Source organism: Anser anser (genome assembly GCF_964211835.1).
Source record: "Anser anser genome assembly, chromosome: 1".
NCBI classification, from domain to species: domain Eukaryota; kingdom Metazoa; phylum Chordata; class Aves; order Anseriformes; family Anatidae; genus Anser; species Anser anser.
In genome coordinates, this window is record NC_139720.1 from 36372175 (window position 1) to 36646692 (window position 274518).

Here is a 274518-nt window from a genome sequence, read left to right on the forward strand (position 1 = left end):
CAAGTGCCAAAGCTCTTTTCATGAAATGAATACATTTTTACACTATTTATAGCTTTTTCCATCTTGTTCTGCCCATGAAATGAACAAATGCAACTTGCAAAATGTAAAATGAATTAATATAGGTAGGAAATATAAGATTAAAATTTTATGCTCATGAGTATATGCTGTTCCTTCTCACAGCTATTTTCGCTATATTTTCTGCATTTGATTTTCTTTCCAAGTGATCAAATATTGTCATCTACTCTGAGGCCACAGTCTACTACAGTTGCAGTAAGACTGTTTTAAGTCCTTCTTAATTCATTTCTATTGTTCTCTTCTTCCCTTTTGTTTCTACTGTTTAGCATACTTTTATTACTGTATTCTGTTTTAAATTAAATAGTAAACTCTTTGCACAAGGGTTTCCTATGAAGTTTTGCAGCTGAGCACATGAATCCAGTTACTGATACAGTCTAGAAAACAGGCTGCAGTTAAAGTTGAAGATAGTTTATTTTAATATCGGTCATTATAGATTCCATGTCCCTGGTCTTCTCAAAGTTTGTGACTATGCCACTTCACTGTGTATTCACACAGCAGGAGGCAAGAGAAAAACTCAGTCATCATTTTGAAAGCATTTATCTGGTATACTTTTCCAATAAAATTACAAATCACTATAGTGAAAGGAAAGTGGCCATGATGCCTAACAGGGAACAAGCCTACTGACCTTCACTTCGGCAACAGATTACCACCGGTCTTGATAAATGCATTATATGCAGGTTTTAAATGGGCAGAATTATGCAGGGTTAAATTCAGGGCTAGGAGCTGGGCTAAAAAAAAATGAGTCAAGCTGACACAAACCATCAGAACAGGATATCAGAATAAAGGAATCATAGCTACCACTGTTGGTCATCAGGATACGTTTCTAGTTCTGTGAGTGTGTAGGTCATTACATTACATTTAAGACTTGGCAGTAGGCTGACTGTAAACCTGTCTCAGTAGGCCTGCTAAGACAACCAGGTACATTTTGTTTGGGAGCAAGCAGAGGTCCATTCAACAAGTTTTAGGTCAGAGTTAGAGCAAAGTTTAGTGTTTGTAAGGATAAATGAACAAACAAACAAATAAATAAATAAATAAAAAGAAGAAGAAAAATGCCTAGATCCAAAATAGGCTGCAAGGTTGCATTATAATCATGCTGTAGCAGTCCATGCTCAGGGTAGGTGAAGGGCACTATGCTTTGGCTATCATTAGGATCATGGTGTTAGAAAATAGCCTGGTAGTGGCTTTACAAATATTGTAGCATCTAGCTTTAGAGAACTGATACTTAGTCAAAAATTCCTTCCTTTCTCATTTTTGCCTCCTGAAGCCCTCGGGGGGAGGAGGAGAGCACACCGCAGCAGCTGCAGCGCCTCGCCTGTGGGGCAGCAGCCGCAGCCCGCAGGACTCGGCCATGGCCCGGCCTCCCCTCCTGAGGAACGGGGCGAGAAGATAGTGCCGGGACTCCTCAGGGCTGCCTGCTGAGCCCGATGGCGGGGGCCGCCTCTAAACCTCTTCGCCAGGGGAGGCAGCCCGGTGCCCGGCAGCGGGCGGCCCGGAGCCGCGGCCGCAGCCCCTCCCGCCGCGCCGGGCGGGATGCGGGGCGCTCGCAAGCGGCTGTGCTCCGCCTTGCTCCTCACCTACGGCCTCTTCTCCCTCTACGCGGCCTACACCGTCTTCCTCCGGCCCCGCCGCCCGGCCGCCCTCCGCCCGCCGCACAAGGACCGCCGCGGCCCGCGAGGTGAGAGCGGCGGCCGCACCCCGCAGCCGCTCCGAGCCGCCCGCCGCGGGCCTGCCCGGCACCAGCGGCACGGCCGCGGGGCCGGCATCGCTCCGACGGGGCCTGGCGGAGCCCGATGGGCCCGGCCGGGGGAGCCCGGGCAGCGCCGGGGGCTGAGCGGAGATCGGGGCCTAACAGTCCCCCCCCGGGCCTGCGCTGGCGGCCGCCATTTTGTCGGTGCCCCGGCCGGGCAGGGCGCCACCTTGGGAAGGGAAGGGAAGGGAAGGGAAAGGAAACCTGAAACCTGAACCTATCTGGGAAGGACATGTCCCAGTTCTGCCTTTAGACCCCTGTCTATAAAGCAGTTTGTACACTTCCTAATGAAGATCACATCTCATTTGTTTTTCTGCTTGTCGGTTGGTTCATTTAGCGTGTATAGAGCTATGTCATTGACATAAACGTAATTTAATCTATTTTTCATATGAGCTATGTTATACTAAGAGAATATTTGAAATTCAGTACTGACCAGAAAAATTGTAAATTTTCTAAATTTGTAAGCGTAGAGTTTTTATATAAATTCTCTTTTTGTATTTCCTAGATATAGATCATGTTTCTTTGGGAAACGAAGAGTGGAATCCCTGGGAAGCCGATGAGAAAAATGAACAGATTGCTTCTCAACAGAGATACGAAAATAATATTAAGATGATAAAAAATGCAAGATCTCACCTAGAACAAACCAATCTTAGAGTGCAGATTTGGGGAAAAGCAGCAATTGGTAAGCAGATGTAATCTAGGCCTACAAATCACAACTCTTCTGATAAATCATTTTGCCTTTTTCTTCTTTAGTTGACTCATATGTATATGATTAAAATAATGCGGATATCTATAAATGAAAAGTATTAAGGAAGTAGAAGCTGTTACTCAAAAATATGTTAATACCAACATAAGAATAGTTAGATACCAGTTTCTTTGTATCAGTTCTTTTGGGAGCTGTTTTTCATTTCTATCAAGGGAAAGTCACATAAATGGCAAAGAAACACGGTTACTTTTTAAAGCCAGTCTAGTTTACAATGCAACACATAACCAGGCATCTTATTTGGTTAAAACAGAATAATTGTCTCATATGTACTTTATGAACTAAAGCATTGTACAGTGAGAAATAAGGCATTCTGTGTACTGTACTAGTATAACCACTGATGAACTTGAAAAATGTTCTGTTGTAGAAGACAATGAGAGACCTCTCTACATAAACTGGGGGCCAAGGTCCTCTTAAGATTTTTAGCTACTGCTGAAGACATCTCGTTGTCTGTATTACAGCTTTTTTAGAAATGCAAAATTTCCAGTTTAAGTTGAACTTCTATGTAGTGTTGCAGAACACATTGGTATTCTGTCATAAAATTTGGTGTATTTCACTATAGCTTTAGAAAAGTATGGTTGTCCTTAAAATGGAGATTAATATTTGTTAATTTTTACGTGTTAACTGTACCAGAAAGAGATGCTAGCAGAAGTGATAGTGTGGTATATCTTCATCTACTGATATTTTGACAGCTGAAGAATCTTTTCAAATGCCTTGATGTTTGAAAAATTCATCTTAATTACTAAGTCGTATAGAAGTTGGGGGAGCAATGTCTGTATTATATAGGAAGCTTTGACATTTCTTACGCAATTTTTTTTGTCTTGTTGGTAGTGTAGAGTAGGCAAAATATGTGCATTCAAATTGACCATTGTATTTTCATCATTTATGTAGGTCTTTACCTTTGGCAACATATTTTTGACGGGCATCTTGAGCCAGCTGATGTGACTGCACCATGGAGAGAAGGAAGCCAAAAGGCAGGAAAAACATACTTCAGGTACTAGCTTTGTGAAGTTGACTTTACATGTGCTAAATTTAGCTTTGTAATGCATAGTTTGTTAAAGAGCATGATAAGATGCACCGGTGCATTATTTTGTCTATCAGAGTTGCAAGTAGTTTAATACCAGTTGCAAATGCTTTAATTTTGTAGTGTTTTGATAACAGAGAAGTATGCACACAACTTCTCCTTTAATATTATCACAAGAAATGGTTACATTAATGGAAAAACATACTTGATAAAAACAGCAAATTTTAGTGCAAACACATTGCTATTAAAAATCAAAAGCTATGAAGCAGTTCCATCAGCTATTTTGCAAAGATCTGTGTCAAATACTGTGCCTGTGTCAAGAACTGTGAAAAGAATCACAATACTGCAAAGAAGGGCAGCCAAAGGGTCTCATAAGTAGGGAGAAAACAGCCCTGAGAAAAGGCTAAGAACTGGGACTTTGGGTTGGTAGTTGACTGAAAGAAGCTGAAAAGAGTTGTGAGGTAAGAAAATTTCTCCTGCTATTTGGTTTATATTGTATTTAGGGAAAAGGGACTTTACTCATTCATTCATAAACCGGATTGTATCAGAAACACAATTTGTTTCTATTTATAACAAAAACAACCTTCTAGACCTACCAATCTGGTTAACCACTTGATTTGCAAAGAGAAATTTTATTTGTAAAGGAAGATGTTTAAAGGAAACAAAACATGGTTTGGTTTAAAAATAGATTTTGATCCGTGATCATGCATATTTTAAGGCTGTAGTCAAGCATTTAATATTTTTTAGTGAATTATATGAAATTTTCTCTAAGTTCCTATTCAATGCCATTTTTGAAGGTTTACTCTAAAGATACGTGAAAGCTGAAGGATTTTTCATCTATTTGGCCAGTTTGCCAGTCTGCCATAGTAGCTTGCCTACAACATTTAGTCACTGGCACAAGGACCCATCTCTTAAAAAGTTTTCTTTTCAAAGCATAAATGACACACTAGAGTGAATTTAACTTTTGAAAAATGTTTTACTTCAGAAAGGTGTTTTTTCTTCACACAATAAGACAAGGGGTAAACATGATTGTGAATTGAAAGCTTTTATTAAGTGACCACAAAAGTTTTTATCACTCTGAATTGTTTTTCAGTTTATCTGACCACGTACATGGTACAGGTTGTAGAATTTCTTCAGTAGTACCAACATCCAGTTTATAAGTATTTAAAAAGTCTTCTAGGAGGATGTGTAGGCGTGATTTAAACACAGCAATTCTCAAAAAGTCAATCTTATATCAGAGGAAATACATGAAATCACACTTTTTTTTTATAGCTGTTTTCCTTGTCTGCAGATATGGTCTAATACTACAAGATTATGGAATCAACTATGAATGGTGCTACTGCACACTTAGTAATCTCCTTGATGGAGATCATGATCAAGAGATCTTTCCATTTGCAGACTCAGAGAAAGAATATGACAATACCTTTTTTCAGTAGGGAGCAATGCGTGTAGTGTTTTCTTGTTGGGAAGAGACTCTCTTTTTTTTCCTAGATATGAAGTCTCAAAACCAATATAAATCATTGACATTCTATCATATACATTGTCTTCTTGGTATGCACACAAGGATATTTTTCAAGACCTTGCCTTTCGTGTTAAGAAATAATTTGCTGCATGTAACTGAGACCATCACTTGACTGATTATGGATATTTTCTTTCTGGTCTGCCTGTTTCAGATGAATAATAACCTCACATGGTTCCTGTGTGTGTGTGCATCTTCCAAAGAAAGACTTCCATATTAGCATATAAATATCTTCTTGTTATATTTAGAGGAGTTGGAGATAATAGCCTTTATTTTAACTTCAACTTGAACATTAAATCCTATGAAAACACAAAGTTTATATCAGGTACCAATATAGTAGCAGTTAATATTTGACAGGCTAGTAAGAACTTCTTATGAAAATTACAGAAAATATGTAAATATAACTGTGATTTTAACGATTGGGATTCTGAAACGAAATAGCTGAAGTTCTACATTTTAGTCAAATTGGAAATGATAATCTGTAGCTTTTTGTGAGGACAAATTAGTATGATTTTGGCTGCTCACTCATAAAAATATTTTCTGGAATTGTTGACTTCTTTATTGTCTGGCTGAGGTAAATTATCTCCATTTGATTACTAGATGAGGCTAGAGGGAGCTAGCGGAGGTGACATATTTGGAGAATATGTGCTGCTGTGCAGTTTTGTGGTAAGTCTAATGATTGTTAAAACATAGAGCTCCCATGAAGGTTTTTAAAGAACATCAAATCTGAAGACACAGAAATGCCAAAATAGCACTTGAACACACTTGCATGAATAAGCCCAATGCACACTTTTATGGTGGAGAATGCACGTTTTGGTGGCTTTAAGTTTTTACTCTAGAAGTTGCCTAAGGGATACTGAAAGTGTCAACTTCTACATGAGCTTCAGGGACATATACATAAAAACAGAGGTGAAGAAGGAGCCGCTGAGCTGTGAATTTTAGTGATGTGTTGGCATATTCCTCCAAGAAGCAGGAAAAGAGCTTCCTTGGCGTGAAGCGATTCACATCCTTCTCTCTCTTGTCGTCCAGCAGGATATTTGTAGAGAATAAAGTGTCAAACTTAGCATTAAGTAAAAGCATTCCTAAATTTTTGTTCCATTGAGAGTCACAACCCTCTTTATTTTAGCATTCAGAGCTGCTTTTCTCCGTTCCCTGATAGACTTGGTTGTTCAACAGTTTTCTTCTGCCCCATTCTCCTGTACTCTTTATGCAAACCGCAGCCATGCAGTGCAGGTACCTGAATGAAAGCGTGTTGGTCAACAAAACTAACAAGGAAAGACTTCTTTACCTGCCATATGATTTCCCAAATGGTAGCTTGTGGCAATTTAGATTCCTTAATAGCCTTCGTTGAATTTTTTTTGAAAATCCAAATACGCTATTTCTACTGGATTCCCTTTATCTGTATTCTTCCTGACACACTCACGGATCTCCATTGGATTAGTTAGACAGGCTCTATAGGAGCTATGTTTACAGCAGTGTTTATCTGTGTGTGCGATCAGTGATCTTACCTTCTGATAAGATCCAGTGATCTTACTCTTTATTATAGGTTCTTCCGGAGAGGGAAGTCATACTGCCTGCTCTGTAGCTCCTGGAGTCCTCTCCAGATGTTTTTGTAGGAGTGATGCTGAGAAACCTGCTTTTTGTTAGGCATGGTGTCTCTTCCTAATGACTGCTATGCATACTTTTGCCAAGCAGTTCTGCAATTTCATGTTTGAGTTTCTTCAGAACTCTCAAGTGAAAACCATCCAGGTTCAAGTTCTTCATCTGATGTAATATTTCATGTGTTTGTTTACCTTTGTATTTCTTGCTTCAGATAATATCGGTGTGGGAATCTTCTCTGCTGTGGCTTTGTCATCCCTGAGTATCATTTTCAAACCATTACCATAAGTGTTCCCACCAGTTCTGTAGTTGCCTTTTTGATATATTTTTCATATATTTTGTTTTTCATATATTTAAAGAACCTTCACCAGTCAGCCTGAACAAACTTTTACAAGGTGCTCTTCAAATTGCTGTTTAGCCTTCATCTTCTGTTCACATTTCATCTGCAGTATTTTATGAGCTTTGCTGTCCTGCTTGTTTGGGCTAGTTTTTTATTGTTTTCCGTGGTGGCCTTTACCTTTTGACAGTCTTCCTAACTTTTCTATTAATTCTATTAATTTATTGAGTAAAAAATGTCATCTCCATGTATCACCAGAGATAGTCTGTATGTGAATAGTGAGACTCTCCTAGTGCTACTGCATGTCTTCATTTTGTATCTTCTGTAATCTCCCTTACATTTCGCAGTCATTATTGTATTCTGACTGGGAGTTAATACCACAACCTTAGTACCATGTTTTTTTACTACAGTATCGGATTTTCATAGTGTTCCCCCTCCAGTACAGTTTCATGCTGCTAAACTTCACGTTTTCATACACACAGACCATTGCTTCCCCCCCTCTTCATCCTGTTACTCCTGTAAAGTTCGTAGCCTTACAGCACTGTGTCCATAGACAGAACCGATTTCCCCCAGGTCTCTTTTACAAGGTGGTCATTGAGGCAACTTCATATCCTTCTCACTATTGTAGGCATTTTGATGTTCCGTCTTGTGAATCTCAGTGATGAGGATGTCACTGTCCTTGTGCCCTACAAAGTCTTTTGTCACTGTATGTTTGGATTTAAGTATTGGCCTGTGAAAATCTGTGAAAAGTCTTAATTCCAAGTCATGTGTCTCCTGAATCTTGGCTCCAAGATGTGCCGCTCCCACTGAGGCAGCCCCATGACAGCCTAACTGAGGTTTAGAATATGCTTGCCGAAGGCCAGTCTGTTTCAGGTATCCTCACTGGAGTAGTTTTTATGGCTTTTGATGTGAATTTTTTTCTTCTCACAAAACACATTTGAACTGAAACTAGCAGTCCGTCTCAGCATTTCATGCTCATTCTCAATTAATTAAAATTCGCTTATTCTAAATTAAGTACAAGTGGTAGTTGAAAAAAAATGTAGTAATGCTGAAGACCTAGAAAAGTAAACACTTCATTGATTCCTGAGGGAAAAAAAATAGTTTTTTTTTTTTTTTTTTTTTTCTCCTCCACTCTTTCCCAAGGTGTGTAATCACTAATGCTTTGAGTTCAGTCAACGGTCTGTTAAAACAGCAGTTAACTGAAGAGCAAGAGCTGGCAAACACTGGTTTGTTCAGTGGCAGTTCATAAAAGCTGTTTATGTACTTGTACTTCAGATACTTGTAAATTATCAGTGATGTACTGATTTTACTACGGTTGAAATTCCTTTGTTAAATATATTGTGATAGATCGCAACGTGCAATTGTATACCTAAAAACGTCTGTGCTACAAAACTTGTATCAAAGCCTGAAATTTGTCCTGGGTCATACAAGCATCTTAAGTTTACCTTTAGGTACCTACCTCTCATGTTACAGATTTTACTGAATATCAGATGATGCCATCTCTTGTTTAGTCTAACCTTAGCATGACCAAAATTTCAGAGAAAAATAAAACACCAGACCAGCCAAGTGTTCCTCATTTAGACACCTTTTTAGTAGACTCTTATAAATTTGGGGGAGATCATCTCTTCTTGTTCTAATGCAGTATTAATTGGTTATTACTGGCATGAATAAAAAGTTTGACCTTAAGCGATCATCAAAGCAGGGTGGTTTTTTTTAGGTTGACTAATTTACCGACATTTTTATGTTTCAACATGATAGTATTTCTGATTTATTGACAAAATACCTTATTTACATTTAAGTCTAATTCTTTTTTTTTCCTGAATAAAGCTGAAGGCAACTTTATTTCTGTGTTATAGCTGTATTTAACAACAGAAACAGTTACAGTTGCATAGGTACTTCACAGTATATTGCATTTAGTTTATTGAAGAAAAATATCTCTGGAGAGTTGCAAGGATGTGTAGAGGATTAAGGTCAATAATTTGTCTTAAGGTTGTTTACTGTTTGTTTTTTGGTTTTCACAGCTTCATCACTGGTCCGTCTGTAGTCCCTGGCTACTTCTCAGTTGAAGCTGAAAATGTTGTGCTAGTTCTGAATGGAAGAGAAAAAGCAAAGATCACTTACGCCACTCAGTGGTTGCATTACGCGCAAACATTAATCCAGACTCACAAGATACAGCATGTAGCTGTTGTGCTGCTTGGAAATGAGCAGTGCAACAATGAATGGATTCAACCATACCTGAAAAGACACGGAGGATTTGTAAATCTGCTCTTTGTAACATATGACTATGCATTGGTAAATGAAGAAGATATTTTCCAGTGGCCTTTAGGAGTAGCTACGTAAGTGCTGTAGACAAAAATTACAATTGAAACTTAATTGTTATATGTGAGGTATGGAAAATACATCTGCATGTTACTGCTGGTTCTCAAAACGATTAAGGAAATTGTAGAACTTGGTCCTAGTAATGTTTTTCTAAATGAAGCGGTAGAATCTTTGGAAATTACATTTCACAATTGAAATAATAACATAGAAAAAGAAGGCTAGGATTTAGAGAGCTTAAAAAAAAAGGAACCTGCGTCTAGTGGGGTTTTCGGTTTGATTATTTCTTCTTCAGTAGATTTGCTCTTGAGATTTATTGTAACTGCTGATGTAATATGTGCATGAGGCTTTAAAAGGTATTTATGTAAAAAGGTTCCAACTACTGCTTGTTTAGGACAGGGAAGCCTTGGTACTGGCAGTACTTGTTTTAACCCCTGCTTTGGCTCTCAAAAGGAAATTGGATGCCTCCCATTTGGGATTAGTACACGCCAGTATCACAGTAGCATAAACTGACTTAACTGCTTACTCACAAAACCTTTTTGTCATACTTAGTGCTCAGACTGTTTATGTGGAGTAGGTACCTGTTTGGTTCGGTTAGATGCATTCCTTCCTTGTTTACTCCATATTAACAGAGTTAATACAGTTTTGGCTACTTACTGTGGTAATACAAGAAGAAAAGAATTTGGGATTATTTTCAAAGCTTGTGTTGTATTTGAATTTAGTATCCTGTAGTCTGCAGTCTGCAAATTGTATGGAGTTTTATACATAGTTGAACGTGCTCGCAGTGCCATTGAAATATACTAAATCTGAATTCCTGATAGTGTCAGAGAATTGATGGTGTTCTCTCCAGTTGATTGGGATTTCATAAGCAAAAAGAAGTCGAGTTTTGAGATGCCAAGATAAAGAGGATAGAGAAGAAAAAGGAACAACAGTTAGAGTAGTAAACTCAGGTGCAAAGCTGGATGGGGTAAGATAGATCGGGTATCAGAATGGGGCTATGTCCTTTGTACACGAACAGTTGCAAAAATTGTTAAAATTATGCAAATGGGCCAAATTTTCCAAGGGAGGAGGGAAAAGAAAGATGTAGGATGCTGCAAAAATATTTGGAATGAAAAAAAATGGTTCTCTGAGCGTAGGTAAATTAACATTCCTCAGGTAGAAGAACTAGGAAACAGCTGTTCATTAAAAATATGGGATGGTCAGGAAAGTGAGTATGCGTTCAGAACTATTAATGACAATTAAGAAATCACTGTGAAATAAAAAAGAGAACACCTCTGAAAACGATAAAGAGTTGGTATCAGGGTGTATTTTTTCTTCCAAAAAAAAAGAAATAACATAGAAGTAAAGAACAGTGATCCCTCTAAAATAATGACATTGGAAGGAATCTTTATCTTAATTTGAGAATGTTAAGGAGCAGAAAAAAAGGACTTTTTACCATTCATCTGTTCCAAAAATATAAAATAAAACTAACTTTATTTAATGAAAAAGTTAGTGCCAACCCTTCTGCTGAAGCAGTTTTTCACTAGCTGACCAAAATTCCTGACATAAGATTTGAAAAATCAGTCAAAAAAAAAAAAAAAACAACTTGACATAATGAAAATGTGTCTAAAAAGATAACGTATAGCTCACATTGGATCCCAGGATTTCGTTTTGTTGAGTCCTAAACGCAAAGTTGAATAGCTTGTACAGCAAGCTGTTTAGTAGCCGAAGATTAATGAATGCAACCAGGTCACCGTGACATTTTTCCTTTGAGAGGTTGCCACTGTACTTTCAGCTGATGAACATGCCCAGAGATTCAGGTAACTGAGACTTCAACTCCATAATTGCCATTATTCTGGCCTTTTCAGTCAAAACTAGTGGTTGCATCCAGAACAGAGGGTTTCAGAAAAGGGTGTCTCTGAAGGATGTTTGTAGCATGCTTAAGTAATTTCTTTGATGTCAAGACAGGACAGAAGTCTTCAGAGACATCGAGAAGAGAGTGTTTGGGACAGAGGGAATGAAGACCAACTTTTAGGACAGGACTTGCACTGGTTTGCTTATAGATACAGATTGGTAACAAACAGGTGTTTTTAGTCTTAGAATCTTCTATGGTAAACATGAAATAGTGCAAAATGTATTTTCTCTTGACATAAAACATGCCATTATCTAATGTGTACATTGTTTTTACAGCTACAGAAATTTTCCGGTTGTAGAACCCAGCTGGTCAATGCTACACGATCCAAGGTCGTATCTATGTAATTTCCTAGGAACAGTTTATAAGAACTCTTCGAGGGAAACTCTAATGGAAATACTGAAGCAGGATGGACTTGATAAGCTTTGCTGGATTGCAGCCAGAGAACAGTAAGACTCTGATTTACTTCATGAAAATACTCTGACATTTTTGCTTAGTTCATTCATTATTAACAATCCTTTCTTGAATTTTAAGAAACAGTGCAATTAAAGGTAAACAGTCATAATTAAAAGTAATAATAATAAAGAGAGAGAACATTGTCAGGATTCTTTGTATAAGGCTTCATATCATTACAACCTTTCTGCTGAAATATTTTAAATAAAGAATATTTTAAAATACCTAGAAAGATCGATGTATACTGCATAGGAAGAACATCTCTTTTTTTTTTCCTTACATATATTTGATTATGATAGGAGAAGAAATACTTGTCTTGCACCTTGTATGTCTTAATATCTTACTAGAAGAAAAAGGCAGCTATATTTTGTGTTCCATGCAAGGGTGATTTAATCTGAACAATACTGCTCTTTTTTGCTCCAAATAGGTAGAGCAGATGTCTTGAGTAACAGGAATAGGGTTCTGATAGTTTTTCTTAATTTTGCCAAGCAACACCTGTAAAATGATTGATAGTAGGCACAGCAGTGCCTAGGAAAACTTCTGCTACCCTGATGAAGAGCCTCAGGAGATGAATAGTGTCTGTGGCATAAACCCTTACCTCACAGACATTCTGAGGCACTCCAGGCAGACTGACAGTTAACAGACTGTTTACATCCTTCTGCTCTAGCATGTAAAAAAGCAAGCCTCTACTGATTTGAGGTATTTAAGACCAAAAAAAATTCATTGGGAAGTTCATCAAGTGTTTCCCTGTATGTCTACTGTGAAGTAAATTGACATATGCATCATCCGAGTCACGCATAATATGTAAAACAGAGTTTCAGTTTGCTTCTTACAGTTCTAAATATTAATAATTTCCTAAAAGGACTTTACCTAAATTGTGTTGCAATCTGTTTTTAACAGTGACATTTTCAATAAAATTTTTAGAAGACTCTTTTAAGTATAGTTAAGTAAAAAGTAAAAGCCTATTAATTGTATGTATAATAGGAATTTTTTACATTCACAACACTTCTGATTTTATAAATAACTGAAATGAAAGCATATCTCTACTTTTCATTGTAATGAGCATGGGAAAAATATTAATGTTCAACCCCTTTACTTTCCCAGGTGGCAGCCTCAAGAAACAAATGAAAGTTTCAAAAACTATCAGGATGCCTTGCTGCAGAGTGATCTGACATTGTGCCCAGTGGGAATAAATACAGAATGCTATAGGATTTACGAAGCTTGTTCATATGGATCCCTGCCTGTTATAGAAGATGTAATGACACCTGGTGATTGCGGAAATTCATCAATGTACCACAGTGCTCCATTACAATTATTAAAAACCATGGGGGCTCCATTTATCTTTATTAAAAACTGGAAAGAGCTTCCTGCTGTTCTAGAAAAAGAAAAAAAAATGAGCTTACAAGAAAAGATTCAAAGGAGAAAAAAGCTTATAGAGTGGTATCAAAACTTCAAAGCATGGATGAGACAGAAATTCGTTAATACTTTGGAAAATTCATTTCTGCCCAGTGATAAAGGATAAAATTCCCTTTTGAAAATCTAGAATAGATTGAAAGCTTAATTTCCATTAACCTTCTGAGGAAGCTTTTATTCAAAAAAAGAAACCTCACAAGGCAGGTGCATTCCTTTTGAAGTCAACAGAGTTGGGCTAGCTTAGCCCGGAGCTATGTTTGGCCCTCCATCCGTAACAATTTCCAGAATGTTAATGTAGAGGGATGGTAGCCTGTAAGGGTGGCAGCAATTGTATGTCTATTTTTACAATTTCTGTGCTGATGTGTAACGTGGTAAATTTCTTTAGGAAAATATCTTTGAGCATGTGAACTTGTTAAAAATCCAACGTGAGAACAACATTTGTTTTTGAGGAAAAGATAAGAAGGAAAGCTGTGTTGAACAGAATAATGTATTACGAATGCTGAAAAAAAACGTATTGTTATAACAAAATTACCAGGTTTAGCACAATCAGTAAGGTATCTCCTGGTAAGTGTTGGTTTTGAAAATGTGAACTGTTCACTTGATTGACATGTTTCATTTCCAGGAAAGTGGTCATAAAGCTCATTAAACACTGTGGAATAAAAATGTATATTTCAAGGTAAAAACAGAGAACTCTTTCTTTGAAATATTACCTCGCAGTGTATTTCCCCTTTAATTTCAGATATCAAAATGTCTTTCATTTCCGTGTAGTTTTAGGACATACCTTTCCGAAGCTCTGCTGAGGGAGCACTCATTACCTGCAGTTACAGCTGCGCGTCCTGAACACTTGGCCTTCAACATGAACGTGCACGTGGCTTATCTGATTTCTAAAACTCTGCTGAAACCTATCGGCTCCAAAAGATGACAGAAATGCAATACCGCATGTTTATGACAGTTTTCATTAAACGTAGTGAAAGGGATCTGTTATTGTTCTTGTACATGAGAAATGAGTACATGCTATTATCTCCTGTGTGTTTGGCTGAGCTGTTTTTTCTGCATACACAACACTGGCATACCAAAAGTGGTGTTGCAGCCAGTTTTGTGTCTTTGAGTCAGTGTGCCATATGGGTTTGTTCTCATATAGGAATCTAAAAGCAGTGTGACTGTTCAGCTAAGTGGTATTAATTAGTGTAACAATACTATCTAGTTCTGGAATATGTATCATACAAGAGCACTTCATTAGTATTCTTTTCAATTTTCTTGCATCCTTTCTGTTAAAAAAAAAAAAAAAACATATAAAAGCACTGGGTTTTAGTTCACCAACAGCAAATGATATACACAGTGGCTCCAGATCTGCAATAAGGTATGGCTCAGAGCACATAGATTTTTAGGATCTTGCATTCCCAATGCAGTTAGGAGACAAACAGACGTTCTCAGAAGACAAATAAGTTAAATTCAAATAAGCTAAGCTGCATGCCTAAGATATATTTCCTGTGACTATCCCCCACCCATTCTAGCTGAAGCATCATGCAATTGCAATACAATGCAAATGTATTCCATTCTGCCGAAGCTGGAAGTACAGCTATTACAATTCAGCACTGAGCTGATGAACCTTGCTTAGAGGAGGAGCTTACTGGATCAAATTTCCAAGAAATTTCCATACTGAGGATCTAAAGCCACCATCTGCACAGTAGTACACACAGCATTAAGAGGGTTAGAGAAAGCTTGGTGCTCTGCAGTAGTGCAATGTCATTGCTGTAATTTCCCTGTACTAGAATCTTTCTCCACAAGCTACAGAATGTGGAGCAGTGATCTAGAGCAGTACGTTTTCAGTATGTAACAGGCGCTCCTGAAGGATCTAAATGGACTTCAAAACAAACAACAACAAAAAAAACAGCTGAGAGTCTCTTATCAGTCAGCCTAGATTTTTATCTAGTGTTGGTAACTCCTGTAAATTTGGTGGTGTGCAAGGTAAAGTTTGAAAAGCAGCTCAGTGTGTTAGTCACCAGTAGTGCTATTCACGTGTTCATTTATAAGTAAACGTGTGAAATTATTTCTGAACTTGTGTGGCAATTATATCTTAAGGGAGAACACTAGGTGCATCAGAGTTTTATCAGAATTTCACACAGCTACTTGCCCGTTCTTGAAGTTGACGGAGAAGTAATTCACATTTTATCTATGTTTAGCCAAGTCTTGACACTTCAGATTCACCTGCTTCAGTCCAACAGGAATTAGTACTAAAAGTTTTTTCCTTGCGTTCTATTTCTAATGCTAATGGAGCAAAGAGAGCAAACCATCTGCAAGACGGGAAGGTTCTTAACACATCAACCAGGTGCTAGTATTTTTTTCCCCCTTATTCCACTGTATAATTTGTGAGGGAGATTGTAGTTCTGTTTTTACTTCCTAATCTTTTCTTGGAAAAAATTGTCAAATCTGCACTCTGTTTGGATCTTCTCACTTCTCTTTCCTTACCCCATAGCCCCATTGCCTTATCTCCACCAACTCCAAGCACTTTGCTCCATTATAACAGCCCCGGGACCTTCTGCCTGTTCTAAGGCATTGCCCTGGTGGGGGCTCTGCAGGGAGCTGGCAGGTGAGCGATACCACTGGGTTCTGCGTGCCTGGGCTCGTCACATCCACTGTTGTTCGTGCAGGCAGTGTTTTGTGCAAGTGGGAGCGTCACAGATCTGGAAGTGGGAAGAGAGCGAGCTCACATGATTGTGATTGTTCGTAAGGACCGATACCCCACTCCAAAGTGTGGTTTTTCCCTGGAAGAGGGAAAATTTGAAGCAGGAGGAGCAGCTTGTTTTGGTAGCTCTGGTATAAGATCCAACATGCCACAAATTGCAGAGGAAGGTGAAGTCTGTGCTAGTGCATACAGGGTGGGAGGATAGAAAACAAGAACTAGCAAGAAGCACGGCATAAGGGACCTTAGCAAAAAATGTTTTGAAACTGCGGGAAGAAAGAGAGGGAGGAGTGCAAGAAATTGGAGATAAAGTCTCATCAGTGGTAGAGGAACCTAGTTTAAAAGAAGGGAAGCAGTTAAGCCATTGGAAAAAAAGTTTACCAGCTGCAAGGTGTGTCCTGGTGGGAGTACATGATATCTGCTGATAGTGAGAAGTTGAAGGATCAATTTAGTTGTTTAATACGGAGAGGAAAATTCATGCTTTGTTTTTGCAATTAGCCCTCTGGTTCAAGGTTGGGTTGGTGAAGTAAGGCTTTCCAGAGCGTGACCACACGTCCCACCTGTCAGAGAGGCAGCACTGAGGAGAACCAAGCATTTCTTGAACCAGGAATGCTGACTGTAGCATCACATATTGTATGATTGCCTTGCTATAAGAGGAACCAGATCTAGTGTCTCACAATTTGCTCTACTTTTTGTCTCCCTTACATGATTCTGAACCTGTTAGGAATGGCAGCGAACGCATGATTTGAGCTGGCTAAAAGGCCAGCTCTAGAGCAATATATTTCCAAAGAAATGTTACCAGTCTTTATCACTGTTGGTAGTCCTGTAGATAAGGCAGTACCTTGCAAAGGGTCAGGCTCTTGATTGTTTTTCATTCTTGGACACTAAAGTTGGTGTATATTCCAATATTTATGTATTTCAGTGTTGTCAGATATCATCCTTCAATGACTGAAAAGAACGTTGCAAATGGAAGTTTTGAAGAAGCCTTTCTCACAGCAATTGTTCAGTATGAATTAGGGCCGCTATATGCTGGTATCAGCAGTTTCTCTGTTGGCCTATTGGCCTTACCAAAACACTTGCAAAACTACAAAAATAAAATCCTGTTACATCTTGGCAAACCTTCCATGTTAGTACTAACCTCCAAGCTGGGCAGACTCAGCAGCAGCTTCCATTTGACGGAGTCCTAAAATACTTCCAGGCATTCTTCCTACTGGGACGGGAGAAATGAAAGACAGTAGAACAAGATTATGTTTATTTTGGCATGTCCTTGAAGGCTGATGATGGGAGAAAGAAAAGTATTTCAGGTCCAAATCCAATTTTCTTCCAGGGAAATTGCTACCATAAGGCATGTTAGGACTGTCATTTTCCAATAGCTAAGAAAGAATCTAATGTTTGCGTAGTGCTCCGAGTCCAATACAAAGGGTTTGATGAATCAGCCAAAAAAAGTAAAGCTGACCTCATGAAAATGTGCCTGAAAGGATGACATAGAGTTTACACTGGATCCCAGGACTTTGTGTTGATTTTGTTGCGCTCTGAGTCCACAAAGATAAGTTAAATAGGCTGTACAATGAGCCGTCCTGGGATCAGTCCAAAAGTGGTGCTGTAACAGCCGTGCTGTGCAGCAAAACCAACAGGACTTCTGTGCGCTTGTTCTTTCTTCTTCTCCCAGAAGCTGATGCAGTCACAGAGAATTGCATAGATTTCTCGTTAATCACCAGCCCATAAATCACCACTGCTAATCCTCCTGATAAGGAAACAGCTTGCAAAAGGTCATGCTACTGATTATTTTTGACACCGTAGTTCTCTGGGTGGGTCAAATTTCAGGATTTCTTCAGTGTCTCCCAAACAATAAAAACCAGTAAATGGGCAGGTAGTTTTATCTTGCCAATATAAATACTTTTCTCATCCTTACTACAAATCTGAACGCAGAGGACTGCTTAAATGTTAAAATTGTGACTCCGGTTTTAAAGAACTTAAAAGCTGAAAAGGCGCTAGAGGTGAAATTCAAGGGCTGAAAGAAATGCTCATCAGCAATAGGTGAATACCTATGTGCATTTCTGATGTACTTCGTTCAAAATTTGAAAGAAAATGCATCTGAGCACTGAAACTACACGTCACTAAAAGGGTGAGAGCAAAGTTTTTCAAAATAGGCTACGTAGTGTTAGTCCCCAAGGGTCTGGTGCTTCAGTGGGACCAGTATTTTAAGTGTCTCTGATTCACAATCCCATAAAGAGGGCTCAGCCTTCAGGTGAAACTGCTATACATTTTGAAAATCAAGAACCTTTCCAGATTTCTCTAGTTCAGTAGCCAAAAGCCGCTCGTCAGTTTTGAAAGGCTGGTCACACCGCCAGGCATTTGTGTGGTACCACACCTTGCCTCCTGACGGGCTGATAGCTCTGGCATCGTGTGCCTTGCTGTGCACCTCTCCGAGCCCCCTTGGGACCTGAGTGCAGTTCAGTGGGTGCTGCCATGCCAGAACACGAGGTAAAGCTGCCTGGCCGAGAAGGACCTGGGAGTACTGGTTGATAGTCGGCTGAATATGAGCCAGCAGTGTGCCCAGGTGGCCAAGAAGGCCAACAGCATCCTGGCTTGTATAAGAAGCAGTGTGGCCAGCAGGTCTAGGGAGGTGATTGTCCCCCTGTACTCGGCTCTGGTGAGGCCTCACCTTGAGTACTGTGTTCAGTTTTGGGCCCCTCGCTACAGGAAGGACATGGACGTGCTCGAGCGAGTCCAGAGAAGGGCGACCAAGCTGGTGAGGGGTCTGGAGAACAAGTCTTACGAGGAGCGGCTGAGGGAGCTGGGCTTGTTCAGCCTGGAGAAGAGGAGGCTCAGGGGCGACCTCATCGCTCTCTACAGTTACCTTAAAGGAGGCTGTAGAGAGGTGGGGGTTGGTCTGTTCTCCCACGTGCCTGGTGACAGGACGAGGGGGAATGGGCGAAAGTTGCGACAGGGGAGTTTTAGGTTGGATGTTAGGAAGAACTTCTTTACCGAAAGGGTTATTAAGCATTGGAATGGGCTGCCCAGGGAGGTGGTGGAGTCACCATCCCTGGAGGTCTTTAAAAGACGTTTAGATGTAGAGCTTAGTGATATGGTTTAGTGGAGTACTTAGTGTTAGGTCGGAGGTTGGACTCGATGATCTTGAGGTCTCTTCCAACCTAGAAATCTGTGATACTGTGATACTGTATTTACCTGGAGTACTGTGTCCAGTTCTGGGCTCCCCAGTACAAAAAAGACGGGGATCTTCTGGAAAGAGTCCAGCGGAGGGCAACAAAGATGATACGGGGCCTGGAGCATCTTCCCTGTGAGGAAAGACTGAGACACCTGGGCCTATTCAGCCTTGAGAAGAGAAGACTGAGAGGGAATCTCATCAATGTTTACAAATATCTTAAGTGTGGGAGACAGTGGGATTTAGCCAACCTGTTTTCAGTGGTTTGTGGGGACAGGACAAGGAGCAATGGCCACAAAATGGAGCCCAGGAAGTTCCGCACCAACATGCGAAAGAACTTCTTCACAGTGAGGGTGACAGAGCACTGGAACAGGCTGCCCAGGGCGGTTGGGTTGTGGAGTCTCCTTCTCTGGAGATATTCAAGGCCCGTCTGGACGCCTACCTGGGCAGCCTGCTTTAGGGAACCTGCGTTGGATGGGGGTTGGACCCGATGATCTCTCGAGGTCCCTTCCAACCCCTTCGATTCTGTGATTCTGTGATTCTGTGGTATTTCTGATCTGTTGTCCTACAACACAGATGTGTTCAGAGAGGCAAGCTGTCCTAGCTCATGACTCACTCTCTCAGCGAGTCTTACACCAGCCTAATCGCAGAAGGATGATTTTAGGTAAATATCCTCAAATTGCTTCCTATTTGATATTCAGCCCAACCTGGCAATCCACACTTTGTGATTTTCAGGTGACATTCCATGATCTTCATTTTTTTAACCTTCAGGAGTATGCCATTTTTAGCTTAGGCTGCATTCTTAAAACAAACAGAACAGAACTGAAGCGTTGTACACAGGTTCCATGAAATGTGTGTTTTCAAAACATGAGATGCAAAATAAATGCATCAAACAGAAATGAGTCATTCACTAAGATCCAGATGAGGACATGGCTCATTGAAATAAAGCAAGTTGTGCAGGTGGCCACAAATAAAGGAAAATGAGTCTCTGAATGACTGAAATTAGCCCGATTCTTCCAAATGAAGTTATTCAAATGGCATAAATCTGTTAAATGTCATATATGAAGTTTGCTGTATCTAAGGAGTTTTGTTCAGGGCCCAAAATGCACGATTTCCACGTAAGTGATTTCTTATCTTCTTTTTTCTTTCTGCAACAGAGTTCTTTCCTGAAGAATAACAGTAGTCCCTGGCCACAAGAGGAGATCCATCTCAAGTAATATTTATGATGGGCGATGCAATGTTTTCCTCTCTAGCTGCTTATTTAAAATCATAGAATCATCCAGGCTGGAAACGACCTTTAGGATCATGAAGTCCTGACCTACATTTAGTACATTTTAGAATTTGTGGGATCGTGGCACCTGACAACCCTCATCAGCAGGCAGGCTGCCACAGTGCTAGATGCTAACACACAAAATACTCTTGGAGGTGGGGTTCCCCGGGTTCAAGTCTTAGGGCAGGGCTGGGCAGAGCAGGGACAGCGCAGGTTTCTTTTGTCATGGTGGAAAGCTGGGAATAATAAATAAATCTTGAAATTTTGTATGAGACGTGAAAACAGTCCTATGCTGTAGAAGACAGAGTAAACCATTTCTGCCTAAAGAAACTCAAAAGACCCAAAGAAGGCTCCCTGACAGTCTGGGTGGGGCTTTAGCACCAAACCAAGTGTTTTTTCTTCTCTCTTTCATTTTTGTTTTCTCTTTCTCATACTGACTGTGTTTTCTGTTGAATGGCATCTCATCTAAATCACACGATGCTGGAAGCAGCCAAACTATCTGAACACTAAAACGTGCAATGTAAAAGTGCAAGCTGATAGTGGTGGTGGAACGTAGCAGCCCTGTTAGGACCTTGGTTGATGGTGAGGGGTTTTACAGGAGAAGCAACATGCTCCGTGAATGAACTGAACTAAACTTCAAGATAAAATGCATAGTAGTTTTTGATAGCCTTATTACTTGATTCGCTTATTAGTTAAATAAAGCAATTGTTACTTCAGGTGTAGCAGGAAGAGATTTCTTTATATCCCTAGATAAAAAGAATTGTATCAGAAACTAAGCATTTTTTAGCAATAATCTGTCGTCTGCCACCACTGTGTACATGGAAAAGCAGGTAGTTTGATTTCAAGATACTTTTAATTTCCTCAAACACAGCCCAGCCATCTTCAGCTCGTGGATTCTCTTTTTGAATCTCCTGGGGGAAACAGAAAATCAAGGACAGATGTGTTTCACCTAAGAGAGGTGGGAATGTACTGATTAATTGCTGTAGGGATTTAAATTGTGCTTCACACTTCCTTCAAGTGCTAGCAGAAATTTAAGACAGTCAGTGACATGCACTCTCTGGTATGCAGCCTTTAATTTCATATTGCTGTTGCTGGAGGGTTCACTTTATTCATTTAATAGCAATTTATCAATCTCTATCAATGCAGCCCCTTGCTGATGATTGTACAGGGCATCATGATTGCTTTACCATGAAAAATAAGTAGTCTTGCTCAGCCTAAAACTGCAGACAATATACCAGCTGGTGAGTATACATGCAGGAATTTGCAAGTTATGCCATGTTGTACCAATTTTCCTTCCTTCCCCTGTCTAATCAGACTCTGATTGTTTCTTCTTGTATGTCTCTCTTATTCTTTTATTTTCTTCCCTGTGCCCTATAAAATGAGCTGAACTGATTTTACCCAGCTGACCCTCTTTTCATGCTGTTATTTTCAGATTATAGCAAATTGCCTTCTATTTAGTAGAAATAACATTTCTTTGTCCCCATGGAGAAGCTCTAGCAGGTACCCAGTCTCAGCACAGACGTAATTAGGATCTTGCTGAATTTCTGCCTTAGCAAAAGCTCTTACTGTTACACAGTGTGCTGTCCAAATATCTCTCTGTAGGATATTACGTCAGCTGAGAGCTTGATCTTAAACATTTATAGTCCGATGTTTAAGATTTTTGACTGTCAGTCTATTAAAAGTTCAGTGAAAAGGATCATGTTTCCAGGAGCAGAAGAGAGAGCTAACTTCAAGCGTCTCTTTGCTATCCATTTTAAAGCAAGGAATGCTCTTTGCTCCCTGAATGAGACTTCACCTCCAACTGTAGATACCTGCACAGATTATGGTGTTTGACACCGGTGTCTTTGACATTGCCTCATGAATTTTGAAGTCTGACTTCAGTTTCTCACAAGGTAAGTTGCCTAGGGCCAAATCCACCAGAGGATTTTCACATCCAGTCTAAGACTTCAGGCAGCTCAGCGCTGCTTAGACTAAACTGTCCCAACGATTGATCCTTTGAACTCCTTTGAGACAGCCTGTGCTGCTTGGCTGCCTGGTGAGCTGTGAAACACCACAAAGTGGTCCGTGAACTGGTTACTTCTTTGGTTCCTCAACTGCAATGCACATTCCCCACACGCATAAACAAAGAAGTTCCCACTGCTTCCAGTATTTGTGGTGGAAAACATAACACTTTGCTATCATTAAAGTATTTACAAGCATAAAATACAGTTGTATATATATATATATATAAATTATCTATGTGGTGAATATTTAAGTACTATTTCCTCCATTATCAAAGTACTGTGAGGTAAGGTGGAAGACATTCCCTCTCTCCCCTGTTCCCAGCAGCTGTGTATTCCCCTGATTGAAAGCCTGCTGTTCATTCCAAAGCTCCCACACTTCCACCAGTGGAAACCCCTCCAGTTCTGCTCCTCCAGCTCTGCCAGAGTCCCCCACTCAGGTCAGAGATGAGTGACTTCATGCATTTCTCCAGCCAAATGCCTCTCCTCCAACTCTGCCTTCTCCTGTATATTTCCCTCAGGGTTCATTACATGTCTGCAGCATGCCTAACGCACACCTTTTGCTCTGGATTCTTCAAAAAGAAAAGGTGAATGGTTTTGTTCTGAAAGCAGCACCTACGAAGGAGGGGATTGTACTTGTTCTTTCACGCCATTCATCACCTGGGGTGAGAGCACTTCCCCAGCGTGTGACTTGGGCTTGGCTCCCTCCTCCACTTGTGAAAACTTGAACCCACATGTTCCAGCTCCCGGATTAACAAATGCCTGTAGCGTCAGCATAGAGCTGGCCTGTCTCTATTTTAAGTCATCCCGCTCGCTATGAAACCTTTCAGTATTCACAGGGATAGCAAATATGCATGAGTATGATCCTAGTATGTGTCGTTGGTCACAGCATTCCCCTGTGTTCATGCATTTCACATAGAATAATCATCAGATAAAGCACTACTGTACCGTCACTTGTTGCAAACCCCCTTTCCTTGTAAGGCAACCCACTTCTGTAGGGACTTAGGCGTATAACTCAGTACCAGGGACTCCACTGCAGAGATCACACGCATAAGTTGGCCACTGCAATTGCTGAGCATAATGCCACTGAAACGCACTGGCCAAACCTAACTCTGTGTCTCTTGTCTGGTATGGATGAGAGCCACTATATCTATATAGTGTAAAACGCTGCAGAGCTCTAAGCTGTAATGTTATGTCCCTCATACATAAATGCGGTGGCGTGTTCACAGGCTTCTCAGAGGGTTCAAGGAAAGCAGCAGCACAGGGTGGGCAGCTGTTCCCCAGCTAACACGGGTGCCGCTGGCTCCTGTTCCTGCTGCACACCCCAGTGGCAATGTAAATAAGGAACCATTAGGCAGAGGTTAAAAAACATTTGTTTATAAATATTATGGAAAGAAATGGAGCAACAGTACTGTGCCTGAACACGTGTACTCCTGAGTTTTAGCTCTGGCTCCACAGCCCTCTCTCTGCCAATTTTCCTGTATGTAGAGCTGCAATACTTCTCCCACTGCCCATGGATGCAACTGTTGTGAAGCTGCATTTATCTGCTGGCATTTGTTCAGTACGCTGCTGGTTCAGACTGTTGTACAGATCTTTACAGACAATCCTTACGTTGGACAAGTACACATTTTTAAACTTTGGGAATTTGAGTATACCTTGCTATCAATGTCTTGTAAACTTCTACTCTCATTTTGTATTTTCTGATTGAGATTTCATGTATGGTTTACAAATGCATTAAAAATTATTTTTTAAATCTATCAGTGCTATTCTGTTTAATACTTAAATCAAGCACTTAACTTGCTTCTGTGCCTATAATCACCAAGACATTTCTGCTGAACTACCGCTCCCCCCCTTTTCTTCTGTTCCTTTAATTAGAGTTTTTCAGCTATTGATTGAACCTCCTTCACGCAACATTGGATTGTTTTATCAAAGGATCATTGCCTTTCCCTGCCGAATTCACAACCAACCAGTAACACCCCACTCTCTGTTGTCTTGATTGCTCTGATCTTTCATTAGAGGCGGCTTTTCTCCTTCAGGGCCTCAGTTAATTTTGGTTCCTCTGACTGCAGTCACATCTCCCCCCCCAAACCACTTATACTCATGGCTGTCCTTCTGCTTCCTTCTGCTACAAAAAGAGGTAACAGATGATTCTGAAGGAAGCCATTATTTTGATTCAGAGCCTCCGAATGAATATACATCACTTTGATAGACCCAATCTCAGTATGACAAGTGTAAATCTTTCAAATGGTTTGTTAACAATTTCTCAGCTGCTTAATGTAGCAAGCATAACATAACGTTCATGTGAAGGGTGTGTTAAATGGCAAAATGGAAACGGCCAACTGGTAACGACAGTTCACTAGGCAGAAAAGAGAAAGACAAATACACTCACTGTATATTTTATGAACTTGCAGCAATGCTTGACTAAGAAATATTCAAGTTGCTAAGAAACAAATACAACTGCGCAAAAATAAATATGAAGTTTTCACCTTCACATTTTCTCATCTGTCACCCACAGCCAAGTAGCAGTCTGAGTTTTGGTGACCTTATTCCTGGTGTGAATGTTCCTGTTTGTCTGACAATCTTAACTGCAGGGATACATCTGAAAGTAAGTGTGACCACAAGAAGTATGTGCGTGTTGCTGTACTTCTCCTTCTGCCCCCTCCTGCTTGCAGGCAGGTGCTGGTTCATACCTGTGAAGAAACCCATGCCTCCCTCTTCCATTGAAGTGCCCAAACTTTAAAGCTGAGCAGAAAGCACTTGCTCGCAGTCCAGGGAAGGCCAAGCTGGTAAATGCCCTAAGATCATGCCAGTCGCGGCACTGCAAAGTGGCTCTGAGAAGGCCTGTCAGGTCAGTTTGAGATCACATGTGACTATGAAGCATCAGTGATGAGAGTAAGGCAGGATCATTTCATTTATCTGTCTTAAGGATGGATCAGCTGATTGCAGAGTTGGGAACACAGTTGTGAAAAGGTAGAACAACAAAATGCTTTTGCAGAAGCTTCCTAGAGGCCCAGCAAGAGCCTCTCCTCGGCTTTCTTGTAGAAGCTAAAGGCAGCGCCCCCAAATACCATCCGTCTCAGAGCACTGCTCCACAGACATACCTAGTGAAACGTTACTGCAGAGACTGCCTTATTCACACAGCAGCCTCCTCACAGTGTTGCGTAAGTAAAGAAACAACCTCCTGTTCCCCTCCTCCAAACAAGGAGTAATCCAGATTTTCTTTCATTGCAAACGCAGCATTGAAGGATCTTCCTGAGGAAGCCCTTCTCCTCATCTCACTCCACTGAAGAAAAAGCATTCCCAGCCAGTCTCACAGTCGTGATGTTTATATAAAGGTAACACTTGGAGCATGAGCCAGCACTGACACAAAAAGATAAGACCCCCTGCCCACCCCCACCCCCAGACTGGCTGCTCTTTCCTTTCCCAGCCCTAGGGAGTCCTTTCTGCTCCCAGACTGATTCTTCAGGTGGATACACAGAGCTTGCCTGGGCTTTCTGACTCAAATAACCTCATCAGCGTGGTGGTTTTACCCTGCTGGGTAAAACACAACCATGCTCTCACTCCCCCTACTCAAAGGGAAAAGGGGAGAAAACATGATGAAAAGGGCTCGACGGTTGAAGTAAGGACAGGGAGATGACTCAACAATTATCGTCAAGGGCAAAACAGACTCGGCACAAGGAGACTAATGTAATTTATTACCTATTACTAACAAGCTAGAGCAGTGAGAAACTAAAAACAAATAACACCCGCTTCCCATCCACCTTCTTCTACCTCCTCCCCCCAAGCACCGCAGGGGAATGGGCAATGGGGGCTGCGGTCAGTCCCTAACGCTTTGTCTCCGCCGCTCCTTCACGGTCACTCTCTGCCCCTGCTCCACGCGGGGTCCCTCCCACGGGATGCCGTCCTTCCCCAACTGAGCCTGCGGGGGCTGCCCAAAGACAATACGGATCCTTGAATATGGGTCCATACCACGGGGTCCATCCCCCAGGAGCAAACTGCTCCAGCACGGGTCCCCCACGGGCGGCAGCTCCCCCCAGACCCCTGCTCCTGCGTGGGCTCCTCTCCACAGGCTGCAGCTCCGGCCCGGGGCCTGCTCCTGCGGGGGCTCTCCATGGGCCGCAGCCTCCTCCAGGCCACATCCACCTGCTCCACCGGGGGCTCCTCCACGGGCTGCAGCATGGAGATCTGCTCCGAGTGGGACCCATGGGCTGCAGGGGGACAGCCTGCTCCACCAGGGGCCTCTCCACAGGCCTCAGGGGAACTGCTGCTGCGTGCCTGGAGCACCTCCTGCCCTCCTGCTGCACTGGCCTTGGGGCCTGTGGGGCTGCTTCTCTCACATTTTCTCACTCCTCTCTCTCCCAGCTGCTGTGACACAGCAGTTTTTTTTCCCCTTTCTTAAATCTGCTCGCATAGAAGCACAAAAAAATCACTTATTGCCTTGGCTCTGGGCAGTGGCGGGTCCCCTTTGGAGCTGGCTGAAGCTGGCCCCTATCTAACATGGAGCAGCTGCTGGAATCTTCTCACAGAGGCCATCCCCGACAGCCCCCTGCTACCAAGCCCTTGCCATGTAAACCCAATACAATAATTTATATTTCCTTAAAAAACATGCATCTTGAGATACCATACATATACATCTATCTCATAAATATTGCAGTCGTTTGTTTCTTCCCAGCACCTTATGTTTCATCCATCATCCTACCCTGATGACCAGCAATTTCTGCTCAGTACAGTGTGTCAGCATTCAAGGCAATGTATGGCAGTCAGCAAAGGCAGTAAGTTATTCTGTGTGTTTTAGCTTGCATTTCACATGGATGGAAACTGGGCATGAGGCTGAAAGAGGGGCAGGACAGAAACCTGAGGTTTCAACAGAAAAGAAGTGAGGTTTGGAGACAGCAACAGGAAGGTCCACATCAGAAAGCTTCAAGTATTGCCCAAGACAGCAGCTTCACTCTCCTCTCTAAGGCAGCCATGTGATGCTTCTACTACCATGTTATTTGTATGTTCTGGAGGCCATTGTTTCAATAGTCACCCATGAAGTGACTATTATTCAATAACACAGTGTAAATACACTCTTGCCAGAGACAAAAGACTGCCAGCAGCTGAGGCACTGAGGATTTGGGTAGAGTTTCCCTGGGTTTATCCCGGACGTACTTCTATGTTTGGCTTGCTGTAAGCTAAGTACATAGGCTTTGAAGAGAGCTGAGATCTCTGAGCAAGTGGGCCTTATTTAAACAATAAATCCATTACATGGTAGTAGAAGCGGAATGAAACCAGAAGCACTTAAGACAACCACAAAGGCATATGGGTATTGGCAGCGGTCACAAGTTCACATACTCCTGGATAGATGGAAGACTTGTTATCCATCATTTTCAAGGCTGTTGATGACTGGATGAAGTAGAAAACAAAGTAGGAGCATTTAAGATGAGGACAAGCCCCTAAAGAGCAAAACAGAACAGGAGCAGTACATCTGATAAGATTACAGGCTAACCTGTAATGCTGTCTTTGATTTTGGTGACTGTAGAAGCAAAATTTTTGTTATTTTCATTAGAAAGTTTGAATAAATATTTTTTGCTCCCTCTGAAGTATGTTCTTCTTTAACTTCACAAGGATTCTGTGCAAAATTTCAGCACAGCTCTCTTTAACACAGTATTGCAGCATTACTGGCATACAGAAATGATGCATGTTAGAAAAACTACAGCTTGCTACTGATTTGACACTTAAGACAGTAATTGCTATGGCTATGCAAGTGAAGGATGTGAAGACATAACAAGATACACTGTGGGGTCCTAGTAATCCCATAGGCAATATTTATATTACCACCCAGTGCTGATCATTAAAGAAACAACAAACATCATTCTGATAATAACACAGACATCCTGATATGCCATTAGACATCCCTATGATGAATGCCTTCTAAGAATGTCCCATGGAGCAAAAGTCACAAAAGTGAACCAGAGTCACCAAGGAAGGCCAATTTCACAGTCCAGAGATAACCTCCTTCAACTAGTTTTGGCAGATAGACCTGAGCCAAGTCACTGGTCCTTGGACACTGAGACACTCCACTTTCCCTCATTACTGACAGAGGGACAGAAGTTGTGGTGAAGATGTTGCTTCAGTCTGTTTTGGTTTCTGTTTTATGCTCTGTCCAACTTGAATCCGTCTAAAAGTTTTCTCTGTTGATTATAATAACAGAAGCCTAGTTTTACCCATGTCGTTTTCATGCCTTGCCGTTCACTGAGAACTGACTTCATCAAGGCCACAGCACACAAAAAGCCACTCAGAGAAGGCCGGTGTTCCAGACAAGGTGATGCTAGCTTGTCCTGTTACACTGCACACAAGTGCCTTTGGCTCAACTCAACGAAATGCCTCAGCACCACAGGTCCAGCAGGGAGTCTGCTACAGCTCCTACATCCCTGACAGCCACAGGAAGGACAAGCAACACTTGGAACAACAAAGGGAGAGTTGTATCAGATGTTACACAGCATGAGGCTTCTGTGGACTCCAGTTCAGACTAATCAGTCCAGATTATCAGTAGGTACATTGAGCAGATGGACAGTTTGTCACCTGGACAGCACTGTAGACACCACATGCTTGTATGTCCTTCGCTGCAAGGAGCTGAGGAAGCAATATCGACTCAAACAAGACACCAGCTGTGCGCCTGCATCCATTCCCTGTTTGTCATCTCAGCTTGCTCTTCCTGTTGCACTTCTGACTGGCAATTCTGGTTCGTGTTTCTCCTACTGAAAGCTGAATCAGGAATAAGGAAAAAATCCTCAGAGACTACTTTTTCAAAGTCACATTTCATTCCTGTCATTGGGGGTAGACGAGCTCTTACTCACTGTTTTTGGTTGTTTGGTTTTATTTTTCCAGACTTTTCACAGAAAGTACTGGCTTGCTGGAGAAACTGAACAAACACAGACTGCAGAGAGCAGAGCTGTAGCTCATTTTTATTTAAGTAATCAGAAAGCAATACTGCAATTCTTAAATAAAGGAAATCCGAGGCAATGTGGGTTTTAATGATATGGTAGAGCCTTTTGTCTTAGAAGTGCTACATTTGGCAAGAATGGAACAATCAGGGAAATATATCTAAATTATCTCACAGCAGAACCAGTCTCACCTCCTGAAATACCAAAGGTTCTCCACTTTAGGAAGCATGTTTTGAGATAGCTTCTCACTGTGGGGGGTTGTTTATACAAGAAGGCCGAAGACCTAGAGATAGCATCACCCATTCTGGGGCATTTAGTCCCATTCCTCACCTCAACCCAGTATCTTAGCCATGCCAGGTAATGAATTGCAGCACTGTAGAAGAGTATTGCAAATAGTATCTGCCAGTTTGGAACTCATCCAAAGAGTTATTCCTCAAACTTTCCTTTGCTCAGCTCTCTGCAGCTCCTAATCCCAGGTCACAGATGCGTGAGCTTCTACCTAGCAAGGTATCCTCTGCGCCGCACAGATAATAAATTCTCTGTCTCTGATCGGAGATCTTTCATTGACAGGGACTTGCCTGTAAATGGCAACGGTAAGAGACATGGACAAGAGCACTTGTATCCTACTTTGTCCTGAGATCTTCCCTAGACTGCTTTGAGCAGCTTTGCATAGCGTTATGCTCCGTTAAGATCATCCAGATACATGTGACAACTGCAGCAACACCTTGTGTTCTTAAAGGTTGCTTTGCCCGCAACTTTAAAAAAGGATTGAATTTGCGCTTTCCTTTTTATGACCACGATGCTTTCCTCAAAGCAGCAGGTGGCTCGAACCATTTAGTCATGTTTGTTCCAGTAATTTTCCTCTGATGATTGCCTTTACTGATGTTTAACTCCTGAGAAGCTAAGGAGACAGGCCCATGGTATCAAGAGCACTCTGCAAAACATTGGGAGAGATGTTCTCTGCCTCCGTATTTCTACGGAGGGCAAATGCAAGCTGGCCCTGACAGTGCTCAGCTCAGATAAGGGACTTGCTCCTGGAGCCACGCTAGCACGTGAAGTCTATTTTCAGAACTCTTTTATGAATAAGATTTATAATGATAATGAAATACATATCAGGAAGGCTTTTTTATGGAAGGGGTCATAGTGTTGTACTGTCCTTTTATTTTGGGGGATCCCAACAACTGCTAGGATGTGGACTACAGGTTTTTCCAACTGGTATGAATAGAAAAAAAGACACATTTTTTAGCGGTTACAGGCTGTTATCAATTGGGAACACTGAAGTGCAGTTGGTATGGGTTTCTTTTTACCTCAAAACCTGCAAATAGAGCTTTTACGTGATGACTGTTTACAAAAATGGAGTGTAGCCAGGCTGATATTTATATGGCACTTTTTTTTTGCCAGAGAAGAGTAACACTTTATAATATGGTGCTTTTCAATTGAAAATTTACATGTCTTTCTCTGGAAATCCTCTTTCAGTACATGTTTTGATGTAACCCTTGTTTATCTAAAACATTTACATAATTAATTCAAGCTGTTCATTGCTAAAAGCTCTCACAGATAACTATTCATCCACGCAGTAGAACAACAAGACCTGATCAGACCAAACAGAGCAGATCTGATGGTTGTCCCAGTAAGGCCCAATATTAATCTTTACATCTGAAAATTAAGGAGTTAGATTAAACTAAGCAACACTGAAGCCGAGCACTGGCTGTAGCGCTCACCCAGGGAGCTCACAAGCAGCTGGTCCATCACTCACCCTGTCCGGGGCTGTGGATGGACCAACCCCATTTGCATCCCCCAGCTCTGATCCAGATGCCAAGGAATATAAAGGAAAGAAACGAATTAATTGTCTGGGCACGGGTGCTGGGATGCTGGGTGACCAGCAAGAGGAGCTACAACTGTTCCTTTAAATGCTGCCTGCCTGGAGTTTTTGCAGACCTGTGGGATGATTCAGACAATTAGGGTATTAAAACCATGGCTTACAGCCTGCTTAACAAATACAGAGAGGGCAAAAAGGAGAATGGAGTAGGTCTCTGTGTCAAACGTGTCACTGTCTCTCTGAGTCACTAGCAACTTGAAAATAAATTGCCATGGTTACATCTGGATGAGCGCTCCGTGGAGGCAGAAAGGGACTCACAAGTTGATATTTGCCACAGACCATCGTATCACTTCAGTAAACACAACAACCAGCACATAAACAGCTGTCTGTAATATGCAGGGAGAAAAAAAAAATACTGTAATGGATTTCAATACATGTGATTTAAAAACAAGACTCATAAAACCAGAATGAAATGTCCTTGAAACCCTTCAGTATTACAGATGATGACGTGCTAACTAGAAAAACACCACATCCAATATCAGGGGATTTCGGTCTTGCAAAAACTTCTTGAAAAAGAGCGGAGAACAGACTCTACCACAACAAAGCAGTAGTTGTTTAGGTTACACCGATCATGTTTCAGTCACAAACAGCCTGTTTGCTACAGAGCAGAACCTCAGCCAGCCCTGCAGATTTGGTAATTAGCCACAGAAACAACTCAGTCCAGGCTTTTGCTTTTGATTTTGGTATTTTTTGAGGGTGGGGGCAGAGAGGAATATTTTCCAGCACTGGAAATATCTAAATCAGCACCGGACCTTGTTCTGAAATAAAATGTTCCATTTCAGTCTGAACTATTGGACCCAAAGCAGACATTAATTCCAAAAATTTATGCTCTGTATAATGCAGGAGATCAACCTAGGCTTTTTCTGTCCTTAATAACTGTGAGCATTAATATAGGTTAGAGTTATAACTTACTGGATGCCAGATGCCCAGGCACTTGGTATTCTCAGTGTAAACACTATAAGCTAAACTTTAAAAATTAATATTTTGCAATGTTTAATTATTTTTTTTTTTTTACAATTTTACCTCCAGTAGGAGGCACTCAGTTTACTTTTTCCTATATATGCTATATGCTTAGACAGATATCAGCAGTATTTTCTAACATCCAGATAATGTGGAATATCATGGCAAATATAATAAGAACAATTTTCATGTAACTAAGCCAGAAAAAGGGAATTATTATCCAGAAAGCCAATGGTCTATCAACAAGTATCCCCCGGGGACCAGGAGCCAGGGCGTTTATGAAAACAAAGGAGGAGCTGGCGTGGTGTCGAGCAGCTCTAGCAGCCACACTCATTTCTTACTTGCTTTTCATTGTCTTCATGCACCAGCTTTATTTTTCTGTTCTTGGTCAAGACAGAATGTCAGACCTCCTGAGCTATAACTGAATACATGGAAACTATGCACTCTGTTACCATAGCTTAATAATAATGTGGAATTATTATTAATAATAATGATTATGACAATAATAACATTAACTGTGCTAAAATAAGATATTGGAAATTACATCTTTTTTTTTTCCCCTAGAAAAAACATTACCATAGTCTGACATTGTAGGTTCATCCCTGTGGAGATGAACTAGTTATCATTCTAGTTTGTCACTGGGATGCATAGATTTTATAGAATATCATCAAATCAACAACATGTGAGCTTTCCTGCTACACATGTAATATTGAAAGGAGCTTGAGAGGTTAGCAGAGTTGTTTTTATTTTGCCGACAAAACATGTTTCCTGTATCTATCAACCAACCAGATCAGGTAGTCAAAATGTCAAATCGTCCTTCATTTGTCTGCAACTTTTGAACCTTTCTTTGAAAAAATACAATTACACTGCTCTGTGTATCCCTTGGTCTATTTTCCATGAGAAATAGTGCCCTTAGTATTCTAAAAATACCATATCCTAGATTTCTCATCAACTGTATATCCTGAGGCATTTTTACTTCAATATAGTCTCAGAAAAAAAAAAAAAAATATATATATATATATATATTACAGCAAGGATTTCTGTAAAACACCCAGGTTGAGCCAGTTTGAAATAACCAGGAGTATGCTGATAAGACTATAAAGAAATTGAGATTTAAGACAGCACTGAAGTATATTCAGACTCAATCCTTGCGCAGCAGGGCCTCCTAAATGACGTTTGTGGGAGGAAAAGTAAACTCACCCTGAAGTGGAAGAAAAAGGATTATGCCCTTTGTGGTAGAAACGCTGTTCACAAGCATTTCTTGACTCCTAATGATAGTATATTTAACAATGCATTGATTATTATTTTTTTTTAATCCTATTTTGCAATCGATTACTACAGGCCTCAGCTGATAAGCCTGGGCCTTCCTGCTTGCACCAAAACTGGCGCTTAGTGTCCAAATCAAACATTTCATTTCCATAAGCAAAATTTACCATATTCCCCCAAGAAAGTCTTGCCACTTGGGCTGCAGAGATGAAAAGAAAGGCCTCCCACGGCTGGAAGTACAGGGTGACAGCAGGCTGTGTGTGGACAGCCCAAGGTTGGGGCAGAGCAGGTTTGCCTCCGGCCTGGCCACGGTGCTCGCAGGAGACTGCTGGTGCTCTGGGCCATGGAGGAACCACCCTGGTCCTCTGCTCTTATGTCTCTGTGGAGGAAAAGGCTGGCCTGTACCTGCACCCACCGGTGTGGAAGGCAAAGCTCCAGCGTTAATGGTGTTTGCAGAGGAAGCCTTTTAGCTGGAGAGATGTTTTCACACCTCATTTCACAAGCACGGAGTTCGATTAAACAAAAGTCCAGCGGCTGTTCATTAAGGTGCGGAAGGCTGGGCTACAGAAGAGAGCCCAGCCTAAAAACTGAGGGATCTGAGGACAGTTTGAGGTTCTGCCACAGACTTTCCATGACTTGGATGGACTGAGTATGGTGGTGCTGCCAATCCAGGCCTGAGTTTACTTGCTGTAGTGATTCAGCTGTGCCAGCTCTCTCTCTACTTCTATTTTCAAGACAGCTAAATTTGCATTCACACTATAGATGTTGTTTCACGGCACAACTTTCCGCATGGCAGGTGGTTTTCTAGTGAGATGACATTTTGTTCTAGTGAGATGACATTTTGTTCCTAATTAACGCATGCAGCTCTTTGCTAAGGCTAGGTGATCAAAACAAGCCCTGCCAAGAGAAAGGAAAAAATCACCCACAGCTTTCATACTGGGCTAGCTTTCTTAACTATTTCAAACAATTACTTCAGAAGACTCTGTAAAGTAAACCCTTTCTTCATGTTCCTTTTATGCTTGTTAGATTGTGTTTATATTGCCCTGTGCAAGATCATGGGCAAGGTGAGACCATTGGAGAGCATGCTGCTCGGGGAGATTTAGAAGGGCTGCCAGCCTCTCTGATATTCCCTGCTCTCCCTCAATGAATTTACATTCTAGTGTAGTGAAAATGAATGCTGAGCTGTTGTTTATCATCAGAGAATTTACAAATCCAGCCATGGAGAAAAGATTTTGGAAGACAATAACCTTTGCACGGTCATGTTCCCTTCTGGAGAACAGAAACCACAAGACAGCAGGTGGCAGTTGATGTAGACTGAAGCAGCAGAGCTCTGGAAAATCACCGCACTGGAAACAAGGCTGGGAGTCTGGGTCATTTACAGATTGGTATGGGAGAACTGGTGGAATTGTTTGTTTATCAAATCCTGGCTTCCAGCCCTAACTTTTACATGAACACTTGGTTAGGAGATGCTCCTGCTCAGCACTTGCATTCACACCCGTACAGCACAGTGTGGGGTGTTCATCATGAGCTACACCTTAATGCCTGCGTGTTCATGTTAGCTCAGAGCATGACAGTCCTTTCTGATGCCCAGCAGTGAGGTAGAGGTGTAGTGGGCCAGTAAGGGTCAGAAGAACCGAAGTGAGTTTCCAGACTTGGAGTGAACATGTAGAGAGTTGGGCTTATCACAGATCTGGAGAGTAAGAATGGCAGGTGTGTGTCCGCGGAGGTGCAGGCACCCATCAAAAGGGAAAACACACGGTGGGTACGGCAGCACAGGAGAAAAGTGAAACCTGCTCTTGGGAAAAAGAAGAGCTGTTCTTCAGCTAACTCATGAAACTCTCCTCAAAGGGTTTTTTTCTTTAACACAGCCCACTACAAAGGGAAGTTATTAAAATATGAAAAGATGCTGGGATAAAGAATGTCGCTGTGTGCTCAGTTGGGAAATCCACACTAATATCCTAATGAACTTTTAGCTAAGACACAGCAGTCTCTTTTTCTTACCTGGTGCTGTCAGGAAAATTATGTTATTTGTCCCCACAGTGTGAGTCATCTATAGACAAAATAAAAAGGAGCTTATTGCATGTGCTTGCAATAATTAATGATACACACATAAAATGAGACTTTTGCCCCTTCTGTGAGCAAAAGCTTAACTTGCAGAAGGATCCTTCTGAACACAGTGGCACTGAAGTTATCGGTGGCTTAGCACAAAGCCTTTTTGTATTGCTTTGAAGCTGTTTATGAGGGTCTTGCAGCGACAGAGAATAAATTCACCTTTCTCCCCTCCATGCTCCTTCATTACAAGTTCCCCAAGGACCATAGAGAAGCAAGGAGAATATTAAATATTCATTTCAAAAGGTTAACATTTGTGCAAGAAGACTTTCATTGGGTTTATGCAAAAACACAGTTGAGACTTTGCTGTGCTTCTGTACATAAATCCTACAACGTCACCCACTCAGGAACAGTCATGTCTGTCTCTTTCTCTAGACTGTACCACAAGAGTGTATTCCTCCTCTACTTCATCATTTTATCATCAGACAGCTTTAAATAACCCTTCATCTTCAGAAAATTACAGGGTATGGTGGACTAAATATGACAAGCAATAATCTTTAACAGCTTTGTCATAGAACTAAGGGTAGAGCTGCCTCTTTTAAATTGTTTTTATACCTTGAGGAGTTCCTTCTTTAAAGCATATGTGTTGTCTTCTTCATTAAAGTTTGAAACCATGCTGAATCACATTTCTTTTATAGTCATATATTATGCAAAATGGATTTTAAAAAATGTTACCTTGCCTCACTTAGGACGCCTTACCTCTCTGGGTTCAGTCAGCATGCGGGAGCAGTACAGCCATCTACTTATTCCTTGCTTTTTTCTCAATGCCACTTCTGGTTTCCTCCTTCTGAGGGATAAAAAGTTTAACAAAATTATAGCTTCTTGTATTCTTAGCTTTTTCTTATTACTTTCAGTAATAAGAGACTTCCAGTTTTCATTACCTAAGATGCTTTTCTTGCTTGCAAAAAAAAAAAAAGCAGGCAGAACAGTATTTTGACATGGGCCTACCCCCATCACCCCCCTCTTATCCGTGAAGTGGCTGCATAGGAAATGGATGGAGCCTCCTGACGTCCCCAGCTGGAACCCAGTTGTTTGCATCCTGCCCTCCACCTCACTGGCTCCCAAACACAGAGGAGCCATTCCCTGGCTGTTGGCCACACAGCCACCATGAGCACTGCCCCAGGCTGCCAGAGCTGGGGAAAGCAGGGGGCTGCAGATACAGAAAGGCAGGTTCAGGAGGCAGGAATCCAGGGGGATAGTGAGATCTACTCTGGCTTGGTTGCAGGGGTGATTTGCTGGGGAAGACAGGAAGGTCTAAGGGGATGAGGGCTGTTGTAAGAGCTGTAGAAGTGCAGCGAAGTGGGGACTGAACTCTCTGTGCCTACACCCCCAGTGCCAACAGGGGTGGAAATCCCACTCATGGACTCTGCTTCTCAACTGGTTGGTGTCAGGAGGAAAGAAGAGAGAGATGGATTAGAGCTATGAGAGCTACCTTCTCCTGGTTTCCAAGGGAGCTACACAGCGTTACCTCTGTACAGCAGCAAGGAAGTGCAGTGCTGGACAAATAAGACTTGTGTCCCACTTTTCATTTGCTCTCATCTCACCCACCAGGAATCTGTCTTGAAAAACAAGAGTTAAAAAGGCAAACACCTTAGTATGATATAAGATTAAGAAAAAGATACTTTTTGGTCCATGGGCTTGGAAGACTTCTGAACAATTCCAAAGAGCAATGTGGAAATTTTACCATTGTGGCAAGGCCCAGGAATGGAGAATGAGATAAGGTCTCGGGTAAGTATGAACTGAAGCTTGCTGGAGCCAGAGCTGTGTGCAGCAGAACCACCTCACGAGTGCTGCAGTCCCCTTGCTCTGGTCTGACAGTGAGGTTCAGTCGGGATGCTATGGTTACCATTTAATGTCTGTTTTAGTATCTTAGTGAACAGGTTACTGACAGCAGAGCTGAAGGGGGAAAATCTTCAGAGAACGCAGAATATTGGCAAGTAGAGAACTGTTCTCACCAGAACACAATTTTCTCCTCACTTTTGAGTCTGCTTTCTGTAAAAGACATTAGCTTCATTCTTCTTTGGCAAAGTCAACTGCAACAAATGTCCACAGCTTGAGCTGCACAATATATGAACTTTGAAATGTTCATTTTTAGAATAATAATTCCACGGTCACATTAAAATTTCTGTTGTCATACTGAAAACAGTTGATAAGAATGAGATTTCTGGCAGTGAAAGCAATATTTCAGACAAAATGCTTTCTAAACCTTGCATGTAGATGTACTGAATTCCTTCCTAGAAAGGGATATCAAGTCAGAGTACCTGTCCTTTCTTCCCAGTTCAAGGTAGGATTTAGCCACTCTTTCAGAGTGTTTCTGGGTGGACTCATCCAAAGGTAACATGCAAACTGATAAAAAGAAAAGTGACAGAGGTGTTCTTCCCTATCTCCAGCTTTTTTGATGAGCTAATGGAAGACAAACCGATTGAAATTCTGCTTGCCCAAGGCAAACAATTTTTTTGATGCCTGAGTAAGGTATTGTTAGTGGTTTTTTTCATCATAGAAAACATGGGACAAGTAGGACTGTGTGCCTAGACTTGTAAATTTTCATGACAGCTTTGCATACTGGAATGATTCATATAATGAAATAATGCTGGAAGTTAATAAAAGAAATGCAGCTTCTCACATCATCTAGATACTCTCAAAGATACAGAATCCTACAGCTTCCTCAAGCCGGTGAAATGGTGCCAAATGACTTCAGAAGCTTTGGAACATATACGTAAAGATCAATTCAAATTTTCCTTCCACGTTGGTACCTGCCTTGAGTGGTGATTTATCCAGGGCATTGTTCTAGCAGAAGGTAGGCAAAATACTTACTTAACACAAACGTCAGAAACACTCCTGTGGTTCATTAGCAAAGTAATGGAAATCAGGGAAAAGAGACAGTCTTGCTCTAAATAACAATCTGGGCACAATCCTATCCTAGAAGAGGATTCAAGCAGACCTCAGATGCCTGTCGCTGTAAGTGTGATACAGACATCACTAAATGCTTGGCCAGACACCTATCTCTCTCTGTATACACTTGTCTGCTTGACCTAGCAGTACCCTCAGCTCCCGTTTTTGGGCATGCATAGGATCAGGCTCATTGGAGCAGCAAAACAGCTGTTCTATAACTGAACAGAGGCTACTTAGCCAGAGAGAGAAGAAAAGGAAACAAAAGGTTTAATGTGTACGATTTATTCGATGAGCTCAAACTTAGGCTCTGCAGGGCTTAGTGTTGGATGCCTGGGTGCCAAAATGGCATCAGAACCTGTTCAAGGGCTTCAGGCTGAATGCACGGAGGTGGTCGGGTGTCTCAGCTGTCCCTCGCTGTGAGTCAGCAGGAGAAGCTGAACACAGAGGAGCCTGTGAAAAGCTGCTCCTCTCTGCACCTACCTTCCAGGTAGGACCCCGCAGCTCCCGGGGGCTCAGCCAGGGCCTTACGACTGTCCTCAGCAAAAGGGAGCTGTGGGTTCGGTTTCCGTTGCTATTTGTGGATTTTAATGTAAGTAAAGCTTAGTGATAAACCACGACCAGCCTTTGGGAGGAAGGGATGTAGGAAGAAGAGGGGATTTTATCTTGCGTCCTGAGCCAACTGGCACTGGCACCAAAATTCTGGTGGTAGCAGCGCACCTGCCCTTCCCATCTCCTGCTAGCTCCTATTATGTTGGTTTGCACACATATCAGTCTTGTAGCTCTCCATCCTGATATGATTCCTTCTCCCCAGGCACTGCGTAGCCTCATACCTGACTTTGCATGAACCTGGGAGACGCCTGACGCAAGCCTTGGGACTCTGCTCTGCACGCCAGGTCCCTAAGGGCCATTACCTCACCTGACTGCGGGCACCGAAGTCCTCTGTTGGACTTAGCCAAAGGAAGGAGCAATATAAATCCATTAAAGAAAATTGGATATGAGAAGAAAAGGAAAAGTTTAACTGCAGGGGTAATTGTCAATACGCTGTGGGGTGTTGGGGGAAGGTGCAGCTGCTGGTGTTCTTGACAAGGCAGCCAAAGCTGCAGCTCAGCAGAGTGAGCCTGATCGGACTTGCTCCCTGCGGCTCCCAGGACTGAGTCATACTGTTCAGCATGTCCAGTTTGGGTACAAAACCTGTTCGTTACATCACCTCCAGATCAGCTATGCAAGTAGAATGGACCTGGCACTCATTTTTAACTGGCAATGATTGTCTTTACCAACTTTTCCTAATTAGCGCAGATTCTCTCCATGACCTATTTCAGGAACTGAGCAGCGCAGCCAGGACTGGCTAATAAGAGCCTGCACTTCTGCTTTTGCAAAATGACAAAAAGCTGGTCTGTAACTTCAGATTTCCCTCTAGCTACTGCAAAAAGGTTGTAGTTATAAAACAGGCGGTTTCAATGTTAAACAGGCAGTCCTCAACTCTGAAGTCATTTTTAATCAAAGATTCTCTTCTCTATTTCATTTCCACATTATCCTACGTCTACACAGAGCAGATGGAACCTCGCTTCCTCATCAGACTGCAGAGTAAGTCCTGCTCTCATCTTTTTTCTCTTGTGGTCCTATCTGTTCATCCTCCAGCTAATCTCATCATTCTCTCTGCCCAGCCACACGGTTTAGGTGGTGGAGCAGAGACTGCTTCCCCAGCCAGCACTGCCTATGGTCTATGGGCTGGACATTTTTTGGGGCAGTGAGATGCAGAGGTGAATCCCTCCAGCTACGGCAGGTATGATTTTGGGGAACATTCTCTAACCAGTAGGCTGCTACACAGGGGAAAAGGTTCAGCTGTGCTCCATGATTTAATAGGATAAGTGTAGGTATCAGGAGCTATCATCTGCCTCGTGTGGCCAAGACACGTGGTCCCATGCCAGGAAGCTGAGGAGGGATCCCAGACTTCATGCCCATGTCTCCTGGCCTGCACAAGGCAACTTCCTCACAGCACGCAGGATTTTCTGGGCAGTTGCTTCTCCCCACGCTCCATACAAAGGAACAAAATAGCTAAGACTGCATTTGGCATTAAGTATTGCAGTGCTTGATTTGTAGGGACTAAAATCTTACACTGGGCCAATATGATGTATCTAAAAGATATCCTCTGAAGTGCACTTTTTATTAACCTTTTCAATAACCCTGCATCAATCCTTCACAGCTCTCTATGCAAAGAGATGTAAAATCATCCTAGTTTAACACAATTTGGGACCAAGGCAAGGAAACTTCCAACAAAAAAATCTTGTGCCAGGTGGCTCTGTCCTGCTCTGCCCTGACTGGTCTGCCCTGACTGCTTTCCAAGTTCTGAGTCATGTCCTATTGCCATGGGTTTGGGTTTGGAGATTTATTTATTTATTTTCTCTATAGGTACTTTCAAGTTAGGTGAGAAGGTTTCAGGGAAGGGAGGAGGGACAGATATAACTCAGTCTTCTAATTCGATTCCCTTCACTGTATGTTTGATACCATATGTTCATATTAATGCTAAGTTTAACACATTTCTTTCCCTTTATAAAATTAGGTAAGAAGTCTATACAGACAGCAGGAAAAAAATGTGTAACATGAATTTAGTGATAGAAATTCTGGGTATGAAGGAACAATGCCCCGGAGGCTTTGGCATTTGTTCTCATGTAACCATACAGAGAAGAAGCTGTAGAGAGCTGAGTATGATATGAAGGAGTACTACTACTGCCATCATCTCTTAGATCATCTCCCAGGGGCTGTTTTCTTAGAAGGAGTGATCTAGCACTCAGTTATTTCCTGAAGCTTCCTTAATAGGCAATTAGGTGCAAAGACATCAAAAGAACACTATTGCAGTAGGAACTTGGGCCCATTACTGCCCCTCCTCCCTCCTAAAAAAAATAAAAATAAAAATAAAAAATAAAAAAATAAAAATAAAAATAAAGGACAAGAGTAAGGTTTCGATAAAATACAGAAATAAGGCAGAATTGAATACCTACGTCCAAGGTTTCAATTCAAAGAACTCTGCACCAGCTGGCTAGTAATGCTGGTGGCACACTGCTTCACTAGACACTTGTCTGTGTGACTTGAAAATTTTTGTTAGGTGTAGCTGAATTTCCACATCTACCTGGGATTTCTTACCTGTGAGCAACTCAGCATCTCTTTCTGCCTAAAATAAATCAATTTTAGAAGAGAATGGAATTCCTAAGTTCCTTAAGAGGTCCAGCCCAAGAGGTGGTCTCAAAGTTCAAGATGCTTAAACAGGCAGGAATCCACAAAACAGAAACGTAGTGAAATCAAAACAGTCTTTCTATCACCCACCTTCTGGTTTGAGAATTCACTCCAAAAATAGGGGAGTCCATTACAGCTCATTTTGACTCCATCAAAATGAGCTCGACGAGGGTTAGCTGCCACACTGCTGAGTGTCCTGCCAGTATGCTATGGGGAATTGGTGACTTTCAGGTTCTCTCCCTTTCCTGCTGAAGCTGGGCCTGTTAAAGATTCATGAGACTTACCATTCCTTCCCTATGTGTGGCCTTCACAGATGCTAGTGCCCTGAAGACTGTGGACTAGAGTGTGCATCAGGGTTGTGATTTTAAGAAGTGTTTTGCTAACATGTTCCATTCTTGGCCTTTTAAGATATAGTGTGGTAGATGCAGTTTACAGAAACCTGGCAATATGGTATATATTGTATCTAATTTTACAGGTGTGCTTAGATTTCCTAAATCCAGATGAAGTATGTTGTAAATGACTGACATGTGACAAGATGATCTACATATGAGTGGCTTCCCTTACACAGAGTAGAGGTCCAAGTGACAGGAGAAAAAAATACCCCAATTTCTTGTCTCTGTGGGTACAAAGAAGAAAGCACAAAGTGGTAGAGAAAAAGGAAAAAAAAAAAAAGGAGCAGCATCCTCTGACTATGTGAAGGATGTTTTATAAATCCTATAAATACTGAAATATTCAAGGAAAAGAAAACTGTTTCTGCATAATTATCCTTGAACTGCAATATTGTAACATGTGCTTAGGAACACCAGAGGCACAGGATGCTTGATTGAGACAAGGCATATTGATGATTGGGATGCTGGTTAGTATAATTTTTAATAAATGCCATTTTTAAAGTGCTCAGGCAGAGTCGGTTTTCTTAATTCCATGATCATGCAGTATCACAGAGACATAATTAAAAACACTTACTTTGCTGAGCGAGGAGACATGCAGTTGCCAGGCAACATCTTATGTACCTCGAGAATATATAACAATGCACATGATTTATGTAGCGCTGTCCTTCTATCCCCAGCTACTGATACCATTGTATCTAATGCAGATTCACATCAGCTGAGCCACCACCGAATTATAAGCATCATGCTGAATCTTCTCCTTAGTTTACCAGCAGCATCCATCTGCTGCCAACTCATTTTTAAATCTACAGCTTGAATCACTGCTTAATATTGTCAGCAATGTAAGCATAAGTTGGTTGGAAAGGAGCGTTAAGCTCCATTAATTAATTTTCTTCTCATATAAAATTCTCAATCTAATAATATTACATTCTCAATCTAATAATTGTTAATATACATTATGTTTTTTTTTACTGTATTTGGGAAAATTACCTTATTTATAAAATGCGTATGTCACAAGGTATCATTTCCCCCAGAATAACAAAGATTTCTGGCATATGAAAGCCACTGAGAGGATTACAGCCAGAATTAGCAATACTGGAGATCTCCTGAAATAATTGTCTCCTCAGCCTTTTGGAAATCAAGAATCCATTCTTGTTGCGAATGTGTTACTCAGCCTGGGTTAGACTTTGTCATTCACATGGGCTTGGCTTCACCCACTGTCACTCCTGAAAGCCCATAAAAGGAGGCACCAGCTCCTGTAGAGGTTCCAAATACTGCTGATCTGTGTTACGAAAGCAAACCCACACCAGTTCACACATTTTAAATGAATGTCATGTATTTTGTGTTATATTTGCTGCAGTTACTGAATCAGAGAGTCACGGTTGTAGGATGTTAACATAACAAACCTTCATTACCCTAGCGCATCTCTGACATCGTGGTTTCGTAATTCATGCCACCCAACTCAACATGGGCAAATGTAGTCACATGGCTGTCAACAGTAAAGAACTGTTAAGGTTATGTGAAAATTTGGTCCATGTAGGTTAATTTTCTCAGATTTTGTACAAATATTTGATTCAAATAATATTATATTGCAAGAAAAGAAGAGAGGATCTTCTACTGTATTCAGACGGAAAAAAAAATAAATGTCTGTTATAAATATTTTCTTGTTGAGGTTTGGAAGCTTTGGTTGGTGTCTGTAGAACCTCCTCCTGGCATTAATCCGCCTTCCTCATCTTTCCACGTGAGGGAGCTCTGGCATTTGAAATATTTTAATAGCCTGAATTGCAAACTGCACTGGAGCCCCTCAAGAAAGATTTTCTGCATATCTTTTGTCTTTAGCATTTGTGAAAACTACAGATTATGTTAAACAGATATTGTCATTTACACTAAGCTCTTGGTAAAAAAAATTATTTTGAAGCAGTTGTTAACATAAAGCTTTCAGTTATATGTGTGCATGTGAGAACCAGAGCCATGACTCTGAAAATACATTACTCGTTTAGAAAAAAAAGTGTGTGTACTTTGCGATATTTGTACACCCGGTTGTTATGACAGTGGTCCGCTGAACACAAACAACAAAAAGAAGCTAACACTAAGAAAAGTGCAAAGAAACACACATACAAAGAAAGAAAGGATGGGAAAATAGCTCTTAAACTCCTCGCAGATTTTCTTTAATGTAAGACACTTCTTGGACAATGGAAGGAAAACTTGAAAGCTTTACTTTGAAGCTCTAGTTGTGAAGCTAAGATCACTGCATCTTACCTTCAAACTACTGTGTGTCTACTGCTGATGAGAACCAGCAGCTCAAGAGGGTCAGCTGCAACCTGAGGATATGACAGAAAATTACATCCGATAGAAGATGCAGGTACCCCCAGCACCTCCTGCCTCCCCAGCCCCCGCAGAGCCATACCTCTGCAGCAGGGATGTGGGCATTGTCTTAGGAAACCACCTCCAAATTCACCCCCCAAGCCTTGCATGCTATGCTAAGAGCATCTTCCAGCCTGGCAATAAGAAAAGCCAAGGACAAAGAAATGTCTGAAGTCTCCTCTCAGCCCAGGGCTAGGTGTTTCTAGTTTGGAGATGGAGACTGCAACCAAGGACCACCTTCCCTTTAGGGGATCACGCAAGTATCAAGGGCTTGAAAGAGCAGCGTTTGGGTTTCCGTCTTTAAAAACCTGATGGCAGGAGAAGGACATCGTGTTGCTTTTAATTCAGGGAGCAGCAGCCCATGAAGTGGGAGGTCTGAATTCAGTTCCTTCTGCAGCCTGAAACCATTCCAGCTGCCACCACCCAGCTCACCCTGGAGTGCTCTCAGACCATGCAGGCAGCTGGGTTTTTGAGGTAAACCGTCATTAACCAAAATGTAGAAAAAACAGGTCTCCTCAAGAGCAGGTTGGTGCCCATATCCTTTCCTATCTCCATTTGCCGCACCCCTTCCACACGATTCTGGTTCATCTTTTTGCAACAGCAAAGCCAAAAGTAGCTGGAGGAAAAAAAGAACTCATGAAAGCAGCACACTGCTGCTCCCCATAATGAAGAAGAGAAAATTCTACAGAAATTGCCTTTCCTTTTCCGCTCTTGTTCCTCTCCGCATATGCCTCGCTCCTGGGGAAGGGCTCAGCCAGAGGGTGGGCCAAGGGGCTGAATCAGAGAAATGGCAGCGTGCTGGGTAGACCATTAATAGCAATGCACTTTTTTAGTCTGCTAGGCTGCAGCTGTTCCCACCCTTCTAGCCCACACTAATGAATAAGCATAGTAGCTAGATGTTTCTGCTAAAATGAACAAGGCTGACATTTGAAGTGTCATTGCTGGGCTTCAAAATTAATGCCCTTTTGAGATAAATGAAGGCAGTTCATAACCTTTAAACTACTGGCATGGACTGACGCAGCCCCAAAAGCTGAGATTCTGCAAAATCTGGATGGCCTGTGTAGGTCAACCAAGGAAAGCAAGACTAGGAGTTACGTCCCCCTCTCTAAGTGCTGGGGGTGCAATCCAGCAGATCTGTTCATGTAAGCATTCTAGTTAACGTCAGGCAGCAACGTCATGATGAAGTACACAGACCTGATTTTTAAAAATATAATGTTCTCAATTCTCTGATGTTGCTTCGAGTACAGCATCTTCTCCTTTTAAATTTAATCAAACTTTTAATGTTCTCCAGTCAAAGCCATTAGGATGAGAAGGTCAGGAGTAATGAAGTAGCAGAAGTACTTCATTTTTAGCTGAGAACTGATAGAACAAACATAAACAATGCAAACAGAAAATTTTAAGCCAAAAGCTAATTATCAGCATTGCAATTATCTGCTCATCAGAGACTTAAATTACCACTAACATGGCCCCTCAGGCTCACTTGGAAAAGCTCTCTCAAACACACCAGTGTTTTCCCACCGGGCTTGGAAAGAAAAGCTAAACCAAAAAAGATCCTAGGACTTCTCTGCACAATACAGCTGTTAAATTTAGGAAGATAAAGATCCAGAAGAATGCTGGTGCATGTGAGCTGGCAGGTGTAAGGCACATGCAGCTGCCTAAATTTAGGTGCATGAAGCTTACAGATTGAGTATTCAGATCATTAGGCTGAGAAGAACTGGTGTACTGGAGACTTAAAGGTTCCCAACAGGATGGAAGTAGCCCTACAGAGAACACAAACCCTGCACCGAGGATGCAATTACCTGGATGTGTCTTCTTTCAAAACGGCAAGACTGCTTCAATCTCTTCTCATTAAGTGAGAAAGTTATTACCTGGAATTCATTCCTCATAATTACTAATTGGGAAGAGAACAGCAATGCCGTATGAAAAAGGATAATATTCTTAATAACAGCAAAAGGCATAAAGAAGCCTCATCGCTTCCCATGTATTAGTTATGTCATTAGTCCTATTAGCACCCCTCAAAATGAGCAAGTTAACAAGGAAACATTAAACTGCATTTCACAGATTCACAGATTCACAGATTTTTCTAGGTTGGAAGAGACCTCAAGATCATCGAGTCCAACCTCCGACCTAACACTAAGTACTCCACTAAACCATATCCCCAAGCTCTACATCTAAACGTCTTTTAAAGACCTCCAGGGATGGTGACTCCACCACCTCCCTGGGCAGCCCGTTCCAATGCTTAATAACCCTTTCGGTAAAGAAGTACTTCCTAACATCCAACCTAAAACTCCCCTGTCGCAACTTTAGCCCATTCCCCCTCGTCCTGTCACCAGGCATGTGGGAGAATAGACCAACCCCCACCTCTCTACAGCCTCCTTTCAGGTAACTGTAGAGAGCGATGAGGTCGCCCCTGAGCCTCCTCTTCTCCAGGCTGAACAAGCCCAGCTCCCTCAGCCGCTCCTCGTAAGACTTTCATGACAGTAAAGCCAAAGGACTAAATATTGACATACCAATTACTGTTTTAAGTCTCATTAATTTCTTCAAACAAAACAGCAACTAAACTAATACGAGGAGGTTTGGGTTTGGTGCTTTTCTTTTTGCTTTACAAGAAATACAATGATTTTTCATGTACCAGACAGTACCAGTCCTCCAGGGCTGAAATCCTACCGTACTCAGACAGAAGGCTCTCTTTCATTTCAAGCCCGTGACTCTACCTGGAAGATTTTTTTTCTGTGATGTGAACAATTCCCCAGTGGATCCAGAAGTTGTATGCATTTTGTACTGACAGAGCTACCGCGTGCATTTGAACGTGGCAGGTTTGGCTGTACACACAACCATGCACAGATGCATACGCATATATATAGAAGGTTACCTAAGGGTATTTTTCCTGAACCCTCCTTCAGACAGCAGGCCAACGGGATTCCTTTCCAACATGATTACAAATAGTAAGTGAACAAACAGTCTGCAGATGCTTATCTGCGCATTTTAATCAGGAGCAAGGTATTAAAACTAATAACCATATTTCTAATGGAGTGTTGTTAACACTCAGCATATTGCTTTCAGGTTTTACAAAGAGAACTTCGCTCCTGTCTGACATGACCACTGGTTAGGACAGTAAGGAAAACTGGAACAAAATTCATCCTGAAAGAAATATCTAAAATAAGTGAACTGTGTTGATCATCACCAAGGACATGCCCGCAACTCCGTTGACTTTGGAGAAAGTTAAGTAACGTATTTAGATTAGGCATATGTCTTTAGTTGCCTAAATTTAGGTGTGTGAAGCTCACAATCTCCACTCGGATCACTATGTCCAAAAGAAACACAGCAATTGCTCAACAAACAAAAACAATAACCCTAAGAAGTGCACATTAAACCCCTGGGGTTTGTCTACACATTAAAATGATTACAGATCCTGGTGTAGCATAAATTTAAAGCACATTACCAATTCTATGTACTCCGCCTATAGGCACTCCCATGTGAAGTAAGAATGCCTCTGCTTCCTTTGCTCTGCTTCCAGAAGATGCTGTGCACACAGGCCCTGGCAAGCAAGATGCCTATGCCAGTGATCAGAGTACTGTTTCTGGAAATGAAAGATCAGAGACAGCTTAGCCTCTCATAGAAGCCGGGATGAGGGAAACACCTTTCCTGGACTGGTGAAGTTCGGGCAGCTCGCGAGCCACATTTCACTGCTGCGGAGGTCCAGCCGAATCCTTCAGAGCCACCCACTTTCAGGTCAGCCAGGGTGAAGTCCCAGCTCTTCTACAGCCAGTGACAAACCCCATTATCCCAGATTTTGTCTCCTTGTCTCAGGAGTTTATGAGCACAGAGCAGCATTAAGCGTTGCACTGATTGCGAGGGAGGAAAAAGCCTTGCTGGTTTTATATCTTAGATAAGCAACCGATTTTACTAAAATAATCTAATTGCCAAGCAAATAGATTTGATTCTATAGAAATGTACATCTTATCAGTGACAAACGTTTGAACAAGCTCGTTGAATGGTGCCTCTTATTGTGGTGTTTTTTTTCAGTAACAATCAAGTATTTCATTCTTTCAGTTAAAGCTTGGTCGTTCGCTTAGAGACTTCCCATCCAACTGTAAAATGACTGATTGACTGCAATTATAAAGCGTGATGAATTATTTCTGTCTCCTTTTCAGCCTAAAGAAAATTAGTGTAGGGTTTTGCTGTTTAAGGGGGCTGATGCATTTCATTATGTGCTCACAGAGAGGTCGGTGATACTCCAGCAATCAGTTATATGGTCTATTTTTATTAGCAGCACAAGAAAGCAAATACTGCGCAGCTCATCAGTCTGTGTAAATGAAATACAATAATGAAGTTCTCAGGCAAGCAGAATCCAGCATGCCCGTGTTGTTCCATTTTTGCACTGAGTGCATGAAGTATTGCAGGAACTGCTCTCTGTATAAACACGTTGCTGTTTTATCATACATAATTCAGGATTTCCAGTTCCCCGACGGAGTAGATTATCTAACTGCACACTGAGGTACCGTCCACAAACCCTGCTCCAGTACCGCACAGCTGCAGTACCCCACTGCCCTGCATTATTGATACAACTCTGCCTCTTGCAACAACATATGTGCTCTCAATCAGCTTTATCCTAATACTTTTTAAATGTTGCAGCACCCTCCCTGACCAGAGCTGGATATGCTCTACATGCCATAATTCAGAGTTCACAGAACAACCTTGTAGATAAGCCAGCGTTTTCCAACACCATTCATGGATGCACAGAGGTTCATATAGCAGGACTGTTACAGAGCCCTGGCGCTTGCTGCTCTTAAAATTGATGGGAAGTCTGCTGGGACCTTTCCGGGAACAAGTCTCAAAAGACAGGAATTTCTGTAATAATCTCTTCTGCCCTGTAAGTCACCTCAAACCTGACACTGCAAAGCCAGGCAGGGGCTGTTCCTGTGCAGTCGCCATCCCCGCGATGGGATTGCAGGCTGTGTAAATCAGTGCGGAATTGAGTCCGGAGACTTGAGCTGCCACGAACATCTTCAAAGAAGATTACACCCATGTAATAATGCACAATCCTTTGGCAATCCCTAAAGAAGGGCAGGGAGTGGTAGGGGGGATGGAAATCAGATTTCTCAGCCAGCTCAGTCCCGGTTGTCCCAGAGGCCGGCCCTAACCCAGGGATCCAGGATACGTGCAGCTCTGAGCCTGGCATGCCCCTGCCGGCTGGGGACACGAGTCCTTCCTCGGTCAGTGATCCTGCCACGGACAGGCAGCCCCGAGCCCAGCAGGCTGAACGCAGGGAGACAGGCAGGGAGAGCAATTTCCATGGGCAGATGGTTACTGAATCCTCACAGGCGATTGCAGAGAAACAGAAAGCTCTCTCTGTGGCTTCACAGAGACAGGCACAGCCCCTGGCTGCAGCACCTAGCACACAGGGGAAGGGGTGCTGCAGACATTCAGCCTCCCCTCTGCACCCTTCTTCTGGGCAGAAAGATCTGGGTGGTGTTTCCCATCATAGGCTTGTTGGCAAGATAGGGCTGCATCCTTCAGCCCCCAAGAGAGGAGGAGGCAGGTAACTTCAAATCCATGACCCCAGCCACATCTGAGGCACGGTTTGCATGCCCAGCTCCCAGACAAGGGAGATTGGGACTGGCCTGGCCAACCTGCAGAGCTTCACCCAGGGCACGAGGGGACTTGACCACTGTTCTTCGTCCTCAGCAGCTGTGAAAACACTCTGCTCTGCAAGACGAGGCAAGATTCACAGCTAATCTCCAGTTAGCACCCTGTGTCCCCTGGGAAAGTGGCCTACTGTGTTGTAAATCAGCCTGTCCCCAGGCTAACAGATGGACTGGAACAGCCAGGAGGAAAGAAGCAAGCATCAAAGGCTGAGATGAAAATCAGAGTTTGGTGGGATTATGAAGATGATTGCTCTTTTGAGTCAGGGCTTCTTATTCAAGGGATGTAATCTGACCATCCAGCTTGGAGGTAAATTGGCTTCAGACAATAACGTCTTGTGCTAAGATTGTTTTAGGTGATCAGAATTGGGATCAGCACTGAGTAGCTGTGCTGGGAGAGCAAGAGGAAGAGACATAATAAAATTATAGAGAACAGCACATGAAGAGGGTGTAAGGAGAACAGGAATCCTGTAGCATGGGAGAGCATGGTACCTAACAAAGGTGAAAGATGTGTTGCAAAGGGTATATATATGCTTACTGCTAGAAACGTGTGGTAGAGGTGTGGAAGTGAGTAGCTGCAATGGTAAGGCAACGGGTTTGTAAGAATTAAACATAAACACCGCCAAGAAAGTCAGCATTAGCACGATAACCCTGCCATTTCCCCCCAAGGGCCAGATCTCCATAGCACTAAATCTCAAATCCAGCCAAGTTACTGGGTAGCTGGCTTAAACCTCCCAGCAGCAGATGATCCCGGCGCTCACTCCTGTTTGTCCCAAAGGATCAGGTCCTGGCTGTGTCAGGACTAGCTGTCCAGGACAGGATCTCTAGGTATTTTATTTCTCTGGGCACTTTCACCACACTCATGCCTCACACCTTTGGAAACTCTTTGTGGCTAGTCTGCAACTTTGCTTAATCACTCCTGGATTTACCTGAAGCCAGTAGAGCCCTCTGTGTCTCCAGAAGCCCCCTACATACCTTTAACCTCCTCAGAGCTGACCTGCCTGCAGCTCAAAGTCTGCATCTGCAGCCTCAGAGGTTGACTTTTGGTCTTGACTCCAAGAATGACAGCCACATTCTTTGCCTGTCGTAAGAAGCAATGTCCATCACCCTTTGCTTTTCCCTTGTTTTTATTTGTTCTTGTTTTCTTGTCCAAACCCTTCTTAGAGAAAGGCTGAGTTTCAGTGCCATCAGCGGTCAGGGAAAGGGGCTGCACAACCTGAACCCTGTCTGACTCCTTTTGTGAGTGAGAACCGAGCTTGGAGTACAGGCCCTATGAGAAGTGTGGCTATTGGTTTGGTTAGCTGCTGCGCTCAGCTCCCGGCACGCACGGCGTCATCTCAGCCCGTAGAGCTGGCACATCCTCCGCAGCCCTGTAGGGCTGAGTCCGGTGCCAGCTCTGCAGGCAGAGACAGAGGCTGACCCCTCGCTGCTGGCATCGCCCAACAGCAAGGGCACGCCTGGGCCGTGTCTCCCCCAGGTGACTCGCCCCGTGCTCCCACCTGCAGCTCTTCCTGCCCTTCTAGACCACCTTCAGCTTATCACAGCGCTTGTCTCACAGCCTTTTCACAGGGAAAGCCGGGCACCGGGGCTCGCCGGCCTAGGTGTCCATCTTTCTCACGCTGATGTCCATCAGGGCCATGGCCCCTGTATGCCATGCACAGCACTTCAAGGCAGCAAGATTTCGGGTGGCCTCCCGCCCTGTTTTGTTTCCTTCCCCCACGAATAGCCCCACACAGGGGTGCTGAGGCTCCTGTTCTCCAGAACCAGCTGTGTCCCGAGGGGGGCTGCCTCTTCCCCCCAGTGCCACCATGCCCCCGTCCCCTGCTGGGTCTGGGCACGCTGGGGCGCTCAGAGGGGCCACCACGAAGCCGTGCCCTGCCCTCGGGGGAACCGGGGAGCCCCACGGGGACCCCACAGATCACACCTTCCCTCCAGCCTCTCCCCCGGCCCCCGCGGGCTCGGCCCCTTCCCTCCTTCCCCCCTCCCGGGGCCCGCCGGGCCTGCTAGGCCTCCGCCCGCGGGGCAGCGGCGGCCGCCGGGGCCTCGGAGCCGGGCGCTGGGCGGCGGCAGCGGCCGGGCGGCGGCGGGGGGGAGGCAGGAAGGGGGGCGGGGAGCAGCCCGTTCCCGGAGACACCTCTCCGGGGCGCGGCGGGGCGCCGCCCGCCGCTGGGGCTGCGCTCCCCGCCCCGGCCAGGCAGGGCAGGGGGAACCGGTGCCTCCGGCGTGCGGAGCGAGCGCGGCCGCCAGGCGGGCAGGCAGCCCTCCTCCCTCCCTCCTTCTCTCCCTCCCTCCCTCCTTCTCTCCCTCCTTCCTTCCCTCCCTCCCACCGCCCGCTCTCTCCTCTCTTCTCCTTCCCCTTCCCCGGGCAGACAACAATGGTGGGGCGCAGCCGCCGGGCCCTCGCCTAGCGCCCCCCGCAGCCCTTCCCTCGGCCGCCCCCAGCCCTGCGGCGGCCCCGGGCCGCGGAGCGCCTCGCCGCCGCCGGCCGTGCCCTGCCCTGCCCGGGGCGATGGTGCCGGCGCCGGGCTTGGTCTGAGCGCCGCCTCCCGCCTCGCCTCCCCGCCCGGGGCCAGCCGCCCGCCGCCGCGCTCGCCCGGCTCGAGGCGAGTTGCGAGCCCGTCCCGAAAACCTGCTAGTCCTCATCTGATCCGAAGGCGAGCAGAGGAGGAGGAGGAGGAGGAGGAGGGGGGGGAGAGGCGGAAGAAGCGAGCGGATAATGTCAACCCCGAGCAGATTCAAAAAGGACAAAGAGATTATAGCGGAGTATGAGAGCCAAGTGAAAGGTAAGCGCGGGGCGGCGGCTCCCCGGGGCTGCGGGCCCGGCTCGGCTCGGCTCGGCTCGGCTCGGCGCCTGTTGCCCCAACTTCACGAGCGGCCGCCCCCTTCCCCTCGTCCCCCCGCTCCGGTGGCCCCCGGCCGCAGACAATGGTGAGCCGTGCCCCTGCCTGCGGGCACATGGCCGGTGGCCCCCGCCCAGCCCTCGGCTCGCTGCTGCTGCGCTGGGCTGGTGGCTAGCGAAGCCTCGTCGCTGGCCACCGAGCGAGGCTTTTCGGCCATGCCAGGAAGCGTCTCAGCCCCGCATCGCCGGGCCGTGCCGCATGCAAGTGTTGTGCCGGGCAGGGGCTGCTTCCCTCGCCCTCGGCGCTTTTCCCCCCCCTGCGGATGCCTTGGAGGATGAGAAAGTAGCGGGCTGGGCGGCGGCGTGGGTCCCCCGGCTCTCCTTCATATCGCACGAATCGCGATAAATGCGTGCTTGAAGGATGGGTGCGAGCCTGAAATGCAGCCCCCAAAGAGCCGTGCCACACCTGAACTCCGATTATTAACACAAAAAAAAAAAAAAAAGGTGTGGGTGTGCTCTTCATGCACCTAGGGAGGACCCTCCCTCAGGGACGGAGCGTGTCCCCACACAGCCCCGGGGGCTTCGGCAGCCCCCTGCCCCATGAGGGTGGGGGCTGTGGACCTTCAGACCACGGCCGCTCCTCAGCTGCTCAAAGATCTGTTGACTTTCTGTAATCTCACAGGCATTTTTCCTCTTATCTTGACAGTTTGATCTTGCGGGATCGAATGATTCTTGTGGTTTTTGTTGTTGTACTTAAAAGGAAAGAGGTAGTTTTTTGGTTTTCTTCTTCCTAAGCTCAACTTTTTTTTTTTTTCCTGTGAAAAATACCTGTCACTGATGAAAGGCTTTGTGGGTCCAGGGTGGGATATAGGTTTAAAATAAATAAGAGACCTGTCAGACGGATGGGCAGGAGGGGGTGCGGGTCCTTGTCTGAGCTGGCAGGCCGAGGTTCGGGCGCCCGTCTGAGATGGACAGAGCCGAGACAGCTCTCACGCTGCTGGTGGATTCAGTGCCATCAAGCCGTCGGAGTATCGGTGCTTCTGCCTCTCTGTGGAGATGGCTCAGATTTGTCTTAATCACTGAGCAGGAAAAATGTCCATAATCTTAATCCCTTTGCAGGGTGTGCAGTCTATTCTTTGCCTACTTCTGACACGATTGTCACAGGCTCGGTGCCGACTAATTATAGCTAGTTGCTGTATAAGCCATTCTTTTCTTATGAATAAATAAATAAAAAAGAAACGTGCCCTTCAGCTACATGTATTGGCTCATTTCCTAAACAACAAAGATTTAGGTAGCGAGCATTCCTGATAACCAGCCTCTCCTTTGGTGTCACGGTCCCCCATCATAACTGCAGGGGGAAGTGGCATTTGTATCCATAGCTTAGCAGGATTCTGACTTGCTTTGCTCCTTTGGGGGGTCTGTGTTGTGCATGGTCCGGTCCTGACCGTCTCGCTTGAATTGTTGATGAGCAGCTGTTGGGGAAAGTATGCTGGGCTAGAAATTGTAGCCAGGGCTGCTTTTTCTGCAACCAGTATCACTGCAATTGTATTTCAGGTGACAAGAACTCTTTGTATTAAGGGTAATTCTGCTCCATGCCAGCTCAGTGATAGTGTATCAAAGTTGTGATAACCATTGTGTGATACCTTGAAAATCTTTTTGATATGGGGCAGTCAAGGGCTAAGGAAACAGTCCTAATTAGCCAGCAAAGTAACTTTAAGGGGCCGTAAATGCAGGGACCCAGGTCCCTACATACTGCCTGGTGTTTCATGCGTTTGGATAGAAGAAAGGGTGTGGCCAAAATGCTTTTTCTGCCTGGATTTCTGGGGTTGCAGCCGCTACTGGATTGCTTGTTGCTGACACATTTAGTGTCAGTGAAGGATGGGGGTGACCGGGCAGCAAACTGTCCCTGTGAGGTCCTTGGGACCGGCGCCTGCACCACGCCGGGTCGTAGCACCATGTCTATCCCTTACCTCGTTGTCAGGCGGCGTTGAGCTCAGCATGCAGCGTGATTTCGGAGCCATCCCCCCGATGTGTGCGCTTGTAAATCCCATTGGGACATGTCTGAATATTGATACTGAAGAAAAAGGGGCCTCTGATGTACATAGCTAGCGGAGTATGCATATGGTGCCATTTTTGGAAATGAGGATTTAACAGTGTCATTCTTCACATAGCTTTTCTGCTCTTAACTCCTCAAATAGGAAGCAGTGACAGATGTTAATTGTTCTGCCTAGTCCCTGGATGGCTTAAACTGACCTCTACTCCATGGTCTGCTTGGATACTCCTCTAGTAATACCAGCATGTTGGCTGTTGCTTTAGTGGAGGTCATCCAGGAACAGCAAGAGCCTGCAGATGTTACCTGTTTGTCAAGCTGAAGTGGGCAAGGTACTTCTGCCCACAAGTCAGAACATCTTACTGCACATCATTTTTCTGTAATATCCATTTTCTTAAGGCTAATTTCTGTCAAGAACTACCCCAACTGTAGAAATAAGGGAATTGTGTTCACTTCCTCCAACATCATATAGAAGGTGGAAGGGTATTTCTTAAGGGTGCCTTAATACTCAAGTTAGATCTGTCTAGATGGATATGTGTAGCCATTGTTTTGGAGGTTGTAAGGATATTATGACAACACAGGCACCTTAATTTGTAAAGACATAAAGGCGGCTGGGAAGTACTGCTTGGCTCTGTAACTCTTACTAGTTGGAAGTGAGCTATCTCGATGCGCTTCTGTTCCAGTATGACCTTGTTGCTTCGTAATCAACAAGGACCTACTTCTCAGTAACGTTTCACTTTTTAATTCAGAAGCTTTAGGAAAGGCATCAAGAGCTTGTTTACTGAAGAACATTTTGACAGATCAGAGGAACAATTTTAATTATTTTTAAAATGGCTCGGGCAATGTGTAGACTATATTGGATTACTGAGTAAGATAGCTTCGCATAATATCCCTGATCATCCACACTGTCAATTGCATGTGGATTTTTTGAGGAAAGCAGTAATTTTACAGGGCCTCTGAAGTCATTAGAGGTGGATTTCCTTCCAACCCTGCAGTTAAGTGGCGGAAGGGAGTGGTGGTACAACTAGAGCTAGAGAGGGGAGCATCCTGTTCAAATGAGCAACAGACAGGTGGCATAGTTAGGAGTTGAGCATTACCCTTCTCGTATGTGATCCTACTTAAATTTACACACAGCACACCTTAGTTCAAAGCTATGTGTTCACTCAGTTGACTGTAGTAGCCTATTATTATCACACTTTTTGTATTCTGTGGACCAGCCTGATACAGCTGAGGACTGGGGATGCTGCTCAGTAGCTTTCAGATGATCCAGATGTTAAACTGGCATAACTGGCAGACTTCTCGAGACTTGCAGCTGGACTTCAGCACACAGGAGAAATGTGCTTTTCATATGTACGCACTGTGCTCACTGGTTACCTGTGCCTGTCTGTTCGGTGAGGCCCTCTGTATCTTTTGAACTGCTGAGGACCTTTGGAGTTTATCTTTTGTGCTACCTACCCAACTAAATCTTCAACTGGAAAGGCGTAAGAGAAGACCTACTGAGATGGTTCCTTTTTCCAACCTTCATTTTTCAGTTGCAAGTGACTGAGTAGAAATATGTTGCTTTTAAAATGCAAATCCAAAAGAAACTTTGTGAAGGGAAATGCTTCCATAAAATTGATAGGCATGTGGACATCTTCAGAATGAAATAATCCTATTTTCCACCAGAATCAATTTGTTAGAACTCTGTATTATATAGAATAATTCACTTTTATGGAAAATAAAAATTCTAGTTTGTGAAACTTAATTTCAACTTGCTCCATATTAAAACAATCTAGAACTGAAACAATAACAGAAATCTCTTGGAGGAAGGGCTACGTTGTAAAATAGAAATTGGGTTGAGGTTTTGGTAAAGGTACCTAATAACTACTTTGAAAAAAAAACACAACCTTTGTGATGAAAAATTTGGAATTGAGAATGTATTGGATGATGTCAGAATTCTCATGTTGTATTTCAGAAAATTCATGAGAATTTGAAAATTCTGGCCAATTTCCAAAGTTCAAGCTTATCAAGTGTGGTTCAGTAGATTTTTTTTGTGATCAGAAAACCTGGCCACAATAACTGTTGTCTAGTTCAGAAAGGATATTGCTTTCCATGTAGTTTTTGAATTTGAGTTAAATGTTTGAGAGAGAGGCTATGGGAGGGTAGTTCCTTACCTTTTTTTTTTCCTTTCTACTTTCTGCTCTCTGATCCTTCTCTTCAGAGTACAAATCTTCAGTTGTCTGGGTAAATATCAGTGAGTTTGTAGATGGTTTTGCAGCTGGTAGGAGTATCTGCAGGTTTAAGTAGTTCAGTCATAAACTGAGCATTCTTTATTTTATTTCATTTTTTATTTTTTTGGGTGGTAGACAAACACCACAGCCTACTTCCCAAAGGTTGTGACTGAAGAACTTCAGAGGTTTGAGCCTCTTAGTCTTTCTAGTAATTAAGGAAAAAATACTTTTTGTGGTACCTGTTTTGAAAATATGGCCTACAGTCAGGAAATAGATTTTTATTTTTTTCCTGGTTTAACCACACAGTGTAGCTGGTGTCTCCAGTTCCTGCAGTGAAACTATTTATTATTTTGTTTGAATTTAAAGGTGGATGGAGTTCTAAGTGCTGTAGCACACATGAAAGGGCAAGCAATGAATGGATTGTCTGACCAGTATTTCTGGCAATATGGCAATCATAACGCATACTTAATATTTAAGTTTTGTCTATTCCTGCACTTTTTTTCCATTACTCTCTAAGAAAGGTTTAATATGTCTCTGCATCTCTAGCAGTTTGGATGCTTTTATGATTACTTCTTTTGGGCTTTTTCCTTTTCCAAGTGTACTTTCTGTGCAGTTTTAGTATTGCAGAATAAGGTTCTAAATCATGGTAAGGTTCATTTAATTTCCTGCCATTATCTTTTATTGGTCACTTTTTTATGAACTGAAGTACTGGTTGCTAATAAAATTAAACTTATAGCTTTGAAATAGCTGTGGTAAGACACAATGGGATCTGAATTTCATCTCATTTTCTGCCTCAAACTTTGCTTGGGTTAGCTTCTGCCTTTTGTGCAAATGGGTTTCCCTGCCAGTCAGCGGTGATGGGTGGTAGCGTTGGAAGGAAGCGGGTCAGAGCTGCTGAGACTGGATAAGAAGTCTCCCACTGACCATTACACAGCCGATTAGAAATCACTGACCGTGCCTTGACGGTGCTCAGCGTGTCTGAGCTCTGCTTTGGACAGGGCTGGATATGGGGGACACCACGAACGGAGCCAGACAGGTGTCAAAGCAAGCACGTGTTCATCTGGTGGTACTTCTGCCCTTCAGCTTTTTTTCAAGCTGCTGCTACAAGTGGCAGATACGCTATCCCACATCTAACCTCTCTGGTCTCCGTAGTGGAAATTAGTGCTACCTTAACTTGTATTAATCCCTATTAGAGTCTAATCTACTCTTACTGCTTGGCTTTTGTGGAGTGAAATAGGCTTTGGAGCTGGGGGGAGTGGGGGTGCTTGCTTTCATTCACGAGCGATTAATATAAACGCGTACTGGGGCTCCTTGCACCCCACGTGCTGCCCCCTCTGCTTTCTGGAGGTTTTATTCTCACAGCGGCGTTTCTTTCCTCCGTGGCCAGCTTCTCCCACCGTGCCAGCTATTGAGCCGACCTTCAGGGACCCTTCTCTGCTCTACTGCAAGCTGTCCAGGCTGACCACCTATCGCCCAGGCCGGGCCTCCTGGCCCCGCTCGCTGCTGGTCAGTCCCTGAGCAGCCCCTTCCTCCTGCGGTTCCTCTGTGTCTTTTGCCACCCCACTTCTCATCTCTCGGAGGGCGAGAGGTGCTGGGGCTGCGTATGTGTGTGGGGGAAGAGAAACATTAGGCCTGGAGGTGGTGGTTGGTGGCACGGTGGCTGTCAGGCCTGGATGGCGCTTGGTGGTGCCATGGCTGGCACGGCTGCTCGCGTGCCACCAGCAGGATGAGGCCGGCGAGCATTGGGTTTTTGGGGTGGAGCAGCGAGGGAGACGCTGAGAGTGTGGGGTCTGTGTTCTGGGCAAGAGGCAGAGCTGTCAGCGCAGGAAGTCTGCTCACTGCGCGGCTTTTATGCTACCAAGACTATGTCTGGCACCAGAACCAAAGGAGTTGGTTATCGCCGCTCTTTTTCCTTTGTTTCCAAGATTTAAACAACCGTAGGCTTTAAACAACCGTGTGGCAGTTTGTGTGATGGCTTGGTCCTGTGGGAGTGCTCTGAGGCAAACAATTCACTTTGATCTGTTGTAGCGGGAGCGGTGATCCTGAGGCAGAGCTTCCTCAGGAATCTGCTGCGTGCTGCTGCCCGTGGGAGTTATCTCCTGGTAGACATGCAGGCGTGTCACAAGTTGGTTACGGCCACCCGATAGGCTAAACGTGGTGTATTACGTTGTACCTGTGCTCTGCCCAGTAATTCATCATGTCCAGGGCAAAATGCTTGTACCCCAGAGCCATTCGTTATTAGCTGGTGTTTAATAACTGGAAAAGGAAAATTTCCTCAGTAGTCCATTCCCTCTCCACTGTGCATGCAACTATTTCTCAAGCATACACCTGTATCAATTTCAAGGTGCAGTGTTCAGTCTTGCATCATACAACCGACTGGAAGCCTGGATTTCACCTTAGGAGAAGAATGAGGTGATTGATAAATGCTGAGATTGCAGTGGAATCTCTTTGTGGAAAGCATAATGAGACTGTTTTGCAAATAACCCCAAGCACACCTCATGCTCTGTTTCCAAGAACTGGTTTGCGTATGGGCATGGTAATGGCTTGGTTTTGCTCCCTCTTGCCAGTGAGTACAGACATTGTCATGGTTTGTCTTCCATAGAAGAAAAAAACACTTGTTTTATTTCATGGTCAGTGTAATCAAATCATCCCAGCTCTAGGTGCATGTCAATGATACAGGTGTTGCACGTAGGAAAAGTGCCCTTTGTAGCCTTTCACTTGAAACGTTTGGGCAAGAAGAGGACCCAGCCTCCTGCCCCACAAAGAAATCTCCAGGAAATAAGCACCAGCAAGGCTGCTGAGTACTCTCAGAAGGTGCAGTGCTGAAGGTGTATGCTTTATGACTCGACTCTGTAATAGCGTGTCTGTGAGATGAGTTCAGGATGACCTGTGTCACTAACACCGAACTGTCCAGTGCAGGACAGCGCAGCTGACCTGATTTTAATGAGGTCCCCATGAAGGTGTGTGGGTACTTGGATCTGCATTTACCTTGATCGTAGTGTTTGGGGTTGGGTGGGGCTGAAGGGTGCTTTTAAGTTAGAGTGGTGAGAGGGGAAAAAAGCTGTTTGTGGCTGTTATTCTCCTAGGAAAAGTTTCAGTAGAGCTTGCTTAGAAGTATGGTCAGTTAAAATATCCCTTTAAACTTTGATATGTTGTCTATTATTGACTGATAAAACCTCTTTGAATTCAACTTGGAACCTCCTGAGACTTCTTATTACAGGTGTAAAGTGCTGACGAGCAGGCAAGAGAGTTGTACTAGTATAACCAAAACATTCTCAAAATATACTAGACATTTTTTTTAAGATTGTGAAATAGAAGTGAAGTTACAGAAATTATACAAAAATACTGCACTTACAGCGTATTATTTCTTGTTAACCATATTGGAAATAAGCAAATGCAGCCGGTTTAGCGGATGGTGGCTTCCAGGAAGTCATGACTGCAACCCTGTACCTAACGAGCTGCTCTGGGAACCAGAAATGACTCCAGCACATTCATGTAAATGGACTGTCCAGACCGCTTAACTGACTCAGTGCTTACTCATCTGAATTACTCCACGTGTAGGAACTACCAGTGGTTCACTGGTGCTCTGTTGTGTCGGGAGTCTTCAGGATGCCGCTTTGACTCGTTTCTTCCAAGAAGCCACAAGTGGAGTAGTGCATGCTTCTTGCTTTGCTCTGTCCTTGTGCTAAACTAAATAAGGAGATGTGCTGATCCCCTTTCACTTTCCAGCGTACATGCTTTCATATGGTAAAAGGCATCAGTCGCTGCTGTGCTAGCCAATTCCAAAGTATCTGCTTCCTGAAAATCAGAGGAGTCTGCTCGTGTTTACATAGTACAGCAGAAGTCTAATAAGATTCAGTGATAGCTCTTGTATGGCTCTGTTCTTTCAACAACCTGTCTTCTTTCAAGCCTTGCTGCTCTCAGCTTTTCCCCTCTGCCTCTTTTTAAGTGAAGAGAGGATAAACAATCTTAAGTGTTAGGTCAGAGACAAGATTAAAAAAAAATGCGTTCATTCAGTACCAAGATGAGCAGGCATCTGAACTGAAACTTTCTAACTCAGCAATCTCAGCAATTAAATTACTGTTTGGAAGGTAGTAAGAACAATGAAAATATTACAATTCAATTACATTGTGCTTTTTTTTTAATTATAGAACAGGAAGACCTAACATTTTGTTTTTTTTTGCTTCCAAACACCTTTAGACTTCCATTGTTAACTATTTTTTTTTATTATTTTTAATTTATATTTTTTTTAAGAAGGTGACAACTGTCCAGTAAATAATCTGTCAGGAAAGATTGTATGATAGAATTGCCTGTGGTAACAGCAGACTGGTCCTGGTGATCCACACACAGTCCTTTCCTTAAGGTTTTATATTCCTAGCAGTTTGGGGCGCTGAGTTAGAGAGCTCTCTAGTGCATCCAGCCATAGGTGCCCTTGCTTGCCAGATGCACTGCAATGCAAGCCTCTGTACCAAAACGTCCTGAGGCCAAGCTGAAGGGCTGGAAGTTACTCTTTACTCCTTTGACAGTGTTTATGGAGGTATTTGGAATGAATACTAAAAAGAAAAAAAAAAGTTTTTACCCTTAGTTACAGGACACTTGACACACCAAGGTTGTTCTAAGTGTTAGTGTTTAGATGGCACAGCATGCTTTTCCTCTTGCAAATCCCTAATTTGCTGGTTAGTAGAAATGAAAGCACATAAACTCTTGTCCATAGGTGCCTTGTGCATGTGGCAAATTGGTGTCTCTGCATGCCTGGCATAAATATTATCAGCTCCACGAAGAACCAGCTATGTAATGGAAAGCTACCTTGTTCTGTGTTGCAAGCAGACAGAGATATGTTTAAAAAGTTGATTTTTTTTTCCCTAACCTATGCTGGCTTTGCTGCCTGGTAGACTACTTGAGGTTAAGAACCAGCGTAATAGGATTGTTTGTAGTATGCACCTTCTTAAGGCTGCCTTCATGTATTGGTGCCCTCCGAATTTCCCAGCAGCAGTGCATACAACTCGTGAGATGCATCACGTCGTGACAGAAAGCAGAGGGGAAGCGTCAGTCTCCCCCGGTACTCACGTGTTGGAGCTGCAGCGGAGCGTGGAGCAGGAGCGGATCCACTGTGCCGGGATGATGGGGAGCGCGGTGCGGGCGGCGGGTCCCCTCCTGCTGGGGCTGCCGGGGGGGAGGCCCCTCGGCTGCCACCGATGTCACACGAGCCCTGCCTCGGTTCTTCCCCCGCTGTGAGTGGCCCCGTACATCCCTGGCTGAGCTCATCGGATTACAGTCATCTCAGCTGTAATCCTTTAATTGCCAGCCACTTCTGGTGCCATGATGTTGTGGCTATGGGTCGAGCCCTGTGCTGCTTAAGCAGTACTCCCGTCGCTGCCTTGAACTTTACCCGAAGGAGGGTGGAATACGCTACCCTGCACAAATGTGATTGTATGGCTTTGTTGAGAAACAAGCAGCCAGGAGCACCTTGAACTGTCCTGTTCCTTGTAGCTGACTGAATTTGCTGAGTGGTTTCTTGACTGAAGTCTACGTGGTCAGCTGTCTATCAACAGACTGCTGCTAAAAATAGAACTTATAAATCGCAGAATCACAGAATGGGTTGGGTTGGAAGGGACCTTAAAGCCCACCCAGCTCCACCCCCCTGCCATGGGCAGGGACACCTCCCACCAGACCAGGCTGCCCAAAGCCCCATCCAGCCTGGCCTTGAGCACCTCCAGGGATGGGGCACCCACAGCTGCTCTGGGCAGCCTGTGCCAGGGCCTCACCACCCTCAAAGAATTTCCTCCTTATATTTAACCTAAATCTCCCCTCTTCTAGTTTAAAGGCACTACTCCTTGTCCTATCACTACAATCCGTGACAAAGAGTCTTTCTCCATCTTTCATTTAAGCCCTCTTTAAGTATTGTAAGGCTGCAATAAGGTCTCCCTGGAACTAATAAACTGCAAATGTGAAGTAAAATGTTACTTTTTCAGGTTTCTGTTGAGCCAGAGAGGTTAGGGGGTGTGAGAGTTGGGGGTTTTGTATGGTTTTTGTACCGATCGTGCTTTGAGACTTGCTGCTTCTGGTGGCTTCTGCCAAGGCTTTAATGCATTATCATAACCATTCTGAATAAAGGCACCTCAGGGAGGCACAATACCTGCTTTTGTGGAGATGTCTCTGGTACTATAAGTAAAGAAAAGCATGAAAAAAATTAATGGCTGAATTGTGGTCAATGAAAAAGTCTGTATTTGAGCATAGCTCCTGAACTTCTACCTGCAAACTTAGCAGAACACAGGGAATCAAATACTGAATCGTGTGTGGCTCCGGCTGGCTGTACCCAGACACAGAAAACTGGAGCATGTTTTCCACTTTTATATGTAAAAAAAAATCTAGTAAGATTTTTTTTTTTTTAACAGCTCAGCTCTGTGCTGACTCCGTGTCACTTCCTGATGGCTGCAGGATGGCCTCTGTGGAGTGAGGGAGGTCTTGGCTCAGGCCTGGACAAACAGACTTCCAGGCTACCACAGCAGTTTTCGCGCTCTTCCATACGGGCTCCAAGAGGCTTAGGGTGAAAAATACCCCGTGGGATTAAATCTATGTGTTTGCTGTTTCAGATGCCATGTTTAGTTCCCCTTTTAGCTGCTGTCTCACTTCAGAGGTGTCCGTGGGTATGTTTATGTGACTGCATATACTGGCCTACATGTTTATTCTGCACACTGTTAACAGAAGTTATAATTTAAAGCACAGCATCTCGCTAGCAGAGTTCCCCTTATTTATAGATCAGAAACTGCTTTGCCTTCAGCTGGCAGAGGGAAGGGATAATGCTGGCCCCATCCACGCTGATGTAATCTGAGTTGCCACTAGGGAAGACCTGAAATGTTAAAGTTTCATTCGATGAACCAGGTAAAAATCCATGTGATGCTGTGGTGTCAGGAGTCTGATCAGTGCAGCCTTCCTAGTGATCACAGCGTTTACACGAGGAGTCTGCTTTCACATCTTGCTACCGTGATCTTACCCAAAACTGAGCTTTGAATCCCAGATCGCCCATCTTGCAAGTGATTGCTCCAAGAATGAGGTAATGGAATATGTGGGGACAAGTCTCCCCCTGTTTTCTTGTCTGTTGAAGCTGTTCTGCTTTTCCCCAGACTTAATGAATATTTAATTATTTACAGAGTGAATATGAATCCATCGCCTGGTGGTTAGAGCAGTCACCGAAGAGATACAGGTTTCACTATGTATTCCAGCAAGTGTGTATTCCTGCTCTTCTGCTTTTCTAAACAAATGAAAAAGGTGGAGAGAGAGGGCTGTAGGACTGAGGTATTTGTGTCACCACTCTAAAGCGAGAATACGGATTTTATCAGTCTGGAAGGGGGAAGTATTCAGAGGATACCTTATTCATTCATTACATGTGGTCACGTAGTATACAAAAACACCCTGACCCTTTCCTTTGTATTGATTTTTAATTTTAATGCCCTGCTAGAGTTAAGGCAATTTTTGGAAGATTGCCTCAATGAAAAAAAAATGTTCGCTCAGAGTTATCTGAAAGGTTCGTAAACGAATGTGTGTTTGCACGAACCTTTGCTCTGATTATTCTTTCCGAAGTACTCGATTCGTACAGCGTATTCAGACATCTGCCGCATGGTGATTCTGCTTTCCTGTTGCCCGAGTTGCCAATTCACAAGCAGCTTTCATAGCAGTCACCGTAGTCTTATTCTGGAAATATTCCTGACTTATTTCATATCTGTGAAGAGTGGGTTTTTTTTTTTTGAGGGTGAAAAAATTGTCTTAACTACTGTTTAAGGAGGAAAGAAGGGGAGTGGGTTTGCAGATGTTACTGAGGCAAATCTGCAGTTGTTAATCAAACAGTGAATGTGTTGAGGTTTAGGGGCGAGCTGAATGGTTACAGTGCAGTTGATACAGCTGGAAGGAGAAAAATCCTGAAGAACTCTGTATTGGTTATGACAGTTGATCAGATTATGTCTGTTGCAGACCTGTTTCACAGAACAGCAGGCAGCACCTCAGGCAGACAGGGTGCTTACAGGTGTTGGGCTTTACCCAGGTGTATTAACATGCCTGCTCTTCCCTTGTACTACTCCAAGTCAGGTTGTTTCAACAGCTCTGTGCAAAGTACTGTAGCTAAGGATCAGGCAAGAAGATGGAAATGTCCAAATTCTCTCCTCCTTGATTTAAAAAGGGGATTTAAGAAAACAATTTGGGTATGTTTCTGAATTTGTACACTGGCTTATTTAGTGTTTGAAAGAAGAATTTGTGTCTAGTTCTCTTCTGCACTCCACCAAGCTGCCAGGTAATTTATCTAGCTATTCATTTGATTACCTTTTTTTAACTGCAATGGAATGATGTATCAAATGAATAGCTAATGCATTACAAGTACTATAAACAAGGAGATGGAATGCGTGTGAAGGCTTAGTAGAAAGTTCAGTGCCCTAACTTTGTGTGTAATGTGTTATTTTCTGAGTTTTAACATTGGACTTGCAGCACACGTGCTTTTCACATTGTGTGGCTTTCTTCTTCCTTAGCATTGCTTGTGTTAGGGTATTTGAAAGTAAATTTAACTCTAGATACTGTTTTTTTAGATGCCATCTCTGAAATTACAATTTTTTCTCTGTTAATAAGATATCGGTAGTATGTGAGATCATGGGATTTACTATGATAGTTACTTCCATTTCGGGAACTTCTGCCTTGCTTATATGCCTACTTGCAAGATGCTTTGAAAGAGCGATTTTTAAGTTTCGACTCACACCTTATGTAGGGCAGCAGGGATTCAGGTCCCTTACTGGGATCATAAGGGTCATTATTCATACAGTGTGTTTATAACGTTGGAATTACCCTTTTGAATCTCATCTCAGGTGTCTGTGATTTTGGGAAGACACCTCTTCTGTAATTCTTGTGCAAGCAGACACATTCTTGTGAAAAAAAAAACCCACAACACTGAGCCTCTCTTTCTCCAAGGCTGGGACAAAACTGCACTGTAACTTGGGCAAGTGCATTTAATTTGAAGTGAAGAGAGGTCTTCGTTTCAGGGGAGTGAATGCACTGACGAGTCGCTAGGTCTGCAGGAGTTCAGGAGGTGACTGAAGTATCCCCACTCAGATGGAAGTACTGAGCGCCTTGCGATTTGGTGCAGAGTTAACACAGCTGAACGAGTGTTGATGAAACTGGCGTTTTCCTTTGCAAGTTTTATTTTTCCGGTAATGGTTAAGATTTTTGTCAACATCTGGTAACTAGTCAGGTCCTGTTTACTTTAGCCTTGTGGTTTCCTAGCTGGTGGCGTGGGCATCACGGAAGCTGTTCCCCACACCGATGAGGTGTAGCCTGAGCTGGTATGTGCTGCTCAGGCTCCTCCGTGGGGTACAGATGTGTCAATTCTCTCTAACAAGCCTTGGCTACAGGAAAGCTTGAGACCTACTGCTGTAAAATTTCCGTCAGTTAAAGCATTAGGCTTTGTACGGCATTCAGTGCTGTGAATAGTTGCTAACGAATGCGGGGCTGGAGGGATGAATGAAGCAGTATTGCTTCTCTAAGCAGTATAGTAGCTGCCGTGTGTGTCCTGTTATGCGCGGCCTTGTTTACTTTATACACATGAATTTGTTGACCTCACCAGGGCTCTTAACCTTCCTAGGGCTACTAATCTCCATAAACGTCTGCAGGATCGGGCTTAATTTTGGCATGGAAATATGCAAATGGAATGAATCAAAGTGTGAGTCATCACTTCATACAGTCAAACGTCCTGACCTAGTCCTGCAGCCTCGTGTCAGGCTGAAGCTTGCTCGGGAGCTGGTGGGACCTGGCCCATGCTTTGGGAATCCTGGTTTCGTAAGTCTAACAGAGAATGTACTGAAACATACGGAAGCATAGCAGAAAATACTGAAGCAAAGCAAGAACTGTCATCTGATTCAGATGCACCTCTCAAGATAAAATTAATTTAGATTACTGCCAGGATTATACACACACTACAGTGTCTCAATAGTGTTCAAGATGCCTTTTGAAAACTGTAATGGAGGTGTTTTAAATTCACTGAATGTTGTTCTTTTTGAGTATCTAGCTCAACTAAAGTATGGTACAATAAATGAACTTACTGTTAAAACTTATTGCAGGCAGTGAATTGGGGAGCTAAGCGATGCGAATCTCGCTTTCCTGTCTGTGCTATAGAACGCAAAAGCACAAACATGGTTAGCACAAGGTTCTTTTTGATATTTTAATCTTTTAAACCTTTGAAATGTTGGTGTGCTTGAAAGGACTTCTAAATCCATCGGATAGTCTGCACTGTCTCATACTGTGTTCAAAATCATAGCAGATAAAGGAAGAGTGATCAGAAAGCTTAATGCAGTCAGAGCGTCACAACCTGTTATGTAAAGCAGCATTTGGCAGGGCCTTCCCAGCTGCTGTAAATGAATGTTAACAGCATTTTATCGGCTGCTTTCTCTGCCTTTATTACATAATCTGAATATTTATGACCCTATTAATATGTTTAGCTGTGAAATTGCAATATTGATGGAATGAACGTTCCATGGAAGAGTGAATGAGCAGAATATTTGCATCAGGAACAAAAGTTGTGTAAATATTAAAAAGCTTGGTGCTTGTATTTGAAAGAAGTTTGCTGAATTACTGTACAGATGTGGCATGCAGTTTCCCTAAACATTTTCACTTTGGTGATGGGTAGTGTTGCTGAATATTGCGCGCGTCTGTGTAAAACTGATCACTAGCCAGGAAGTGGTGCTTTGTGTTTGTTTATTTTAAATGCAACTCCCTAAATCCATAGTCATGATCCTTTGGAGCCTTGAGCAGACATAGGCAACCTGTGGACCTTAGGCTAGACCCTGTTCATCAGAATCACCTCTATCCAGAGAGCTGCTTCAGGTAAGATTTTGGAGCAGGATGTGGGCCAAGTTACTATTACAATTTGATTTTGTTTATTTGGTGACAAAGATCTTCCTTTCTGCCTTGTGCCCCACTTTGTCTTGGCTCTAAAACCACTTCTTTTGCCACGACCAGGTAGTGTTGTCGTGTGACCTCAAACGCACGTCACACCATTAGGGCATACGTGCAGCATGTTATATGGCTGGATTCTGCGTGCACTTGCTGTCCCGTTACTGACTGCACACCTGACCATTACGTGATCATACTTGGAATATGTGGGAAAGTAACATGCTTGGTCAAGAGATGCACAAGGAGCTGTAAGATGTTTCCCTCGGGAGCCCCTTGGATTGTATTATGCCCCCAGACAGAACCAAACACCACTATTTCAACAGATAGCTGCAAATTTCTGACAGTGTTTAGAGGCCTGACACCGTTGTGGTCAGTGGCTCACAGATACGGAATTTACAAATGCCACTGGTCCCCTGCTTCCTTACCATTCTGCAAGATCAATAGCTCAGTTAGCAGCAGGCTCAGGTGAGCAGCTTGTCTATGGAAAGGTGAGCTGGAAAAGGAACTTCTGGTTTTATTTTTAGTGGGGTGGGGTTGCTGGTCATTTTTATTTTGCATGCAAATCTGTAGCCTGTCAGAAAGCTGCTGTCCTATGTGTCTTGTCCTCTTGCCACTGAGAACCAGCGGTAAGTTTCTGAGAAATACAGCTGTCAGTGGAAGTCCCATTTGTTTGCAGCAGTCTCATAGGTGGTAGCGCCAGTTCTGCGGTGTATTTTTACACTATGCCTGTATCTGCGTAACTCCATCTCTTACAGTCTCTAGTTTCACCCTCTCCACAACCTCATGAGCTGGTACAGGAAGCAGCTGCACACAAATGTAAATGCTCAAAATGTTAGAAGGGTAAAGATAAGTAGGTGTAGAGCGTGGAGTGTTAGAATTGAGACCCGTAAGGGAAGGCTCCGTGGAGACTTTATAGTGGCCTTCCAGTACCTAAAGGGGGCCTACATGTAGTGATAGGACAAGGGGAAAAAGCTTTAAATTAAAAGAGAGGAGATTTAGATTAGATATTCATAAGAAATTCTTTACTATTGAGGGCGGTGAGGCCCTGGCACAGGCTGCCCAGAGCAGCTGTGGGTGCCCCATCCCTGGAGGTGCTCAAGGCCAGGCTGGATGGGGCTTTGGGCAGCCTGGTCTGGTGGGAGGTGTCCCTGCCCATGGCAGGGGGGTGGAACTGAGTGGGCTTTGAGGTCCCTTCCAACTCAACCCATTCCGTGGTTCAGGAAGAAAGTTTAGATTAATGCATTTTTTTAACAGTATTTTGTCCTCAAGCCAGTTATATCTACTGTAGGGCTCCAAATGGACTCTCTTCCCGTGAGGGGAATTGAGATTTAAATATGTATTCTTCTTCTGGGCAATAGTGTTGAGCAGTCAAGTAAGGTTCTTAATAGAACAAAGAAACCTTTAACTAAGATAGGAGTTTCAATTGCATTCTTTTTTGCTTTGTGCAAGAGAAACTTGCATTAACTCAGATAAATAAAAGAATGGATGGGGTGGAGGAAGTTTGGAAAAAGCACAACTGTTTACAAAGTTAAGTGCCGAGTTTACAATAAACCAGTCATTTTTAGTTTGGGAACTCTTAAAATAAGATTCCCCTTCTCCACATCCGTGCATATCTAAGTCAAGATATTTAAAGGAAATATTTTTCAGCTCTTTCAGTGGTTTGGTTTGGGGTTTTTCTTTAATTTTTCATACAGTAAATACCTATATGGCAATGTAAAATTAATAGCAGTTTGCTTTTGCTGTTTTGTTTGTGTTTTTTGTTTTGTTTTGTTTTGGTTTGGTTTTGGTCTGTGCATGGTTTGAAATTACATTCTTCTTTTACTCATCCTTGTACCGAGTTTGTATGAGCTAAATACAATGTATTTCCTTTAAACATGAACAATGACAAATCTTTTCTGATATTGTCTGAGGGGTATACGTTGTTGCACTCTGTTGCAGAGGTTTTGAAGACCTTATGCATAGTCTAAGCAAATTTTAAAACTGGTAGCCTTAAGGAATAATACTTAGGAGTTTTAAAGTTTTCTTATACCTGAAACGACCTATGGCAAAAATACAAACTAGAATACATAAAAAACAAAATACAAAAATTGTTTAAAAGACAAAATACAAAAATACATCAGATGTTGTTAAGAGGAAGTCTAGCAGATGTGAAATAGTTTTTATTTTGTACATGCTTATCTAATGTTTACAGGCTTATTGTATGCAATTAGACACGGAATAATCTCCTGTCTTAAATCAGTTCTTTTAAATGAACACCTTAAAGAGGGCTGTGATGAAGGCATCTGTCCATGCCTGTCCTCTGCAGTTCAGATGCCAAATCCAACAATGACAAAAGGCAGCTGTTTTTTGAAGTCATTGATTCTGCTTCTTGTTTGGGTAGAAGAGCTCTGGGACATGGCTTGAGATGCTCCATTTCCCTAATTACCCCTCTCTGTGGGTACTTTGCAGCCTCCTGCTCGTTCCTTCCTATCAAGAGAGTGCTTTCCAGAGCAAAATCCATAATGTCTCTTTAAACGGACCTAATCAAAACTCGCTAAATTGAGGGAAAACTGCCATTGACTTCAAAGGACTTGTGGTTGGGTTTCTGGAAAGGAAAGGCATAGCCCTTTCTATTAAGTAACTGATACGATCTTCATCACTTAAAACTTTCTTTTGTGGGCTGCTTTAAAAGTATTAACATTCCAGATTTATTGGGTGAATGGTAAACTCCATTTTCAGAGCAGAACACAGTGCATCTTACTTGCGGAGGTGCAAAGGGTATATCGCAGTAACACTCTACTGCAGACTTCTTTAAATCTCCTGCTGTCTTGCATCCCCTTTGCTGCATCCCATACAGGTAATTAATTTGCAGGATAAAGCTATTGTCCACACTCCCCTTGGAACAACGTCAGCTGGCATGTGGGAGCCTTCACCAGGAAGGAGAGACAGTTCGTTGCGTTTATAGAATGTGCTTCCAAATGACTCCTTGTGTTACCTGGCTTGACCATGACTGGTCCTTGTTTGTCACAGGAATCAGTAAGGTAAACCTCACATAAAGGAGGTACTACTAACTCAAGAGTGAAAATTTAAAAAGTCTTTTTTTTTTTTCCCCTAAATGTCAGTTAATGGCCATTGCTTCTTGTCCTTTCCCTGTCTATCACTGAGAAGAGTCTGGTTTCGTCATCCATACTGCCCCTCTCCAGCCCCCTTCACATATTATTTCACATTGGTGAGATCCACTTAAGCCTTCTCTTTTCCAGGACGAACAGTCCCAGCTCTCTCACCCTGTTATGTCAGATTTTCCAGTGCTTTAATTGCCTTTGTGTCTGTCCCTTTGCTGGACTTGCTCTGGTATGCCCATAGACATGGTACTCCAGGTGTGATCTCAACAGTGCAGGCTAAAGCCGAAGGATCAAGACTCTCGACCTGCTGGCAGTGCCTTCCTAGTGCAATCTGGGAGACTGTTGGCCTTTTCTGCCGTAAGATCACGTTGTGGGCTCACAGTCAGCTTGGTGTTCACCAGGACCCTTAAGACTTTTTTTATTTTTTTTAATAAGCTGCTATCCAGATAGTTTGCCCCCAGTGTGTACTGATGCATGGGGTTATTCCTTCCCAGGTATGGGGTTTTGTATTTCCCTTTTTTGTACTTCATGAGGTTCCTGTTTGTCCATTTTTCCAGCCTGTTGAAGTCCCCCTGAATGGCAGCACAACCACGTGGTAGAATTGCTCTTTGCAATTTTGTCTCATCTGCAGACTTGCTGAGGGTGCTCTCTGCTAATTGTCCAGGCTGTTAATGAAGATGTTGAACAGTACTGGTCACAATATCACTCCCTGGGGTACACCACTAGTGACTGGCCTCCAGATGGACTTCATGTTGGTAATCACAAGCCTTTGAGACTGATAGTTCAACCAGTTTTCAGTCCACCTCACTGTCCATTCATCTAGCCTCTACTTTCATTCAGTGAGGATATTGTAGAGGACAATGCTGAAAGCCTTACTGAAATCAGGTTAACATCCACTGTTCTTCCCTCATCTGCCAAGTCAGTAATCTCATTTTAGAAGACTATCAAGTTGGTCAGGCCTGATTTTTCTTTTATAAATGTATACTGACTACTCACAATCACCTTCTTGTCCTTAGGATGTTTAGAAGTAATTTCCAGAATTATTTGCTCCTTCCCCAGGATCAAGGTGAAATTGGCTGAGCTGTAGTTCCCTGGATCATTTTCCTTTTTCTCTTTGAAGATAGGAATCACATTTGCATTTTTTTATTCCTCAAGAAATTCTCACACTAGCTATGACCTTTCAAAGATAATCAGGAATATCCTTGTGATCACATTGGCCAGCTCATGCACTCATGAATGCATCCCATCAGGACCAGTGGACTTACGTAAATCCAGTTTGCTTGAATGTTTTCCAGCCTGGTCCTCTTGTACCAAGGGTAAGTCTTACGTATGAATTTCCCAATGGTCTCTGGAAGCTGAGGTTGCTGAAGGCAAGTCTTACCAGTAAAGACTAAGGAGAAGATGACACTGAGTACCTCAGCATTGTCTCTGTTCTTCATCACCATGTTTCCTGCTCCACTCAGCAGTGGTCTATTTGTTTTGTTCTGTCCTCGTAGGATCTTGAACTCCACCATCTCATGGTCATTGCAGCTGGGACTGTCCCAGCCTTCACATCCCTTTGCTCATATAAGGGGTAACTCCCTCTCCTTGCTATCCTACCTGTCCTTCACAAGGTGTTTTTCACTTACCCATTGTGGTACTCTGGTTGTGTGAGCCATCCTACTGCATCTCTGTGATGCTGATGGGATTATCACCCCACAACTACATCAGACCTCTAACTCCTCCTCTTTGTTGCCTGTGCTGCGTATGTTATTGTACAGGCACGTCAGAGAGGCATCACAGGCTTGCTGATTTCACAAAATAGGTATGAGGGCCTCCCCCACGATACTGTTCTGTAGGTGGTCTCTTGTTTCTGTGCTTATGCTTGAGGTAACCCCCCTTCAGTCCTGTTTAGTTGATTACAAGGTCTCATCCATATCACATCAGCTGCTGTGTTTATCGTCCTGGTCTGCTAATTCCTCATTAGAGTATGGGTTGTCTCACTCCCTTGTTGTTCCAGAGTGAAAGCACTCCTCTCCTGGTTGGCCAGAGGTGCTTTTGCCCCAAAATGCTCCTGCTACCAGCTTAAATGAGATTGGGATACGGGAATTCTTCTTATATAATGATGGTATTATGCGCTTAATGAAGTGAAAATACATTGCATGAGCACATTCAAAGACTCTGCTGAGCTGGAAAATTCTTTTAACTTAGTTACTAAAATTTTCCTAGCCATCTCATGTAAATTTCTTATTTCTCTGTCCCCTTCTCCTTTGGACAAGAGATGGAGGGAAAAAATGGGGCCTAATTTTGCTTAAATATATGCTTTTATTTTTCACAGAATCATATAATGTCGGTTTGGAAGGCATCTCTGGACTTCATCTGGTCCAACCCCACCCCTGCTCAAGCATGGCCACCTAGATCAGGTTGCTCAGGATCATGTCCAGATGGCTTTAGAATATCTCCGAGAAGGGAGACTACAGCCTGTCTGGGCAACCTGTTCCATTGCTCAGTCATCCACACAGTAAAGCGTTTTTAAGAAATAACTTTTTATTCCTTATTTTTGAAATGAAATGCAAATTTGTTCCCATGACCCAAAACGGCTAAAGATTGCCCGAGTCTTTTAACTGCTGTCTTAAAGCTTGCCTTCAGCCTGGGAAACGTTTCTGTGCAAAATGGTACCACTTACTATTCCTACTGGAGAACGAGGAAGACCCAGGAAGCTTTCCTGATGTCCTTTTATATTAATTCAAGGAAGAGAAAAGAGAAAGACCTTGAACCTCTTCATTCAAGGTCTGTCAACTTTTCATTGCTCACCCATCCAAACACACAGGGGGATACAGAGAAAGGGGGTGGCCTACAAATTCAGGGGAACTTAAGAACCGATTGCTGTTATGTCTTGATGTCTCTCTGATGCTCTTCTGGAGACATTTTGTCAGACAAGGGCAGCCCTAACAGAAGCTAGCTGTGCTGCTGTTGGATAGTTCCTCAAACTGCTCTGCATCTTTCCAGAGAGACCTGAGAAGAATTAATGTCGCATGTAAAACTCCCTGTAACTGCTCTTCAAGTCATCTGTATGGATTAGGAGGTTTTGTCTGTTTGTTTTTCCCTGGCTCTCCGATTTAAAATCAATTCTTCACGTTGATCCAAATAGGACAGAATGTGTGGTGCAGATGTACCATCAGAGAACATGTGCTTAGGACGGATGGATTTATAGAGCTAATTAACTAAATATAATGCAACTTAGATTACATAATTAAAGCAAACACGTAAGTACTGGTACATAGCTATTGAAATCTGGACCTGATACTAAAGATTTTGTGAATTAACCTCTTTGGTTAATTTGGTGATGCTCCTCAGTAAAATTTTAAAACTGATCTTCTGCTGAATAATTCTGGAATAAGTTCTGCAGGGCAGATTTAGGACAAGAATGTCCCTAGGTCAGTCACACACACTGACTATTGTCTTCACAAGAATTTTCTCTGGGAACAACAACAACAAAATAAAATCTGTGCATCTTCCATCTTAATTGAACCCTAGAAATTCATGCCTACAAACCAAATGAAAATGGAAACTTTATACATCTTGTCAGCAAATTGCAAGCTATCAGTCACAGCTACAGATGAAAGCTAGCACGACCTACATCTGTCGTGTTGTTACAATGGTGCTGGCATTACAGTTCCATTGTTTAGATTTAGGGTCAAGCCTGCCGAGACCTCTTTTTATTCAGCTCTGAATGTATCCATTTTCATTAAGTTTTTCAAAGCAGTATGAAAGACTCAGCAGGGCAAGATGTGGCGATGTTGAACCTCAGTTAGTCCTGCAGCTATCGAACTGTCTCGTGGTCACAGATGGTCACTGCAATTGTCCACACCAGTCTACCACCGGAGCTGCTATTGAAAGGGCACAAAACTGCTGGTACAAAGGGGCGCCTTTTCTCCCGCCAGTAAATGAGTCTACTGTTGCTCTGAGCTGGCATTGTTGAAGGTTTTGTGCAGGAGAAGAATAGCTGTCGACAAACCAGTTTCCATGCTGAAAAATGCTACTCTTATTCCTAAACTTAGCGATCTTGCCTTGGGTGAATAACAGTGTCTGACTAATACCAGAGTGGCATTTTGTAAACTATTTTCATTGATTATGTGGATGACGGCTGTACTGGGAGGTCTAATGCTGACAGCAGTAAATGCAAGCTTGTTAACGTGCTAAACAAGGCATGCTTCTGTTCTGTAATTCCATTAGAGGAAAATCTCTTTGACTGTACACTGTTAAAAACATCAGGGGCATTATTTGCTCAGTTTCTAAGTTTAATTCTCAAATGTTAAGGTGTCCTTACGCAGATTGACAGAGTACAGCCAAGTTGTCTCACTGAGTTCTGTAACTTGGTTATCAGGTACCACATGCCTTAATCTTCGTGCTATAAAAATATAAGGTTTTACAGCTAGTGAGTAAATCTTCCAAATCCTTCTTCTTGGCAATGTGAATGTGCGTTTTGTTTCGTCTTTAAACAGAATCGCTTCTTCAAAGTATTATTAACTACGGTTCTCCTCCTTTTTTGGGATGGTGAGGTGAAAGCCTCCATACAAATGGCCTGCATGTTTGTTGGCAGCCTGATGAAGGTTCTGGTAAGATTAAAATAGTTCTTGCTTGAAAGAACAATGAAGAGCAATAAAGCTGATTTCTGTTGTATGGGATCCTTTGTGGCCTGTGACAGATCAGTTTACCGCTGGCAAGGGAACCCTTAAAATTCAAGTGACCACAGTGAAGAAATGGATGCTTGTTCCTGGACAGGAAATATCAGGCCTCTATGGAGACTTGCTGAATGATTCACCCCACAACATTTAGAATTTGTACTTTAATATTAGGATGTGAGGGTGGTGTGTGTGTGTTGGTTTTTTTGTGCTTTTTTTGGTCCTCCATATCCAACTGAAAGCTGTCTGCTGCTTAGCCTCATGTGCTCCAGTGGGATTTTTCTGCCCCCCTCGCTCCCTCGGGGCCCTCTGTGACTTCTGAATGGCCTGTTGCACCACAAATTTCATAGCTCTCTGAGTACATGAATGTTTGTGTGTCCATTTTGTCCCTTCATCTGGCCCCAGAGTCTGTTGCTACATGGAATGTCTCAGCCAGGCAGGTTTAAGTTAAAAAGAGGCTATCTCTACATGCAAGAGGTAATGAGCCTGGTAATGTACTTTGGCTTGCAATCACTAGAATTATATATTTCTGTGCCAAAGATGGAACTGAAAAGGAGGGATGATTTTCACATAAGATGAAAATCATTTGCAGAGGGATGGGTCCGACCGTTCCAAAAAAAAAAATTCAACTTTCTTCTGCCTGCATTATTCAGTTAACGGGGGAATCTGAAGAATGAGACTTCTGGCCAGAAAAGAGATGAATATTGATGATCTTCATGATGCTGAAAGAACCCAGAGGAATTTGACACTGACCTAAAGCCGGGTCACTCGAGCAACTAGTCATTCTTAATGACTCCAGTCAATGTACCCTTGCTTCAGCAGTCATGCTTTCTGCTGCCTTGCTTGGGCTGTGGTCTAGTGAGTTTTATTTTTTCCCTTCCTGTCTTACAGTGTACTGCATGCAAATAATCCCTCGACAAACGTAATGTAAATCATTAAAATTTGTCAGTAGTGACTTCCTGGTAGCTGCGTCCTGTTTGGGCAGTGGGGGCAGTTTCTAGACTGGTAGTTTCCTTTCTCACAGCTAGTCTGCATTTATCATGATGTCAGTGTAGCTTATGCTGTATATGACTCAGGCAGAAGCTTTTTCCTCTTGTTTCTAATAAAACAGGTGCTGGTAGACTAAGCAATAAATGTATTTGAGCCAAGCAATACAAACTTCACAATTCAAAACCTTGCACAAAAGTCATCGGCCTCAGCGGGCTGTGGACTGCAGAGCTCTTAGGTCTGGGAGTAGGGAGCTGGGAATAACACTCAGGTGACTTGAATCAAGGCCTCATTGCTCCACTGCTTGGTGGAAGTGTCCTGGGCAAGCGCCGAGAATAGCCATAGCTGCTTCAGCAGCCCTCGTGCCAGGCAGTCCTACAGTGTGTCATATCACTTACCTGCAGCGCTCGGAGTGGTCAGCCCATAAGCATGGGTGCCTCTTGATGGAAGGGCTGTTCGGACTCGGTCATTTCAGCATCCTGGGACCCCGACCACCTACAGAAAATTAGGCCGTCAGAGAACCTGTCAGGCACTGGTCATATTAAATTCCAAGTCTGAGTAATGCTGAAAGAGAATGGCCTTGGATTTTCCATAGTCACTGATGGAACTGAAGTACCACCTCAGCCCTCTTTTCAGCTGCTATTTAACCTCACAGATGGACAGGAATCAAGGTCTCTCCCTGTCAAATGCATTGGAGTTAAAGGATCCTATGGATGTGTCCATGAGTATAACCAACACTTGTTGAGCCTAATTTTAAGGTGCTGTTTTGTGGCTTGCTTTGCACATGTCATATTTCTAATAAGTAAAACCTAAAGGAAAACATCCTGGAGTACAGTATGCTGTGTTGAGGGAGTAGTTCCTGGTACACTTAGATCTGTAGGACACATAGACCAGTTTGACCATATAGACCTTTTTGTTGTTTAGTTTCAGATATGGCTACAGTTGGATGTAACAACAAATTCAAAAACACTGTTGAAAGATCTAAGGGGTTGAGTGTGGCTTATGTGTTGTTGTTTTCCTCTGTTTTTTAGCCTTATATTACGATTAAAGGAAAATCTATCCGAATAGTTATCCCACGGGAAATAAGGCATTAAACTGAAAGTGCTGGCTTTGTAAATTATATTGAGGTTCAAGGTAACGTCAACCTCCTGAAAAAAAAAATGGGTTGGCTGAAGCTTTGGATGCCTGAAGAGCAACTTTCCTTCTTTGTAAGGAAGGACATCAGCTGGAAAGTTGAAGACTACGCTGCACATTAGGGCAAAGCCAATTTGTTGTTATTTGCACTGCAGAATGAACCTCATCTGCATTGCCCTGGTGTCATGGGAATGTTCTGCTGATTACCCATTTAGATGTCCAAAGTGATTCTGTGTGCATTTCCTTACTATTTTAGTGCTTTAAAATGTTACTCATTTATCCTTTGCAACTCCTATTTTAGAATGTGCTTTCAAAATTGAGTTTGCAACTTGATATACAGCAGACTCCATGGTAACTTTTTTTGTAGCTTGTAAAATGGCTTCTGAATATTTACCAAACCCAGAACAGTATAGGATTTTTATTTTCTTTTTTTTTCCTTTTCTCTCTGTATCTGGTAAGATCATGGAATAGATCCTCCTGGAAGTAGTGTTAAGGCACATGCAAGACAAGGAACCGATCTGCGACAGACAGCATGTCTTACCAAGGGCAAATCATGCCTGACCAATCTTGTGGCCTTTTGTGGTGGAGTGACTGCAGCAGTTGACAAGGGAAGACCAACCGATGTCATCTGTCTGGACTTCTGTAAGGCCTTAGACACAGTGCCACACAACATCACATCCTGATCGCTTAATTGGAGAGTGATAAATTTGAAGGGTGGTCGGTTCATTGGATAAGGACTTGGCTGGAAGGCTGCATCCCGAGAGTTGCGGTCAATGGCTCTATGTTCAGGTGGAGGCCAGTGACAAGTGGTGTTCCTCAGGGGTCTGTCTTGGGACCAGTACTGTTTAATATCTTTACAATTGACATAGACAGTGGGATCGAGTACACCCTCAGCAAGTGTGGAGCTGGCACCAAGCCGAGTGGTGCAGTCGATACACCAGAAGGAAGGGATGGCATCCAGAGGGACCTGGAAAAGCTTGAGAGGGGGGCCCATGTGAACCTAATGAGGTTCAACAAGGGCAAGTGCAAGTACAGACTGGGAGAAAAACTCATTGAGAGCAGCCATGTGGAGAAGGACTTGGGGGCTGTGTTGAATGAAAGGCTTGACATGAGCCGGCAGTGTGCGCTTGCAGCCCATTAAGCCAACTACATCCCAGGCTGCATGAACAGAGGAGAGGCCAGCAGGTCAGGGGAGGGGATTGTGCCCCCCTGCTCTGCCCTTGTGAGGCCTCACCTGGAGTACTGCATCCAGGTCTTGGGCTCCCAGCATAAGAAGGTTGAGGATCTGTTAGAGCAGGTCCAGAGGAGGGCCATGAAGGTTCGGAGGGCTGGAGCACTTCTCCTATGAAGAAAGACAGAGAGCTGGGGATGTTCAAGCCTGAAGAAGAGAAGGCTCCAGTGAGTCTTCATTGCACCTTTTCAGTACTTAACGGGGGCTTATAAAAAAGATGAAGAGCGACTTTTTACATAGGCAGATAGTGATAGGACAAGGTAGAATGATTTTAAACTAAACAGGAGGAGATTTAGATAATATGTTAGGAGGAAACGCTTTACTATGAAGGTGGTGAGGCCCTGGCACAGGCTGCCCAGAGCAGCTGTGGGTGCCCCATCCCTGGAGGTGCTCAAGGCCAGGCTGGATGGGGCTTTGGGCAACCTGGTCTGGTGGGAGGTGTCCACAGTCAGAAAAGTAGGAAGACAAAACTGTTGACAATAAGCTTATATTTGTAATATATATATATATATATATGTCTATATATATGCATGTATATATATAGAGAGAGACTATATATATGTATCTCATATATATATATGGATATATATAATATATATATAATATATATATATAATATATATATATTTTTTCTTCTGGAAAATGTTTGCACAGTTGTTCGACTCAAAAGGGATTGAAATGCAGTGCAGTCACGGTGCTGCCTGTTGCTGTGTGTCTCAGCCTACAATTTATTTTAACTGCTGGGGCCCTTTTTCACTGCTCTTTGATGCTTCCCTTCTTTTGTGTTCATTCAGTGTGCATCCTGTGTCTCAAAGATTGCTGTTGCTATCTTCTTGCCTGAGAAATGCTGGCAGAGCTTCACCTCACAGCTCTTCCACCTAAATTCTTCATCAAATAGTCTGCACTGTGAGACCAAGCATGCTGCCTCTGCATCTCTCCCTGCCAAGAACAGTGAATGGATTTGTTTGTCTTTCTGCAGGGGCTGAGCCTTGCCTGCTGTCTATCTGGTGGCAGTGGAGGGGGGGGTGTTAAGCATTTAAGTTTTAAAGGTCTGCCTGTGTTTTGGGGGTGTTTGGTGTGTGTTACCAGTTAGATAGTTCTGACTGACAAACTGCTTCTGCTTTTAAGCCCATTTCCCTCCATCCCTTTACTTCCTTTCAGAAATAGGGAACAAATAAATACAAGTATTTCAGGTACTGCAGTTATTATCAAGGCAAACCTTTTAAAGCGTTCTCCGGAGGGAAATTAGCAATACCTTATTCATCAGAGTACTTGACGATATTCTCACCGGGTTGGATTGTTGTCATTTGGTTGCTTTGCACACTGGTACAAAGAATGCAGAAAATTGGTTGCGTGATTTCTAAGCAACTGTTCTGTATCAGGAAGAACTGGAATTTACTTTCAGTCTTTAAGCATATGAATCCTTCATAAGTTGCTTGTTAAGTTCAAGACTATTTACAGCCAGAACTTTAAGGAGGAGCGGCAAAGAGCAAGAGACTTCCAATAATACCTCAAAAGGGGTGTGTTGCAGCAGGGGCTAGAATTGGGCCTCATACTTCCTGAAGTGGTGGCCAAACCTCTGTGCTTGTAACTTCGTCTTTCATCACCTTGTCTCAAGAAAGACCTCATTTCTGTCTCCACCTTGCTGTGTGGTGCTGGCTGTTTGAAGGTAGCCTAATATTGATTTTTTTGTTTGTTTGGTGGAGATTAACATTAAAGCTAACTGAGTGCATTTTTAAAGAAATATTTTTGGAAAGCGTGTGTTATAAAGCTCTCAAAATAAAAAAGCACAAAGGAACTTCTAACTGCTGGAGCTGAATATGCTTGAAGTTTATGAAAAGAGGTATTCAGGGACAGGGTGCAGTGTTGTGTCTTGCATCCTCAACACAGCTGCTTAGCAGCGATAAGGAAGCAATGCTCTATTCATGCTGACCTTGTTTCCAAAGAAGCCTTGTCCTATGAACTACTGAAAATAAGGAAGAATTTCCTGTGACATGCTGCTAATGTTGGCTTTTAAAGGGGAGCAGAATGAAACCTCTGAGCACGACACATACTGTATCTAACCACACAGGATTTCCTGTGCTGGAATGGGAGCTCAGTGGAAGCCACGTTTTTCTCTTCCTCTTAATTCATTCAGAAAAATAGAGGTCAGCGTCACAAATTGATATGGCTGTAGTCACTGTTAAAAGCTTAAATCAGCAATTGCTAATGGATGTATTGTGATGCCAAAAGCACTGCAAGACAAAATTGTTTCCCTTTAATACAGTAAGACTGTATGCCCCTGATTATATTTTTAAGCTCTCACGAGAGAATAGTTGTAGAGCGAACTCCCAAAGATTAAGGGTTAATATGTTACAGTAATTAAAAGTTCTACCTCACCGAAGTTGAGAAAAATAATACATATGTTGCATTAGACTTCAGTGTCTTTTGGTATTACACTTTTCTCTCTAATCTGAATGAATTAAGCTATTGATGAATTACGTGAAAGACACAGAAGGACCCTTGAATTTTGACTCTGAAAATATTGTTGAAGGTGTAGAGGATTAAAAATATTTATTTTTCCTTAATTTAAACTTTATAATACTTCAAATAATAAAATCTCAAATTTCCGCCCGCCCCACACACACCCCCTGTCTGTGCTGATTTGCAAGGTGATCTTCCTGGTAGTGTTTCACTGGGTTTGACCAGCAAAACCAGAGCTTCCTGCCATAACCGCTATGCAGTTTGGGGTTACGCAGCTGATTTTGATACGATAGAGTGCATATCTTTTTAATCTCATTTAAAAGATGATCACCTTGTTTGCAATAAATCTTCAGAGAGTGGGCTAACAGCCTGTGCTTTTTATGCAAGTCCTACCTGTAGGAATAAAATAGAATTGAACATCCCAAGTTGAAAGGGACCCACAAGGATCATCGAGTCCAACTCCTGGCTCCACACAGGACCACCGAAATTAAATCTGAGAGAATGGTCCAAATGCTTCTTGAACTCTGACAGGCTTGGTGGCATGACTGTTCCCTTGGGGAGCCTGTTCCAGTGCCTGACCGCTCTCTCATGGGACTTTGAATCTCCCCTTTCACAGCTCCATGCCATTCCCTCGGGTCCTGTCGCTGTCCCCAGAGAGCAGAGCTCAGCGCCTGCCCCTCCGCTCCCCTCGTGAGGGAGCTGCAGGCCGCCATGAGGCCTCCCCTCAGCCTGCTCTGCTCTGGGCTGAACAAACCAAGGGGCCTCAGCCTCATACCTCTTCCCCTCTAGACCCTGCACCATCTTTGTAGCCCTCCCTTGGACACTCTCCAACAGTTTTATGCCCTTCTCATGTTGTGGCACCCAAACCGCACACAGTGCTGGAGGTGAGGCCGCCCAGCACAGAGCAGAGCGGGACAATCCCTTCCCTCGCCCGGCTGGCAGTGCTGGGCCTGATGCACCCCAGGGTGCGGGTGGCCCTCCTGGCTGCCAGGGCACGCTGCTGGCTCGTGTTCAGCTTGCTGTCAGCCAGAACCCCCAGACCCCTCTCTGTGGGGCTGCCCTCCAGCCTCTTGTCCCCCAGTCTGATGGCAAATGACCTACATTTGCTATGCTATGTAGTGGCAACATGCAAGCTCACTTTGCCCCAGAGCTGATGAAACAGTATCCTGACTGTCTTGTTATGACGGTCAAGCTGATCTAAAAATTCTAGAGTTTTCCTAGTACTTGACTTGGTTTCAGTGCTTTTAATTCAGTAACAGACTTTTATTCTTCTTTAGTCCAAATTATGGTCTGGTGTTATCCTGGGACATGGGTAAGAGTGTGCTTACCGACTCTAGTCGGTTGTGTGTGCTCTGTGCAAGTCTTCTCCCCAGATATGGCATTCACATGGAGAGGGAGTGGTTCATGTATAGTTTTCACTTTTACTCAAGTTATGTGATTTTTTATTACTTTTATACCATCTGGATTTGATTGGGCTGGTGAATTTTTGGGGGATCTAAGAAGTAAAAATTTTGTGACACCTGGACTGGTTCTACTTTTCTGTAGTAACTCCGAGATGTCTATCTTTAAGGGCTGTTTCTCAAAGGGAAATAAGTCATCTTATGGCACACCTACAGTGCTTCTGCTTGGTAGAGTCTCTGTACTTCTTCATTTTCTTCCAAAGTATTCATAGCTTGGTCCTGCAGTCCTTCAGTGTCATGAAAGCCGATGAATACTATACTCAAAAGGCCTATGTGCATGGACTCGACCTGCTTTTTAGCACAATCCCACTTGACATGTTTTCATGTTATGCATGCCAACCTAGCGCATCAGCTGTTCCTATACTATGTCTCTGCAGTTCAGTCTTTATTGAAGTCAGGACTTCTGTTTGTAAGTTACTGAAGGGAGACTTGTATCTTGTATGTCTCATTTAATCAATTAAATAATTTAATCTCAAAGCAAAATCATAAGAGGCAAGCTATTAAGGAATTCTTGTGTATGTATTACATGAGAACTTCCTTCTGTGCCACTTTACATATATTTTGGTTGTGTATTTATCTTGAAAGAACAGAACAGTACCCTGGAGCCACTGCAGACAGATGGGTATGTAAACAGTTTGCAGAAGTAAATAGAACTTGTAGATCAGAACATTTCCACTCAATTGGACAATCTGTTAAATAAGGAAGAATTTAAAGGCACTTCTAAACTAAATGTAGGGTTTTTCTCTCTCTCTCTTTCTATCTTCCTCTCTTCCCCCAGCTCCTCCCTGGATAATTGTTTGAACAAACATTGTACTTATTGCTGGAATTGGATAGTTAAAGAGGGAATTTGATCCTTTTTTAAATTTCATCTTGAGTTCACTATGACACATTATGAGTTGTATAGCTTTAAAAAATGCACATTACTCGGAACTCAAGGTATCACAGTTTTTTAAAGTGACAACAAATTGAAAATATTATATATCATGCATATCTCATATTTTTACCTAGAAGGACGTACTGTTGACCATTGGTTTTACTGTCCTACTGCATGTTGCACTCTGGGCAGTGGTAGTAGCATATGCTGCTCAGTCTGAGCAAGGCTATCAGTGTCGTTGACCTAGAAGGAATAGTTTGGCAACTCATGGTAAATCCTACAAGTACTTCAGTGAGACGTTTTCTCAGATCTTCCAAGGGTCTTACTAGCTTTGGCATTGTTTCCAGTCTCCCTGTTTCTTTGGTCCCCTAAGGCCCCACATTAATATTTATCAAATTAGTTTCCTCTTCTGAACAATATTTATGAATTTGCACAGCAGATCCAAAACTAAAAATCCAGTGTATATGGGTCTGCTGTTAACTGTTTATCTCACTTTATAATTTACTTTACTTTCCAGTTACTGTTGTAACACAGCTGAATTCTAGTAATGGGTTTTGCCTGGTCTACAGGAAAGTGCCTAGTGCATTTATGCTACATTTTTTGTACGTTCATATTTAACTGAAGCTTAGCTGTGCTAAGAGGGCACACATAGCCCACTTTTAAAGGTAGAGCTCCTGCTCTTCTGCTTGACAATTCTTATGAAATTCTGCAAGCAATGGGAGGCATCACCTGGCATTTTTTTATATGAATTATAATTTGGCTTTAGTGAAGTCTTGAAGCTATGTACCAAGTTAGTGTGGTAATTGTGCTCTGTACATGTCTTTAAGGAGATAAAATAGCTCTAAGTCACAGTTTGCTATTAGCAACAATCAGATAATGTATCAGATTTGCTAAAAAACAAAAGGAAGGTATCTGAAACTACACTGAGTGCGCAAGCATGTATATGTCTCTTGGCTTAGAGGTAAATTCTTCTAATTTATTTCTTACTGCATGCACTAAATTTGTGTAAGTCATCAATGCTCATTACTCTGGTTGTAGGCCTTTCTTTCAGTGCTGCTTAATGAATGAATTACAAAGAACAGCTTTGCATCTGCGGGTTATGAATGAAATATTGGATTGCCTATTAACATGATGGCCTTCCTGTGTGGCATTTTGATTGCTCAGAGACACTAACCACTCTTCCTTTTGATATCTAATTTGAATGCACACATACTTACACATATAGGATGAGAATGGCGTTTTAAACGCATGTGATTGTCTTCTGCTATGTTTGTGGTAAGCCAGAAAACCAGTTTAAAAAAGTGTAGTGTACTTGAGAACTGTACTCTAACCTTGCTGTATCAGTGCCTTCCTGATCCCCTTTGCATGAGTGCGTGCTGAAGGCTGCATGCCTGTAGGCTGTGAAGGGGAAGGTGGGACGTCTGCTGATCTTTTGGGGTATCAGAGTGCTGGGCAATAATATTTAATGCCTTCTGTGAAGACACTGAAGGGCAGATAGAGAAGGAAATTCCAGCTCACCTTTCTGTGTATTTTTCCCCCTCTTGTTGGAAGGAAAGCTTTTGTTGGAAGCCCAAGAAGTCAACCTGACAGTGACTTGCTTGTTAAGCATTTTGTCACTCTTGTCCATCTGGGAAAGGTACACTAACACGGTTGTCTGCAAGGGAAAGAATTATTTATCAATAGTATAGACGTGGTGGGAAGTAGAAAGTAGATATTTTAAAATTCATTTTAAGGCTTTTTAGTTTGAAAATATAAAATCATTACTTTTACTTTCTAGTGGCAATAATTGTCTTATGCTCCTTGTAAACAGGAGGAGTCATAGATAAACATCAAGTGGTCTACCAGCAACTGCATTTGTGTCTTGTTGGGGGTAGTTGTATATGATAAATGGAAGATAAGAGAATATCCCTTGACTGTCTTATGGAGATTAGTAAGGGCCTATTGCCAGGATTAAAACTGAATAATACTTTGTAGAATTAATATATGAGGTGTGGAAAAGGGAATCTTCTTCTGCATCCACCATAATCTGTGTGTCAATCATAACCAGAATTGGAAAAATTATACAGCCAAACGAGCATTTTTTGATGTAGAAGCACCTGGTAAGGATTTTAGGACTTCATTGGGTGAATACTTTGTGTTTTCTCTCTATTTTCATTGAGTTTTTATTGCTAATGTCAATGAAAAAAAATGCTAATCTGCCATGACAGCCACTAAGTTTGGTTTGTTTAAGTAGGCCAGGATCATTTCCTTTTACCAATTTCCAATTTTGCCATTGGATGCCCCACAAAATTCTGTCTTGCAAAGTGCAAGGTCCTCCCCCAACACAGACTTTGATAAGCAGCAGGTGCAGCTGGTCACAGATGCTTCCAGATTTGGCAGCCTGGTCAGATTGATTATGGTATTCCTCAACCGTGACAAGAAGTGTAGTGTTCCCTGTGCCTCTGCAGAGAGCTGATGCCTATCAGATGCCAAAACTTCTTTGGCAGGCTGGAGTCACAAAATGCACATGGGCTCCCTAGAGGAAAGAAAGTTGTTGTATACATTCAGGGCATGATATGTGTGAAAGAGACCCTCATTTGGGCATATAGTAACGACAAGTGACCTCCAGTTGTATGACCAGTTGCACTTACTGCCATGACTGTGGTGTATCTGGATACAGGAATGCCGACATGCTGTAGAGCTTAGCGCTTGTTTCTCCAGAAGACCTTCCCTAGTGGAAGAATATCCAGAGCTGATGCTACGCTAGGCAAAAAGGTGGAGGTGTACTGGAAAAAAAAAAGTAAGCTATAGTTACCCAGGGTTCATTTTCATTACTAATCCATTATTTGTTGCTACGTCAATTACACAGCTACAGGAATTTTTAGGAAACTTTGTCAAACTGAAGTGTCAGAAGCTATTTCAATATCACACTGAATTACTTTTCACATACTGACCTATAGCAAGCTTTTAATGTTTTGTAGTCTTGAATACTTTTTACCTGCCCTTCAGACTCTTGTTTAGTTTCTCGTTGTTAAAATGAGACACCTATCACAGTCTCTGTGGGGCAAAGAAAATCAGGATTAAGGGGAGAGGGAGAATCGTAAACAAAAGAGAAGCAGCATTGTGGTAGAAACTTGAATAGATCAGAGGAATGAGGAGGACTTCCTAAACTTTGAATTTTACCTGAACTCTTGATACTAAAATAATCATTGCATATTATTATTTTTCATATGTTAAAGATGGGGTGGAAAGTGTATTCTCTGTTTTTGCAGAGGACTATGAAACAATAACAACACTCTTTGCTTTTGGCTTTGCTTTGTGGATCTAATCATAGGAGATAAATATTGTGTTCTTGGCACTTGAGAAGCATCTGGTCTCTGGTAAACTATTTATTCTGCACATTACAATAGTTCATGAAAGTTCTCCAAGTTTTCTGTGTGCTTTCAGTTCAAAAGCACAATTAGTGCCTAATCAAAGATGTAGCAGAGCTGGGCATGGTTAATGTTGCCTCCGTCTGAACAGATTCAGTCTCATAGTTACCTTCCCTGATGAGAATGTCCTCTTCATCAAAAAAAAAACAAACAACAAAACTGTTTGGAGATGAGAGCTTCCTCCTGCCTTCCCTCTGGCAGCCTTTGCCTTTCCATGAAGACCCATGTAATCATTAGATGGCAGAGTGCATAAGCAAGAGGAAGGAAGAATGAGTTTCTGAAACTGTCGCTTCTTAGTGGGAATTTTCTTACAAGAGTCATACTGATAAAAAGGGACCTTACCTGTTTTCATTTACTCAAGACTAGGAGTGACCATTAGGCTATAGCCATTGGTTGTTGTTTTTTTTTCCCTTGATCTCTTGAGACAATGAATTTCTGAACTCATGCAGCATCAAGTGAAGTTTCTCAGGATAGTCCATGTCTTGATTTTTGGGACGCCTTGTGTCTCATTTCTTTAGACACAAGTTCACGCTAGACTGTGTTATACTTGGTAACCACTCCTCCCAGCAGTCTTCTGAATAACTGGAAGTCTTCATCCTGGAGTTTGGAAGCAGCAGAACTGCATTTGCATGATACTGTGTTGGAGCAAAGAGCTCTTGCTTCTCTACTCGGTTCTCTCCCAGCCTAAAGACTTGGAAAAATTAGATGAGTGCAGGTGAAGGTGCACTTTAGGATATGTCTCTTCTGGGGTAAAAAGTATTAAAAAAAAAATCTGGGAAGTAAAGGTAGAAGTGTGATTAGTTTGTATCAAGGGACAAACTGCGAAGGTTGCTTCCAACTAACAGTCTCATTTAAACAGAGCACATAAAAATAGATAATAACACCAAGACCAAATTTATAAGTGTTTCTTTACAAGTGTCAAAACTGTGTAAGCTAATACTGATGTATTGGAGTGTCTGGATATTAATTAGAATACTTTTAATTAGTTAGGATATTTCCTTGTGAAATACTGGTCTTTATGTCAGAACAAGAGTAGGTTATGCCATTAAGATAATGTCTTTGTGCTTGAAGAAAGTGAAACTGGATAGCATTAATAAGCCAGAGGTATCAACAAGTGACTCAGTCCGTATCGATAGAAATTCAGTATATGCATAGAAATGATCCTGGGAATCATCAGTTTCACAGGGTGGTGTTAATGATGTTGAACATAAAATGAAATGAGGATTGCTGCCGTGGTAGAGAATAATAATGACCAGAGACTCCAGTTTCTTCTGTACATACAAGGGAGAAGTCACAAAAGGTATGGCGTGGAAATAGTGGTCAAGTACAGATGACTTTCTTGGAGAAGCCACAAGAAAGGTTCTGACACTGTTCTGGGGCTTCATTCACAATTTCTCTGCTGAAGAATTGTTATAGTCAATGTAGTGTTTTTACATTGAATTCATTTTTCTTATTAAAAATGAAAAAGCCTCCAAAAAAAACCCCACCCTATACTTCCCACTATAATGCTTCAGAACGGAAGTAGATAAAAACGAGGAAACAATCAAAGGCATATTAAAAGGAGCAGCTGAAGGGGTAAAATACATAATAGACTATGAATTAAACCATGGATCAAACTACTAAATCATGGCTGTGGTTTAATGTGGTCGCTTTAAGTGTTCAAAGCGTGCTACGTATCGGAAAGAGGCTGCTATATAAATCCATGGTGCAGAACATCTTGTATGCTGTAAACCATTGTGGTCGCTCTGTCTCAGGGTAGTGTAACTAAAAGAGTATAGAAGACGAGCAGAAGCATGCAAGCTCTTCGGTGCAAAGATCATTCCAAATAGCCTGGAAAGAAATGACTGGGGAGGGGAAGGGGAAGTTGTATGCAGCTGAAGTTGGCAAAATAATGAATGTCATGGAGCAGATGACTAGGAATGACTGAAGTGGTGAAGCACTGAAGCGTGTTTTTCCTGGAAATTGTGAGGACAAAGTATGCATACGATTAGGAAGGGATTAGACCAATTATTATCCTTTGCTGGAAGTGTTCTGCATGAAACATGATGATCTCTAGTTTGGGAGAGATATAATGAATGCAACAGTATGATTCAGTGACCATTGACCTTGTCATATTAAAAATGTTTGACAGAGCTTTTAATCAAGCCTGGTGGATGTCAAATAGTCATAGTTAACGATCACCACTTTTATTGAACTCAGGATATTCTCTAAGGGAGGTCTAGATGTTTTCCTGATCCAAGTAAATTGTGGGCACAACAATATCAAGCATTTTTGAGAATGATTATTCTTGTTTCTAAGTGAGTTTAGCATACGAGTTTTGTTCATTTGAACAATCCTTAATTGTCTAGGGGACTGTCTCGAAGGAACGAAGGAAGAATTCAGCCCAGTTAACTTTTCTTTAACCACAACATTGTAGCAAAAGTATTTATTGAAAATCAGGTATACATGAATAAGAATATGCAAATTCTCATTGCTGGTGAACATGCAGGTTATCTTTCCAGTGCCTCTGTAGAATCATAGGGTAATTCAAGTTGGGAGGCACCTCTGGGGGCCATCTAGTCTAACCTGCTCAAAGCAGTCCATTTGATCAGGTTGCCCAGGGCTATTTCCACTTGAATTTTGCGTCTTTCTAAGGCTGGCGATTTCACAGCCTCTCAAGGAAACCTATTTCCATGTTTGATCGTGGAGAAAACTTTTTCCTTACAGCTAATCAGAAGTTCCTGTCTCGCCATTTGTGTCTCTACTGCCTCTCATCCTGTCATTGTACGCTTCTGAGAACAGTGTGGTCTCTCTTCTCTGTGCCTTCCTGCTAAGTAGTTGAGGATAACATTGGTATCTCCCTTTGTATTTTGGACAGTCATTAAAAGTGGGGGAAAAAAATCAAGTTGCTGTTTCATTTTCATGTGGGAGTTGTAATACGGATGTCTTTTGCCTCAAAAGTCCTCTATTAGAAGAGTCTTCTAATTATAGGATTTCTTCCCTTCCTTTTTAAGGGAGTGTAGTCCAGCTGAACTTGGCAATTAAATGGTAGTGGAAAGTATAAAATGCTTGAATTACATCTCTCTTAGAATTACAGTTCCATTTTGAATCCAGATCCAGCTTAAAGTGTTTTGTTCTTTCAGGCTTTCTTCCAACAAAATATCAAAATCGTGTGTGTGTAAAACAATCTTTTGGAGGAAAATCGAGAGCTTTGCCATTTGATATAAAATTTGGTTTTGACAGAAAGCTTTTAAGCAGATGTTTAACACATCTGGATGTATTTCTGCTGCTACCAGAGGAATAGTACCCTAGTGTTTTCTGAAAGTGATGTCCTCAACCATGTCTTCCAAGCCCACTGAAAGTCCTTTTTTAGTGTATTCAAAATTGTGTCTGTTTCTGATGTTATAGGATATAGTAAAGATTTAAAACAACACTAGATGTTTTCTCCTCCTTGCATCTTAAGAAACTGTGATGATATAATGTACAATCTTCTCACATTTTCAGAGCTCTGTGTTTATTGTGTCTTCAGGAAGAGCTGATTGTTTCACTTCATTTATTTAAATCACTTATGCTTCTGATAGGACTTGCAAAGTTTCTCTGAAAAATAGAAACCGGGATAAGAACCCATTTTGATTTGGTTGGAATCATTGCCTTATTGTAATAACCAATTTTACTTGCCTACCAGACCAAGAAACAGAAAATTAGTGCACAGGTAAATGCTGATTTTCCTTTGTGAACTTCTCAGATATTAAATTCGAACTTCCCTTGGAGTAGCCAGAAAACAGAACAAAACAAAAAGACAGGAGGAGTTGCTATATTTTGCTATGATGTTTGGTAACATCTATTCAAATAGTTTTAACTTCTCAAAACACGGCATGCATAAGCAGACACACTGCAGTACCTAATGCATTTTGGTAGGTGCTGCATCGACACCAGGACCTACTGCACTGATAATATGGAGCACACGTTAAATGAGATGGTTGTACCTGCTAAGGTTTATGAAGAAACATCTGTTGGCTGGAGTTTTATATGGTTTAAAATATACAATGTATTAGTATTTTCAAATTAACAGAAAGAGAAGAGAATCAAATATGAAGTCTTACTGTTGCCTTTCAAACAGTGGAACTCAACGTGTTCAGAGGCATATGACAATAAAAGTCTTAGGCCCTGATATTTGAAGTTGATGAGCGTAGCCCATGGCTTTAATTTAGTTTGCATCACACCTTGATGTGTCTGAGCCTTTTAAAAAGATGAGCCTTTACCTGGGGCTGGGTAAAGCCCCTGCTGCTTGCTTCCCAAGCTCATTCCTTGGAGAGCAAGTTTTGGACGTGTCTTCTTGTCTCGGAAGGCCGTACAGTGGTTCCTTGTGGCAGGCAAAGGCAAACCCTGTCCATGGCTCAGACTTGGATTCCCAAGGGAATAAAAATGAGTGAGAAGAATTTTACAGTGTTTTATAGAGGTAACAGCACTGATAAAAGTTAATACGGCTAAGATTAGAAGGACTGTGTTACGACTGAAAATGTCTTTGTCAGTGTTTCTCATGACATACGCTGAAAGTGCTCGTAGCAACTATCACCAGGGAGACCAGTGAAATCCTGAAAAATCCCGAGGTCAGACGAGAGCACCAAGAGACATTCTGTCTCGACTAACAGGTTTGGGGACCTAGCAGTCACTTTCCCCCCCACGTTTCAATGTTTTTTTAAATGGCTGAACTACACCGTAGCTTTGAAGGGCTGCAGGGAAGGCGAGGAAGACGGAATTGCTTTAGAATAAGTTAATTCCTTATTGCACAAAAAAAAAGTTAAACAGACAGTATTATGTAAGGCTAGAATGAGGCTGGCATCGTAATTATATCAAACCTCAGAGTAAGCTGTCAGGATACTAACTGGCTGTGAAAAATAGTGATAGACACACGTACTGCATAGTAGGCATGAGGAGTCCACAGTCTTAACAGCTCGCAGCTTCTTTACTTTCTTGATGTATTAATGGCCACCTCATGCAGGTGCTGCCTCTTTGTTGTTGTTGTTTGGAATTCAATATGGAATTTGTAGGTAACATCTGCATCTTGACAAATTTCTGTTTTGGGCACCATGAAGCATAGCTGGTAGATGCAAAGCTTGGTGATACGCCAAAGGATGTGTTGTTTGTGTTCGTTTTATTCTTAGCTTGTAAATTGGGAGGAAGTATTTCACAATGCTCCTGCTAATATTAAGTGAAAAAGCGTATGGGAAATTCGGTAGGTATAGTTGGCAAATTCTGGGACAATTTTTTCCTGACTTGCCAAGGGTGACTGCTGGATACAAATGTCCCGTTTCTCTAGAAACACTTAAATAAGGGGGTGTGACATCTCTAGTGGCAGTCAGAGTTTTTCCTGTTGCTTTTATTTTTTTATTCTCTTATTGAAAGAGAGAACCTTTGCATCTGCTTCTTCATACCTCTTAGTTGCCTCCTTTCTTTCAAGTTTACCCTGCTGTGTCCAGGACTTCACTCTATTGCGTTACAATAGGTCTTTATGTACATTGTTGGCTTGAGAGGTATCTGCAGCTTTTGCCAATTCTTTACTTGGGTTATGAGAAATGTGTGTTGATGGAGGTCACGCTCTGGCTTGTTCTCACACCAGTCACCACCCTCCAGTTTTCTGACATATCTTCTGGTTTGTGGCCTTTGTATTGTTGCTTTTTAAATTGAGAGCAATAAATAGGCCATGTGGGATAAGAAGTGGGGATAGCTGTTTTCTGCTATCGACTACCTTACGCATGACAACACTTTTTAATTTGCGTGGATAAACAGAAAGGCAGCGGCACAGCCAGCAGCTCATTCTTATGTAACGTTTGCAAAGGATGCTCGTTGGGCTGCGGCCTCGATGGGTAGGTCGGGCTGGTATTGATGAAACCGCCCAGCGTGGAGAGACAGCGGCTGTCGGTGTTGTAGCTGGCTTCACTGCTCTGGGGCTGGTAAGCTCCGCGTAGCACAAGCGGGCAGAGGTCACTGGGGTTTGCTCTGGGGCAGGGAGGTCTTTGAACACTGCAGTAAATCAGTTCTTACTATGGTGACAGCTATTTTTGAGTTTCTTCAAGGTGACCTATTCATTGAGAGCAGCCTTGAGGAGAAAGACTTGGGAGTGTTGGTTGATGAAAAGCTCAGCATGAGCTGGCAATGTGCTCTTGAAGCCCAGAAAGCCAGCCGTGTCCTGGGCTGCACCAAAAGCAGCGTGGCCAGCAGGGCGAGGGAGGGGATTGTCCCTTGTCCCCCTCTGCTCTGCTCTCATGGAGCACCCCACCTGGGGGCTGTGTTCAGCTCTGGGGCCTCCACCACAAAGACAACATGGACCTGTTAGAGCGAGTCCAGAGGAGGGCCACAAGGATGCTCAGAGGGCTGGAGCACCTCTCCTGTGGGGACAGGCTGAGGGAGCTGGGGTTGTTCAGCCTGGAGAAGAGAAGGCTCCAGGCAGACCTTACAGCGGCCTTCCAGTGCCTGAAGGGGGCCTGCAGGACAGCTGGGGAGGGACTCTGTGTCAGGGGGCGTAGTGATAGGACAAGGGGGAATGGCTTTAAAACAGAAGAGAGGAGATTTAGATATGATATAAGGAGGAAATTCTTCCCTCAGAGGGTGGTGAGGCCCTGGCACAGGCTGCCCAGAGCAGCTGTGGATGCCCCATCCCTGGAGGTGCTCAAGGCCAGGCTGGATGGGGCTTTGGGCAGCCTGGTCTGGTGGGAGGTGTCCCTGCCCATGGCAGGGGGTTGGAGCTGGCTGGGCTTTAAGGGCCCTTCCAACCCAAACCATTCTGTGAGTCTGTGGTTCTGTTCACCTGTTAGCAAGCTGTGAGACTGTAGGCTGTTTTTGAATGTTGATTGGTCATAGAACCATAGAGTTTTTCAGGTTGGAAAAGACCTCTAAGATCATCTAGTCCAGCCTTTAATGATGTCTGCTGCTGCCTTCCTGGTCCCCCCATGCATGCCCAGAAGAGCTGGCAGGTGTTTCACAGGGGAAAGTCTGTGCAGGAGAAGGTGACTGCCCACGCACTGCTCCTGGAGGGCTGGAAGAGATTTGCCTTGCCTGGGATGACGCTTGTCGTGAGAATAAAACCACAAAGGGAAGCAGAAAATGGAAATTTCTTATAAAATGGACCAGATCAGATTTATCATTTGCCCAATGTCAGGATTACATGTAATACTAAAGAGAAGGAAGTACCTGTTTAAGAAATACACCCAGCAGTGTCTACTGTTGCAAAGAAAATTCCAAGGGATGGTGTATGTATGGCATTTTCTACTGCACCGCATGCTTGTACTGACACAGCTTTCATCTTTGATAGTATACAAAAAAATCAGGATAGTTCAGAGATGTCATTGTTTACAGGGCTTGTCTTAGTTCTGACTTGGCAAACTATCTCTAATGTTTTAATTTTTGCCTTAAAACTCATAATTTATTGGCTTTCAGGTGCTACTGGTGCTATCCTTGTAGGGTTATGTGACATCCCTAGCTGCCTGTGCGCTAATCTTGGTTTCAGGTTAGAACAAGGCTGTTGCACCGAAACTTTTCACTGAGTTAATGATGCTCTTGCATACACGCCACCTTAATTCAAGTTTAATTAATTAATTTGACCGTAAATTTTGATTTATGTAAAACAGAAGGAAAAAAACCACCTACATTTTCAATATCTTTTCAATGATTTGGTAGGGCTTTGGGGTTTGGATGAGAGGATTGTTTGTTTCATTTGACTTGGATATTCATAGAAGAATTGCAAAACACGAGAGTAGGAAATATCATTTTATGCAACATCTGTAAATACCTATGTCTTTAATTAGTGGTATCCCTGCTCATTTTAGGCATATAAATATAATTGCATATGCTGAGAAATACATCCTGTACCATTTCATATTTTAGCTTCATAACACAATGCTTGCAGAAAACATGCTGAGTTGCATAAGAATACAGTGTTTGCACATAAGAATAGGAGGAAATACCTGTGACTTAAGAGACATTTTTTTATTTTTCTAATTGTGGTGGTGGAACTTCTTCTGTGAGATGACAGGCTTCTCACAGAACATAGGAAAATAAATCTTTCATTTCAGTAATGTGCTTGTAAGCCATCGGGGTTTTTTTGTTTGTTTGTTTTTTTGCCAGGGTTATAAGATTCAGTGAGTTTCAAGATGGAAAGAGCTGGTTTGGTTCGTTCACTTTGCCTTTTAGGTATTTGATTCTTTACTGCCTTGATTCTTAGTAGGGAAAACAAAGTAATTCTGAATTGAAAAAGGAGTGGACTGGCAGTGTCACCTTACTGAGTCATTTATAAATATTATAAATTAATTAATTACATAGATGATTTATATGTTCCAAATTCTGGTGACAGTAGGGATGGTGCCGGATTGGGAAAATTGCTTTTGCTGGGATTTACGAGCTGTATCTCAAGTGCTTTTCTTCACATGGGCCTACTCTGAGAGCTTGCTAGTCAGCTTACATCCGCGCATATTTATAGCAGACTTCAGGTTTTGTGCTGATTTTTCTTGCCTCAGATATTTTAGAGTGCAGTGACTGCCACAGAATGAGTGTCCCTAAAAACCTTGCTGTGCCCCTCAGTGCATTGCTGGGATCCCCAGCCCCAGCTGGAGAGCTGGAGCCCTCCCAGCTCCGCGCAGGAGCCCGCAACTCCCCCACTCTTAGGCGGTACCCTGAGTCTCAGTCCTCCAAATATAGATTGTGGTTTACTCGCCAGGCCTAATTTATTCCCTAGACTGTGTGATTTTGTTCTTTTTGGAGCGAGGGCTCACTGGATTTAGAACAAAACCCATGCAAAAATAAGCCTTCGCTTATAAAAGCAGTAGAATGGTTTGAATGCAGTGTATGCTTACAAAATGCTTAGCCAGCGCTGAATGAGCTCAGATCCTTCGCTGGAGCTTCCCCCCTTGCTGCCTCGTTTCTGTGAGTGCCGACTCTCTGGGGAAGCCCTGGCAGCTCACCCTGCCTTTGTAGCAAAGGTGCTGTTCATCCTGCCTCATAAGTCTGTGATCAGGTCGTGCTGGCTCCTGCAAAGCAAGGTTTGCACCTCGCTGGAGACAGGAAATAAATTCCTTGAGGACAACAGCTTGTCCCACTGTGCTTCAGGAGTACACTTTAATGTTTTTATCTGCGTATCCCTTGTGTTGCTTCCACTTGTGCTCTTCCCACAGCCCTGTTGAGTTTTGTCATTAAGGCATACACTAACTCTTGTGTTAATGCCCAGTTACGGAGCATCAACAACTTGCTTGTGTTTGCAATGTCTAGCAGCTTTCGTTGGATTTATAGTTTTACTTATCACATCTATTTCTGCCAGAGTTTATACCATCCGTGTTTTGAATCATGGCTGATACATAGATGCATTACTCCAGGGGCAGAATATGGGCAGAGTATTACCCTATCATGGCATTGCTAATAAGTGGCGATGGAAATAATCAAATAACACAATGTGGTTTTACTTTGCAAAATATGTGGTTCTTACATCTTCAGAAAAGGAAAAAGCAATCTCTGGGCACCTATTGGCATTTTCTAAAGACCTACCTCTAAGGGCAGACTGCTTCCATCAGCTCCAATGAGCAGGACATCAGTAGCCATTAAAACGAGACACAGAACAGACACTTGAGCACTTGCAGCTGGAGCAGAGCATGACAAAATCCCAGTGAAATGTACGATAATGTCAGTGGTAAGTAGGGAAGAATTTAATGAGGCATGCAGGCAGTTTGAGTCATGCCACTGGTGACTCTGAAATGACAAATATTGAGTGGACAACAATGAAAAAAAGGGGGGGGGTAGCAATACAGGGGCAAAAAGGATGAAGAGGATCATACTTTGTGAGCATTACTGAGCACTGGGGGTAGACCTCAGTGTGATCCTGACCACGGCCGGAGGCAGACAGCGCGTTGTGACTATGTCCGTTGTTTCAGATCTCTGCAGATCTGGGTTGCTTTCTCAGCTTTCCTGCATGGCTCGAACAGGTCTCGGTTTCCTTTAGGTCTCCTTCCACAGCATAAAGCAGGGCTGGTACTTTTCGTTCTCCTGAGGGTAAACTTTGGGAGAGTGTAGTTTCTTATTCTGTATTTAAACAGCATTCAGCACAGTGGGGTTCCATCTCAGCTAGGTTTTCTAGGAGCTTTTATGCTTAAGGAATAGACCAATTTTATCTACCTCAATTATTATGCCATGCATGTCTTCGAAAAAGCAAAGATGACAGGAAACTTCTTTTTTTTTTTGTGCTGTGGAAATAAACTTAATACATTTAGCTTTCTTGCTCATTTAAATATATACTTGATACTGAAGAGCATTAACCTTGAACAGAAATATCCCATCAAATCCTTTGCACTCCAGACCTGCTTTGAAAGAAAAGAGTTTGTAGTCCTTTAGTGTAGCAAGAGTTAAACTATTAAAAGATATTCAGGAATCTCATTTGAAAAAAATAGCAGCAGGATACTGTAGGTATCAGTGTACTCCCATGGAAGGCATTCTGTAGAGGGGGCACTGATAATTCAGGTGAGCTATCAGTTTTTTCCAGTTGACAGACCTAGGCAAGACCTTCTGTCCCATTACAAAACAGTAATCCTCCAGGGGATGCCCTTGACATCAAGCTTCTTGGTTAACATCCTCTAGAAAAGCTTCTTGCTGATCTGCACCAATAAGCCCCATTTCTCCGTGCCTCTCATTTAATAAATGAGCTATCAAGCTGGAGTGTGGCACTGCGTAACAGACGTCCCACATCAACTTCATCGCTTTGCCGTGGTGTATCCTCATCTACCCATTTTCTCAGAGTGAAGCCAGGAGCATAGTGCAGGTCGGATTAATTTATGAAGAAAGCAACCAGCTCTTCCTCCATTGTGTAACAGAAATGAAAACAGCCTTTGTGCTTGATTGCCATTTATTATTTGGCCTGATGGTAAAGAAGGGAAGGGAACCTTTCTCAGGAAAGATGGGGACGAGGAGCACGTTTCCATCCAAACGTACATCCAGCCTGTAACTGCAGGACACTCAGGAAAAACAGCAGCTGGGAGGGACCTACACAAATGAGCCCCTTCCCCTATTAAAATCCGTGTGGTCCACTGCAACAGGAGGATTTGGAACTCCAGTGCTGTTACCTAACACCATGCTTTATTATATCTGAAGCTTTAGAAATGTATTAGGCATTTGCTGTGCAGTATCAGCCCCTACCTGGTGAAAATCACAGTGACGTCTAGAAGCCATTTGAGTCTGTTTCCTTTTCTGGTTTTAATATCTCTAATTTTATTCAGCAGTTGTCCCAGAGGTGTCTGTGGCTATGCCACTTCCTCATTCTTGAGATGGTAACCACAGGAATAGGACTGTCATACAAATCATACAGACAGTGATTTTTTTTTCCAGTTGCTGATGAGCGATGACAGATTTTAACAGTTTAACTTGTATTTATTACGGAGTGAATGTTCAAGCATAAGGGTATTCTGTTCTTTAGCAAGTTTCAAAGAGAGCATACTGTTGGTTGAAAATAGCTGTCGCATTCACATCTCTGATCCTGAATCTCATTTCTTGTTGGCTTTTGTCTAGCAAAAGGAAGGTATGGACAATTGTAGACCAGAGGCAGGACCTAGTTCTGGGTGCTGTTAGTCCTTATAAAATTAAACTTTTGTCTCTACAAGGCTTGAAAGTGAAGAACCTCAAGTGAGGAGCTGATGCCTTGTTCAGCAGCCAGCAGTAGACCTTGCATCGGTTTCACTTATGTAAAACTGGATCTTAGGTGAACAGTGACCTTTGCATTCCCGTATGTTTGCCTTGACTTTAGTTTTCATTGTTTTCTGAACTTAAAACTTCTGATCTAATGAATAATTCATAGCTTTGTTAAAAAAAAAAAGGCACCAAAGCCACACAGACAGGCAAGACCTGTAGCCATCCCTGAAATGAAGAAATTGAAGAATTGAAGACGTTGTGCACTGGGTTTGTACTGACCCGTCAGTGGTGTCTTGTGCAAGCCTTGTGTCGCCGACCCATTTACCTTGGATCTCACATGTGTTTGTGCATACATGAAAGCTGAGAGACTTCTAAGCGTAACTGAATCCCAACACACGGAAACATTTCCTGTTCCTAAAGGTATTTTTTTGAGGAAAGAAAGCATTATTGTTTTATTTAGTCTTGTTTTGTCTATGCCACATTTTATACAAAAAGCATTGAGGCACTTGGATGTCTTGTTGCATCAAACTGACACACGGTCCTGTTAGAAAACCATCTCTGGGTGCAGCCTGAGCACCCCCTCCTTGCACTGGATTTTTGGGCGAGCAGACTTCTGCGTTTTTGGGGAGTTTTTTTGGAGTCACTGGCTTTCTGAAGAGCGAGCATGTGCTTAGCTGTAAGCGCCGGTCATCCTGCAGCTTCTGATATGACTGCTTGTGTTATTTGTGTTGGAAATGTGTGACTCTTCACAGGGCCGTGGCTGTGGAAGACATTTTTATGTTATGCATGAAACTTTTTGTTGTGGTAACTGCCAGGAGGTTTTGGCGACGCTGCTGCTAATGAGCATGAGAAATAAATTATGGTTTAGAAGATGTGCATCGCTTCAGAGTTTAATTTCATGCTTGCTTTTCTGACTTCCTCAGCATATTGGGATTTTACTAGCACAGTTGATACTTTGAGGAGCTGTCTTAAAATCGTGAGCTCCTAAATAGACAAAACTACACGGCTGTTTCCATTCCCGTTTGCTTCTCTTTTCCAGCCAGCTCCCACTTCCCTCTTAAAAGCCTCAGAAGACAATTCGTTTTCTCTCGGTGTTAGAGGAACGTGCTTCTTTGTATTGCTCCGTCCTTCAGATTTCCAACCTGCTTTCCTACGGAAGCAAGCACCGCGAGCCCCTGCTGCCCGTCCACCTGGCTGCCTGCCCTCCTCCCTCCGGCACCTTTTGAACCTGCGGGCAGATTTCAGCCAAGTTGGTCAGAGGGTCAGCAGTCTGCAAGGCAGGATGCTCCTGCCAGTTTTTAAAACGCGCTTAGCTGTCTGGAGGTTTTATTACTCTCCCAGCTGAGGGCTGTGCTGGTTAGCTCATCGTTTGCTAGCCGTCAGAAGTCTCCGAAGGCAGGAGGCAGAGGCAAACAGGTTTCATCACTTCCGCTTTTATTTTTTCCTTTCCTCTGTCCTTGCCTCTACTCTTCCCCGTTTGCTTCCCCTCTCCGAACAATGCCGCTCTCTGGGGAGAGCCTGTTGTTCGTCATCCTGTTATTTTGACCGATCCTCCAGTATTCGCCCCACAGCTGCTTATCTTTTTAACCCCGCTCGCCTAAAAATTGGTAGAGATGCTGTAGGGAGGCCAGCTGGGAGGCACCGAACAAAAGGCATCCGAGCTGAAAGGTCTCTCAGGAAACAGGAGACTTGAGGGGTTTTTGGGGGGGCTGCTACCACCGTAAAGCCTGCTCCTGCCATCCTTTGCTCAAATGAGTAATCCTAGCTGGTGTGCTCAGGCTCTGGGACGTCGGCAGCGTCCGCCCATGTGTGTAAGGAGCTGCTGGAGCGAGTCCTGGTTTTGAGAGCCAGCTGAACTCTTTCTTGCCTTTGAAACAGACGCCAGCAGCAGCAGCTTGCGCGCGCCGAAAGCCCGGTGTACTCCAGTGAGTTAATCGCTCGGGTGCTCGACAAATGCCTAAGTGGTAAACTTTGAGCAGATTACGTGTCACTGACTTGTTTTCCCTGGTTGTTTCTTAAAATGTCAGATATATCACAATGTAATTTTCGAAGACGTGCCTCTGAGCAGAACCACGGAGACTTGCAGGGACACTTGCTGCAGACAGCATATGGCACAACCTATGAATTATGCACAGCCGCCATACGGGGAGTGGAGGCAGCCTAAGGAAATTATTAGGCCCGTTATCGTTGCAGTGACTGTACGTTATTTTCACTTGACTGGAAAAAAGGCAATTTTGCTCTGGATTGGGGCTGTGATTGTTGCTTCCAGGTGCCGTATATTAACAGTCCGTATGAATATTTAATGGTTGCTAGGAAATGTGGCGTTGGGGTTCTGGCTGCCCCGTCGGTTCATTAAAAGCCTGGTTCTCCCCTGTGCTGAGCCCTGGCTTTCCAAGGTAGCTGTTAGAGTCTCTCCGCAAGAGTAGCAGCATAAAAATAGATTTCAATGTTGATAAGCGTATTATTGTAAAACATAAGTTACGCACCAGTAGATACCACGCTCCTGATGCACAGCTTTCAGCTTGTGCTGTTTCCTGCTTTTCTTGCTCTGAAAAATAAATTTTACGTTTTTACATGCAGATTAATCTCACTGTTCCACCAACAGGATCAGCTCACTCTTCAGTGGAAATGCTATTAGCGAAATGCTGATAGTGCAGAGTTTGGACTCTTCTGGGGTGAAAGGCCCAAAGGCTTTTAATTAAAATCCTGGCTCTGATTCTCAGTGTTGTCAGATGTCTTCCATAGTGTTTACTTCCTGGAAAAAGGTCTAAAACTGGCATGTTCCACTGGAGCCCAGCCCACAGCGTTTCCTTGCAACCATATAATTGCTTGTGGGTCACTGGGCGGGCAGGACATTTTTGCTTACTGTACCAGTCAGTGCTGGGTGGCCTTGCGGCTCCCAAAACTTCTGCTGCGGTTAGAGAAGAAACCAGGATGTGACATTTTAAGTTTAGAAGGCTCACATTAGTGCTGCGGAAGTGAAAAGCTTCTGGAACTTCATCAGTGTGAACTGAGTATTGCAAAAGCAAAGAAAAAGATGTCATGGAAAGGAGTAACTTTTTTTTTTTGTCTCAGGGTTTATAGTCCAACCCGCCATCCATGCGGAGCCCCATAGAAGCTTAAGCATTAGCCTGCTGCTCTCAAGCATATCAGCAAAGCACTTGTACAGTCTATTATCTCTCCTTTTCTGTTAGGGTTAGCTGTTTAACTCCTCCCAGCTGACTGATGGTTAAGTAGGTGTTCTCCAGCCTCTTCATTAGATATGTTTCTCCAACACTTTCTCCTAGCTAGCTTTCTAGAAAGTGCTGTGTGATGGTAATTAGGTAAAACAGAATCCTTGCTCCACGTTAGCAGTCTCACTTCTGCCACTGCCACTTTCAGCACACAATATATTAGGTGTGTAAAAGTATGTTGGCTAGAAGATGCTAAAGTCTATCTAGTTTGCACACGCTGCAAGTCCATAAAACTACGATGCTTCTGAGCTGTTGAAAATGTTCTCTGTCTTTCCCTTTCATGAAGATGTCTGTCAGTACACCATATAATAGCCTTGATCATAGAGAATTTACAGATGTTTCACAACGTTTATGGATAAAGCAAAATTATGGAATACCTTCTACCTTTTCTGCAGAGGGAGAAAGGAAAAGTGTCTCAGTCGAATGATGAACAGCAATATTACTTTCAGGAGATCAAATGTATAAGTAAACCTCCTTGTCCTTGTGTCTAGGCTGTAAATGGTAAAAGTTATTTATGTGATTAATTCTCTTTCTGGAAATCCAGGACACCTTCCCTTAAGAGAATTTGGAGTGAACATGACTCTTCTTTTCAAACTGCCAAGATTTAGGGCAGTGCCGCCTTGCTCTGCATAGGTACAGGTTAAGGCAAATATGCCCATAAAGAAGTACAAGACTGATAGATTTGGATGTCACATATGCAGCTGTAAACGTAACGCTAAAAGGTACTGAATTTATTCAGCTTTATGCCTATAAAAATTGAGATCAAAGCCAGATCCTAGTTTTATTGCAAAAGAGTCCAGAATCCTGGATGTTTTCTCATTCATGTCCATCATATCAACATCTGTAGAAAGGATTATCCACACTGCAGCAAGATCGGGCAGTTCTGCTGTGTAGTGTATTGAACAAGATCCTTACACAGTTGGTCAAAATTCAATATAAAAGTTATAAGACTTAAAATCAGAACACGGTACTTTGAAAATGTCTTTTAAAAAGCTCTGACTGAATTAGTCTGTTCCTGTGTTTTGTTTAGCGACGTCCAGATTTTCTAAGAGGAGATGTAGTCCAAGGTCTTTTCAACTATCCTGGCTTCTGTCTGTTGCTCAGATGTTCCCACTGAGCTTTGAGTAGCCTCAGGTTGTGGTTCTCCTGAAAAATAATGGTTTCTAAAATGGGGTTGTGTTTGCATGGCAATATATTGTATTAGATAGCCTGCTAATTGAAAATATACAGATAAGGAAGTGAAAAATGATATAACAACTTCTTGCTATTCAAAAGCGCTTTTTAAATTTTTAGAATTAGAATCTTAGACTTGGAACTAAGATTATACAAAGTAGCTAAAACTTCATTTTGGAGCTTTTGAAGATGAGTAAACTTACAAATTATGAGCAAATCCTACCGCAAATGTAAATCAATTGAAATGTTGCCAGACGATTTACAGCAGCTTTTCATACTCAAGATATTTTTTCATGACTGTAGCTAGTTGTATCATTCCTTTTTTTTAAAAAAAAAGTTTTTAAGCATTATGCCTTCTATAATGGAACCTCTCGCACTCTTCTCAACGGTAACACTTATTTCCTCTTCTTTTCCCAGCTGCTGGGAGTAGATGGAGACAGCTGTAGAGCTCTCCTGCTTTTGAAGTTGGACAATTAACTGCTTGTGACCGCGCAGATGTTTGTTTTGCACGCTGAAGGCAGCACTGCACACAATTTCCTCTCTTCATCCTAGCTACAGATGTCTGCACATTTGAATTCTCGAAAAGAGTTTCTTGACACCTAGAACAAAATGTTTTCCTTAGGAAGCGGGAGGAAGTTATTAGTATGCAAACCCACAACAGAGCTCTCAAATGAGCTATTTGAAAAGTACTAGTATGTGGGTAAATGTGTCGCATACACGCTCTGTACCAGAATTGTCACTCCTCCTGGATTCCCTTTACCGTCGATGACACACTCGTGCCTACCGGTGTGCATGCACGAGGTCAAACCTACAGCTGCAGGAGGTGGGAATCTGCTGCCACCCCTTTCCTGCTGCTTGGCCGTTTCCCAAATTCTGTATTTTCGTGTCCTGCTGCAGGACATCAGACAGGTCCTCCTATCCATATCTGTCTTAGTTCCCCAGCTACCACACAGACATAGCAATAGCTGTCACAATTTATGCAGTGACTTATAATGGGGTGTTAATTGTGTGTTGTTTTAATAAGGGCTGCCTCTGTGAGTTGTAACAGACCAGCACCTGTAACCTGGAAGCTCGCGTTAACTGCAGGAGACTAGAATAGAGCCGTGGTAGGTGAGAGAAGCTGAGGAAGGAGAATTGATTGCCAGCTCTGAGAATGAAACGTACAGGAATCGCTGTAGCTCTCGGGTCCCCTGTGCCTGACTTTGTTAAGGTCAGGAGAAGGAATGAAGATAGCCTGATATGTCAACACCTTTCCTCCCCTATTGCACTGTATGCACAGTGGCGAAAACACTCTCCCCTCTTCAGCGTATGATGGCAGCAGGAGGAGAGAGCCCCTACCATCTCTTTTTGACTCCCTGGCAGTGCAAAGGCAGGCAGAGAAGATGTGTAAGCCTTCTACCGCTCTTTCTACAACCATAAGGTTAAAGTGACAGATCATAGCCTGGATGACTCCTACCAATGGCTTGGGGGCTGACTGAGTTGAAGTTGGTGGCATACCTTTAAAACTGATAATGATAAGGGAAGGCCAGAGCGGCCAGCTGAGCTCTGCAGAGAGTTTTTGGGAAGGTTATCTCCCCGTTAGAGCTTCTCATTCTGTCATAGGTATGGGCTTGCTATTACTATGGTTTTCAGGCTATCATCTTACACCTGGAAAGCATTAGCCCAGGATTCAGTTCCTTGTAGAATTCCCTTGAATGTATTTGTTTGTGGAAGTTATCTGTTGCACTTGATGTGACATTTATAATAGGTATAATTCCTTCCTCCTGAGACAAATCCTCATTCTTCTCTTGTGAATAGCTTTTGCTGTAGCATTTCCTTTCTGATGTACTTTCTTTATAGTTTTAAGTCCCTTTGAACAAGGAGATGTTTGGTTTTGTTTCATATTTAATTGCCATAACCACGCTCTATCCTGACTAGTATGTTTATAAGAGTTTGTAACTTCTTTTGTGTTAGCATTCCGACATCTGGACTCAGAGGTCCTTATTAAGCGCCTCTGATCCATAATAAGCACTTGATATCTTCTTCCATGGTGCTTTTGTGTCAGCAAGCGCCTTGGGACATGAAATATATTGTGTTCTGTCTTCCTAATGCAGAAAATATGGAGTGGGAAGGAGCGGTAGCAAGAAGGGAAGTGCTTCCACAGTTACAAAAGGCATCCCACTGGTGCAGGAGAGGCTGGCTCAAGTCAGCTTGCCGTGGTGCAGAGCGAGAGGGCCTGTTTCTACTCCTTAGAAAAGAGCAGTGTGTGTCCCTGTCTAGTATGTGCGTATTAGCCAGCTGGTGACCTGGCCAAGCTCCTGCTTAGCAAATGCGCCTGTTTCATGCACCAATGCACAGGCTGGTGTTGTATCCAGCCCTCTGCAAAAGAGAGAGTCCTGAGCAGTGCCATAGTTTGGTGTCCTATCTCTGGGACTGACAGTTTTTGAAGAGCCAACTCCTGTCATGGGAGTCCTTTTTCCCTCCCCAGTAAAAATAACCAGACTTACAGGATAAGATATTTCCTTTTCCTCGCGAGTGAATAACATCCTGACACCTCTATGCCTCAGGCTTAATGCACACGCGAAGAAGCAATTACATGAAATATACTGTTTCCTCCCTGTCTTCCTCCTTGATTCAATTTCTCCACGTTCCCGTGTCATCACTGCCCTGATGGATCTGTGCCCAGCATGGGTGTCCAGCCCCCCAGGACAGGTAACCTGCACAGGGGTGATGGAGGAGTGGGTGCTTATTCCCTTTGGGCATCGTGCCTGCCCTGACGTCCCTGCAGGAGGACTGTTCACAGTCCACTGAATGAGGAATTAGGTTCCTGAACATAGATACCGTGATATGTCTTAGAAATCTAACACAGGTGCCTGCTCCTGAGACACAACTTCCTACGGATAGCTGCTCCATACCACTGAAAATCCATTAGTGGAGTGGGCATGTTAAACAACAGTCTGGGCCACAAAACCGAGAGGAAAATCCTCCACCGGAAACGAGGTGAAATATGTGGTTGTGTGTGCTGCAGGCTTTAGGCAACGGCATCATTTATCAGGGAGGAAGCTATATCATCCTTCTTGTTAATGCTTTACACATGCATTCTTACTCAAGTGCTTGACAATACCCATTGTACTTTATGGCTGACAGTAATAGAAATCGCCCCCGTGCTGTAGGATTTGGACTGGAAGACAGTGAGCCCTCAGCAGTAGTGCCATTACTCTTGCCAAGGCATCAGAGCATCATTTTTCAGGAAATGTATCCTTGCAAGTACTTCACCGGGGTGCCTGATGCAGAACTGACAGACAAGACAGCGCCTTTGCCAGGCACTGCAGGGAATAATGGAGCACGCGATCAGGCGACAACATATCACGCAGGGCACGGGGAGCTTTCCTCGCCCCTTCTTTCTCCTAACACACGTGACCGCACATCTGAAGTGAATTTTTGTCCTTGTGCTGCTGCCCCAGCGTGTAGTTGCCTTTCTCACCCCGCTCCTCTTGCGCAGGCCGGGTGCTTGCGGCCCTGCCGGGCCTCCCTGCGGGTCTCTGCCTGCACATTCAGGCCCTGCAGCTCCGTTTGCCAGCACAGAGGCAGATTATGCAGGGACTGGTAGTTTGTAGTCAGCAAGTCTTTTTGGGAAGGGCTCATTTGTGTGACTGGTTCACCTGGAGTATATTCACTGTAATCCCAGCTAGATGCAGAAATGGGGCCACTGGGAAATGCCAGATTATTTTGCCTGGTTTGTCCTAAGCCTTGCTCTTTCAGAAAAGCCGCAGATGTGCTGTGAGGCTTCAGAGCACTTAAAACCTCAAATCTGCACAGGATGGCACTTGAGTGTGTCTCTCGCTGCAGAGGTCAGGCTGTGCTGCTGAAGGCTGGTTTCTCTGGGCTCCTTCCACCAGTGGTGCAAAGAGGAGCAGCTCCGTGAGGCAGCAGATGCGAGCCCACGGAGCCCAGCTGCTGCCCTGAGTCACTGTCTGAAACAGAGAAGCAGCATGGAGGATCAGCTTTCCTAGGCCAAGGTGATAAGGCAGCTCTGCTGTCTACTGACATGGATGGAAAACTAACCTTGCCCTCAGTTCCCTCACCTGATTTTTTTTTTTTTTTTCTGGTTGGACTGTAACCTTGCTCTGAGTGATTGTGTGACCACATGTACCTTATCTCTGGAGGGAAGAGGGGCATGAACAACCAGGGAGAGGAGGGAAGGTGGGACCCCGTGTTTCCTCTGCAGCCCGCAGTCGATCATCAGACAGAGATCAGCTGAAGCTTCAGTCAGTCTGCACTTCAGGTCCCTTGGTCAGTCTGGTCTGCAATAGCCTTCTTAGCCCCCTCATGTTCTTGCCTTCTCCTTCCTCGCACACTGGCAGTGGTGTGGTTGCATCGAGAGCTGATATGAAGGATAGTCTCTGCTGCCTGATTAATTTTTAGCTAGATCAAAGCCCTGAGCACAGCACTTCATGCACATGTACTATTGCAGACCCAGCTTAGCTTGGCTTCGGTTGCACCTCTCTGCAGTGCGCAGAGAAAAAAGTCAGACAGAGATCATCATTTAACAAGTGTAAAGATGGGCTGTGAAGTTTCACCTATCTCATAACACCCAATTTTATAGCATATTGCTAACAATTCTGCTTTTGATAGTACCTGTGGTAGACAGGATGGCTGCTGGGGTTTTGTTCTGCTGGATTATCATTTTCCTCAAAGACTTGCTCAGGCCTTGATTTCAGAGAGCAAAGGTGGACTCGTCTTCCCCTTTCATTGTTTTCTGTGAATGCCAGAACTTAGTTTTGCCTCCCTGCTGTTGTCTTGAGTTCAAATAGATTCTAAGCAATCATATGTGGCCCATGGTGAAGAAAGCATGGCCAAGTACAGTCCTGTCAAACTGAACTTTTCTGCTTTTATTCACAGTGACCACTCCTGCTTCATCGTAAGAGAGTATTCCTTCATTTTAAAATGCTTTTTTTAAAAACAATAATATCATGAAAGCAGAGGATTGCCTTGTTTAGGTTCTTTGTAACAACCCAATTTTATACTGAAATGCCTGTTGCCTTGTTAAACAAACAAAAACAAAACAAACAAAAAACCCCACACCAAACAACCCACTTCTTTCTCTTTTTTCTTTTGTCTTTTTTTAAAAAAAGAGCCTTAAAAATTGCAGATACAAAAAAAGTTATTCAAAAAGGTGAATAAGTTGCAGAACCACTGTGAATTCAGTCACAGAAGAAAGTAAAACAACTTGGCCCTAGATCACATGAGGATTTTATGAAAGCTGAGACTAATATCCCCATTTCCCAGGTGTTGTGTCTGTACTCTGTCTTCACCCCTAGACCGTCAGCTTCTGTCTAGTCTGCATGTGTTGAGGCCTGGGACACATAAAGCGGCATGAAAACCACATTGTTCCTGTATGTGCAGCATTCCTCAAATGGTGGTTTGAGATTTCTGTGTACATGGCTGATGGAAAGGTCACCAGCACGTAACAGACAGGAGTAAGCACAACCGGGTGTTAGTGCATTTGATCAATGCAGCTGCTGTTGTGAGCTGGAAATGGCTTCCGTGACCAGATCTTAATAAAAGATCTCTCGTGTTGAAGAGGGTGTGATACTCTTTTTATGCGAGAAAGGTACAGCTTCATCAGGTGACCTGGCCTTTACTATATTTTTGCTGAAGAAGCACACCCATATTCAGATGTTTATGTCTATGGGCTTTAATAAGGAATGCCCTTAATGTTGCAGAACCTTATTCTGTATTTTTGCTGAAGAGTTTTTGAATTGCCAGATTAAAAATCTTCTCGTGAATTCATCAGGTAGTTTTTTTCTATCCTCTTCCGCTTTTCCAAATGCTTCTCATATAGGCTGCCTGCAACAGAGCAAATGATTCCACTACTCCAAATGCATTCAAATTAAAAACAAAAAACAAAAACAAGGAAAAAAAACATATGGGAATACGGAAGGAACATATGTGTGCTGAGTAGACCATATTGGTAAATAGAGAGGAGCATCCTACAAATCAGTATTTTACATGTCTGTCTAGTGCCTGTGTAGAAAGATAGTGAAAGGATTTATTTTTGCCTACAAGCACTTAAGGTTCTTGCTGTGCCTCTTTCCCTGCATTGAGAACATGGAAGTAAGCTCTTGAGCAATGGAGGTAGGTGTTGGGATGTCCTGCTATAGCAGGGGGAATATAGGGAAAGCATCACAAAACCCCTTTCCAAAAGGAGACCAAAACTGATACCGAGGTAGTTTTCAATTCACTTGCTTGGGAGCACCAAATTAAATTTACGTGTGCACAGAGGAGCCTAAAAGGAGGGCGTAAGTGGGTGTGAATCCAGCCGGCAGCAGAGGCAGATGTATTTGGCATCACACGAGCAGCAGCCGGCCAGCCAGCGTGTCCTCATGCATAGCTAAGAAGTGGACGAGTGCAGGTTTCTAGCAAGGCTGAGCATCTGAGACATGCCACAGTGCTGAGCTGATGACTGTATGTATATATGTTGACTGACAGTGCCAGGAACAAGGACTGCACTTTTTGTTACGAGTCGTATTTTGAGGAACAAATGCTTACAACTGAAGATGCAAAGTGGGAACAGTCAGGGACTTGTAAGAGAGCAGACACATTGGCCAGGTATCCCACCGCCAGGTACAGCCACTGCAAGGTTGCTGCTTCTCCTGGAGTGCTGGTATTTTTATTTCTTGCCTTAAATTGTCTTTGGCAGCAGTTGTTTCATTCTTTTAATTTGGAGACTTAAATTATAAAAATTCTGCCTAAATCATACTGACAAATGACATTTTAAGGAAAAAAGAATCAGAATTTCCCTCCTGGAGGAAGTGGGAATGTTTGAAGCTTTGTTTACACCTTAATTAGAAGCTTTTAATAAATCAAAAGACTGAAACTTTGCAGAGGAGGGAAGTTTTAATTAAAATGATGAGGTGCCTTAGAAATGGCATGTATTTGTTGTCTTTTGTTGAATGGAAATGCTTAAGGGCTTGTCTGATCTGTTGGGTTTGGGGTGTTTTGTGTTTTGGATTTTTTTTAGATGAGCTCTACCTACCCTGTCCGTGCTGCCTCATGGGTAGTGATAGGCTTCGAACGCATCTTTCCTTTTCATTTGCAAACCTGGCCATGCTGCAGAGCTGCTGGGATGATCCCCGTGGAGGTCAGGAGCGTGGACTTGTCCCCAGAGCTGGCAGTGCCTGGGGAGGGCAGCCTCCAGCCGCCAGCCTCCAGGCACCGCAGAGGCTCAGCTGGGTGCAGCTGTCTGACACCGCAGTCCCGGCGGTGGGATGGGGTGAGCAGGGGGGCAATTAGGAGTTTTGCTTTTAAGAGGAAGGATTCACTTTTCAAAATTGTAAATGTCCAACCCTAAAAATGAAATCTGTTACATTTCTGTCAAAATCCATTTTAGATGTCTAGCCTTCACGACGATGCAAGAAACAGCGATTCGAAAGAATTAAACTGTTGCAGATGTGCTGCGCTCTCAAAGGACAAGAGATTTGCCTCCAGTCGTTTCCTCGCGGTGCTCCAGTAAGAGACTACGCTAATTCTGGGTGGCTTTAACACCCACTCTGAGGAGCTCATGCAGCTTGTTTGGCTCGAGTGCGAAGTGCTTGTAGGTCTGCTGGAAAACTTTTTCCTAGCAAGTTGGCTTACGGCCAGCTTTTACTATTTGAGCTACTGGCTTTTCTGATCTGAAATTTGCTTATCTTCAGTATGTGAAGAGGTTGGAAAGGGAGTAAGGCGTAAAGAGAATTTTTAAGAATGGAGTTCCAAAGGGGTTCCCAAAGCAGGCGTATCTGGGCACCGAGCTCGTTGTAGGGCAGCGTGCTTTGAATACAGACATGAGCGATGTTAAAGCACTCACTGTTTCTAAAACCAATTGGACCAGTGACAATGTTCAGCTTTCCAGCTCGGTGGCTGGAACACTTGTTTGGGAAGAGGCAGCTCAGGTTTTCGTTCCCGCAGTAACGAGCGCTTAATAATTTATACAAAAGGAAACGGCTTCAACAGGAGAGGTTGAGAAATCCTGGGTTTCTCAAGGAGTGCTGTACACATGCATGTTTAGAGGTCTCGTTATGGAAAGCATGGGGCCGGTTTTGCAGAGGAGAATGCTGAGCATGGCTGGTGGCACGCGCAGTCATCTCTCACACCACACGGGGCTTTTGCCAGCTCCTGTCTCTTAAGCAATGTTGTAAATCTGGCCTTAGAGGGGAAAGAAATAATCTAGTTGCATCTTCTCCATAAATTTCAGTTATATTTGCAAATAGTTCGAGTGTGACTGACGCAGTCTAGGGGGTGGTTTGTTCTCTGAGCAAATTTGCTGCCATTTGGAGGTGGGGAGAGGACCTTTCTGGTGAGGGAAGCTGGGCCCCTCTGCAGCAGTGTCTGGTTATTATGGTTCTGTCGAGTTTTCTGAGCAGGCTTTCTTCACATGCCAAGCTCATTTGTTTTCTCGTGGGTCGAAACTAGTGCTAATCTGGCATGAAACTGTGTTTTACAGGTAAGGAAAGGATTGTTACCTGGAACAGCACGTCAGAAGGGCTTAACTTGCAGGACTCTCAAATATCATCTGAGCACTTACTGTCTTTGCTTTCCATTATAGAAAAAATATTTTTTTTCCTGCTATCAGTAGTTTGTTCCTTTAAAGTAGATAAAAGCAAATTATTTTCAAAGCCCTTCTCAGCATCTACAGGCTGTCTTAGTCTCATTACTCATAACCTGAAAGTCTGTGTGAAAAGCAAGAAAAAATGTAAAACCTTTTTGATGAGACTACTTTCTCTACAATTTTATGGTTTGAAATTCACTACATCATTTGGACTTCAGACATTTGGACCTTGTTCTTTGTAATACCATTGTATTTAGAAATGACAGTGTGAAAGACTAGGACTATACAGTTTTCAGGCCTGCATGAAGGTGGAACAAAACTTACAGTAATAAATAGTCTTGTACCTTTCTGAACAGTGCTTGTGCCCGTGCTCCCAAACAGGTCATGCTACCTACAAGTGGTGTGTTCACCAACAACCACCACGGCTTCACCACTAGTATCTGATGGGTGTTGTATTACCGTCCCCGGTCACATCCAGGCTTGGCACTTTGCTCAGCCCTGCAGGGGTACATAGTAAGCTGGCAGTAGGAGCTGGGTTATCGATGACTGTCCTGAAAAGGGTGCAGCCAGCAGTGAAAGGGCTGTTGGATGGGTTTTTGGATAGAAAACCTGCAGAGGAGGTCTTTTCAGATATGCCCAGTTTGGATGTGACTAACGTACAGTTTTAGACCGTGTGTTGCGTGTATGGAGTCAACGGGGTTGACTTGTTCTTCATTCAGATGCAGTCTTCACTTGTTCAGGGTTTTTAGGTGGCTGGATTATGACAGCCTGAAATTTGGTGAGGATCCCAAAGTGGTAAAGCGGTAGATTAGTGCTAAGGTGGAAATCTGTATCCACAGGACTGGGCTTCAGTAAACACTCTCTCTGTACTTTAACAGATTAGGTGCAGAAAGGAAACTGTGGTCAAAATGAAGGTTTTGCTCTAACTGGGGAGGTTAAATCCTTTTTAACAGCTTTTTTTTTTTTTTTTTTTTTAATTTCATGCCCTTTAAGGGTTTGTTGATAGATTGTAAATAGAATGGGAATGGAATAATTTGAGGCTAAGGACTGACTTGAAACTGAAGGTCACCTGGGTTTCAGTTTGCCACTATCTGTTGATAAGCTCCAGTAATTCTAAAGCTAGGCACCATACAGCTTTTTTTCTTTTTTTTTGCTTTTTTTTTGCCTTTTTTTTTTTTTTGCAGACAGTACTGTTTTCTCCTCATCTCTCCATCCACTTTTGTTTTTTAAGTATCTTTGATTCGAGCTTCAGTAACTTGATGCACAAGTAGTGATTTGCTTGCCTGTGCTTGCCAAGAACATGCTGACATCTCTCCGCTCCCCGTGCCCTTATCCCCAAAATGCTCTCCAGTCCTTTGGTCACAGGAGGCAGTATCAGGGAGTGAGGTCACTTTTTTGCTAGCAGTGCAGCCACCGCACTCTTGGGTTCATCCAGGCTGAGTGGACGTACGTTGTCCAGACCTCATGACTTTTTGCTCCGTGCTCCTCAGTTTATTCTTTCTCTTTTCCCAATACTAGTGACTGATTCTAGCCCATACTTGTTTCCAAAAAAAAAAAAAAAAGCAGACCTGAGGTAAACATTTGGAAACGTGTCACTGTTGTAAAAACCAGCACCGGGAGTATTTCAAGTATTCCTCTCCTCCGTAGCTGAGGATAAAGGCTCCTTTGGCGAATTGCCAGAAGCCTGTGAGACTCTCTTTGCTTGTTGGCGTATCTGGTTTGTCCTTTTGAGTACCTTTGCTTTTTTACCCAGTTGGTATCCATGTTTACGGCATTTATTCTTCAAAAAAGTTCCCCATTTTTTTTGCCTATGTCTGGAGGATGGGTTTCTACAGGACAGTTTCTGCATTGTAGGTGTCACATCTTTGATTTCTTCACTAACTGCTTTCGGTGAATTACCAAACTACGTTTTCCCCCCCCAGAATAACAAACAACTATTTCTGCAGGTTACCACTTTGCCACCCAACTGCTACTACTGCTGATGTGCTTCTCAGAGCTGGCACTTTATCCGTATGAAAATTCAGCGGCTTGGATTCAATTTCTGTTTAACCAAAGGCAGGGCCTGGAAGAGCCTCCTGCCCTGCCCATTCCAACCCTTCTCCTGTATTTGCTGCAGCAGGGATTTTGCTACCAAAATGTCTGCTTCCAAGTGGAGCCAGGCTAAAAACATAGGCAATAATTGTTTTGTAATGGTGTTTTTTATGACGGGATCCTGAACTAAGTAGCATGTGAAGGATTCATCCCTTGGCTTTTTACGGGAAGTGCCCATGGCGGCACATCTGTTTCCTCCAGCTGCTCTTGGTGCCGTTGCTTCCATAGAGGAGTCATCAGAGCCCTGCTGGAAGCCTTAACCATCCATATGTCTCTTGGAGTGAGACAATTTTCACAACAGATACAGATTAGTGAATTATTGCAGGAAGACAATGCAGATAACGAGTTCTGCAAGTCATCAGCTTTAAATTTTGCTGGTTCTGATATTTCAACTCATAAAAAAATAATAAAAAGTGATTTTTTTAAGTTTCTAACAGCTTGAAGATTGTTTCCAGAGGAGCTGGTAATATGCAAATCGTTTTAGCCCAAAGATCACTTATTAGCAGATGCTATTCCTCATCTTGGTGTTGAGTGGGTGAGCAGCGATTACCTACAAACAGCCTCAGCAGCAGATATACTTTTTTCTATTCCCATTAGCGTGAACCTCAGGGGGGCTTTCTTCTCCTCATACTGTAACAACTGAAGCTAAATTTAATTAAATGTAGTCCACAATCCAATTTATACTTCCCCTTAGCAGGAAGATGGAACAAAGAATCTGCTCTGTGACACTAAAGGGTTTGTTTTTACCCAGCTGCTGTTAGTGGAAGTTGGGGCTCTGAGTAATTGCGTTCAAACTTGTCAGAAAGCCTTCCTTTGAGGTAGACAGTTTATTTTCTCACATAGAAATTACATCTTTTATGGGATCAGACCAGTACATAGACAAATGTGTTTGAAGCTTGGTAGAATTCCTATCATCTTATTAGTTCAGTGACATATGAAAATACCTGACTGTTAATACTGTTTGTTTGATAGTTATAGTCAGTCAGCACTGTGATTATCATTTTAAGGTTTTGTAGGATTCCCACAGACAGAAGAAATTCTTCTGTCATGATAGGGGTTATTGCTTTGTTTAATTTGTAAAAATACTAACTTCTTCTGCTCAAAGTTTGGCACATGAAACTTTCTTTTAATTCCCAGAATGTGAAGTTGTCCAGTTTCTTAAATCAACTGTTGATTCAAGTTCAGTATTATTTGCTACGTGAAATTGAGCCAAGACACTGGAACATGTTTTTAGGTAGTATCACAGTGGGACTCAGAGGGCCAGTAGTCGCAGACTGGGGGTTGCCTCTCACAGACACTCAGGCCACGTCTCCACTACAAAAGGATGTAGATCGAGGCCTGCCCGCAGGTCTGACAGGTCATCCAGCAGGGCTTGCGTTGGTACAGATAAATCCCTACAAGGAGCATGAAGCGTGGTGATATGGTTTAGTTCAAAGGTTCCTTGTGTGGGAGACACCGGCCTCCTCACAGTGCTGCATGGGTGAGGCTGGAGCTCCGGTCCCCGGCTGCTGTGGGGACACCTCACTGTTGCAGCGCGATGAGGACAGTCCCCGGTCCATGCTGATAAAGATAAAGGAACAGCGGTGAAAGTATTCTGCTGTGTGCCAGGCAGGTTGGGCTGAAAAGGGATGTGGGTAACATCTTGGCACATAAAGCACGAATTGTGGTTTCCCTTTTGTCCTTAACTGGACGGTGACTTCACCTTGGGACTTAAAAAGCTGTCACTGAGAGTCATGGCTGGGTCAAATGCGTGGTCTGATTTATGGCATGCAGTGGAGCACGTGTCATACTAAAAATGTTTTACTGACCTCTCGAAGATGTGCCACGCATGAAGAATCATTTTCAGAGGGTGCAGAGAGGGCATTTTCTGTAGTTATTAATTCTCAAGCCTTATCACACTGATAGTAATCAAAGTACAGGAGAGGCCGTGCACAGCACACTGATGGATACGCAGATAGTGACTTTGGATTTCATGGCCTTCCTCGTCGTTCGCCGCTCAGAAATTCCTGCCCTGCACTGCTACCAGCATGATTGTCATTTTAACAGCTATGTCACCTGCCAGAGGCTCAGGATAATTTGTTCTTTGTCAAGAAAAGACATCTCTCAACATTTAATTTATAGAAAAAGCCATCAGACATTTTGCTTATAAGCTGTCCACCTGAGATATTAAGAAGGAAGAGTTTTATTGTTGTACAGTTCAACAAAATAACACGGTGGTCACGTCTGTGCAGTGGGGAGGTTTCTGTATCCCCCCAGGTGAAGGCTGTGTGTCAGCACCAAGCCTGGTGGCATTGCAGGAGGTGTCAGCGGATGGATGGCGCAGGGCCTGTGGCGGTGCGGACACTCCTATGCTGCCTGGGGTCAGCTCTGTACTCAGCCTTGCAGCAGCCAGGGCAGAGCTTTCACCAGGCTTCACCCCACCTGGGAATAAGGAAGCTGATTAAAGTCAGGTTTTGATTACTGTTCTGATCCTGACAAACCACTATGTATTTTTTTTTTCTGCCGCATACTTGCCTGCATACTATGTTCTGCTCTCTGAAGGTAAGTTAGTAGAACCTTTTGAAAGCAGATGCTGCAGCTACCAAATATCCTGTGTTTATTGCATAGACTCAACAGCAAGGACATATATATATATACATTGCATGTTGAAGTACTTGTTCAGCACCTGGTAGTTGACTACTTTTTTCTGCTTGATCTCAGCTAAGGCAGAATGACAGAAAATGTTCTTCGAATTGTCACATTATAACTCTCAAGAAAATGAACTTTTGCAAGTTGGGTAAACAGGGAGCAGGAGGGGCCTCTAAAATTAAGGCACCAAAGGAGCAGAGTTGCCTTGAATTATTTCCAGGGTAACTGAGAACATGCTTTCACTACAAGTCTTAATTTTTCACCTGCGATTGGATATTATGGTGAAAAGTCATAGCAGTTATAAAAGTCTGAAATCAATATTAGATTTTTCTTCCATCTAAATTTAATTAAAGGAGGAATTAGTTAACAGAAGCACTAAAATAATTTCTGAGCTCTGGAGAGGGGTGGAAAAAGCAGACCTAAATCTGTCGCGTTGAGAAAATAAAGCAGCATCAGGCAGGATGCAAGGGTTCCCCAGTGCTTCATTGGCTTCTGCCTGCTCAGTGCTGTCTCTGAAGTGCAAATTAAAGAAAGAAAGAGAGAGAGAGAGAGAGAAAAAAAGAAAGAAAGAAACAAAGAAAGAGAGAGAAAGGGACTACAATGTCTTCTGTCTGCCTTGCAATTTCCTCCTCTTTGCTCCTTGTTACAGGGGAAATCAATATAACAGTGACCAGACGTGGCTGTGTGTGGGAAAGAAAAGATTATACAGAAATTTTCCATGGCAAGAATGAGATTGTTTAACAAAAGTGCTTCCCTTCATTTTATTACAAAGTTAATAATGGTGATCCCAAAGTGTGTAAACCTGCATACATCCAGCATTCATTTTTAAATCGTACCATCAGGTTTAAGACTACCAGCTGCTGCCCCTTTTGTTCTCCCTTTCTTTCCATTCATGGCTGTTGCCAGACCAGTGCATCACTTATCTCAGCAGTGCCCTATGGATGGCAGCAGCCCCCAGAATGATGTGAAGAGCCTCTATGGCCATTTGGCCACCTGTGTCCTCAAGTCTCTTCTGGCTTTAAAAGAAACAAAATGCAACCACCAAGAAATTCTTACAGTAATTGTAAAAAAGCAAGTATTGTGCATTCTTCGTTAAAATAGTCAGGTAATGATTCCATAAGCAGAGAATCTCTACAACAATAAGGAGATCCCTTCTGAAAGTTCCAGGTGAACTGAAATAAGTGCATACAGATACGTGGTATTTGTACAGAAAGACAAAACCTGCCATCATTTATCTGTAAAGAGCAAGAGAATCGACTGTCATCCAGAAAAATAATACCTCGTAGTCTGATTTAATTTGTAAACCACATACGGTGCTTTAGGAGCGGTAAAATCAGCCAGCCTGTACAGCAGTGGTATGTTCATTCAGAAGTGCTTCTCTGCCGATCCCTGAAGCAGGATCATCCCACTTGTAAGGCTGAGTTTATCTCGCAGTCCCAGTCCCGTGGCGCTGGTGTCGGTGTGCCAAGACCGCGTCGTGGTGGTTGTTAGGAATTGTTAATTACTACAGACAGAGTTTCCAATTGTCTGTGACAAGTTTAATGTGGGAATTGGTTCATTCCTGCAAGATTCAGATCAGCCTCTCCAGAGTTCCTGCCTGCTCCTGACAAGCCTGGTGGGGAACTCAGTATTTCATTCCTCAATGTAAACTGCTGGGAAGCAAACTTTGCTGCAGCTACCAACTTTTGGCAAGGGTTTGAAAGACAGTGAGGCTGATCAGTAGTGGCACTGACATGAGTGGACTGAGCTACACCTTCCTTTCTTTTCCTTGGTCTGACAATACCTCTGGAGTATTAGTATTATATAGCTGGCAGAAGACATTTCTTTTCTCCCCATGGGGCAGTTGTGTCTGCAGAAGTGCCAGTACTGAGGCACGATGATTGGGAAGGTTTGTGTAGTCAGGATGAAAAAGAGGAAAAAGACTGCCTTCTTCGACAGCAGTATGCCTGTTAGGTGAGTGTGAGCTTCTTATAAATTCAAGCAAAGAGGTAGATAGTAATCTCGGCATGAGAAAAGTTAGTAGCAAAACTCTGTTGATTTCAGGGAGGTCAGAATTTAGCTTAGAAGCCATGATCTTTTGCTGACGTGAATTTTCTGGGAGACGTGAGTTGACCATCAGTTGACATTAAAACAGCTTTTAAAGCTCTAGGAATAAAGGGGTTCTTTTGTCCACTTTATGAAGTGGCATAGCTGAAATAACATTCCCTGGATGCTAGTTAAAGTGTAGAATTTGCAATCTAAACACAGAAGAGCAAGTATGTAACAAGAATATAGTATAATGAATGAATTCTGTTTGAATAGTTGAGAGAGAGTCTGTGTTCTGTAAAGAGAGAACTTTCTGTACAGAGAAAATAAGCAGAAGGAAGGATACATTTCATCTACTGATTAGAGCAATCACAGCAGCCTATAATAACCAAATTAAATAATAGACCTATAGAAATCTGTGGACAGGAAGGGGTATGGTGTTGGTTTTTTTTTCTTGTAGAGTGCCCTTGTCAATCCAGAATTCCAGACATTGCTGCAAAGAATTATTGAAAGAAAAGTCATGAATCATTTTTTTATTCTGCTGGCAGATACCTCACTATAAGGAAAGGAGAAAGATTTGGGCAGATTGAGCTTTCTTTTAATATTCCCATGTGCCCAAAATTTAAGTCTGCAGGGAAAGGTTCGTGGTATCTTTAACAAGCATTAAAAAAATAAAAAAAGAACCTGGATGGTTGAAACCCTTTGGAACCGTCAAAGTGAGTTGTCACACAGATCTTGACAGTTTAGATGGCCTAAATGGGTTTTTAGACACCTACTGCCTGATAGCCTGTCTGCTTGGCAGACAAAGATGCCCGCAGACTCCTTGTCTGTCTCTCTCTCGCTTTTTTTTTTTTCCTTTCCTTTCTAATGTTGCAGGCCTTTGCTGTGAATGCCGTGGTTGGGGTAGCTTCTGGTTTGTTGTGTTCTTCCGAACTGTGTTTTGGGGCTTGTTTGACGTGGATCCTTCACTCTCCTGCGTGCTTATGGTTTGCGGAGCTGATTTATTTGTCTGGAGGGGGGAGGCCGGACAGCGGGGAGGCACGGGCCGCGGGAGGCTGCTGACGGGCCCAGCACCGGGCCTCTGAGGCCTGTGAGGTGTCTTGTGCTTTGCTCTCTTTTCTAAATGGCAGTGTTTTGGGATGAGCTGGGCTTTCACTGTCGAGCAAAACAAGGATCAGAGCTTTTGTTCTTAGAGTCCCAGCTATGGCCAGACAGCAATGAGAAGGCCGACGTAGGCCTCGCTCAGGTTTGGGCAGGCTGCGGTGCCAGAGCCTTGCTACAGGCGCAAAGGAGCAGCTGCTGCCGAAGCAGTGGCACTCGAGAGGTGGTGCAGGCAGCCTGCCTGCTTCAACCCATGGCCATTTGGCAGCAGCGCCGGGGCAGAAGCACCCAGCCAAGCCGTGAGCTGGCGGGCTGCCCTCCATTCAGGCTCCGGCTGTAGGCAGCCAAGTGACCAGCAGCTGTGGCTGTGAATAGCAGGAGGGCGTTATTCCAAGAACAACAAGAAGAGAAGTTTCTTCAGCTACGTCTAGGGGCTTTCGTGGCTCTTCCAGATGTGTCTTCTCATTCCAAGGGGAACTGGAACGTGGAAGGTGCCCAAATGCAGCCACCCCTTTTGGATCACATCCACTGGGATCCCCCAGTTGTGTGAATCTGGTTGAGGGCATGTTGCTGCTCCATCTGTGGCCGCAGTAAGCAGAACCTGGGCAGTATTTGCTTGAATATGTTGCCTAAAGTTTGCAGTTGCAGCAAGGAGAAAATCCATTCTTCCTCTGTGCTTTGTTTCGGCATGATGTCCAAAAGGATCTGTAAGTAATTGTGTGCGTTGCGAAAATGGTTTCTACAGCAGCAATCCTGCTAATGGCCACACAAGGACTGTTCTTATCTGAAAGCTTACTGAAGTGCTTGAATGAATTAGTTTTACAGGGGACGGGAACACAGATGTCAACAGGGACTTCAGTCCTGACCCTTTGTGCAGCCCTTCAGATGCCAGGCATGGCTCTCACTCCCCTTCCACGTCCGCAGGCTCCTACAGCCTGGAGCTGTGTTCAGTAGAAGGCAACCTCAGACACATCCCTAAAAACCCCCGAGCACACAAAAAGCCTGAAATGGATTCTCTGGGAAATGGCACGTAGCCAAACAATAAATTTACAGCTGGGGTGTGTGTTGGAGAGATTTCATTTTAAGTGGAAGCATGCATAAGCCATATACTGAGTGTCCTAAGTGAAGTCAGCTAGGGAGTAGAAGAAAGTCCCCAAAAATCCTGCTTTCAAAAGCTCCAGGGCATCACCATCTATGCAGCCACATTTATTGCGTACATGTTGAAGATAAGGAAGTGATTTTCACTCGTCTGTCATAGAAAGTTAACGTTGTGGAACGGGCTCATGATCTATTTAAATGGATTTCTGCAGCAGCCTGTGAGATCCTCACCCCAGCGCCTCTCAGTGGCTGTCAGGCACTTGGGATTTCCTGGCTTTGGAAGTGCTTGTGGTCCTAGAAGATGGCAGTAAGGACCTGGAGCAGAGCAGGAGCCGGGCTCCCTGCCGACCACACAGCTTTCCTCATGATTTGTCAGAGAACCACTATAACAGCTTTCTAGTCACAACTCTGAGAAATAAAAACTTGTCCAGCATGAGTACCTTTAGGCTCCCTGTCTCCTGGAGAAGAATCAGCTCCTGGGCCAGAGGATCCACCCCAGGGCTGATACCTCTCATAATCTTTATCTTGTCTGTTGTGAGACAGGATGACATCGCAGGCAGGCTTGGGAGTGCTGATCCTAGGGGTGACTTGAACCTAACTGTGCACAGGGGAGCTTCCAGGGCCTTTCAGTGGCTGCTGCTGCTGTTTCTCTGCTGACAGTGTACCTGGCCAGCTGCAGCTAAGTGCTTTCCTGAGAATATCTAAACATGGGAAAAACTGGCTCTGTAAACCAAGTTGTCTGATTGTGCTTTCACAGGAATAAGGAATGTCTGCACTGATGCAGCTGTTGGCCAGCTGTGTTCAGCTAGACCAAACCTCTGCTCATCTTGATAGAGAAGCCAAAGGCAGGTCCTCACGAAAGCAGAAGATGAGAATGAACTGGAAAGATCGGTCCCTTGATGTAGCATCCCGGCTACATCAAACTCAGACGTGCCATTCTCACATGAAAAAGCTGAGGCACTGTGGGAATCATGTAAGATTGTGTCTTTAAGGAGGAACTGCAAGATGATAAGGCTCCAATATCTACGTAATTACAAACACATGCCAGTCACCAGATGATATCTAGACTGAATTTAAGCTCTGAAACTTTTCCTCTGAAACACAATCTGGATATCATAAATGTAAGAATGAGGAATATGTGTATCAACAGCTTACTGGTGTAAAAAAGTGACTAAGGTGTGATGGTTTGGAAATACGAAGTCTAAAACACTATATATTGTCCTTTGTGCTTTAGATAAGACCTTTCCGTATGTGTTAAAGCTATATTTTTTTGTGTGTGAATGGGATATTTAGAGAAAGATGGGTAGGTGATATGACTTTGTCTGAAGTAACCAAGCAGATGAAGACCTGCAAACATAAATATGCCTTGTGAGATTTGTACTCTTAAATAGTTTTGATGAGCTGCTTGCTTTTCTAATTGTTAGCAGGATGGGGCCCTGGGGCTGTCTGCATCATTATCCAGTAATGCTGCTGGAGGGATGTGTCTGCGTGTTGTAACCATGAGGTACGTACAGCTCCTCGCCGGGCAGGCCGAGGCAGCAGGTGGGAGACGTGCAGTGCCGCTGTCTGCTCCCAGCAGCCCTGGGGGTGAACAGGGTCTGGTTCCGCGGCACTTTCCAGGCTTTGGAGCAAACAGCAAAATCTGTGCCGGGGCTGTTCTGAAGGCACAAAAGTTACCTCCACCGAGACGGGAGTCAAGGGTGGCAGGCTGGAACAGCTCTCGGGGTGGTTCTGGTGGAAAGCATAGCCCAGCAGCCACGTAACAGCACTACACATCATTCATTAGCATTGTTTTGGTTGATAGTTTGCTGATGAGGGTTCGTGGTGGTCTGGAAGGTGTCCGAGGGCTGATGAGACTAGGCACAGCCCAGCACAGCATGGCTGGAGCCTGCCTGACTGCATGGGCTCTGTGGCATTGCCTGGCGAGGGATGCCGGTGTCTTCACACGAAGTGATGGTAGAAGCAGAAAACACTAGATATCTACAAGGTGTCCAGCTGCTCGCCTTCTGAGGACAGGAGAAGCTTGCCCATGGCTTTCCAGGGTGTTTGAGCCTGGTACTTGGGCACAGGTGGAGGGGAAGGTGGCGAGTTCAGTTCCTTGCTGACGTGTGGCCAGCATGATCGCGGTGTGCCGCATCACGGTGTATTTCACGGCAGGTGCCTTCAGATGGGGCACTGGCCTCTTACTGGTTAGCCACAGGGTAATTTGGTGTGTTGCTGCAGTGCTGTGTAAGTCATTATTAGTAATACTGTACTGTGTACAAAGAGGTAGCCTTGGTGAGTGTATTTCTGCTTAAGATTAGGGTGATGTTTGTAGTTCAGTTTCATCTACTCTTTACCTCTCCCAAAAAGAGCTATAATCTTGTCTCCTTTTGCTTTCTGTACTGCACCCCCTTAACCTAAGCTGAGAAGAAAATAAAAAGTGTTGAAAGGTTAAAGGTATATCTTGAAGGCTGCCACAAACAAAGCTGTATTTCTTCTTAATGCTTTAATTCTGGAGAGTGGTGTAGATCAGGGAATAATTCTGAAATGAGTTTCAATATGGAAATCTTTAGCATAAAACTTTACTCAGAGGTTATTGATTTAATTATGGTCACATTAACTGCTTCCTCGATTTGGTCGTGTGTGCAAATCTTGGAGAAAGGTTGGGGGCTTTCGCTTGATGTGAACTCAGTCTGTTTTAGCCGCAGTGTAAAGGGATGGGATTCCCTTTGAACCAGGGCTTGGCCAGAACAGCGGTGATTATGGCTCAAAGTCGCAGTGAGGAGAAGGAGAAGGTGTTAATCTGCCCACCGTTCAAACGTGTCCGTTCCTGGCACAAAGCACCCTGGCAATCAGGAATTACGGAATTTTTCCGTAACAGGAGGTAATGGACAGCCTATGCTCCTTAGCAGTGCTTGGCCACTTGCTTGGGATCTCCTGATGTGCAGCCACTCACGCTGGCTGGCTGTTACGCCGATGTTTGTTGGTTTTTTCTTTCTTTTCTTCTTCTTTTTTTTTTTTTTAATCCACAGTTGTCTCTTACCAGCAAGTAAAAATCACAACATTTGCTAATCTGTTGTCTCGTTCATTGCCATCTCCCCAGCCTGCCAATGCGGCACCGCACACATCATTAGTAAAAGTAGAATTAAAAAGAGTAGGATCGGGACACGAAGAGCTAGAGGGAGATCTGCTGTGCCAGAGCATCTTCCGAACAGACTGGTCTGCTGGCATGAACAGGACGTGCATCTCCCCGTTCTCTCCTCTAGCTGGAGGCCAGGGGCACAGCCTTTGGGAAGCAGCACGTTGTTTCTCCTTGCTGAGATTCAAAAAGCCAGAAATGGTGAGACTTCCCTCATGAAGCTGCAGTCCCACTAACATCCCGCCTTACCCAGGGCCTGGAGACCACCAGCCACTGTCAGCTTCCAACAGTCGTGCTCCAATTTTGGTTTTGAATATGGTTGAAGGAAGCCACCGCTATCTGCTGGAAATGCAGTGTCGGACAGCTGGTGTAGGTCCTCACGCTGTGTCTGTCATCCCGTGGTCATTGTTTTTTGCATCTCTCTTCATACATTCATTTTTCTAAAATCTTTCTCTTTGCTGTTGCTATGGTAAAAGCCTGCCTAAAAGGAAGAATTACAGCAGCAACATCCACTGTCCTACAACAAAATGAGAATGTAGCTGCTCTGTACAGAGCTCTGCCTTTGAGGTCACCGGTGGGAAATCTATAGTGGCAATGGGAGATGACCGAAGTACAGGGACATCTGTGGATATGGTCTTAGTCAGAAGTCCTGCTTCTGGTCAGTGAATCTGTACAACTGATTTCCTGTAAGCAGGATTTTTCCATGATTACAATATTAACAAGTAGTGGATGCCCAAAAAAAGTCTTTTTTTCCTTTTTTTTTTTTTTCCCTGTTAATAACCTTCCAGCTCCATTGTAAATTTCTTCTCTATATACACAAATGTCATTGATACAGTGTTGTATTACAGTGGCTCAGCCTTGCTGGAGGCACGGTCCTTTTCCAGCAAGCTGATTTGAAATGAAATGAAAACCAACCCATGAATTCTTTGGTTCACCTCCCGGAGTATAAAAATGGATGGTCTCATCAATGATTAACACAGCAGATGGTAGCTCAAAGGAGATTTGGAGGAAAACACTGCAGTATCTCCCTCCTCCAGTAAATATATTGACTTAACAGCTTTCTGTGCTCATCCTACCTTATTTCAACAGACACGTTTGAATCCCAGCAGGGCGGATCTCTGCCTTCATACCTGCTCTAAGATAAGTGAGGATGCATTAGTTCCTAGTTGCCTCGGATAAGATTTTGCAATGTTGTTACCGCTTGCTGGTTTGCAGTTCCCTGTGATGTTAGCAGTGGTTTTTAGAGAGATTTTCTACTTCGGCCCAGTGAGGCGTCTTAATATTTCCAATGTCTTTTTACCCACAGCATGGTTACATCATCAGGACATGAGGAAATGGCCTTAGGACATGAGGAAACAGCCTCGGGTTGTGCCAGGGCAGGTTTAGGTTAGAAGTCTGGAAGACTTCACAGACAGGGTGGTTCGGCACTGGAATGAGCTGCCCGGGGAAGCGGCGGAGCCTCCATTCGTGGAGGTATATAAGAGACGTGTGGATGTGGCATTTAGGGACATGTTTTACTGATGGGATTTGGTAGTGTCGGGTGATGGTTGGACTTAATGCTGTTCAGGGTCTTTTCTAATCGCTGTGATTCTGTGATCAAGTAAACATCCACAACAATTTTGCTTTTACATAACTTCACTTCTGGCATATTATTTTGTTATCAATAAGTCCCTGTTACAGTGTTAAACCATTTTAAATATATATATTATGCATGTAATTATATATATTATGGTTGCAAAATGTTTACTCCTGTTTACTCCACAATATTGGATTACAATGTGCATGGGCAGCTGAAAACGACTCTAATGAACCAGTCTCTCAGAAGAACCAGAGGGATGTTTTTAGGCTAAGCGTTTGCAGAATGTGATTATCTGTGTAGCACTAAAGAAATAAAAGTGCTAAAAAACAGACCTTGAAAAGAAGCCCTGCCACATAGTAATTGTGCATATGGCAAACAGCATGCAGTACAGTGGTAAGAAATCTGGAGGCTTTTCCCTGTTACTCCAGACTATCATTGTGAACATACATCCTCTTCTAAATTGACTAATTTGGTTTTACGTTAATAAATACACCACAATCTCTGGAACCTTGTATTCTTTTTCAGATAGCAGCTTCTAAATACATGTACACTTTTTCCTCCAAGTTCACTGCAGAATATTGGTGAATTTGTGTGTAATATACCAGTTCTCCCTCTGGTGTAGATGAGGCAGATGTGAAAGCTCATCTGCGCACAGTTATGGTGGATAATGCCTGCAGAATTTATTGCAAGGTAGTTTCCGTGGTGTACATGATGATGTGAGCTGGCGTGGTCCACCTGGCAGTAAGCTGATCCCGGCCCAAAGGGTGCACGCTTAGCCTGACATTTTTCAGGGTAGCAGAAGGAGCTGCTGCCCGAACAGTTGAACACCACCCCCCACAAGCAGATTGCTCCGAGCCAGATGCCTTGCTAGTGCCAGAGGATGGGAGAGGAAAGGAGAGGCAGATCTGCTTACATGAGCCCAGCAGAGTCCCGAGCCCTTTCCTTGCCACAGCCATTTGTGAGAGAAAGGCAGCGGGCAGGAGGACACTGCACCCCGATGCATATGTGTGCCATGGCACAAGTGAGAGCTTCCACTGCTGCATCCCACCACAAGACCTGAAATTCAGGTGCAGCTGGTGTAGCTGCAGAGGCTGAAGTACTCTGGAACATTTGATTTTAATTGATAATGCTCAGTTCTCATTTGTTTTCACTGACTCGTATGGCATGTTCTTCTTTTATTAGAGATCCGAGCTCAACTCATAGAGCAGCAGAAATGCCTGGAGCAGCAGACTGAAATGAGAGTGCAGCTCCTTCAGGATCTGCAGGATTTCTTCCGCAAGAAGTCGGAAATAGAGATGGAGTATTCCCGAAACCTGGAAAAATTGGCAGAAAGGTTCATGGCAAAAACAAGAAGTACAAAAGACCATCAGCAGTACAAGTAAGAGATATTTCCTTCCCTCTCATCCCCATGTCTGCCATTCCTGTGCTACCCCACTCATTGCTTCTGCTGTTTTTGAGTATTGTTAGGTTGGACCCGGGTCAAAGGCATGTTTAAAATTCTCACTCCTGCTTAGCAGCATAGCTGTTCTCATTGCAGCTAAAGGTACCTGGCTGCCTAAATACTGTTTTGTAGATTTGGACCACTGCAGTTATTCACGTAAACTTCTTAGAAATTATTTCAGTTTCTTAAAAGGTAAGTTGCACAAATATGATCCCTCACTTACTACTATTGACTTTAAACATCCAAAATTCACGCAGTATCTAGAAGAGAAGCAGGGCCTCAAAATTGCTTGAAAGGTGTGGGTTGATCTATTGCAGTGGGGTTGACGGGTTTGAAAGTGTCTAAATAAAGGTCAATCACCACCACAAAGACAAAAAGAGGCCAGGAATATTAGCAAAAAAAGGTATTGAGAAAGAAAGCTATTTTGATTTGTTGTTGCATATGAACTTCTGGTGCCTCTTGGTCACTCTTTTTCCTGGAAATGAAAAAGATTTGAATGTTATGTCTTGCTTACAAGCTAATATATCTCCTTGATGGCATGGTAACTTCTGTACTGAACAGAAGTGGTCAGGTAGTATTTGTCAAAAAGTGTGTACAGCGTGTTTTATAAAGCATTTCAAATGCGTTCCTTGCTGGCATAGTGTCATCTGGTTATTTTCCTGACTTGAGCTGATGAATGAATGCATCTGCCTGGCCCTGTTATGCTTAGGGGTATAAAACAATATTTTGTATTTTTAAAGCTGAAAAATAAGTACTTTTTTCCACTGCCCAACTAGTACTGTGCTATAGATACACAGACAGATTTTTTGTTTTGGGACAAAAGTCTTTTCGAAACACACCCAACAAAGAAGAGGTTAATTCAGATACAACTTGCAGATACAACTTGCACAATTCAAAGAACAGTGCTATATATTTCTTAAGATTCAGTTAAGCAACTCGGTGATTCTCCGCAATAACCAAGGTGTGCATGTGTCTCTGCTTCAGAGGGAGCCCAGGCTTTCATTCAGCTTGTGTCAGAATAAGTCTGTTAAATCCAGACTGGCAGAGTCTGGATGTGCAAGAGGTCATGACTGAAGTCCTGTCTTCGATTCTGTTGTGCAACTGTCCAGTTGTTTTGAGAGGAGATCATAGCAAAAGTCACTTAAACAGGTGGTCCTCTTGCCGTTCCTATCATTCTGCCCAGAACAGGCAGGATGGCCTGGTAAATGCTTCTGTAGGATTGGCTTTGAGACATGCAAAGGCAGTGAGGACCAGCTTATATTGGCATGGCCCTGCAGGGATTCCTCCACTATCTGAGCTGTGTGAGAAGACCCTGACGCTCATCAGTATGAGTAACTCTGTTAAGATGTCCCTCTCAGACCAAATGGGGAAGTTTCCTTTACGCACTACTGATTCATAGCAAAGCATTGCACCACGGAATGATCAAGAAAAAGCTTTTGTCTGTTAATCATTCATTGTTGCTTTGATTCTGGGGGTAAAAGCTAAAGCCAGACAATCAGATGATGAATTAAAGAGCATATTGTTAACAGTGAGAATAGTTAATTATTAGAACAATTTACCAAGAGCTGAAGGAGTTTCTCCCTCAATTCACTGCCACCTCCGGCTGTTTTATCTCCACATGCTTGATCCTTTTGACTGTATGAGAATCCTGCACAAGAAAAGAGAAAGAGTAGCAAGTTTCTAGACCGTGCAGTTTCAAGACAAACTTGAAATTAAACTTTCAGTAAAATCAAAAGATATCTTTTATAATAGTTTTTGTTTTGTTTTGTTTTGTTTTGTCTGTGAAACAGTTGTTCAGCTACATGTATTTTTGTTGGCTTTGTGTAAAAGAAATCAAAAGTTATTCATGATTTCACTTTTCGCAACATTAAACACTTGTGTCTACAACACAAAATTCTGTAAAGGAAATTCAGAACCGTACCATCATAGAAAATGTCCTTCCTTCTCTTTGTCTTGTAACTGAACTATCTGTGGCTGGCAGGAGCAGCGTGTTTATGAATGCTGTGAATTTATGAATGCTGATCACAGAATATGTATGCTTGTGACATACGTATGCTTGTGTTTGCTATAATTTTATAGCAGTTATACAAATTCATTACTGTGAAACAGCCACACCTACAACTTTGCTTATGAAGGATTTCAAATGTGCTTGCTGTTCTTATTTATTTCTAATATCAAAAAAATAAATATCGTTACTATATTAATATTGTATCCATGGCCTTTTGAATCTGTAAGCAGCTGCAAGCTTTGTGGCAAGATTTTTAAGCTCTCGGCTGGCTTGCAGTTAGTGTCCTAAATTCTTCTGCTTTTTCTGTATTTTTGTATCTATGCCTCATGGGATTTGTAAAATGTTTCTTAAACGAATCATCTGAAGCTTGCCTAACCTGAGTTATTCCAAGAATGGATAGACTGAGTGTTCAGAAGCAGTCATTTTTACATAAAAAGCTCTAAGTGTAAATGTCAGGGAGATGTTTGTGTTAATTATGTAACTTTTCCATTTCTATATGTGATACTTATGTCTCTCTCCTCCTTAGGAAAGACCAGAACCTCTTATCACCAGTGAATTGCTGGTACTTACTCCTGAACCAAGTGAGAAGGGAAAGCAAAGACCACGCAACATTGAGTGATATCTACCTGAACAATGTGATCATGCGCTTCATGCAGATAAGCGAAGACTCCACCAGAATGTTCAAGAAGGTAATGTCTCTCCTGCAGTCAGTCCTCCTCCAGTGGGGAGTGCCTCTCAGATGCGTGAGGGAGGTGAATGTGTTCTTAATAGCATTTGAGGAGAAGATTCAGCACACGTAGCATAAAATCTGTTTTAGCACACTTATAAATTCTTCATGACTGTTCTCACAGAGCAAATCCTTAGTGCTGAAATGTTTGGGAACTTGCTGTGTATGCTGGTGACCTTAAGAAATGAATTGCAAATATCTAAGTGGCAAAGAAAAAAGCCTGTTCTCTCAAAAACACATTTGTCTACCCATGCAGAAAGAAAACAGTTTTCTCTTAGGAATCCCAAAATAGTCACGTTGAATTAATGAAGTATTTGTAAAAACAGTATTTCATTATAACTGTCATCAGAAAAACTTTGATTCAAGCCAAATTAAGGGTTTACCTTGCAGCAGTGCAGTAGCATAAAGATTCTAGCGTATGCTGTGGTTCCGCTGAAGGAGTTTCTTTTCTTTCCCGGTATTAAATATGAACATACGCTTTTGATATCATAACTACTTCTATTAGATCATTAAGCATTATCTCTGTACGTGTTTGTACTTGTGCATATCCGTTGCATGTTTTCATTACCCATACAATTTATAAATCCCTCTTTGGCCAAGCAGGCACTCTGAGGCAGCCTTAGTTTGAGATCTATGTAATGTGTTTGCAGTCATTGTTGTTATAAACTTCTGAAACAAAAATAGAATATAAATGCATATCCGTCAGTCACAGCGGGATGCTGGTTGGCGAACGTCATGCTTAGTACAAAAAAGAATTCCAAAAGGTTACAGAATGTAAAGTATGTGACTAAATGTGATGGCATTTCCTGCAGGGGTAGCAGGTTAATACTTCAAAATAGGAAACTGATCTCATGTATACCTGACCACAATCCTAGACAGATAGCAATGGGGTGGGAAGAAGAATCCTCATTGTTGCACACGGGTTGTAGTTGAAGGAAAAGGAGTAAAAACAGGAATCAGTTTTATTGGTGTACATTAAAACCTGTGACAGTAATAGGATCTAAATTTATAGTTCTTCAATCAGTAGTGAGTCATTCATGTAAGATGGGTTTGATGCATGAAACTGTAGTTCGCCAACCACTAAACTTACTAATAAGGAAGATCGTTGTGGAAGTTGGAAAGATGAAGGGAAAAGCAATTTGAAGATGCTCAAGTACAGTCTATGTGGAGATGTCTCAGACCTTCTCGGAAGTGTAGAAATTTTTCAGTAATGAATCTGGAATAGTTCCTCAGTTGCTTATGTTAGTTGCTTAGAAATCTCTTTTTTGCTATATGTGCATTATTAGACTGGCCCGTAGTTCAGATCTTCAGCACTAGAAATTTTTTGCTTTGGCTTCCCTTCTCTCCAGAGGCACTGTACAAAAATATCTAGATAAAGTTTTCCATGGAGAGGTATATCTCCTTCTTTATTCACCTATAATTTTTGAATGGGGATTGCTGCAGCCTACCTTTTAGAAAGAGGAAAATATGTGAAAATATTCAGTGCATTAACAGGAGGCACACTGTCACATCTTCCTGACAGACTTTACTGTTTCCTCCAGATCATGCGCAGGAAAGTGTAATGTTTCAGAATTTCTCATTTTAGCATAGCTTATCGAAGAAGACTAAACAGCTTTTCTTGTTATTTTATTCCTAGTTTGGATCTTCTACGGGTGAAATAGGAGAAAGGAAATTGAGTATGCATTAACCCAAAGGTCACATTAGTGGAGCCTAGGTCCTAAACAACCATATACTACCTTTTGGAAGGGTTGTCTGGTTAACACTCAGTGTGATACTGTCACATCAAACAGCTGTTAACTTGGAGCACAGGCTGAGTTTGCTCCCTAAAGGACGCATGAAGGGACCTGAGCAAGACCCCGTGATGTGAAGGGGATGGTTAAAAGAAGACACGTGGCACCGTGGAGTAGTGTAAATGAGCTTTATGAGCGTGCAGCATCAATGTGGCAGTGGTCGTTCACCAGTATTAATTTTGAGCATTTATTTTTGGGATGTCATTCTGTCAGGAATTAACAGTTGTTGGAGCATGATGGTATTTCCACTGACTCATGGTGTACACAACTCTTGCTGTAGTGCTTGCTGCGGAGTGCTTGTGAGGTGAGGTATTTGCTGCTAGTCCCCAGGTGCAGAACTGGATGATGATGAAGCTCCAGCTCTGGGTAAAAGGGAAGGGAGATATAAAATGAGGTGAGCCACGTTGGACAGAGAGAAAAACAAGACCAGTGCGGGAAGTAAAGCTGTTAGCAAATTGTCTTGTTTTATTCATGAAGAACATAAGCTGTCTACATTTATGTTTAGCGCAAATGGGCAGCTTCAACCATAATTTCTGTCAGATGTGAATGAGCAATCTAACTCAAGATGCCTCACATCTCAGGACTGCTTAATGGGCATCCACTGGGGAACAGAGAGAGATGGGGTGCAAAGTGCACGTGTCCTGTACTGCAGTCCACCTTGCAGGCAGAGGTCAGAGGAGCAAATAGGAGGTGGGCTTAGAATGAGAAAGGAGACATCCAACACTCTCCTCCATCAAAATTGTGTTCTCCCTAGAGAAAATGATAAGAAAGTTGTTGGAGAACTGTAAATGTCGAGTAGAATATTTAACCAATTTCTGTCACTGTCTGTAGGTTACATTTTAAAAAGACTGGGTTTAGAATAAAATCCTGTCAGAGAAAATTTTAATCAATTTCAGTGGGTTTTGTCCCTATGAAAGCATATGGGATTTGTTCACTGTTCAGAGATTTTAGATTAAATAAGACACAAACAATATCCTGCAGATACTCATACATTGGAATCTGGTCATAGTGTTCTTTGAAATATGTACTCTCTCTCTAAGTAATAAATGTAGAGAATAAGAACATAAATCTTAAATACGAAGTTTTAGAAAATAAAGACTGACAAGTGCGTGCTCGATACCTTACTGCAGTCTGTGGTCAAAAGCAGAAATACACCCATGTAACATTTGTTCTCATAGCACTGCACATAGGAGCACTTAATGTCTTTCTAAGTAATTTCCAAATACCAGCTAATAAAGCTTCTCTGTATTCAATAATTAAGTTAGTAAATTATATGTCTACCACTTTATTAACCTAATAGTGTTATGCATCCCCGTTACCACCTTGTTTTAGTTCTTCCCTGGTCCTGCAACATCGGCATCTTCTGCATCTTTGGAGGTGCTTTAGGTCCCCCTTCCAGGTCTGGAGAGTAACTACACCAAATCCGGCTCACAGATGATCTCATAGAATCATTAAGGTTGGAAAAGCCCTCCAAGATCATCTGGTCCAACCATCCCCTACCACCAATGTCACCCACTGAACCATGTCCCTAAGCACCACGTCCAACCTTTCCTTGAACACCTCCAGGGACGGTGACTCCACCACCTCCCTGGGCAACCCCTTCCAGTGCCTGACTGCTCTTTCTGAGAAGAAATGTCTCCTCATTTCCAACCTGAACCTCCCCTGGTGCAACTTGAGGCCATCCCCTTGAGTCCTGTCACTAGTTACCTGTGAGAAGAGGCCAATCCCCAGCTTCCCACACCTTCCTTTCAGGTAGTTGTAGAGAGCTATAAGGTCTTCATCATTTTGCTCTAAACCCCCAAGTTGCCTGCTGCAGAAAGGGAAGGTGCCTCAGGGTGGATTACCCTCTTTCCTGCTCACAGACAAGTTGCAGGTTGACAACAGCAAAGTCGCTGAGTTTCTTGGCTCTTTCTGCACACACCCCCCCACCCCCTTCCCTCCTGCCCCCCAAGGACAACACTCCCCATTCTACTTCTCAATGGTAGCCGTTACTGGCTTTATTCAGCTAGCTGGTGGCCACATAGGTCCTCAGATTAAATTTTTCCATGAATTGAGAACATTTTCTGGACATATACTCTTTATATCCTATCCCAAGACTGGCTCCAGCTGGACTTCTGGTAATTAAAATATCAAACAATATCTTCATTTCCTGGCCATGCTTAGCAGTAGAGTATTGTTTTGTTCCCTTTCCTGCTCGCGCCTGCTACATGTAGCAACCCCTTTCTCTAGGCCTTCTGAAAAAGATGTGTGTGATACCCAGTGTTGGTCTATATGAAATGTAGTGATGAGGGATGTCTCTGCCCCTTGGTCTTTGTGCCTTCCCTTGGCTCACTCTCTGTTATTCCTGACCCATGCAGTAGTATTCTTTCTCATTCTGGTTCTTCCTTTGTGTGCTTATTTACATCTGTCTTAACATTTGGGTTATTGCGGTGAAAAGATTTTTATAGCTTCCAGCTTACATGTTGAAAACAAATTGTATTCACACACCTGTTCATGGCTTTCTTGTCTAGGCTGGTCCACTTAATATTTGGATACTCATTATTTTTGTTCTCCTGGGAGCAATTTGTCATTCTTTTTTACAGGGGTCAGGATCTAGCTTCTGTTTAAATGTACTAAACGCAGGACAAGGATAGGATCTAGTTCAGAGATTTTAAGGCATTTACCTGATTGTATTATGCCAGGCCTCATACTATCAGGGAGGCCCTTAAGCTCTTCTTTTTTTTCAGTTGCTGGCATATAAAAGCAGTACAGATTGCTGTTCATGCCTGGCCTTATTGTTGCACATAAAATTACAAACAGAAAGTAGCAGAGTTCAAACCTTGCATGCTTGCACGTCTCTTCAGGCAGATGGGGTAGATGGCCTCATGGGGACAATTAAAGAATAAAGCAATAAGGAAAAATGTCAAGCAGAAGGAAAAAGTATTAGGCAGAACATTTCATGCAGTGATTCTGGTTACCCCGGCATTAATAATCAACTGTATAAACACATAACCACAAAATCCTTAAACAGATTTGTATATTTATAATTTATAAAAATGTATTTTCTTTGGACAGAAACCATAACGAGGCAAGATGAACATATCTTCCAATGTTTACAGTAAAAGATGCTGGAGAAGCCAAGCACAATAAATATTTTAGTTCCATAATCTGGCTATTAACAGGGACTGTGACTACTTGCCAAATCTGTTTGGAAGTTATAAAAATTGTGGCATAGAGAGAGACTTTTCACATCATTTTCTTAAATGTTTAGAGGTCTAAAAGGATAGCAAAGCTATTTGTTGCTATAAACTGGCAAATCTGGGACAGAACGTTACTGTCACACACTGGCTATGTCAGTGTCACAGCAGCTCATGGAAGCTTCTTTTAAGCAATGGTTTGCACATCATTTCCCCCGGGGACCAGCAGCAGACTCATTTAAAAGCAGTCACAGAATATTTTCCCTAAATGATGCAGCTGATAGTAGCATTGTGTGTGCTAAATACAGACACTAAAGAGTTCCAGGAACAACTTGACTGACTAAAATTTTAATAAAAGAAAAAAAACAGATGAGTAAACTTTGGGTGCCCAATTACACTCTTTCTAAAATGGACGGAAAATTCTTACCAACTTCACTGAAAGGGTATTAATGTGGAGTAAAATTTTAAGTTTATCAAGCATTAACCCATAAACACAAATCTTGATAACATCAGTAGGACCACTGATGTGTTTAAAGTTGAGCGTTTCTGCTCCAGATGTCTGTTGGGAAAGCGAAACAGCAGGCTGTAAGCAATCCAGGAGACTCCTGGCAAGCATTGAGGATAACTTGCCGGACAAACCGACCAGAGGAGAGGTGTTACTGGACCTGGTGCTCACCAGTGAGGAGGAACTCATTAAAGAGGTTAAGACTGGAGGCAGTCTGGGCTGCGGCGACCAGGCCCTGGTTGAGTTCACGATTTGGAGGAATATGGGTTTGGAGAACAAACTTGTTAGTGTCACTGATAAGCACCAGCCTTGGGCGAAGGGGAATTGAGCAGCTTGTTCTTGTTTATCTCTTACACAAACTTTGTGGATGGAGGTCCGCACGCTTGGTATGAGAGTTTGCTGAAGGAGGGACTCTTGTGTTGGCGACATGGCCCTGTTTTGGCAGCAGAACAGAATCTTGAGGCCCACAGTGCCTGAGTGAAAACTTTTTCGTCATTATGTGCAACATGAATATTAAAGTTCACAACCCTGAATATGATAATGAGCTTAATGAAGTGCATGCTAAGCATATATGACTATAACTCTTTACCCAAATCATGGTAAACATCACCCTAGGGAGGGAATAGATAGGATATAAAAAAAAAGGAGTTGGTGTAAACATACAAGAGAATAAGAAAGAAAAAAAAAAAAGAGAGAAGGTGAAGTTAGAGTGAGGAAAAAAGAAGAGCTGGGGGGTGGAAAGAAGAAATTGGAAACCTAGAAGAGGCTGTGCCCTTTTCTCCTCCACCAAGACAGGGAAACCTTCTGCGCCTTCCCTCTTTGGTGAGAAATACCTGGGATAGCATTTTGCTAGCACTATAATCCTGTGTTATCTCCATTGCAGTAAGTGTATTTATCAATGGCAATTCCAAATTTGTTATATCTGTCACCTCATTAAATATGTTCAACTTTGTGAAACTGTCTCAGTGAAAGTCTTTGGCAGGGCTCTGAAACAGGCAAACGTTGGACTGCAATGCTTTCAACTCTGTGAAACTCTGTGAGAGCTCTTACCAAGGCTCTGAAACAGGCAAACGCTGGTCCCTGGTAAGTCCCCTCTCATGCAACAATGGGCTCGGCAAAGGGCAAACTTCCAGCTGTTTAAAGACCTAGTGGATGAGATCCCCTGGAACACTGTCCTTAGGGACAGAGGAACTGGTCAGAGCTGGTAACTCTTTAATAACGCTTTTCTTAGAGCAGAAGAGCTCCCCATCCTCATGTGTAAGAAAGCAAGCAGGGAGGGCAGGAAATGGGGATGGCTGAGCAAGGACCCGCTGGTCAAACTGAGGCACAAGAAAGAAATGCACAGGCAGTGGAAGCAGGGACATGTGGCCTCTTAAATTCCAGTGACAGTTTCTTCAAATTGTCTCTTCATGCTTTGAACCAGATTAGTTAAAAATACATTATTTTTAGGAAGAGTTTACATGTACTCTAACATTTTTAGTACAGTCTATGTTCTTTTCGTTAATAGATGCTAATACATTTCTCTAGGACATGGGGAATAAGGAAGTATCTCACTGATTGTTTCCCGGGTTTTAATGGCCTGACTAGAGCTATCAGCTTAGCTCCAGGAAAATGTGTGTTGCATCTTACATTCTGTTGTTTGGCTCGCCTGCAGAGAGGCTCCTAGAGGAGCATACTGCTCAGACATGTTGAACTACTGCGGAGAATAGGTAGCATCAAAGAGAAATAGGAGAGCCATTAACCACTGAAAATAAATGCACTCCTTATCTGGTGCTCTACCGCACTATATATTGCACACTAAAAGCCGTATCACAAGCCACTCGAAGTCAGTATTTCTTGATTTTAAATGCTAATGTAAAATGTGTTGGTTCTTGAACATAAATCCCTTTTACACTGCTAAGGCTAGCCAAATTTCCTGATTTTTATTGGACGATTCCTACGCAATATTTCATTGGAAAAAGATAGAAAGTGACATATTATACATCTACAGGGACCCTTACAAGCCACAGGCAGTAAGGCTGAAGTCCCCAGATGAATTGGTGGAAGGATGACTCATCTGTGACCACGTGCCATTGCTAAGATGTGTCTCCCTGTTTTTTACAGTTTTGCTTGGTTTTGTTTTTTACACAAAAGAATCTGTGAAGGGTACAAAGAAAATCGACTTTTCAGTCTCACTTTCTGAAAAAAAACTTTTGTGCTGCCTAGTTAAGTGATGCTGCCTTAAAACCAACCTTGCTGTATTTAGGGCTTGTGCTGTCATCAGCTTTGAGATGGCAGTGACCAGCAGTTGAAAGGGATAAATTGCTTGGAGCTGGACTTCGTCTCTACAGTTTTTTCCCATGTGTGTATGTTTTCATCTAACAGTTGTAATTTCTACCATCTTATTTGTACGTTTTGTCCTTCTTTCTGCTAAAATGATTTAAAAAGTAGACTGCTCATATTCAACAGTATAGAAGCAGCTTTCCAAGAGAAAACAGGTGGCCTCCAGTTCTTGGATCTTTTAGGAGATGTGTAAGCTGTGTCAGAGCTGCACTGCAGACTTTTGAAGGCAGGGTGCCAATGTAAAGCAATGAAAAGCAATTCAGAGTTTTGATTAAAGCTTTTACTGCATTTCCCTACAGCAGTTTGCAAATCTTGAATCCTTCTCCAATCCTTTGCAATTCTTCACATGCAGTCTATGCACTGCTATGCATTTGATTTTTTTGTCCTTAGCATTAGATAAAAATAATGTGATATTTGCAAAGAAATTGAAGTGATAAGAATTGTTTTCTAGGTGCTGGAGTAGCAGAGCATAGCTCTGAAAAAATACCAGACTTTTAGAAGTTTGTTTGCAGCCCAGAAAGCCATTCATATCCTGGGCTGCATCAAAAGCAGCATGGCCAGCAGGGCGAGGGAGGGGATTCTCCCTCTCTGCTCTGCTCTTGTGAGACCCCACCTGGAGCCCTGTGTTCATCTCTGGGGCCTCCAGCACAAGAAGGATGTGGAAATATTAGAACGAGTCCAGAGGAAAGCCACAAAGGTGATCAGAGGGCTGGAGCACCTCTCCTGTGGAGACAGGCTGAGAGAGTTGGGGTTGTTCAGCCTGGAGAAGAGAAGGCTGCAGGGAGACCTTACAGCGGCCTTCCAGTGCCTGAAGGAGGCCTGCAGGACAGCTGGGGAGGGACTCTGTGTCAGGGAGTGTGTTGACTACAAGGAGTAATGGCTTCAAACTAAAAAAGGCAGATTTAAATTAGATATTCACAAGAAATTCTTTACCATGAGAGTGGTGAGGCCCTGGCACAGGCTGCCCAGAGCAGCTGTGGGTGCCCCATCCCTGGCGGTGCTCAAGGCCAGGCTGGATGGGGCTTTGGGCAGCCTGGTCTGGTGGGAGGTGTCCCTGCCCATGGCAGGGGGTTGGAGCTGGCTGGGCTTTAAGGGCCCTTCCAACCCAACCCATTCTATGACTCTGTGATTCTGTGCTTATATTTCTAGTTTCTTGTCAGTTAAAAATCATCTTGCATGTAAGGATTGGAGTGAATGCTGATAAGTGTTAAGGCACATTCCTTAAATACTGCCCAGAGTTAGGGGTATGATAGTAGGAATAGGAGGAAAATATGCAAAGTTTTCTGTTCCAGCTACTGATGTGTTGGTTTCATCCTTCTGAGAGACATAGTGGGTGGGATGTGTGCTGTGGTTCCTTCTCGTATGTGGGTGTTGCACTGGAAATTCTCATTCAGAAACCATTATTCCTGCAGGTGTTTTAGTGATGGCCAAGTATGTGTTAGCAGCCTTGGAGATAAATTGCCCCAGAAGACTTTCCTTTGGCTTCTGTACAAATACAAAGTACTTCTCATAGCTAAGGCCATTATCTATTATGAAGTTGGCGTTTTTAGACGCTGGGCTAATTATCAATATATTCACAGAAAAGGAAGAAAAAAAGCTGACATTTCCAGAATGTATGTTATGATGATACACATTGCAGAAGAAATGTAGCCAGGCTTTTTGCCAAGTCCTGTAGTTCTATTCTATAGTTGTTTTCCAAAGTCTGTGGTACAAATGCCTTCAACTCTTGCACAGTTGCCACAATTTTCATCTGATTAAACTGCTATGGTCAACTAACAAAGGAATATATTTGAATGAGACTCCAGTTAAATACTCTTATTTTGACATACTTGATTTCTGTAATAACCACTGCCAAGTATTTCTTTTTTTCTGGGTCAGAATGAAAGTAAAGCCAGAGTCCAGAAAAGCTAAACAAAGCTGTTTCAGCAGCCCACTCTGTGGAGTATTATGTAGTTGAGTATCTGTTTCAAAGAGGAGCCACAATTATTTCTTGCGTAAATATTTAGATAGTTGCATGTGCTGAGAAACAAAGACTATTCTAGATCTGAAATTGTGAGGGACATCCATCTAGAATTTTACATTTCACATGGTTTAGTTTATGTATATACCGTAGCAGTGGTAAGACAGTACACAGTTTGTTCCATTAAAAAGGCTTGTAACATTAATCCTGACCTTCACCCTTTTTGTTGGCACCTAATTTCCCGATGCTTCATGAGAAACCCCCTCTTAAACTACTTCTGAGTTTCCTTTTATAAGAGTCCTGTCCAGATGTTGTCTGTCTACCTCTGCCTTCCCAAATGATTATTTTTAGTGCACTGTAATACCGACAGAATGTTGTCTTTGCAAGCTGCATTGCATTCACTATCTAGGACGAGCAATTAATACAAATAGTATGTTACAGTTTTTGTGTGCCTTTTTCTAATGATTTCTTTTTAATTACAGAGCAAAGAGATTGCATTTCAGCTTCATGAAGACTTAATGAAAGTCCTTAATGAGCTTTACACGGTAAGTACAGTTGCTTACTTAGCTTATCTTATACAAACTCCATATCAGACTTCTTCTATAAGCTTTAAGTATCCTTTTATCTAGCAAGTTACCCCCAGTGCAGGTGCTTATTTTTGTCACTTTACACAAGGCCAAATTATCTCTTTTGGAAAGACCACTCCACTCACTTGTTTAGAATACGTACGCTAATACTTTCAGGATTACTCTCTATTTTCAACCCTTTCTTCCCCCAGACCATGCTAAACCAGTTTCTTAAAATTTTTGTTGGTTATTAATAAGGCATTTCTACTCAGACCTTACCAGAGCAAAGCTTTTCTGCCTTTTTTATTTTTTGTCAGTGCTGCCATTTGAATCATTGACTAGACTCAGTAAAAGTCATAGTTGCTTGCAGATCCAGTGCTGTGGTGTCTAAACGTTTCCTATATGCACTGCCCTATCCTTGAAAAGTAAATAACGAAAAGAAAAATGGAGGGTTGTGTAGGCTTTCCATACCATTCTGAAAGGTCAAGAAGAGAAAAAACAAAACGTAGAGCATTCTGGCAAGCTGCTGCTAACTGTTTGGAAATTCTGAAAGAGGGGAAATCTGAACTTCTTTTCCTCTTTGAAACTCATCTACGTATCTCATTACTGCAGGATGAGATCCTGTCTACCTGAAAGCCATTTCTCAAAATATTCTGGGGATAGGTACCAACAATATTTTCTAAGAAAGAACAAAGTGAGAATTACTTTTTATTTTGTTTTGTTTATACATAGCTATGCAATGAAAAGGAACTGGTGAGATCCACCTCCTACAAGTCTGTTGATTCCTGCTGGTTGAGGAAGTAGTACATCTAAATTTTATCTTGTATCTGAAAGAGATGAAAGTTCTGCACTCTGATACCTTACATAACAGTCCCTAGACTGCTCCCCTCCCTATCCTCAGTATTTGGGGGATCAGAAAAACAAAACGAAACCCACCAACAACAGTAAAAAAAAAAAAACACAATATTTACATTGAGAAACAATTTGTGATTTTAAGGAAGTTTAGGAAGACAGCAGAGACTAGCTCTCCTCACGCTGAGATCAGTCAAGCATTACTCGTGTCTCATCTGTTTTTATTTTGACCTAGGAAAAATTGTGCACCGTCTGCAGATGGGTTGAAGAGCATTTGAACTCAAGAACAACTTGGGTGGCGAAAAAGAATTCCAAATAAATGTAGACCTGTATCACTGCCCTACATTCTTTTGGATTGTAGTTAAGGATGCAAGTTCCTAAAACCTGCCTAAAACTTTTTTAGCTTCTTTTTTTGAGGGCTTTTCTTAATTTTTTTCCCTGAAATCACCGCTGATTTTGTAGAACTCGATACTGCAAAAGCCTGTTGCCTCAGGCCTGTAGTCTCTTAAATATGCTGGGATCGGCTTTGCTAAAGTAGTGATAGCCTCAGACAATTCACACAGCTGCAGGGAATCAGCAACTGTAGGAGCAATTGCACAAGCAGGACTTCAGTGATGAGTAAGCCCTGAAGATACAGCCTTGTTCCAATTAAACAGTTATGTAACTCGAGAGCCTAGTGAGGTGCAGGATTAGTGCCTGTGCTCCCAGGATAGGAAAACACCGAAGCGTGTGCTGAAATACTTGGCTGAATCACCAGTGAAAATCTGCAGGACTGGGCTTTAGTATTTTCATTCTTTTTCATCACATTAGTGCTTATGTCTTCCCACTGAGAGCTGCAGAAGTTTATTCAGATACTAACTTCTATGTTATGCCTTCCAGTGAGTGCCACTTCCTTTCTCAGAATTTAAAATTTTTGTTAACTAGGAAGGTTTTTTAAGCTGATAGACTACAGAACATATGCACCATTTAAATTAAATTACTGCTGTACAATACTATTTGGGGGATGAAATAAACTTCAGCTAATTTTTAGGCATCTGCAATGTATGTACAAATATCCTAGCCTGCCATCTGTGTTCCAGTTACAGTCGCTGGAAATCTAATATGTGGAGATCAGAACCCTTCATCTGATCAGATGTAAGCATGTGCTTCAGATGAAATTAACTACACCGATAACTCTGTTGTCCAGCGTTTCATTGATTGCAAAGGACTTCATCAGCTGTAGGTGCCCATATTTAGCCAGAAACAAGCCACACTTAGTAAAGTGCCAATATGGTGCAGAACAGCACCTGTTCCACTACTTGCAGCATTAGAATGATCATCAGCTTATCTGTGTAATATACATCTTTGTGTACATAAAAGGTAGAAAGATACCTAGGCAGATGGACACCTCATACATAGGTTTCTAATTCTGTGTAACATTTACTGTTTACAGAATAAGATCATATCATAGTGGCTTCACATAAACAAGTATCTACGTTTTTTTTAACTCCGGGAGGCATGTTTCTCAGTCATTTACAAAAGGGAAAAGTCATCTTTCTGCTTTTCCCATGATTTATGGGAAGAAAAAGAAAAAAAATAGTAAAATTAATTTCAGTCTAACTGTTGTGAAGTAAATCTTTGTGTCCAAAAGAAATCAAATGAATTTCAAGTCAGTAAAAAACTGAAGTCTCTCCCTATTAATCTTTTTTTTTTTTTTTAAAGAATGGTACTTTCATGAAAAATAACTGTTAAAATGTAAAGCCTTACTGGAGTTTTAATACCCCTAAAGCCTCCGTGTGAGGGGGCAAATATCAGAGTTTCTAAACAAACAGAGTATGTGAATGAATGTGGGTTTAATAATCTGCTTACTACTTATGGCATCATCCTTTATTTTACAAGAAATATCTGTAAAATAAGGTCACCTTCCAGAATTAAAAAAAAAAAAAAAAAGTTACAAAAGTGCAGTGAAAAGAATGAGAGAATTAAAATCACTAACAGCTAAAATAATGAGAAGGACATGTTTTGAGGCACGTGTATAGTCATTTTAAAGAAGTTGCATGTTTTATTTGTTACTCCTTGGACTTCTCAGATAAGGATTGGGTCCCTTAGGCAGATGTATGCAGGCACACGAGTATTTTTGCAGCTCCACAATACCTCTTTCATGCAAACATCATGTTGTGTGCTCCACTGACAAGATGTAAGACATTACGTGCCTAGATTTCCCTAATGTTTTGGGATGAAGGGCTGGATTAAGTAATTGTTTCAAACCCAGATGATGAGAGGCTTTACCACCCATCTCTAGCCAGACATCAGGCCTTACCCCACCTGCGTTCAGACTTCTCAAGCACAAGGTACCTCAAACCCAATTAGAATGATCCAGAATAAATGGGATGTTTAAATGAATTGCTGCTGATTTGGTCCAGATATTTTTAATGGATGAGTTCAGGCACAACCTACTAAGTATCAGAATAATAACTGACTTTGTTCTGGTGATAGTGTTGCATCAAGTATCCTAGTCATCTCTATCACAGCCAGTGTCAGAAATAAAAGGTGATTTCAGGACCCTTCTCTGAAAATATAAGCTTCACTTTCGCCTCAGAAAATCCTTTTTAACCTGTTCATAGGATCAGATCTAGCTACTGCTCTAGTTAGGGACTTCTGTCCATTGGTGTTGATGGTTTTTAAATCAAATTCTTCAAATCAATAAGTAGCGCTATAGATTTTTCAAAGGAGAAACTGTTCCAAGAGAAGAAAAAAATAAAGCACTGAGGAGCTGAAGAGACTTGCCACCTTCCACTAAGAATGCAGTCTGAAGGTTTCCAATTAAAAAACCTCTTTCTGTGCAGATATATTTTTAAGACCATGAAAGTCTGAATCTCTGCGTTTTGAGAGACTGCAAAGCTATTTGGCTGCATATTGAATGTGGAGAAGCTCAGAACTGCAGTGAGATGTCCAAAAAAATAAAGACATTTTAGAATATTAAATGCCCGTTCTTTAAAAAATCACTCCATTAAGAGATCTTTCACCTTGCTTACACTTTATGTAACTCCTTCTTCTACCCATTTGCATCACTAGGAATTATTCTGAAAATAGGAGATGTGTATAATAGGTCTTCTGTTTATTCACTGAGAGTAGTTTAGCTTGTATTCACTTTGTCTTATGCCATCCTAATTACAATTATGCATCACGTACAGGATTAATGAAAAAATAAAAACAGAAGCAGGTGAAGTAAGGCTCCAGAAGATGTTCTAAGAACGTGTGAGTGAAGCAGGCTTATTTTATTGGAGTAATCAAAATTTTGTAAGGCAAACTTTCCTTTTTTGTTTTTCATCTCTTTTCCATAGAGAAGGTTTACTTGAATGTTACAATAAATATTTGTATGTTTTCTGCATGTTATTCACATGGCTAGTGGAAATACATTTTAAGACTCTCTATTTTCAATTCTCAGTATTTTATGCTCTTGTTCTTGTATTACGACTCAAAACATCATGCTAAAAATAATCAAATAGATAAGTTTCAGTCTGTATCTTTGCAAGTTCAGTAAATTATAAGTGGCAAGTACTTTTAATTATGCATGGTTTCTTCTTGGCTGTGCCAGACAATCAGTATTTTCAGGTCTGCAACATCCCAGCTACTGTGCATTCATCTTACTCCTATCCTCTCCCTATTACTCTTTCAGCCAGTGTAGGCTAGAAATTAGTCCCACGTTTTACATAAGGATTTAAGCTGTTGAAACTAGAGCAAGGTGTTCCTTTTGAGTAAGCAGAGATGAAGAAAGAAGAGCCCATTTAGTTGTGTGAGGTCACAGATTGAAGGTTTTTTCCTGACAATTCCAGCAGAAAATGTTGATCAAACTGAAAACTGTAGAGGTTTGTGTCAATGTTTTTTGCAAACTGAGAGATTTAGAGATCTTTTTACATGTTGATTGAATGAGCGAATAAATTATTGATTTTACCATTGATCCTCCTTGCTACAGAGAAAGCTCCCCAAACTCTTCTTCCATTTCTCTTGAAAGCTACCATATCTTGTAATATCAGATCAAGTACTGCAAAATAACGATAACATCTGAGTAATGGGGCATGGTAGGAGACAGTGAGTAGGCATAGGCTTTTCTTGCAGTGGAGGGAAGTCTCCACTGAGGTTATTTAGGAGTCAGGGCGTATTCATAAATGACCTCCAAGTGTGTGTGTGGTGGTGGGGAGTAATGTGTTGACAAGTTTGCTGAAAATACAGAACTGTTCCAGTAATCAGGATGAGGACAGGTGGTGGAGAAAAGTAGTGCACATTGGAGGGAAAAAGCCATTTCACATAAATACAACATGCTGAACTTTAAACTGACTGGTAACAGTCAGTAGTAGATAATTCTAGGAAAATATACCATGAAACTTTAAAGAGTGGGGGGATCGGCTGTTAGGAGCAAGTAGGAAAAGAAAAGAGAGCAAGACTGAAAACAATCAGATGCATGTATAATTATGGCCCATGTATACTCACATCTATCAGTACTGTGTATGGCTCTGATCTCACTTGGAAGCACTGGAAAAAAGTACTTGGAAGAAAGATCCATTGAGGGTTTTCTTAGGTGTCCTGCGTCTACTCTTCATGACATTTCTTGCTTTTAGGGAGAAATTACTAATGTCCACTCCTCCTTCAGAAGAGGGGCTAAGTAAAACAGAGAATGATCAAATGGGGAACTATAAATGAAAAGTTCAAAAGAAAGGAGTTGAGAGCCACAAGAATAAAAACAAGAAACTGGTAGGAATTGAAGTGAACACTGAGCAAAGCAACCATGACAGTGCCAACTGCTTTCTAGATACTTTTGAAAACAGGCTACTAAACCTGGGGGGTGGTATGCCTCGACCGGTACAACTTCAGTGTATGAATTATACACCTATACTTATCTGACTGGATTTATTACACATCAGACTGGAGTCAGTGAAGGAAGATAAGATCTTAGAGGGTCACTGACTGAGAACAGTGCTCTCCTTCTCTTTCCTTTGGCCCTGTACCATTCTGGTTTTTTGTTTTACTGAGCTGTTTTGCTCAAGAGTCAGAAAGGCCTATGAAAGAGTTCATTAGGTATGAGCACTAATGTGAATCATCTGCAGTATTTAGTGACATTTAGAAATGTGAAAAGTATTTAGCTGCCTCATATATATCTCACGCAAAATCTCTGCCTCTTACTTTTTGGAATAGGAGCGTGAAAGCATGCTCTGAGTGTAAGGAAGCAGAACTGTAGATACCTTCTACCATCAAAGCAGATCTAAGGCAAATGAAGAATTGATAAGTGACAGTCTAGTCAGCCTGTTAACCTGTATTTGTAATATCTTTTTGTGTGTGTGTGCGCCATTTTGCAGAAGTTGACCATGATAAAATCCATTGGTTATAGCAAGGAGCAGGATTTTTTTCAAACATCATAAAAATACATCCTCATGTCTACTACTTGTTTTTCCAAATTTCACCTTCTGTCATCATACTTTTCCCAAGCAATACAATCGTAAGGCTTGCAGAAAAGTGAAAAAACAGGGACAGTCTAAAGCAAACAATTTAATATTAAATAAGACTAGGTCTGCTGGGCCACTTGCATTTTTCAGTTTCTTTATCTCACTCATTAAAATTTTAGTTGTCTAATTTCTAAGGGTAGTTACAGCCAGATTTTCTTTTTTTTCTTTACTGAAATAACATAGAATCTGGATTCTCTGTAGAAAACTTAGGTCCAATTTACTGTAGTATATCAGAGATCCGAGAGCTGGTGAAATCACTGATTCAGTAATTCTGTATTGGTAATAATATACCAGAGGTTACTCCTGGAAACACATCAGAGGCTGGCTTGGAAGTGAAAAAGATGACGAAAACAGCTAATACTAAGCCTGCTTAACTGCTAAAGTCCAATGATGTAGTGGTGTTGGTATAAGATATTACTTATTTATTGGGGAAAGCACTAGCTAACCTAATCTAATGAATCCCTTGCAACTCCAGTTTCTGATAGGAACTCGCTACTTACCAGAGACAATTCTGAAACAATTTAAACTCACTAATTCCAACAGGAATGAACTTCTGCTCCATTAAATGATTATTTCCTGAAAAAGCACTGTGAAAAAGCTATTAATTATGCAGTTTTATTATACAAATAAAGCACGTTCATTTGACAAACCCAAGATAACTGCAATACATTTTCTCTTTGTAGCATTCAGTCTTAATACTTTGGGTTAAGATTTTTTCTAGAAAAGTAGTTTGCTTGTACAAAATGAAAGCTAGAGCCTTGCTACAGGAATGTTCCTCTCTTGTAGCCCACAGAAGTTCAGCATTAATTGCTGTCTTGTTGATGGATTTACCCCGATAATGATTGTGGGTTTAAATAAAATAATTATCTAAGTGATGACTCTAATGTTCCCTTCACTGTGATAGGTGCTGTGTCCTGCCCTGAGCCCACTTGCTGAGCTCTTACAAATGATGAAAGTTGCTACCACTAAGTGCAGTCTGTCTCCTACAAGTAAGAGGGTGCATAGTTTGTATAGCATGATCTTTTCCAACTGCGTATAGTCTGACTTAGTTATCTGTCAGAAATCTATATTTTACATCATTGGATCTCCAATAATAGACCTGCTAAATTAGCAGGAGATGAACTCCCAATTTGATTTTAGAAAGGGACTTGTATGTATTTAACAATGCTTGTTCAGTACAGCAGAAAAGTGCAGCATATCCATCATGATGGCAGTTCAGCATCTGCAACATTACAACCTTGCTGTCTTTTCAGTGTATACTTGATAGCTGATCAATAAGCACTTTGGGGGACTAATTAAAGTCAGTTCATTGATGGATGCTCTCACAGGATAGTCTATCAGTTCAACAGTTTGGTGGGCATTTGAGAATCTACATTGCTTACCTCATCAGAGAATTTGTCATTTGAGTAACAGGTCTATGGATCTGTTACATGTTCACAGATCTGAAATCCATGGTTCTTAGAACTCTTAATACCGTAAGACTGTTTTCAAGAATTAGACAAGCCTGTTACTGTCTTTTACAGTATCTAGCAGTCTTTTAAATATTCTTGGGAGAAAAGATGGCATAATGTTAAGGGAAAGATTAATATATATGCAATTTAGCATGCAAATTATGCACTAATTTGTTGATGAAGTATGCAATGAAACACTTGGAAGCCTTGTTTCTTCCTATTTATTTACTGCTTGTGTCTATCTAATGCTTTTTCAAGTTTTTGTTCAGCTGCTGCACCATCAGCTCTTAAAAAACTTCGGCAAATCATGAGAAAGACTGGAGCTGTCAGCTTGCCCTAGAGGCCTGCAAAGTAATGATGTCACTAGTGCATGAGCTAAGCAGTGCTATCAATATATCAAACTGGACAGGAATAAAATGCACAGACTGATCACTGCTCTGTACGTAGTGTATACTGATTTCTAAACCAGCATGGTTCAGGTAGGACACACTGACTATTGTCCTGCCCTGATTATACTGCCAAAGGGAGGGCTTCTTTTTCAATTTTAGTTGTGCTGCAGTCATTTGTACTAAGAACCATGTCATTCTCACACAAACTTGACTTTCAATCAGGGTATGTGGAGGCACTCTGGATTTGGTAGCATGTGCTGTAAGCAGGCAGCGAGAGGAAGAAGTGCTCTTCAGTGATGCGAGCTTAGTGAAGTCAGCGTGGAGGCTTCTGAGCCTCTTGGTGAGAGCCGGCAGCGATGCACTTACGCTCCTTCACTCAACAGCGAGGCAGGCTGAAATGTCATAGCCACTGCAGAAAGATATTTATGCCTAGTACGCCCTGCTATACAGCGCTCGGAAAAAACTGCTTCTAAAACTTGTGTTTACTGCCTTTGTCAAGAAGTGTCAAAGCAAGGATTTTTCCTTACGTCAGATACTTTGAGATGTGCTGTTAGGAAACTCAGAGAGGTTATTATTGTTCCCTCTTTGCAGGCAAGAACAGAAAGAGTACAAAACAAAATAACTTTCCTAGATCGTAAGATAAATAATTTAGCCTTCTCCCACCAACTACAAAGTCTCCAGAGCTGACACTGAATGAAAAATAAAAAATAAAAAGAAACAAACACCTGTAGACTTCTGTAAGGAAGCACAAACAAATTGAGTAAAAAGACCAGCAGAGAAGGGTATACAATCATTGTCTTTAATTTCCTTTTCCCATAATTTTTAAGAGATCCATATCACTTTCTGTGCCTTTTCAGGTTTATTTAATAAAAAAACTTCTTTAAGAAATGTATTTATTCTCTTTTCAGTAATTATTTCCATTTGGCTATATAAGTTAGATACCCCGGGCAGAGGATATTGACAGCTTTAAAAATGCCTTTGGTAACAGTGCAGGATATAGGAAGCTAAACGTGCTGTTAGATTAAACTGGAAACAGTGAGGATCTCAGCTCTGCAGGCTTGCATCCTCTTTTCAGCTCAATAGTTTTTTTTCTTCACAGTTTTGCCCCATCCGTTCAGACTGTGGGCGCCAGCTGTTCCCTTTGTGCATCCAGTGTTTCCACAGAGAGCTGTGAATGTGTTCTTTTAAAAATAAGACCAGTGCTTTTGATGCACATCTGTGACTTTTTTACCTTACTACAAGAAGCTGGTGAAGAGTCACCTGTTTCATTTTTAGTACCAAACCTATTCCAGTTATATCAGTGGCATCAGTATTGCAGCACTGGGCAGTTCCCCAGACTAGCCTCTCCCTTCAGCAGGCCACACGAAGCCCTGCTGAGGAAGGAATGGAGGGACCCTTTGACTCCTCCCTGGCTGTATCCTTTGGAAATGAGAGTGGCTTGGGTGGTCTGGGCTCAAAGATGACATCTGCTGGAGAGAGTGCTCCAGCACCCTCTGAAGAAGAGAGGAGGCCATCGTCTGCCTGAGGACGCCTTCCCACCTTGTTCCTTGCATGAAGATCGCGTGTGTTTGCAGTCTGGCAGTCCACGCTTTCTTGGCCACACAGCTAGCATGTGTGCAGGAAAGATAGCGGTGTTATGGGGGAAGGAGGAAGCGTTTTCATGACTTCTCTATCAGACTGCTTCTTCTCCAGCTCATGTTTGGAGAGCTGGCCAGTTCTACATCATGGCTGATCTGCTGGCTGCGTGGTTAGACACAGCTTCTCTCCAGGCCTTTGACAGCGATTCAGCTGACCAGGGACCTGTCCGCAGACTGAAGCTTCCTGTTGTCCCTGCTTCCTTCCCCTGTCCTCACAGCAAAGCGTATCCGCCTGTTTTCAAACATTCGGTGCCCCCAGCAGAGCCATTAGCTTAGTACTAAGGAAGTAAGATAGATATGGCCCTGTTATTGATTTAGTTTTGTTGCTCATCATTTCAGGCTTTCATACAGAGTCCTGAAGTTTAATAACAAGGATTTGGTTCTTTCCTGTCAGAGCAATAAAAAAAAATCCTAGAAAATATTTTCTGCACAACTGTTGGCTTAAATATTTGATAGCCTGCTGCTCAGTCACCTACCAAATGTTTCTGAGATACGAGGTCCTTCTGAGCAGAAGTGAGGCAGAATGAGAGACAGTCACACTTACATGATGACTGGTTCTCCATCATCTTCCTCTTTATTCACAGTGCTTGGTAAAGCACTCTGACCTTTTAGAATTTTAAATATATAAATACCCTTTTATTTAAAGTGAATAGTGACAGTTCTGGCATCATCCAAAGGCCTCACTGAAAGTCAGTCATTAATAAAGCCCATAGGCTCTTAGTATCCCTATTGGGATAGTGTTGAATAAATCAGAAAATAAAAATGTAACTGGAAGTCCTCAGCCTGTGTTGGCAAGGAAACTTATCCAAATTCCATCTTTATAAGAGAACATTTTATTCAATGACCCTGTTGTTTTTCTGTATGTACCTTTTTATTTTCATTTTCTCCTAATTCCTTTCTGATTCTGTCTTTTGCAGGTCATGAAAACATACCACATGTATCATGCAGAGAGCATCAGTGCAGAAAGCAAACTGAAGGAGGCAGAGAAGCAAGAAGAAAAACAGATTGGGAGGTCGGGAGACCCTGTTTTTCATATTCGACTAGAAGAAAGGCACCAGAGACGGAGCTCTGTGAAAAAGATTGAAAAAATGAAGGAAAAAGTAAATAGTCCTTTTATTTTGCTTCATTTGAAGTAAATTCAATGCATTTCTGACATTCCTTAGCATGATATTAGACAGAGATGTCCAGCTGGGAAATAAAATTAAACAAGGTACACATAATAAACTAGCAGTGGGTTATAGACAACTTGATTTAATTGCAGATCAGAGACGGGACTACTTTATAATTCTTACTACAAGGTTTGTTATATTTGGAACGAAATACTAAGTTATCGCTTTGTATTACATTTTTATATGAATAATAGGCTGGTAGTTAAGGTTCTTTCTTGTTAATAGGAATGTTTGCTTGATTTGTTTCCATTTTTGCTACATATCATCAATTAAGTAATTCAAATACATTCATATGCAATCTCTTTCCTAGCGTCAAGCAAAATATTCTGAAAACAAGCTGAAATCTATTAAGGCCCGTAATGAATACCTGCTCACCCTTGAAGCAACCAATGCTTCTGTTTTCAAGTATTATATTCATGACCTTTCAGATTTAATTGACGTAAGTATTTGCACATTTATTTTTATCTTTATTTTGTTCACAAATAATATGTATGTTTTTCATTTTCAAAGGGAATACATTAGTCATATGGGTTGCCCATATGACAATACATTCGCCATTTATAATTTGTGTGGAATAATTAGCAGATATTCCTTTCAGCTTTATATTTCACAAAATAAAGTGCCAATAAGATGCTGAACCCCGTCTTTTAAAGTTAGAATGGTACCTTTCTTCCCTATATGGCAAGAGCAAATATGACAGGAATAAAATAGAAAAGGAAACTATTCCATTTTGTACTATTAAACTATTTCTTGACTACAGATATTTCTTAGAACATAAACGTCTTAAGTACAAGTGCATGCTGCCAGCTCACATACAATTTTTCATCCACCAATACCCCCAAGTCTTTCTCCTCATGGCTACTCTCCATCCATTCATCCTCCAGTCTGTAGCGATGTTTGGGATTGCCCCAACTCATTTGCAGCACCTTGGACTTGTTGAACTTCATGAGGTTCACCTGGGATCACTTTTCAAGCATGTCCAGGTCCTTCTGGATGGCATCCTTTCCATCTCTTGTATCAACTGCCCCACTCAGCTTGATGTCGTCTGCAAACTTGCTGAGGGTGCACTTGACTCCACTGTCTATGTCGTTAATAAAGATATTAAACAGCAGTGGGCCCAGTACAGACCCCTGTGGAACCCCTACCCCTTCAGAGGCTGGAAAGATGCTGATTTAGTCTTCTCTCTTGCCTTCTCTTTTAGAGCTCACATTTCCCAGTGAATGTCTCCAGGGTATGTTCGTACTCTGTCAAGACTTTCTCAGAGTGGAAAATGTTCCTGGTTCTTACCGATTTCAGTGATGTTCACAGAGTTTGCCATAGCAGTGAATGCTGTAGAAACCACAGCCCTGGAGCTTCACAAAGAATTGTGAGGAGAAGCGAGCTGAAGCTCTCTGTACATATATGCAAAGACAACACTCATTGGAGTTAGTGTTTGAAAAGATATTTACACAACCATGAAGACTAGAGCTTTCTAACAGCTCTACTCTTTAACAGAAATTTACATTTTGCAATATTTCTTAATGCAGGAAAACAATACATACTTTGAGTGGCTTTTTCCAAGCCATGAATAACATTCTTTTGGTGAAATGGCTTTAGAAATTACACTTCTCTAAAGAATTTAAATGGAAAATTTAAATGCCCTTTTCATGACTGTTCTGTAAGAGTTGTCTATAAACGTGTAACCAGAATTTGCTTCAGAGCCAACTTAGTCTGACTGTGAGCTTCTTTAAAGGAAGTGTCTTGCAGACATTTGTATTTAATCAGAATATTCCGTGAAAGCACTGATATCTAGACAGAGTGTTTACTACTTGACAGAGGAAACACTTTTTGTAAATGCAAGAGTCTTGGCAAGATTTTTGGGTTATATCATTGGAATGTGAGACATACTTCCCACTGACCATATGTTACAACGATTCAGACTACCTAATTCTGTAAATCTACTAATGTAATGGGACGATTTTGAGTTTTCAGAGCAGGGGTGGTTATTTCATTCTTTACCCTCCCTACTTTGTCCTTATTTGCCTGCCTTCCTTTCTGTGCTTCCCTGAACTCTCTCTCTCGTTGCAGAAGGGGATTACTTCTCCTTTGTGTCTGAATTTCAGTTAACATGGAAGGGATTTAGATCCCCCTGAGCTGTTGACGTTGATCGTAAATGAAACTGAATGTTTTCCTACATTACTGATAAATATGTCTGATGAAAATGGGATAAATATATGGAGGAGCACAGTGAACTGTTCGTAACAAAATTGGGGATGGTTGTGGGATTTATTTATTTATTAAAGGTTTTTTTCCACTGCAACTTGATTTGTGAGGCTCATATGGAAAATCCTAACTTGCAGTTCCTTAGATGAACTCAGTCTGAACTGTTCAACTTGTTCATTTCATTAACAAAGCTCAGGGCTTCTGACTTAAAATGATGATGTGGTGTTCATCTTAAGCCCTTGTGATAAAAGCAAGATAAAATATTACTGGAGTCTTAGCTAGATGCTTTAATGCATTTCATGAGCTGAAGGCTGGGACCAACATTTGCAGAGAAGAGAGGGGATAAGCAGGATTTATTATGTACAGTGTATTGCTGTTCTCACCATATTGTTCTAGAGAAATTTGAATTTTCTGTCGAATATTTCTTCTCTTTTGAATATGTAGTAGGATCTTGTTCAAATGAAGGACAGGATTAGTTTTTCTCCTTATGTGTATCATGTAGGAAGTAGCAGAGTGCTTTTTAGCTAAATTAAATAATCTTTGTCTGATACATAGATTTTTTTTTTTAAGATTGTGGATCTGAGGAATGGTAGCATACACACCCCTGCTAAGCTGACTGTTAGTACCAACATCTGTCCATGTGGCACAAATTATTACTCATTTATTTGAAGAGTTCCATGTATTTGTGTTTATTAGTTTTATCTGAGTATAAGAGGAAGGTAAGGAACTTTTTTCAGACTTAGCATGTGATCTGAAGGTAAGTGCTAGGAAATATTGATCAAAACTAATTTCACAGTAGTTCTGCTACTGGAATAAATATAATGTTTATGTGTTGATCTTCCTTAAAGTGGAGTTTCCAAATATCTAATTGCAGTCTACATGCTTTGGATGGTTAGGAAGTTAGAGACTATTTAGCTGTTACAAACTTAATTTATTCTGTAAAGGTTCTTTGTTAATCATTCATAGAAGCAAGTTTAAAACGAGGCTAGAGCGTGTGCAGCTCACAGTCTTTATTATAAGTTCTCATAAATACGATATGTACAGTCAGATCCCTTTGATTTGAATGTTGATGTCTGTGTTTGAGGGAAGATTAGAACATGACTTATTTAGAGGTTAAGGCATTTTTATGAATTTCTGTCTCCGTTGGCATTAGAATTTTATTATTGTTCCTGAAATGAAATGAAGATCAGCTTGGTTGTTTGGTTGCAGCTCTGTGCTAAGCACTGCAGTTTGTTTTGTTCAAGCCTAAATATACTCTGGGGTGCAATAAAGAAAGTAAATGCTCTTGAGACTGCTTCAGATTAAATTCCAAATAAGAATAAAATGCAAATTACAAAATTAATTTTTCACACATATCCCAAATGCATCACTCATCTCCCTCTACTTTGCCCAACTAAAAGTCTGTACAAATCCTGAAATGCAATAAAACTCATAGTCTATGACTTCATTCTCTCATTTCTCATCTTCATGTCTTACTGCACCAACTGACATCTCATCTCTCTAGCCCATAGATTGATAGGTCTTACTAGCCATCCAGGCTGTCACCTTAGTGTGCTGATTAGCGAACCTCAAGGATTCATATTTCTTTTGGCTAACAGTGGCTGCTCGTTTGAGCTTTACAAGTCTTTTGGGTCTACATTTTTTTTCCTGAAAATCATGTATACGTGCATGCATGTGTAAGTGGATACATATCTACCTTTTTGCAATACCTGAAAAGTTGCTGTGTGGTTGTTTTTTTTTCTTCCAGCGTTGGGGGGGCAGCAGTTTAGTAGTAGTACCTTACATTATTAGTTTTAATAATAAGCAAGTGCATCTCTAAACCATTACTAGTACTAGCAGATTAAAGCAGTGCTCTACTCTCCGAATAGCTGTGAGTTGGTATTGTGGCAGAGCTGTTTCCAGGTGAAGAATATCTTTGTCTCTCAGTTTTCTGCCAGTCTGGCAGAAGTAAGAGTTGCAATGCCTTATAATTTTTAATTCTGCTTGTAAAAATATAGTATTGCTTATACAAATTCTACTTTTACTTAATTTTTTTGAAGAAAAAATCTAAATCCAGGCATTTTAAATTCCACTCATAAGGCATTAGTTCAGGTTCTGGATTTTGCTCCTGTTTGCTCTGCTGGCATTAGCACTGAAAAAAGAAAAAAAAAAGCCTTAGTCTGGCAGGATATTCTGCTTCACTGGAGGAATCCTTGTTCATGTCTGGGAAGCAGTATTTGTTACCCTGTACAGCTGTTATCACCTGCAAATAATAACCAAGGCTTTCATTCCTGATCAGATGGTAGTTACTGAGTAGATTAGGGGTTAAACAATGGAGGTCTTGCATAAAGCTGCAAGGCTGCAGTGTTATATTCCAACTTGTAAAACAGCTGTATCAAAACCCCCCACATCTATGATAGTAAATCAGTGACACTTCTATTAATCCGCCAAAATACAGGCTCTAAATGCCTGTAGTTTTATAACACATGGATAGTTGGCCATGCTAAATGTAGCATTGCCCTCCATTTCGTATTTCCTCTCAATTTAGTCTTCCTTGAGGTCTCTCTCAAACTAATGCACATGAAATAAAACAGCTTCCCTGATCCACTTTCTTATCATCACTTTTAGTCTGTCTTTTTCATCAACGATACTGAATTAAATATGAGATCTGATTTGACGTAGAACAAGAGAAAAACACCATGAGATTTTTCCTTTTAGAAACAATATTTTTGGGACTGGGTATCTTTGAAAGATGGATGGGCTTTAATATAAAATTTGAGTGGCTGTTATAGTACATGAAACACACTTCCATTGTATAAATGCAAAAGAAAGAGGTTAAGCTGTGTGTATTTGAATGAACATGACAGCTTTTTTCCTTTTTCTTTAAATAGTTCAAGAGCTAGTTTTTAGGTAGTGGTTTGTTTCTCTTGTACACACAGGTTTGGGTATGGTAAATAGGTTGAAAACTCTCTTTCCTACCCTTGTGCAGGTGTCTGTCTTTCTGTCTCTCTGCCTTTTTCTCTTATTCAGTAAGAAAGAGGAAAGGGAAGGAAACATGATTCCTAATGAGTCGTAAGGGTTTGTAATAGCTGTGATGGAGGGATGCATATAAACGTGGTATACAGTCAACTGAATTCAAACTACTTGTTTATCCAAATGCGTCACTTTGCTCTTGAGTCCTGCAGGGAAAGATTTAAAGTTGTGGTTGGGCACCCAGGAGGGATGGAGGTAGGCAGAGGCAGTGTGCTCCCTGACTGCCCTAGACAGGTATTGTCCTCTGTCTGGAACAAATCTCTCCTAAAACTGCAGCAATTTCCTGCAGACACCCTATGAGATGAGAAATTTTGGATATTTTCATCTGCTGCAGACTGTTTGCCAACAGATTTCTGGTCAGTTTGACCCTGGACTGAGTCAAGCCTAAACACACTTTTCAAATAAAGAACATTGCTTTGTACACAGCTGTTAGCAGACTGGTGTTCCAGTGTGGGGGTGCCAGAGAGGTTTGCAGTGCTCCTGCCATTACCTGGAAACTCACCGAGCACAAGCTAAAGATACTATTATCTTTAATAGCATCTCTACTATTAAGATACTACTAAATGGGGGGAAGAGGGGACTAAGAAAACAATCACTTGATACACTTCTGCTGCAATGTTTTAAAAATATACGCAGCCATTCCGTTAAAATATTAACTGATAATGAATAATGCAAATGTAGGGTGTTTAAAATTCAGGAACAAACACAATTTACATTTTACCAATTAGATTTCAATTATATTCCAGGGTTATTCTCATCCCTAGAAATAAAAGAGATAAATTATGACTCTGCATTTAGTAATGATGTGTATTGCTGGCTCTGTCTTAGCATGGGAAATAAGGTGTTTACAGTAAGTACGCTTGTACTGTCGGGGGAAAGGATGTTAAACTGTTGTCACTGCATCGACGGCAATGATTTCACCGGCGTGCTGTGTTCAGTCCTGGGGCCCTCAGCACCAGAAGGACATGGAGGTATTAGAACAAGTCCAGAGGAGGGCCACAAAGGTGATGAGAGGGCTGGAGCACCTCTCCTGTGGAGACAGGCTGAGGGAGCTGGGGTTGTTCAGCCTGGAGAAAAGAAGGCTCCAGGGAGACCTTACAGCGGCCTTCCAGTGCCTGAAGGGGGCCTGCAGGACAGCTGGGGAGGGACTCTGTGTCAGGGGGTGTGTTGACTACAAGGAGTAATGGCTTCAAACTAAAAGAGGATAGACTTAAATTAGATATTCGGAAGAAATTCTTTACTGTGAGGGCAGTGAGGCCCTGGCACAGGCTGCCCAGAGCAGCTGTGTGTGCCCCATCCCTGGAGGTGCTCAAGGCCAGGCTGGATGGGGCTTTGGGCAGCCTGGTCTGGTGGGAGGTGTCCCTGCCCATGGCAGGGGGTTGGAGCTGGGTGGGCTTTGAGTCACTAATGTGGGAAGCAGTTGTGGGGTTTTGTTTTGTTTTTTTGTCGTGGCACATACATGGTTAGCAAGAACTTATTCATTTTCAGTTAGGTGCTAGCATTGACTTATATGCTTAGGTATATCAAGATATATTTAAATTGATTATCTGAGGCTTACATATGACAATAATACTATAAAGCCCACTTCTTGCTGTCCCAGAACTTTTCTATGTAAATGCAGTCATTGCACATCTGTATCAGATAAACAAATGCAAACATATTGCTGTACTTGTACACTTGATCTCTTTTCTAAAACTGTCCTTTAGTTTTTGCAATAAAATGAGGATACTAAATGCTTACTGTTTTGACCCTAATACTGTGTTTTGATGTACAAGATATTTTGTAAAATACTTTGAAGACAGAAAATTTCTGGACATAAAATTTTAGTGATAATTTAAGATTTTGTGTATTGGAATGGTGTTCTTGCCTTTTAACTGGTTTTCTTCTCTCTTTTTTCTGTTACTAGTGTTGTGATCTTGGATACCACGCAAGTCTGAACAGAGCCCTAAGAACATATCTTTCTGCGGAGTATAACCTTGAAACTTCCAGGCATGAGGGACTAGACATCATTGAAAATGCAGTTGACAGCTTGGAGCCACGAAGTGACAAGCAGAGATTCATGGAAATGTACCCCACTGCTTTTTGTCCGCCAATGAAATTTGAGTTCCAGTCTCATATGGGTGATGAGGTCTGTATAGTGACAAATATCCCCACAGTGGTTATTTCTCTTCCTGTATACCAGGATAGAAATTTTATCCCCTTTAACAAAGACACAGAATGGTAACAGCTGCTATTGCTACCTAAAATCAAGTAGATAAGCAATAACCTTTTGCAAAACTTGCAGTGCTGTTCTGAGCTTCTTCAGAGTTCCCAAATAAAGGTGTTGCGTATTCTGTATTCTGTGTTATTGTATTCTGTATTACCCATTATGACATATCCAGAAGATTTGCTGGCCAGCCTGTGCTCAGTCCAGCACCAATGTAAGTAGTGACTTTATGTTTTCTTTACCTCTCTCTCCTGTAACAGCACTTGTGATTGTTATTTGAGAGCAGCTGCAGATCTCCAAGCTGGGCCCACTGAAATGCAGCCCTTTCCCTTTGTTCTCCATTTTATCATCTGGAGATTTCAAGAATACAGGGTTCCCCAGCTGTGCCCTGCTCTTGTATTCCAAAGGCCAGTAGCAAAGTAGAACACAGAATCACCTGTGTACATCTTTACAGGAAGGCAACTCCAGGGTTTGCATTTCTGTATGACAGAAAAGCAACACAGAGCAGCCATACAAACAGGGCTGTGCTCTGTAGTCCTAAAATGGGGTGTGTAGTTCCACACCTTGTGGCATATAAATGCTTTAAATGTAGATGGTTACATTTTATTGTCTGCTTTATTACATTTTAATGGCATTGGTGGGAATTCACCTCATGTTAAGGAGAGCAACCAAAGACCTGAATTTTTTTCTTCTTTGTATCTCACAGCTCTTTCTGATTCTTTATTAGGTTTGTCAAGTCACTGCCCAGCAGCCTGTGCAAGCAGAGCTTATGCTTAGGTATCAGCAGCTACAGTCACGGCTGGCCACTCTCAAAATCGAAAATGAGGAGGTAAGGTCTCTGTATGCATGGCCTATGCATCGGACACCATTTTCAGGAAGATGCAGTGTTTTTTACCTTGTCAGAAGCACGTAAACGACAGTAAAATGGCTTCAATCTATATGAGCCGTCCTAATTTTAAAAACAAATACTGACAAATATGCTAAGTTAGAACCGTGACTGAAAAAGCTTCTTATATACCTTTTTTTTTTCTGTTGGAGACATTTCAGGGGATGTAAAAGAATGCAGGATTTGGCTTGTGGTAAGCATGGCTGTTTGCCTGAGCCAAGTATACTAACAAACCAGAACGAAACAGCAACATGTGTTGGCTACGTATGTATTGTTCATTGTCCTTTTCAGGAGAGGTTTGAGGTAATTCAGTTTCAGCTAAAACATATGTATATTCATATGCTTCTATACATCTGTCTCCAAAATTATTATAGTCTGTTTTCACACTTTTATTTATCAATCATGTGAATAATTATATGAAAATATGAAAATAAATTTACTGTGTAAATAACTTTCAACAGAGAGAAAAACACCTGATCTTTTTTTTTCCTAATGATTGTATTTATTTACCCACATATTTCATCCAGTAGTTCTGATTCTTAAAGAATTTCTTGTATTTTAGATGGTGCTTTTTTCTTCTTTTTTTTTTTCTTTTAACCAAACGTTTGCTTCCAGACACTCAAATGTTAGATGTTAGTGCTCTTTTGAGTTATTGAAATCACTTGGTTCTTCTGATAACTGTTCTGTCCAGTTTTAGAGAACCATTGAACTGAAAAGAGTTGAAAGAGTTGAAACAGGCTGATTTTTTTCCCATATTCATATGCCCATCACCTCACACTACTTCTTGAGACCCATTTACCCTGGCATAGAACTTAATTTTGAAGATCACTGGCAAAGTACTATGTAGAGGCTCCTTTGGTAGCCAACTTTGTGGATGTGATAAACATGGAAAACCACAGAATTTGCACTTAGCCTTTTCTTAGGAGGTTAAATATGCATCAGATATAAAACTACCACTTTTCATGCCTGTTACAAAATGGTCAAATGGGTTGAATTTGGAGGCAGTTCCAGAGATGTTAAAAGAAGTACAATTTAGGAATTAACATCAAGTGTCTCAAAGGTCTACGTTTCTGGAAGCCTTACTTGTTCAGCTGGTTCAGGTGTTGTATGTTTAACTACCTACAGATACTGATATGTGTATGAATGCTTCACTTGTCCAGAGTATAGAATTTCCTTTGGCTTCTTTTTACGGCATGTAGATCCTTGCCTGCTTTATAGATGTTTGGAAACTTCATCTTTTACCTGTCCATGTGGTTATAGTACTAAGTTCTATATTTTGCGAGTGCTTCAGTGAAAACTTGCAGGGCATATATTTCTTTGGCATGTTATAGCGTATAGTTTTGTGGCAGAAAGCCACTGAGCACACTTACTGTCTTCTGTGACCACCCTCTGTCCAGTCCCCAAATTGCTACTTCTGAAGGTCAAAGGAATTTGGACTGTCTTTTGTGGTAGCTGAGTCAAAATCTGTTATGCTTTCAGCTGCAGCTATTTATAAACAGGAGTACTGAATGCCTGGCATGGGAATAGCTCACCTAGCAAAATACATTTTTTGTAAACTACAGAAATACAATGCCATTCTCTTTCTTCTGCTCCAGCAGTAGAGAGAGGCCCCACCGTGGGTATAAATTGAACTTTTATCCAATTTAAGGCAGTGTTAAAGGCCCTCAGTTTAAATGGGTATCTGTTCCTAAATTAAAGTACAGGGATGTTTTTGTGTTTGTGTGTGCTTTTTTGATAAGCTTTTGGGATTTGAGTTTTTCTCATTCTATGTCATGTCTTGAATGCCTAGAACAAAATAGTAATGCCTGTTAGATTTGTATGGTAGTCTCTAAAAAAAAACAAAAAAAAAAAACACTTGAATTTAGAAAGCATCTCAAGGTAGCAAAGACAAAAGGAACAAGAAAGATATTTTTCACCAGTAAGTGTAAGGACATAGAGGGGGAAATCATGTTGGCAGGCACAAGAAGGTTATTTTCCTGCACTGGAAGTGTGTGTAGAAGTGTGCATGATTCAGTTGACTCTACTAAAGAGAGTCTTGAAAAGCAGAACTTGGAGGTAAATTACATCCTTGTCAATCTTGCCAGTTATTTTTATTCCACTGCTAGCGGAAACACTGCATCCTCTGTTCCAAGGCATCCATCCCCAGGTTTCCATCATGACTATGCTCCATAGGAAGTGCTGTGAGACTGGTGTAAAATATTCTTTTGCCAACCCTCTCCTCCAGCTGTGTCCAGACATCATTGTCCTTCATACCACAGCACAGTCCCATGGATTTTTAACATGGAAGAACACATTCTGCTAGCCAGATCCTTTAATATATATGTTGAAACTAGCAGATTCAGCCATATGCTGAAGAGTTAACCCTTCAGCACAGCCTGTCATCTCTATTTCCTGTTGCCCCAAATTAGGGACCATTATAAAATCATATCACATTTCTCTCACATACAGTCAACACAACAGTACATCAATGTTTATGGATTGTATCATGGTAAAGCAGAGAACTAGATGTGAAGCCTAATGATGTGATTTTTGTGTTACACAGATATCTGGTTTAGTACATTTAATTTTTCATGTTTACACAACACCGTTTGGGCAAGTGTGCCAGAGAATTCATTTAAGTAATGAGCTTCCATTCTAAGCTGTTCTGGTACATGTTTATCTTTCCATTTATTAAGATGTGCTTTTTTAACACCAGGTTAAGAAAACAACAGAGGCTACCTTGCAAACAATACAAGATATGGTCACCATTGAAGACTACGATGTGTCAGAATGTTTCCAGCACAGTCGCTCAACAGAGTCTGTGAAGTCCACGGTCTCTGAGACATATCTGAGTAAGCCTAGCATTGCAAAAAGAAGAGCTAACCAGCAGGAAACCGAGCAATTCTATTTCATGGTATGTTGGTTGCTTCCTCATTCATGTGATAACAGTTCAAACACCTGAAGTAAACATTGTGCAGAAATTCCTGGAATTTAAGTCACATACGTAATAATAGATTGATCTTCATCTCTACAGAAATTCAGAGAATATTTGGAAGGTAGTAATCTCATCACAAAACTTCAAGCAAAGCATGACTTGCTGCAGAGGACACTTGGAGAAGGTAAATATCGCACAATAAACCTAAAAGTGATTCCAGACTATACAATGAACCACCTGAAATTCAGGATGTATGCTGGAGAAAGTGACAGAGCTTAAAGCTCAATTGTCCACTAAGCATAGATTTGATTTTTAATCAGTCATAGTTTTGATGCAGTGATAAGTCTGCACACCCTAAATCAAATGTATTTCTACAACGGATATTTATTTCCACTGTGCATATGTTTAGACAAATGGCTATATTTGGAGATGGAACTGTTGAATGAAAAATCTCATGTCTGAAAGGAGAGCTAACACAGTCAACGCAGGGTGATTTGAGAGCTGTGATAAATGCACTGTTTCTACTTCCCAATGATTTCTGTTGACTTGGGGTTTATTTAAGAGTTAGACGAAAGTGACATTTTTTAAGCATGCAAAATTATCAGGATGCGTATCTAACAATAGACACGCTAGTGCAACATTTCTGACACATGGACAAGAATGTCCTTCTTGCAGTCTTACAACTCAGTGAAGCTTTTATGAAAGGTAATAGGTTAAATCCTGACTTCACTGTAGTTCCTCACCTACTTCAGTAGTGAGACTCTTACAGACTTAATTGATGTGGGATTCTACAAAGTATTTTCACATTGTGAATTGGAATGAATGAAAACTTAATGCATAGCTCTGTACCTGTTGATTATTGTTATTGCATGTACGATTATTTGAATTTTTACAAATTATGATGACAGAGAATTATCCATTGTCCTGAACACACTCCATAATTTTTAAAAAATACATCTTAAAATGCAAACCAAATGAGCAGATTCCCATAATTAAAAGGAAGTAAAACAGAATTGGGACAGTAATGAATCAGGCATTATGCATAGTTCCAGCCCACCTCTTAGCAGCCCTCCCAGCAGGCACTTCCTTATGGACCAAAGGGAAAAGGAGAATCATACCACATGCCACACAGAGTGCTACAGACTTGAGAGGAAGTGTATTACACCACAAAGAATAAAAATCCTCTCCTGAAGGTTAAAGACTGTAATTCAAAGTTCAGACACAAGAAAGGAAACTTTTTCTCTGAAGAGTAACAGGATATGTCAATTTATTTTCTTTTTACTGCCAAAAAAATGTGTTGTTAATCAGACAATCTTCATGCTTTTAATATAAAACACCAGATCCAAAAATCCAGTTGTGGAGGTGCCTAAACAGCTATTAACATTTCTGTGGCTATGACCCAAACAAAGCCCTTGTCCAGGGAGTGACTAAGCATGAAATAAGCAGTGTTTTCATGCAGGGCTGGACTGTAGAAGATAGTAACTGTTTTCAGACAGCTAATTATGTTATATTCTTTCTCATAGAAGTTTTCATTTAGTAGGATTTGGTTCCAAGTGCTGAGAAGTTTATTCCCACAAAAAATGTGCAGCTATGTTGGTCAAAAATGAGGAAATTTTTCCTCCAAATGCTCACAAAAATATATTTGGAAAAATAAAGTAAATATTTTTTATTTGGAAGCCCAGTAAAATACATGATCATTTACTGAAGGGAGAAGAATAAAAGTCAGTAGGATCCTTTGCGTAATGCATGTTGGAAAGAAGTAAGGAAAGAACAGTATCGAAGGAGATCCAAAGAAAAGGATCCAGGATGTCTTAAGTGATAAATTGCTGTCAGACTCTGGGCCGTTCGGGCATGCTTGGGCCATTTTGTTTGGAGCATTCCCTTTGACCCAGCCAGCTGTAACCCCAAGTCGTTTATTTCTGTTGCCCACAGTGTTTTTGAACATAGTTATTATTCTATCATCACGCCATAGAAATAGTATCCCAAATGTATAAATGCACATTCAAAGCTGATATTTGGAGCAAAAGCCACCGTTATTATAGGTAAAAAATTTTGGGTACCCCATTTTATTGAGGTATGTCTTGCATGACAGCACACATGCCTGGGAAGGAAGACCTGGATTCTGTGCATGCCTTGAATAGGGATAACTGAAAGGGCAGAATCACAGTAAAATTACAAACATTATTACTAGTAGCTAGTGTAGAAAATATTTCTTTTTAGGAAGTGAACTAACTGCTCCCCTGCTCCACTCAGACTGCCTCTTCTGGAACCTTTCATGTCAGCAAGACAGCTGACAAATAACACAGGGTGCCAAATTAAGTAATGCAGGGGGAATGGGGGGAGATGGAGGGGAGAGGAGAAAGAGGAGTGAAGAAGGATAAAAGAGAGGGAGAGGATGGTCTGAACAGTAATTTTCTTTGGCACCCTCTCTTGCTTTTATTCCAAATTCCAAAGTATTGTGGTGTCCACAGCACTGACAGCATTTGGATTCTGTTCCAGCTGATCATCTAGTTACTCCAATCCATTGCTGTTCATGGACACTGCAGATGCATTTTCATGATCTGCACAAGGAAGATAGATAAAATGCTCTGTGCTGAGTATGCATGTGCAAATTTGGAACAGTAAATGAGGAATACTCAAACAAAATTGATACTATACATAGGAAGCACACTTATATCCATGTTAATTCAGACCCAAGGCACATCTATTGAACCAAGCAAAGAGAAATGCAAGAAGAGAACAAGCAGTTGTAAAAGAAATTGACTCTGTGTCCCAGATAGTTTTTACCCTCATTTATTAAATATCAGAGATGTGTTTAAAACCTCCAGACTTGGGATTTGTAACATCTTTTGTTTAACTAGCACTTATTATTGGAATTCTTAGTCTCAGTGAATTTCCCTTGGTTGTATGAGCAGGGAGAAGTTCCTGATTTTCCCTTTCCATGTCATTCATTATTTAACATGCTCATCTTTATCCCTCTTTTTCACCTTTGTAAAATAAGTGCCAACAAACTTTGCACATCTTATCAATGCCAGAGATTTTTTTCCAAGAGCTTAATATATTTTCAGAGGAGGGTATTCAGTACTGTGCAGTATTTCACGTGCACCAGGAGATTGCCAGATAATATTATTTTTGCATATCACTGATTTTTATTCTTTTTGCAGTATTGCAAGTTTTTTTGATGTCACTTTCAAACTGAACAGGGATCTTAGAGCTAGTCCAAGTGATGCTCAGAGTGATTTTCCGAGTCAGCATAGTTATCTGTAGTTCTGCTAGCTGCATAGGTATTTAATTCTTCCTTCCCTAATATCTATTATTTGAACCTGTCAATACTGACTTCAATTTGCCATTGTGTGTCTTCTTCCCTAGCATTGATAAACACTTCTGAAGGGCTTCACAATTTTGTCAGGACTCGATAAAAAAGTATTTTAGCTATTTGCACAATTTTCTGCCTCCTTAGCTGCTGTGATATCCCTAAGACTTCAGTAAATGTATTACATAAGTGGTTCTGATGGGAAGGCTTGAGTAAGTGACCATTACACTTTTGTTATGATGAAAATAGACCATTCAATTCCATTCAGTTTCCCTTTTCTTCACTAATTCTTGATCAGTGATAATATTTTGCTATTCAATCCATAGCTGTTTAGTTACTTATTAGCCTCTTGTGAAGACATTTATCAGAGGACCTTGAATTTCTGAAGAAGTTAATTCCACTGATTCTCCTTTACCCAGTATTTTACTGACACGTTCAAAGAATTCTAGTAAATTTATAGGGTGCAATCTCCCTTTGGGAAAACAAGACCGGTGGGAACTTACCATACCGTGACCATCCTACTATTTGATTATTTTGCTTTTCGTTATCATGCATTTACATGGGGCACGTGCCTGACTTACTGGTCTGTTGTTCTGCAAATGTTATCCATGAACCTTTCTGGAGTACAGTATTTGCTTCTGTACAATTCTGTGCAATTGTCACTCTTCTTATGTCTGTGTTGCATAATTTCCCAGTGATAGTGCTGTATTTTTTTCCTGCAGTTACACAAATGAAAAGGAGTCTTTCAGCAGCAAGCCACTGATGTCCAGAGCTTTGCATTTTCTGCACTGAACAGGTTTAGGCACAAGGCACCAAGGGAAATGTAATCTAATATTGGCGCAGCTCTATCTCTATACTGATTTAGCCAACAAAAATACATTCGCAAAACCAATAGGCATTGTTTGGAGTTTTGCTTCAAATTATTTACAGTATCAAATGATCCTTTATAGTGCGCAGGGTTCTTAGAAGTTGTTCCATAACATGGATTGTGTTTGGATTTTAAATGCAGCTGTGGAGGTGGTAGATAACCGCATTGTCTTATTAGTTGTATAATTGTCTATCTTTTGCTGGTAATGTGAACGTTAGGGTTAAAAGCAATTTACCAAGCATAATTTAGATACAAACAACTGAAGATGTACCTAAAACATGCACATTTTTGTTTCCTGTTTATTCAACTTTTCTAGGTCACAGGGCTGAATACATGACAACAAGGTAAGACATTTTTATTTAACTTGGGTTAGAGAGCTACAAATGGAAAATAAAACAGAAATCACACACGTAAAAGCAAGTTCCTAATGATGTGTAACATTATTGTTGTTGTTACTTAAATTGTGTACAGGCACTGTGTGTTTTAACATTCAGCATTTTAACATTTCGGCATTCTTGTGAGCTGCTTAGGCCAGTGTCAATGGTGGGAGAAGCAGGGAAATCACTGAAAATATTTGTGAATTTGGACATTGCAGATGGATTTTTGGTGCTAGGAAAAAAAATATATCTTTATTGAGCAGAATGCACAGTTCAGAAGAAAATACATGTTTCCCTCAGTATCCATGTGTTTGATACTTAAATGGGTCTACACCTTCACAGAAGAGAAGGGAGACTGTGTTAGGTCTCCCTGCTTTGTTCAGGACATACATTTTGGTTGTGTAATGCCACACCTGTGAGGCTGCTTCCAGACATAAACACAGACAAGCACGCTGCAACCCCGAGGGTATCAGACTGTCAGTTTGCAGCTGCCGCTTTCCTGTATTGCTGCTTCTGGGCACCACGTTTCCCGTACTGCTGGGAGCAGGAACATCCAGACTAACCTTCCTGGTCTCTCTCTTCCCTGCCCTTTCCAGTCAATACATCCTTGCTCAATGCCTTCTCTTTCTACTTTTTGTTTCCTGGGTAGGAATGACTTTGCTGCCACCCCTTATCTTGAATTAAAAACAATGCAAAGCAAAACAAAACAACAACAACCAAAAAAAAAAAGAACAGAAGTTTTGCTCTTCCAGCTAAAAAGTTTGGATCAAGCTCTGGCTCTGCATTTGCTAGACCACTTGGTTTTGTATATTTTCTTCTGTCTGGCCCCCATATTCCTGGGAACATCTCTACAGACTTCAGAGCTCCCTTCTTCCTCTTCCCACTGACTCATGGTCCATTTCAGCTCCATCAGCTGGACTTACTCACCTTCCTTCCCTACATGACCACAGTTGAAAAGTGGTGACAAATTGGAGCATTCTTCCCAATTGCTGACATTAATTTTGAGACTTAAACTCTGACCCCAGATGCTACCAGCAGTACATGGAAGTCAGCAAGCTTATGCCTAATGAAAAAAATGTTATTTCCTGACTCCAAATTAAGTGACTCATTAGGCTCACCTCATCCTAAATTCCTTGTTCTGTAAGCAGAAAGAAAACGATGGATCTAGGCAATGATTTTACCTTAGTAAAGTGAAGGAACAGCTTGAAGCCTTCTTAACTCCTGTCTTCCCACACCTGGTCACTTAGTAAAAGAAGCTCTGAGGGAGAAGGTCCTCCCCATCTGATCCTTGGGACCAGTTTCCCCACTCTGGGTAAGACCTATCTGTTACCCCAGGGTTGTTAAGTTTCCAGTCTGTAAGACATGCAAATGATAATGTTCTTCAAGATCAAAGTTAAAATGTAGAAGGGAAGAGGGCATTCTTAAAGATGAGTTTAAATTAAATAGCAGGTAGTACAAGAATGGACCAGAGTCCCACCACTTTATGTTTTATGATTTAAAGTAGTGCTCCTTACTGTTTCCCCAAAACCTTGTAATTTTTTACTGATTCCTGAGGAAGCCATAGAAACATTGGCCTGCTGATGCAGGAGAACTAGAGAAGCTGTTGGCATGTGGAGTGCCATGACACTCACAAAAAAAGAAGAATATTTATTTCCTGTAATCTCTGTCAGTCATAGTCATCACATGCGTAACATGTAACATGCAAGATGAATGTTTTGCATACCAAAGTTTTGTGTGTTCTTTCTTTTATTTTTCTGCTATACTGGTTTTGTTTATTTGTTCTACGTTGATAACATCCTTTTAATTCCTTTAGCTAATTTGCAAAGTGTTTCTTTCCCTGTGTAAAGATGCTGATGGTTGTATGTGGAAGGTTAAAGCTGTGTACTGTTGCTGGCTCAAGTTGAAAATGCAGAGTTTGGTTTTGAAGCATCTTGGGAGCGTGCTGAGCAGTTTCAATCTGAATTTGAAGCTGCTCCGGCAGGTAGCAACTTTTCTGCTTGAGGTGCTTCAAGTGCCCCATGTTCTGCCGCAGCTGGCAGCGTGAATTCCAGTGTTGGCTGCACGTTTCATGCATGACAGTGACAAGAAATGGCCATTCCAGTTGTGCATTGTTTGGAATAAATGTGTATGGTAAAACTGTGAAACGGGTATTCATAAAGAATGTCAGTATTTATCCATAAGTAATGCATTTTTAATGGGGGAGTTCTTCACTCTTTAATCATTGTGTTACAGTTAAATTTGATGGAAAGTCTTTGCTTGATAAGTAATGTGTTTATTTCTCCCTTTACAATGCTCTGTTGTTTTGCCGTGACTTTACAGACATTTTGTTTTATTGTATGACTTAATTCTACTTGCTCAGTAATCATATTCCCTTCCCTTAGGCCTCCAAATCTTCCCCCTAAGCCCCAGAAACACAGGAAGCCCAGACCCCGATCACAGTATAGTGCTAAGTTGTTTAATGGTGATTTGGAGTCATTCATCAAGGTACTGGCACCAGCCACTGGAGTGGCTGATCTCAACACTTCCTACTATAATGGTCACGGCCTCACGTGAGCTGAGGCAGATCATTATGTTTAAGTCTGTCCTGGGGCTCTTTTCTTTCCCAGTTGATCAATATAATACTTCCTGAAGTCAGAGGGAAAGAGGAGGATTCATTTCTCACAATAGTCTTCCTACAGTTCTGTTAATCAAGTAGGGATAGGATTGGCAGCCTGGTTTTATTAGGAAACAGCATCATTTAGAAGATAGGGGAAATAGCGGTGTACCCCACAACTTGGCACAGTTTCTGGCTTGCCATTTCAGTTACATTCAATATTCAAAGTCTGTGAAAAAGCAGTATTAGCCTGGGTTTGATATCCAGCTTTTGATTTCCTTTGACTTTAGGAATTTATTATATTGCGTGAAATTGTGATCACCACTATTATGGATCTTATATCTTTGCTGTATTTACTATCTTCTTCTTTCTCATACTTTTATTTCTAATAATGCGTCTAGCCGAGGCCGAAGGAACTCTCACACAAGACATCAGGTATAGTTCTGGTGAAAAGAGAACCATCTCTGCCTCACTCTCGGGTTTCATTCACGCCTGGCTCAAAATTAGTTCTTTCACTAAGCTGAAGGGGGAAGTTTGCATTAAGAAATGATATTACGAGTACAGCAGGCAAAACTGAACCGTGGCGTAACTGTGGAGTGATTGTAGTCTTAAATGATGGATATTCCCTTATTCATTAACAAACACCTCCCCATCACAGTCAGTTAGTGGTTTTGGACACCGGCTGACAAAGATAAAAGAAAGCAAGCTTCAAAAAATACATAGCAATACATTTATAAGTGCAATGAATGGAATTCCTGACTGCAAGCTCTGTGAACTGAATTTGAATGTTATATGTGTCTTTTTTTTTCTTTCTGCACAGCTTAGTTAGCAGCAAATATGTTGCAGACCAAATTCTGTGCTCAGTGGCACCGTAGCAGTTTAGCTGTCTTTGAACTGAGCTTTCAGCCAGCCTCAGTACAACTATGTGGAAAAACTATTATTATTATTATGCTGGTGGTGATGTGTTGTGCAAAGACTTCCAGGAAATCATCACATGGGGCCAGAGATTAATATCATGAATGGTTTCTTGCTCAAGGGAGAAAGTAAGAAAAAAAAATCCACAGCAAAAAGCCCCTGGATTAGGGAAGAACAGAGGAAATTTGGAGAAATGCTACCTTGTCGTTTTCTCTCACATTGAAGAGGGCTGTACTACATGGCAGTGAGAGTGACAGAGCTTACTTGCAAGCAGAGAAAGTTCTACGTAGTCTTTCAAAAGGAAAAAGTAGGTAGCCTTATCACAGATTTGGCAGTGTGGGAGCTAACCTAGGAAGTCATCCCTGCACAAAGAACGGGTCATTCCTCATAGGGATGTGTCATTCTGACGTGCAAGAAGGGGTTACAGCTAGTGAAATACAGTATCACAGCAAATTGCTTTTTGTTCCGTTTTTGCATCGTAAGATACAATAATTAGTCCCAAACATGCAGTCGCTGACTACACACATCAGATTAAATTCACAGTAGCAGTAGGGTCACTGTTCTTGAATTTCACCAACACAGATTGTTACTTCAAACTTTTTCTTGTCATTAAATCCCAAATCCAAAATTTTTGGTTTACGTTATTTAAAGGAATCTCTTTAACTACGAAGTTGTATGTGGTTCTGAGCAGATTCCCCCAAGAAACAAGTAAGAGAGTAATATACTCGTAATTTCTTACTGCAAACGCCATCTCTTCAGAGGCTTTACATTTATCGCACGAACCAGTGTACTAACAGGAGATACGGGTGCATGTTGGGCATGTTGCTAATACTCTGCTTTTGTGGAGGGCCAGAGTGCTCACTGGTCTGTGAAGATGACAGTGTGTATTCCTCATTTAGCAACTGACCTGTTCCGTGTTTGTTTGTTTTTTTATTCAGCTCTTACTGAATCATGACACTACTCAAACAGAAAGATACTAGTGGTTCTTGGCTAACCAGTGTTTGCTAGGTTTTGATCTAAAAGATAAACAAGCCACAACTTAAATAGCATAATTACTGTTACAGTTTTTTGTAAACCCCAGTAAAACAATATGCAGTACACAGAAAATCAGGAGTTAGGTTGCCTCAGGAATCACATTGTTTCATTGCTTCAGTGTGTGTTATTTTTCAAACGCTTTTTTTTTTAGCAGTTGGCTTTTCATCTACTTGGGCTTAATTCATAAACTTCCTGCTAGTGTAATTTAGCATGAAAATTAGAAGGACTAGTAAGAAGAAATGTGTATTCTGAGTTACAGGGTGCCTTTGAATTCATGATTTTATAATACAGACTGGTTTTATATTAAACTTTCAAATGAATTAGTCAATTCTCTGAGCGCTTACATATTTGAAATTCATTTGGAAAGAAAAATTATAGCTTCTAAGATGAGAAGTTTGAAGGTACCTATTATTTATGAAACAGTATTTTTTTTCCAACACAAGCATAATTTTAATCATATGATTTGTATCTCTAATAGATATTTGATGACTTGTAGTCATTAATGTGCATAGGGTAAAATAGCCATTTTTTAAAGTGCCGAAACACACAACTGAAGGACCACGATGGTTCTTCTGGAAAATCAGCGGTTTGAAGGAAAAAGACAGTTCACTGAAAATCGGTGTGTAGTCATCCTCTCCCCCTACCACCACTAGCATTTTTTCTCCTTTATTAAAACACCTCTGTTTAACTGGAGATGTACCTATAAATTGGCTGCTGTACCATGGCTGAGACCAAGAGCTTTGATTCATGAGCTCTGCCAGTTGAAGGTGGGGAGGAGCAGGCTGTGACCTCCCTTTCCCAATGCCTTTGTGCTGAAGGGGCAGCTGATCAACGTTCCTAACTCAAAGTGGCTGCAGTTCACCATGCAGTGTATTACCACAGTTAGTGCAGCCTGAAATAATGTGCTAAGACATCATCTGCTGTATTTTAGGATACACAAATCAGGAGGGAGGTGAGGAGGGAGACAGCTAGTAAGTACTCCATGCAGTGTCATTGGGTAGCTCATCTCCAAGAACTTTTCTGATAGTCCAGCAGGTCCAGGAAAGGCTTTGTCTTCTGTTTATCGTCAGTAACTTTTAGCTAAAAAAAAAAGAAAAAAAAAAAGAGCACCTCCAGGAATTAGACCCTGTGTAATTAGGCCCATGTAAGATTTTCTCCCCTAGGGAAAAAAAGGGGTAAGTTAAATGAATGCAGAAGGATCGTCTTCATCATGGAGTATTATTGTTAATAATAAACTAAAGGCAAATTCACTGCTTTAACTCATTTTGCTTCAAAAATCTAAAATAAATGCATGAGCTTAGATGTCACATACAGTGTTAGCCGGATACAGTGGCAGAGTTAGAGAATGAAGTTTGTGAATTTCCTGATTCAATGATTTTCATTAAGAACCTTAATCTTTTCTCTTCACCTGTTCCTTTCCCTCCCTCCCTAAATGGGATGAGAATTCTGTTAGAAATTATATATTTTCTTATGTGTTTTTTTGGCAGCACTGTATGTCCATCTGGATTGACCAAGAAAACCCATTTTCACATTCATTCCAGAGTAGGGAGGTTTCCTTTTTCACATCTGCAGTACACTCTTTCTGCTCTTGTTTTTCCAGGATTCAGGACAAGTCATTCCTCTCATTGTGGAAAGCTGTATCAGATTTATCAATTTGTATGGTAAGCAATGAAATATGTTATGTCACTTCATTACTGAACTTAGTTGTGTATGTTGTGCATGATGCGTTTACAGCTACAGCTTTGTTTTAAAACTAGAAGTGAAAAGTATTTTTAAAATAGATTAATTTCCCACCATTGTCTCCCGTCTTTGCTGCAGGTCTTCAGCATCAGGGAATTTTTAGAGTGTCTGGTTCCCAGGTGGAAGTCAATGATATTAAAAATTCATTTGAGAGAGGTAATTGCATTTTTGCTTATTCAAGCACCTTAATATCTGACACTTAAAATGTTTTAATTTCTAATTACTTTCTTGTCTGTTTAAGAATTTTGTTCACTTTTTGTACTGCACCTTAAACTTTGCACTGTCATATGCTTAAAGATGAAGTATAATGATGTACATGTTTTTCCCACACTGTGTCCCAGGAGCTTGGGGTTGTTTTTGTGTAGATGTTCATGTGTCTCTTGGATTAGTCTTTTGTTATGGTAAACTGCAAAGAATAGTTAGTCTTTATTTTATTTTAAAGATCCTCAAAAAGGAAAGATTATGTTTTTAATTACATTCAAGAGACTACTTAATGCAATTTGAGAATGCTGTTACTTGATCTTCTGGAATATGAGTGCTCAAGTTCCTAGTCCCTCTGCCAAAGTGACATCATGATCAGTGCAAATACAGGATCAATGCAAATACAGGCTGTGAAAGAGCTGTTCCATTTTTAACTACGGTTTTCGTTCCTCAAGGAAACTTCAGCCCCAGAGGAGGAATTATGGGAAAGATACCAGGAATTGAAAATAATTTTTTACACATGAATGTAAAATGCAACAGCAAACCTAGGATTCCTCTGCTAGGGGAGACAAGGTCCAGGGCATTGCCAATCCAATCCCCTAACTACATTAAAGCAACACTAGTTACTTAGTTTTTTTGTTTGTTTGTTTGACTAATCTTACATTCTCTTTTCTTGGGTTTTGGAACCTTTTTTTTTTTTTCTTATTAGTTTCCAGAAGAAACTTTTGCAGATCATCTGCTAATGAGAAAACCCTTCAAGGAATAAATCTTATGACTAAAAGCATGAAAAAAGATGCCCAGTATTTTTCTCCCAAATATTAATTGCATATCTTGTTAAAGTTGATCTGGTCCTTGACAAGATAGGTGAAGTAGCTGTTTTTACATGCTAAGTGAAGGCATGTCCTCCTGCTCTACAACTTCTGCATCTGCCTTGTTGTTCAGTGCTTCTCCTAGGTAGTGTTAGTCTGGAAAGTGCATACATTTTAAAGTGTTTCAAAATAAAGATTAAGTCTTTAAAATTACACATAGTTCAGTCTTGGGCCTTAGGTTTTCAGTTTCCATAAAGTGTTTTCACTAAATGGTTGTAAATATTCCTGAATGCTTTAGTTTTAAATAATGAAGACAAATTTGCAATTCGAAGAGTTAGATAATCTGTTTGTTTTATGTAAGCTCCCAAAGAATAGTCTGAGAAACTCTATTCAGTTAAGAACATACAGCTTTTTTATTTTACTACTGGTAAATCATAACATGTTCATAAATACCTGATTGGAAGTTCAGGACTTAAGAGATCACTACATTATGTAATGTAAAGGAAGCTTTATTTAGGCTACTGTTTTCAGTGTAATTTCTACAGTGAAAAGCCTGGGATTTCTAAAGCAATGTTTATAATCTTACTTGAATGCTTGCCTTGTCACCTCCCACATAGTAAAAACAAAAACAATGGAAAAAAAAGTCATTCATTTATTAAAATGTTGCATGCAAGAATGCTCCTGCATGTGTTTCATTCACTTTATTTTCTTTTTAAGGTGAAAATCCTTTGGCAGATGACCAAAGTAACCACGACATTAACTCAGTTGCTGGAGTACTGAAGCTCTATTTCCGAGGGCTGGAAAATCCTGTCTTTCCTAAGGAAAGATTTAATGATCTTATTTCTTGTATCAGTAAGTAGAAATCTCTATTTCTTCTCAATAGAATTTTACTTTCATATATACAATAGCAGCCTGAAAAAAGAGCTATCTTCACAGATTTTTCTGAGACAATTTGTTTGCCATCTGTAACAGCCTGGGTCAGTTATTAGTCATACTTGCAGCTGTGGTTGTTCCCTTTTTCCAGTGGGATTAATGTACAGTGCAACTCTTTGTTTAATAGAGCAGGAAGAAAACCTTTTGGTATACAGGAGATAGTTAAATTTATACGCATTATTATTTTCCTCTGTGCACTGAGGCAGACGGAAGGGGATGAAGTCATGACCATGCAAACAGTGTATGTTACATTTCACAAAGGTTTTCATGCCCTACAGCTTGGAGTCAGTGCTAGTGAATAAGTAACTAGTCGCTCGGCATTGTGTGGTTCCTTTGTTGCGCTTAGCTTAAAAACCCAGGTCCAACCGGCAGGAAAACTATTCAGTGCAAGAACAGAAGGAAGCAGCTGAATGTTGTCTGCAGAAGAGCCCAGTCTGCCTTCCAACACACAAGAATTGCCAAGTTGTAATGGGATGCCCAAGAGGAGCAGCATATGGGTCTGTGTGCTGCTGGCGTTCATAGCTGGACGCTGAAAGGTTGTAGTAATTTAGGAAGTTCTCAGTGGATGGCTGAATTGCTCTGGCATGCACAAAACCTTTTCCAGTTCACAGATCCCTGCAGATGTTCAGGAGGTGTGAGGCCAAACCAACCATCAGTAGGCTTACTGTTCCCTGCGGGTCCATCAGAAGTAGTCAGAGGTCCTAGCTTTGTGGAAGAATTTCCTCCTCTGAACTCTTCCTTTGTAAATAGCTTATTTCAGCCAAATGGAGCCAATGGGCAGTTTCACAGGTAACAAGGGCCAGTCCTTTTGGAATACTAATCAGGGCAGGCTCTCCGAACTGTGCTATTTTGGCAAAGGAGACAGCCCAGCAGTCAGGACAGCAGACTTATGTGTTCCCAGTGTCCTGGGCTGGTGAGTATATGGGCTTTTCTGCTCCATGCCAGGGGGAACCCCGCACGTGCGGTTTCCTTCCCAGATAGGGAGGATTGCAGTAATTCAGCCTGGAGGTTACAAGTGTGTGGATTGCTGGGATCAGTTCTGTGTGCAATGTTATGGTTTTTGTCCAACAGACCAGCGTGATTTTCTGTAGCTGTTACTATTCACAGTCTCAGTGGTTGTGAAGAGTCCTGAAGGACCTTAACACTACAGTTTAACAGTCTGATACCACACTAAGGAGGATGCTGAGACAGGCACCCTCGTTTTGGAAAGGATAATCTTGGTACTGCCTGAGCTCAGTTTTAGCTAACCGTAATGTCACAGCCCAGAAAATGTCTGTGAGTCATAGAAATTGAAATCTAAAGTGGGATCGTTTTGACTGAGTGATTTTCTGCACGACAGGGGTGATGGAACTTTACCTAATAATTCTGTGCTGATTTCCATAACTTTTGGATGAATTAAAGCATGTCTGCTGGTAAAATGTATTGATTTAATGGCTTCAGTTGACAGGAAATCTACCGCATTCTTAGATAAGCTGTTCAAAAGATTAATCACTTTCATCATTAACATTTGTACAAGATTTTCTTTTCAAAATTTCTGCTATCAGACTCTACCCTTTGGATCTCTTTATGACTCCATTATTTTGACTAAGCAATAAGAAAATTGAGATGGTGATTCTTATATGTGGCGATACTATATGTGTTGTTACAGGCAATATAGTCAGTGGAGTTGCACTCCACTGTGTTCATAGAATCATCGTAGAACAGGTTGGGTTGGAAGGGACCTTAAAGCCCACCCAGCTCCAACCCCCTGCCATGGGCAGGGACACCTCCCACCAGACCAGGCTGCCCAAAGCCCCATCCAGCCTGGCCTTGAGCACCTCCAGGGATGGGGCACCCACAGCTGCTCTGGACAGCCTGTGCCAGTGCCTCATCACCCTCACAGTAAAGACTGTCTTCTGAATATCTAATCTAAATCTCCCCTTTTTTACTTTAAAGCCATTACTCCTTGTCCTGTCACTACACCCCCTGACAAAGAGTCTCTCCCCAGCTGTCCTGCAGGCCCCCTTCAAGCACTGGAAGGCCGCTGTAAGGTCTCCCTGGAGCCTTCTCTTCTCCAGGCTGAACAACCCCAACTCCCTCAGCCTGTCCCCATAGGAGAGGTGCTCCAGCCCTCTGAGCATCCTCGTGGCCCTCTCAAATGGACCATTACAGGGGAAGAGGTGTAGCCGTCTGATTCTGGTTTAGGCTGCCCGTTCTCTGAGGCTCTCCTAAGACTGGATTATCAGCTCTGTAACAGCTTGTCAAAACAAGGTGTAGTGACTGAGTAGTTCTGCTGGATTTGACTTGTACTGTTGCTCTTACAGAGGAAAGAAATTTTGTTTGTGATAATGTTTGCAATGAGTCCCCGATATGTTTCTGACAAGTTTTGGAGGAAGACAGATATCTACATAAGAGAGAGCAGGATTGTGTTGTTTGGTTTGGTTTCCATGAGGTTATCTTTAGGGGCACTCCGAAACAACATGTCAGTGCCTCCCTTCAGAGGAGGGAGAAGACATAAATCTGGAATCCGGCTGGACAAAGGGGATTTTTGTTTTGAACATATTGGGGTGGTTTTACTTTGTGTTGTCACAGTGGGAGTTTTGAATGTGGTGTGATCAGAGAAAGAAACAGCTCTTGTACCTTGTATCCACAGCCAGCCCCAGAGTCACACACTGAGAATAGTGAGCTGTGTGTCTGCATCTTCTGATTATCTGAGAGGAGCCTGGGGTGGACTGTTTTTACAGCTGTGTACCTAGTCTGTGTGCTTCGTTAAGTGGTCCGCTACTTCCAGGCAATAAGATGCTTTTTATTTGGAAAAAAAAAAGCAAGCATTTCAGAATATACTACCTGTCACCGTTCAATTTAAATAGAACCTGTGTGGCACATAATATTAGAAACTGCCTGTCTTTTCAAAGACTCTTTCCATTGCTCTCTTTCAACCCTAACACTTCATATATCTTGCAAAAAGGAAGACAGTCGAGGCAAGATTTTTTCTCCCACTACAGACTTTGAACCTGTCATAGTTGTGTTAGTTCCTTTTTCTGTGCTCACACGGCCCTCGTACACCAAACAGTTCCCTTGCCTACTAAGTGTCTTGGTCTTCATTTTTGTGGGAGCAAGGAGAGACTCCATTTCCCTCGTCAGAACAGAGGTTACCACAACTTCTTTAGGTCACAACTGAGTGTGTTAAGACCAGAAAGCATTCACATTTTTATTTAAGAGGATTTAAGTACTCTTAATGCTTACTGCATTCACTTTCTGATGAACAGTGAGAAAAAGAGTAAACATTAAGTTGTTTTCAAATGTTTTTTTTTTTTAGATAAATACCAGTGTGTTTTTATTAATTGGTGGCAGACATTGTTATAAAAAGAGGGATGGAAAAAAAACAAATGAATAAAGTTAATCATCATGTAAAACTTTAAGAGGGCAGAATGTCATGCATTTTATATGGAAATGAAATGTTGCCAGTGAAAAACCTCTTGAAACTGAAATACTTAGTTATGGATGTCAAGCATAATTGAGGTTACAGCTGCAAAATGAACCTTTCCTCAGTACAGCCACTGAGGAATTCCTTTACATTTATGCATATATTTTCAATGAAATAGAGCATTGTGATTTAATGCTTTCCCTTTTGGAAACACATTGGAAGCAGTGCAAAATGACTGACTTTTAGGACAATTTGTTTTAATTAGACTCATGAGAACAGTGTTACTCTGTTGGGGTTTATGAACTGTTTTAGCTAAAATTGGGTCCAAATTCTGACTTCTCCAGAGCAAGCATGAAAGGTAGGACAGAACATAAAGAATCCATTTCATTATGGGTCATAAGTCTACGTTCCCAGCAAAAGTATTGGCCACTATTGCTCAGAGCAGCACTCCGCAGTCCAGCAGGTAAAATAGGGTGGTGGGGAAGGGAAGAGAGTTGTGCTGTGCATCTTTTCCGCCCCGTTGTAGAAACAGGTTGGGACAAACATACGCAGAATATTTGTAACAGGAGTTGCAGGTAGGCAGAGAGTACTGAAGCTGTGCTGAACGCTTGCCATAGCTCACCTTCACTGCTTGAGGACTGCAGTTCCTCTCCTGGTGTGAGTTCTTATACGTGTTCATTATAGTTTATTTTTATATATACATACCTGCGCAATTGTGGCCGTGGACTCACCTCAGCTGCCCAGACTGTTTAGCTTCTGCTTGGGTCATTAAAATTCTTCTTGGTTTCATCTCCCTTGCCTTAATTTTGATATACTAAGATGCCAGGGTGGATGAAAATTTACATATTTCTTCCTTCTAATGTTCATCATTTTGATCCCTTGCAGCCAGCAGTGTGCATTTTCCTCCAGACATAAATATTATGTAAGAAATTGATTTTACTGCTTTTCCAGACTATTACTTTAAAAGATAAAAACTGTATTATGAGTTGTCAGCTCTTCCTGAAAAAGTTTCTACAACAGGACAACTGTTTCTTTCCCGAAGTGATGGTGGATACCATTGTGTTTGTCCTCCTGCAATGCCCTCATAAATAGATATGAAACAGCTGTACATGGCATTGCTGAGTTAATATATACGTATCTCTGAGTTGTATTGGACTCATCTACCAAAGTGGAAAGAGGCACAAATTGCTAAATTCAGCACTAATTCATATTCTCGTAGATTACCTGTCAGCTACAAATCGACCATAAAAATTGCATCTGCAAGTGTAACTCATTCCCATTTGATGTTCAATGTGTGTGTAAAGAAAGCATTAGGCACTCATTCTGTTACTAATAGGTGCCCCTCCAAGTCGAAGGAGTGAGTCACCCCCACACAGCAACACCACATTGGATTTTATCCTTCAAATCAGTGATCCTAAAGGAGAGAGAGATCTTACATTACCATTGTTTGCTTTCTTCTTCCTCCTTTATACCACCCTTGCCTGTGAAATATGCTTAGCTTGCACAGTACTGGCTATTAGGTTAGCACAGTTCATTCCTCGCTGAGACCAGTTTTCTCCTTCCACGTGTTCTGATCAATAGTATCTTCCCTTTGCAAAATGTTTGCATTTCTTTTGTTACGACTGAGATTGGCCCAGAAAGGATATCAACAGAGGATGGTTAAACAAGCACACATCAGAATCTGTGTTTCTGTTTTCTGAGCTCTGACTGCTCCCAGGCTGGATCTTCTCTTTGTTGAATAACTGTTTCACCACCAGTGCAGGAGGGGCCATATGTAGGACCACGACCATGGCCAGTGCACTTGTAGCATCTTCAGCTAAACTGGATGATAAAGGCTTGTAGCTGTCCAGTTGGCCCAGAGTATTTGGGAGCAACTGCAATTGCTATCTTGCGGAAGTCTTTTGTTCTCCATCACCAAAGCACTGAATTAATATATGTTTGAATATTTATTGCCTTTTACATGCTCCACTACTTCATGATTATTGCTTAATTAAACTTCAATTTGACTTACATTTTCTTAACGTTATTTAGGATGAATGTATCCCTGTCTTCATTTATAAGTTGGTCTTGTTTTATTTGCATTTGGGGGCTTCTGTTAGTAATTATGTTTTCTTCCCTCTTAAGCTTCCTTTACTCTTCAGAGGCAGATTGTTCACCTCTAATCTGTTTCACGTTAGAGTGTCTACCTCGGCAAAAACCTGATCATGAGTCAACTCATCATCAGTCAGGTGGTTAAAATATGTTATTTCTCAAGCAAGAGAAAAGCGCACATTCATTGACTCAATGTAACTCTGTAGAAAGCAAAGGTGGCACCACCTCTCCAAAACGGGTTCCAGTGTTGCATCTTTCCTGGAGGCTGAAAATCACAACTTTTACAGGAGGGTTGAGTAGCTAGGATTTATGCCTGTCTCATGCTGCTGGGAAGCGGACCTTAGCCTGTGGCTGATAAAGAGGCAGATAGCTGATATTTTTTTCATTTATGCAGTGACATGAGTAAGCTGGATTCATTCTCCTGGTTGTGGATTTGACCCTCACGGCTGAGACAGGTCTGGATGCAGGCGTGTCAGACAAGAGCTCCAAAAAATTTGCTCTGCTCTGAGACATGGGAACTAGAAAATAAATAATTGTCTCTATTTTTTATTTTTAACCGGTGGTAGTCTTGATTTGAGGTTGGTATTCGTGTGTCCTTCACACAGATCTCCCTTCCCTGCCATAGTTAGAGAAAACACTATAGTTCTGTCTTTGGCCTTGCCAGAGGCTTATCCCCTTGCTTGTGTTTGAGAATGGGAATCAAATCATATCATTGGAGTAATGAATCAGTTTTCAACTTCCCTGATTTCTATTTCTTTTGGCAACTATAGCATTATTTGGACAAGTCCTGTAATATCAGTACTTCAGTTTTCTTAGCTGAAAAGTGGGAGATACCCTTCTGTGTGCTGAGGTAGGATTAATTGCAGTTCTTGAAAATCAGTAATACAGAGGGCCTCTAACAGAAGCACTGTGAGAGGGAAGACACGGTGTTACGTACTAGGAGGACACAGTGGCAATACACCTCAGTGCTGGGACTGCCAGTGGTTCCTTGCAGCAACCAGTTTGTAGCCTGGATGGCCATTTCGTCTTGGGCTCCTCTTTGGCCATGCAGCCAAGTGTAGGCAAAGCAATGCTTTCTCTTTCCTCTTCATGGGAAACAGCAGAGCTGCAAATTCTTTCTGCCTGGATGCAGAAAGAGCTCTCTGTATTCATTCCTTCTTTCCCACATATCCAAATACTCATGCACTGCATGCACACAAGCAACTATTAAATTTGGCTCCTCGTTTAAAAGCAGCATGCAAATACATTATGTTATTTCGTATCTCCTTTAAACAGAGTCAGTGCTAAGAAAGATAAACAAGCCTTTTGAAATGGTGCGGAAAGCACACAAACTTACCACTTGGCAGAGGTTTGGGTTTTCAATAAAGGGGCTTTCACAGAAACTAGGACTGGGTTACCAGGAAGGTATCGGCAATACACACACCTCGTTCTCGCATCTGCAGCTTGTAACAGCTTCGGCGTGGAGGTGACCTGCTAGTAGCAGTAATGCCCCTACTAGGGCAGCTGGGAGAGCTCAACACGTGGACACACATCTAAATTCTCTGTGCCTCCTCTGCTGGTCCATGGTGTCTACAGGGACCAGTTCCTGACTCACACATCCTGTCATCCATGTCTGGGAGCTGCTTGAAGAGTTGCAGTTGGCACAAAGCAGAGACTCTCTTTTAGAGAGTGTGACGGCTTCTGTGCGGTACCTGCCTGCCAGTGTTTGAGACTGCGTCCCACGCTGGTTTTCATTTATTAGTTCTGACAAAGCTATCACACCCCAGGCGGGCAGCACACTGCTGGAACGAGCCGCCAGACCCACCTGGGAGTCAGGCCAGTGCATTTCTCAGTCCAGTGCTGGTCTGGATTCAGTAATAACTGAACCTGGGTCAGGGCAGGTCTCCAGAAGTGGTTGGAAGAGGCAGGGCTGCAGCACAAGGAATCAGCCTGCGGAGGTTTTGATGCAGAAAGCAGATCTGTGTCACAACTTCTCTCCAGCTTCCCATTTCCAGTACACAGGGTGGAAAGGCTCGGGAGAAGATGAACCACGTCACTGTGCAGACATGCTGCTGAGGCAGGAGTGTTGAAAGAAGTAACTGATGCACCTTCCTACCTGAGCCCCATTCCATAGAAAATCCACATACACGCAGGCTCAGAACCACCAAAACCTACAAAGATTCACAGACAGGGGGAAGGCTGGGTGAGTTGGAGACCACAAGGCACCGCTAGCAGTAACAACTGCTGCTTCTGCTGGAGGAATGGGAAGTGAAGATATGGTCGGGCTCCTTCCACTGAGAGCTGCTGAGTTTAGGCAGGTGGAGAAAGGCCTCGTGCTAAAAACAGTGACCATGAGCAGTGCAGAAGAGTAACATGGCACTCCAGTGCAGAAGTGAAGCTGCATAGCATTAGCATGTCTGAGATGTGGTATGCCCTCTAACGAGAGAGAGGAGAATTTCAATTGCTCTGCGGACCCTATACGTGCAAACAGCTCCCAGGCATAGCAGGTCCCTGCCAAGGACTCCTGTCCTTAACCAGTAACCAGAAATATTTCTTTTTGATTTATATAGTTCAAGTTTAACAGAAACATAAAAATAAATTTAAAGTCCTGTATTCCACTTGAGGAAATGTAATGGCTTGAAGTGATTTTCAGCTAGAGCTTTGATTCAGTGTGACTCACTAGGTTATAAATTACACAACTTGACAGCAGTCTTTTTCCCCATGAGTTTTGATGCAGTCAGTGGTAGCTCACCAGGGTCGGTATTCCAGTGTTCACCCACGGCGTTATAGGTTTTTTGCTCCTGCAAGTGCTCCTCTTTGCTATTTCTGTGCTGAACACCACAATCCAAATGGATTTCCTTTATACCAGCAATGGTGGACTGCTCTGCTTCTGCAGAGACTCGCAAGAAACTGTTTCACCCCATCCCAAAATCTTCTGTTCCCCAGCACATTAGTGGTGCTGAGCCAGTGGGATCTCCCATAAGCACAGATGTAGGAACAGCTTTTGCCCCTTAGTTTCCTACAGTGGCATTTCCTAATGAAGTGCAGCACTACTGTGTGGTAGACAGAAGTCTCACAGCTGATACTCTTCTTATGCTTCGTTCTTGGTACCAAAATACTAATTACTAGACACCAGTAGGTCTTCTAAGAAACATAAGTCAACACGCACTTTGCATCTACAAATAAATGCTGATTGGGAGAAATAGCCATACCAGAGAGCATGAATAAACACCAAGAACTCTGAGTACAGTTAGCACATTTTTATATATTTATTTTAATGTCTACTATTAAATATAACTTTTTTGATTCAAATGCTTTTTTAGCTATTGGCATCAGCTCCTGTTTCTCATTTCCAAATTTTTGAATATACATGTCAATGCCACTGGACAGTATTCCTCATCTAGTCTACTATGATTTTCCCTAGGCGTTGTTAACTGTAGCATTCTTTCTTGGTTAACAGAAGGAGCATTACTGAAAATTTAGGTTGTTTCTAACAGTGGCATTTATGTAGAAGACACATTGAGTAAAAACTTTACAGATTACTTGTTCTGAAAAATAATTTCTTTTATCCCATCAGTACCCCACTTGCATCACATAATCTTTCTGACCAGCATAGAAAATAGTGCATCCTTGTTACAAAACATTAAGAACTGGTGCTTTTATTAAGCTGACTTTGTTTTGCCTGCTTCAGAAGAATTTTGGTGGATTGCTATAGAATCAGTCAGGAAGGTACATGGGATCTTTTTGTTTGTTGTCTACACCCCAAACAACTTAAGACCTTTCTCTTACTTTGTCTACTTAACATTAATAGAGTTATAGCCAGACAGTTCATTAAGAAAACTAATTAGACAAGCTCACAGATAAGAATATTGTATCTGATATCCATATTCAAATGAGTGAATTCAATGAGAATGAATCTGTATTCAAAACTGATGGCAAGCATGTTCCCTCAGGTTATTTATGTTCTGATATTTTGGTTTCATGAGCTGTCTAGCTCAGCAAATGACACAGGGTTTGGGAGATTTGCCACTTCTTACAATTAAAGACACTACTTGCATATTGTGTGATTTTAATGAGAGGAGGGAAGACTTTCAGGTATTATTTTTCTAATAACACAAAATGAGAAGATACTGTCCAGGGACATGTTGGGTCAAGAGTCAAATCAAGTAAAATGACTAAATGTTATTTTAGACGATAATATGAAAGGGAATTTAAAATACTCTCTTCTGTTTACAGGAATAGACAATCTCTATGAGAGGGCTCTTCACATCCGCAAACTCCTCCTTACTTTGCCCAGGTCGGTCCTTATAGTGATGAGATACCTCTTTGCCTTCCTCAACCAGTAAGTGCTTTATAATTCCTGGAGGTACCGTACTGTTGTCTGCCGTCCTCTGCTGGTATCGACGTTCTTTGCGTTTACTCATATTCTATGTATTGTTTACATTTAAGCTCCATTTAACACAAAAGATGATCTTCTAATTGGCAATGAAAATAGATGGAAAATGCCAGTTTTCATTCAAATTAAAATTCCATTTGTCCAACAATGAGCAAGGTTGTAATAAGATAGATTAAAGTGATATCTGAAATGGGGAGTGCAGGCTACAACAATACAGCAAGAAAAACAACAAATACAAGTTGTAGTTAAATTTAAAATAATTTATATCATTTATTTATTTTTTTCCTCATCTGAAGATGATTGTAATTTCCTGATGGAAAAAGTAAACAGTATATTCAGGCAAAACAGGCACTACAAGCTAGCTATTTAATGCTAGGCACTGCCAGGGTGAGATATGTATTGCTTCTTCTATTCTCTGGTAGTGGGGCTACCGGCACAGAGAACACGTATCCTCTGTGTATGCTTTGGTATAAACTGGGTGGATCCTGGCACTGCAAAACACAGGCAGCTGCTGGAAGAAGGGGTGTGTAAGAAAGGGAGAGAGGTGTTCATGTCTTTATGACACCAAAAAACTATTTCATTCTCAGAGAGAAAATAGAAGACAGTTTGGGTAACTGCACTGTGTTTCTCCCTCCAGCCCTTCATAGCCCCCTCTGGTTTTGCTGAGGCCGGTATTTTCACTGCAAACTTTTCTTCCTGTGCACTTTGCCCTGATTCTGGCTCTTTTCTTTCTGCTGTTATGTTGTCTGTTTCCCCTTATATCTGTCTTTGTATTGCCTTTTTCCTCTTTTTTTTTTCTTTCTAAATTTTCCCCCTGCTGATTCATTCTGTCTTTGCTACCTTCCCCATTTCATCCTTTCTGTCTGTTCCTATAGAAACAGGGTCTTTTCAGCCAGGTTATGTGTGTGTGCCTGCATTCACAGTTGTTCCTATTTCCTTTCTTCTAGTAATTCATAAACCATTTTCAGTCAATATTTAAAAGAGAGGCAGAGATCCAAAGTTTTGTGAAAGTAACTATTCACTGAAAATATGAATTCATCCCTCAGTAGTGACACCATGTAAATAGCTCAAATGCTTACATTGCAGCTTCTTCTTCACTTAGACATATCAGTTACACAAGGTTATACTTAGTACACGGTCATGTTAGCTAAATCTATGCTGTCTACCCAGGAATGCAATTCAGAAAGAAGGTTAAGTCTCTTTCTGCATCCAGACTGCCTCTGGTACAGCCACAGAAAAAACATTCCCGTAGTCTGACTTCCTGCAAATCCATTTCTGCTTTTTGCATATGTTCATGTGACCTGCTTGGCCACATGAAGTCATCGCACCCCATGGCTTGAAGTCAACTGGTCTAGCCCCCTGCTCAAAGCTTCTAAAGTTAGATCGAGTTGCTCAAGGCCTTAACCCGTCAAGTATCTCAAAAGGCAAAGAACCCACAGCTTCTCTGGGTAGTCTGGGCCAGTGCTCGGTCACCCTTACACTGCAGGATTTTATTCCTGCTCTCAGTTGGAATATCCCTTGCTGTGACTGGCAGCTGTTGCCTCTCATCCCTTTGCTGTGTACCTCCAAGAAGAGTCTGTCTCTCTCGTGTCTGTAATTTTGGTGGTCGAAGATTGCAGCTAGATTCCCCTTCTCTTCTTAAGGCTGAACAAACCCAGTGCTGTTGACCTCACTTTGTACACCAGATGCTCCAGCTCCCTAACCACCCCAGTGGACCTTTTCTGGACTTGCACCAGTTTGTCAGTTTCTCAAAACTAGACTTGGCACCTCATGTACAGCATTGTGAGTGCCAAGTGGAGCGGAGTCAGTTCCCTTGACCTGCTGGTTTTGCTCTCCCTAGTACAGCCACATATGCAGCTAGCCTTCATCGCCAGAGGACGCACTTCGGAATCACAAGTAACTTCCTGTACAACAAGACTCCAGTGTTTTTCACTGGGAGCTGCTACGCAGCAGTCAGCTCCAGACTGCAGTAAAGTACCTTTCACTCCTTTGTATTCATCCTTGTTGAACTTGATGAAGTCCCAGTTAATCCAGCCCTCCATTTTGTCAAGGTCCTTCCAAATGACAACCCTGTCCTTTAGTGTACCTACTGCTCCCCACAGTGTGGCATCATCTACAAGTTGGCCGAGTGTGCACCCCATCCCACTGCCCAGGTCATTCATGAAGATGTTGAACCAGCGTCAGCTCCACCAATGACCCCAGAAGAGTATTGCATGTCAGCAGTCACCAGCAGCACTTCCCATGTTTCACGATGATGTTTTTCATGTTTTTACACAATCACCTTGTACACGTATAAAGGCTGAACAACCAACCTCACATATCAGTAGAGCAACGTCTCCGGTCAATGCACAGGATATGATAACATCAAGGCATAAAAAAGACCATGGTTAATTTTACAGAATAGTTGTAAAATGAATCATTTAAAGGTTGGCCTCTTCAGTTTGTATTGTTTGTTACAAGGCACTCTCTAAAATTCCCTTTCTAAAGGGAATATACTGCTGCATTTAGATGCAACCAGACATGCCAATGCATATGCTGCTTCAGAGTGCAGAATGGCACTAAAGTAAAGGGTGTCCCAGCAATTCAGGTTCTGTTAAACTGGTCCTGCACAGAACCACACAAAAGCCAGAATTTCCACTAAAAATTTCAGTGTTTTGCAATAGAGGAATAAAGATCGACTTGTCAAACTTGTTGTTCAAAATCAAAATTCAGAACTAGTCATGTTGAATTTTCTGTAGGAAAGGAGAGCTGGCAAAAGTTGATTAATAAGAACAATCGAAGACTTTTGTTTGGTTGCTTCCAAAATGAAACTCCTGTGGGAGTTTCTGAGCAAAAGGCAAGACGCTCAGGGCTTTTAGGATCTATAGTAAAAATGGAAACTAGAAGTCACAAGAGACATTGCAAGATCCAGGAACTTAGTTACCTCCAGAAGACAATTCAGTCTTCCTAAGTTATATACCGAGTTGGTGGAAGACTTTCATCAAGGCCAGATAAGAAATGATGAGTATGTAATACCCACTTATGATGCAGTCCACTTGGGCCTCCAAGGATAAGCACTGATGAGATAGAAGCAGCAGCAGTTGATGCATTTTATATTAGCCCATTAGGTCAGCGTATGCTAAATACACTAGTGTAGGAACACATACATATACATACGGATATGTGGTATAATGTATATGACCTATTGAAGAAATCCCCTTTTATGTTTTGTTACGTAGGGTTGTGTCAAAGAGAACAGGAAATCTCTGAATGGGGATGGAAAATGAAGTTTCTCCAGTTTTCCAAATAAGGTTAGTTACAGTGGAAAAGTCAATTTTTCTTGATTTTTCTTTTATAACAGCCTTTCGCAGTACAGTGATGAAAACATGATGGATCCATACAACCTGGCCATTTGTTTTGGGCCTACCCTGATGCCTGTTCCAGACATACAAGACCAGGTGTCTTGTCAGGCACACGTGAATGAGATAATCAAAACTATCATCATCCATCATGAGGCTATTTTTCCAGATGCTAAGGAACTTGATGGCCCAGTGTACGAAAAATGCATGGCTGGAGATGACTACTGGTAAGTCAGAATATTATCCTTCTTTCTTCTTAATGAAATCATTAGACTGATTGTCTGGACAACTCCTGTGATATAGAATAGCTGTCACACACCATAGAAGTATGGAAATAAATGAGAAATAAATGAGAAGAGCATTTAGGTTCACATAGAAAAGCGTTAGCTGTAAAACACATGAAGTAAAGGCAATTATGGTGAGATTCCCTACAATATTTTCTGGAAGAAGATACCCTTGTATTCAGCCAGATGATGCCAGGATTCCCAGCGTACTACACAAAGTCCATAGCCAGGTAGGAAACTGGCTACCTGACTGAGAACCACCAGTTCACAAGAGATGCGAACAACTTAAATTTCAGTTTGTGATGTCTCCCCCCTGCTCCTTTCCTCCCTGAGCCACAGACACTTTTCATAAATGAAGGGATTCCAAGGTCCTGATAATTCCTTAATAACAGAAGATGTTATCTGAAACAGAGGTATGTAGACTTCCCCAGCAATTGTGTATCCATCGCATGTCATGCAAATCATGTTGTATATTACTTTATAACATTATAAGAATAATTTTAAGTAATTGGCATGGGAGTGGCACGTCTTTGATATGCGTGGAAAACATCAGTTACCACCAGTGGACTGCAAAGGAAAGGGGCTGGGGTTTAGTGCCCATTGAAGCATCCTTTTCATGCTCTGGTTTCTCTTTCTGCTTGACCTTTTGTTTCCCTGCAGTGACAGCCCATACAGCGAACATGGTACATTAGAGGAAGTGGACCAGGATGCTAGTACAGAGCCCCATACCAGTGAAGATGGTATGTGCATTACGTTATTCTGTATTTGATAGGAGTAAGTCTTACAGGTGTTTTATGTAGACCTTCTTCCTTTCCTAATTGTGTCTTATTTGAAGCACAAGGATTTCAGTCCCGGTGCGCTGTAGCAAAACCAGCATTTTTAATCTCTTGTGTTCTTTTTCACTCTGATGCATCTGTGTTTGGCCAGCTGTTTCCTTGTCATCTCCTGGTTTGTCCAGTCACAGGAAGGGCAAGACAGAAACTATTTCAGTCAGCACATACTATTTTCTGATATAAAGTTACTTTTAGTGACTCTTTATCTTTGGTCTACAAAAGCTGAACTTATCAAAATATGTCTTTGAATATTTTAACCAAGGGATATTTGTCATTCAACATACTCTATTTTGATACAATTGTAAAAGCTGCTGCCATCTAAAGGGTTTTTAACTACTAAAAAAAACATGCGTTTACCCCACCCACCCCCAGTAAAACTTCTGAGCGAGTCATTTGCTATAAATATCGATCATAGACACTACGACAGTTCTAGGTACTGTAGATACCCATGAAAATCTTGAGCATCTGTTATATTAGCTCTTTTCAGCTAGGTTCGCTAAACCATAAAGGTCTATTTGGCTGTGATGTATTTCAGTTAGGCCATCCTTCAGATGTACCTCCCGGTAACTTTTGCTGGGTTTTAAACAAATGTAACAGAAGCATCAAAATTGTTAAATAACTGTTAAAGAAATACTACGTTTCCCTGACAAATGGTAGCCGGTTAGAGGAAAAAGATGGAAAATAATGCTTCCTGTAGAGAAAAGCTGCAGTGTGAGCTCACTGAATGTCTGGCCAGCAAGCGACTCAAAGAGAGCAACCAGAACACGTGCGCTTACGGCCAGCAGAAACAAAAGCTGCCTCGTGTCCGTCTCAGAGGATGCATGGAGGGAGGAAGAGGAAGAGACGGAGAGGGGGAGAGGGGAGGAAGGGAGCTGCAGCAGAGAAGGGAAATTAAAAAAAATACAAGTATGTCATCAGTAACAGCTGGGATGGCTGCCATGGGGAAGGGGAACAGGAAGGTGTTCCTATAGGAAACCTAGCTGCCTTGGTCCTAATGCACAGAAAGCAATGTAAGCAATTGTTCCGGTGTAGCTGCACCCGTCTGCTTTGTCACGTAGACAAGCCGACAGTGACAGATTGCCTGTCTCTTCCCCTTTCCCGGGGTGAGGAGGGGCAGGCAGAGTCTATCACTGCAGCTGCCTGGAGAGGAGGCACATTTGGGTGGGCAAGCATCACAGAAGGGTGAAAAAAAATAAGGGAGGAGAGAGGTCTCTGTTAATTTTATGCCTGGGGTCTATACCCATGCCTGCACTTACTGTAGGGAATATTGTTTTACAAGACAGCCTGGACATGTTTTTGTCTTGACCAGCTCTGTAGAGCTAACTGGACCTTCTTTCTCCAGTGCCACTAGATCGTGTGAAGAAATTCAGAATTATCCCTTATTTTTCCAAGACGGTATAGCTATGCTTTATAGGAAGTCCTTCTTCTACTGGAGGCATCGAGCCAGAGTAGAAGCTGAAGAAGTCTGTCTGCCTCTCCTTTAGAGCATAAATGAGGTAGTGAAGTGCAGGCGGCACACCAGTGCTATATATGAGGGCCAACTGTGGGGACCTGGGACCAAAATGAGAGAGAAAGTGCTGAGTGGACATGGAAGAGAAGCGCAGCTTTTCATCAGCAGTCAAAGGTGGTTACTTCAAAACCATGCCTAGGAGAGATTAAAACATCAGAGGAGCAAAAGTATGCACATTCTGGCTATGGAAGTGTCACAGTGTGTGTCACCTGTGCCTCATTTTACACTGCTGTTGTGGTGCCTGTATTACTTACACCTGTGTCCTTGATGGAGACAAACCCTGAAGAGAAGAGCTGTCAACACAAGGGTGTTCTGTTAAAAGACTGAGCTGCTCAATACATGGTTTTTTGTTCACCAGATTAGCGAGCAAGTTAATTGTAGTTGCCCCATCACACCTTTTTAATCAATTCAGTGCTGAAAGGAAGCAGACATTTGTGTTTACAGCAAACTAGTCGTGAGCACAAAAATATTTGTAATCTAGGGAAATACTGTTGCAAAGATAACGATGAACAAGCCTGGGCTGCATACAAAACTCTGTTGGCCTTCAGTTCTCTGTCTGCAAGCTTTAGCCCGTTCTTTTCCATGGACAGGAGCTTTCTTTTATAACAGCTCACTTTTCTATTGCTGTCTGTAGACGTTAAATTAAATGCATTCACCATCTCACATATATTCCAACACATATATTCATGTGATTTTTTGGACAATTCCTTTTTAAAAATGTTCTTGGTACCAGAAGTGAGAATAGGTGAGAATTGTGCAGTCTGCATACATACTGAGTCTCCTGGGAGTCACTGACTGACCTGTGATGGGCAAAAAGAAAGCTTCCACTAAAGGGTCTGGAGTATTTTGGTGGTTTAATGTGACTGATTCACTGGTTATAAGCTGGATGCATCGCTGCCAGTTCTATGTGGAGAGAGAGAAGGGGAGGTGCGGCGTTGTTGCTGTACTGATCGCACACACGGTCCTTATGCATTTCACCCTGTTAGGAGATGGAAGAAGCAGATTGTGTAAATTTCTTTTAATGTTGAAAGTCTGATTAGATTTATGCTAAAATGTTCTGTACATAACCACGATCAAACAGCTAGCCCTGTAGGAATTACAGGGCTATTGAAACATAATCCAGAGGTTATGATCAAAAGCTAAAGGATTTATTTTTCTACTATACTTATTGTAAAGATTTACTTGCTGTATAAACTTAAACTGCAAGTGAATCTCTCTGTGCCTACTAGAATAAACCCATCTGTATTTTCTGTTTAAGTAGTGCTAGGAATGTTTAATTACAATTTACAGAACAAACAGAGTTTTTAAAAATTAAAAAATGTATTATGTCTACAGAGGTAACATCTGGAAGTTCAGGGAAAAGACAACTGGAACTTACAACTGAGCATATAAATACTTCATAACTCTTTAATTTTATTCATATAAGTTGTCTTTTTTTTTTCCTAAGGCTATTTGTTTTCATATATTTGTTGATCACTGGAAAGGGAAGAGGGAAGGAGAAGATGATACATTTTACTGTGTTTACAGGCTTTTTTCAATTTGCAGAAAGTATCCCTATTTAGAAAAACAGTTTCTTTTTTCTCCTAAATCTGGAAATGAAATTTGATTTGTGAAGTTCAGAACATTTGTACTCAAGCTGAGGCACAAATATATATATATATATATATATATCTGTAATTTTGCCACAGAACATCTACCTGAAAGTGCCTCTTCAGTGAAGATTCAACGGATGAAGGATGTTGTTTATGTTTTGCTCAAGGAGTTTTTAGAATATTTCCTTTGCCTTTAATTTGCTGGAGAATTTTTATTCTTATTGGAGGCATATGAGAAAGGGTGACCAGATTTGTTTTCAAAGGAAGTAAATGAGAATTTCCTGAGGAAGTTAAACAGATGGGTCATTTCTCTTGGGAAAACATACATACAATTACTGTCAGACTGTTCATAGATAGCTCATAAACATAGGGTAAAAACTGAGATGGTAGTTCTGCTGCAAACAAAAATTACAGGGACATGGAAGGCTATAAGCTACCGTCGTGTCTCCAACACACAGTATTTTTACTGCTTTTCAGCACTGCATGCTGTGATGGACAAATCTCTTCTGTCAACGCCTCGCAACATCGCTTTGCTTTCGTTGTTCCCCAGTCAGAGAATTGCTGTCCTGACGACACGACTTGGAAATTGCAAAGCTGCTGTTCTTTGATGGGGTGCAGAAGAGGCTAAGCAGATGGGGAGCTAGCTGCTTCTTGGGGGATTTCAGGATGTACCGTATTCCCAACAGGCAGCGTGCGTCTGGGGTAACTGAGGAAGTGTACAGCAACAGCAACCCCCCTGAAAAGCGCAGGGGGATATCTCCCCTCTCAGCCTCTGCTCCTTGTGCCCCAAGGTGCAGTGGGCAGCCTCGTGCCACCTTAATGCTGTCGCCTCTGGAGGGAGGCTAATACTACATCTGGCACTCCAATTGCAACGTTAAAATTAGCACTTATGTGTCCTATGTCCGTCCTGCTCTCCCGAGCTCTTGGATCAGGACAGCTCTACTTGCAGTCCGACCTTGGTTTTTAAGCCCACTACAGCATAACATATCATCAAATGGTGGTAATAATCATAACAAAACTCGGGGGCATCAGTGAAAAGTGAGAACAAAGCTGGCTGATTAACAGAGTCCCTAAAGCTTTTCCTACACTTCTTCAATTTGTCCTAATTTTTCACTTCCATTCCTGTGCCTGAATCACTAGAGATGAGAGCTGGTGAGATCATATATGTCACCAAATACTCCGTGCTGTTGTAGGCAAATGCCCCCAGGTATGGACAGAGCAGTGCAATTACATTTCCCTCCAAGCTGTCAATTTTTCTGTCAGACATTACAATTCAGTACCATGCAGAATTCAAGATACAGATCCCAAATTTAGCTTTCATCACTTTTGCTTTTTTGAAAAATGCTCGCCTGTCATTCAGTAACCTTGATATTAAACGGCTTAGCTTTTCAAAATGCATTTATTTCTAGGAGTAACTGTCATGGTACTTCGGTTTTAACTATTCAGGCTTGACCTATAAAAAGGTGAATTGCTATGTAAGATGTAAAATCTGAATACTGTTTGCTACAGGAAAGTTCTGTCCATGTAACAGGAACATTCAAGCAAGGAAAATGCCCCTTTCAAAATAGTAAAACCTGTCTGAATTTATTTTTGGTTCCATTAATAAAACCGTGTAAGATTTACTGAGCGTTCCTCCGCGAAGAAGCAGAATTTGTTGCCAAAATCTAACAAACATGTCTCAAAAATAACATCATTATCCGTACATAACCAGTTCATGCAGCTGTTTCCAATGGGGCGACTTCCTTCAGACATCTGAGAAAATACGTGGGTCTGTACTGAGGTTCGGGCAATGGGGGATGCAGGAGACAGACTCCCATCCTGTGCCAAACTTACATTTGTGTAATGCTACCGAGAGAGAGAGAGAGATTTCTAATTTAGTCCATTAGTTTGTAAGTAAAAAGACATTTAGACCTGAATGCTCAAGTGTGGGACACTGTATGGCCTGTTTAAATTAGCAGAGTAACAGGAGATGCCATAAGGAGCCAGCTTAGCTCAGTCAGCCCGGTATTCACGGCCATCATCAGTTAACTTCAGAGAATGCCAAAAGAAAATAGGTCTAGGCAATTTGGGGTTTTCTTGCTGGAAAGTGGGATTTCTTGTTGTTGTTGATTTTTTTTGTGTGTTTTGTTTTTTTTTTTTTGTGGTGTTTGGTTGGTGGTGGTGTGGGGTTTTTTTTGCATTTTATCGTATTAGCCTTTAGTGAGTGACTGGCATTCTGAAAGCTGGGAGCTTATGCTTCTGAATTTGTGACCCGCTCTTCCATAGCCCACAACATACCTGCCATCTGAAAACAGCGTGCTCATCCAAATGTCTTGTCCTTTTTAATTTTACCTGATCTCAGTGATACCTTCCTATAAAGAATTCCACAAGCAGCATGCACGATACGTATAAAAACAGCATTTCCTTTTATCAATATTAGATTATTGCGATTCAGTTTAATATTTCTCTCTTAAAACATGATGCAAGATAAACAGGCACACTTAGTTTACTTTATCTTCCCATGGCAATAATGTCTTTCCATACCTGTAATTGCTTTGTCACATCTGTACTGTTAGATACAGAATAGCTAGAAATGAAAACAAGATCTTATATTAGAATAAATCACAAATATATACAGCAGCATTAAAGTTTTCCAAGTTTTCCAGAATGTCTCCATCTGTGTCATTTTTACGCTGCCTTTGCTTAAAAACATTTAAAAATAAAATAAACTATCACCACCACCCCACCCCAGGGAATATCTGTCACTGAGCCATCCAGCAGTGGTGCATTGTGAAGAATTAATGCTGTTATTACTAGAATAGTTGCATTTATGTAATTAAAGTCATTTCTTCCAGTGTGCTTTATATTTGCATGTGTGACAGTGAATTCTCCATACCCCTGCGTGCCACCTCTGGAAAGTTTCTGTTTTTACAGCTCCTGGCTAACCTAAACCCCCTGCAGCTCATCACTAACAGGAGCTCTTAACACGGCTGCGTAAGCAGCAAACCACAAGACAGCCTTCTGCAGGTTGGGCAAGTTATTAAAAATAGCTGCAAACTATAGCCTCAATAAAGGTATTGTCATTATATTTGCATACTGCAGGATGAAGTTAATTTTAAAAAGACATTCCCGCACAAAATGTTGTCATAAAGGGACAGTGGCTTTTATTACACGCCTGGCTCTTCGGGGAATTACAGCCTCGGCGATTGTAATTTGCACCAGACAGAAAGTTGCTATGCTGGTCATTAGCCCAGATGTTAATTTCCACTTAAATATTGCTCTGGTTACATAAAGAAATTTGTCATTTCAGGGGCTCTACTTTGAGTTATTCAAACCAACAGTGTATGCAATTTTTAGGACAGTATTTTGCAGGTTTTTCTTTGTATTTTGAGACTGTGATAACAAATCATAATCTGTTTGGGCTAAAGTGGTTTTGGTGTTGTGTGTAAAAAAACTAGACGTTAATACTACAGCCATTTTACTGGTGTCTGGGGACAGCTCTGAGCATGCCTGCACTTCACTGGCATCAGGAGGTTTCTGAACCAAGGACAGGCTACAGGATAGGGCCCATTACCACTATCGGGATGAATTTGCTTAAATACCGAAGGAAGACAATGTTATGTCTTTGTTTGTTTGTTCATTTGTTTGTCTGAATATCCTTTAAAACCAGGCTTTAAGAAAAAGTGCTGCTTTATTACTTCTTGATGGAGAGGCTTTGCCACACCGCGTGGAGATTGGCCAGGACTGCTGTAATCCATATTTGACTTTAGGAAATACCAGAGTCCCTTGCAGACACCAGAGGGACTTGGGATGTTGGAGCAGGCAGAACTGCCCGGAGCAGCTTCCAGCCACGCCAGGACTGCCCCTGCATCCTTAGGCAGTCTCGAGCTGTTTACCTTACTCAACAGGGTGTCAAAAGCAGCTAATGCAGATTCAAATACTACGTTTCAGTGTATTTTAAAACATGAGGTGTTCACTAGGTCTGCACACTTGTCATATAAAAGACAGAAATCTCATCAGTTTAAGATTTTAAAGCCTTTAACACAGTGCAACACAGCAGCGCATCCTTACTCATGCAGAAGGAAATCCTGTCTTCCTTCCTTTGCTGCTGCAGATGTTAAAGGCACTCCCATTTACTTTTCTTTTATCGCACAGCTTCCTCAGACCTCCAGTTATTCATCTGAGGTCGTTTGTGTTATTTTCAGAGGTCTTCGTTACCTCGCCTGCATCCCACTCCCGGGCACAAGAGAGCCCTTCCAGCAGGAGGCAGAGGCCTCTCTCCCAGCAGCAGCTCTGGTAGCGTTTGGGTCTGCTGTTAGGTTTTCTGCAGCTTCCAAAGCAACCCAGATGTTTCACATTCAGGGCACAGGCTGTTTGTGTTTCTTTGCAAGGGACATATTATAACCACTGCTTGAAGTCAGCCTTAGCTCAGCTGATCTGCCAGTTCTGCTCAATAAGGGTGAGCACAGAGAAAAGGCAATCGAGGGGTTTTATGAAGCCCAAATATACAGATATGCCTGTGTGGGACCTGATAACTGCTCTTTTTCCCTCCCTACCCAGAGTGCGAGCCCATAGAAGCTATAGCCAAGTTCGACTACGTCGGAAGATCTGCACGAGAACTCTCTTTCAAAAAAGGAGCTTCCCTTCTCCTGTACCATCGAGCCTCTGAAGACTGGTGGGAAGGAAGGCACAACGGCATCGACGGACTTGTCCCTCACCAGTACATAGTGGTGCAGGATATGTAAGCAGGGTCTAGCACGACAAGGTTCTCGGGGGGGTATAAAAGCATACTGAAGGAATTAACAAGTAATTTCCAAATGGGACAGTGCTTTGAGGGCTCAGACAGGTTAAATTTTTGCCTTCTAAGCAGAATGGCTTCGTCCTTGTTGTCCTGAATTGGTGTCTCTTAATCAAAAGTCACTAGTAGGTTAAACTGCTTTGTTTATGGACGTGTTCCCAGTACATTAAGAGATGGCTGCTGCTGCTGCACCTGTTTTCTTTGGACTATCTCTTTGCAGCAACTGCTAACTTCAGAATAGCAAGGACTGGAGAAATGCAGCCCTGAAACTCTTGTTTTACAATATTAAACCGTATTAAACGTGTGCTTTGCCAAGGATGACAACATTCTTGTTTACATATAGGTTGCATGTAAACAGAAACTTAAAGAGCTCGATAAACAGAAGGACTATAAGTGATTTTTGGAGAGCTGGAGAGGCTGCAGTGCATTATAACATGCTTGCTTTTCTTAAGGAAATTCCCTAATGGGGATTAAAATCTGGGAGTGCCAAGATACTCGCTGTCACACCTAACTCACTGACCTCTTATCTCACCGTGTGTCTTCTGTTCAGGGATGATACTTTCTCCGATACACTGAGCCAAAAAGCTGACAGTGAGGCCAGCAGCGGACCCATAACTGAGGACAAGTCGTCATCAAAGGACATGAATTCTCCCACTGACCGTCACTCCGACGTGTATTTAGGAAGGTAAGCTTGCGGATGCCAGGTTTTCAGTAGTACTACCCACAGCTCAGGTAACACAGCAATTACTTCTCCACGTGCTTGTGGTGGGTCACTACCACTTGTACTATGACCACTTCTTCATTCGTGCAGGCAAAGAAAGCGATCAGAACCTCCACCTCCTCTAAGACGCCCCAGCAGAAGCAGTGACGGTCACTGCCCCGTACACCCGCCGCACCCCCTCTCTAATTCCTCTGTGGAGCTGGGCTCCCCCAACCTGGCGACTCACTGCAGCCCCAGGGCCCTCCTTCAAAACCGCAACCTCAATGCAGACAGCCCTGAAAGGAGGCGTAGGCCTGGGCACGGCAGCCTCACTAACATCAGCAGGCACGACTCTCTGAAGAAGATTGATAGCCCTCCCATTAGAAGATCTACGTCGTCTGGTCAGTACACAGGCTTCAACGACCATAAGCCACTGGACCCAGAGTCAATAGCTCAGGTTTGTGTCTTTTTTTTTCTGCTCTCTCCGCTTTTCTGAGGGGCAAATCGCAGTGAACAGCATAGCACAGAGCACAGGCAGCAGTAGGAGTGTGTGTGTGCAGGAGAACATCCTACTTAGCTTTGTAAACAGAGTGCATGTGAAAGAAGATGCATTAAGGGATTCTGGATAGAGAAGCACAAGGGGAATAGACATTGCAGAAGCAATAAAAAGAAATTATTTCCTCTTATACCATAATGAAATTGTCTCTGCCACATGCACCGCTAGGATGATATATGATTACAACAGTTATGTAAATCTGTGTGCTCTGATGAAGGCAGGCGTAATCTAATGTGCATGTAATTAGTGTTCAATTATTTCTGAATATTACGGTATGCAGAAGAGTGCTTTGACTGGCTAGTAACAGCCTTTGACATTCAAAGCACAGATTTACATTCCAGAGTCTTGTGGATATTTAGTTTTCATATAGTTCTTATGTAGTTCATACAGTATGTTGATTTGATGCTTGTAGTTGTTCCTATGAACATAAAATGCAAGAATTTGCACCAGCATAAATCATGGGCAATACTGTCCCTGTGTGAGCACCAAAACAGTCTCATTCCTGGCAGCAAAGAGATGAGAAGGACGGAATAGGGAGCACCGCGGTCATCAAATTGGTCTGTTGTACAAAGCTGGTACCAGTGAGCTCTTGAACAAATTGATGCCACTGTCTTCAAAACCCAGGTTTTGTCTAGGTGGTATAACATGATTACTAGGGGCACCCTGAGGGTACAGTATGATTGCAAAAGTATTTTCCAATAACGCTGGCACTCATGTTTTAAAATTTAATGTACTGACAATGCTTGGTTTCAAACTCTGCTTCTGACGAGGGCCATAAGGGGCATGGTTGGGTCAGAAAGCTGAAACATGTACTAGAGAGTTAGGAAATCTAAGTGTTGTTACTGTTTTGTTTTACTCTAAGTTGTTTATTTACTTTCTTGAACCACACACAGCGCTGTTTGGCTCAAGCTATTTTTTTGTCATGCCTAAACTAGTGATAATTTGGCAGTGAAGGAATCTGAACTTTGTTTAACTTACATGAAAGTTACTGTGAACAAGCAGGGAACACCAGATCAGTCATCAATCTCAGTCATATCTCAACTCCACTGAAAAGTAATAAACTAGTCTTGGTGCTTTCTTTCATCCTTCGTCCTGGAAATCCTGATAGAAAAAAACAGTTTCTTAGCAAAGCTCACTGAACAATGATATCTTAATTTTTTTTTCTGCTTAAAATTTAGCTCAGAAACAGGAGGAGAGAAGAGCTGATAGACACACAAGCCTGACTTCCTTACAAAACCTGGCTCATAATCCCTATGAGGCAGTACAGATCCTGAACACCCGAGGAAGTAGATGAGGGTTGCAATCAACTAAGAGATAACAAATGGACTAAAATCTTTACAGCTGTCATTACCCAAGAGATGACAGAAATCTTCACAGTTAAAAATGCTGCAAAACAAATATCCATTGTCCTAACAGTCACTGAATAAAATGGCTTCCAGGTTTTGGCTTAATTGATTTTTTAACTCTTTAGATGAATGTTGACTCTCTAGTGCCACATAAACAGGTTAAATCTTTGTAATGTTAAGTGAAAGTTGCAATCTTATTAATTGCAGTGTCTTTCAAATAAACATGGTGCAAGTTGGCTTTAACACTCTAATATTCGTTGAAGAGAGGATGGTTGGCAAATTAACTCGTGCATTTTCCACGCCCTCCCCTGCTCCTCCTGCTCTTTGCGTTCAGTAGCAATTGCAGTGACTTGCCGCTCTCTCTGTGCTCTGCCCCAGGACATCGAGGAGACGATGAACACGGCGCTGAACGAGCTCCGCGAGCTGGAGCGGCAGAGCTCTGCGAAGCACGCCCCGGACGTCGTGCTGGACACCTTGGAGCAGATGAAGAACAGCCCCACCCCTGCCACCTCCACGGAGTCACTGAGCCCTCTCCATAGTGTAGTTTTACGGAGCTCTGAGCCCCAGATTCGCCGTAGCACTAGTTCTTCCAGTGACACCATGAGTACTTTCAAGCCCATGGTGGCCCCTAGAATGGGAGTGCAGCTGAAACCTCCTGCTCTTAGGCCAAAACCTATTGTTCTTCCAAAAACAAATCCTAGCATAGGGCCTTCCCCTCCTTCCCAGGGTCCAGCAGACAAATCTTGCACAATGTAGAAAGCTCAGCCACCCACAGTGCCCGGCTGGGGTATGCTAGGGAAAGGAATGGATTAACGATAGAAGTCAGGGCTCCATAACACCATTTGGTTCATGTTTATAACTGGAGAGGCTTTGTTTTTCAGTGTTTTTGAATGTATTGTCTGAAACTAGCTACATTAACATGGGCATTTGTATTTTGTATGGTTTCAATTAAAAGAAAAACTGGACAATTGTGCATCATTAAAAAAAGAAAAAACACAACGTAGACTTACTTGAAAACTTGATGCTGCACCATTTGTAATAAAATCAACACGGATCACAAACAGCTTGCCACGTTGTACCATATTTCACAGTCTTACTATAATTACGTAATACCAAATCCTGCACAAAACTAAGGGGTGGGGAGGGGGGTATCAGGGGAAGTGGAAACTCATTTCTAGGTCACCAAACCAAATCTCAAGCAGGTTAGTAAGAGCCGAAATCTAGCATGTGAGGATTAAGTGTCTGTGTGGAATGTCTAAGTCATCTCAGGCCACGTCTTATTTAAGACACACACACACACACACAAAATAAAGCCCTCACAACTCTCACAATTGGCACGAAGTTTTAGCTTTCTTGTTGGCAGTCTCACCGGAGATGAGCGCTGAATAGATCTGGAGATCACGTTGCTCTCACCGATAAAAAAGCATCATTTCAGGTCACAGCTAAAGCACATCTCCAGGATAGTATCCAGAAACTCCTCTTGCCATCCGCTGTAATAGCTTTTTCCGCAAAGATAGACCCTCATTCCCTGACACCACGTTTTTCACAAAAGCTAAATTCATTTAAAGTTCGTAGTTCAGCGAGCCAGGCTCTGGGGAGTCTGTGAATCTGTTGGTCCATTAGGTAGGCTGATGGGCGATTAAAAGGATCAACTACACAGTAATTCAGCAAAGTTTCCCATTGACTTTACTGCTCAGTGTCCAATTAAAAGCGTGATTAGAGTTGTAATAGCCAGAGTTTCGAGCTGACCCAGCTCTGCAGGTTGCCTTGCGCAGCGCAAACACCGTGCACGTTCCCTGGGTTGTGCTGACTGCAGCAAGAAAGGGGCTCCGAAGACGGACGGCCTCCTGCCAGCTGGGCAGGGGTCACTCGCAGGACAGGCAGCTGATTTTCTACCACCTAGATTCAAGCTGACTCAAGTTTTCCATAACCTTTTTCCCCCCTCATTTTAATGACAGGAATAAATACCTTCCTTGTGTCTGTGTGTGAGTGAAGGCTGTCAGCCTCGCTTAGTGCTCGGCTGTTGGGCTGTGTTACACGTGAGCTAAACGTACATTGCAACAGTAAGGCATAACATTATTTCTGTGAATATATTTTCCAGCATCCAACCCATAAAACAAGTTTTGGTGAAGAAGATGGAAGAAAAATCCACTGTGGTTCAGCTAGAGGAGCACAACAGGCTTTGAGTAAGATCTGTCTTTCCACACGTTATTTAAGATCTCACCATTGCAAAGCTTTAGGTCGCCCCCCTCACTGTACGTAAACAATTCAGGTTCGGAGGGGAGGAGTAGTGACGACGTTTGACAGACATAATTACTGAGGTGCTAAGACTTACGAGCAACTTACACCTGCTGTGGTTTACTCTCTGTAGATAGGTAATTCAAAGCCCCAGGTGTGAAAAGCATCCCAGGAACTGCACCGGTGAGCCAACCTGTCAGGGCTCTTCCCACCCTTCCTGGCGTTTGCAAACCCATCAGCCCCCAGCTGCAGGCTGTAATCTACCTAGGTTAGCTGCAAAATCCTAATCCCCAGCGTGGGCTGTGCAGCTCGAGCAGTGCATCTCCAGCCCAGTCAGTGCTGGTCTGTAGGGCCTGCTCACTTCTTCGGGACCAGAAGATACATGCGAGTAGTTCCCCCCTCTCCTCAAATCAGTGGAACAAACTGGAATTTCAGCTGTCATTTGAGTGCAGTTTTAGTCTAGCGTTCCTAAAATAACCTACTTGGCATAATTGAGATGGGTACCTGTATCTTTAAATTGCATAGGGAATTTTGTATGTTTAAATAACTGTACTGGACTCCATAATGCTTATATTAGAAATTGTTTAGCAGAAAAAAAAAATATTAGAAGCAGTGCATTTAGTGAATGCATCCACTTTAGTGCATTCACACAGTTAAATGTGTAGTTTGATGGTTATTATAGATACTTAAAAGTATAGTAGGTGGATATGTAACAGGAAAGACCGATACAACTACAGACGTACTAAAGGGTAACTCCTGCACACCTAATCAAATCAGTATTGTCCTTTACTGTCAAGTTTGATAAATCGCAGTACTGGTAGCTTCCTGCTTGTTGACTGTTACCTAATTGTGTCAATGTACATCTGTAGTATGTACATGTGAAAGTGCCTTTAAATTTTAGAGGAGCTTTAGCCTTGCTCTTGTACTGTTGCATTTCCATTGCATCCTTCCCTGTTTGTGTATGGCTGCATTCCCATTGCATTCCTTCCACCCTCGAAGAACAAACGAAAACATGGATACTTCATGGTTCTGGAAGAGAAATGTACTGTTAATCTGTTGTGACAATGCACTTTTATGTATAGTACTGTACATTTTGGCATGTACCATTACAAGCTTCAGTATACATTCAGGTTTGTTCCTCATAGTGTATCTTTATAATAAAGAAGATAGTTCTGTCTGTGCGTGTAGTTTCGATGGGTAAACCTCCATACTGCCGAGTGTGGATTTCCGATTTACCTTCACCTTCCACATACAGAGAAAATAAGCAGCATCTCTCACCCCCACCCCGTCAGGTCCCAGCACCATCCTGGCCTGACGAAGTGCTTCTTCCCGCACAGGATGCTCCCGAACTTGCAGAGCACCAGCCCAAGCTCACCCAAGCCCCTCCATTTCCGATGCCCACCTCTGCAAAGAGCCCCTGACCTTGCACAGTAGGGGGAAAAAGCCGTCGTGGGTGGCCATGCCCTGTCCCCATGCCTGCCTGCAGAGACCCCCCCCCCACCTCCCATTGGGTTCACCTGGCACCCTGACACCACTTGCCCACTCCCCAGAGGGAAAACGAGGAGATGGAAAAGTATTTCCAAACCTTGCTTAAAAGAAATATTAATAATAATTTTTTTTAAAAAAAAAGGAGGACCACCACCTGCCCGGTGGGAAGGGAGGAGAAGCAGGGGACACACATCAGCCACCACTGCTTGGAGCAAAGCTTTCCCTCCTGGTGCTGCTGGAAAACCCGCAGGAACACGAGTCCTTGGTGGTGGGCTCGTCTGCCAGCCCGTGGTGCCAGCCTTTGTACTCCCGTGTCCAGTGACCTACTTTAGGTATTTCGCCTTGTCCTCTGCCGCACAAAAGCCAGCTGAGAGCTGCAGGAGGGGGAGGCACAGGTCAGGCCTCATTCAAGGTCCTGCGTAGCCCAGAGGACGCGTAACCTAATTTTCACAGTCAGCCCTTAGTCTGCTGGGGAGAGAGGCTTCGCTGGCAGCTTTCAATCTGTTTTAAAATAAATGGGAAATCACAAGAAGGGCAGCAGCCTCCTGTTGTTTATCTTGATAGTGGAGTTCTGTTGTTGTGCTGTTCCGGTTTTCTAGTTTGCTCCCGGGTTTTGCAGTGAAAGCAAGCCTTGCCGTCAGGGGACAGGGGGTTTGGCAGGGGGACAGGGAGCCGCTGGCCCTAATAGCACTCAGCAAAGCAACAGGAGTGACGGTTTGTTGCTCGGAGTAAAGTTTATTAACGGGACAGAAAATGAGCAGCAGTGCAAGCGGTGCACTGAGCTCACCAGGCCACCCCTGAAAAGGCCTGCTTCAGGCCACGTGCAGCACGAGGACTCAAAACTCCTGGTCAGCCAGCCCCAGGAAAACTCGGAATAACTCAAAAGCCTGGCACCCTTTCCCGGTTCTCCTTGTAGAGATGTGGAGTCTGTTCCTTCGTAGCCCTGCACAGGAGGAGCCTCAGCTGGGCTGGTGAAGTCCCCACTGCTCAGAGGGACAACCCTTCGCTTTGTCCAGATGGCGTGGATCCGCGGGGAGCAGCTGAGACCAGACCAACCATGAACTAGCAACACGGCAGGAAAGCACCGTTCTTCTTGGTAGGAATATCACACCTTCCACGAAATTACAAAGAAACTTTAACTCTGCTTAGGTTAAGAGCACCAGGACACGAACGCAGGCGCCCAAGGGGCGGCTGGCAGGCGGTTTTCCACCCGAAGCTGCGGTGGGCCCGAGGCGGGCGCACCCCGCGTTGGGGCGAGCACCCGGCGGCCCAGCAGGACCAGCACGAGCTGCTTCTTGGCTTGGGGGCCGCGCCTGGCTGGTTTTCAGTTAACAAACCGTAGAAGTGAAATAACGGTGGGAAGTGCAAGGTGAAACAAACTGGGCTGTGAAGCATGAAGACAGAAAAACTGTGCTCCGCAAAGGAGGCTGCAGACTTGCAGGATTGGGATCAATATTGGCTGCACTCAAGATGGCAGCGTGGCTTCACCACAGCCCAGCGCTGCCTGTTCTTACTGCCATGGAGCACACTGATTCCCCGCTCAGTGCCTGCCATGTGCATTTTCTGTAGCATGTGCTGAAAGCTATAAGCACCGGCCCAACAACGCAAAAAGGTGATTTACATTTATTTGAATGAATTACTTTCCAGGAGAGCCAAATCACCGAGACCAGCTCTGCTCTGCAAGGGAACAAAATAGGCACTGAAATAGTCGTTTTTCTAACAATGGCTTTTTGATTGCAATGAAACATTAACAAGGAGACTGTCATCAGAGTCATGAAGCGTACATTTAAAGTGTGCTAAAGGTGGAAAATATCTGAAATCCTTCACAGCCTTGACCAAGAAATGCTGAGTGCTGTGAGACAGTTGCAGTGGTCAGTGTAACACATCCGATAGGTTCTCACCTTTTTTTTCCTGACTACAATGTCTACGGAGGTACCCATTACGATCATACACCAATACCACAGTGAAGGACCAGCGAGGTGAACACAACGGAGTTCCCACCAGTACTCTCACGTGTAAGCTGAACTTCACTGCAACATTTTTCTCAACTCTTTGGATGTTTTTTTCTTCAGCACTACTCCAAGAGCATGTTAAAAATAATTTCAGACCGATCATACAGACTATTTTTTTTAATTTTTTAAATTGTACATCAAAAGGCTAAATTTATGGTTAAGTCCCAATTACCCTGAACAAAATCCGTTTATACACAAGATTACAATCAGGAATTGAAATGGCTAATCTGGGGCTGGCAATTCACAGAGTAAATTCCAAATTCCCCTCTATTCTCCTTCAAAAACAACAGTAACAACGACAAAACACATATATGCACACTCAGCAGCAAGGAGCTGGGTACACTCTGAAATTCCTGCTTCATTTTTTTACTTTTTACCCTGTTTCACTTTGGGGTGAGAAAATAGGGCGACGCGGTCAGTCCTGCGTGCCCTGCACCCCCTGCCAGGTGAGAGGAGCATGTCGGTGGGCAGCAGTGCGGGGTCGCCCCACACCCACAGGACCACCCCACCCTCGTGCCCAGCTTTCTCCAGCCAGACGTGGTCCCACCTGCAGCCCCGTGAGCGAGGGTGCTGCTGAAGCCACCGCAGGGCTGCTCCTGGACCTGGAACTGCAGCCAGCGCACCGCTGGAAATCAGTACAGCACAGGAGCATGACTGGGGTTTTGCTTCTCTTCTGGCGTCCAGGTACCTGGAGGAGTCCAGAAGAAACCCAAGGTCAGGCACAAGGAGCAACACTGGGCGTTGAAACCTCCCCAGCTCTGCTTGGTAAGGGTTTGGGAAAGCTGCGGGCAGTGATCCAGAAGCCAGGAGAAACAAAAGCCTGCCAATGACAGGGCTTTATTTTCTTACCCCTAATGTAGATCAACAAAACGAGGAACTTTCAGAAAAGACCAAACAGAAGTTTAGGTGAAAAGCCCTGGTGCAACTTGAGTAACGGGCCTGAACAATGTTTGCTTTGATTCCGCCCTTAAACCTTGGCCCTTCAAAATGCTCCAAGCATCAAAAAAGAACTTACTTTTCCACAAACCAGAAGTTCAGGAATATATTTCTTACATATGGTAGGCCTAAATGCCTTTCGTAGCTGTACAAATCCATGAAGTGCCTTCATGAAAATGTGTATGTTCAGGGAAGCCGCAGCCGCTTTTTTGCAAGCTTTTTTGCAGAAGCCTAAGGGTTTTTTTTTTTCCTGTATTTTGTATTTGCATTGCAACATCAGGTCTTGGTGTTGACCTCTACAGAAGTAACTTGATTTTTTGTTTACAAGTCAGCAGTGTCAGTGTTTGCTATTTCACTATTTTTACCTTTTCTTATTTTAGAGGTGTTCCAGCAGGCTCAAGTATTTAAATATAATTTTTGTGCATGTTTCGGTGCCATCTCCATTATCAGACACGTCCATTGTTACGCTGAACTAAAGATATTCTCCCAGAAACCTAGCTAACCATGGAATAACTCTGCTAATCTGTTTTTCTCTCTTAGTTAAATTAAATTGATGCAGAGGCAAGTCCTACAGATAATTTCAATTTTCCCAACATTTCCATTATTTTTGTGAAGAAATAATAAAAAAAAAAAAAGTGCCATCCCAGGCCCTACAGTGTTCCCAGCAGCTGCCCACTGTCCCCAGACGCTGGCCAAGAACCAAACCTGCCCGAGCAGCTGTGTGCTGGGGACAGCGCAGCTCAGGCCAGGGTGGCTGCTCGCACCAAGACCTCCATCCAGTGCTCACCTGGAGTTGTTCAAACTGGAGAGGAGGAGGCTCTGAAGAAACCTCACCGCAGCCTTCCAGTACGTAGAGGGAGCTTATAAGAAAGATGGGGAGAGAGTTTTCACAAGGGCATGTAGCAACAGGGCAATAGTTTCAAACTGAAAGAGGGTAGATTTAGAATAGATATAAGGATGACATTTTTCACTATCAGCATGGTGACACATATTTGAAAGTTACTCAAAGAAGCTGTGGAAGCCCCATCCCTGTAAGTGTTCAAGGCCAGGTTGGATGGGGCTTTGGGCAACTGCATCTAGTGGAAGGTGTCACTGGAAAGGGGTTGGAACTAAATGGTATTTAAGGTCCCTTCCAACCCAAGCCATTCTGTGTAGACTGAATCCCAACTGATATGGTCCGAGGTACAGCAGCATCCAAACGCTGTAGGAGTCAGGCCACACCTTGCTAGCTCAGCAAAGGACTGGATTCAGTTCATAATAGCTGCTCATGGTTCGTGTGGGTTTTCTGTAGGGTTAACCTTGTAAAGAGAGCTGGATATTGCACATTTCATGGCAACGGTGCTGGCTTTTGGCCACCACAGGGTTTTGCATGTCCTGAGCAGGAGGGAAACCTCGTATCCAGCCCAAGCAGTGAGCAAGTTAACCTGTGTGGAAACGTAGGGCATCGGGTGTTGGCTTGTGCTCTAAAATACATCATTTGGCTTTTGATAAAGCAGAAACACTCCAAAAGGCCTGAAACAAACCAGCCAATAACCCCTGACTAGATTCTGCTAAATTTTGCCTGATTATTTCACAAGTGACACCCTCTTTTCCAGACTCAGACACCAAACCAATTGGTCCCATGGTCCTTCAGGAGACTCAAGAACTGCAATTGCATCCCTCATTCTATGTATTAGATATTAACTCTACATTGTATCTTTATGAATGTATTTTATATCTAAAATCTAAATTTGAGAAGGCTGGACTGTGAAGTTATAGCAAATAAGTTGAAGCAATCAAAAGGTCAACCACAAACTGAGAAAAAAAATATTTCTTGCACAGCTGAACACCTCGTTAATACAAGACCTAAAACAAAGCATTAAGAAATGCAGAGAGAGAAAACAAAGCTGGCTTGTAACAGACCTTTCACAGCAAATTCTACAAGCCAAAATATGTTTTCCATAATAAAAAAATGGACAAAAGACTCTCTGTCACCTCTCCCTGAATTAAAGTTTTGAACTTTGTCTTATTGCATTGTTTTGCTACAATTCTTTCATACTTTCATACATATGATACATGTATTTCATTGCAAAAATGTATTTAAAATACAGCTGCTTAAGCAGAACACTTTTTTCCTGCTCTTCCAAGAATGAAATATTCAGGGAATATTATGGATTTCATGAGGTGGCGTCTCCTGGTGGGACAGCATTGTACAGGAACATGGCTGGCCACTTCTAACAGAGAGGCTCTGGGGGGGTCTCATAGAATCACAGAGGTTGGAAAAGACCTTCAGGATCATCAAGTCTAACGGTCAACCTGACCTACAGAGTCTTGGTAGTAACCCATGTCCTTTAGCACCCCATAGATATGTCTGTTACATACCTCAAGGGATGGGGACTTCACCACTTCCCTGGGCAGCCTGTTCCAACACTTGACCACCCTCTCCATAAAGAAATTCTTCATAATGCTCAACCTAATCCTCCCGTGGTGCAACTTGAGACCATTTCCTCGTGTCCTATTCCTTCTAACCTGAGAAAAGAGACTGACACCCTCCTTGCTGCAACCTCCTTGCAGGTAGCTGTAGACCGCAATTTTCACAACACTTACTGTTTCAATACCACTTTCTTTAAATGAATCTGTTAACATCAAGTTTCCTTTGGTGAGCTTGTAGAGCATTTTATAGAGTAATAACCCCTATATTTTAGCTGCCACTTGATTAAATTGCTGCTCCATCATTTTTCACTTCTCCTATTTGCAGCACAATCAATTGCTTTCGAATCCCTGCAAGGATAAGAACAGCAGCTGTGTCAGGTCTCTGATATAGATGCACACAAACACACACAAACTGGTTTCACACCTCTACCCCAAACCTGGAGGACAGACTCTTCCCTGCTCCCAAGGCTTTGGGGAAGTTCCCTAACTTCTTTCCTTAATAACAGACCCATAAAGCTGGGATAACACTTCCTAAGTGTTTCATTTGCATTTATTTACACTTTTAAGAAGATTGAATGTGAAAATGTTGGAAGCTGAAATCCCCTTGGATGCAGAGCATGTCTCCCACCATCAGAACCACTCACCAGCAGCCCAGTTACCTTCACATGGGCGCAGAGTTCTCCTCCTTCCTGGACTTGCTGGCATTTGATGAAGCAGCATCCTGCGGTGTGCTCACAGCAGAGCATCAAGAGTACATCGTCTGATGCTTGACTTGAACTTGAAGTGACCGGAGTTCACAGAGGGAAAAAGATTGGGCCACAATGCCAATTCGCTTCGGTACTTCTTTGTAGCATACTGCAACGTCTCATTATGCTTCTTGCCACGTAAAGAGTCAGTGATGTAGATATCAGAGGAGTTTCACTGCTGTTTAATATTGACTCTACTAGTAACTGTAATAGTTTGTTGAACATCTTAGAAAAATCTCCAGGGTGAACATTCACTCATCAGAGCTTGCTCTTAAAATATTTGCAGCAATCTCCTAAAACTTCTTTCTAGCAAGAGAACAAGTTTCTGAACAAATATTGTTCCTGTAAATAAACACTTTCCCAAAAGATCAAGTTTTTTACTGTATCTATTGGAGTTAGTCTGACATCCCTAAAAGCTCTCAGTGCTTGTAAATCACAAATTTAATCATTAGCAGGTTTCTGTGTTCTCTAATCCTGTGTGCAACCTCAGCAGCAAGAAGTGACTGCCACGACTTTGAGCAGTATTCTTCCTCTCAGTGAGCTTTCAAGTTTTTCAGCAGCTGAACACAGTTAAATCCACTTCTCTCGAGATATGGTGACAGATATTGTGTCAGATCATTCTGTCTCTGGAGAAGGGAGAGAGCACTCAAGAAGTCCGGGCATAAATCTCCTAATCTATACCAGCGTAACTCCAGAGATATTCATGATTTCAACAGCCAGTTTTCTTTTATCATCTGAAAGACTGATAAGGTAGGAGAGAACAATGTGTTATGAGATTTCTTGAAGTGACTTGCCAAAAATTGCTGACAACACACCTGAAGAACAATAGTGCAGATTACCAACCTTCACTCACTGGCATCACCTGATCTGGAACCCAGCTGAATTTACATCACAGTTTATGCCTGAATAAATCTAAATAAAGGTCCTGTAAAGTCTTTCACACTTCATTTGTTTGTGGTTACACTGTGGCCCCAACACAAGCAGACTGAGCAGGGAACAGCTGGGGCGGCTCTGATGGCTTCCAGGGCTGATGCAACACCTGAAGAGCAAGACGGGCCCTGCACAGGTGTCCCACCTTGTGTTGGTGAGACGATCCAGGCAGGTTCTGTATTTAAGGCCAGCACTTGAAAGTACACAAGTAAGTAAAAGCACAGAATATTTTGTATGAAAAGAAATGAACAATAAGATGATGAGATGACATGGCAGAAGAAGACACATCTGCAAGATCTTTATCGAGATGGAGCAACATTTTCCCAGTATTTTACACAGCTTCTTGTAAAACTCGTGGCTTTGAGAAGCCTGTGTTAAGAAGTCAACCAAGAAAGGCTGCATCATCTTCAGCTACAAGTGCGTGTAGCTCCGTACCTCCACTCTAGTAGGGACCTCTGGAGATAACCAGTAAGTCTGGAAAAACAGGGCCAGCACATGGTGGTATCTTGTTGCTTCCCCACAACTTTCAGCTGAGAGTTTACCTCACCCAGAAGCTGCATTTTTGTGCTTGAATTGGTACATGGGTACCGTATGGTCTCATGAGCTCCTGAAAACTTATTTTCTTAGGTCAATGAGTTTGACATCACTTATGGGAGAAATTATAAAGCTATGAACAAAGAAAATAAAAAGAAAACTATTTGTATTTTCGAGGAACTATAACAAGCTCTCCAGTGTGTGTCACCAACGAGAGCTTCTCACTTGAGCTGTGTGCTGAAGCACACAGTAATCAGGGGTTTATACAGCAAAAAGGACTTAAAAATGCAACTGTGATTACAAAGATTTAGGAGTGCCAGGCATAACAAGATTCCCACCCAACACTGCTCAGGTCCAAACACCAACCCCAACACATCCCTGAGCCAACACCTGTCTTAGGCTTCCTGGCAATGAACACCATTCTGCTGGCACACCCAAGACTTACCTGCTAAAAAGCACAGAGCAAAATAAAATATTGAAAACATTTATGAAGTATCAGCACTGATAAACTGTACACCTAAAATTCAGGTTTTCCAATTCCCAGACTCCCTGGTGCCTGCAAATAACAGTTTCTGAAAGAAGCCTATACTCCTTGCCATGAAACACTATTTTCAGGCTTCATTTTGAGGTGTATGGCTTAGCAGAGAAACTTATGTGCAATGAACAGTTTAGGGATATTTGGAAGTAGACCATGAGCAGAATGTTTTGTTTTCTTAAAGATAGGCATCATCTTGAGTCAAGGTGAATATGAAAATTTTATCCTTACAAAACCAACTGGATATTCTCTGCACTCTAGGAATCTAGTTTCTTGCACAACTGAAAAAACACAGCTGATTGATAGGTACTCTCTCTGCTACTATATGGGTAAAATATGACTTTCATCAGCTCTCCTAGAGAAAGGACCACTGCAAACAACATAATTTACATACAGCGTCCTTGTCCTGTTGATGACCTATATATATATTTATATATACAAAGCCACGAGGGGGAACTGGTGCAAAGCTTATGAGTAAGGAAAAAAGATTGCATATTCTTCTTAATGCCTGAAAAAGAAATCACAGGCAATTTAAATAAAACAGCAACAAACAGATGCACTTCCAAGACAGAACATATTTTATTCTGTACTAAAAGAGAATATCTGAAGCAAACTTCAGCTCAGCTCAAAATTATTTTTTCAAATGGGCACCTAACGTCCTATTAAATTGTATCATGTGCAGATACAGATGTGAAGAGCAGGCACAAGATTAAAGTGCCTGGAAACAGCCTCACTAGCAGAAGTATGTTTTATTAACACACCTTACATAGTAGTGCACATAATTATGTTAGGTTTAGCAACTTATGGCTTACCAGAGGCATTCTTAGCTTTCTAAATGTGAAATAAAAATCTAGCATTGGGATGCGAAAAAATAAGTAGCCATATGGGAAGGATATTCACTGTCTGCAGTGCGTGCAAACATTTCTACCAAGGAAGAAGACGTGGGGTGAGTGGTCAAGGTCAGAGACCCCCAAAACTGTGTACATCACCCTTCTGGAGGAAGATGACAAAAAATTCCACTCCATCACCATGACAACTCGTGCTACATCATTGCCATAGTAACCAGATGAATATCATTAGTTTTTAACCACACGCATGGCGAGCAGGTGTCCAATGCGCCAACGAGGAGGAGCCACTACTGCAGCCACCATTGCCACCATGGCCACCACCACAGCAAGCGCTTGGCTCTGCCCCACAGCCAGTCATGCCCAACCCATCTCTGTGCTTTCACCTGACCTCTTTCTGCACTTCCCAGCCACCGTCCAAGCTCCCCACCACTTCCAGCTCCCAAAACCAAGTTCATCTTGTTGCTGGAGTGCTGGAGTGCTGGAGTGCTTTTTTTTTTTTTTCCCCAGTGATTTATCAGGCTAAAATTAAATGCCACTAGAAAATTTTCATCTTCATGATGAGTCATTCAAAATCTGCTCTACTAAACCAGCGCACCATGGGGTAGCTTTACACTCTGCATTTGCGTTCCACACACAGTTGCAATATCAGTTCAAAGGCACTGTCCTGTCCCCCGAAGAGCTGCGATTTCAACACAGTCATGTCGAAAGAATGTGTTTACTGCACAGCACCAAAACCCACATTATCATCTTTTAGTGCTGGTTCAGCCAGGGCTGCAGCCTCCCCAGCAGGGTGTCATCGTGTGCGGTGATGTACGACAGCAGCAGGAGAAACAGAAACTGACACTCTTCAGATGACATCAAAGCCCAGTAATTTGCTGCTGGGTAGTGTTTTTCATCCGGTTATCTTCCAGCATGGAAAAAAAAGGAAGAATAAGTAAAACTGCTAATGGGTTTTGACCCAGACTGGGGATGGGAAGTGAAACATGGGTGGTGGATGAGTTTGGCCATCAGCACGGATTTCTGTAGCAGGTTTGGGAGGGATTTGTGGCAGGGCTTCACTTCCCATGGACGCGGCTCTGTGCAAGGTAGACTACCAAAACATTCTAATGTGCTTAAACCTTAAGGCTTAAACCTTAGCCTGGTGCTGCCTTTGCCTCCCAGCATGGCCTCCTTGAATGCCTTTCCCTCACAAAACAAACCCGCCTTGGGGAGCACACACTGACAAAGACGAGAAGTGACTGGGAGAAGCCTCCTTGGGAACCTTTGCATGGAAAGCTGGCACATGCTCACCCTTGACAGACAACTACTCAAATTGAAAAGAAACAGATGATACCCACCCCCTCCCCCTCCCCCCCCCCCCCAAAAAAAAAAAATAAATCTTCCCAGGAGCGTATGTCAAAAGTTGTAGGTTTGGATAGATTTGCCTCACTGGAGGATCACATCTTGACCAGTCCTGGAGCTGAGCTCGGAGCAAGAGAGCCGACAAAAGGCCATTATCAAACTCCCTAAATGGACTTCAACAGTCATTAGATCATATTGCACTGCCTTGGTGAAAGATAATTCTGTTCTTCTATTGTGTAGGAAGAAGAATGAGGAAAAGAAATATTCTATACAATGCAATGCAATTTTAAGTGAATGGGTAGTTTCCAACAGAAAATCATAAAAGCCTTTTTACATTTTTCTTTCAATTCAGTGAAAAAGTCCCTCACAAAGAAGATGAAACAAAATCATTTTAGCGTTCATATATATATTAAGGTATGAAACTAGATACTTGTTATTGCTGTTTACAGTTGAAATAGAAGTGCATAAATAACTTGATAGGAAAAAAAGCCAACAATGCTAAAACAAATCTGACTAGAGCTGTAAAATCTACTGCATGTTTATAAATGTGCAGGAGAGTTCAAATTATTTTATCCTGGATACAGATTTATTCCAAAAATACTTTTTTTTTTTTTGACTTAACACTACCCTCTAGTGGCAGTTTTTGTTTCACTGAAGCAAAAATGTAGTTTAGTGTATTGATCTTACGCATCAAAAAATGGTACAAAAATTGCAAACAGATATTTGCTTACCCGAGTTGAATTTAACGCCTACACTCTGTAGTCTTGAAGGAATGTCAGCTTTGAAAAAAAGCTCTATCTGGCTTGTCTCTAAATATAACTTATAAAAGAAGTGTCTAAGAAAATCCTATCATGAAAAGCACAAAATAATTAAATCTATATAAAGCACGGTTGCAGAATAATCTTCCAGATGGATAAATTCTTTAGTGCTTGGAGAGCAAATTATACTCTGAAGCATGAAGCTTATGTTTTTAATATACTATTACTGTATCAACTCCCTGAAGACATTTCAGCTGACAGCTTTGAAGACAGTTAAGGCAAGAACTTGAAACCATTCAGACTTTGCTCCTCTTTCTTGACTGGTTGGATACACTAGAAGATCATTGGTAAGTGGTTTTTTTGTTTGTTTGTTTCTTTGTTTTAACTGTTCTCTTCCCTGGGAACTACTTAGCAGTGTTCCCTAAGAATCTGCTCTAGAGCATTTAGAGGTTCATGAGAGCTGGTTGTTTTTCAAGAACCACCTTTAACAGCCTGGGAGCAGGCAATCCTGCAAGTCTAGCAAACAGGACAGAAGACTGGCCTGGCTGAACAGGGAACTCCTCCTGGAACTAGCATGGAAAAAGAAAATATAAGACCTGTGGAAGCAAGGTCTGGCTTCATAGGCAGATTACAGAGCTGCAGTTCTCATCTACAGGGAGAAAACAAGAAAAGCCAAAGATCAACTTGAGTTGTCACTGGCCACTGTGGTGTCAGACAACAAAAAAGGCTTTTTCAAGTATGAATACAGCAAGAGGATGTCAAAAGAAATCACTGAAATGATACTGGGAGTGGATGGCCACCTAACAAATAAGCAGAAAAAGGTGGAGGCCTTCACGTACAGCACCACCCTACCGCCTTGTCTGCCCTGCCTGTCCCTCCTGAGGAGCTTGTAACCATCTATTGCAACACACCAGTCACAGGACTCATCCCACCAGGTTTCGCTTATGCCGATGATGTCGTAGCTCTGGGCCTGGGCCAAGACTTCTAGCTCATCCAGTCTATTCCTCATACTGTGTGCGTTTGTGTAGAAGCACTTCGAATGTGCCTCATAGTACGCAGCACCTCGTGGAGCAGACCAAAGGACCTCACTAGCACACCATGCCTCTGATTCTAGCGCACCATCCCTTAGCTTATCACTGGTGGGCCTGGTTTTATCCCTTTCCCACTTCAGCTCTAGTTTAAAGCCCTATCAGCCCTGCCAACTCCTGGGCAAAAATCCTTTTCTCCCTCTGAGAGTGGTGCATCCCATCTGGTGCCAGCAGGCCCGGTGTCGTGTAGACCTTCCTGTGATCAACAAACCCAAAGTTCTGCTGGTTGCACCAGTCTCGAAGCCACGTATTGATGAGCCGAGTCTGCCTGTCAACATTGATCCCTCCTGTCGGAAGGACAGAGGCAAACACAACCTGTGCCCCTGATCCTTTAAGCAGTCGCCCCAAAGCCCTAAAATCCTTTTTGATTGCTCTTGCTATTTCGTCATTACCAGCCTGAAAGACCAGTAGCGGGTAGTAGTTGCTGGGCCGTACCAGGCAAGTGACTTTCCTAGCAATGTCTCTCACCTGAGCCCCAGGAAGGCAACAGACTTCCCTGTGGGTTGGGTCCAGATGGCAAATCGCGCCCTCTGTCCCTTTCAGAAGGGAGTCCCCCATGACGATAACCCTTCTTTCTTTCTTGACAGAAGATGTAGTGATGCGAGGGGTAGGCTGCCTTGCCTTAGGCACCCCTTCCAAACGGATGGGCTTTTGTCTACATCAGTGTTTTGACTGTCATGTTCCAGAGCCTCATGCCTGTTACATTAAGGGTAGACGGGAAGGTGAGGTGAGGGCTCGCCTACCACCCCGAGCAGAAACCTGCTTCCATTCCGCCCCCCCTTGGCCTAGGTCCCCTGGCCGGATACCGTGGCCGGGCTCCTCACGAGCAGGTTACAACCACCGTTGGAGAAGACCGTTGGAAACCAGCGGTGAGGGCGCCACCCCCACGCTCGCCCTGCCCGAGGCGCCATGCCGTGTGCCCGCCTGGTGCCCGCGCCCCCCGGGGGCTGCCTTTGTACGGCCGGGGAGGGGGCTCCGCCCGCGCCTCGTCAGCCTGCCTCAGGAGGGCAGCCGGGCCCTGGCGGCTCCCTCGGCTGCTTCGAGTGGCCTGGGTGCCGAAAAAAAGCCCTGCCCGCCTCGATCCCCCGCCCCGCTGCAGAACGCATCCGCCCCGGAGCCGATCGCCTCGGTGAGTATCGGTTGTATTGTTAATATTGGTAGTAGGGGGGTGGTTGGACCAGACGATCTTGGAGGCCTTTTCCAACCTTACTGATTCTATGATTCTACGATTTAATGCTTTTTTTTTTTTTCTCAGTGTTTAACAGTAACAATGCATCAACAACACATCTTGGGCTGCCTGGACCTCCAAGTTGGGGGACCATGACAAGAGAGCAATGACTTTCTTTCTGTGGTCACCAAAACTGTAAGGGAACAGCTGTATCAGCTCAACATTCGTAGGTCCATGGGGCCAGGCAGGATTCACCCTAGAGTGCTGAAGGAATAAGCAGGTGTTATAGCTGGACCCCTTTCAACAATTTACCAAAGGTCATGGGAGTCTGGGGAGGTCCCCAGTCTAGTTTCCTGACTGGAAACTAGACAACGTTATAACAATCTTATAAAAGGGCTTGAGAGAAGACACAGGAAACTACAGGCTAATTAGTCTAACCGCAGTCCCTGGAAAAGTTATGGAGAAAAATTGTTCTGGGGGAATATTGAAAGTCAGTTAAAGAACAAAGCTATTACCAGGCATAGTCAACATGGTTTCATCAGGGGAAAGTCCTGCCTTAGGAATTTGATCTTCCATGATAAGGTCATCCGCTTGGTGGATGAAGGGAAAGCAGTGGACGTAATCTTCCCAGATTTCAGTAAGGCCTTTAATATACGGTCATTCACAGCATCCTTCTGGACAAATTGTCCAATTGTGAGATAAACTGGTTCACAGAATCACAGAATTGTAGGGGTTGGAAGGGACCTCAAGAGATCATCGGGTCAAACCCCCATCCAATGCAGGTTCCCTAGAGCAGGTTGCCCAGGTAGGCGTCCAGATGGGCCTTGAGTATCTCCAGAGAAGGAGACTCCACAACCTCCCTGGGCAGCCTGTTCCAGTGCTCCATCACCCTCACTGTGAAGAAGTTCTTTCACATGTTCCACACAGGTGCAGAACTTCCTGGGCTCCATTTTTTGACCATTGCCCCTTGACCTGTCCCCACAAACCACTGAAAAGAGGTTGGCTAAATCCCTCTGTCTCCCACACTTAAGATATTTGTAAACATTGATGAGATTCCCTCTCAGTCTTCTCTTCTCAAGGCTGAACAGACCTAGGTCTCACAGTCTTTCCTCACAGGGAAGATGCTCCAGGCCCCATATCATCTTTGTTGCCCTCCGCTGGACTCTTTCCAGAAGATCCCCGTCTTTTTTGTACCGGGGAGCCCAGAACTGGACACAGTACTCCAGGTGAGGCCTGACCAGGGCAGGGTAGAGGGGGAGGATCACCTCCCTTGACCTGCTGGCCACGCTCCTTTTTATGCACGCCAGGATCCCATTGGCCTTCTTGGCCACCAGAGCACACTGCTGGCTCATGGTCAACCTGTCGTCCACCAGGACCCCCAGGTCCTTCTCCACAGAGTCATCCCCCAGCCTGTACTGATACATGCGGTTGTTCCTTCCCAGGTGCAGGACTCTACACTTGCTCTTGCTAAACCTCATTTGGTTACTTCCTGCCCAGCTCTCCAGCCTGTCCAGGTCTCGCTGAATGGCAGCACAGCCTTCTGGCGTGTCAGCCACGCCTCCCAGCTTTGTATCATCGGCGTACTTGTTGAGGGTGGACACTATTCCCTCATCAAGGTCGTCGATGAAGAGGTTGAACAAGACCAGACCCAGCACTGACCCCTGGGGAACACCGCTAGTCACAGGTCTCCAGCTAGACTCTGCACCATCGATCACCACCCTCTGAGCTCGGCCAGTCAGCCAGTTCTCAACCCACCTTACTGTCCACTCCTTTATCCCACACTTTCTCAGCTTTGCTAGCACGATGTTCTGGGAGACGGTATCAAAAGCCTTGCTAAAGTCAAGGTAGATGACATCCACTGCTCTCCCCCCATCTACCCAGCTGGTGATGCCATCATAGAAGGCAACGAGGTTGGTTGAACACGATTTCCCCTTGGTGAATCCATGCTGACTACTCCTCATAACCTTCTTGTCTTCCAATTCCTTGGAGATGGCATCCAGAACAAGCTGTTCCAACACCTTTCCAGGGACAGAGGTGAGACTGACTGGCCTGTAGTTTCCTGGATCCTCCTTCTTGCCCTTCTTGAAGACTGGAGTGACATTGGCTATCCTCAAGTCTTCAGGCACCTCTCCTGTTCTCCAGGACCTTTCAAAGATGATAGAGAGCAGTTCGGCGATCACCTCCGCTAACTCCCTCAGCACACGTGGATGCATCCCATCAGGACCCCTGGATTTGTGTGCGTTGAGCCCACTCAGACACTCCCGAACCACCAGGAGAATGACCCTGTGTGTGTCCTGGTGTTTAGTATAAACCCCTGCTGTCCAGCTGAGGCTGTGGCACCCTCCAGCACAACTCGGAAGTCACAGGACCAAAAGAGGAAAGCTTAATTCTCACCTGAGGTGGCAGGGGAGCGCCTAGAGCCTCTGCTTCAAGGAGCCAAGCGTCTCTCTGAATACCAAGCCACTTTCAAGAATTTACCAGCAGTCCTGGCTAACTGGGGAAGTCCTAGCTGACTGGAGGTTAACAAACGCGACTTCTGTCTACAAAAAGGGCAGGAAGGAAGATTCAGGGAATTAGGGGCATGTCAGTTTGGCCTTGGTACCAGGGGAAGTCACATAGCAGATCATCCCAATTACATCACAAGGCATGCACAAGCATAGGTTTACAAAGGGCAGGGTCTGACTGACTAACCAGATCTCCATCTACAGAATGATGAACAGTTTAGTAGATCTCAGAAAGGCCGTGGATGTCATATACCCGCATTTGACTAAAGCATTTGACACTCTTACCCACAGCATTCTCCTAGAGAAATTGGCAACACTGAGGAGAAGGACCTGGGGGGTGCTGGTTGATGACAAGCCCAACACGAGCCAGCAATGTGTGCTTGCAGACCAGAAAGCCAACCGTATCCTGGGCTGCATCAAAAGCAGCATGGCCAGCAGGTCAAGGGAGGTGATTCTCCCCCTCTTCTCTGTTCCCATGAGACCCCACCTGGAGTGCTGTATTTAGCTCCGGGGCCTCCAGAACAAGGAGGATGTGGTCATATAACAACGAGTCCAGAGGAGGGCTGCGAAAATGATCAAGGGGCTGGAGAGCCTCTCCTGTGAAGACAGGCTGAGGGAGTTGTTCAGCCTGGAGAAGAGAAGGCTCCTGGGATACCTTACAGCGGCCTTCCACTACCAAAAGGAGGCCTACAGGAAAGCTGGGGAGGTACTCTTTGTCAGGGGATGTAGTGAATGAACAAGGGGGAATGGCTTTAAGGTAAAGAAGAGTAGATTTAGATTAGATATTCAGAATAAATTCTTTACTGTGAGGGTGGTGAGGCCCTGGCACAGGCTGCCCAGAGCAGCTGTGGATGCCTCATCCTGGAAGTGTTCAAGGCCAGGCTGGATGGGGCTTTGGGCAAGCTGGTGTGGTGGGAGGTGTCCCTGCCCATGGCAGGGAGATAGGAACTAGGTGGTCCTCAAGGTCCCTTTCTACCTAAACCATTCTATGTTTCTGATCCTACTTTCTGCTGTTTAATTCACATTCCAGGCAAGGGATGCTAAATTAAAAGTACTTTCCCAATCCTCAGAGACTCTGATAAGTAATGGCAGGCTCTGAAATGTGGTTGAAGGTGAGCTTCCACATTGCTATTCTAAGCAATGGGGACCAGGAATATCAACGCTCAGTACTCGGTTTTAAAACTTTTCAGTACACCTGGAAGCATCAGCTCTCATTGTGTTACCACCAACATCTTTACACCTTGCATTTGAAGCAGTCCTGTAGACCAGGCTTTGAGAGTACATCAGTGTCTTCAACGTTGCTTAGCTGAACTGCTGGAGAGGAAAAGCTGACAGATGGGATAGCATGCAGTTTGGCAGAAGTGCATTTGCTTTGCAATTCTTATGGTAAAGAGGCTGATGGATCTTTCTAGCACTGAAGTCGATCTATGTTTTCCTCGTTGGTGAGTCTCTGATCACCTGTACTTACTGCACATACCTGATTCTCCCCCGGAGCTGGCAGGTCTTCAACGTTGGCCTAGCCAACTTCACATCATAGAGAACTCAGTGTCCCCCTTACCTCATCTGTCATTTAAAAGGTAAACTGCTCTAGGCATCAGAAAAGAGACCGTGCTTTAAGTCTGCACGGGGCTAACCAGGCTGCAAATATTCTTTCCTCACACCCTTCACACTTAGTTTCTGCTCATGGCACATCTCAGCTTTACACGACTGTTTGGTACGGATTCTGTTGTTGCTACCTCTTTTCAGCTTCATAGCTACTGCATTCATTCAAGCCAGCTCCTGTTGCTGGGATTTTCTGCTCCCTACCTATTCATGGGACGCTGAGATCTTAGAAGCAGAGCCTGGGGCACAGCTCTGTAGAATTTGCTCTCTCTCTCCTACCCAACAGCACCCAGTCCTCTCCTGCCACTTGTCTCTTGCACATCTCCCCTTTCCTGCCCTTTGCACACCACGAGAGTTATGCTTATGGCTCTGTCCGCTTCTCCATCAGCGACGCTATTCAGGAATTCTTACCCAAGAGTTAGATGGCTGCTATGGCTGCTTCCCCCAGACCCATGGAAGAAAACTGCAGCAAACCACCCCACCGCTGAGGGCCAAAACAACTCCCGCCTCCTCCTGCACAGAAACATCGCCCAGCATCCCTTCCCCATAGCCACAGGCACCACTTGCCAACTACAGTAGCAGGTGCGTGCAGCAAACCACCAGCGCTGCTGAACAGAGTCGCCTCCTTTTCCTCTCCCCATAGAAAGCTCTGGGGACAGCCTCCAGCCATTTTGGTAGCTGCCAAAAGCTGCTGCCAAGAGTAGCTGGCATGCTCCAAAGGGCAGCAGATTTCTTTTTCACCTCTTCCAACACACCCCTGCTGAAGAACACAGGCCTCTGCAACTCGAAATTAGCAGCTGGGTGACTGTACCCACACACTTCCTCTTCTCACTGCAGCTTCCCTACCAATGGGGCTTCGTAGGTTGGGTTGACCAGTGCGCTTGATGGTCTTGAAGGTCTTTTCCAAACTCAGTGATTCTGTCCTCCTATGACAATAAAGATGCACACTAGATGGCAAAGTTTATTGAATAGCAAGGTGGAGCAGCACATGCGGAACGAAATTCGGGGGAGGAGCTACACAAGGTGGAAGTCAGAGTTTTCCAGGCTCATCTCTTCAGATCTGCTCTTTGCTTTCTGGAATTGGCTCTTCCTTGGCTCCAGCATCATCTCATCACTGCCGACTTTGCCAGTTCCGCGGTGACTGGGGAGGGGCAGGGAAAGAAAACGCTGTTAGTTTTGCAGTGCCTTGGGCCACTGAAATCCCTGGGAAGATCATTACGGTAACCAAACCGAGCTTCCAAGAGACTTGAAAACTGTGGAAAATGATGCATTAGCACATCCTTTATATTGTGCCAGACTGATGAACAAAAGGAACGAATGTGTGTTCGTTTTTTGTTTGTTTTTTTTTCCCCTCTACCTTCAAATGTGCTATATTCCTAAAGGTGTTTTTACTCCAAACTTCACCCAGGTACCCTTCTCTTCTGCTGCTTATTGATACAGGCTAACAGAAAAGGGCGGGGGGCAAGGGAATGAAGTCAAGGAACGCCCAGGAGTGCAAAGCTACCCACAAGAGGAGGAACACTGCCAAGGAGCTTAACTCCAGGTCTATCAGTTGAATCCCCTCTGAAACAAAAGCTGGGAAGCTCCTTGCCGCCTAGGGGCAAGGCGGAGCTCCGCAACACAGGACTGAATTCTCAGAAGTGTGGGTGGCTGTTCTCCTCAGCTTCAAACCCGCTCTTGACACGGGAAGGAAATGCATCCGAAGACGTCGCTGAGCCCAGCTGCCGCAAAGGTCTTAAACCTTGGTGCCTTTACCAAAGAGGTCCTGAAAGCAGCACAGACATTCGGACAACCCCTAGCAATGAATGATGCACAACACCTACACGTGGTTAGAGAGCATGAGGTCTCTGCCTCACGACTGGCCTAAAGCAGAAAGGGCTTCAGCCAGCGCATTACTGTCAGGGCTTTACCTAAGAGGGCGTTAAGAAGCACTTGCTATGGTATCGTGGGACAGCTCTCACAACCAGAAAGCTGGGGAAGGGCAGGATTTCCCCACGTGATTAAGTAGTTAGGCTCAGGAGCTCACAAAGAGGGAAGTCTATGGCTAGCTTACTGAGACAGAGGCTTGCAGGTCTTTCTGAAGGGCCTTGATGATCATGGTTTGTCGCTGGGCCGTGGCTTCCAGTCTGGCACTTTGAACTTCAAGCCTAAGAAAGACATACAAGCAATTATAGTTGTGTGGATACAGCAAGCCTCAAGAGTATAAAGCCTGGAAGAAGAGCATGAAGTAACAGAGCCAAAAGCAAAAGCGTCTTTCGAAAGCCTGCACTAACTTGCTGTGCTGCAAGAAGGCAACCCTCTGGCTTTCACACAGTCCCAGAAAGTGAGGCCTTGTTCCCCCTCTCTTACTCCCTTACCGTTGCACGCGCTCCTTCAGTTGTTTGATAGCTGCACCAGATAGTACCAGAAGGCTTTGCTGTTTCGGGCGAGAAGCTGTTATTTCCCTCTCCACCTTCTGTATAGCAAATTGCAGGCCAACTCCGCAGTTCAGGTTCCAGATATGCTGTTCTTGCAATTGCAGCAGCTGTCAAATCGCAACAGGAATTCACACAAGTGAGCTTAGGCTTGACAAAAAGGGGTCGACAGCTTCGACTCTCCAGTCACCTCTCAAAAGCCAAGTTACTTCATCATCTTTCGTACTGGCCCCTCTCCTATGTCTACGTTCATTCCCTACACTCTGCCACAGCACTCGTCTTCCCCTCTCAAGGACTCCAAACACCCTTTCTAACCACTTGTTGGCTACTGCATGGAAAGTATTCGGTGAAAAGCTTCTCCTACGGTGACAACACATCTCTATAAAAAGGGTGAAGAGAGGATTTCTACACCAGCACTTCCCAGGCCTCTACGCCTCAATTCCTATATAAAGACTGCAGATGCTGCTGCCTACATGCAACACGCTACGGAAGAATTCAGGATTCACAGCAAGTTACTCAGCTGCAGGAAGAAAGAGGACAGAGAAGACAAAAATGCACCAGCGCAGCAGTCCAGGATGTCTCCTGTTTCTCCCTGAGCCCACACACCCTGCTTGGCCAAACAAAACAGAAAGAAGTGCACCCGCCCCGCTACACTTGGGAAGCAGCTCTTTGAAAGGAACACGCACATCGTGCTGCAAGTCGGGATGAGGTGACTTCGTGGATCCTGACCTCTCTAACCATAGGTGCCAGGCGTATAAGGAAGGCGAGTCACTTCCCTGCCACCGAATCCCACCCTGTGGCCAAGTTGTCTAGGGTACTGAGACAACCTGAGCTCAGCTCCATGCTCTTACTTCAGGAGGCACAAACAAGCAGACCCTAAAGCAGCAGTTCTGTTCCCTCCCAGCCCCCTCATCCCAGCTGGCCGCACACTGAACCAGCCGGGGTTACACAAACCCCCCACAACAGGAGCAGATCCCCACTTGGGTTTGCCACAAAAAAGGCCTGGGCCCCTGCAGAGATGGCAAGAGACAGCCTTCCCATACCTTGGCTTTGAACAAGTCCAACTCCTTCTGCAAACGCCTCTTCTCTCCCTTCAGGCACCTGTGGCAGCGCATAGGGTCTTCAAGAGGAGCTTGGAATTTGGGCTGCTCTTCAAGAGCACCGGGAAGCTCCTGCGGCAGCTGTCTGACCACACCCTGAAGAAATGGCATTACATGAGAATGCAGAAATCAGTAAGGACATGACAAGACGAGATATGCCTTTACTCATTTGATTCTATCACTAGGTCGGTCTTCAGCTGGAATTTGAACCTAAGAAATTGTGCCTGCCACCAGCAGGCATCTGCACAACTGATCTGCATCACTCTTTAGCACAGTCACCTGTGTATTGTCCTGAAAATCTGTTTGAGTTTCAGCATCCCATTGTTCTGGAAGGTTTTCTTTCTCCTTTGCAGACCCCTGAGTGAGCAAGAACACAGACAGGCAGGCAGTGTGGAAAGGTTGCCCAGAAATAACGCACCGTCGCCCTGCCTTTCAGCACTTGGGATGCAGAAGCACAACGTCTGCCACAGCTTCATCATTCTCAGAATCATACCTCAGAATCAGAACAAGAGTCACCACCTTCCTCTTCCTCTACTGATACTGGCAGCAAGGTATCTGCAAAGGAAGTCAGAAACAAGGCGCTCTGTGTCCTTTTCTCTCTACTTTTCCCCATCCCTCAAGGCCTGCATCAAATGACGCATAGCGGTTCAACTCCACGGTACAAATGCAGATAGGAAGTGTTTTCCCAGGGTGCCTTCACACCCAGCCGCAGCACGGTATCCTCTTGGCATCACCACCTCTTGCTGCCTCCTTTCCAGCAGGAGGTGCCTAAGCATGACAGCGCACGTGGCTCTAAGCAGCGCCCCACAGGTGGCTGGGTAGCATCCAGGAAGAGACTCTGGCATGCAGGAGTCGCGGTGTGCGGACAGTTTGGGCCGTCTGGTCTCTAGACAACATCTCCAGACTCTGGTGTTTAGGGTCACTTTTCACTGGCCAGGAGGCACTGGAGAAACACTGCAAAGCATCCTCGTGCTGACGGGAAATCGACAAGAAAGAATGCTCTTTCCGTAGCACTGCCAGAAGAGATCGCCCTTCTCTGAGATGCACTGCCTGAAACCTTCCCAGAAGCCAGACACCTAGGTGTTGCCACTTAAAAATGGGCTAGGAGTTCACAGCTCTGACCCCATGACAACCGTTTCCCTCTGAGGGGTTTAACCTGCAGATAGCTTCTCAGCCAACTGAGCGTCCATCTCCATCTTACCAGGCTCCTCGGCAGATTTCACGATCTGCATCTCTCCACCTTCCGCTATTCCACTTGCTGAAAAGGATTCACAAGAGTCATCATCTTCCTCTTGCTCCGCTTCTGCTGCTGCTGGGACACCACCTGCAAAGGAGGTAAGAAACCAGTCACCGCGAGTGTTTCCTTCACTCTATTTCTCCCCATCACTCAAGCCCTGCATCCCAAAAATGGGTTATTATTCTGCTACAGGCCAGAGTGGGTTTTCCACATCATCTCATCCACTTTGAAGGATCCCGCCTACTCCGCTCAGTGCAAGTGTGCCTAATCGGTACCCACCAGTTGTCACCGGGCAGGAGCTGTCGGGTACTGTTGTGCCTTTTGCAGCATCTGCAGAAGACTCTCCCGTGGTTTCAGAGCTCACGGGTTCCTCCTGTTCCTCAGTAAGACTACAGACGGAAAGAAAGGGAATCCATTTGTATAACAATAACCACAGCCTTGCCTACAGTCTTCACTAGAAAAGCAGCAGCCGTTCATTGTCCAGCCTGTACAGCTTCAGAGCCAGTTGAGAAAGGGTTACACACACACTGCTGCTTGCGCTACTCTTACAGATTTCATATTCACTACAGGCACCTTCAGTCAGTCTATAGATGCCTCTTCCCATCTATAGGGTAACTCCCCGCTGCTGGACAGCTGTTATCCTCTGACCAGCCTGGCAGAGGGTAACTTGGGGCTCTGGAAGAGACCACTTGCACGTTTGCTTCTTAACTAAACCTTAGAAGATAAATAAACAAAAATTTGCTGCAGACCCAGGCTACTATTGAAAAAGGATGCGGGAAGGAGATGCATCTGAAGATGCCACTGAGCCCAGCTGACACAAAGGTCTCAACGCCTCCTTAAACTTTGGTGCCTCTACCAAGCGGTCCATAAGACAACACGGACATTTGGACAACCCCCTGGCAATGAACGATGCAGAACACTTACTCTTGTCTGTGGAGAGTTGCTAAGTAACTCCTGGCTGTGATGCCGGCCATGTCTGTCAGAGAACGGTCAGCACCATGCTGAAGAAGAAGTTGCATGATGTCCACATCCCCCACAACAGCAGCAATTATAAGAATGGTCCTGTAGCATCCAAAACCAGGTGCAAAAGACATCAGCTTCTGCAGACATCGCGTTGCCGTTGTTTTAGTCCCCTCCCCATTTGCCTCCCAGGCAACGGATCCCCCCCCCTTTCCTACAGGGACAGCGAAAGCAAAGGCAAAGCACGAGAGAACTCCTGTTGGACGGGACCTCAGGAGGTCTCCAGGCAGGTCTCCAGCTATCGGGTCAGACTGGGCTGCTTGGGGCTTCTCCCATTCTGCTCTTCAAAGCCTCCTTCAAAGGCTGGAGGCTGCACAAACTCCCGCGCAACCCGTCCCACTGCTTGCCCATGCTCGTGCTGAAAGGTGCCGCCCTACACGCAACTCCCACTCCCCTTGCTTCCCTTTACGCCCCTTGTCTCTTGCCCATTGACAACTCTTACGTACAAACTATGCCTCGATTCAACCCCCCCTCTCCTGCTTAACAGCAATGCTGCTGAGCAAAGGGCAAGTTTCAGAATGGCTGTGCTTGTGTGCTGGGGGGCACCGCAGGCAATGCTTTCCTGCAGCCCTCAGCGTGGAAAACACCCCCTGCAGGAAGACCACAGCCACGCGCAGATCTGCTTTCACAAGGCATGCAGAAGGAACTCCTCCGGTGCGGCTCCAGCTTCTTTTGCAAAGGTCGTTCCTATGCCTCTGATCAATTTCACTTGAGCAATGCTAAGGAAACCCAGGCAAACTTCTGAAAAACCCTTCACCTTCCAGAGCAATCTCGCGCATTCACGTTGGCTCCTTTGTTCAGAAAGAACTCTGCCATCCCTTTGCAACGGTGGGAGACTGCGAGAGCGAGCGGCGTGTATCCCAGCTGAAAGGAGAGAGAATCTACCTTAGCACAGGAGAGAAAAGTGAAGTCACTTCTTTTTTTTTTTTTGGAAGGACAGCCTTGCCCAAGCTACCAGGTTACCTCATTCAGAGCATCAATCTGGGCATTGTACTGCAGTAAGATCTCCGCTACAAACACGTTAGCAGTCTGGACAGCGAGGTGAAGGGCAGTGTTGCCGTCATGATCTGTGATGTTTGGGTCAGCGCCGTGCTCTAGCAGAACAGCCACGCAGCTTTCTTGCTTGCATGCTACCGCCTGGAAACCAGAGACAGGAAAGGAATGACGTGCAACGCCTACGCTTCTCTCTGTCAGAGAGAGCTTCCCAACACGGGAAGAGGGTCTCCAACGGTCAGGGAACACGTGCCCATTCTGCGCTGACTGCAGCGCCCCTGTGTCTGCGCGGGCCTACGTAAAGAATGCCGCCAGGAAGCCATCAGCCCTCAGAGCGGAGCCAACAAGCCCCATCGACAGCAATGGCGTCGTGTTTTCACGTACCTTCATCAGGGGCGTGTTCTTCAAATTGTCACGTGGGTTCAGCTTGCACTTCTTCCTAACCAGAAACTGAACGACATCCACATGGCCGTTGGCGCAAGCAAGATGCAGAGGTGTCCTGCAAATTTCAGATGCTACGTTAAGGCAGAGAGACCACGACGGGCCGGCCCAGGGCCCAGAGCGCTTCCGCCTGGGCTGGGCGCTTCCAGGCAGGGCCAGGGCCTGGCTGCAGGCATTGGCTGCCCCTTACCGCCCCTCCGCATCCCGCCAGTTGATGCACAGCTTCCTCAGCCACCGGCACCGCTGCAGCAGGGCCAGGTCACCGCGGGCGGCCGCGCCGTGCAGCCCACCAAGCTGCCTCTCCTGGAGCCGACAGGCACCGACGGTGGCTCCCGACAGCCCCTGAGGAGCCCCAGGACGCTGGGATGAGGCCATGGCCCCCCTCAGGGCAACGGCACCAGGAGGCGCCCGGCGGGCTCTGCCGGGCTCCGGGCAGGGAGATGGGAGCCGAGACGGCTGGGAGCCCCGCAGCGGGGCAGAGGCACCACGCGAGGGCAGGGCCGCAGCCACGCTCCCGGCCACGCACGCGCTGTCGCTTCCCCAGTGGCGGCGACAGCACTGAGCGCCGCCGGCTGCAGGCAGCACAAGGCTTTGCTGCCAGGCCACGGGCAGGGTGTCACAAAGGGTGTCACAAAGGGCATCACAATGGGTGTGCAGCCTGAGGGGCACCGCCCTGCAGGGGCGGGGGGCGCCTGCCCGGTGCCTCCACTGCAGGGTGGCCTCGCGGGCATGAGGCACAGGGTGAGCGCAGGGCAGCCCGGGTCTTCGCGTGGAAGTGGGTGCCGGCCTGTGCTCTCAGGTGAGAAGGGATAGCACGTGAGGAGGTGTTGCGCCAGGGGAGGTTTGAGTTGGCCATTAGCAACTCATGTTGCTTTTCAGTCCTTAAAAGCTGTGACGGTCTGTGCATTGTGCAGACATCGCAGCCACTTCCCTGGCAATGGGGTTCCGGAGGTCAGGTTGACCAGTGTGCTTGATGGTCTTGAAGGTCTTTTCCAACCTCAGTGATTCTGTCCTTCTATGACGGACTAGATGGCAAAGTTTATTGAATAGCAAGGTGGAGCAGCACATGTGGAACGAAATGCAAGGGAGGAGCTTCACAAGGTGGAAGCCAGAGTTTTCCAGGCTTCCCTCATCTCTTCAGATCTGCTCTTTGCTTTCTGGAATTGGCTCTTCCTTAGCTCCAGCATCATCTCATCACTGCCGACTTCGCCAGTTCCGCAGTGACTGGGGAAGAGCAGGAAGAGAAAATGCTGCATGTTAGTTTTATAGAAGCCTGGGCCACAGAAATACCCAGAAAGAACGTTGCAGTAACCAAAGCGAGCTTCAGAGGGAAGAACCTAGATGATTTTGTTATTCTGTAAAGCGCCCCATGGTCAAATAAAAAAACAAAATATCTGTGTTGGCACCAGCCTCTGAGCCATGTGTTTATCAGGTGAGCTTTCCGTGTCCTCTCTGTATCCCTCCCTGCCACTGTGGGGATGGAGGAAAGCACGACCTGTACTCCCCCATCCATCTACTAATCGCTCCAGTCCTCTAAAGCCCCGTTTGATAGCCTTCAGGCTTCTCTTTTCAATATCATCACTGCCAGCCTGGACTACCAATAGAGGATAGTAATCAGAGGGGCGAACCAGGTTGGGAAGCTTTCTGGCAACGTCCCTGACCTTGGCTCCAGGGAGGCAGCAGACTTCCCTACGGGTAGGGTCAGGCCGACAAATAGGGCCCTCTGTTCCCCTGAGAAGGGAGTCGCCTACAACGATCACCTTTCTTTCTTAGTGGACGCAGTCCTGAGGCGTGGAGTCCACCCTTGCCCCAGGCATCCTCCTGGGTAGACTTTCCACCTCATCCTCACCCACCGGTCTCTCAAGCTCCAAGGCCTCAGACCTGCTGTGTAAGGGCACCTGGGAAGGTGGGGCCGGTAGGGAGGGGGGTTGCCTGCAACATCGAGCAGGGACCTGTTTCCATTCCTCCTCATCTCCTAGGTCCCCTCCCTCTGCCCAACAGCAACAGGGCAGGGGGCCCACCAGTTTGCGGTGTTTCACCCTGGTGCCTTTCCTTCAGGCCTGGCAGGGAGTTGCTCCACCAGTCTATCTCCCGCTCACACTCCCTGATGGCCCTCAACCTCCCCACGTCCTCCTTGAGCTTTGCCACCAGGCTGACCAGGCCATCCACATGCCCACACCCCACACACACGGTGGCTCTGCCGCCCTCAGAGGGCAGCAACAGGGGAGGGGTCGCTGCTGGCTCTGCCCACGCCTCGTCAGCCTGCTTCAGGAGGGCAGCCAGGCCCTGGCAGCTCCCTCGGTGGCCTCGATGCCAGAAAAAAGCCCTGCCCGCCTACTTTGCCCAGCAACGCTAGGTGGGCCTCTGGGAGAGCAGATTGAAGGAAAAAAAAAACAAAAAAAACAACTTAGGCCTGCAGCCCCCCAGGTCAGTGCAGCAGGAGGGCAGGAGGTGCTCCAGGCACGCAGCAGCAGTTCCCCTGTGGCCTGTGGAGAGGCCCCTGGTGGAGCAGGCTGTCCCCCTGCAGCCCATGGGTCCCACACGGAGCAGATCTCCACGCTGCAGCCCGTGGAGGAGCCCCCGGTGGAGCAGGTGGATGTGGCCTGGAGGAGGCTGCGGCCCATGGAGAGCCCCCGCAGGAGCAGGCCCCGGGCCGGAGCTGCAGCCCGTGGAGAGGAGCCCACGCAGGAGCAGGGGGTCTGGGGGGAGCTGCCGCCCGTGGGGGACCCGTGCTGGAGCAGTTTGCTCCTGGGGGATGGACCCCGTGGTACGGAGCTATGTGGGAGCAGTGCTTGAAGAGCTGCTGCCTGTGGGCAGCCCCCGCAGGCTCAGTTCAGAAGGACGGCATCCCGTGGGAGGGACCCCACGTGGAGCAGGGGCTGGGAGTGACCGAGAAGGAGCAGAGGAGACGAAGCACCAAGGACTGTCTGCAGCCCCCATTTTCCTGCTCCACTTGGGGGGGAGGAATGAGAAGAGGGGGAAGGTGTTTTTAGCTTGCTTTTAGTCTCACTGCTCTAGTCTGCTAATGGTATATAATAAATTGTATTAATCTCCCTATATTGAGTCTACTTTGCCTGTGACAATAATTGAGTGGTCTCCCTGTCCTTAGCTCAACCCTTGAGCCCTTTCCACGATATTTTCTCCCCTTCCTCAGAAGGAGAGTGAGAGAGCAGCTATGCTCTCAGCTGCCCAGCAGGGTAAAATCACCACACGTCGTCAGAAGAATCACATAACATAGGGCTACAGGTACAGCCAACTTATTTCCAAATAGAATATGAGGGTTATTGATTCTCCAAATAAACACAGCACTTACAGGGTAACCAGATGTCATACTGTGGGAATAAAGATGTTTTTGCAGAGTTACATTTTTTAAAGGTAATGAATGGGGTATTGAGATATGCTTGCAGTGATAAGAAAACTTAGCAGGCGACCTTGTAAAATGCAGACAACCAGACTCCTTAGAACAATTAGGTGAAAATCACGGTGTTAAGTCTCAGATAAGTGAAGAAACATTACCACTTCAAACAGTAAAAAAGTCAAAAGAAATTTGAAATTTAACAGGCTGGCAACTGAAGGCCATGCATTGTCTGTGAAGCATCAGATAGATTGTGATTACCCACACAGTGGGGAAACAGGGGAGGGTGCTGACATCAAGAAGTATATAAACTGCGTTTTGGAACCAGTAGGTGTGCTCCTGCTTGTGGGACACCCGCCACTACAATCGCAAATAAATTACTACTTCACTGAGATCCTCGCCTGAGCCTAAGTTATTGGCTACAGAGTGTTTCTCACAATACTTTTTTCCAAATGTGGAGGCTAGAAGTAAGTGGTATAAGAGACATTTCAGAATGAGGTAAACATACTACGCAGGCTGTATATTTAAATAAAAATTCCAACAGTGATTTGGCCATATTATGAAATTATTTAAAATTAAGCAGAAAGAAAAATATGCTTACAAAAATCTAAACATAAATCTAGGTTGACCCTAGCAGCAAATTGTAAATTAACTCATTCACAAAGAGTATTTCCTACTGCCTTTTTTTTAAACATAGCCAGACCAAAGCACAACTTGAAATAGCTTCACTGCTATTTCCATGGCACTTCTTCATGGTTCCTTCTAAAACACCTGCTCAACCTCAGCTTATCTTGAGTTTAAATCTGAATTAAGACTGATACTGTGCACACAATGTCACAACACTCCAGTGAATAGTCTACTTCCAACCCATACTTCAGCTTTATTTGCACGAGTGTGCATTCTGAAACATCTGTTCAGAACGGAGACAGCTCTTTAAAGGTTTATGTCAAAGATCTCAATTTTAAGCCACTTGAAAACTCAGAATTCAGAGTATTTTTATGATGCATGTATTTTTATTTAAAATGTGTTCTTGCAGGTTCATACATTTTAATATTCCCTTCTATCAGTGTATAGTTCCCAGAAATAATTCCTGTCAGGCAACACGGTTTTCTGAAGATAGTATTTTCCACCCTCATAGCATTTTCAATAAATTCTATAGATCAGATTACAATAAAGTGCACATATTCCTCTGTGATACAGGCAACAAAGCTGTGGACTGAAAAAATAAGTCGTTCTGCAAGTTGAAAACCACACACACAAAAAAACTTGCTGTGGCCATTTAGCACCCCACGGTTAAGTTGTCCCACTAAGTACAACCAGAAATACTTTTTTTTTAAATGTCTGTTAGCTTAAAAAAAATGAACTTATATAATTAAAAATAATGGTTCCTTTTTAATTAGACTCTGAAAAAACATTAATTTATGTAAGTCTTGAAGCCTACAGCTTTCCCCGAGGCTGGCAGTCTGCCTTGAAAACTTGTATTACGTATTTTACCCTTTGGATCCAGGCTTCAAGCTTGCAAAAGCTTTGGAGTTCTTCAGGGAATGCGAAATTTCATTGAGAAAAGAAATAAAATGAGAGTCCCTTTCTGACTTCTTAGACTCAAAAATAACTACGATGGTAAAATGAGGTTCGGGGCGAGTCAGGAAGTATGTGCTTTGGACTTTGTCATCGTAGAAGTGAACAACCTTCTCCAAGCTGTTGAGGTCAGAGGTTCTGTCAGTCATAATCATGATTACATTGGGCCAGTGCATAACAGGCCTGTCGCTGGGCAGAGACACCACTGCGGGGTACTGATCCACTCCTTTGGGGGCTTCCCTGTAAGAATGGGGGTGATGATAACCGTGTCCCTGAAAACTTTCCGATCCACGATTGTCAAAAATCAAGGAAACATTGACAGCATCATATTTCCGAATGAAACTGGAAATTTTCCCAAAGTAATCAGGATTTGTTTTTGCAGTCAACGTTTTCATTTCAGATGCTGTTGTTTGTCGACTAAGGGCCTCGTGAAAGTAAAAGCTAAACTTGGCAAGGAGAATGTTTTTGAGTTTCATCAGCCAGAGGAAGAGGTGTGGAGGTTGTACTGCTTTTTGAGACTGCCCTCCAAACAGATGCTTCTTGGTCTCTCGCTGTTTCTCAAAAATTTGGCCCCACGTCTGTAGTTTTGTGTGAGCGCTGTGCAAGTTGACCAGGGATGGAAGGAACTTCCACTCTGAGATCTGAGCCTGAGCCTTTAAGAGATGTGCAAGCACATCTACTTCCAGCTGGAAACTGCTTTCAAGAGGACTGAGGATTGGATGATGAAATCTAGAAAACACAATGTTATTCAAGACGTGAGAACTGCTGTACGCAGCAGTGAAATTACCAGCTAATAGTTGTCAATTCATATACAGAACACCACATAAAGGAGGCTACAGTGTAAAACAAAAAAAATCACCTTGTAAGTTTAAAAACTCCTCTTTTAACATAATTAGGACAAACATTTTAATGAACATACAGCACTTCATATTTAACAAAAACACCCATCAGGCATTTACCAAAGCAAGGGAATCCTCTTTGACCGGTCCAAGAAAAGGCACTGATAATCTTGATCCACAAGCTACCATAGTGCCATTCCTCTTTAAATTCAGATCTAAGAATTTTTTAAGTAAGAATTAAGATTTTTTTAATTTTTCTTCCAATTTAAAATCCCTTCTAGTGGCAATATGTCTTGATAGTCATAGAATAGTGCTAAGATATTAAGTTAAAACAAAAAGTTATCTTACATTATAAATTCAATGTTTATGTAGAAAAGCTATGAGGAAACCAAATTGAGTTTTATTCTTTTCTTTTTAATTCACAATAAAAATGTGATGGGAAATTAGTCAATAGCATCACAACTGACTGTATTTACTAATGAACCTGGTCCCAAATTTTGAACGTTAGTGTGCTAAGAGCAAAAAAAAAAAACAACATTTGGCGGGACTTCATAATATCACAACAAAGATGCTCTAACAATCATTTTTTTCCTCTCTAAAAATTCAGGACAAGATCAGCTCTGAATTTCACAGAAAAAAAATCTCATCTACAAGGTAGAAGTGTCACTGCACATCTTATTCACTAGAGTGACCCTACCATTAGAACAAGTCTCTGTGGAATTTTAATAGAGCCATTCTATAGCTTTCTTTCCCACCTTGTTTTCTTCATATTTTATCCAAAAATTGTGTGATCTTAAAAATATTTTCAAGTGTCCCTTTTTTCTCAACAGCCACAATACGTGTGTTAAAAGGATTTGCTTTTAAGATGCAAGTCCAAGTTTATTTGAAGGAAATGAAATGCTGGATGTGGTGGAACAACCGACGCAGCGTGTTCTGCAAAAAGGCTCGGCTGGGGGACCTGCCACCTTCTGTACACGGCGTATGTCAGCAGCCATCATGTCTTTCTGCTGTAGCAGTGATCCAGTGTTTACCAACTGCTTTGGTGGGTCGAAAAGCCCAGAGCATATTTGAATTTCTTTAAACAAATAAGGGTCAATTAGAAATAATATTCCCATAATAGTCAACACTATATTTTTTCAATGGTTTAGGTATTCAGCAGAAAAAAAAACAGTTTTGTTGGCAGGTATTAGAAGGGAAGAGAAGCACTATGCAACACTATTTATTCCAGATATTCCCACCAAGCGTACACTTAGCACAGTGGTTTCAGCACACTTGCAGTCAGCCTAAGCTTATTCTTCAACCTTAAAAGCAATTAAAAAAACTCGCCACCGTGTCTCCTGGATTAATGTTTTGATGTACGGCTTCCCACTTCCACTTTCCTTCACGGCTCATTGCTATTTTCATGTTTCACTGCACGGCAGGATTTGCTAAACTGTTTTAATCCAAAAATACGCTTCTCAGCCACAGCTGAGAAGCCTGATATGGTTGCGGAGGAACCAGGTTATGTACTCAGACTATCTGCTGTAATTAACTTTCCTAACAGAGGAGCACCTGACTGAGCTCGCTATCACTTAAAACAGACAGGCTTTTACGCTATTTCGGTAAGCCAGCGTGTTAAGAACTTAACTGCACATTGGAAATTTGATTCTTCCCCCAATCATTCTTGAAAGCAGAGGGATGATAGATTTGTTTTGCAGACCATAAACAAGCCACATCATTCTTCATTTCCTTCTAGAGAACACAGATGCATACAAATCTAGAAAACGCTGACTAGATGGAGAGCGTTTAACACTCCAGAATAATTACATCAAGATAGTTTACTATTTACTTACTCATTTCATACTAGGCGTTTAAAGGATCCTGCACCTGATGCTGTCTTAATTATTGCAGTTAAATTATTCCTTTCTTTCAGAAATACTCTGTACATTACTGGGGAGAACCGAACGACTGAAATAGCTCCAGCAGCCTCTTAGAATGTCTTCGTCTTAAAGATTGCTCATTATCCCCAAGCAAGATCATCACTATTTTCCCAAGGAGGCATTTCTTATTTCCTTACAATAGTGCACTAGAAGCACAAACGCACCTCGGAGACTCAGTTTTGATTTCCAGAATTTTAAACAGTACTGTTGACTAAGCACATGCTCAGAACAAATGATAATGGCCAGCGTACATCATAAAGCAACTTTGCAACAAGCATGCCTTCCTTTACTCTTCTACTGACTATCATACCAAGGAAAAAAAACTGTAGTTTCATTTTTCCTTGGACTAACTGCTCCGATATTGTGAAGGTTTACAAGCTGAGAATCACCAAAAATGACTAGTAAGATGACAGACTAGTTCTGACTTTTAAATAGCAAAACTACACTACAATTTCCTTAAATTATTCCTAAAAGTAAGGGAGTCAGCTGCAGTGCTTAGATTTTGAATGTCAGAAAACAGCACCAAGTTATCTTTATTTTTTTACTTTACTGTGGCTTTTAGAATTAAACAGACATATTCTAGACTAAAACTGGCACACAAATATCTGTTATATTTCTACACTAATTTTACTGAAGTCTGTATGAAATTACGCCTTGTTTCCCCTTCACACACACCTAATAAATAAAAAAAAAAAAGAAAGAATTCTTGTACTTTTTCCATGAGGAAAATGATTCTCCCTCTCTGCTGAGCATGAATTAGGAATCAGAAAGATGGTTTCTATAACATGCTGCATAGACTGGGGGTCAGGGAGGTCTCACTGTCTTATTTGGAGCCCTCAGCTCATGTTTGGACACCGCTCCCCAATGCTCACGTCACGTGTGAATTCATGCAAGGGGCCACGCTGCTCAGCAATCAAAGGAGAGCAAAATCTTCAGGCTTGCTTTGAACCTCAACATCGTTTATTACAAAACATGGCTGAGTACTTAGTGCCAGCAAACAAGCACTGACCTTGAGCTGTATTTCTTTAAGATGGATTCCAAAATGTTTACCAGTTCCTCAGAGTTAATGAACTTTTGGGTGCTGAGCGTGTACATTTTTTCATAGAAGTCAGCAATTTCCATCCGAGCCTGAACAAAAAAACAGAGCTGTTCAGACAGGTGAGAAAGCAGCTCTTCCAAGTGAGGAGCTGTTCCTCCTAGTGCATTGCGACCCGTCGCCACCACCTTCTTCAGCTCATTGTGCAGGGATGTGTAGATGGTTCGGATGGAGTCCTTTCGGCTGAAGAATGACTGACCACCTGTTCAGACAAACATGGAGGGATTACCAAAATCCAGGGACAGCAGAGAGAGACAGCAATACTGGAAAAAATAAAACCGTGCTTGTTTTTCCCCGGGTGTTCCCAAGCGTTATTCGATCACACCATTTTCCATCAAGAAATAAATTTCAGTGTATTGTTTTGCGAATGACTGAGCTGCACGTAGCAGAAAATCAGAAGCACTCTACCTAATTTGATACAGGTCACGCTTGTCCTTGTTCGTATTTCAGCAGCCAGTGACTGCTGCAAAATTTCTTTAACCCCTTCACACTGGCCTTAACTACAGCGTGACCTTTTTGATAACAAGGGGTTAGGTGATTTTGCTGCTATGCTACATAACCTGGAAATGGTGTTATCTGTGCAAGTCAGAAGAATCAAGTCATCGTGAAATTTTAATAGGCTCCACTGCTGTTAATAGATCTCCTGAAGAGAATTCCCCTAACGATACCACTTGAAACGTCAAACACTCAGACTTACAAAACCGAATGTTTCCAGTCCCCAAACCACCTAATATACGCCAGAATTCACAGGCAAAACAAACACAGCTTATCTCAGCAGGACCACAGCACAGGTTAATGCGTAACTAAAACTGAGAAAAAAAGGTCAGGGCTTCTTTCTACCTGCTCAATGCTATGAAAAATTTAAAAAAAAAAATTAAAAGTGGCCATCATAAAACGCTTTCTATGGGACCTTTCTGTGGGTGGAAGGAACCTTAAAGATCGTCCAGCTCCAAGCCCCTTGCCATGGGCAGGGACAAACTTTGATGCTACCAAAAGCCCGTGCAGAGGTGCTGCTGTAGCTGCCGCGGGCTGCAGCAGAGCAAGGCCCACAAGCGCTGAGCCTGCAGAACTTTCAGGAGGAGACTCCAAATTCTGGTTCCACTTTGAGACTGCTCGTGGCTTTTATAACGGCGCGCCGTTCTTTTCACACGTATTGTTCAAGAGTAACCGTAGCAATTGGAGGCAGAAAAGCAGAGGATTGGTTACAGCAGATAAACAGCTAGCTTTCCAAGCCGTGACCTGCCCCCAAGTCGCGGCAGAGGAGCCATCACCTACTGCTGTTGTCTGGGAAGTCTGGAAACAAGCAGAACTTCGCCTGTCATTTTGACAATTTTTTCTTTCTGCTAGCACCAAGTTCGCTTTTTAAAGCCAGCTTTACGGATTTTTTTTTTGCCGGTAAGGTCCTCCTGAAGCAGGTCAAATCGGCCGCCCCTTCGGCGCCAACACCGAGGCCGGACCTTACGGAGGGGCGGGCTCCTCTCCCCCGCCCCTCGAGGGAAAGCCCGCGGCGCCGCACCTCCCGCTTTCAGCGCCGGCGGACCGAAGGCTGTGACAAAACCGAGGCCGCGGCCCAATTCCGCGGGACTCCGCGGGTCGCCACCCCCAGGAAGGGCTTGCGGGAGGCAACCCGCAGCCCCGGGGGCCTCCGGGAGGCGGCCCGCCGCCCCCAGCCGCTCTGACGCGGGGCTCTGGGGCCGCGCCCCGCCCGCCAGCCGCGGTGCGTGCCCCCCCCCCGGCGGGCGGTACCTAGCTTCTGCCCGAGGAAGGCCATGCTGTGGTACGCCTTCTCGGCGGCCGCCAGGTGCGCCAGCGCCGCCAGCAGGGCCAGCCAGCTGCCGCCCGCGCTCCTGTTGCCCTCGCGCTCCTTCTCCACGTTGTCCTTGGCCTTGTCGTAGGAGAAGATGCCGAGGTGCGAGAAGAACGTCTCCAGCACCGCCTGCTCCACCGGCACCGGCGCGCCCAGCGCGATCGCCTCCCCCATCCCGCACCCGCAGCCGCCGCCGCTGCCGGCCGCTTCCGACCGCCCGCCCCTTCCGGCTCCCCCCCCCGCCTCCGCCCCGCTCCGCCCCGCCAGGGACTCAGGGCCCTGAGCGAGGTTCTCAGGCGCCTGCTGATAGCTCAGAACTGCCCAAATCAATCCCCTTCCGCGTTGCACTCCGGACAGATCAGCTCCCCGAGCAGGCTCTGTGTAAGCGCTGAGAACAGGCACGCAGCCATCAGGAACACGAGGGCCGTGGGAGGGCTGCTAGGCGGCAGGGGCTGTTCCTGCTCCCCGGAAGGGTCGTGAGGCGTTGGAATGGGCTGCCCGGGGAAGCGGCGGAGTCACCACCCCTGCAGGTCGTTAAAAGGCAGTTAGATGTAGAGCTCGGTGATATGGTTTAGCGGAGGACTTGTGTTAGTGCAGAGGCTGGACTCGGTGACCTTGGAGGTCTCTTCCAACCTACCGATTCTGTAATTCCCCTGGAACACCTGCCCACTCCCTTCTACCACATTAATCCCCCATGAAATTAACAGGCAGCTCTTCCCCACCTCGAGCTGCACCCCTCCACCACCCCCAGAACAGCAACATCCTCCGTTTCCCCTAGCCCCTCTTTCCCTTGCGCTCTCCAACCGGGCTGCTGACAGCTCGTAGCAAACAGAAGGAAAGGGGCTTCAGGGAAGGAAGGAAAAAGACTGGGGAGTTTTTCCAAAGAAAACCAGGAGTCAAAGGTTCAAATCCGTCTTTATTACAACACGGAGCCAACAGCACGTTTTTGCATTTAGAAAAATGTGTTTGGTCTCTTGGTGGTGAAACGGGGTTTGTGCTGCTGACGCAGAACTCTGTGCGGCAGAGGGAACTTGATTTTCGAATCCTGCAAGAAAAATATTTGTGTTAGCTGAGATGTTAGATGAACACCAAAACCAGTTTGCAACAAAAAGCTGGGTTATAATTCAACAGGTGATTTATGTAATGCATCCACAGATTAGATACACTTCATAGGAGGTAATGGATGCGCTAGCTTTATGGTTCTTTTTGAACAAAATGCCCGTTTAAGGCAAGTTTCCTGCAATATAACATGCATTTATTTTGACTTCTCTAAAAGCCTTGATCTCACAGCATAAAGTAACTGTAAAGCTATGCATGCCAGTTCAGTCCCCTCCCGTTTCCCTGCAAAACGAAGGTGTACCAGACAACAAAGCTCCCCCCCCCCCCAGCCCGATATTAAACTGGGACCCAGCAGGCGCCACAGTTTCACTTCACTCACATGGAACTGCTTGACTGCTGGCCTACGGCACTTGCTCGCAGCGATTTCCTCCACTTTCATGATCTGAATAGAGTGAGCACGGGCACGATGACGGGCTCCCATATCACGGTCTGTAACGAGAGAACTCGTTAAAATAAATCTTCACACATTTTCAGTTCAAAATCTTACCGGCATCCTTCCAAGAAATATGAATGCCATCCACAACCTCTAGAATTCGTGGTTAACTCTGCTTAACCACGTTATTTCCACCACCTAGAGCGATGGCAGAACTGTTCATCAGAGAACCAAAGTGCAGCAGACAATTCCACCTGGAACTCAGAACAGAACTTCTCCAAGAGAATGCCATCTTACTGCTCTTGCCTGATTTCAGGGAGTTATGAACTTACAGAAATCTACATGGGACTTTTTTTCCCCCCCACAAGAAAAATGTAATTCAGAATCAACAATGAAACACAATTATTGGGAAAATAGGTTTTTCTAAAAATTCACAAGTGATACAATCAGGAATTGTTTCTTAGCCCACATAATTTGCCTTATGGAACAGGAGGATCTGTACATAGGCTACCCGAAAACTCCTCTCTGTGGTAGTCACACTGCCTTAGATCATGACAATAGCTAATTTTACAAGACAGGCCTATTGAAATACCGTGCTTACAGTGTCCCCCATGAAGATCTAACCTAGTAAAAGCTTCATCTGCTACAGTATTCTTGAACATGAAGCTTTCAAAGTCATTATGCTATGTCAAATCAAGTTCTCAGACTTCTTAAGCAACCTTTTTGGTATGTTTATTAACTGGCAATATCCTGCAAGGTAATGTAGGACCTTAAGTTTCACTTCCAAGAGCACCTCAGCTCTTGAAAGGCGACAAGATACGTATAATATCTGCACACATGACAAGAACATCATTACTAAGAACAACGTTCTTTGGGTTTTTGTGTGCAACTTGTAGCAGTTTTAACGCTTCCAGATTCAACTGTCAATAGCATCGGCTATACAAATAGTCTGTCCCTCAAATACTTCATATTAAGAGGAATCAGGAGAACCTGATCTGAGATATTCTTCCCACATGAACTAGGAAGATAAACTCAACCATTTCAAAACACTATATACAGTAAAATAAATGTATATAGCACCTTAAAGGTTATGCAACTGTTGGCCTGTATAGCAAAATTTGTTACTGGAATTACAGAAAGTCACATTAAGTGGAAATATTTTCAAGGTGGAGAAAACGTATCATCAGTAAGGGAGCACAAACATCTGCAGACTTCTCCAGCCACTTCACCATCTCGATTCCAAGTGTTTTGGTTACCGTGGATGAAGACAGCGCTCTTACCTAGGCTTCACACATAATTTAAGATTTAAGCTTGCATTATATACCGGTCCTACCATTTTGTATCTCCAACAGTTACACATACTTACAGCACTGAGTGACAGCACCCGCAGTGGTCAGATCCCTGTACTCCCTGTACATGTTGTGAGTTCCACTACGAGAGTCATAGCGCAACCAAATGCCAAAGTTTTTTACCCGCAGAGGGGACTTCTCATACACCTGGAATTAGACAAGAGCATAAAAGAAGTTAAAAAAACTACATCATCAGTGTTTCACCAGTTTAGTTACATTAAAGTTCTTACGAGAACACTGTAAAAAATTCTACTGTCAAAGAACATTTGGTCTCTTCTCCCACACCAACATAGCAGCAGTCAAACCTTAACAATTCAGTGTGAAATTACTAGATTTCAGCTCTACATCACAGCAAAAATAATAATAAAAAAAAAAGAACATCCTTTAAACAGTCAGATAGATATGCCCAGGTATCAACGTTGCAAGAATCGTGAATGTCCACGTAACTCTTAAAATGCACACGCCACAATGAAATGAGTATAAAACTCAGGAAACAGCACTGAATGGTATAATTCATCATATGTTTAAAATATTAAGTTAATGGGATTTTGTTTTAAGCTCCCTGGACATGCACTGCCACTTCCAAAAAGTGAATTTGTTCCTCATCTTCACAGCAAATGAAGGATGAATTTTAGTTTTGCCCCCCCCATAACAGCACTTCATGTAAATTTCTTCTATGTATACCAGGCGGAATTCCCCAGAAGCCTCCCAGATTATCGGCTCTTCCAGCGCGCACCTGGCCGCAGTACACGATCTCTCCCGAAGACTTCTTCATCTTCTTCAGCTGGGACACGAAGTACCAGAACCGGGACTTGGCAACCACGTGGTTCGGGGCGAAGATCCGCATGCGGTACAGCGGAGGAGTGGCGCATTTCGGCGTCGGCAGGCACCGCCCGACCACCTTGTACTCCCGCAGCTGGGGGCAGACAGGGAGCGAGCCGTGAGCGGCTCGGCGCCAGCCTGCCCCGTCCCCGGGCCCGCTGCCGCCGCGGCCTCCTCAGGCGCCGCCGCCATCTTGGCCGCTCGCCTCCCTGCAGGGCCGCGCACGGAGCGCCCAAACCCGCGGCACCGCGCTCCCAGCGGCCGCCTCGACCCCGATCCCGATCCCAATCCCGGTCCCAATCCCGATCCAAATCCTAATCCTAATCCCGGCGCCGGGCGCCCCGCCGCGGCCCCACTCACGGTGCCCGACGCCTTCATGGTGCCGCCGCCCGCAGGAAAGGAAGGGGCCGCGCGCGGCGCCTCCTCACCTCAGCCGCCGGCCCCGCCCACCGCCCCGCCGCGCAGCGCGATTGGCCCAGGCAGCCGTCAATCTCCGCCGTGCGGTGGGAGCCCGCGTGGCCGCCCGGGGCCTTCCTTACGCTATTCACGGAGCGCGTTACGCCGGCGGTAACCGCGGCAACCGCCTAACCGCCGGGGGAGGGAGGGGGCGCGGGCCCCGTCCTTGGCCTCGGGGGGGTCCGGGTGGGCCTGGCGTTGTGCGGGTGGCTTCCCGGCGCCGTGCGGCTGTGCTGTGCCCGTCTCCCCGCCTCACGGCCGGTAACCTGCCATGTAACACGTACCCCACCGCGCGGCGGGACTACCTCTCCCAGGGTGCTTCGGTGCAGGACTACAACTCCCAGCGTGTCCCGCGGCGCGGCAGGCTGTGTCTGCCGAGCGGCGCGCCGCGGGGCACGCTGGGAGTTGTAGTCCTGCTCCACCGCTGAGGGGCGGGGGCACCTCTTCCCGGACGCGTGAGGGCCGCGGCACCTCCCCTTGGGCGTCTTCCTCCCCCCCCTTCTCCTCCTCCTCCTCCTGCCGCCGCCAGCCGAGGCGGCGCGGCCCGGCCCGGCCCTGCCCGCTCCCTATGCTCGTGGCGGCCCCGGAGCTGCGGGGCGGGAGCGGCCGCGGCCATGGCGCAGTGACCGGGAAGGTAACGGCGGGGGGGGGCGGGCCGGGGCCTCGCCGCTCCCCGGGGAGGTGCCGCCGGGCTCGGGGGGGAACCGGGAGGACCCCGGGGTGGGGTGGGGGGAAGCAGCGGGCACGGCGCCTGCTGTGCCCGGCGGGGCTGCGAGGGGCCCCGCGGTGCCGCCTGTGAGGCGCTGTCACTGCTAGGCCCCTGGGTAAGGCTGCCCGGGCGGGCGGCCCGCCCTGCCCTGCCCTGCCCCCCCTGCTTGGTGCCGCGGCGGGGTCTGCCCCTGTCCCTGTGGGGAAGCAGCCTCTTACCGAGTGCTCTCGTAGGCACTGCGGAGGAGAGTACCTCATATCCCCATTTCCCATCCCAGTTAGCGAGACGTGCACCTGTGTGACCCTGCTGCTAACGACCTGCACCCTTCTGGCTGCACTGGGCTCTCAGTCGCCCATCACGGGGCACTGGCTAACAGCAGCCACAAAAAAAAACTCCTCTGTGTTTTGGCGTTGCCTTCTGCACAGCTCTGTGTTAACTTTTAATGTTAGCGGCGAACACCGTTTACAAGTAAAACTGCCTTGAACGCCATACTCGGCGTTACAGCTGGGTGTATATTTCGATTGATTGGGCAAATTCTCTTAAAATTACAGTCAGGCCTTGCCTTCGAAGCGTAACTTGTTAGTAAAATTCATCTGTGCAGGAAAAGCGACTTGCTCAGCTAAACCCAGGTACCATGAGAAGCTGTTCTGTTAGGGTATTTGAACGGGTCTTTTCAGAAAGCTGTCTGATTAATTGTTCTCCAGAGCAGGCTAGTCAACCTAAAACTCTTAGGAAAGGATATTTGGTAGAGGATCAAATTTTAAATATGCTCACGTAGCATATACGAGGTTAGTAGAACCGCCTGGCCTTGCTGTTAGCTGAACACGTGAAGAGAACACATTTTGAGCCAGGTTATTTTTAATAGCAAAACCTGTCACCTGTGTGTGGAAGATTCCTATCTTTCGGGCAGAGGATCAAGTGATATCAGCGGGAAAATATGCCAGAAATATGCCTGTGTAAGTTGAAACAGTTCTCCTTGTGTAACTGTGGACCAGGCCCCATCTGAAAGATGCTGTCCAAAAAAGCATTTTTTCCTACAGCATTTTACTTTTTTTTTCCCCCCTCGTCTGCCTGTTCTGGCTATTGGTTATGGGGAAAACGAGCTGGGGACGCAGAGGGCGAAGCCTCAGCAGAGCAGCTTTAATCCCTAAAGGTTTTGACCCCGCGCGGGATTGCTCTGTGTCGTAAGGCAGTGTGCAGAGCTCGTTTTGCCACGAGTCATTGCTTTGTTCCAGACTTTCTGGTTTCTGTGCTGCCACAACCTGCATTTTTGTGTGCGCGCCTGCTTAATTTTGGGTATTAAATTGCCTTTCGTGATGCATTTAGTTATCATAGGTTCTGTAATGGCTTTTGTAGGAATGTCTGTCCGCTGTCACACCAAATGCTGGGCTTTCCCTTCCAGGCGTGCTCGCTGTCACTGGGCCACTTTTCTTCGGGGGGAGGGCTCACAGCAGAGCTTGCACCAGGCATGTCACGCTAAGAAATCGGAAATTCTACCTACAGGCATGGAGGCAGTTTCAGACCACAGTTACTTTGTGTTTCCTCTCCTCCTCTTGTCTGTCTTCCTTTCCCCTGCCTCCTACGTGCTTACATAACGAGGCCTTGCTTCAGGCCTGATTAATGATGTTACCATGTGGGAATTTTTTTTGACGGCTAGGTGGATTTTTGTCCCCTCTTGCTGTCTAACAGCATCTGCGTATTTGACAGAGACTTTTTTTAATCCGCTGTGCTTTATCCAGAGCATTACAGAGCAGCTTGTAGAGACACAATCTCTAGAACATTTGTCCAGCTTGCTTGTTAGTTTTACACTGAAATTTCTAAATAAAAATCATCACTAGTAAATTAGCACCCATTAGCAGGAGAGGCAGCTTTGTTAACAGCTCAGTATGATGTATTTTGTGGTTAATGTCTATGACACTTCTCCAGCATGCCCTTGCTTTAGAAGAAAGACCTCCTAATGGGTTTTGTTCCCCAGGGGAAATGCTTTACAAATGGTTTTATGAAGCATCTTCTCAATATTTTAGAGATGAGTAGAGAAGCTTATTTTTGCAGTTGCTAAGCTTGTGGGATAAAAAATACTGTTGTGTATCATTTAAGCAGATGATTTATGCTTACGTCATATCTTGCTGAAACTTCACGTGCTTGAAATTTAAGTTCCAGCCTTTCAGTTAAATAGTTCACCTTACGGCACTTCTGTTATCGAAGGGTGATTAAGGGAGTTTGCATTTTGTTTTCTGTATCAGAAAAATGCATGCTCATGCTGTGGTGGAGTTCATGCTGGGTGTCTGAGATTTGTGTGCAAACGCCTGCGGTTGCTGCTGTCCTGCGTTTAATTTTTATTGCTGTGCTGGGCAAATAAAATCTCTTTCTCTATTTTCAGATGATCGTAGGCTCTCCTCTAGAAGAAGTGGGCAAACCTGTTAGTAGGAGTAGGAAACCAATCGTATAGCAGTAGAGATGGATGAACAAGCCCTTTTGGGGCTAAACCCAAATGCTGATGCAGACTTCAGACAAAGAGTATGTAATTAACTTGCGTATCTCTCTAATAATTTGGAGTGTTGCTTCACTGAAAAGTCTAACGCTTTCTTGATTGTTATCGGGTTAACCAGCACAAAGGGTTTGTGGTGGCATGTGCAAACTGTCATGTTGCAGGCATGCATGTAAGCTGCAGGAGTTGTTTCCAACTCTGTGAAGTTACAGTTAACGTGTACAGAATTTATTTCTCTGGGCTCCTCTGGCTTTTCCAGTCCTTTCAATTATCTGTACTTTTTGCTCAGTACCTTACGCAGGTTCCCACAGAATGAAAAGCAGCCACTGGAAACAATATTGCTTAAAATTGCCCTTTAATTCTTAGGTGGGGATTGGTTTTTTGTGTGGTTTTATTATTATTATTGTTATTGTTGTTTGAATGGATTGCCTACCTTCAGTGTCTTGTAATGAAACATCAGTTTTTGAACTGTGGTGAAGTTTAGAGTAACTTAAGAAAATAATCATAGTAAATGGTAACAGTTACGTGATATGAGAGGTGCTTATGTGGCAAGGCATTACTGTAACTATCAAATGAGTAAAGAGTTCTGCTTACTCATTGCTGCATACAGGATGACGTTCAGTAAAATCCTTCAGAAGTGTGGATACTTAATATCTTCTGGTGTTCACAAAACGAATCCCAGAACATGTAAGGCAGTTACAAATGTAGTTTACTGCATGCTGGTATTGCTAAGCAGCTCGTTAAATATGTTTATTGTGGGTGTTTGTCCTTCCTGAAAAGAGGGATATAGCTAAAGTTTAAAGTTTTGTTAACAGAATGTCGCTATGGAATTTGAAGCTTACAAATTCATTGACATTTTAACCATGCAATCTGCATAGTTCTGAAATATTTTATACTAAAAGGTGACATATCTTTTTGCTATTCATACGGAAAGGGACTTCACATAAAATGCATCTCAAACATCAGCTATTAAAACTGTTCAGTAGAAGGATATTGCCAGTGCTGTCTACAATGAACTCTTGTTTTAAGAACTTAATTCAACTCCCTGAATAATCACTTTGTTGAATGTAAACAGTTAAGTTAGTGGAAAAAATAAGCTTGAAAGACAAGCCTTCATAGGCTTAAAATAATGTGTCAATCAAATCTCTGTTTCAAAAATTATTTTACTCTTTTGTATAGCAAGTCACACTAAATCTTAAAGCAATTAGATCGAGTGAACTGTTTTCAGGACGTTCTTAGAAGAGCTGATCAACAACTTGGGTGTCTACAATTTGGCTGAAGTAGACAGTTCTTTCCAGTCTCCTTAATAGGTTCACACACTGATGTTTGTCAGGTGGTCAGTCAATGACTGTGTTCGAATGCTGCTTGAGATGTAGAATACAACCAAAGCTGTGCAATAAAAATTGTGAGTCGTTTTCAGTGAAAAACCTAAATTTTTAACTTGGACTTGAACTTCCACCCTTGGAAGTTGTATTTTAAACCCTAGTGGACAAGGCCCTGAGCAACTTCTCCTAGCTGACCCTGCTTTCAGCAGGCAAGTTGGACTGGACTATCACCAGAAGTCCCCTTTAACCTCACCAGTTCTGTGAATCTGACCTTTTTATATAGAAGTAATAGAAACCTTTGTCTTGAATGTACAGTGGAGGTAGGTACCTGTAAGGTTAACATTTGGAGAAACACTTGTGTTGTGGTAATGAGGAAGCCACATAAAAACCTCTTTCCAAATACTGTTTGTGTTTTTTTGAAGGAGAGGTGTTTAAATGTGTCAAGTGTGAATAAGATGTCTGGCTGTGGGTTTTTTTGTTTGTTTGTTTTTGTGTGTGTGTGTGTTTTTGGCTTTTTCATTCCTTCTTACTTGAATATTTGCAGGCACTAGCCTACTTTGAGCAGCTGAAGATATCTCAGGATGCTTGGCAAGTCTGCGCAGAAGCATTAGCTCAGAGTATATACAGGTAATATAGATAAGAATTGTTGCTTATTTTCATTAGTAATATGTTTGGGTCTTTGGGGTGTTGGTTTTTTTTTTTTTTTATCTTTACAGCATAATTAGCAAACTGTAAATTGCTGAAAGTTAATATGGTCTTCATGCCATTCTTAGTATCACTGTTAATCTGTGATTTCCATATAATGTCTTTCAAGGAAGAATAATGTATAAATAAAACTCAATCTTAATTTGGTAGCTTAAAGACTGCTGCGTTATGAAATCCAGGACAAAAAAAATGCACTCAAGCCCACTGAATGCATCCCCATTCAATTCTGGGGAGGGGAGGAGTGCTGAAACTGTCGAGTTGTGAGAATGTAGGCTTTATATGCACTAAGCTTAGGAACAGTGCCTCACCCCCCTATTTTTCAAAATGCAAAGCGTCGTCACCCCTGTTTTTGCACAAAGTTGTGTACTTGGATCTCAAATAATAGGTTGCTGCTGTGTCATACAATGATGCAAGTTGGAAGGAAACTCAGGGATGTATATCTCCCAAATAATATCAGTGATTGATAGTGAACGCTTTTTTTGCAAAAGATTGTTTAAAGCTTCTCAGACTCCAGCAGAGTACGCAGTGATTAACAAAACCATGCAACATTTGAAAAACATTTGTAGTCTCTGTTTACTAAAATACACTGATTGATACAATTTTTAGTTTTTTTAAAGGCAGGATGCAATACATATTGTAGTTTATGTTCAATACCAAACTCATAGCATGATAAACTGGTGAATATAAGAAAAAAAATATTATAAGAGGGAATATCAATATTAGTTGCACATTGTTTTTTTCAAATGCATTGCTAGAGTATTTGCTGTTTTTGCGTAGACTTTTTCTTCAGTGCACGGTAGTTCTTGAACTGCCAAAGGCACCACCTGGTTGTAATATATGAGGAATTTTGTTCTTCACAGAGAAGTGTACCATACTGCCACATTTAACAGAATTTTGTCTTCTTTTCTAGTGATGATCACATCAAGTTCTTTTGCTTTCAAGTTCTGGAACATCAAATTAAGTTCAAGTTAGTAATCTTTCTTGATAGCAACCATGCAACATTATTTTGATTTTCTTTTTATTCTGCTTGCAAATAAACTTAAAATGGGATGTCGTTCCTGACTAAAAGCTTTTAGAACCTTTATTCTGTAAACCATTACCTCAGTGTGGTTGATGAGCTTAATTCGTCCCACAGGACTTCTTGTGTTCCTTCAGCTTTTCCTGGGAGAGAAGTAGCTGGTGTCTTAGCAGCATGCTCTCCCTAGCTAGTCTAATGCCTGCGTATGGCCCAACACAGACCCGATCACCAAGTGTGGAATGAAACTTACTTAGCATTGCCCTTTAAGCCTTACTCCACACTCTCATTAATTTTTACCAAAAAAAAAAAAAAAAGGAGTTTAAGTCCTGCAAACAGCAGCCTTACTCAGTACAGAATCCTGGACTCCAGACAAAGCCTTATTCATGCAATAAGCATGGCAGAGATGTTGTGAGAAAGTAGTGTTTTCACTGTGTAGTGTTTCTGTAGCTTCATAATTTTAGGACAAAATAATTTGAAACGGTAAAAGTTTAGGCGTGTGGAACTATATTTGTTTCATACTTTGGGCTCCTTTGGTGTCTGGCCTCCAACATCATGGCAGAGGTGTCTGCCTCTGGGATATCAGTGTGCTGGTTGCAGTACACTGAGCATGTGGGCCAGGCTCCAGATAGAAATAAGATGTATATTGCAGCTGAGGTTCACAATTACGTATCAGAGCAAAAATTAAAGACTTATCTCTTTGAGATTTTATTAACTTGGTCTTACCTCATTGTCCGCCTTCATCTGCATGTGTCACTTCTGTCATCTGCTTCTTGCAGTGTTTTCTCCTGTTTTCCTGCGTCTCTTTTCACTGTTTTCAGTGGGGTTGCTTTTTTCTTCTCCTTAATGACTAGATACTTTAACAGGAACACTGAGATGGCATTCAGCAGTCATTCCTGTCAGGGGGCGTACCAGAGCTGTAGCACCCTGGAGAAGTAATGGCAGGAAGAGTCTTCTCAACTTGCCTAGTCCTCAGAAGGAATATGTGTGGGTAGTATTTGAGTTGGGCTGGTTATAACGTAGAGTTCTGCCAAGACTTGTGCATGATGCAAAGCAGAATTGAATTCCTTGTTTGCTTTGCTTTGCTTGTTCTGACATACATGTGATAATCAATGTCCTGTAGGGTCAGATCAGTGAAGGACTTCCTTGTGTTCGCTATTGTCAGCGTCTTCGAATAGTGTAGTAATCAAATTTGAGCATATACAAATGTTATTTGTTCTCCCCATGGCTTACCAGTCAAAGGTGTGTTTTTATCAGGGTCGTAAGTCCTGTCCCTTGTAGAAGGGCAGACTTCCTGCAAAATTTCAAGCTCCTACTCTGATAAAGGAGGTATTAATGCCTGGAAACATAATTCTTTAATACAGCCAAAATGTTTTTCCTTATTTTAATACATCTTTTATTCAGAATTTTAATATGTTAATAGCTGTGTAAATTCCTTTTTCTAGAAACCTTTAATTTACACTAATGTGTAGCGTAGTTATTAAACTGGTTTTTGCTTTAGTGAATGTTGCTCTTTCCGTGAAGCAGACATATTTTGATCTTATTATGCTTTGTTTCAGATACTCTGAACTTACTGAAGTCCAGCAGCAGTTAATTAGGGAAACGCTTATAACATGGCTGCAAGCCCAGGTAAGTGTGTTACGTTACAGCAGTTTTGCACGGTAAGCTAATATAGCGCATTCAGTGCAGGCTAAATGTCTAATCTGTCATTTGAGTTTAAAAATATATTCCTGAAGATATACAGTATGTGACAGTAAAAAACTTTTAAGAAGCTATTTTTTTTAGAATTTTTTTAAATTATATGTTGTAAGGAAATCTGTGCTTGAACTTAATACTGAATATAAAATTCTTATGTCAGATAATGATTGCGGTTTAACTATTGTGTGTGAAGTAAGGAGCATTTAAAGTTTCCCTTTAGAGAGGTGTAATCTAGATTCCTGATGTTCTTGAGTGTCTAGAATAGGAGTGGTAATTCTGTTTTCACAACGCTCCTGGCCTGTGTCCTGTCTGCTTAGAGTGCTGGCAGATGTTCGTAAATGAAAGGATGAGACTCCTCATATCACCTGCTCTGGTAATGCTGTGGTAGTGTATCGGCTACTGTTTTTAGGGACTGAGTTACTGGAGTTAGAGTATCAGCTGAAGCTATAGTATCAGTTGGACCCAAGAGTTTGGAATCTGCACAACTGTGGAGTGAACTGATGCTGGTCTTCGCCTATACCTGCCATTATCTGGCTCTCATTCCAATATCATTCCAATTCCAAATTATAGTTGCTTTGTTTGTGGAGATCTGAACATTAAGAAATGGAATATAATACAACTTGAACAGGTTGTTGTGAAATGGGTTGTGTTTTTTTTCTCTTTGTGGCAAGCTGTTCCAATGAGGCGGGGGGAAGGAGGGAGAGAAAAATTGGTAGTGACAGATTCCATTTTCTCCTGAAGAATAATGGAGATCTAGAAGAACTCCTTGCTATTCTTACTAACATCTAACTTGGGCAAAGCTAGCTACCTGAGGACCGTAACGTGTTTTCCAGAAGTACTTGTTTACTTCAAACAAGAAATGAAGACATTTAGTTTTTGAATAGTATGCTTAATATTTTTGTACTGAATGAAAAAATCAGGACTGCGTCACCAAGAATGTTTTCCCTGCTTCATTATAATTTAGCTAATTTTTTTTTTCAAAATCATTAGGAAGAAAGGCTTTTTATAAATCTCAGCTGATAAAAGGAGGAAAGTAGTACCTTAATCACTGTACAGAGATCAACAAGCATATCTGATTTTTCTCTAATTTAGTAAAAATTTACAAATGTTTTTTCTACCAGATGCTGAATCCCCAGCCTGAGAAGACTTTTATTCGGAACAAAGCTGCACAAGTCTTTGCGTTGCTTTTTGTTACTGAATATCTCACAAAATGGCCCAAGTTTTTTTTTGATATTTTATCAGTAGTTGACCTTAATCCACGAGGTGTGGATATGTACCTCAGAATCCTGATGGCTGTTGACGCTGAGCTGGTAGACCGTGATGTTGTTCATACATCAGAGGCAAGTTATTACTTCACATTAATATTTGTTTTGAAGTTCAAAAACATTCTCTAATTGCAGCAAAAGACAGAAGAAGTTTTCTTTGTCTTTTTTCCTATGGCAGCTCTGCCTTAGAGACATGAGGTGGTTTAGATCCAAAGCCATATGTTGTTTAATGCTTTTTTTGATTTCATACTTCTCAGTTAATGCATTTTTTTGCTTGAAGAGCAAGTAAACAAAAAGTAAGGAGCTGAGTTAGCCAACATAATGTTACACTGACTCATTTTATAACGTTAATTTCTACTACTGCATTTTTGAAGGAGTCCTAATGTCAAAAGTCCATTTAATCATCTAGAAGACTTCTTTCTCCTTTGCCTTTCTTAAGTGTTTGGGCATTGTGGTAGGAAAAAAAAAAAAGAGGGAAAAAAAAGGGGAGGGGGGGAGAAAACTAGGCCATTTTTTTTTTCTTACAAGGAAAAAAAATGCTCTTTTTGGGCTTTTGATTTGAGTTGTTTATCTAGTTATGACATGGAGTTTCTGGTATTGGATGCAAAAATGGTACTAGTTTGAGAAAATGCTGCTAATCTATGACAGGATTGATTTATCCTGTTTCCTGTGTTGATAGGAGGCTCGTAGGAACACTTTATTAAAAGATACTATGAGGGAACAGTGCATTCCAAGTTTGGTGGAATCGTGGTACCAAATCTTACAAAACTATCAGTATAATAACTCGGAGTTGACATGCCAGTGCCTTGAAGTAGTTGGAGCTTATGTATCCTGGATAGATTTGAGCCTGATAGCTAATGAAAGGTAAGGATTTTTTGATGGGATATCTCTGGGGGGAGAGGAGATAGTACAAAACTTGCTAGTATGTTGTCTGTATTTCTATGGAACTACATTAAAACTTGTCTTTGAATAGAGACTTTAATTGTATGTAAATGTTTGGGTCTTTTGTTTCTGAAGAGCAATTGACTTGGCAAGCCAGACTGATATAATGGTAAAAATAAACACTGCAGATTTTGCTTGGTTGTCCTTAAAATGTATAAAATGCTGGGTTTAGTCAGTACAAAAGACTTCCTAATGGTTTCTTCTTAATAAGACGTTTTTAAATATTCACACAAATAATACAAAGCTTCTATATGATGCTACTGTGTACTTTTAAATATAAACTTATTTTTTTTTTTCCAAAGGTTTATAAATATGCTGCTAGGTCACATGTCTGTGGAAGTCCTCCGGGAAGAAGCTTGTGATTGTCTGTTTGAAATTGTAAATAAGGGAATGGACCCAATTGATAAAACAAAATTGGTTGAATCTTTATGTCAAGTATTACAGTCTGCTGGCCTCTTCAGTATTGATCAGGTTTGTAAATTGCTTTTACAATAGGAATGAGTCACAAGTTTCAGACAGTTCTTAAATAAGCAGGTTAACAGAAAACTGTCAAGGTAAGTCCACAAATATAGGGAGAATTAGCTGTGCTTCTCCAGCAACGTTAAACACTTCTTGTACTTTTCTCATACTTAAATTAACAGCTGGTTATTAATGTACCTTACTCATTTAAAGTACAGTCACTGCATTTTGTTTGTCTTCAGCATGAGGTGTTTTTTTTTTGTTGTTCTAGAAGGTATTGTGTAACTCCTATTCCTCTCCTGAAGTGTGGTGCGCATGCTGTTTATGCTGCTTTTATGACTTGTTGCCTTGTGTCTTCCATTCTGAATGACTCTGTAATGGATATTCTAGCCAAGGTGTTTTAAGAATATAGCCAAGGCAGAAGTTTTTAGTGCGAGACATTAGACTAACTTTTTTAGGCCATGTGTGCTGTTATGCATGCCTGCACTGTCAGACGTGAGGCTTGAAATTATTGTCTGGGAGCTGGAAGAATACACCTACCAACCAAATACATATTCCCCATGAGGTTATAGTACTTCAGGAATAACTGTTTGCTATGTGCTATGGAGAAAGAGGAACCACTCCTTAGTTCTTGGATTGCAAGGAAGCTTTCTCTTTATTGTGAAGTCTGCATCCAATATATGTTCCTTCCAGAAGGCAAAAAATGTGCATTCATCAATTCAGGAGTCATTTCTCTAAAAAAAACCTCTGAAGATCTCAGTCTTTCAGAGAGGCTTGTTATTGCTCTGCACTTGTGCAGCTCTGACATGGATTAAAGCATCTGTTTGGGATGACTGATCTAGCAGTGTTTCTCAATTCTGATCAATGTATTTCTGCAAAAGCAAGCCATAAATATTAAATAATCACTCGCTTTTACAGGCAGTACTGACTGTTGCTTGTTATCAGTATTTCTGAAGTGAGGTGCAGCTGTTAATTCTTTGAAGTTTTCCCATAAAGTTTTTCCTCTTATACAGACTAAAATTTATGGTAGGTATGTGCTTCCTCTTTTATTTTGAACCTGCTAGCCAGCTTCTTGCTGTAAAGCAAAAAGTGAAACAAGCTAATTTGAAGAGATGAGCAAACTACTTTTGTATAATGGAGGGCAGCCAGCTCTCAAGCATTGCTTTTCCTTTTTTCTTCTAATCTCCAGAGAAAACAAACCAGATAATTATACTTTCCATCTGGGAGTCAAATGTTGCTTTTACTTCTGCTACATACTAAATGTGGGTAGTACCATCGGTAAGCTCATGCCATTTAAACCTCAGCTCTGCTAGTATTTTTAATCAGATATCTTTTCTTACAGGAAGATGATGTGGATTTTCTGGCCAGATTTTCAAAGCTGGTCAATGGAATGGGGCAAGCGTTAATAGCTAGTTGGACTAAACTGATAAAAAATGGTGATATGAAGAGTGCTCAAGACACTCTGCAAGCTATTGAAGCAAAAGTGTCCCTAATGTTGCAGCTGCTCATTCATGAAGATGATGACATCTCATCTAATATCATCGGCTTTTGTTACGACTACCTTCACATCTTGAAACAAGTAAATATGTCTGGCTTCAATTTAACATCATTTCTGATGTATTATTTACTTTGATTTTGTGGGAATGTATGAAGCTAATATTTTTTTAAGCTGACTTATAACCTTTTGACTAACTAGTATTCAGTACATTCACTGGCTGTGAGCATACTGCTTACATAGTTTTGTTTAGAAATCCGTAGGAACTGTGTTAAATCTTGCAATAATGGACAGGAGGGTTGCAGATCATATGGCTGTTTAAAAAAAAATACAAAAAGCAAACCTGTCTTTTGCTACTGGAAAGTGGCAAAGGAGTTACAATACAAAAAGTAACACTTGAAATTTCTTTTGTAGCTTTCTGCACTTTCAGACCAACAAAAAGCTAATGTAGAGGTAAGTGTTGACTTTCTTTTTACAAGGCTTCTTATTGCAAAAACACATTTTGTGTCAGAACTTTTCTTTTTGTTGAAACAAATCATGTACTATTTGTATGCCTTAAAATGTCCAGGCTGACCATGAGTCAGCAATGTGCCCTTGTGGCCAAGAAGGCCAACGGTATCCTGGGCTGCATTTGGAAGAGTGTTGCCAGCAGGAAAAGAGAAGACTGAGGGGAGACCTCATCAATGTGTATAAATATCTGAGGGGAGAGTGTCAAGAGGATGGAGCCAGTCTCTTTTCAGTTGTGCCCGGCAACAGGCACAAACTGAAACCCAGAAGGTTCTGGCTGAATATGAGGGGGCACTTCTTTGCTGTGAGGGTGACAGAGCACTTAACAGGTTGCCCACAGAGGCTGTGGAATCTCCTTCTCTGGAGATATTCAAAACCCACCTGGATGCCATCCTGTGCAATGTGCTCTAGGTGACCTTGTTCGGCAGGGGTTGGACCAGATGAACTTCAGAGGTCCCTTCCAACCCCGTCCATTCTGTGATTCATATGACAATAATTAAAAGTAAGGACAATATGTTCAATCTTCCACTCAATACCTGCAGTTGTTTCTTTAATTAGTAAGCCTATGTTGAATTGTACATAAAGATGAAAGCTATTTAAGTGCTGGTCTTCCCAAGGGCCGTCAGTACCTTATCTTGGTATACTCCTGGACAGGTTATTGACAGAATGGTCTTAAACCAAGATAGAAGACGTTTTCTCCTGGAGCTTTGTATTTTTTATTAAAACCTGCCATAATCCCAAAGAAATGGAAGAAATATGGGAAGAGTTGTCATAAAATTCAACCCTTGATGATATCAGGAGTTAAACTTATGAAAGAAGCTGCTATTTGAATATAATGCTTGTTCTTAGGATGAGCAGCTACATGCATTAAGCTATGCATTAAGCTTAAGTTTATACATTAGTCATTAAAATTAATAAATAACTTTGTGTCCAGTTTTGGAAGTAGTAAACTTGCCTGTTTATTTTTTCAGCACAGTTTTTAAATTTTTTCTTCCCTGTGACACTTCTGCACCAATGTGGATGTACCAATTTAAATGTTATTGGCTAGGTTGGTACAGATCCTCTGTAAGCTCATATAGCTGACTGCTGTGATTCCTTTTCCTTTACAAAGAAAACTGAGCTGTTCTAACATTAACATTTGAGTTTGGATAGTGTCCAGACTATCTGGATCTGGTTTTGTTTAATGTTTGTTTAAAGTGGATGAGGTAACCTAAGTTTGATAGTATTACTGAATCTTTTATTTTTGATACTTTCTCTCTTCTGTTCAAACCAAATTACTACTGCAGCACACATTAAGGCACTTAAAATTTGAAGGTGTTGCTGTCCAGAACTGTGATTATGTTGAAGTTGCTTTTGTACTGAAGAACTTCCAGTTATAATTATTTCGTAAGTTTATTGAGGATTTGTGTTTAATTGAGAAGCAATCGTACCAATCTCTCTTCTTTCATCCAATTCATAATAAGAAAATTTTGAAACAGTCTGTCTTTTGGCTGACTTTCTTACCAAGCTTTAAATCATATGCTTAGCAGCATTCCTTTAAAATTTTGCACCTAAGAAGTTACCACTTTCAACTTGTGCATTACTTGAATGGGAGGAAAGGGAATCATGTTTATTGTGCCTTTGAAGTTGCAAAGTTTTTTCTCATCTGCAGGATTATATCTTTAATTCTTAAAATGACAGCTGTTTCTAGGCATTTCTGTCTACAAGCATATCACACTGAGATTTTATAATTCTTTTAATTCTTTAATTTTACTTCCTGCAGAGAATGCTTGCATATGATGCAGACACTTGGTGTCAATAGAAAGCCTGACCACATTCTTGCCATATGACCACGTTCTTCCTCAAACTATTGCAAATGCCTGTTTATGCAAGATCACCAAGAATTTCATTTCACTAACCTAAGTTTAATTTACCAGCCTGTTTTGGTGTTAAAGAACTTAAGTTTTTTTGCACTTAAAAAGAAAAACATCATGATTAATTCATCAAAAGTTTATTATTATTATTACTTTATTTACCTTTTTCTTCTTTATTGCTTACCTGACTTGAATGGGTACCTACATTTAGAACCTCCAGTAGTGGAAGAGAATAGCAAAATACTAATTAAGTTGTTGCAGACATGATCACAATTTTCATTTGCTATAGTTGAAATAAAAAAAAAATACAAAAACTGTCAACTACGGAACTTAACAAATGGTGGAGCAAGTTCTTTTAACCTGGTATTAGGAATAGGGATCAGGTGCTCTGTAACACTGACCAAATACCTGTTATAATTCTACCAAGTCTTCTCTAACATTTAGTGAGTCCGCTCCATGTGTAAGGAGCGTGGAAATGCCCTGCCCAATTACCTGTTGCTACTGAATATTCTCTCAGGTTTCTTACACTTTGTTGTTGTAATAAACATAAGGAAAAGGCTGCCTTTGACTCTAGTTTTTGCTATCTGGGATAGCTTTCTGTTCATTTGGAATGTTTAGATCTAGTACATATTTTTGTAGGCTCCCCAGAACAAACTCTTAAACTAAAGTGAAAATTAAAGTATAACAGATTTCTAAACATCTGTTTTAGCTAGCTGTGTCAGTCTGTCATCCAGTTTTTTCCATCCTAGAAAATGTGAATGGAGTACTCTATATATTTTAAACATTATATCAAAGTTCTAACACATGAAATAATAAGTGCTTTGTAACATCAAAGTGATACATTTAACATTTGAGACTTCAGTAGAGACAAGATTAAGTCTTTATTCCTGTTTTAGGACTTACGGACAGTCCCTGCTAAAGTGAAATTACACGTTAGCACTTGGACTGATCTAACAACTTGCTGCTGTGGAAAAGGGAAGGTTTTGCTTTTCTTATTCTTGTTTGCTGGTCCTGGCTGTTGTTCTTGAATCGTTTGCTGAACCAATTCAGATTGTTAACCTGGCAAAAATAAATAAATAAATGCCTCACCATCTCCGAAAGGTGGTTATTAGGGAATGCGATGTGATGGCTGAGCTGACCTACCTCTTTAAAATACGAACTCGGACATCCTGTTTAGCTTCCTCTGTCTAGTTCAGTCACCTCTAATTGTTGTTTTCAGCGTGAACTGAACAGCACGGATTACAAGCAGGAAATACAGCCAGATAATACTGTTAAACAGAGCTCAAAGTCATGCATACCGGTCATCTGGAATGACATCTGTGTATTCTCTGGATAGAATCTGTTCTAATATGGATCGTTAATACTGTTAAACCTCAGAAAATAATAATTCAAATGGGATTTAAATGCTTACAAATATTTTAACGTTTGCCTTAATGTTATTCTTTGCTGTAGGATTTTAACTGTTGCTTCTTACCGCTTTTCTGCTTCTACCCTTAGTTCTCTTTTCTTCTTTATCTTAGGCAATCATGTTGGCTGTTATGAAGAAGTTGACATATGATGAAGAATATAACTTTGAAAATGAGGTATTGTGTGGCAGGCAAATGCAACTTAAATTACATGTAGTAAAACTTTCTCGTGTTTTAAAAAACATATTTTTCATTTGGTAAGGATGTGAAAGTAGAAAGCTAAGGTCTGTAGACTGATTTTTTTCTGTGTGGAAAGCGTATTTTTTAACCTGAGATCTGCATAAGACAAAACAACATAGTAAAAGGATATCCAAGCCAGTTTAGTTAACAGAGTAATTCTGGCTGCATTTGTACAGAACTATTCCTAAGTAAATATGACTGCGCTGTTAACTAAACATAGCTGTTGAGCTGGCTTGTTCAGTGCTTGCGTGTTTTTCAGTTTGCACGTTTCTACTGTCACGCAAAAAGATTTAAGAAACGTTGTGTAATGAAACACTTCAGAGATACTACTTGACCTACTTTGAGTGGAGGAGGCCAAACCCCTGCAAAAATAGCCTAAAAGAGGAGGAATTTCTTTGATTTCACTTTCTGCCCATGCCAGCCAGCAGTAATGATTGAATGTGTTAGGCATTTTGCTCTGGGCTGTTGAGAGCAATGGTTTTAGAGATTAACATGGACTACGTGTAGTCCAAGTTCACTGTTTCTGTCAGATTAATTTTAAAACTAAGATGCTGAGGAAGAACATCTTTATGAGGAATGAGTCAATTTTCAAGAAACAGGTCAATAATGCTTTGCCAGGAGCATTTTCTTTCTTATACTTTTTGGCTAGTTTTCAGTTTGGAAAGCCTTTTTAGTGTGTTTCTGGACTGAATGCAATGGATCTCAACATATTGCAACCAGACAATAAAGGAGCCAGCAGTTATGTTGCAAGAGCATTATTGAATTTTCAGAGCGTGATGTGCTGTTCATGTATGTACACATTTTTGTTTTAGGTGCAATTGTCTAAAACGGTTCTGGATGTATTTAAACGTGCAAATATGTACTTAACTGACGTGAATGTTTTGTAGGGTGAAGATGAAGCAATGTTTGTGGAGTACAGAAAGCAGTTGAAACTGTTGCTGGACAGACTTGCTCAGGTCTCACCAGAGTTATTGTTGGCATCTGTCCGCAGAGTCTTTAACACTACACTTCAGTAAGATTTTTGGTTTTTAACTTCTTTACGTGAATACAATTCTGTTAGCTTTCTTGCCTTTCTTACTCTCAGGGTTTGCACTAAACATAAGCATGATGTAGCAAGGCAAAGCCTATTGATAGAATAAGCTAGTTGCAATTCTCTAAGTGTGACTTTGTGTAACTTCATGATAAAAATAATTTTACTCCGCTTCTTAGAAAGAAGAAGCTTTCTTTTGAAACCTTAAATGGTAGCTATGTTTTGTTCTCCTCGGGGTGTCTCTTCATCTTTGTCATTTAGACCTACATGACATCCGTTTGGACAAGTGTTCACTTTACACTGCCAGGAAATGCTTATGAGATATGGAAAATTATTTTAAATACTGTTGCTAGCAGAAAAACAAAGTTGGATGCAGAAGAGAAACAATGGTGAAGTTTTTTTTAATTCTTACAAAAAGAACAGAACCAATCCTGAGAACTATGCACGTAAATAAGCTAGATGCCTGGCTAGGTGGATGGCTGTGCGCAAATCAAAATCTAGCGTCGTCAGTGCCTTCCTTGTGCCTTGCTTTTTAGTGAGCCCTCTCTTTAAGTGAAGGTGAATGCCTTGTTGGTACATCAAAGTAGATCTTTGTGCCTAAAGAAACACTTGGAAGAATCTGTAGCTTTTAAGTTGAAACTGGTCAAAGAAAATTATTAGCACCCTGATGGAGAGGTGTTACATCTGTGGATGAGGTCTTCAGAAGCATCCTGAAATACTGCCTAGGTCCTAGAGTATTTATTTTCTTATCTGAAATTTTTTTTATGCTATGTTTCTGAATATTCAAAAGAATATTTTAATGTGGTAGAACTGTGATTATTTCATAATCTCTGTTGACTGATGTGATTTTCTTAATGTTTCTCTAGAAATTGGCAGACTACACGATTTATGGAAGTAGAGGTAGCGATAAGGCTGTTGTATATGTTGGCTGAGGCTCTTCCTGTATCTCATGGTGCTCACTTCTCTGGTGATGTTACAAAAGCTACGGCTTTGCAAGATATGATGAGAACGGTAAGCATGTGTGATGTGGGAGCTATTTAAAAACGCTAATAAAGACAAACACTTCAGTTCATATGATTTATGTTAATTACCAGCATTTCAACTACATTGTACTATTTTGGTGTTATAAATGGGTAAAGTACTAACTTGCTAATGCTTTTGTTTGTAGCTAGTGACTTCTGGCGTTAGTGCCTATCAGCATACATCAGTGACTCTGGAATTCTTTGAAACAGTGGTTAGATATGAAAAATTCTTTGCTGTTGAACCTCAGCACATTCCAACTGTTCTAGTAAGTTTCTCCTAATTTACATATTCAACTAGTAAGTGTAGATAAGTTTTCTTATATTTAAGAACTTTTTTCTTTTCTGAACATCACTAAAGATGCTGGCTTTCTTAAATTTTTGTATGACTAGTTTTCCCCACCTTGTTCAGGGATTGTAAGCTGAAATACTTTTTCTTGATTGCAGATGGCATTTTTAGATCACCGTGGTCTTCGCCATACAAGTCCAAAAGTACGAAGTCGAACAGCTTACCTTTTTTCCAGATTTGTCAAGTCTCTTAAGTGAGTAGAGCTGCTACAAATGTATTCAAATTGTGCAGAAGGCTTATGTATGGTAAAATAGGAGCATCACAGCTGTCACTGAAACAGGCAGGGCTTTAAATGGACTGCTGTGAAGTAATATGACAAAACAGTTCTCTAACAGAGTAGTCCTACTATGTAATACCAAGCTAGTAGTGGACAAATTTGTCATAGAACGAAGAACTTGAATACATATACTTAATCGATTTTGATTAGATGTTGAAACTGATCAATGATACAGATGTCTGCCTTTTTTTTCCCCTCTGTAAGCACAGATGAGAGTGATTTCAATATTTACAAAATTTATACTTGGAGTTTACTCAGGCTATTGGAGCCCTTCAGATATCCCTGACCTATTGGTCTTACTTCACAAACATGTTTGAATGTAGAGGCAGGAGAAGCTCCAAGATGGAACACATTTCAGAAGGATTCTATTTTTTTTTTCACTGTTAATGAAAATACTTCACTCTGAGTGATGCTGTTTATGCATATTTTTAAAAAATGAGGGAGAGAAAAAAATGCTTATTTTTCAGCTGTACCACGTATTTATTTGGCCTACCACAAGCACCATATCTGTAACCCAGGTTTTTCTAAAACTGTGCTCTAATGCTCAAAGGGATGTTCTATATTAGGAAGGTAGTTTAATGTCAAGCTTTACACCTTAAGGAAAATGGCAATTTTGTAAAAATGCACACACTTCTAAATAGTGTCATATATTTTTGTTTTACTTCAGTAAACAAATGAATCCCTTTATTGAAGATGTTCTGAATAGAATACAAGACCTTCTGGAACTTTCTCCTCCTGTGAGTATTTACAGCATTTTTTGTAATAAATAGGGCTTGTGGTTATTCATCAGTGAGCCCAAATACATACTAAATTGTGAGCTTAGTACACAAACATTTAAGCACAAATAATTGTCTTGGATTTGGGGGGGGGGGGGGGCGGGGAGATGAATTGCATAATTGCATGTTTACATTTGAACCTAACTTTAAGAATCTTCCTTTTTTGGATTTCTGGGTGTATAGGCAAAAGAAAAGTGTATAGAAGGCTGTTTGAATTGTATAGAAATTTTTGTTCCTTCAACTAAGTTTTGCCTGTGCTTTACACTTCTGCCTAGGTAGTAAAAGAAATACCTAAAGTATTGTAACTGTACTGTAGAAATTAAAGAAAAGTGTGATTAAAGAAAGAGTGACTTTGATAGAGGGCACAGTGAATTATGCCTGTTATCTTCCATTTTAGGAAAATGGTTACCAAGCTCTGTTAAGCAGCGATGATCAACTTTTCATTTATGAAACAGCTGGAGTATTGATAGTTAACAGTGAATACTCCGCAGAAAGAAAACAGGCTCTAATGAGGAATTTGTTGACTCCACTGATGGAGAAGTTCAAAGTATTGTTAGAAAAGCTGATGATGGCACAAGATGAGGACAGACAGATGGCACTGGCTGACTGCCTCAATCATGCTGTTGGGTTTGCTAGGTAGGTACTGCACAATGTCTGCATGTGTGTTTCTCATTTGAGTAAAAGTGAATTTATTTTAAAGAATTTAAATGAAAGAAATTATTAGCAGGAGGGTCTGAGTCTCTATTTGTGTTGTATTGACCTAGAATATCCCTAGTGGCTGTAAAATTTCTTATAGTAGCCCAGAAAATGAGTTTAACAGCCTTCTTTAAGGGGATTTAAGATGTAGATAAAGAATATTTAGCACCTTTATAATGAACCAGCAGCATCTATTCCCTTCCTTATGAAATAGCTTCCTCAAATAATTGTCTGGAGCTGTTCTAATCATATATTGTTTGTGATTTGTTAGAATTCAATTCTCCAAAAACTGCCAAAGCATAGTTACTTCATATCAAGTAATTGTTTCTTCTGGTGTTTGGCTCCCATTTCACAAAATGTAGTATTTTAGTTTAGTATATGGGTTTTAAAGCATACGTTGTTCTCAGTGTTATTGCTTCTCTGTCATATAGAACGTGAGCTTATATGAAACTTGGTGTATTGCTTTTACAGCCGAACCAGCAAGGCTTTCAGCAATAAGCAAACTGTAAAACAATGTGGCTGCTCTGAGGTATATCTGGACTGCTTACAAACGTTTTTGCCGGCTCTCAGTTGTCCATTACAAAAGGAAGTTCTGAGAAGCGGTGTCCGCACTTTCCTCCACCGCATGATTATTTGCCTAGAGGAAGAAGTTCTTCCCTTCATTCCTTCTGCCTCTGAACACATGCTTAAGGATTGCGAAGCAAAAGATCTTCAGGAATTCATTCCTCTTATAAACCAAATAACAGCAAAATTTAAGGTATGATATTGCATAAGTTTTCTGGAGTCCAACTATTGATGAATAGATAGCTTTCTGGAACCAGCAAAGAGGTGATGTGTGTCAAAACCTTGCCTGACGTTTAATAAAAATGCATATTTCTATGACTCTTGGAAGCAGACAGTCTTCAACCACTGGCATGTATTGCTAGACTCACAGTAATAAGTTTTTCTTTGATTAGTCTCAAAATTTTATGTTGTTTCTGAATTTTTGTGTTTAATATTTAAAAATAAAGTATTACTTGCAGCACAGTTTTTTTTACAGACACAATGAACTTTTTATGATTTACAAGATCTCAATGCACTGTTGTTGCCCAAAATGTACACTGAGGTGAACTTTAAGTACTGAAAAAGGTGGTCTGCTTTTGGTTTTAACATCTTAGAGGTACACTTTTATGTAACAACAGTGACTTTACAATAGCCCACCTTTATATTTTGGGGACTTAGAAATAGTCTGCCTGAACAAAAGGATGAGAAATGTGGCTAAAGCTTCTGTTCCTACTCAGAATGAGATTAGCTGAGACTAGATATTTTTGTACAAAAGACATGAAGTAGGTGGCACGTAAGTCAAGATGCAATAATGTTCATGGTGGCCCTGATGTGACTTTCTTTGCTGTATGTACTTGGTACACAAAAATATTAACTTTGAAAGTGAATCAAAGCTGAGAATTGTAACAAGCCCTGAGCTTTTAATTTCCAAGTGTCAGTTTCTGTAACTGCTTGTGCTCATACTTTTTTCTTCCAATCTCCACAGACACAGGTTTCACCTTTTCTGCAACAGATGTTTATGCCACTACTTCATGCTATTTTTGAAGTGTTGCTCCTTCCAGCAGAAGAAAATGACCAGTCTGCTGCTTTAGAAAAACAAATGTTACGGAGGAGTTACTTTGCTTTTCTGCAGACAGTAACTGGCAGTGGAATGAGTGAAGTCATAGCTAATCAAGGTAAGTAGTTCAGTTTCTTGAGGATGGCACTATGGTGGTTGGACTGCTAAAATCACAAGCCTAGTTTCTGCCAAGTGCTATTAACTATGCTAAGATAGAATGGACTGATGCAAATACAGTATTACACTTACCTGTTTAAGCAAGAATTTGGGTTTGTAAAATCCAGCTGTAGTAGGCATATTCTTCCTATTGATTTTTTTTCAGCTTGAGTATGATGACTCTGTTTATAAGAAGAACGCTTTGTGCGTCATCATGCATTATTGTATTTGATTACTGAATCAGAGATCAAACAATATTTTCCCCTAGAAAATAATTTAAAAACAGATGGCAGCGTTCAAGCTGCTTGGCAAGGACATTCACAACTCCCAGTTTTCATTCTGTGTTGCTCATTTTCAGAAATGCACATCCGTGACTTCTGCAATTTTTATTAATATCACCTGATGTTAACAACTATGCTAAAATGTATCATGACTTATTAAATATGTACTTAACAGGCTTTCTGAAATGCAAATTAATTCTATTTTTCATAACAGGAATTCAAAGCCAGATGTCCAGTGTCTCGATTCTTTACTAAGTAATTCTCTTGGTCTGCATTCCATCAAAAAAGGAAGGGATTTGAAAAACTTTAAAGAAACTCATCTGGTAGTTAGAGCTCAGACTTCCTCCCCCCATCCTAAAATGCTTGTAATACCTATGGAAAAGGAAAGGATGGTGTTAAGTAGTAGTAAGAGCTTTCTTGAAAGAGGCATTTTGGTAGTTGTAATAGGCCAATAAATTTTACAGGAATCAAATAGAAATAAGCATAAAAGCATCACAGAAGTTTGAAGTATGATAAAAAAAAATCACCTTTCCCTGTATTGGAAGATAAGTGAATTACTTGGGTGCAGCTGAGTTTTAATTAGCTGTCATGTTTGGGTCAAGAGGAGAAAACACTTCTAAGCAGATCAAGGTCCCCCCTCACCTTTAATTGTGTTAAAGGCCAGAATAGGGGGGGAAGAAGCATCTCCAAACTTTGAAAATAAATAAGTAAATAACCTAAATAAGAGTTGTCTTGCATCGTAGGGGAAACTTTCCAAAAATATTTGAAATTTGTGCAAAAAAGGCTATTTTGAAGTTGAAACATGTCTTCCAGGTCAGTATTCTTTAAAAATATAAAAATAAAAAATTGTGCAATAGTACAGAAACTCCTAGGTTGCAGGTTTAAATGACAAGCTCCCTTTAATTTGTTTAAGGTGCAGAGAATGTGGAACGTGTGTTGTTCACTGTCATTCAAGGAGCAGTGGATTACCCAGATCCTATTGCACAGAAGACTTGTTTTATTATTCTTTCGAAGTTGGTGGAGCTTTGGGGTAAGATTCTTTCCATAATTCCTTTGCAGCTGCTTCTGTCTGGGAAGCAACAGTAGAACATGAAATGTTATTTCTCTTTTCAGGAGGTAAAGATGGACCAGTAGGTTTTGCAGACTTTGTCTACAAGCACATTGTACCTGCATGTTTCTTAGCACCTTTGAAGCAAACGTTTGACTTAGCAGATGCCCAGACAGTATTGGTATGTATCACAGTTTGGTTTTTTCTTTTACTCTCATTGCCATGTGGCAGACTGAAGGGAAAATGGCCACGTGGTATTGATGGTTGTCTTGTCTTACAAAGAAAATACCTTATTTTTTCTTAATGGGGTATTTGTATGGTTAGTTTTTCCATGTTGTGGCACTGTATTCTGTAGTTCACCTATGCTCAAAATCAAGCTAGAGAATTGCAGGTTTGAGTATTTGACATTGACCTGTATTACTTGCAAACTACCACTCAGTGAAAGTGAACAAACAGGTAGCTCTTCCTTAGGTTGTTTAGGGTTCAGCTGTGACAGATAATTTTCTGGTTAGAGAGGAACAAAAATTGGAAGTAAAGTTTGATTGAGGCTCAGTTAGTCTTGGGTGAGGGAAAAGAAGGGAACAGTGGCATACACTAGCCCTTGTTTTGGGACTGACTTTAGGATCTTTGGATGTAAATACTTAACTAGTAGACTAATTGAAGAGTCTAACGTTATGCATTATATTACAGGCTTTATCAGAATGTGCAGTGACATTAAAGACGATTCATCTCAAAAGGGTAAGCTTCAGAGTACTTTACAAGGAGTAACTCTTGCAGGTTTCTTTCTAATGTTTTCATTAATTTCTAGAAATAAGATACTTATTTAGATGAATTTCTATTCTACTTTTATGTAAATGAATAGGGTGAATATAGTGCTGTGTAGGAATAGAGAATCCAGTACTTCTCCGTCTTGATAATATACTGCAAAATATTGACTCCTTAATTAAGGGAGAAAAATCCTATCACTCAACTGTTGCTGTGTTTAAGTGATCTATAGGCTTTATACTTTTCAATGTAGTACTTCAGCTACCACGAAAGAGTGATTAGAGTTGTACTATAGAGTACTTCTGCAACAATGAAGGGCGGTTTTCAGTATCTTAATAGATTATATTGAGAAACGTGTGGAAGAAATGGTTTGCATTGGCTAATGACTAAGGCACTACAGCATATTTCTGTTTTAATGGGAAACCAAGCAGTTTCTATGTTCATGTTACTGCTAAACCCTTTAACTTGCTGACTAACTTCTCTCTATCTAATATAAGTTAAAATCACAACTAAACTAAAATTATGAGAAGTTATTTACAAACTTGCAGAGAGGAGATTGCGTTGAGGAGAACTTACCATTTGCATTCCTTTTTCTCCAGTTGGGACCTTCTTTTTTAACTGACTTTTACAGTTGACATGTCGCAAATTGACTCTATTGTAAACTTATTTCAGTACAATTTTCAGTGCATTCTTCTGTGTAATGAAAGATACCAAAATGCAGTTGAATCCTTAATGCCAACATTAAGATAATTCTTTTATTTGCTAACATCTGAGACATCTGTGAACGCTTGGTGTTTGACACGCATAGCTTCTCTGTAAAATAGCCATATAGACCATCTGTTCTAAAACTCTTCCGTACCATGCAGTATAGGGTTGTGACTTTCCATAAGTATATAGAAAAATATACTTAAATTATGTGCTGCTTTTCTTTAGGGTCCTGAATGCATTCAATATCTTCAGCAAGAGTATTTGCCTTCTTTGCAAGTAGCTCCTGAGATAATTCAGGTAGGAATTCCCAAAAGAACATTTGGAAAACTGTTAATATGCAGAAATTTTATACGGGAATAAAATCTATACTGACAAAGCTAACCTCCTACTATCCCTCAGTAAAAATTATTCTGTTACTGCATATTGGAATAGGATTAATTTAGTGTAAGGAGTGAAATTAGTGCAAGGGTACCTTGCAAAAAAGTCATCCTCCTACTTCAACACAAATAAATTTGTACTTGAGTATCAGGTAACTTATAATAGCAACTCAAAAGTAAAACAATGAAGAATGTTAAATGTACACTAAGTGCGGTAATAAAGGCTGTATTCAATGCTAAGCCACAGCACTGGCTCTACTGTCAAAATAACGTACTACACCAAAACAGGTGTGGGTTTTGTGTGTTTATTTTGAAGTAGTAAGCAGTATAAGAGCATTCTCAAAAGTGACACTTTACGCTTGTCTACTGTCTCAACATTAAGCATTGTTAGCCATATGGTAAGCATTGCAGTAAAGAAAATGTTACCTGTAGGCTAAGAATTTGAAATTGCAATTAATTCGGGTGCTGTAGGAATCAGGCTTGCTTTAAGTTTTGTAATGAGTACAAATGTCTCCTAAACTGTAGAACTTTGAAGTGGTATTACATATACGTAAGGATCAAGTATTATCTGTTGCTTGCCCCAGTGTTGTTTTCTGGTCTAAGACTGTAACTTTCAGAAGGGGCAGACGTTCTGCTGTAATCTAGAGTCACTTCATGTGTATGTGAGAAATATCACTGAAGTGAAAATGTTTGCCTGAAGTATTCATTTCAAAGCCACCAAAAGTTACTAGAAAAGTTAAACGTTTAGAATCTCCTTGACTGCAGTTCTTGCTTCTGTCTATTCCTCTGGAAGTGAACTTCATATTCTATATTTGACCATACAGCTTTTCTCATCCCAGAATACAGTTCTTTCTTTTTATTCATAACATGCTTTTCCTTTGGTTACACTGAGATCAATGGCTATACATACAAGATATTTTATATGCTCCTAATATATGTCAGGTTGTCTTGTGCTTCGTTTACTTCTTTAGGATTTCATTCTTCTCTCTTACAGGAATTCTGTCAAGCACTTCAGCAGCCTGATGCTAAAGTTTTTAAAAACTACTTAAAGGTAAAAGTTTGTTTGTTTGTTTGTTTGTTTTTTATTAGATCATTTTTAATTCCATTTGAACATTGACACATAATTCACTCATGGCACATACCTGAACTAAAATTGAAATATAGAATGTCCTAACATGAGACTAAAATTATTTATAAGCTTTTAGTTATAGTGAACCTCTAAGCAGCAGAAGCAGTTATATAATCTCTAAGCTGTTACATGAAAGAAAGAGCAGTAACAACAAACTACATCTGTAAAATTGCACTTATGCTTTGCACCTTGCCATTTCCTCAGTAGCCTGGTATTCTTGTGGCTTGTGTTACTTAATAGTTGAAATAAAAAAAAAAAACTTATGCTGTAATTATAGAGAATGTGTTATTTCTGAGGGTGTAAATGTAATCAAATAGCACAAGTCACATCCTTGTAACTCATGGTTCGTTATGTTAAAGTAGAAAATGAGCTCTGTCTATTTATCTTACATCTCAAACATACCATGTCTTAAATTTGTATTCCTTTTCCTTTTTTTTTTTTTTTTAATAAATTTTGACAGGTATTCTTCCAGAGAGCAAAGCCCTGAGGGAAGGACTGGAATCTCATGTATCTGTTTCCATAATCAAGAACTCTGGCTGTTAATTTATAAAAATGCTAACTCTTGTGCCATTAAAACTGGTTTTGTTCTTAAAAACTGTTGCTTTGTGCTCACATCAGTACATATTTTAGCCTTTGCTTAAAAAAGAAAAGAAAAATGCAAATGCCCCACCTCTGTGTCTTGAAAATGAAGGTATGTGACAACATGAAAAATTGCCCGTATATCTACACAACACTTTTATTATGTATAGAATGATTTAAGCTTAAGCTGTAACATGTACGGCAATAAAATGACACTTATTTTTGAAATTAAATGTAAAAATCCCTTCAGACCATAGAAATGGTTATTAAAATGTGTACATTTTTGATACTGAGTAAAATGTTTTCATAAGACATAAAATCCATCTGTTCATGTATGGTGACATGAAAATAAAACAATCAAAGTCATTTTTGTAGATAGTCATTTCATTGAAGTTGTCTTAATGATAAAATATATATATATATACCTCCTATAAAACAGATTGGTTTAATAAATGATTTCATTTAAAAGTAGCCTCTGGTTCTATCTTTTTTTATAAAAAATAAAATTTTATCCGATGAAATGTTAAGTCTCTTGGAATCATTTTGATGAATGCTTGGATAACAAGTTGTGTTGCAGTCTTAGACGTGGAAGATCCTGGCAGAAAGAAAGAATCGCATTCATGAAAATACTTCAGCAGGGTCATCCAGAGCCTATACAGAGTTTTTAGTAGGGTGTGCTGATATTTCTCTTTCAAAATCTATCAGTCGATCATTTTATTTCTATACATTTCTCTTTTTTTGTTTGCTTTTTTTTTCTTTCCTATGACATAAGAGCATTCATAGCTATTTTAAAGGAATGGAGGGAAGGAGGTTAGAATTCTTGCTATGCACAGGTTTTAATACTTTGTTCAAGAACTGATGTGCATAGTAAACAGCTCGCTTAACTCTAGCGTAATTAGATGCACATTATTCTAGACTTTATGGTACTAGGTTCTTCATCCTATTAAAACGGAAAATAAGGAGGTGGGTCAGGAACAGCAGCCAGGAGTGCAATGTGGTAGCGTTTTGAGGATGTTCACTGCCATTCCCTCCCTTTTCACTGGGGGAAGGAATCAGAGGGTGTTTACTACTCTTTGATAGGACAGTATCACTTCTATAAACATTTTTTTCCTGATTTTCATACATTTAGTTGAAAGTTTCCTGTAAGTCATTTTTATTTTCTCGGAATATTTTTGTTTTCTCTTGTGGTGCTTTCTATACCTCTTAGTTTTACATTCACATTTCCTTCCGTCTTGCCATACCGCTGCTAGAGGTTCCCTGGGCCGAGTATCAGTTCTGTTTTCTCCTGTAGCAATACAAGCCTTCCAGCCTCCATGTTTTGCATATGCAGCCCTGCTCTTGCACCTTGTAGCTGCCCTTCCACGCATAGCTCGAGGGTCTACTGGGCTACTGCTGAGTGTTTGCTACCACCGTCTGCTCCTGCTCTGTGTTTAGCTCGGTCTCCTACCCCTGCAGTTACAGCAGCTTTATCACAGGGAAGGGAGGCCTTTCATTAGGCAGATTATAAGGCAAACAATAAGGTTCTTCTCAGGGCTTTAAATTTAAAACAAGCAAACAAAAACCTTTACTAGAGTGTCATTGTAATGGAATTACTGTTTGGCATAGAGGATTTAGACTTCCATATTCTGAAGGAAGGGTAGTGCTGCTGCTTTCAATACTTGGTAAAAGCATGAAAAAGCCTCCAGTCAGCAATTCTGTTAGTACATCTGACTGCTCCATTTGCCTAACACAGCAGATTTAGCGATCATCAAATTCTGGCCGCGGGAGAAGAGTATAAAGACCGGCCCCTGCCCAAGGAGAGCGCGCTCCTTCCTCAGCCCCGCTTTCCCCTGTAGCTTCCTTTGTGCTAAATGTGTTGTTCAGCTTGGGGAACATCTGAGCTATTCAGGGAGATGAAAAGGCAGAAACACTTCCCCCTCAAAGCACATCAACTTAGTGGCCTGCCGGGGCAGTGCCAGGCAAGGATGGGTATAAAGCAGAAGGAACGTGTATGGCAGCCATCAGCCCGGCTATCATAAAATCGTGATTTTTGATTTGTCATCCATCGCAAAAAATATCCTGGAGGATGAGTGGTTTGGTAGCGTGGTCTTCAGAGAAACTTTGCTTCAGCTTGAAGATTTAAAAAATTATTGTTTGCTTTTATTTGCTTTGACCTGGTTGGAGCAGAATACTGTACTGCGAGGGATTACGTGAAGTGTGAGCCACAAAACAGGATGTGTGTGTTGTGTTGGATGTGGGTTTCTGTATCTTTAGACAACACGCAGAGACTGATCCTGACTGCTAGCATTATTTTTCTGTGACTTTCTTCAGCTGTGCAGGGACCAGAGGTCTGCAGGTGCTTACAGTGGGGTTACGTGGTGTGCACGTGGCTATGCAGTGCCTACTTACCATCTCTGCAAAGAACCAAGAAAGGCTGCCGATGGGTTTCTGCATCTTGACTTTGAACAGATGGAGTCCTGCCTTTTTTTTTTTAAACCTACTGGGAAAAAATGCACTTTCCTTCTTTATTCCCAAGAAAAATCTGGTGATGCAGCATGCATTCAGAGCATGACCTAAACTCTCTGGACAGAGCAATTACATGTGTTGCATGTATCACAAAAACACTTCTTGTGGGATAGGAGGGACATAGGGGGTGAAAATATTTCTCTAAGAGATTAGCTTGATATTCATATGTTTTTCTTCAGACAATGGATGATCTGATTTGAAGGCTGCACCAACACAACTTCTTGCAGCTCTCCTGTACCAGGTACCATTGCTGTGTACCTGCATTGCCTAAAGATGCACAAAACATCACAGGGGTAGCAACTCCTTCTTCTGTGTGCAACGAAACTTCCTCCTGCAGACTAAAAGACAGCTAAGTAGGAACCACAGCTGCAAGTCTTTAAGATACTCTATCTCCAAAGTCCTTGTATCTTTTATTTACAAGCTGGTGTAGTTATTAAAGACAGGTCAGCTTTGGGGTTTGTAAGTCCTTTTCCAGGCGCAAAACAGAGGCAATGGATTTCATGCCAGCAGGGTGAGAGACAATTTTTCTCAGGGAATGGCTCATCAGTTTAAGTAAGACATGTTGTTACCAACTAGCAGCTGCCCAGAGAGGCAATCTGCCCCCACCCCCCCTCGATTCAGCTTGTCAGGTTCCATGACAAGATGGTGTAGAGTGGAAAGCTGATCCTACAAAATAAGTGAATAGCTTTTTTTAAAGCTATTTAGAAAGCTACTGACCCTTTGAGAATAAAGTTTTCCAGTTGGAACTATCCTGCTACCGTGTGCTCCTGTGGACTCGAGGAAAGCAGCTGTAACATGTGGGCAGGGTCTCCCTCCCTTCTCCACCCTTTCCAGCAGCACTTGGCCATTTTGCTCATTTCACCGTAGCATCTCTCTGTAACCAGCCAGTTACTGAACTTCAATTGACGCCATTTCAGTAAATTAAGCCAACAGGAAACCAAAGAAAGAAGAGTGCAGGAAAATAACCAACAGGTCTTAACCGATTGAGTACACTGAAACCACCGTGCGGGGCTGGGAAATGCCAGCAGAAGTGAAAGAACAGGGGGAGGGGGGAGGGGAACGAGTAACAGGAGTTGGATGGGGCAGAGAAAGAGAGGAAGGTAGCGGCCGTGAAACATGCTGGTGGTAGCAAAAGGTGCCACATCAGAAAGAAATGGAAAGTGCTGGGAAATACTTTTCTGCTAAGGCCAAGTTGATGCGGTTCCTGGTGATACCAGAAGTGAAAAGTCAGAGGTGGAGTAATCGTTCGGTGAAAAATTATTTCGTAGTCTCAGTGGGTCTTTCTCTGTCGGTTGCTCACATTCAATCCGACAGGTACGTGGGTGTCTATTTGTCCACGGTGTGTCTTAGGGTATTACATATGGTATTCCCCATTTGCTATGAGGCGGGTGGCTGTAGATGATGTGAACGATGTGTATTACACAAGCACGTGGCAGGAGGGTGCTCTGGTGGCACGTTGGAAAAAAGTGATTCTTGTTTTTGTTAAAATTTGTGTGGTAAGATGCAATTTTTCACTCAGAATTTTAAAAAGTCAAATAATTTCTTTTTTTCCTGGCACGTGTCTACTGCGGTTGATTTCCGCACTCCCCTGTTCTTATCTCATTATTGCTAGGTTGCCCGGAGAGTCCCAAGATTAAGATTAAAAGAAGAGACTATGTTTTGCCCATTTTATTGCTCTCAGTTCTGTTTGAACAAAGCTTCACGTTTAGTGTTTTCATGTTTGGAAATGGGCCCTTGGAAATCTGGAAGAAGAGATCACGCTGGTGACTATTATATTTTCCATGAGCTCCTTCAACCAAACGTGGCTTACTGTTAATCATTCCCCAGAGTTTTAGTCTGTGTGAGTTCAGTAAAAACTTTTAGCAAAACTTTATTACAGTGTCCAGCAGCCACACAGATACACACCCACCAGAGATACACATCCTAGAAAATCCAGCCACCACTTTCCCTCTTGCTGAAAGTCATGGTCAAGCTGTTAATATCCGTTCCCCCTCCCAGCTGCCTTGCTTTCTTCCTAATCTTTTTTTGTCTCACCAGGCAAATACTGAAATTGAGTCATTTGATAATACATCCACAAAAAAGTATTAGTCTATCTTCCAGGTCTTTCAGAGGGTGCGCTCTAATTTAAGCCTCCTCATAGCTTCCTGATTCGTACTTCAGGATGTGCTAATTGACATTCTTCGAGAGCAAAGTTCCAAAACGATGCTCAGTTTGACTTCTTTCCCAGCCTCTTTTTCTTCTCTGAGTTCTGG

General features: G+C 42.6%; 7 protein-coding genes and 2 long non-coding RNA genes across 21 annotated transcripts; 3 read left to right on the plus strand and 6 right to left on the minus strand.

Annotated features, from left to right (window-relative positions):
* The first annotated feature begins 744 nt into the window (after positions 1–744).
* RXYLT1 (ribitol xylosyltransferase 1) lies at positions 745–13820 on the plus strand. Of its 3 annotated transcripts, none has more exons than XM_083833069.1 (6): positions 745–1750; positions 2328–2504; positions 3477–3579; positions 9086–9400; positions 11550–11720; positions 12829–13820. In XM_083833069.1, exons 1-6 carry the CDS (start codon positions 1606–1608, stop codon positions 13244–13246), a joined length of 1329 nt encoding a protein of 442 aa, XP_083689195.1. In that variant the 5' UTR covers positions 745–1605; the 3' UTR covers positions 13247–13820. The 3 variants fall into 3 exon arrangements, with proteins under 3 accessions (XP_083689195.1, XP_083689196.1, XP_083689197.1); XM_083833070.1 differs by lacking the exon at positions 745–1750 and adding an exon at positions 1997–2145; XM_083833071.1 differs by lacking the exon at positions 745–1750 and adding an exon at positions 2165–2189.
* An 11846-nt stretch (positions 13821–25666) lies between these two features.
* Positions 25667–51891, minus strand: LOC310893036 (uncharacterized protein). 5 transcript variants are annotated; one of them, XM_083821500.1, is made up of 5 exons: positions 47712–51891; positions 36865–36951; positions 36096–36183; positions 35289–35337; positions 25667–35077 (listed from the first exon to the last, which is right to left on the minus strand). In XM_083821500.1, the coding sequence occupies exons 2-5, from the start codon at positions 36933–36935 to the stop codon at positions 34848–34850; spliced, it is 438 nt and encodes a 145-aa protein (XP_083677626.1). In that variant the 5' UTR covers positions 36936–36951; positions 47712–51891; the 3' UTR covers positions 25667–34847. The 5 variants fall into 5 exon arrangements, 1 of the variants encoding a protein (XP_083677626.1); XR_014578656.1 differs by lacking the exon at positions 47712–51891 and having other exon boundaries at positions 25667–29003; positions 29513–29760; positions 36096–46321; XR_014578655.1 differs by lacking the exon at positions 47712–51891 and having other exon boundaries at positions 25667–29003; positions 36096–46321.
* A 490-nt stretch (positions 51892–52381) lies between these two features.
* SRGAP1 (SLIT-ROBO Rho GTPase activating protein 1) lies at positions 52382–203221 on the plus strand. 2 transcript variants are annotated; one of them, XM_083821498.1, is made up of 22 exons: positions 52382–52697; positions 126704–126899; positions 129497–129659; positions 139933–139995; positions 150743–150925; positions 151305–151433; positions 158115–158336; positions 159142–159243; positions 161996–162193; positions 162314–162398; positions 166712–166739; positions 169154–169256; positions 172916–172976; positions 173134–173211; positions 174783–174917; positions 184711–184816; positions 188211–188435; positions 189153–189232; positions 196967–197147; positions 197755–197889; positions 198016–198361; positions 200185–203221. In XM_083821498.1, the coding sequence occupies exons 1-22, from the start codon at positions 52631–52633 to the stop codon at positions 200560–200562; spliced, it is 3264 nt and encodes a 1087-aa protein (XP_083677624.1). In that variant the 5' UTR covers positions 52382–52630; the 3' UTR covers positions 200563–203221. The 2 variants fall into 2 exon arrangements, with proteins under 2 accessions (XP_083677624.1, XP_083677625.1); XM_083821499.1 differs by lacking the exon at positions 169154–169256 and adding an exon at positions 169767–169800 and having other exon boundaries at positions 52383–52697.
* LOC310893037 lies at positions 60514–109969 on the minus strand. The gene is made up of 2 exons (XR_014578658.1): positions 79060–109969; positions 60514–77186 (listed from the first exon to the last, which is right to left on the minus strand). It is a non-coding gene; the product is annotated as an uncharacterized lncRNA (long non-coding RNA).
* A 994-nt stretch (positions 203222–204215) lies between the features above and the next one.
* LOC310893080 lies at positions 204216–212906 on the minus strand. 3 transcript variants are annotated; one of them, XR_014578699.1, is made up of 4 exons: positions 209537–212906; positions 208989–209240; positions 207779–207904; positions 204216–206232 (listed from the first exon to the last, which is right to left on the minus strand). It is a non-coding gene; the product is annotated as an uncharacterized lncRNA (long non-coding RNA). The 3 variants fall into 3 exon arrangements; XR_014578701.1 differs by adding an exon at positions 207268–207340 and having other exon boundaries at positions 208989–212906; XR_014578700.1 differs by having other exon boundaries at positions 208989–212906.
* Positions 212907–221895: 8989 nt separating this feature from the next.
* Positions 221896–231046, minus strand: LOC310902569 (uncharacterized protein). The gene is made up of 14 exons (XM_083844321.1): positions 229912–231046; positions 228342–229375; positions 228095–228209; positions 227681–227854; positions 227475–227581; positions 226622–226759; positions 225977–226086; positions 225662–225784; positions 224954–225015; positions 224740–224817; positions 224404–224556; positions 223304–223470; positions 223000–223093; positions 221896–222087 (listed from the first exon to the last, which is right to left on the minus strand). Exons 2-14 carry the CDS (start codon positions 228524–228526, stop codon positions 222058–222060), a joined length of 1536 nt encoding a protein of 511 aa, XP_083700447.1. The 5' UTR covers positions 228527–229375; positions 229912–231046; the 3' UTR covers positions 221896–222057.
* Positions 231047–232499: 1453 nt separating this feature from the next.
* Positions 232500–238974, minus strand: KICS2 (KICSTOR subunit 2). Of its 3 annotated transcripts, none has more exons than XM_083844326.1 (4): positions 238685–238974; positions 237067–237140; positions 236852–236970; positions 232500–233813 (listed from the first exon to the last, which is right to left on the minus strand). In XM_083844326.1, exons 1-4 carry the CDS (start codon positions 238917–238919, stop codon positions 232997–232999), a joined length of 1245 nt encoding a protein of 414 aa, XP_083700452.1. In that variant the 5' UTR covers positions 238920–238974; the 3' UTR covers positions 232500–232996. The 3 variants fall into 3 exon arrangements, with proteins under 3 accessions (XP_083700452.1, XP_083700451.1, XP_083700450.1); XM_083844325.1 differs by having other exon boundaries at positions 236852–236988; XM_083844324.1 differs by having other exon boundaries at positions 236852–237140.
* A 669-nt stretch (positions 238975–239643) lies between these two features.
* RPL18A (ribosomal protein L18a) lies at positions 239644–242922 on the minus strand. The gene is made up of 5 exons (XM_083844342.1): positions 242769–242922; positions 242323–242502; positions 241604–241733; positions 240184–240293; positions 239644–239790 (listed from the first exon to the last, which is right to left on the minus strand). Exons 1-5 carry the CDS (start codon positions 242784–242786, stop codon positions 239698–239700), a joined length of 531 nt encoding a protein of 176 aa, XP_083700468.1. The 5' UTR covers positions 242787–242922; the 3' UTR covers positions 239644–239697.
* Positions 242923–243268: 346 nt separating this feature from the next.
* Positions 243269–270229, plus strand: XPOT (exportin for tRNA). 2 transcript variants are annotated; one of them, XM_083844234.1, is made up of 25 exons: positions 243269–243498; positions 245954–246090; positions 247931–248013; positions 249002–249058; positions 250666–250735; positions 251926–252144; positions 252749–252933; positions 253314–253482; positions 254813–255049; positions 255380–255418; positions 258846–258908; positions 259859–259983; positions 260868–261012; positions 261170–261289; positions 261468–261562; positions 262314–262383; positions 262820–263058; positions 263590–263875; positions 264647–264836; positions 266069–266185; positions 266269–266384; positions 266894–266941; positions 267902–267973; positions 269048–269104; positions 269643–270229. In XM_083844234.1, exons 2-25 carry the CDS (start codon positions 246031–246033, stop codon positions 269667–269669), a joined length of 2889 nt encoding a protein of 962 aa, XP_083700360.1. In that variant the 5' UTR covers positions 243269–243498; positions 245954–246030; the 3' UTR covers positions 269670–270229. The 2 variants fall into 2 exon arrangements, with proteins under 2 accessions (XP_083700360.1, XP_083700361.1); XM_083844235.1 differs by lacking the exon at positions 243269–243498 and adding an exon at positions 244439–244529.
* Positions 270230–274518: the final 4289 nt, after the last annotated feature.

Bases quoted from the DNA above. Each gene is read 5' to 3' on its own strand.
- RXYLT1 (XM_083833069.1), top strand. From the start codon at position 1,606: ATGCGGGGCGCTCGCAAGCGGCTGTGCTCCGCCTTGCTCCTCACCTAC. The intron at 2,505-3,476 runs GTAAGCAGATGT...TCATTTATGTAG, and splicing joins TTGGGGAAAAGCAGCAATTG to GTCTTTACCTTTGGCAACAT. The intron at 3,580-9,085 runs GTACTAGCTTTG...TGGTTTTCACAG, and splicing joins GCAGGAAAAACATACTTCAG to CTTCATCACTGGTCCGTCTG.
- LOC310893036 (XM_083821500.1), bottom strand. From the start codon at position 36,935: ATGAGAGCAAATGAAAAGTGGGACACAAGTCTTATTTGTCCAGCACTG. The intron at 35,338-36,095 runs GTAAGGCGTCCT...TTTTGTCTATAG, and splicing joins TGCTGACTGAACCCAGAGAG to ATGACTCACACTGTGGGGAC. The intron at 35,078-35,288 runs GTAAGAAAAAGA...TCCCAAGAGCAG, and splicing joins AATTTTCCTGACAGCACCAG to GTTTCACTTTTCTCCTGTGC.
- SRGAP1 (XM_083821498.1), top strand. From the start codon at position 52,631: ATGTCAACCCCGAGCAGATTCAAAAAGGACAAAGAGATTATAGCGGAG. The intron at 159,244-161,995 runs GTAAGGTCTCTG...TTTTAACACCAG, and splicing joins TCAAAATCGAAAATGAGGAG to GTTAAGAAAACAACAGAGGC. The intron at 198,362-200,184 runs GTTTGTGTCTTT...GCTCTGCCCCAG, and splicing joins ACCCAGAGTCAATAGCTCAG to GACATCGAGGAGACGATGAA.
- LOC310902569 (XM_083844321.1), bottom strand. From the start codon at position 228,526: ATGGCCTCATCCCAGCGTCCTGGGGCTCCTCAGGGGCTGTCGGGAGCC. The intron at 227,855-228,094 runs GTACGTGAAAAC...TCTGGTTTCCAG, and splicing joins AGAACACGCCCCTGATGAAG to GCGGTAGCATGCAAGCAAGA. The intron at 224,557-224,739 runs GTGACTGTGCTA...CCATTTCTTCAG, and splicing joins ATTTTCAGGACAATACACAG to GGTGTGGTCAGACAGCTGCC.
- KICS2 (XM_083844324.1), bottom strand. From the start codon at position 238,919: ATGGGGGAGGCGATCGCGCTGGGCGCGCCGGTGCCGGTGGAGCAGGCG. The intron at 237,141-238,684 runs GTACCGCCCGCC...TTGTCTGAACAG, and splicing joins CTTCCTCGGGCAGAAGCTAG to GTGGTCAGTCATTCTTCAGC. The intron at 233,814-236,851 runs GTCAGTGCTTGT...TGTGTTTTCTAG, and splicing joins TTAAAGAAATACAGCTCAAG to ATTTCATCATCCAATCCTCA.
- RPL18A (XM_083844342.1), bottom strand. The intron at 241,734-242,322 runs GTGCGCGCTGGA...GTCTAATTCCAG, and splicing joins AGATCGTGTACTGCGGCCAG to GTGTATGAGAAGTCCCCTCT. The intron at 240,294-241,603 runs GTAAGTATGTGT...CTCTCGTTACAG, and splicing joins GGGTGCTGTCACTCAGTGCT to ACCGTGATATGGGAGCCCGT.
- XPOT (XM_083844234.1), top strand. From the start codon at position 246,031: ATGGATGAACAAGCCCTTTTGGGGCTAAACCCAAATGCTGATGCAGAC. The intron at 258,909-259,858 runs GTATTGTGTGGC...AATGTTTTGTAG, and splicing joins AATATAACTTTGAAAATGAG to GGTGAAGATGAAGCAATGTT. The intron at 261,563-262,313 runs GTGAGTAGAGCT...GTTTTACTTCAG, and splicing joins AGATTTGTCAAGTCTCTTAA to TAAACAAATGAATCCCTTTA.